The sequence below is a fragment of the Salvelinus namaycush genome, chromosome 28, assembly GCF_016432855.1.
Source record: "Salvelinus namaycush isolate Seneca chromosome 28, SaNama_1.0, whole genome shotgun sequence".
Classification (NCBI taxonomy): domain Eukaryota; kingdom Metazoa; phylum Chordata; class Actinopteri; order Salmoniformes; family Salmonidae; genus Salvelinus; species Salvelinus namaycush.
This window is the reverse complement of record NC_052334.1, coordinates 7,809,492-8,097,849: the sequence shown is the minus strand read 5'-3', so window position 1 is coordinate 8,097,849 and position 288,358 is coordinate 7,809,492. Positions and strand designations below refer to the sequence as shown.

At 42.5% G+C, this 288,358-nt stretch overlaps 7 protein-coding genes, 1 non-coding gene and 1 pseudogene across 15 annotated transcripts; 5 read left to right on the top strand and 4 right to left on the bottom strand.

The window, feature by feature from the left end:
- Nucleotides 1-2,365, top strand: part of LOC120023015 — a 143,851-nt pseudogene extending 141,486 nt beyond the window's left edge.
- A 15,076-nt stretch (nt 2,366-17,441) lies between these two features.
- On the top strand, nt 17,442-27,433 carry rmnd1 (required for meiotic nuclear division 1 homolog). Of its 2 annotated transcripts, XM_038967081.1 has the most exons (12): nt 17,442-17,603; nt 18,054-18,534; nt 18,831-18,936; nt 19,054-19,129; nt 19,204-19,243; nt 20,075-20,175; nt 20,419-20,525; nt 20,676-20,740; nt 20,913-20,989; nt 25,570-25,690; nt 26,036-26,152; nt 26,334-27,433. In XM_038967081.1, the coding sequence occupies exons 1-12, from the start codon at nt 17,563-17,565 to the stop codon at nt 26,364-26,366; spliced, it is 1,365 nt and encodes a 454-aa protein (XP_038823009.1). In that variant the 5' UTR covers nt 17,442-17,562; the 3' UTR covers nt 26,367-27,433. The 2 variants fall into 2 exon arrangements, with proteins under 2 accessions (XP_038823009.1, XP_038823010.1); XM_038967082.1 differs by lacking the exons at nt 25,570-25,690; nt 26,036-26,152; nt 26,334-27,433 and adding an exon at nt 24,155-25,561.
- A 1,827-nt stretch (nt 27,434-29,260) lies between these two features.
- LOC120023106 lies at nt 29,261-33,050 on the bottom strand. Its single transcript, XM_038967079.1, has 2 exons — nt 30,604-33,050; nt 29,261-30,490 (listed from the first exon to the last, which is right to left on the bottom strand). The coding sequence occupies exon 1, from the start codon at nt 32,921-32,923 to the stop codon at nt 30,638-30,640; it is 2,286 nt and encodes a 761-aa protein (XP_038823007.1). The 5' UTR covers nt 32,924-33,050; the 3' UTR covers nt 29,261-30,490; nt 30,604-30,637.
- LOC120023014 (A-kinase anchor protein 12-like) lies at nt 32,958-44,473 on the bottom strand. The gene is made up of 5 exons (XM_038966966.1): nt 44,357-44,473; nt 36,742-36,841; nt 35,533-35,784; nt 33,012-34,797; nt 32,958-32,961 (listed from the first exon to the last, which is right to left on the bottom strand). Exons 1-5 carry the CDS (start codon nt 44,471-44,473, stop codon nt 32,958-32,960), a joined length of 2,259 nt encoding a protein of 752 aa, XP_038822894.1.
- Nucleotides 44,474-77,483: 33,010 nt separating this feature from the next.
- LOC120023617 (syntaxin-11-like) lies at nt 77,484-79,702 on the top strand. Its single transcript, XM_038967661.1, has 2 exons — nt 77,484-77,593; nt 78,514-79,702. Exon 2 carries the CDS (start codon nt 78,519-78,521, stop codon nt 79,392-79,394), a length of 876 nt encoding a protein of 291 aa, XP_038823589.1. The 5' UTR covers nt 77,484-77,593; nt 78,514-78,518; the 3' UTR covers nt 79,395-79,702.
- Nucleotides 79,703-82,802: 3,100 nt separating this feature from the next.
- trnal-uaa lies at nt 82,803-82,885 on the top strand. Its single transcript has one exon. It is a non-coding gene; the product is annotated as a tRNA-Leu (tRNA).
- A 6,420-nt stretch (nt 82,886-89,305) lies between these two features.
- LOC120023597 (D-aspartate oxidase-like) lies at nt 89,306-95,150 on the top strand. 5 transcript variants are annotated; one of them, XM_038967636.1, is made up of 7 exons: nt 89,306-89,498; nt 92,016-92,199; nt 93,050-93,158; nt 93,373-93,549; nt 93,783-93,897; nt 94,121-94,215; nt 94,426-95,150. In XM_038967636.1, exons 2-7 carry the CDS (start codon nt 92,028-92,030, stop codon nt 94,730-94,732), a joined length of 975 nt encoding a protein of 324 aa, XP_038823564.1. In that variant the 5' UTR covers nt 89,306-89,498; nt 92,016-92,027; the 3' UTR covers nt 94,733-95,150. The 5 variants fall into 5 exon arrangements, with proteins under 5 accessions (XP_038823564.1, XP_038823560.1, XP_038823561.1 ...); XM_038967632.1 differs by having other exon boundaries at nt 89,307-89,498; nt 93,783-93,942; XM_038967633.1 differs by having other exon boundaries at nt 89,307-89,498; nt 92,013-92,199; nt 93,783-93,942.
- Nucleotides 95,151-98,593: 3,443 nt separating this feature from the next.
- sash1b (SAM and SH3 domain containing 1b) lies at nt 98,594-233,234 on the bottom strand. Its single transcript, XM_038966965.1, has 18 exons — nt 232,689-233,234; nt 145,156-145,290; nt 116,368-116,418; nt 115,802-115,857; nt 114,098-114,135; nt 112,830-112,919; nt 112,253-112,368; nt 111,050-111,151; nt 105,578-105,710; nt 104,917-105,216; nt 104,464-104,690; nt 104,007-104,081; nt 103,753-103,899; nt 103,415-103,553; nt 102,967-103,136; nt 102,686-102,889; nt 99,161-99,311; nt 98,594-99,060 (listed from the first exon to the last, which is right to left on the bottom strand). The coding sequence occupies exons 1-18, from the start codon at nt 233,232-233,234 to the stop codon at nt 98,909-98,911; spliced, it is 2,832 nt and encodes a 943-aa protein (XP_038822893.1). The 3' UTR covers nt 98,594-98,908.
- A 7,550-nt stretch (nt 233,235-240,784) lies between these two features.
- LOC120023438 (syntaxin-binding protein 5-like) lies at nt 240,785-286,615 on the bottom strand. 3 transcript variants are annotated; one of them, XM_038967457.1, is made up of 27 exons: nt 285,961-286,615; nt 285,108-285,205; nt 272,013-272,094; nt 271,325-271,425; nt 270,776-270,910; nt 269,473-269,536; nt 269,247-269,330; nt 265,886-266,009; nt 265,647-265,725; nt 265,392-265,546; nt 265,122-265,194; nt 264,789-264,936; nt 264,607-264,674; nt 262,803-262,843; nt 260,626-260,852; nt 259,408-259,595; nt 259,015-259,140; nt 252,807-252,958; nt 249,642-249,707; nt 249,246-249,293; nt 247,873-247,923; nt 246,210-246,449; nt 245,385-245,736; nt 245,056-245,221; nt 241,800-241,911; nt 241,355-241,575; nt 240,785-241,102 (listed from the first exon to the last, which is right to left on the bottom strand). In XM_038967457.1, the coding sequence occupies exons 1-27, from the start codon at nt 286,099-286,101 to the stop codon at nt 241,061-241,063; spliced, it is 3,384 nt and encodes a 1,127-aa protein (XP_038823385.1). In that variant the 5' UTR covers nt 286,102-286,615; the 3' UTR covers nt 240,785-241,060. The 3 variants fall into 3 exon arrangements, with proteins under 3 accessions (XP_038823385.1, XP_038823386.1, XP_038823387.1); XM_038967458.1 differs by lacking the exon at nt 249,246-249,293; XM_038967459.1 differs by lacking the exons at nt 247,873-247,923; nt 249,246-249,293.
- Nucleotides 286,616-288,358: the final 1,743 nt, after the last annotated feature.

Genomic DNA, 288,358 nt, shown 5'->3' with positions numbered 1-288,358 from the left:
CTATGCTAGAGAAACAGCAGGTACCACATTGTCAGCTATGCTAGAGAAACAGCAGGTACCACATTGTCAGCTATGCTAGAGAAACAGCAGGTACCACATTGTCAGCTATGCTAGAGAAACAGCAGGTACCACATTGTCGTAACGTGTTGTAAATCAGAACGCTATTATTGTGTTACTGTAGTGTTCATCCCTTACCTGAGAAATGAGTTAATAGTGAATAGTACAAAACATGTTATTTAGCATGTTAATAGATATAGTCTGTCTTCTCAGTTTGACAGCAGCCCAGTCAGATGGTATATTAAGATGGTTCTGCTGCTGACTAATGCTACATCAAGCTTCACCTAGCTACGCCCTTTAAAACAGACTGCTCTACGCTGCTATGCTCCTGTCTTGGCATGCTTTGCATTTATCAGGATAAAAACTCCTGACAGAGAGGTCTTGAAGGACTATCTAAAACATTTGAACTGCTACTTCCAGCTTGCATTTTGTCTCCCGTCCTAACACCTTGCATCCTTTTATAAAGGAATGTCAGCTCAACATCCTGTATTTGTTTTATGGGTTTGAAAATAATTTCTTAAATGTTTGTCAGTGTTTGTCAAGTGTCATTCAACTGACTGTGGGTGTGTTGATTACCAATATAAACTGGGTGGTTTGAGCCCTGAATGCTGATTGGCTGACAACCGTGGTATATCAGACCTTATACCAACATTTTTTTTTACTGATCTTATTACGTTGGTAACCAGTTTATAATAGTAATAAGGCACCTTGGGGATTTGCGTTGCGTCGTGACCTAAGAACAGCCCTTAGCCGTGGTATATTGGCCATATACCATACTCCCTCGGGCCTTATTGCTTAAATATAATTTGGTAATTTGACCATGGTTGTCTCAATACACAGTTCATCATTATACTTGTAGAGCAATAACAACCATAGTTTCTGTCTTGTAAACTACAAAGGAAATAGATATTTGATTCTGTTGAATCCAATGACAAAATGGATAGTTGGATGGATGGTCTGGTCTGGATGCATGTCCTTAGCTGTACAGTAGGTGTCATAACCTAAATCTGTTTGTTGTTGTGTTGTGTGCTCTCCGTGTCGTGTCCTATCAGGTTTCCCGTCGCTGGGTCCGCTTCCTCCCCTTCTGAGGCAGAGGGGAAATCATCATCGTCACATTTCCTGTACCGCGTCCTATGGGTGGCGGTGCCCCTCCAGTTGCTCTTCCTCTTGCTGCTGGTGGGCATGGTCTGCCTGGTGCCAATGTGTGAGGGTGATTTGGACTGCACCCAGTCCAATAACTTTGCCCGTTCCTTCCACCCGATGCTACAATACACCAACGGGCCCCCTCCTGTATAGTCTTTCATGACAGACCAAACATTTGGTTCTGGGTGCCGAGCGAGATTACAGCCTGGCCCTGGTATGGAGAGGAACCTGAGGAGGACAGTTGGGCTTTTTGAACTTCATGACTGTTGGGGTTTTCACCTCTATGGGTCTCTCTCCTGTTGTTTTCCCCCAGTAACAGTACGGGAACTGTTTCAATGCTCCGCTAGTTTGCAGCTTCCATGAAGAATAGAGATATGGCGTTCCGTCATTCTGCACCTTGTGTTGCCGTGCATAGGCAAGCATCATAGGATGCCAAAACTTTAGTTATATCTTCTTTGTTCTGTATGGATGAAGTACAGCAGCACTCGTAACTTGTCTTTTCACTCGTGTCATCTTTTAGTTTTCTGTTATGTTGTATGTATAGACGAAGAAGCGTCTTAGGGGCAGCAAATGTAAGAACCAAAAAAATGTTCTGACGGCGGTCAGTGGATATCCCCTGGATACACATGCCATGTATTGCCATTTGTCCTCTAGTTCAATGCAGAGCATATACCCTGTGAATGTGCCTGTTGTAACAATTGAACACTTGTGAAATAACATTTTAAGATTACTTATATTGCAATATTATTTTTTTTACATGTGTTTTGGCATGCGGTTATGATCTTTGCTTATGGGTGTGTCCGTGATGAATATTTGATTTTTAATCTGAATTATACCTGGGCGTAAGAATCTATTTAGTCTGAATTGTGTATTGAATGTGTATGAAAGGCCATAATGAAGAGTTATTTGCTATAAACTGTTTAAAAGCATAAGAAACATTGACAAATCATGTGGACATTTCTGAATGAAAATAATGTACTGAACACACATTGTTATTTTTCTAGCTGAAAATATGGATTCTACAAACTAACTATTAATCAAAAGTATAACGAATTATAAAACTGTATATTTTCTATCGCTCTGTGTGTTTAGTTTTAAATGTACAACAGTCCAGGATTACTTAACATATTCTGTACATAATATAAATGTATATCTATAATCTATATCTGACCCTAAATTACAAATATTGAATGCCAAATTCTCATTTTGATTCTGTCTTTTATTCAACATAAGTTCTCTCTGTAGGCAGCAACATTTCTGACTCTTCTGTCAAGTCAATAATGCTGAATCAGTCTTTGGATCTTACTTTCCATACATCATAAACTCAATTCAAATCACAATTTCAATGGTCCAAAAAACATATGATACCTCTCAAGTTTCATTCAGGTGCCTGTCTTGAGTGGAGTCCTCTGAGGAGATTTAGGCATAGATCAGTGCTATAGTGCGATTGACATTTAAAGGCAGCGTTCGCGGAGACCGCATTCATGGTAAATGCTGTATTTGTCAGCTCAATCGAAAATTATCTATTTCAATCACGCTATAGCGCTGATCTTCCATGATACGGATTGAATCTAGCCCTTACGCCTCATTCACGGGGAGAGCCACAGGGCCAGTGGACCTCTGAGAGACAGCTGAGAGGGATCCGATAGACCCAGAGGTATGTTAGTTCTGGAGCTCTGGGAGATGGGAGTCCTGGTGGTGGGTAGGACAGGACCAGGGAGTGGTGGTGGTGATGGTGGAGGTCATGGCGGTGGGTAGGACAGGACCAGGGAGTGGTGGTGGTGATGGTGGAGGTCATGGCGGTGGGTAGGACAGGACCAGGGAGTGGTGGTGGTGATGGTGGAGGTCATGGTGGTGGGTAGGACAGGACCAGGGAGTGGTGGTGGTGGTGATGGTGGAGGTCATGGCGGTGGGTAGGACAGGACCAGGGAGTGGTGGTGGTGATGGTGGAGGTCATGGCGGTGGGTAGGACAGGACCAGGGAGTGGTGGTGGTGATGGTGGAGGTCATGGTGGTGGGTAGGACAGGACCAGGGAGTGGTGGTGGTGGTGATGGTGGAGGTCATGGTGGTGGGTAGGACAGGACCAGGGAGTGGTGGTGGTGATGGTGGAGGTCATGGTGGTGGGTAGGACAGGACCAGGGAGTGGTGGTGGTGGTGATGGTGGAGGTCATGGTGGTGGGTAGGACAGGACCAGGGAGTGGTGGTGGTGATGGTGGAGGTCATGGTGGTAGGTAGGACAGGACCAGGGAGTGGTGGTGGTGATGGTGGAGGTCATGGTGGTGGGTAGGACAGGACCAGGGAGTGGTGGTGGTGATGGTGGAGGTCATGGCGGTGGGTAGGACAGGACCAGGGAGTGGTGGTGGTGATGGTGGAGGTCATGGTGGTGGGTAGGACAGGACCAGGGAGTGGTGGTGGTGATGGTGGAGGTCATGGTGGTGGGTAGGACAGGACCAGGGAGTGGTGGTGGTGGTGATGGTGGAGGTCATGGTGGTGGGTAGGACAGGACCAGGGAGTGGTGGTGGTGATGGTGGAGGTCATGGTGGTGGGTAGGACAGGACCAGGGAGTGGTGGTGGTGGTGATGGTGGAGGTCATGGTGGTGGGTAGGACAGGACCAGGGAGTGGTGGTGGTGATGGTGGAGGTCATGGCGGTGGGTAGGACAGGACCAGGGAGTGGTGGTGGTGATGGTGGAGGTCATGGTGGTGGGTAGGACAGGACCAGGGAGTGGTGGTGGTGGTGATGGTGGAGGTCATGGTGGTGGGTAGGACAGGACCAGGGAGTGGTGGTGGTGATGGTGGAGGTCATGGTGGTGGGTAGGACAGGACCAGGGAGTGGTGGTGGTGATGGTGGAGGTCATGGTGGTGGGTAGGACAGGACCAGGGAGTGGTGGTGGTGATGGTGGAGGTCATGGCGGTGGGTAGGACAGGACCAGGGAGTGGTGGTGGTGATGGTGGAGGTCATGGTGGTGGGTAGGACAGGACCAGGGAGTGGTGGTGGTGATGGTGGAGGTCATGGTGGTGGGTAGGACAGGACCAGGGAGTGGTGGTGGTGGTGATGGTGGAGGTCATGGTGGTGGGTAGGACAGGACCAGGGAGTGGTGGTGGTGATGGTGGAGGTCATGGTGGTGGGTAGGACAGGACCAGGGAGTGGTGGTGGTGGTGATGGTGGAGGTCATGGTGGTGGGTAGGACAGGACCAGGGAGTGGTGGTGGTGATGGTGGAGGTCATGGTGGTGGGTAGGACAGGACCAGGGAGTGGTGGTGGTGATGGTGGAGGTCATGGTGGTGGGTAGGACAGGACCAGGGAGTGGTGGTGGTGATGGTGGAGGTCATGGTGGTGGGTAGGACAGGACCAGGGAGTGGTGGTGGTGATGGTGGAGGTCATGGTGGTGGGTAGGACAGGACCAGGGAGTGGTGGTGGTGATGGTGGAGGTCATGGTGGTGGGTAGGACAGGACCAGGGAGTGGTGGTGGTGATGGTGGAGGTCATGGTGGTGGGTAGGACAGGACCAGGGAGTGGTGGTGGTGATGGTGGAGGTCATGGTGGTGGGTAGGACAGGACCAGGGAGTGGTGGTGGTGGTGATGGTGGAGGTCATGGTGGTGGGTAGGACAGGACCAGGGAGTGGTGGTGGTGATGGTGGAGGTCATGGTGGTGGGTAGGACAGGACCAGGGAGTGGTGGTGGTGATGGTGGAGGTCATGGTGGTGGGTAGGACAGGACCAGGGAGTGGTGGTGGTGATGGTGGAGGTCATGGTGGTGGGTAGGACAGGACCAGGGAGTGGTGGTGGTGGTGATGGTGGAGGTCATAGTGGTGGCGATGGGGGTGAAGCAGGCACTCCAGTGATTTGATCATGTCGTAGTTTGGAAGGGCCAGGGCTGTGACGTCCAGACCTAACATCTGAGAGACCACCAGGGCTGTGACTTCCAGACCTAACATCTGAGAGAACACCAGGGCTGTGACGTCCAGACCTAACATCTGAGAGACCACCAGGGCTGTGACTTCCAGACCTAACATCTGAGAGAACACCAGGGCTGTGACTTCCAGACCTAACATCTGAGAGACCTCCAGGGCTGTGACTTCCAGACCTAACATCTGAGAGACCACCAGGTCTGTGACTTCCAGACCTAACATCTGAGAGACCACCAGCGCTGTGACTTCCAGACCTAACATTTGAGAGACCACCAGGTCTGTGACTTCCAGACCTAACATCTGAGAGACCACCAGGGCTGTGACTTCCAGACCTGAGAGACCACCAGGGCTGTGACTTCCAGACCTGAGAGACCACCAGGGCTGTGACTTCCAGACCTGAGAGACCACCAGGTCTGTGACTTCCAGACCTAACATCTGAGAGAACACCAGGGCTGTGACGTCCAGACCTAACATCTGAGAGAACACCAGGGCTGTGACGTCCAGACCTAACATCTGAGAGACCACCAGGGCTGTGACTTCCAGACCTGAGAGACCACCAGGGCTGTGACTTCCAGACCTGAGAGACCACCAGGGCTGTGACTTCCAGACCTGAGAGACCACCAGGGCTGTGACTTCCAGACCTGAGAGACCACCAGGGCTGTGACTTCCAGACCTAACATCTGAGAGACCACCAGGTCTGTGACTTCCAGACCTAACATCTGAGAGAACACCAGGGCTGTGACTTCCAGACCTAACATCTGAGAGAACACCAGGGCTGTGACGTCCAGACCTAACATCTGAGAGACCACCAGGGCTGTGACATCCAGACCTAACATCTGAGAGACCACCAGGTCTGTGACATCCAGACCTGAGAGACCACCAGGGCTGTGACTTCCAGACCTGAGAGACCACCAGGGCTGTGACTTCCAGACCTAACATCTGAGAGAACACCAGGGCTGTGACTTCCAGACCTGAGAGACCACCAGGGCTGTGACTTCCAGACCTAACATCTGAGAGAACACCAGGGCTGTGACTTCCAGACCTGAGAGACCACCAGGGCTGTGACTTCCAGACCTGAGAGACCACCAGGTCTGTGACTTCCAGACCTAACATCTGAGAGACCACCAGGGCTGTGACATCCAGACCTGAGAGACCACCAGGGCTGTGACTTCCAGACCTGAGAGACCACCAGGGCTGTGACTTCCAGAACTAACATCTGAGAGACCACCAGGGCTGTGACGTCCAGACCTAACATCTGAGAGACCACCAGGGCTGTGACGTTCAGACCTAACTTCTGAGAGACCACCATTCGGGAGGCTACCAACTGAAACAATTGAGCAGATACACCTCAAGTCAGGTTTCTGATGTTATTTTCTGTACTCCTAAATCAAATGACATTCTGTTTGTACGTGTGTGTGTGCATGTGTGTTTCTGTCTTTCTATGAGTGCATCCATTTGTGCATGCATGCCTGTGCGTGTTAATACGACTATGTATCCATCCATCCTCCCACCTCTCTCTCACTGTCAGTGAGCTGGGCCAGAGTCTGTCTGAGGGTGGTAAGCTGCTGCTGAGCCTCCCTGGCCTGGTGCTCCTGGCTCTGTAGATCTGTCCTGGCTGTAGTCAGCCTCTCCTCTACCTGGGCCTTCCCCTTCTCCAGCTCCTCCAGACTCTTACTCTGCTGCCCAATGGTCTGGCTCTGTAGATCTGTCCTGGCTAGTCAGCCTCTCCTCTAGCTGGGCCTTCCCCTTCTCCAGCTCCTCCAGACTCTTACTCTGCTGCCCAGTGGTCTGTCTCTGTAGATCTGTCCTGGCTAGTCAGCCTCTCCTCTAGCTGGGCCTTCCCCTTCTCCAGCTCCTCCAGACTCTTACTCTGCTGCCCAGTGGTCTGTCTCTGTAGATCTGTCCTGGCTAGTCAGCCTCTCCTCTAGCTGGGCCTTCCCCTTCTCCAGCTCCTCCAGACTCTTACTCTGCTGCCCAATGGTCTCGCTCTGCTCCGGGACTTTGAGCTTAGATACAGCATTCCAAAATTGACAGGAATGCCCTTTACGTTTCATCATATTACTTCACAAAAACATAACATTGCGACCAATGGTATGTTATAACAATGTTATACAGAAGTAGAAATGATACTGTCAGTAAACAATTATCACAGTTTCCATATAATACAAAGTGCTAATTAGTGGTAATAGCCAACATTTTTAAACTACATTTGGAATCTTGTACAGGTATTTCCCAGGTAGTTAGAGGAATCAGACAGAGAAGAGTAGGTAGGGGAAGTTCTATGACTCTAGAGGATGTGTGGGCTGTAAGCATCCTGCCCTCTACCTTCAGCTTGTTGGTATGTGACAGCTGGGCCTTGAGCTCTGTGATGGAGACCTTACTGGAACCCATTTCCCCCTGCAGTCGCTCCACCTTCTTCTGTAGACTATAATAAAATATAACAGATACTTTAGATAGAATATAATATATTCTTTAGATACAATAGATACTTTACGTCTATTTTGTGAGTAAAATACAATTTGTCTTCTGCCTATCCCTACCCAACCCCTGGATGGGTAGCATTTTTAGCTGTTACGTGCCTTGCTCAAGGGCACAATGGCAGGAGATGGTACCTGGGATCACAGACCAGCAGCCCTCCGGTTACTGATTCAGTTCCCACTTTTTGCACCCAGCCCGGGGCTTAAACCAGCAACCTTCTGGCTATCAGCCCGGCTCTCTAACCTCAAAGCTACCTGCAGCTTGCTGGCGGTCACAGGGGCGTCATCTCGCTCCACGGCCAGGGCTGAGCAACTCCTCTTCTCCTCCACTAGCTCAGACACTTTCCTCCTCAACAGCTTTATGTGGAACTCCTTACTCTCAGACCTCTCTTTCTGGACCTTTAACTGCAGACAACATGGTAAACGGGTGTTTATCTGTTTTTAGCATACAATGATACAGTACTAGGAGATCAACAGTAATGATATGAACTAGATTGACAGAAATGTTGGTGTGAAATCCATTTAATCCATTGTGGAATGTGGGAGCATACAAAAACACCAGTGTGCTTGAGTTTTTTCCCATTACAGCATATGCGCCTAGAACGACTTAAGGTGTGCAAACAACTCTCCGACCATTCAACAAATGACATGTAGATTAGATTAGATAAATTTATTAGTCACATGCACAGGGTTGCAGAAGTAATCGCAGAGTACAGTGAAATTCTTATGCTCCGAGCTCCAACAATGCAGGTCAAAAAAAGAAAAGTGAATGAGACAATAATACAAAAATATTAATATATACACATTTACAACTGTAGCAATGATACATGTCCATTGGGGGGTGGGGGCAGGGTAAATGTCCGTTGGGGGGGATGTATAGAATGTTAATAGGGGAGCAGCAGGGGGAAGTGAGAAGTGAATGAAACAATAATTACAAAGAATAATACTGTATAGACATATTACAGCTCTAAAGTAGTAGCTAGTTACAGTAGTTATAAACTACATGTTGTGTACCCTTTGCTGTAGGTTGTGGGCCAGGGTCTTGCTTTCCACCAAAGCCGTCCCTTCTAGTTTGACAAGTTGCTCTCTCTCGAGACAGAAGGAGCTGTAGCCTCATGTCGAGGCCCCGGTCGGTGGCGATACTGTCTACTTTCATCCTCTCTGACAGTTGTTCCAGGAACTGCTCATACTGCATGGGAAAACACAAGGCCCATGTTTACAAAGTGTCTCAGAGTACGAGTGCTGATCTGGGATCAATTTTGCCTTTGAAACAATATATGCCATTTAGTAGAAGCTTTTATCAAAAGAGACTAACAGCCATGTGTGCATACATTTCATGTACGGGTGGTCAGAGGGGTTGGGTTAAATGCGGAAGACACATTTCAGTTGAATGCATTCAGTTGTACAACTGACTAAGTATCCCCCTTTCCCTTTCATAACGAATACGCGGGGGGGCTGATCCTAGTTCAGCAGTCCTACTCTGGGACACTTTGTGAATACAGGCCCATGCAGTAATATCTCTGCTATTCCAGTAACATCAAAATTAATTTGCAGTAAATGTGCCTGTGCCACTTTAGTGAGAGGATGCTAATGGGCCTGGACCAGAGTCCCTTGACAATTTGGTATGAAGAAAAGAAAAGCCTGTACACCGTACGCTGCTCCCCAGCTTTATTCCTGCACCAACATACAGCACAGCAGCAGCATTAACTGTGTGTGGACTTTTCTTTATTCCTGCACCAACATACAGCACAGCAGCAGCATTAACTGTGTGTGGACTTTATTTTGTTGGTCCAGCACCAGTGGAGAAATGTTGGATGTGCATGTCACCTACTACACACTGTCATAAATAAATACCTGCTATTCCAGTAACATCTAAACACGTTCACATTTTCATAAGAGGATGCTAAGATCCTTGCACCAGGGTTCATTTGCCAACGCACTCACATGCTGCATGTTATGACTCAGCCCATCTCGGTGCACGTCTGCAGTCATCAGCCTCCAGACCCTGCAGCCTGTCTCAGCCAGCTGTGCCCTCTCCAGGGCACTGGGGTGGAGCTCTGTCTGCCTGGACACCTCCTCACTGACCTGGGACAGCCTCCTCTCCATCTCCTTCATGGTCTGACAGGAAATAACAAGACCTGTTAATTGAAATGCATTCCAGGTGACTACCGCATGAAGCTGGTTGAGAGAATGCCAAAAGAAAATATCGAAAGATACAACTTAAAAGCATACTGATAAAGAATATACAATGTGTGACTTCTGTACTAACTTTCCAGTTTTCCATACTGCATCTATTATAGTGTGTTGTAGTTGTGTATTTGTATGCTGATGTCACATAATTAATTTCCATGTAACTGGACAATCAAGTGTATTGTGTCGTATTGTAATGTGAATCCACTGTATAGTACAAAGACTGCATCCCATTGTAGGCCATCGTTCAATCATTGTACCTCCAGGATTTAAAATCCTGATTGATTATCTATCAATAGAGTATTATTTCTGATTGAAACTGTCACACAACGTATTAACAATGTAGTAGCATAAGAACAGAAAAAACACAGTGAATAGAACTCTACCTACTGCTGTCATGCTCTCCTCTGTGGTGCAGAGGTCAAATCAAAGTTGATTTGTCACGTGCGCCGAATACAACAGGTGTAGACCTTACAGTGAAATGCTTACTTACAGGCTCTAACCAATAGTGCGGAGAAAAAAAAGTGTGTGTGTGTGTGTGTGTGTGTGTAGATAAGTAAAGAAATAAAAACAACAGTAAAAATACATTTGAAAATAAGAGTAGCAAGGTTATATACAGACACCGGTTAGTCAGGCTTATTGAGGTAGTATGTACATGTAGGTATGGTTAAAGTGCCTGAGTCCCTGAGTGTCTGTAGTATTTTCTCATCAGTGGGCATGGAGAGATCCGGCTGCAGAAGAGCCCCTATCTCCCCCAGGAGGGCCTGCAGTCTCCCCTGTAAATAGGGTCACAAAATTAAGGAAATGTTCTCAAAATTGAAATCCCAGTTTGGAGGACTCTCGGCATCAGGAGTTTGGGAAATTGTTTGGGAAAGTTTCTGGTCTCTTTCCAACAGGATTTATGGGAAAACCAAAAGCAAAAAGCAAAATAGATAACCATTTACTGTGCATAATGCATGTGTGAACATTTAATACATTCATTGATTCTTATACACATAACACAGATCACAGATGACAGTAGTACCCTACTGAGCCAAGCCAATTCCAAGCTGTACTGCGCTGGAATAAATATACACTACAAGACCAAAAGTATGTGGACACCTGCTTGTCGAACATCTCATTCCAAAATCATGGGCATTAACATGGAGTTGGTCCCTCTGCTGCTATGACAGCCTCCACTCTTCTGGGAAGGCTTTCCACTAGATGTTGGAACATTGCTGCGGGGACTTGCTTCCATTCAGCCACAAGAGCTTAAGGAGGTCGGGCACTGATGTTGGGAGATTAGGCCTGGCTCGCAGTCGGTGTTCAAATTCACCCCAAAGGTGTTCGATGGGGTTGAAGTCAGGGCTCTGTGTAGGCCAGTACAGTTCCTCCAGACCGATGTCGGCAAACCATTTCTGTATGGACCTCGCTTGGTGGACAGCTGAAAAGAGCCTTCCCAAAAACTGTTGCCACAAAGTTGGAAGCACAGAATCGTCTAGAATGTCATAGTATGCTTTATCGTTAAGATCCAGACCAACAGTTCTTGTGCTGACGTTGCTTCCAGAGGCAGTTTGGAAATCGGTAGTGAGTGTTGCAACCAAGGACAGACGATTATTACGCACTACGCGATTCAGCATCGGCGGTTCCGTTCTGTGAGCTTGTGTGGCCTACCTTGTCGCAGCTGAGCCATTGTTGCTCCTAGACGTTTCCACTTCACAATAACAGCACTTACAGTTGACCAGGGCAGCTCTAGCAGGGCAGAAATTTGACGAACTGACTTGTTGGAAAGGTGGCATCCTATGACGGTGCCATGTTGAAAGTCACTGAGCTCTTCAGTAAGGTCATTCTACTGCCAATGTTTGTCTATGGAGATTGCATGGCTGTGTGCTCGATTGTCTGGGTGTGATTTGAGTGGGGAGGGAAAAACTGAAAACTAGATGTTATTGGCAGAGAGGTTATGAACTCTCTTATTGGTCTATGAACTAATTTAACACCTGGTGATGTCACCAGGCAGGCCACAACTCCATTCCACCACAACAGGCTGATATTTCAGGTGGTCTTTTCAAACAGCTCTTACACTAAAAGGGCATTATCATAATTTTCACAATTTCACAGTATTATTCCAACCTGTGGAAATATATATAAAACACAATAAAATCAAATTTTTGACTGCACCTGGCCTTTAAAATGGTGCACGTATGGATGCCTATACCAATCTGATCAGACCCAGAGCCTCTGTACTGCCTGCAGTGTTCTTCCTCTCCCTTCCACTTCTGTCACCAGTCTCATCACGTCTCTCTGCTGGCTCTCTACCTCGTAGGATCTCACACTCTCCTCCAACAGAGACCCTCATCCTCAGCCTGGTCCTCTCAGGTAAAGGCTCCACCTGGGGGCACGTTAAGCAGGGCATGCACAATGTTGGGGAACGTGTTAAATATGTTGTGTTATGTTATGTTGTGTCATCCTATTGAGCACAAAAAAATAAAAGAGTATTTTAAACGTATTTTGTGATCATAGGGATATTATGTTATGTTGTCTTATGTTATGCCAAAAATAATTATGACCACCATAAATAACAATACTGTACCAACCTTGTGTTTATAAACGTGGATATTGACTTCACCACTTCTGCACGGTTTTGTGGCACAGTCGATGCCACGCAGGGCTAACGGGCAACAAAGTTGAGGGTTCGCCGACCACCACGGACAACTTCCCTTTCCCTGCCTGTCTCATTACACTACGATCAGAGCCGGGTGCGGACAATGATCAGCTAGGGGAAATCTGATTATTTAAAAAATGATGCTATATTTCTAATAATATAAAATATATGTAAGGAATTTTCCACCGACAGTTTTCTGAGCCATTGCACCACACACAACGAATAAGCAACTCATAACTGCATACCGATTACCAACTTCGAGCGCTTACCATCATGGTTTGCGTTTTCAACACCACAATCAAGTAGAGTATGTCAATCTTGACAAACAGAAAATATATCCCTCTCGACTCAGTGTGGAACGCTTGGTTTGACAATCTCCGAGTGTCATTAAACTTTTTGGTGTTTTGTAATAGATGTCTCGTTCCATTAATCGAATGGCCGTAGCTCAGTTTGGATGCTGGAATTATATTAGAGCGGAGTGGATGAATTTGCGCAGGTAGCCTACAGGAGACGTTTGACGTAGCCTAATCAGATCAAAACATTGTGACAAGTTGTGTTTATACGGTACATTTTTTCAAACGTAAATGACAAATATTTAGGCTGTATTGAAGCGTTAAGTTCTAGGTCGAGGAATGGCCGCTCTGATCGGAAAGGAGGCAGAACGTGTGTTAAGCTTTCCTGAATAACTGGGCCAGCTGGGAGCATAGGCCTATGTGGCCAAACTACATAGGACGACTTGGGAGAATGATGATCGGCAACAGACAGCGCATCAGTATCAGAAGCAAAACTACAGCCAGACTGGCCTGCAACTGTGCCGTTCTATAATCTGTCTAGAGTAAGTACCCACAACGGATCCAAATTAAACATTCAAATAACAGTGCTTTTGAGCCATTATTCAGATTACATTTTCCCTGCAGTTTACTCAATTGTACTCACTTTAAAACAATAATGCAATTATTAAATGGATTGTGGTGTCGTAAACTAGTCTAGGTAGGATCATTTAGGTAGGAAGCTTATTGAGCGGGATGTCTTCACTGTTCTTTCATGCGCATTGACTTACCTGGCCTCTCCGCTGCCTATCAGCTATTCCTTTTTCTTGTGGATTTAAATTGAAAATGGGTGGAGATTTCAATGATTTTCCAGTGCATTCGGAAAGTATTCAGACCATTTGACTTTCTCAACACTTTGTTACGTTACAGCCTTATTCTAAAATTGATTAAATACATGTTTTCCTCGACAATCTAAACACAATACCCCATAATGACAAAGCGAAAACAGGTTTTTAGAAATGTTTGCAAATGTATAATTAAAAAAAAAGAAGAAATACCTTATTTACATATGCATTCAGACCCTTTGCTATGTGACTCGAAATTGAGCTCAGGTGCATCCTGTTTCCATGGATCATCCTTGAGAAGATTCTACAACTTGATTGGAGTCCACCTGTGGTAAATTCAATTGATTGGACATGACTTCAAAAGGCACACACCTGTCTATCCAAGGTCCAACAGTTGACAGTGCATGTCAGAGTAAAAACCAAGCCATGAGGTCGAAGGAATTGTCCGTAGAGCTCCGAGACAGGATTGTGTCGAGGCACAGATCTGGGGAAGGGTACCAAAAAATATCTGCAGAATTGAAGGTCCCCAAGAACACAGTGGCCTCCATTATTCTTAAATGGAAAAGTTTCTAACCACCAAGACTCGTCCTAGAGCTGGAGGCCTGGCCAAACTAAGCAATCGGGCGATAAGGGCCTTGGTCAGGGAGGTGACCAAGAACCCGATGGTCACTTTGACAGAGCTTCAGAGTTCCTCTGTGGAGAACCTTCCAGAAGGACAACCATCTCTGCAGTACTCCACCAATCAGGCCTGTATGTTAAAGAGGCCAGATGGAAGCTACTCTTCAGTAAAAGGCACATGACCGCACGCTTGGAGTTTGCCAATAGGCACCTAAAGGACTTTCTGACCATTAGAAACAAGATTCTCTGGTCTGATGAAACCAAGATTGAACTCTTTGCCCTGAATGCCAAGTGCAACGTCTGGAGGAAACCTGGCACCATCCCTACGGTGAAGCATGGTGGTGTCAACATCATGCTGTGGGGATGTTTTTCAGCGGCAGGGACTGGGATACTCGTCAGGATTGAGGGAAAGATGAACGGAGCAAAGTACAGAGAGATCCATGATGAAAACATGCTCCAGAGCACTCAGCACCTTACACTGGGGTGAAGGTTCACCTTCCAACGGGACAAGCACCCTAAGCACACAGCCAACACAATGCAGGAGTGGCTTTGGGACAAGTCTCTGAATGTCCTTGAGTGGCCCAGCCAGAGCCCGGACTGTAACCCGATCGAACATCTCTGGAGAGACCTAAAAATAACTGTGCAGTGACACTCCCCATCCAACCTGACAGAGCTTGAGAGGATCTTCAGAGAAGAATGGGAGAAACTCCCCAAATACAGGTGTGCCAAGCTTGTAGCTTCATACCCAAGAAGACTCTCGGCTGTAATTGCTGCCAAAGGTGCTTCAACTACGTACTATGTAAAAGGGTCTTAAAACTTGTACCAGTCAAAAGTTTGGACTCAGCTACTCATTCAAGGGTTTTTCTTTATTTTTTACTATTTTCTACATTGTAGAATAATAGTGAAGACATCAAAACTATGAAATAACATATATGGAATCATGAAGTAACCAAAAAAGTGTTAAACAAATAAAAATATATTTTATATTTGAGTTTCTTCAAAGTAGCCACCCTTTGCCTTGATGACAGCTTTGCACACTCTTGGCATTCTCTCAACCAGCTTCATGAGGAATGCTGAGCACATGCTGAGAACTTGTTGGTGCTCCATGGAGTGAAGGAAAAGCAGCCATCTCAATTGGCTTGAGGTCGGGTGATTGTGGAGGCCAGGTCATCTGATGCAGCACTCCATCACTCTCCCTGGTCAAATAGCCTTTACACAGCCTGGAGGTGTGTTGTGAGTCATTGTTCTGTTTGGAAAACAAATGATAGTCCCACTAAGCGCAAACCAGATGGGATGGCGTATCGCTGCAGAATGCTGTGGTAGCCATGCTGGTTAAGTGTGCCTTGAATTCTAAATAAATCACTGTGTCACCAGCAAAGCACCATCACACCTCGTCCTCCATGCTTCGCTGTGGGAACCACACATGCAGAGATCATCCGTTCAACTACTCTGCGTCTCACAAAGACACGGCGGTTGGAACCAAAAATCACAAATTTGACTCATCAGACCAAAGGACAGATTTCTACCGGTCTAATGTTCATGTTTCTTGGTCCAAGTAAGTCTCTTCTTATTATTGGTGTTCTTTAGTAGTGGTTTCTTTGCAGAAATTTGACCATGAAGGCCTGATTCACACAGTCTCCTCTGAACAGTTGATGTTGAGATGTGTCTGTTACTTGAACTCTGTGAAGCATTTATTTGGGCTGAAATCTGAGGTACAGTAAATTGCCGATTTCTGAGGCTGGTAACTCTAATGAACTTATCCTCTGCAGCAGAGGTAACTCTGGGTCTTCCTTTCCTGTGCCGGTCCTCATGAGAGACAGTTTCATCATGGTGCTTGATGGTTTTTAAGACTGCACTTGAAGAAACGTTCAAAGTTCTTGAAAATTTCCGCATTGACTGACCTTCATGTCTTAAAGTAATAATGGACTGTCATTGTCAGCTGTTCTTGCCATAATATGGACTTGATCTTTTACCAAATTGGGCTATCTTCTGTATACCACCCCTACTGTACCTTGTCACAACACAACTGATTGGCTCAAATGCATTACGAAGGAAAGACATTCCACAAATGTACTTTTAACAAGGCACCTGTTAATTGAAATGCATTCCAGGTGACTACCTCATGAAGCTGGTTGAGAGAATGCCAAGAGCGTGCAAAGCTGTCATCAAGGCAAAGGGTGGCTATTTTGATGAATCTCAAATATAATATATATATATATATATATATATATATATTGGTTACTACATGATTCCATATGTGTTATTTCATAGTTTGTCTTCACTAGTATTCTACAATGTAGAAAATAGTACAAATAAAGACAAACCGTGAAATAAGTAGGTGTGTCCAAACTTTTGACTGGTAATGTATATACTTGTTAAAAATTTGTAATACATTTGCAAAAATGTATAATAAACTGTTGTTTGGATTGTATGTAGTAGATTGATGAGATGAAAAAAAACTATTTCATCAAATACACCTGCGTTGTTTGGGGTTTTAGGTTGGGTTTCTGTACAGCACTTTGTGACATCAGCTGATGTAAGAAGGGCATTATAAATACATTTGATTGATTGATTGATTGATTGATTGATTGATTGATTGATTGATTGATTGATACAGATGAACGCGGTATCTTCAGGCATTTGGAAATTGCTCCCAAGCATGAACCAGACTTGTAGAGGTCTACTTTTTTTTCTGAGGTTTTGGCTGATTTCTTTTGATTTTCTCATGATGTCAAGCAAAGAGGCACTGAGTTTGAAGGTAGGCCTTGAAATATATCCACAGGTACACCTCCAATTGACTCAAATGATGTCAATTAGCCTATCTGAAGCTTCTAAACATCATGACATCATTTTCTGGAATTTTCCAAGCTGTTTAAAGGCACAGGCAACTTAGTGTATGTAAACTTCTGACCCACTGGAATTGTGATACAGTGAATTATAAGTGAAATAATATGTCTGTAAACAATTGTTGGAAAAATTACTTGTGTCATGCACAAAGTAGATGTCCTAACCGACTTGCCAAAACTATAGTTTGTTAATAAGACATTTGTGGAGTGGTTGAAAAACGAGTTTTAATGACTCCAACCTAAGTGTATGTGAACTTCCGACTACAACTGTATAGGAAGGAGTTCTTGGTTGATGGTTTCAATCAAGTGCTTGCTATACAGTGCGGTTTCCAGGAGTCTCCATGAAACAGAAAACATTGTCTCTCATTTCACCACAGGGGGTGCTGTTGTTCAAAATCCTCTAGTCGAGGATGACGCAAATTTGCGTCACCGCAACCAGGAAATGCAGTAACCGTTCAAATTAAACTTTATGCACAACAAGGCTGCATTCAAACTGTCATGAGCATCTAATGCACATGTTTCACACCGAGTTAGAGGTGACTCAACGCAGATACTGTAGTTAATTTAACATGACAAGCATTAGAACATCTTGTTTTAGTAGCCTGATTTGGTGAGTTATTTTCTTTAAGCTAGCTAGCTAATGTTATAACTCTCATTGATTTGAAGATAACTAGCTACCTTGCAAGTGCTAGTGCACGAGCCTTTCTTCATGGACTGTTTGATGTGGCATACATGCTTCGTGCTTTATTGTGAGCATCAGGAGCAGCTACATTCTATTAACCAATGACCATAATGTCTGGAACGTTTATTGTAATCTGGCTAGCTACTTAGCTATTGCATGCATTTCCATTCAACAAAGGTCAATTTTCCTGATACAAGAATTGAATGCATATAACTAAAACGTTAGTAATGTACAGTCCATGATGCATTTCTTTGTGTGAAGGTATTCAAATGGGTTCCTCTTGAGTAGAATAAACCTCATAGATATGTTGGTTCCATGATTTAGCTAGTCAATACAGTATGCTTATGTTTTCTCATCTCTTTGCATTCCTGTGTGTAGTCCAATCCATAACATGTTCTGGACACGGTTGTGCCGACTGAGGATCCAGAAGCCTTTGGGGAGTAGGACATGTGCCTATAGGTTCACCTCTGTCAAGCTGTCAGACCCTATCAAGCCGCATGTACCACCTAGAACTCTACTAGCTCCCTGGACCACCACATACTCTGGTCATCATAGGACGTGTCACTCAAGCACACACATCCAACAGCATGGCTGGACTGTCAGACGAGACGGGGAGCGAGATGTTTTGTTTACGGCACGACATTTTAACACCTGTGTTCAGTCACTATCAGCTGTCCCTGGTCAGCCCACCTCCACCAGACACTGGAGTTTCAGTATACAGAGAAGGTTTTATTCAACAGCTCCTGTTAAATCAGTGATGAAACCAGTGACTGTGCTTGGAAGTGGAAAAAAAATTCCTAAAGGCCCCAGGACCAAACAACCATCCAGAACCAATCAGCCGACCCCAAAGGAGGACAAGGTGAAGCCGTCCGTCCATCAATCAGATTAGAGGACTGGGAGATGCTTAATAAATGAACAACTGACTGAATGGATGGAGGGTGTGCTGAATGAACGTATGAATGGAATAGGTTTTATTGATGCCTAGTGAGGAAATTGGATGAGGTACATACAGGGACAGTACAGACCCACACACATCAGAGCATATAGACTTGAGCCCTATCTTAACATCTGATATTACCCAATTCTGATTCTTGATAATGTGGGGTTAAAATGTCATTAACAATGTTTGCATCCACGTTCTATCTGACCTCATAGGATATAATGCAGTGCATTGCCTATGCGACAGCAGACCAGTACCATCTGCCAACACTCTGCCATGACCTCATAGCCCACGGCTTCTACGAAGTAGATTTACCAAGAGGTAGGCCAACACCTTTTTACTTTACTTCATGGATACTGTAGGCTAATTGCTTACTCTTTTCATGGCTGTGCAATGTAACAAAATACACATTTTGATTATAATATATTTTAATTTCAGATGCCTCAAATGCACTCCTAATATGCACTGACAATGCCCAAAAACCCAGTGATAATGCAACAATGTTCTTCTTCAGGTATGTCCTCTTTTTTTCTGTTTACACATCGTATTGTTTTGAATATGAATTAATTAAGCCATTTTTACTTCTAGGGAGGGATCAGTGGTCTTTTGGAATGTTGAAGAGAAAACAGTAAGAAGAATTCTGATCCTATTGCACATAAGAAGTCACAATAGTAATTATAGTTCTGATAATAACAAAAAAGATCCCATTACACTCACTTAAAAATCACTAAGGGAAGGTGTGGTTCTCTTGAACCAGGTAGTCTAACACGCTGACCAAACCGCATGTGCAAAAGTTGATTTTGTTCACCCACACCAGACGCGATCAGGACACACAGGTTGAAATATCAAAACAAACTGAACCAATTATACTAATTTGGGGACAAGTCAAAAAGCATTAAACATTTTTGGCAATTTAGCTAGCTAGCTTGCTGTTGCTAGCTAATTTGTCCAGTGATATAAACATTGGTTTGTTATTTTACCTGAAATGCACAAGGTCCTCTACTCCGACAATTAAGCCACAGATAAAACGGTAAACCGAATTAATTTCTCGTCATCTCTCCTCCTTCCTTCAGGCTTCTTTTTCTTCTTTGGACTTTATATGACGGTTGGCAACCAACTTTATGTTGCATTACCACAAAGATGAACTGAGTGTGGACCTCAGTTCACCTTTCAATCACCCATGTGGGTATATGCTCCTAAAAACCAATGAGGAGATGGGAGAGGCAGGACTTGCAGCTCTTTGAGCGTCACAAATAGAACCAAGTTCTATTTCAGCGCCTGGCTAGGCAGACGCTCGCGAGCAGTGTGGGTGTAATGATTGAATAACATGTATGTGTTCATTTATTTTGCAACGCGAGCGGTGTGGTCAGCATGTTAGCAGGTGATTTGTAGAGGGAGCTGCAGATATTGTCAGTTACAGATCAATAATGACATGCTATTGAACTGCTTTGTTTTTCAGATGAAGAAAGTGATGAGGATCTTGGAGCGGCATGAGATTCATCCCTACGAGGTAGCTCTGGTCCACTGGGAAAATGAAGAGATCAACTACACTATTGGAGAGTACGTCACCTGATTATGGTTGGTCGTTACAGATCAATGATTGCATTTTCAATCATGTTATATGGATTACAGTAAAATGTCATTGTAGATTTCTGAAAAATGACTTACTTAATATGTCTTTAACATTTATCATTATTTAGTTTTCATTTGGATGATAATAACAATTGTGTTACTCTCCTGGGATAGGGCACAATTTGTTGTAAATCGTTGTCTTTAGTGATCAGTGTCTTTTGTTCAACCAAGGGGAAACTCAAAGCTACAACGTGGTAACTTCCTGCTGAACAGTGAAATAGATCCTGACAAGGCCGTGTTGGATAAATTTGCATTTTCAAATGCCCTTTCTTTGTCAGGTTAGCTGGAACGTTTTTCATGTTACTGTTTTTTGTTAATGTGTGAAACATAGCATTACTGTTAAACGGTCCAGGTGTGTATACAGTACTATGGTGATTTATCCTTACAGTCCGTATACTGCTCTCCCGTCTGTCTGGGTTTTGTTGCAGTGAAACTGGCCATATGGGAGGTGGCTTTGGATGACTTTGTGGAGTCGATTCAGTCAATTCCAGAGGTAGGTTAACAATAATCTGTGAACGGTTTGGATCTCCACACTTGAGAAACAATCATCTCAAATCTTGAATAGAGAATCACGTAAAATCATCATTACAAATTGTTTGTCACTGTAAAAATCATTTGCCAGGGGTTCCTTCCAACTGACTAGATTATATGCACTTCCCATTCAGATGCTGAAATCTGGGAAAAAAATAAAGCTGTCCAGAGCAGAGGTTATGCAGAAGATCGGAGAACTCTTTTCTCTGAGGTAAAGTCAATTTAAAGCTGTGAATCTTAATTAGGGCTGTCCTGGAATAATACAAATCTTGGTCGATCGAAAGTCGTCTGTTCCAATCAATTGTTAAAAAATTTAAAACATGTTTTTTTCCATATATAGACACACCCTATGTGTTTTAATGAAATCAATTATGTATACATTGAGCTTGTCTGATGCTTTAAGCTCACTGATTGATGAAGTAAGACACAAATGACTCAAGAGGGAGCCAGAGATCAAGATGACCAGAAGATAAAAACCTTAACCTGTCCCGACTATCCTCCTCCTGTTCCTACTGGCTTTTGCAGATTCTGCCACTACTCTCCTGAAGTTGTCGGTAATAGGCTACACGTGGAGTCTGCAAACTTTGTCATGTGGAATGCCAATTTATCTTGCCATTTCTACAGATCTAAGTGCCGGTTATGGTTTTCATATGCACATTTTCATGGAACAGTTTATTTTAGTTTATAATAAGTCTTTGTTTCTCAACATCATTGTCATGTGGTTGATCAAAATTCTATCCCAATCTAAATGTAAATGATACAAACCTAAAAGTAACTTATATTGCCAATTATGTCAACATTGCCTTGTCATTCTCAATGGATGTAAAAACAGACTTTGTTAGCTTGCTGTTTGAGGTGGAAAAAAACATTACTTTGAGAAGCTCCACAGCTCATTAGTGGTGGTGCTTTAAGCCAATCAGAAATACCATGAGATACCTGAATGGGCACATTTATATGCCTACATTTGCGAGCAGGCAAGGGAGCCTATAGGCCTACTTCTATGCGTAATCAGGTTACTCAACATTGACAGGAGCGCTCCAAACAAAAGACAATTACTAAATTGACAACTTGTAAATAGAATGAAATAAACCAAAACTTGAATGTATTAACAGACATTACCGTAAGCAAACAAACATTGTAGATGAGAAATTATAGGAATTAACAGTACATGTACTACTGGTGATATATGTAATGGGGAATTGATAGACACTAACAATCAAATGCAAACAATTCACACAATTGAAGTTATGAAACAATGAATGTGCACAAATTTGACGGGAGAGAGCGCATTCTGGAGAGAGACGTGCATTGTGCAGCCACACTCCCCTTCTTCTTGGACTGTGCCATTCCCGCAGCCTCCGCAATGGATTAGTCTCAGCCTCCGCAATGGATTAGTCTCAGCCTCCGCAATAGATTAGTCTCAGCCTCCGCAATGGATTAGTTCATTGAAATGGGTGCGAATAAGACGGGTGTCTCATGTGCCATTAAAAAAAAAGATATATAAAGTACCAGTCAAAAGTTTGGACACACCTACTTATTCCAGGGTTTTACTTTATTTGTACTATTTTCTACATTGCAGAATAATAGTGGAGACATCAACTATGAAATGACACATGGAATCATGTAGTAACCAAAAAAAGTGTTAAACAAATCAAAATGTATTTTATATTTGAGATTCGTCAAAGTAGCCACCCTTTGCCTTGATGACAGCTTTGCACACTCTTGGCATTCTCTCAACCAGCATCATGAGGTAGTCACCTGGAATGCATTTCAATTAATCAAATGTATTTATATAGCCCTTCTTACATCAGCTGATATCTCAAAGTGCTGTACAGAAACCCAGCCTAAAACCCCAAACAGCAAGCAATGCAGGTGTAGAAGCACGGTGGCTAGGAAAAACTCCCTAGAAAGGCCAAAACAGAGAGCCCAACAGGTGTGCCTTAATGCGTTTTGAGCCAATCAGTTGTGTTGTGGCAAAGTAGGGGTGGTATACAGAAGAGCCCAATTTGGTAAAAGATCAAGTCCATATTATGGCAAGAACAGCTCAAATAAGCAAAGAGAAATGACAGTCCACCATTACTTTAAGACAGGAAGGTCAGTCAATGCGTAACATTTCAAGAACTTTGAACGTTTCTTCAAGTGCAGTCTCAAAAACCATCAAGCGCTATGATGAAACTGTCTCTCATGAGGACCGCCACAGGAAAGGAAGACTCAGAGTTACATCTGCTGCAGAGGATATGTTCATTAGAGTTAACTGCACCTCAGATTGTAGTCCAAATAAAAGCTTCTCAGAGTTCAAGTAACAGACACATCTCAACATCAACTGTTCAGAGGAGACTGCGTGAATCAGGCTTTTGTGTTTGAATTTCTGCAAAGAAACCACTACTAAAGGACACCAATAATAAGAAGAGACTTACTTGGGCCAAGAAACAGAAGCAATGGACATTAGACCGGTGGAAATCTGTCCTTTTGGTCTGATGATTCCAAATTTGAGATTTTTGGTTCCAACCGCCGTGTCTTTGTGAGACGCAGAGTAGGATGATCTCGGAATGTGTGGTTCCCACCGTGAAGCATGGAGGAGGAGGTGTGGGGGTGCTTTGCTGGTGACACTGTCAGTGATTTTACTTAGAATTCAAGGCACACTTAACCAGCATGGCTACCACAGCAATACGCCATCCCATCTGGTTTGCGCTTATTGGGACTATAATTTGTTTTTCAACAGGACAATGACCCAAAACACACCTCCAGGATTTAAGGGCTATTTGACCAAGAAGGAGAGTAATGGAGTGCTGCATCAGATGACCTGATCTCCACAATCACCCGATCTCAACCCAATTGAGATGGTTTGGGATGAGTTGGACTGCAGAGTGAAGGAAAAGCAGCCAACAAGTGCTCAGCATAATGTGGGAACTCCTTCAAGACTGGTGGAAAAGCATTCCTCGTGAAGCTGGTTGAGAGAATGCCAAGTGTGCAAAGCTATCAAGGCAAAGGGTGGCTACTTTGAAGAATCTAAAATATATTTTTATTTGTTTAACACTTTTTTTGGTTACTTCATGATTCCATATGTGTAATTTCATAGTTTTGATGTCTTCACTATTATTCTACAATATCAAGTTTTAAAAATAAAGAAAAACCCTTTAATGAGTAGGTGTCAACTTTTGACTGGTACTGTGTGTGTGTGTATGTATGTATATATATATTTATTTGCTACTACTCGACTAAAAAAATATCGGTCGACCAACAGCCTATCGACCAGTTGAATATTTGGGTTCAGCCCTACTCTTGTTTTATAAAACATTTGCGCGAACTGAATTGTATTGTATTACATTTTACACGGTATCAACCTGAGCTCTGACCTGCTGTTATGTTGTTCCAGACACTGTATCAACCTGAGCTCTGACCTGCTGTTATGTTATGTTATGTTGTTCCAGACACTGTATCAACCTGAGCTCTGACCTGCTGTTATGTTGTTCCAGACACTGTATCAACCTGAGCTCTGACCTGCTGTTATGTTATGTTATGTTGTTCCAGACACTGTATCAACCTGAGCTCTGACCTGCTGTTATGTTGTTCCAGACACTGTATCAACCTGAGCTCTGACCTGCTGTTATGTTGTTCCAGACACTGTATCAACCTGAGCTCTGACCTGCTGTTATGTTGTTCCAGACACTGTATCAACCTGAGCTCTGACCTGCTGTTATGTTGTTCCAGACACTGTATCAACCTGAGCTCTGACCTGCTGTTATGTTGTTCCAGACACTGTATCAACCTGAGCTCTGACCTGCTGTTATGTTATGTTATGTTGTTCCAGACACTGTATCAACCTGAGCTCTGACCTGCTGTTATGTTGTTCCAGACACTGTATCAACCTGAGCTCTGACCTGCTGTTATGTTGTTCCAGACACTGTATCAACCTGAGCTCTGACCTGCTGTTATGTTGTTCCAGACACTGTATCAACCTGAGCTCTGACCTGCTGTTATGTTGTTCCAGACACTGTATCAACCTGAGCTCTGACCTGCTGTTATGTTGTTCCAGACACTGTATCAACCTGAGCTCTGACCTGCTGTTATGTTATGTTGTTCCAGACACTGTATCAACCTGAGCTCTGACCTGCTGTTATGTTGTTCCAGACACTGTATCAACCTGAGCTCTGACCTGCTGTTATGTTATGTTATGTTGTTCCAGACACTGTATCAACCTGAGCTCTGACCTGCTGTTATGTTGTTCCAGACACTGTATCAACCTGAGCTCTGACCTGCTGTTATGTTGTTCCAGACACTGTATCAACCTGAGCTCTGACCTGCTGTTATGTTGTTCCAGACACTGTATCAACCTGAGCTCTGACCTGCTGTTATGTTGTTCCAGACACTGTATCAACCTGAGCTCTGACCTGCTGTTATGTTGTTCCAGACACTGTATCAACCTGAGCTCTGACCTGCTGTTATGTTGTTCCAGACACTGTATCAACCTGAGCTCTGACCTGCTGTTATGTTGTTCCAGACACTGTATCAACCTGAGCTCTGACCTGCTGTTATGTTATGTTGTTCCAGACACTGTATCAACCTGAGCTCTGACCTGCTGTTATGTTGTTCCAGACACTGTATCAACCTGAGCTCTGACCTGCTGTTATGTTATGTTATGTTGTTCCAGACACTGTATCAACCTGAGCTCTGACCTGCTGTTATGTTGTTCCAGACACTGTATCAACCTGAGCTCTGACCTGCTGTTATGTTGTTCCAGACACTGTATCAACCTGAGCTCTGACCTGCTGTTATGTTATGTTGTTCCAGACACTGTATCAACCTGAGCTCTGACCTACTGATCACGCCAGACTTCTACTGGGACAGAGAGAACCTGGAGATGCTCTATGACAAGACGTGTCAGTTCCTCAACATCAACCGCCGGGTCAAGGTAGGGGGGGCTATAATATAATAATATATGTAATTTACCAGATGCTTTTATCCAAAGCGATTTACAGTCATCGGTGCATATATTTTACATATGGTCTGTGTCTTATTCATCGTTAGTATGAGTTTATGGATCATATTTGATAAGATTTTGATTTGATCATATTTGGAAGCAGATGCAGCATTACTTGTAAATGTAGATATGTTGTTTCTTCTGGGATATAGTCCACTTTAGCCATAGGCAGCAAACCTTAAAAAATGCTTGTCGTTATGCAAGAAATTAGAGTTGCATTGAAATCCATTTGCAGCAGTGGGGCCTACAGTTGCCTGTTGTCCTGTTGTTTTTCAGGTAGTGAATGAGAAACTGCAGCACTGCACTGAGCTGACAGACCTAATGAGGAACCACTTGAGTGAGAAGCACAGCTTGAGGCTGGAGTGGATGATCGTCATCCTCATCACTATCGAGGTCAGAACCTAACGCACACCCACCTCCTCTAACTACATGGTTTATGTTCTGGTGATGAGGATGGTTATGATTAAGATTATAGTGTTTCTAGCATTATAATGAACAAATACAAGAACAAAATGTAGCCTTATCATTAAATGTTTGATATCCTATCACTAATATTTTGGTTTGGTTTCTTCAGGTGTTGTTTGAAGTTGGCAGAATGATTTTCTGAAGAGCTTCATCAGCGACGATAAAATACGGATTTAAGGAAAGAAAAAGACTAACAAATACCTATTTTTGTAAGTACATTAAATTATGATCATAATGAACAAGACATTGAAAAGAAGGCTAAGCTTTGACCCCAAAGAATGTAACTTACTGAACATAAGAAAATCACACAACTACGGTAGACTTACTGTTCGTTAAGACTAGCAGCGATGGAATGGGATTTGATTTATTAGGATCCACATTAGCCAACGCCAATGGTGACAGCTAGTCTTACTGGGGTCCAACACATAACAACAAATACTTTACAATTGACATAAATGTAAAGACATGTAGTGTGTGTGTGCGTGTGCATCTATTAGTTACACATACATGTCAGTACATACACACAAGTAGGTCACACGGGGGAAAGGAATCGTGAGGTGTTGCTTTGCAAGAAGTATCACATTTTCAATGGAAGGACAGCCTTGATACAAATTGAGAAATATCACTGTAGAAGATAGGATTTTGGTTGGTGGAACGAGGCTGAGAAGAAGAGAAGTTCACATTGAAGCAAATCACCAGTGTCTGTGCCACAAAATGTAAATGATAGCCAACCGAGGGAGGAAATGTCTCACTAGCTCACTTTGTGACTGTTGGATTTCTGTTCAAAATATGTATCCAAATGTACTCATTAATATATAAATGGTGTTTGTGGCTTTATATGCTTGAGTTTGTTTGTATTTAAACTTAAAATTGCCTATGTGTATTGATTAACTGTATGTATTTTATTTATTTATTTGGAGACATACATTTCTGTTTGTCTTCATTCTAGCAAACTGTATGATAATTCAAACAACCAATCCAATGTCTCATGGTCCCAGTGACTTGTCTGTAAGAAGCTGAGCCCTATTAGAGATTCAGGTCAATAAGAAGATGCTAATTGTAAATGGTCTTACCATGTCAAATGTTATTCAGGTTCACGATGTGATGCATGAAGATCAACAGCACTTAAATGTAGTGACAGCTGTCATCTCCTGTGTGAAATTTTGTGTGTTTTGATTCATAAAATAAAGTGGAGTAAACTTAATTGCATATTGTAAGTACTGTACGTGTCTTGCTTTATTTAGTATAGGTAGAACCATAGTGACAGAACCATAACTCGCATGTAAGAAAGGCCCTGAGAGGCTCGGAGTGGTCCTTCAGGCTGTATGTAAACCCCTTTATCTGGCTCGGAGGACTGCTCGGGGTCCAGCCAATATCTACAGTTGAAGTTGGAAGTTTACATACACTTAGGTTGGAGTCATTAAAACTCGTTTTTCAACCACTCCACAAATTTCATGTAAACAGACTATAGTTTCGGCAAGTCGGTTAGGACATCTACTTCGTGCATGACACAAGTAATTTTTCCAACAATTGTTTACAGATTATTTCACTTATAATTCACTGTATCACAATTCCAGTGGGTCAGAAGTTTACATACACTAAGTTGACTGTGCCTTTAAACATCTTGGAAAATTCCAGAAAATTATGTCATGGCTTTAGAAGCTTCTGATAGGCTAATTGACATAATTTGAGTCAATTGTAGGTGTACCTGTGGATGTATTTCAAGGCCTACCTTCAAACTCAGTGCCTCTTTGCTTGACATCATGGGAAAATCAAAATAAATTGATCTCCACAAGTCTGGTTCATCCTTGGGAGCAATTTCCAAACGCCTGAAGGTACAACGTTCATCTGTACAAACAATAGTACGCAAGTATAAACACGATGGGACCACGCAGCCGTCATACCACTCAGGAAGGAGACGCGTTCTGTCTCCTAGAGATGAACGTACTTTGGTGTGAAAAGTGCAAATCAATCCCAGAACAACAGCAAAGGACCTTGTGAAGATGCTGGAGGAAACGGGTACAAAAGTATCTATATCCACAGTAAAACGAGTCCTATATCGACATAACCTGAAAGGCCGCTCAGCAAGGAAGAAGCCACTGCTCCAAAACCGCCATAAAAAAGCCAGACTATGGTTTGCAACTGCACATGGAGACAAAGATCGTACTTTTTGGAGAAATGTCCTCTGGTCTGATGAAACAAAAATAGAACTGATTGGCCAGTATGACCATCGTTATGTTTGGAGGAAAAAGGGGTGGGCTTGCAAGCCGCAGAACACCATCCCAACCGCGAAGCACGGGGGTGGCAGCATCATGTTGTGGGGGTGCTTTGCTGTAGGAGGGACTGGTGCACTTCACAAAATAGATGGCATCATGAGGATGGAAAATTATGTGGATATATTGAAGCAACATCTCGAAGACATCAGTCAGGAAGTTAAAGCTTGGTCGCAAATGGGTCTTCCAAATGGACAATGACCCCAAGCATACTTCCAAAGTTGTGGCAAAATGGCTTAAGGACAACAAAGTCAAGGTATTGGAGTGGCCATCACAAAGCCCTGACCTCAATCCTATAGAAAATGTGTGGGCAGAACTGAAAAAGCATGTGCAAGCAAGGAGGCCTATAAACCTAACTCCGTTACACCAGCTCTGTCAGGAGGAATGGGCCAAAATTCACCAAACTTATTGTGGGAAGCTTGTGGAAGGCTAGCCGAAACGTTTGACCCAAGTTAAACAATTTAAAGGCAATGCTACCAAATACTAATTGAGTGTATGTAAACTTCTGACCCACTGGGAATGTGACGAAAGAAACAAAAGCTGAAATAAATAATTCTCTCTACTATTATTCTGACATTTCACATTCTTAAAATAAAGTGGTGATCCTAACTGACCTAAGACAGGGAATTTTTACTAGGATTAAATGTCAGGAATTGTGAAAAACCGAGTTTAAATGTATTTGGCTAAGGTGTATGTAAACTTCTGACTTTAACTGTATATGACAAAACAGTTGTGCAAATTTTTAACATTGTGGTAATAAAAAGATTAGCATTTTATTTCATTAACCGCTTTGAAATATAAAAATGTCCATGCAACTCTTATGTTTTGCATTTAGATATTAGTTAATATTACATTAACAGGAATATATAATTTCTACAAAGGTTATCAGGTTTACATAATTTGTTACAAGAAGTCAAAAGAAAAACAATACATATACACACATATTGAAACTATTGCAAAGGTAAAAACAAGCTGCCATCATGACATTGCATAAGCATTCAATAAGGCTATGTTCTGCAATAGTTTTAAAATCTGAAATTAAACTTACCAAATATATGTGTAGTTATAGACAAACAAAGCCAGTATGTGTGACTTGTTAACAAAATAGCTTTACATATATGTTCACAGGCCAAAAAACTAATACACAAATATAGTTTTGTCTTTCAGATGCAACTAGTGATAAAATAAGCATTTTGTATCAGTATTTTGGTCTGTGTCAACTAACCATTGCGGTGCATAGTTTGCAAACTTTGCATATAGTAAGTCAACTATATAATTCTATGAGATGATGAAGATCAATGGCAATATTTAGAGGAATGATCTCATTCGCGCAAATGCAATGTGATACAAATTCTAGTCACTACACATCTCTGAGCAAATGTTATATTACCGGTATGTGCTGATTTGAGCAAACATTTACTGTCTGACGGAAGACTGATAAAACACAGAAAGATCCTGAAAAAATCTACATACCTGTATATCTAATCACAGTTTGTCTTTGCATTCTTTTGGTGAGCAGTGGGTAAATATGTCCTGTGTTGAATGTAATGTGAGTGTATTATATGTTGATACAAATAAATGTTAGACTACTGTTCAATCCACAAATTACATTATGAGTAAAGAAAATTAAACTCAGATACTCTGTGTAAAATAAACGTATCTGATGCAAAGGGAAGGACAAATTGTCTTAATTCAAACATAGATAATATGTAGTATAAATGATCATACCTCCAACTTCTGATAATATGACATGAACAGGAACAAGGATTGTATTCAAAGAGATACAAGTACTTAACAGACATACTGATATAATAGCCTTGCAACTAATGTGAATGTATCCAAAGAGCTGAAGAAGGTCTCTAGATGCAAAAGTGTGCTTGGTAATGGAAGTCAGGATGGATGCAGCTTTACCTCCGTTGTGGTGGGTCATCATTCGTGTATGGACTTCTACCTTCTCTTTCAGGGATTCCTTGGTAGTCCAGCACTCTTTTAGCTTGTTGAACGAAAAAGGACAGAAAAAAATTCAGGAGGACATTATTTCAGTATACTCCTTCAAGTACTTAAAACCAAAAGTAATATAACGAGAAATTAAAAGGACTGACTTACCATAATACATCAGTTTGTTGGAATGGCTGAAGTCTCATTTGTTTTCACTTATAGATTGAAAGCTTTGAGGCTCAAGTGCAATATCAAAGACCTCTTCACTGACCTGCAGCATCTCCTCTACTCCTCCACCTATTTTGTTGCTCGGAACTTCTAAGACATGGGATTTTACTGTGCCAAAATCTTCCTCAGCATCCAGCCACACTTCTTGGTCATTCTCGTCCTCTGTGTGTAGGATAGACTCTTCTGCATTCATCATTACCTCTTCTGCTTCAGGGTTTGGGGTGCACACCACTAGTTCAGTTCGGGTATGCAGTGGTGCTGGAGTCGTATGCAGTGGTGCTGGAGGGGTATGCAGTGGTGCTGGAGGGGTATGCAGTGGCACAGGAGGTGCAGTGTCATTTGTTTGCTCAATTTGACTGATTTCACAAAGTTGAGTACTTTCCATTGATTCTGTTGGAACAGAGTCAGTATTCACAGCACTTGTTGCAGTAGTACTTGCACTTTCTATTGATTCTTTCAGAAAGCTATCAGTGTTCACTGCAGTAGTACTTGGAGGTGGCCAAATAGCAAGTGGTGGTGAATCCAATCCTGCAGACACCACTCCAGCGTCTCTGGGTTCAATGTGAAGATGGATATGGACATGGGATTCAATAGATAGTCTCTTTTCAAATGATTCAACTGATTCCTTTGTTGATTGTACTACCATTGCAACCAGTTCTTTCTCATGCCCACTGGTAGAGTCTGAATCTACTTCGGACGCAATAATAAATTCAACCTCCGTTCCATAAACTTCTTGCACATTTGACTGCAAACAGGACTCTACAAATGTATTGGGAACTATGTCATCTGGTACTTTGTCAACCTCGAAAGTAGACTCTGCAAATGTCTCGGGAGTTGTTCTATCCTCACATACTGTATCAACTTTGAGAGAAATTGAGGGCTCAGTTTCTTTGTCTGAAGGTTTGTGCACAATTCCCTGAGTATTAAGTTCTAAGTAGTTTTCAAATAAGTTAATTTTATTTTGCACCTGTGCAGCTACACCTGTACATCCTTGAGCATCTGTAACTGCCACCACTGGTATACCCTCTGGTGATTTAGAAACTTCGGCTTCACTCGTTAATTCAATTTCAGCCTTTTCACTTGATTGTGGTACAACATTGGAGTCAGCTTCTGATGAGTTCTGCTGTACATGTTGGAGTATTTCTTGAGTTATAATACTGCTTTCCTCTTCAAACATGGCCTCCTCAATCTTCTCAATGGCATTCTCACCCTCTCCTTTGTCCTCCATTTTGTCACAAATGTCAATGACTTCCTTAACATCGGTTGAGGAAACCACCTCAAGTGCTGTCTCCAGAATCGCTTCAGCTGACCCAATCTCAGCATTTGCATCCGTCACTTGCACTTGGATCTCATGACCCTTGACATCAGTTAAGACCACAAAAACTGCATCAACAATTGCTTCAGCTGATTCAATCTCTACATCCATCTCTTGTACTTTGATCTCATGATCAGTGACATCAGTTAAGCCAACTTCAAGCACATTCTCAATAATTACTTGAGCAGACTTTAGCTCTGCATCCGCCACTTGTACTGTGATCTCGTGATCGTCAGTTGTGCCCAACTCAAGGGTTGTCTCAACATGTGCTTCAGCTGATTCAATCTCAGCGTTCACCTGTTGTACAAGAGTCTCGTGATCATTGACATCAGTTGAGCTAACTTCAAGCACTGTTTCAACAGTTTCTTCAGCTGACTTTATCTCTGCATCCGTCACTTGTACTCGGATCTCAAGACCATCAACAAACTGTGCTGATGGCACATTCTTCCTCACAACCATGTCCCCTTTCTTTAGTGTCTGAACCATAGAAGAGTCTACAAGTGGGCTTAGAGCACCCACACAATCCATTTTCTCTGGGGATTCTACTTCAGGTGCCACTATGCCAATCAAAGATTCCAAAACATTTGATGATTCTAACTTCAGAACGTCAGGTATTGCAGTAGCGACATCTTGAACATCACATGTGATTGTTTCTGCAACTGGTGTATTCTCCTTGTCTGCAGAATCCTCCGAAACATCCTCCGAATCCTCCGAAACATCTTTTTCTTCTTTAAGAGTGACCTCCGTGAGAGCCTGTGTGAAAACAAGTTTGTTTGTGACCGACACTTCCAGGCGCTCTGTATCAGGCTGTGGAGTGTCTTCTGCTATGGCCTTTCCTTCAACCTGAGCTACACCCTCTTCTGAATTAACAGTGGCTACTGGTCTTATCTCTTCTAACTCGTTTACCAATTCTGTTTGTTGGTCCTTTTCAATTTTTATATGCATGATTGGAATTGATTCATCTTCAGCTTTATGTACCTCATCTGTAGTGATTCCTGCAGCACCAGACTCTTCAGTTTCCTCAGGTGCCAACTCTGTGGGTACTACCTTGCTGACTTCTAATGGACACTCCACCACATGAGTCACTGGGCTTTCATCAACAGCATCTATTTGTTGCGACTCTTCACCTGTGCAGATTACAACTGCGTCGGATTTTTCATGAGCTGTCAAAACTGTTGCTTCCGTCTCTTTTGGTGTCTGTAATATTTGTGGAGAAACTGAAACGGTAACTGCTTCCAAGTGCGGGTCTTTTGTAATTACCGATGAGAGGGTTGGGGTTCTGTTAATGATTTCAACCGCCTCATGCAGAATTACCTCTGTGTCTTTCAACTCGTATTCTGCAGGCACAGGCGTTGTGTTGCCTGATGTTTTGGGAGACTCCTCTGTCAGCTGTGACACTGCTGAAACCATTTCTGTTGATTCATCATCTAGAGGTTCTGGGGCAGTGACTGCTTCAGATGTCAACTCGATTAGGTCCTCGGCTATGGTATCGTCTCGAGTGGCTTCTTCAGCAGTGGACACTTGAGTGGCAATGGTCTCCTCTATTACGCCTTCCTCGGGTATATCACTGAGTTGCTGATGTTTACTCATGAATTCCGTAAGATCCTCAAAGTCTTTCGTAGCAGTGGGGGATGTTGATGGGGCCAACTGCTCCACAGTATCTTTGGCTTGAGCCTTCTCTGCTTCAGTGGGCAGGGTGTCTTTGGATATGGCCGATTCGGTGACCAGCCTAGAGACATCTGGCTGGGTTATTTCTTCTGTAATGTGTAATGGAGTTTCTATAACAGCCTCAGTTAATATTCTGTGTTTCTCTCCTAGCTCTTCTGCATCAAACTCGGACATGGGGACCACTGCTGGTGTTTCAGAGTCCTCCTCATCATCCGATCCAACACCTTTATCTGCCTCGTCAGAAGATATTGGTTCCTGCTTTCCTCCATTCTTTCGCTTTTTGCGTCCAGGGATGAGTTTCTTTAGAGAAAATGAAGACTCCTCTTTGGTGATTTCGCTGTCAGATGCCATCTGCTCTGGTGAGCTAACTTTGCTGGCCTCCTCGGTTTTTGCCTTCCTATTTGAGGTGACCAGCTTTTTAAGGGATTTCCATGTTGACCCCCCTTCACTCTCTAAGGGACTTACAGCTTGCTCAGGGGAAGAGGTCAAATGTTCATAACCTCCCTCCTGAGAACTGTCCAGTGGAGACTCTGCAGTGTTTCCAGGTTCACTTAGTGTTTCACCTTCATTCATGAGTGCTTCCTCCTCTGAGTCAGATGTTTTTCTTCCCCTCCTCTTTGCAGATCCACATAGGAGGGCCTCCCAAGAAACAGATATTTCTACTTTCTTTTTGGTCTCTTCTGTGAAACGTTCTAGTACCTGCTCTCCTTCACATTGCTTTGGCTCCTCATGTGAGCCTACAAGTGCTAACTCATCCTCACTCTCAGAAGATCTTTTGGGACGTCTTGTGGGCGTCATTAGCTTTTTGAAAGAAATCCAGGTGCCATCCTTTTTCCTTTCACCGTCAGAGGTTACATCACTATCTGATTCGTGGCTTGACCCTAACGGAGCAGACATTTTTACCTGTTCTGCTGCTAATTCTTCTGTTGAAGAGGCAGGATGTTCTCCTCTCTGGTACTCCTCTGACTCTGTGGATGACAGTAAATCCTCAGTAACATGCTCACCAGACCTGGTCAACTCATCTGATTTCTTACCTCTCCGCTTCCTATTAAGCTTCTTCAAACCAGCCCCATATAAGAGCTTCCTGAGTGGACTTCCTTGGTTTTTAGCTTTCTCTTGTGAGCTAAGAAGTTCAGCTTCATTTGAGATAACTGTGTGGAATCCCAAAGAAGGAGACTGCTCTTCTTGGACTGGACTTCCTTGGCTTTTAGCTTTCTCTTGTGAGTCAAGAAGTTTAGCTTCATTTGTTTCAGCTTCATTTGAGGTAACTGTCAGTAATACCTCAGGAGCTGGCTCCTCTTCAGGAACATATTCTGTGACTGTGACGAATCCCCATGAATGAAACTGTCCTTCAAGACTTTCCTGGCTTTTAGCTTTCTCTTGAGAGCTAAGAAGTTTGTCTTCATTTGTTTCAGCTTCATTTCTTATAACTGTTACAAATCCCAAAGAAGGAGACTGCTCTTCAAGAATATCCTGGACTGAACTTCCTTGACTTTTAGCTTCCTCTTGAAAGCTAAGAAGTTCAGCTCCATTTGAGATAATTGTCTGTAATTCCTCAGTTGCTGGCTGCTCTTCAAGGACATCCTCTCTATTGTCACTAATTTTAGGGACATTACTCATCATCAGTTCAGGGACATTGGATGTCTCAGCCATCAGGGAATCTGTTACTGTCTCTTGAACTTCATTCTCATTTTGTTTCCCCTCAATGACCGATATTGTCTCAACATCTGGACTGATCTCGTCTTTTGTTTGTTCTTGCTCAAGACTAGCTTCCTCTGGTGTGTTTACATCCTCCTGTTTTTCAATGCTTTGCAGTTCGTGGTCTTTCTCAACAGTTTCATCTTTGGGCGTTTCCTCTCCTAAATATTTTTTATTTTTATTTAAACCAGCGAAGATTCCCGTGGTGAAAAACTTCTTAATCGGGGATATAATTTCTTCTTCAACATCCGGAATGGTTGGTGCTGGTGTGTCTGTCTCTTCAGTAGGGATTACTTCCTCCTTGACTTCGTCCTTGGGTTCCTCATTGACTTCTTCCTTGGGTTCTGTCTTGGGTTCTTCCTTGACTTCTTCCATGACTACCTCCTTAGGTTCCTCCTTGGGTTGTTTCATGGGTTGCTTGACCTGCTTGTGTATTTTTCCTGTCAGGAAAAAACGTTTAAATGGAGACATTTCTTCAACTATAGGAATGGGTATGGCTGGTGCCTCTCCCTCTGCCTGTGCCACTTCTTCAGGAGTGATTTCCTCCTTTGATTCTATCGTTTCAGTGGTCTGTTCCTTGGTGGTTTCATTAAGGAACTCTTCAAATGTGAGGTCCGTCATCGTAGGATGAGAGGTAGACTCATCAGCCGGTTCCACTGGTGAATCAGCAACAACGTTGGTCGGTGCTTCGTCAATATATGCTTCTAGTGTATCATCTACAAGTTCTGGTGTATGGCCAACACATTCTTTTATCGTATCATCAGTCAGATCCTCAGGCGTGCTCTGCTCAGTATTCTCCTCAGCATTATCTATAGTGGTCTCCTCTGTATCCTTGCTGTCTTCGGGAATACGTGCTTCACCCTCTTCTTTCTTAGGGCTCACTTCTGGTATTGTGTCAGAGTCTTTTTTCAATGTGAATTTTAAACCAATTGAACTGAAGAACTTTTTAAAACTATCATTGACTTCATTCAATTTAACGTCTGTTTCAGTCTCATTTGTTGATGCTTCGTCGTCTGCATCCGGTGATTCCTTCCCATCACTGTCTGCGTTTTCCAGAGGCGGTACCTCCTCTGTGAGAGTCTCTATCATCTCCGGAATGTCCTCTTTCTGAGAAACAATAGATGAATTTGTCTCACCAACTGTAATGAGAAACAAATATGCATTAATCAAAACTGTTCAATTGTGGGCTAATTGCCTGATTCATATGAATAACTAATAATTATAAACTACTTAACTCTTTACAGCCCCCTATAAAGCTTAATGGGAAGTGTTAACCAATATCATAACATTGTAAAAACTTGAGGAAACAATTGAACTCTTTATCAAGAAATCGAAAGTAAATCCTTTCTCATACAGACACACACAAACTAACGCTCTTCCAAACTGTGATGACTCACCCTCTGCAACGACTCCGTCTTCACACAGGACATTGACCTCCTCAGTCTGGTCCTCTGCTTTTTCACTCAGTCCGGAGATCTGTCCATTCTTTTGGAGTAACTAAAATGGAGAAGGGAACATTTTAGATATACCAGTGCATTCGGAAAGTATTCAGACTAGAGGTCGACCGATTATGATTTTTCAACGCCGATACCGATTATTGGAGGACCAAAAAAAGCCGATACCGATTAATCAGACGATTTTTATATATATATATATATATTTGTAATAATGACAATTACAACAATACTGAATGAACACTTATTTTAACTTAATATAATACATAAATAAAATCAATCTAGTCTCAAATAAATAATGAAACATGTTCAATTTGGTTTACATAATGCAAAAACAAAGTGTTGGAGAAGAAAGTAAAAGTGCAATATGTGCCATGTAAAAAAGCTAACGTTTAAGTTCCTTGCTCAGAACATGAGAACATATGAAAGTTGGTGGTTCCTTTTAACATGAGTCTTCAATATTCCCAGATAAGAAGTTTGAGGTTGTAGTTATTATAGGATTATTTCTCGCTATACCATTTGTATTTCATATACCTTTGACTATTGGATGGTCATATCCGGAAACTATCATTTCGAAAACAAAACGTTTATTCTTTCAGTGAAATACGGAACCGTTACGTATTTTATCTAACGGGTGGCATCCCTAAGTCTAAATATTGCTGTTACATTGCACAACCTTCAATGATATGTCATAATTATGTAAAATTCTGGCAAATTAATTACGGTCTTTGTTAGGAAGAAATGTTCTTCACACAGTTCGCAACGAGCCAGGCGGCCCAAACTGCTGCATATACCCTGACTCTGCTTGCACAGAACGCAAGAAAGTGACACAATTTCCCTAGTTAAAAGAAATTCATGTTAGCAGGCAATGTTAACTAAATATGCAGGTTTAAAAAGATATACTTGTGTATTGATTTTAAGAAAGGCATTGATGTTTATGGTTAGGTACACATTGGTGCAACGACAGTGCTTTTTTCACGAATGCGCTTGTTAAATCACCCGTTTGGCGAAGTAGGCTGTGATTCAATGACAAATGAACAGGCACCGCATCGATTATTTGCAACGCAGGACAAGCTAGATAAACTAGTAATATCATCAACCATGTGTAGTTAACTAGTGATTATGTTAAGATTGATTGAGACTGTCACGCAGTCTCCTCGTGGAGTGCAATGTAATCGGCCATGATCGGTGTCCAAAAATGCCGATTACCGATTGTTATGAAACCTTGAAATCGGCCCTAATTAATCGGCCATTCCGATTAATCGGTCGACCTCTAATTCAGACCCCTTCCCCTTTTCCACATTTTGTTACGTTACAGCCTTATTCTGAGAAAAAATAAGAATCCCGCACACTGCTCTTGATAGTATCACTGCTCTTTAATAAGCTTACGTATCGGTCTCACGACCTTCGTCAGAACTTTACATTACAGCCTTATTCTGAAATATATTTAAAAAAACATTTAATCAATCTACACACAATATCCCATATTGTCAGAAGTGAAAACAGGATTTTAGAATTTTTTGCAAATGTATTAAAAATAAAAAACAGATGCAGTCCACCTGTGGTAAGTTCAATTGATTGGACATGATTTGGAAAGGCACACCTGTCTGTATAAGGTCCCACTGTTGACAACGCATGTCAGAGCAAATACCAAGCCATGAGGCCAAAGGAATTGTCCGTAGAGTTCTGAGACAGGATTGTGTCGAGGCACAGATCTGGGGAAGGGTACGAAAAAATTTATGTACCAAAACATGTCTGCAGCATTGAAGGTCCCCAAGAACACAGTGGCCTCCATCATTCTAAATGGAAGAAGTTTGGAACCACCAAGATTCTTCCTAAACTGAGCAATCGGGGGAGACGGGCCTTGGTCAAGAACCCGATGGTCACTCTGACGGAGCTCCATAGTTCCTCTGTGGAGATGAGAAAACCTTCCAGAAGGACAACCATCTCTGCAGCACTCCACCAATCAGGCCTTTATGGTAGGTTGGCCAGACGAAAGATTAACGGAGCAAAGTACTGAGAGATCCTTGATGAAAACTTGCTCCAGAGCGCTCAGGACCTCAGACTGGGTGAAGGTTCACCTTGCAACAGGACAATGACCCTAAGCACACAGCCAACACAACGCAGGAGTGGCTTCGAGACAAGTCTCTGAATGTCCTTGAGTTGCCCAGCCAGAATCTGGACTTGAACCAGATCGTACATCTCTAGAGAGGCCAGAAAATAGCTGTGCAGCGACGTTCCCCATCCAACCTGACAGAGCTTGAGAGGATCTGCAGATAGAAATGGGAGAAACTCCCCAAATACAGATGTGCCAAGCTTGTAGCGTCATACCCAAGAAGACTCGAGACTGCAATCACTGTAAAGGGTCTGAATACTTATGTAAATGTGATATTTCTGTTTTTGCTTTGTCATTATGGAGTATTGTGTGTAGATGGATGAGGAGGGGAAAAAACAATTTAATCAATTTTAGAATAAGGCTGTAATGTAACAAAATGTGGAAGAAGTCAAAGGGTCTAAATACTTTCCGAATGCACTGTATACACAACATAGCTTAAATGTATGAGAAGTCACTTTCCTCAGAGTCATATTTTCCCTTGGGAGAAAGGGGGGACAGCATGTTATCTTGTAAAATGGTATTGCTTTTAACTCAGGAACCAGGATGTCCTCCATGAAGTTAGGATCATTTTGCATTCTAGAAATCTGATAATTTACCTCCTCAGACAAGTGATATTGGAAAATGTGGGTTACTAACGGGAACCACAGGCACAGATGATTAACAGTCATTTTTGTGCTGTGTTGAAATGCATTACGAGGAGACACCTACAGTATGATGCTCGCCATTCTATGACAGCTAGACAACAATGAACTAAGCAAATGTGCATGGGGGTGTCAGTATGTCTCAAATGAAACAATTACATGTTTCAGTCGCCATGTTGCATCACTATTTGTGGTTCCAGTCACTCAATTCATGCATTGTTTTGACCTCGTTGACCTGCTGACCTATAACATTATAATAACATTGTAATTTGAAAATATAACATTGCAGTACAAAAAAATGCTGCCAAACACACAGTAAAGTACACGTCTTCCTTCATTTATTTCTATAATATGGTAATGTGTGATGCCTGCTACACTCTTTTTGGACCAATATGCATGAGACAAGGTGCAAAATAAACATTGCACATTGGTTCCTCATTTCATGACATTGCTTTTACATTGTGACATAATCGCGTGACTTTTATTGACAGACTGAACAACCCACAGCTACTTTCCCTGTTTTGCCATCAGTCTTCACTGAGTAAAGCAAAGTGAAGCCTTCTACAGACTAAGTACCTCTTTAGGTTCTGCCCCAAATGGCACCTTCCTATTCCTAAGCCCTATGGGCCTTTAGTGCACTAAATAGGGAATAGGGAGCCATTTGTGATGCATACATTGTCTATTTATAGAGAACTTTGGCTCAGTTGGCTGAATCATAGCTGCTGCTGACTCATGATTCTATCCATCCCTGCTGTGGGGTGGTCCTCTAAAACAGCATATACTCACTCACACACAGAGAGAGAGAGAGAGAAACCCACTAAAATGCTCTTAGGACAAAACCTGCTGTCAGCAACAAAGCCATTGTTGTTGTTTACGTTTAATTCCTTAAAGAATATCGAAATTGGTCATCAAACCAGAACAAAAGAGAGTAGAAGTGATCATGTTTGGTAATAACTTATCGTGAATATGCATTTATTAACTATTTATCAGTGTTTACATACCAAAAAAAAAAAAAAAAGTATTGAATTATTTTATTTATCAACGTTTGTTAAGCATTTATATGCATGCTCATTTACACATGCACATTTAGAGGAATTTATAACGGCTTAGTCATGAAAGTTATAAGGTGTAACAAATGTATTTATTTAGGAATTTGAGTCCCCAAAGGCACAGCTAACAGACTTCCTGCACATCCACAGCACAGTTCATCATGTCTTGTTACAGTACATAGATAATCAATGTAGCTCTACACAGAGTGCAGAGAAGGTCAACTTCTATATCTCTCCATTCAGGGACCCAAGCTTAACTTAGATACATCTAAGAATGAAAGGTCATCGTTCCACTAGTAGCGTTTCCCACTGGTATTCTATTATATGGTCTCCAACAACTGAAACAATATGGTAGAAAGTTTTAAAAAACTGGCTCATGATAGTGCAAATAATAACTTGACTTTCCAATGACACAGAAGATGGTGTATCTCTTTACCAGGTTAGTCCCACTGAGGATGACATATTTATCCCAGGGAAGACCTGGCTAAGAGGCAACGTAATAATATCAACACACAATCAAAAGCCAAACATTAACTTGCAGATAAGTGGCAAAGGGCAGTGACACAATGTGTGAAATGAATTACTTGTTCCTTTAATTTCTTATTCTTATTTGTAAAAATGTTTACGTGCATTGTTAGTTAGGGGCTTGTAAGTAAGCATTTCACTGTAAGGTCTACAACTGTTGTATTCGGCGCATGTGACTAATACAATTTGATTTGATTTAGATATGAACAGTCCCTTACAGAGCTGTAAAGTATTTCCCTGTCTTTGACCATGCCTATTAACTTGAAGTCATATGTAGCCTAATAAGATAAATAAAAGCAAGCTATGGTCATAGAATTGGGAATGAGACTATTAGAATGGACATTAACCTTCTTATGAGGGTATAAAGATCAGACATTTTGGTCAGGGAGTTGGTCAACCATGGTTTGCCAGTGCAGTGATAAGATATTGTGTAAAATAACAGCTAGCCATACAGCTTTAGAGGAATGATTCCATAAATGTTTCGAATTAACTGCCAATACGGCAACATTCCATTCAAACAGTGCAGTCAATCCACAGCCACACACTGGGTCAAATCACCCCTCTACGATTGAATAGGATCTCTATGGTTATGATAGCCTATGTATTGTGAGCATTATATTGACTCCATGTTATTGGAGGTAGCCTAGGAATTAAGAAAGTCTATAGAAATAAACAAAATAATAGCCTACATGTACTGTATCTAGTCATATCTAGAACCAAAAATAGAACACGTTTTACAATGGAGATACACTACATGAATAAAAATATGTGGACAACGGCTCGTCGAACATCTCATTCCAAAATCATGGCCATTAATATGGAGTTGGTCCCCCCTTCACTGCTATAACAGCCTCCACTCTTCTGGGAAGGCTTTCCACTAGATGTTGGAACATTGCTGCGGGAACTTGCTTCCAATCAGCCACAAGAGCATTAGTGAGGTCAGGCACTGATGTTGGGCGACTAGGCCTGGCTGGCAGTCTGCGTTCCAATTCATCACAAAGGTGTTCGATGAGGTTGAGGTCAGGGCTCTGTGCAAGCCAGTACAGTTCTTCCACACCGATCTCGACAAACCATTTCTGTATGGACCTCACTTTTTTGCACTGGAGCATTGTCATTCTGAAACAGAACAGGGCCTTCCCCAAACTGCCACAACGTTGGAAGCACAGAATCGTCTAGAATGTAATTGTATGCTGTAGCATTAAGATTTCCCTTCACTGGAACTAAGGGGCCTGAACCATGAAAAACAGCCCCAGACCATTATTCCTCCTCCATCAAACTTTACTGTTTGCACTATGCAGTGGGGCAGGTAGCGTTCTCCTGGCATCCGCCAAACCCAGATTTGTCCATCGGATTGCCAGATGGTGAAGCGTGATTCATTACTCCAGAGAACACATTTCCACTGCTCCAGAATCCAATGGCGGCAAGCTTTACACCACTCCAGCCGACACTTGGCATTGCGCATGGTGATCTTAGGCTTGTGTGCGGTTACTTGTCCATGGAAACCCATTTCATGACGCTCCCGGTGAACAGTTATTGTGCTGACGTTGCTTCCAGAGGCAGTTTGGAACTTAGTAGTGAGTGTTGCAACCGAGGACAGACGATTTTTTTAACGCGTTGCGCGCTTCAGCACTCGGCGTTCCCGTTCTGTGTGCTTCAGCACTCGGCGTTCCCGTTCTGTGTGCTTCAGCACTCGGCGTTCCCGTTCTGTGTGCTTCAGCACTCGGCGTTCCCGTTCTGTGTGCTTCAGCACTCGGCGTTCCCGTTCTGTGAGCTTCAGCACTCGGCGTTCCCGTTCTGTGTGCTTCAGCACTCGGCGTTCCCGTTCTGTGTGCTTCAGCACTCGGCGTTCCCATTCTGTGTGCTTCAGCACTCGGCGTTCCCGTTCTGTGTGCTTCAGCACTCGGCGTTCCCGTTCTGTGAGCTTCAGCACTCGGCGTTCCCGTTCTGTGTGCTTCAGCACTCGGCGTTCCCGTTCTGTGTGCTTCAGCACTCGGCGTTCCCGTTCTGTGTGCTTCAGCACTCGGCGTTCCCGTTCTGTGAGCTTCAGCACTCGGCGTTCCCGTTCTGTGAGCTTCAGCACTCGGCGTTCCCGTTCTGTGTGCTTCAGCACTCTGCGTTCCCGTTCTGTGAGCTTCAGCACTCGGCGTTCCCGTTCTGTGAGCTTCAGCACTCGGCGTTCCCGTTCTGTGTGCTTCAGCACTCGGCGTTCCCGTTCTGTGTGCTTGTGTGGCCTACCACTTCACGGCAGAGCAGTTGTTGCTCCTAGATGTTTCCACTTCACAATAACAACACTTACAGTTGACCGGGGCAGCTCTAGCAGGGTAGAGATTTGACAAACTGACTTGTTGGAAAGGTGGCATCCTATGACGGTGCCACGTTGAAAGTCACTGTGCTCTTCAGTAAGGCCATTCTACTGCCAATGTTTGTCTATGGAGATTCCATGGCTGTGCACTCGATTTTATACACCTGTCAGCAACGGGTGTGGCTGAAATAGCCGAATCCACTAATTTGAAGGGGTGTCCACATACTTTTGTATATATAGTGTATATTGTATAATCTCAGATTCTAAAACACCTTTTCTTTTTAGTCCTAGAAATGGCTAATATGTATCCTGGAAACATCATAGTTGGATAGTTTCCAATAGTGAACCATTTAAACCATTGCATTTTATATAGGCTATGGCCTATTTCCACTGTTCAAAATACAGTACTTTAATTAATTCAAATAATTTGGAATGCAGTGGAATACTTAGCAGATAAAACCAATACTGTATCAACTGCAAGTGGTTGTGTTTTTTTGTTAAACTAAGTATTTGGCACTGGGGCTCACTCACTTCAATCAACTGAATGACAAGCCTTATCACTGCAGCCCGACAAGAATAACACTTCACAGACAGTTGAGAAGCATCCCCTCATTATTATTGTGGGTTTAATTAGCGATAGAAGCCTTTCACTAAATGCCAGGAGACATAAATACATTATCTGATTAGGCTAATAATGCCCGACCATTTGATAAGAATAAATAATAAGATACATTTATCATTAAATGAATGTAACAGTGTGTTGATTATTTATACACTCCTCTGTCCATTCATTTAAAATACTCCATAAATTCCACTGTTGCTATTTAAGGATATAAAGACTACAAATTAATGATGCTGTAGATATATAAATATGTTTCCCGTTGGTTAGTTATTAATACATCAGTCTGCTATATTTTCTTTTTACCTTCGCATCAGTACTCTCGCCATCCTGGACATCGTTCGCACTTTCCTCATTCGCCACAGTTCCCCCGTCCTCGCTCTTGCTGCTATCCTCCGGCCGCGTAGATTCAGTCGCCCCCATGATCAAAACTATAGCGGCTCTCGCTCCTGTCCTGTGTGAGTCGATACCGACGTCAATGACACAGAATATAGCCAGAAATGAAAACAGCAGCAAAAGCTGTTGGGTATGATAGCTCTGACGCTGTGGCTTTCAAATGGTGCAGTCCGGCCCTCTTGTAAACTATTTTAGAAAAACACCCTCCCAGTTAACACATGTAGCCTACGACTCAATACGGCACGCCTTGCCTTGCTGCATCAAGTCTTATGAGTGCAGACTGAGAACCTGTCCTGGGATGACAATTGCAACAAGCATATCAGGCACTGGCAGAGGGCCAGTTGCACGCAGCTATCTTCCATTTAAGATGGGCTCTAATACTAAAAGAAATTAAATCAAGAGCTCCTTTTAAAGGTGAATATCTGAATCTGATTCATACACATACCTCATAGGCCTATATACACTCCCCATTTAAAGGTGTCATAAGTATTTTCGACAGATTCACTTATATATTTATTAAAGTAGTCAAACGTTTCGTATTTGGCCCTATACTAGCACGCAATGGCTACATTAAGCTTTTGACTCTACAAACTTGTTGGATCCATTTGCGGTTTGTTTTGGTTGTGTTTCAGAAGACGTTGTGCCCAATGGAAATGAATGGTCAATAATGCGTTGTGTCATTTTGGAGTCACTTTTATTGTAAATAAGAATATTAATATGTTTCTGAACACTTCTACATTAATGGTGATGCTACCAGGATTGCAGATAATCATGAATGAATCGTGAATAATGATGACTGAGAAAGTTACACAGGCACAACGATCAAGACACAACATGGACTGTCTGTTTTGGTAACATTTTTTCCAAATTCTGGTTTCGGCAACAAAATAAACATTTTTTAACCCTTCTGTTTTTCTGAAACCGCAGTCACCATTAAATATTTATGTTTTGAAGAAAATAACCTATGTGTGTTGTTTTTTCTTGAACAGAAAAACTAGCTTGTCCTAAGAAATGGAAAGTGTGATATTTACCGGTACTGTAATTGACAACAAACCATTACATTTTCATGTGAAATGATTGTAATTTTGTAACGAAAATGTAGGATGGCATTGTGAATATTAATGTCATTGGTCCATGTCACTTAAGAGAGCAATTCTATTTGAGTTGTCTGGTTGAAAAGCCAAATGGGAAGAATTGCAAGGGTTGACACATTCAGTAGAAAGACTGTGGTCCCATCCAGGACAGTCCTTTCTGCCTTCTTAAAACCGTGGATGGTTTATCTTCAATGTCGAGGGAAGCTGACAGTTCTAGGATTATACTCTCCTCTTAGTTTCATCCCAAACTAACATATTTAAATCATCTCTGCTCATTAGCTAACACAGCCATGATGATGCACTTGGACAAAGCTTCAACGACAAAGGGCCATGTGTAAAGAAATTAGGTCCTATCCACTTTATAGGCCACTACTTTTGACCAGAGCCCTATGGATGCACTACATGGGAAAAGGGTGCCATTTGTCCACAGCCATAAAAAGAGTAAGAACTTTGCTCCTCTGAAAAAAGACGTAATCCAAATCAACTGACTGGTCAAGTGTTATTCTGGAGACGGAGGAACCAAACTTCATAATGAGATTTTAGGATTAAACGGGCATGTGAATGGAGCACCACGAGCATGCAGGGTAAACAACCCAACCACACAGAAGAACACGTTTGAAACGGCTCTCTCATTTCGCCTGCCTTCCAAGGACTTCTTAGATAATTCAATGTTCATGAGTCTAACTTGCCGAGTAGTGAATTTCAAACACAGATTCAACCACAAAGACCAGGGAGGTTTCCCAATGTCTCGCAAAAAATATACCTATTGGTATATGGGTTAAAAAAAAGCAGACATTGAATATCCCTTGGAGAATGGGGAAATTATTAATTACACTTTGGATGGTGTATCAATTCACCCAGTCACTACAAAGATACAGGCGTCCTTCCTAACTCAGTTGCCAGAGAGGAAGGAAATCGCTCAGGGATCTCACCATGAGGCCAATGGTGACTTTAAAACAGTTACAGAGTGTAATGGCTCTGACAGGAGAAAACTGAGGATGGATCAACAACATTTACATTTTACATTACATTTTAGTCATTTAGCAGACGCTCTTCAGATAGCTAGATGGGACAACCATATACAGTATGACTGTCATAGTAAGTATATTTTTTCTCAATAAACTAGTTATCAGTAGTGTATGAGTAGTTACCACAATACTACAAAATAAAAATATTTCAAAACATGCATCCTGTTTGCAATAAGGCACTAAAGTAAGACTGTAAAAAATGTGGCAAAGACATTAACTTTAGGTCCTGAGTACAAACCGTTATGTTTGGGGCATATCCAACACAACACATCACTGAGTACCACTCTTCATACAGATTTCTCTGAACATATGACAAACCTAAACGTTAATTCAATAGAAGGTCCCTGAAACACACTGGTGTTGCTGTGCTGTAGATCCGCATGCTAAGCTAATGGGATGAGTTAATTTGCTTATAGCTAGCTCCAAGCTAACTGAAAACAGCTGATGTTTTCCCCACTGATTACAGCGTTATAACCAATTTGCCTTTAGGGTGTCAAACTCCGAGGGCCATACTGAACATTTGTTATATTTTATCACCATCAAAATGTCCAAAAAAATAACCCTCTTTCCATTGTTTTTGGAATTTTCTATGCTGCCTGTCAGTTTCAATTTGCTTTTAGTCTTTTAAATTGAATTTGTTATAGTACTCAAACAACCTGCCGGCCGCATCTATAGTACCTAAATACGTCTATCTATCCGTTGGATATTTAGGATAAGGTTATGGTGGCACATACTTTCACAACATCAGTGGATGCTGATATGGCTTCATTGCTTTACTGTGGTAGCTAGTAAAAGCATTTGTGATTGGTTTAATATATTTATGTCTTTGAGAAATTCCCATAGAGGAGGCACAGCCTATAGGCCATACAGTTTACTTAGCTTGAATATTTTGTTTTGTAACATCATCCATAAAAACCCATGATCAGAACATCATCATCTATAACTGAGTCATCCATGAACTCTTACTGGACGGACGGACCGAACGGACCAGCTTTGGTTCACTCCCACAAGTAATTGTACTAACTAACCGGTTGCTGTAATCCAATTAATCTGAATGTCCTCTTCTGCTTTCTACATGAAGTAGATCTGCCAAATTCTCTAAAGCTGTTTTCAGTCATGGGCTCTGTGTTCCAAATGGCAACCCTATTCCCTACATAGTGCACTACTTTTGAGTCAAATTAGTGCACTGTATAGGGAATAGGGTGCCATTTGGGACACAGCCAACATTTCTGTGGGATAACAAAACTGAACATGTTTACCAATAGAAGAAAATGGGCTAGTATGTAGAGGGGCTATGTAGGACTCAGTATGCTGGAGAAAATGTATGAACATGTAGAGGGTTTGTACTGTATGAACATGTAGAGGGTTTGTACTATATGAACATGTAGAGGGTTGTAATGTATGAACATGTAGAGGGTTGTACTGTATGAACATGTAGAGAGTTTGTACTGTATGAACATGTAGAGGGTTGTACTATATGAACATGTAGAGGGTTGTACTGTATGAACATGTAGAGGGTTGTACTGTATGAACATGTAGAGGGTTGTACTGTATGAACATGTAGAGGGTTGTACTATATGAACATGTAGAGGGTTTGTACTGTATGAACATGTAGAGGGTTGTACTATATGAACATGTAGAGGGTTGTACTGTATGAACATGTAGAGGGTTGTACTGTATGAACATGTAGAGGGTTGTACTATATGAACATGTAGAGGGTTGTACTGTATGAACATGTAGAGGGTTGTACTGTATGAACATGTAGAGGGTTGTACTATATGAACATGTAGAGGGTTGTACTATATGAACATGTAGAGGGTTGTACTATATGAACATGTAGAGGGTTGTACTGTATGAACATGTAGAGGGTTGTACTGTATGAACATGTAGAGGGTTGTACTGTATGAACATGTAGAGGGTTGTACTGTATGAACATGTAGAGGGTTGTACTGTATGAACATGTAGAGGGTTGTAATGTATGAAGATGTAGAGGGTTGTACTATATGAAGATGTAGAGGGTTGTACTGTATGAACATGTAGAGGGTTGTACTGTATGAACATGTAGAGGGTTGTAATGTATGAACATGTAGAGGGTTGTAATGTATGAACATGTAGAGGGTTGTACTGTATGAACATGTAGAGGGTTGTACTGTATGAACATGTAGAGGGTTGTACTGTATGAACATGTAGAGGGTTGTAATGTATGAACATGTAGAGGGTTGTACTGTATGAACATGTAGAGGGTTGTAATGTATGAACATGTAGAGGGTTTGTACTGTATGAACATGTAGAGGGTTGTACTATATGAACATGTAGAGGGTTGTACTGTATGAACATGTAGAGGGTTGTACTGTATGAACATGTAGAGGGTTGTACTGTATGAACATGTAGAGAGTTTGTACTGTATGAACATGTAGAGGGTTGTACTGTATGAACATGTAGAGGGTTGTACTGTATGAACATGTAGAGGGTTGTAATGTATGAAGATGTAGAGGGTTGTACTATATGAAGATGTAGAGGGTTGTACTGTATGAACATGTAGAGGGTTGTACTGTATGAACATGTAGAGGGTTGTACTGTATGAACATGTAGAGGGTTTGTACTGTATGAACATGTAGAGGGTTGTACTGTATGAACATGTAGAGGGTTGTAATGTATGAAGATGTAGAGGGTTGTACTATATGAAGATGTAGAGGGTTGTACTGTATGAACATGTAGAGGGTTGTACTGTATGAACATGTAGAGGGTTGTAATGTATGAACATGTAGAGGGTTGTACTGTATGAACATGTAGAGGGTTGTAATGTATGAACATGTAGAGGGTTGTACTGTATGAACATGTAGAGGGTTGTACTGTATGAACATGTAGAGGGTTGTACTGTATGAACATGTAGAGGGTTGTACTGTATGAACATGTAGAGGGTTGTAATGTATGAACATGTAGAGGGTTGTACTATATGAACATGTAGAGGGTTGTACTGTATGAACATGTAGAGGGTTGTACTGTATGAACATGTAGAGGGTTGTACTATATGAACATGTAGAGGGTTGTACTATATGAACATGTAGAGGGTTTGTACTGTATGAACATGTAGAGGGTTGTAATGTATGAACATGTAGAGGGTTTGTACTGTATGAACATGTAGAGGGTTGTACTGTATGAACATGTAGAGGGTTGTACTATATGAACATGTAGAGGGTTGTACTATATGAACATGTAGAGGGTTGTACTGTATGAACATGTAGAGGGTTGTACTGTATGAACATGTAGAGGGTTGTACTGTATGAACATGTAGAGGGTTGTACTGTATGAACATGTAGAGGGTTGTAATGTATGAACATGTAGAGGGTTGTACTGTATGAACATGTAGAGGGTTGTAATGTATGAACATGTAGAGGGTTGTACTGTATGAACATGTAGAGGGTTGTAATGTATGAACATGTAGAGGGTTGTATTGTATGAACATGTAGAGGGTTGTACTGTATGAACATGTAGAGGGTTGTACTGTATGAACATGTAGAGGGTTGTACTGTATGAACATGTAGAGGGTTGTAATGTATGAACATGTAGAGGGTTGTACTGTATGAACATGTAGAGGGTTGTAATGTATGAACATGTAGAGGGTTGTACTGTATGAACATGTAGAGGGTTGTACTGTATGAACATGTAGAGGGTTGTACTGTATGAACATGTAGAGGGTTGTACTGTATGAACATGTAGAGGGTTGTAATGTATGAACATGTAGAGGATTGTACTATATGAACATGTAGAGGGTTGTAATGTATGAACATGTAGAGGGTTGTACTGTATGAACATGTAGAGGGTTGTACTGTATGAACATGTAGAGGGTTGTAATGTATGAACATGTAGAGGGTTGTACTATATGAACATGTAGAGGGTTGTAATGTATGAACATGTAGAGGGTTGTAATGTATGAACATGTAGAGGGTTGTACTGTATGAACATGTAGAGGGTTGTACTGTATGAACATGTAGAGGGTTGTACTGTATGAACATGTAGAGGGTTGTACTGTATGAACATGTAGAGGGTTGTAATGTATGAACATGTAGAGGGTTGTACTATATGAACATGTAGAGGGTTGTACTATATGAACATGTAGAGGGTTGTACTATATGAACATGTAGAGGGTTTGTACTGTATGAACATGTAGAGGGTTGTAATGTATGAACATGTAGAGGGTTTGTACTGTATGAACATGTAGAGGGTTGTACTGTATGAACATGTAGAGGGTTGTACTGTATGAACATGTAGAGGGTTGTACTGTATGAACATGTAGAGGGTTGTAATGTATGAACATGTAGAGGGTTGTACTGTATGAACATGTAGAGGGTTGTACTATATGAACATGTAGAGGGTTGTACTATATGAACATGTAGAGGGTTGTACTATATGAACATGTAGAGGGTTTGTACTGTATGAACATGTAGAGGGTTGTAATGTATGAACATGTAGAGGGTTTGTACTGTATGAACATGTAGAGGGTTGTACTGTATGAACATGTAGAGGGTTGTACTGTATGAACATGTAGAGGGTTGTACTGTATGAACATGTAGAGGGTTGTAATGTATGAACATGTAGAGGGTTGTACTGTATGAACATGTAGAGGGTTGTACTGTATGAACATGTAGAGGGTTGTACTGTATGAACATGTAGAGGGTTTGTACTGTATGAACATGTAGAGGGTTGTACTATATGAACATGTAGAGGGTTGTACTGTATGAACATGTAGAGGGTTGTACTGTATGAACATGTAGAGGGTTGTACTATATGAACATGTAGAGGGTTGTACTATATGAACATGTAGAGGGTTGTACTGTATGAACATGTAGAGGGTTGTACTGTATGAACATGTAGAGGGTTGTACTGTATGAACATGTAGAGGGTTGTACTGTATGAACATGTAGAGGGTTGTAATGTATGAACATGTAGAGGGTTGTACTGTATGAACATGTAGAGGGTTGTAATGTATGAAGATGTAGAGGGTTGTACTATATGAAGATGTAGAGGGTTGTACTGTATGAACATGTAGAGGGTTGTACTGTATGAACATGTAGAGGGTTGTAATGTATGAACATGTAGAGGGTTGTACTGTATGAACATGTAGAGGGTTGTAATGTATGAAGATGTAGAGGGTTGTACTATATGAACATGTAGAGGGTTGTACTGTATGAACATGTAGAGGGTTTGTACTGTATGAACATGTAGAGGGTTGTACTGTATGAACATGTAGAGGGTTGTACTATATGAACATGTAGAGGGTTGTACTGTATGAACAAGTAGAGGGTTGTACTGTATGAACAAGTTCTGGGCCTTCGCTCCTGGTCCAAAGAGGGCCTATTCTCTGTCAGCTACTCTTCAAATATATATTTTATTATCCTAAAAACACTTGTGAATGTTTAGATGATCTCAATACGATTATTGTCTCTTCTGATCACAACAAACTTCTGTTCCAGACAGACGTACATTTTTTATTGAACCTTTATTTAACTAGTCAAGACAGTTACAACAAATTCTTATTTACAATGACGGCCTACCCCGGCCAAACCCTAACCCGGACGACGTTGTGCGCCGCCGTATGGGATGTCCAATCACTGCCGGTTGTGATACAGCCTGTAATCGAACCAGGGTCTGTAGTGACGCCTCTAGCACTGAGATGCAGTGCCTTAGACCACTGCACCACTCGAGTGCCCATACATCAGACAAGGAAATTAAATTACAAGAGTAAGCAAATAATAGGTTAAATCATCTCATGACCAGTGACATATTCTATAATCTATAATTATATAAGTGTACTGAGTGTAAATCGAGATGATTTTTTTTTTTTTACTATAAATTGCATTTTGTAATCACAAGGGTGAAATGATTCAAGGTCAGATAATGGTCAGTGGAATCCATGAACATGGAAAGTAGGAAGATAAAGCAGCTAAAACAGTACAACTACAGCCTGAACTATTGACCTCTCGTGGGGGGGGGGGGGGGGGGTGATGGTGGCCTCTGATACAGAGGGTGAATCACACCTCCCTCTGCAACTGGATCCTGGACTTCCTGACGGGCCGCCCCCAGGTGGTGAGGGTAGGTAGCAACACATCTGCCACACTGATTCTCAACACTGGAGCTCCCCAGGGGTGCGTGCTCAGTCCCCTCCTGTACTCCCTGTTGACCTATGACTGCATGGCCAGGCATGACTCCAACACCATCATTAAGTTTGCACCGACAACGACGAGACAGCCTATAGGGAGGAAGTCAGAGACCTGGCCGGGTGGTGCCAGAATAACAACCTATCCCTCAATGTAACCAAGACTAAGGAGATGATTGTGGACTACAGGAAAAGGAGGACCGAGCACGCCCCCATTCTCATCGACGAGGCTGTAGTGGAGCAGGTTGAGAGCTTCAAGTTCCTTGGTGTCCACATCAACAACAAACTAGAATGGTCCAAACACACCAAGACAGTCGTAAAGAGGGCACGACAAAGCCTATTCCCCCTCAGGGAACTAAAAAGATTTGTCATGGGTCCTGAGATCCTCAAAAGGTTCTACAGCTGCAACATCGAGAGCATTCTGACTGGTTGCATCAATGCCTGGTACGGCAATTGCTCGGCCTCTGACTGCAAGGCACTACAGAGGGCAGTACATCATTGGGGCTAAGCTGCCTGCCATCCAGGACCTCTACACCAGGCGATGTCAGAGGAAGGCCCTAAAAATTGTCAAAGACCCCAGCCACCCCAGTCATAGACTGTTCTCTCTACTACCGCATGGCAAGCGGTACCGGAGTGCCAAGTCTAGGACAAAAAGGCTTCTCAACAGTTTTTACCCCCAAGCCATAAGACTCCTGAACAGGTAATCAAATGGCTACCCAGACTGTTTGCATTGTGTGCAACCCCCAACCCCTCTTTTTTACGCTGCTGCTACTCTCTGTTTATCTTATATGCATAGTCACTTTAACTATACATTCATGTACATACTACCTCAATTGGGCCGACCAACCAGTGCTCCCGCACATTGGCTAACCGGGCTATCTGCATTGTGTCCCACCCACCACCTGCCAACCCCTCTTTTACGCTACTGCTACTCTGTGTTCATCATAAATGCATAGTCACTTTAACCATATCTACATGTACATACTACCTCAATCAGCTCGACTAACCGGTGTCTGTATGTAGCCTCGCTACCTTTATAGCCTCGCTACTGTGTATAGCCTGTCTTTTTACTGTTGTTTTATTTCTTTACCTACCTATTGTTCACCTAATACCTTTTTTGCACTATTGGTTAGAGCCTGTAAGTAAGCATTTCACTGTAAGGTCTACACCTGTTGTATTCAGCGCACGTGACAAATAAACTTTGATTTGATTTGGAAATGTATTTCCTTGTGTTTCCTTGATTCCTTTGTGTCCTCTCTCCTCGCTCTTCTTCTGAAAAGGCATTGAAGGAGAAGGTCAGAGGGGAGGAATCTTGGATTTTGAGAAGGATGTGAGGAGAGAGGACACAAAGGAATCAATAAAATACAATTGAGATTCACCCAGAGAAGAGATAAAAATCCCACCAACTAGACAATCAACAGCTGAGACACAGTTCCACAATTCACGGCTGTGGGCACAACCTTATTTGAATGGTAAAGCACAAATGAGTATAGTAATTTCTCATGATAAAATGGTAAACAAGTCCATGGGACCTCTCAGTAAACATTAATGCCAGAATAACCTTCTTATTGTAGGAGAGGGTTGGAGGAAAGTGTCACTGAGAAACACAGCAGGTAACAGAGTTCAAATGATCGTAGCGGAAAGGCTGAAATCCCCGGGGAAAGGAATTGGATATCTAACACTCGTGATGCAGGACTCAGGAACACCGTTTCCATCAATCAATAACATTTTGGGAACAACATCATCAGTATCATCTGACTGAAAATAACTCATCTGATTTGGATTAAACCACCAGAGTGCATGTCAGTTGATTAATGCAATTAGTTTAATTTATGCTCCTTGAGATATTAGAAGTTGTGAAAGTGCAGAGGAGGAGAGGGAGGGGGAGAGGAGGGAGAGGAGAGGGAGGGGAGGAGAGGATGGGGGGGAGAGGGTAGAGGGGGGACAGAGGAGAGGAGGGAGGGGGGAGAGGAGAGGAGAGGAGAGGAGAGGAGAGGAGAGGAGAGGAGAGGAGAGGAGAGGAGAGGAGAGGAGAGGAGAGGAGAGGAGAGGAGAGGATGGAGGGGTGAAGGGGAGAGGGAGGGGAGGGGAGAGGAGAGGATGGAGGAGGGAGGGGGAGAGGAGAGGATGGAGGAGGGGGGGGGGAGAGGAGAGGAGAGAATCTCTTTGTGCTCTTTCCAATGAGCAATGGAGCTCATTGGCATGAAAAATGAGGGACAAGGAGTTGCTTGATAGCACAACCAGACTGGCACTCAGACTAGTTCAACATCTAGTTTTGATTTACATTTGGTTGAGTTGTTAACTAACGTGAATTCAATGTGAACTCAACAACAACAACAAAAATCGCCATGTAAATGGTCTGGGTAAAAAAATGGGTTAAATCTTTGACGAAATGCCCTTACATTGATTACTTTTTCCAAAACGTTTTTTAAAGTTGCTTCCACATCATCACATTGATTTTTAGGGTTGAAATTATGTGGAAACAACATTGATTCAACCAGTTTTGCCCAGTGGCCTGTGATTACATACATGGGTCTAGAAATGTTTCAGTCAAACCTGCTGATATCAATTGTCAGCAATGAGAAGTTAGTCCTGGAAAATTTATCAAGATTAACTTTGTTTTGAAATTACAGTTGAACATGTATTTTAGTTTGGGGGAAAAGTGCTTCACATTTAAATACGTTGTTTTGAAACTGTGAACTGTATTTCAAATGCGGGAACATTGTCTTTCGGGATTGAATCCCGGCCTTAGTTTACAACCCTACAGTTTACATTATCCATAACAACAACTGAAAACTAGGGGTAACTACGTGGTCATTTAGATGCACTCACAATTAAACATCAGACATACAGGGATTCAGTCTATGGGAGGAAAAGTTCAGCAGGAGGGAGAACTGTGGAAGTGCTCATCAGATGGGGAAAGCATGTTTCTGACTACAAAGCATGCTGGGGTCACAGACTAACTGAAACTGAAGTCCCGGGAATCAAGGCCACTGATAGGCTGAAGGAGATGTGGTGCTAATTATTTGGCGTGACCTTGACCAATAACCCACTAACAAAAGTGCGGGGGTCCTCTGAATGGGAGACTAAGCTGCCAGACTAGAACTAACCAGAAGGGATGGCTAGAATCAGCTGACTGAGCTGGCCGTTTTAACAACTGCCTCTGTGTTTTGGGTACATTTATCTATTGAACTATGGACACGTTGTGTGGATGATTATATTAATGTTAATTTAATTAATGGTAAATTAAGTTTTTGTTGACAATTTTACCAAATAACTCAACATTAAAGATGCAATATGTAACTTTTTGGGCTATGACCAAATTCCTATAGAAATGTGAGTTATAGATATGTTATTCTCATTGAAATCTAGTCTTAGAAGCGGTAGATCTGTTCTATTTGCTTTATTTCTATGCTTCCTTAATAAGTTTTGTTTTTGCATCTTTTACTTTCGGTTTTGTACACCAGTTTCAAACAGCGGAAAATACAATATTTCTGGTTATTGAAAAGATATTTCACATCGATTGAGATCAGGGATCATCAACTTGAGCGGATGGTCAGGGGGCCGGAACAATTACAAATAATTTGTAGATTCCAAATTGACCGCAAGGAAACATAAAAATTTCAAACCTTGCTTACATTTGTATATGATCACAGACACTAAGTATACCAAACATCAGGAACACATTCCTAATATTGCGTTTCACCCCCCCCCCCCCCCCCTTTTGCCCCCAGAACAACACCTACTACCATACCCCGTTCAAAGACACTTAAATCTTTTAGGCTTAAAAATCCTTCTTTAACCTGTCTCCTCCCCTTCATGTACACTGTTTGAAGTGGATTTAACAAGTGAAATCAACAAGGGATTATAGCTTCAACTGGATTCACGTGGTCAGTCTATGTCATGGAAAGAGCAGGTGTTCTTAATGTTTTGTATATTCAGTGTATCTCTCTATTATGTGTGGGAATACTTTGAATAAAAAACATGGGCTAGTGCACACCCAGAGAAAATGACTTTATGTAGAGGTGCTGACTAACGGCGAATAAACTATAAGCTATAAAAATAAAGAGAGTCGCACACTATATACAGTTGAAGTGGGAAGTTTACATACATTCAGGTTGGAGACCATTAAGACGCGTTTTTCATCCACTCCACAAATTTCTTGTTAACAAACTATAGTTTTGGCAAGTTGGTTAGGACATCTACTTTGTGTATGACAAACAAGTAATTTTCCCAACGATTGTTTACAGACAGATTATTTCACTTATAATTCACTGTATCACAATTCCAGTGGGTCAGAAGTTTACATACACTAGGTTGACTGTGCCTTTAAACCACTTGGAAAATTCCAGAAAATTATGTCATGGATTCTGATAGGCTAATTGACATCATTTGAGTCAATAGGAGGTGTACCTGTGGATATATTTCAAGGTCTACCTTCAAACAGTGCCTCTTTGCTTGACATCATGGGAACATTTTAAAAAATCAGCCAAGACCTCAGAAAAAAATTGTAGACCTCCACCAGTCTGGTTCATCCTTGGGAGCAATTTCCAAACATCTGAAGGTACCACGTTCATCTGTACAAACAATAGTACGCAAGTATAAACACCATGGGACCACGCTGCCGTCATACCGCTCAGGAAGGAGATGCGTTCTGTCTCCTAGAGATGAGCGTACTTGGTGCGAAAAGTGCAAATCAATCCCAGAACAACAGCAAAGGACCTTGTGAAGATGCTGGAGGAAACAGGTACAAAAGTATCTATATCCACAGTAAAACGATTCCTATAGCAACATAACCTGAATGGCCACTCAGCAAGGAAGCCACTGCTCCAAAACTGCCATAAAAAAGCCAGACTACGGTTTGTAACTGCACATGGGGACAAAGATCGTACTTTTTGGAGAAATGTTCTCTGGTCTGATGAAACAAAAATAGAACTGTTTGGCCATAATGACCATCGTTATGTTTGGAGGAAAAATGGGGAGGCTTGCAAGCCGAAGAACACCATCCCAACCATGAAGCACAGGGGTGGCAGCATCATGTTGTGAGGGTGCTTTGTTGCAGAAGGGACTGGTGCACTTCACAAAATAGATGGCAGCATGAGGATGGAAAATTATGTGGATATATTGAAGCAACATCTTGAGACATCAGTCAGGAAGTTAAAGCTTGGTCGCAAATGGGTCTTCAAAATGGATAATGACCCCAAGCATACTTCCAAAGTTGTGGCAAAATGGCTTAAGGACAACAAAGTCAAGGTATTGGAGTGGCCATAACAAAGCCCTGACCTCAATCCTATAGACAATTTGTGGGCAGAACTGAAAAAGCGTGTGCGAGCAAGGAGGCCTACAAACCTGACTCAGTTACACCAGCTCTGTCAGGAGGAATGGGCCAAAATTCACCCAACTTATTGTGGGAAGCTTGTGGAAGGCTACTGGAAACGTTTGACCCAAGTTAAACAATTTAAAGGCAATGCTACCAAATACTAATTGAGTGTATGTAAACTTCTGACCCACTGGGAATGCGATGAAAGAAATAAAAGCTGAAATAAATCATTCTCTCCACTATTATTCTGACATTTCACATTCTTAAAGTAAGATGGTGATCCTAACTGACCGAAGACAGGGAATTTTTACTTGGATTAAATGTCAGGAATTGTGAAAAACTGAGTTTAAATGTATTTTGCTAAGGTGTATGTAAACTTCTGACTTCAACTGTATAAACTCTCAATAATTTATTGGGTAAATCACCAACGTTCCGTTGCTGGAAGGAGACCAAAGCGCAGCATGGTGAGCGTACATATTCCTTTTATTTAGGATGACGCTGACAAAAACAATAAACAATACAAAAAACAACCGTGAAGCTTAAGGCAATAGTGCCACAAACAAAGACAACTCCCCACAAAGAACGGAGGGAAAAGGGCTACCTAAGTATGGTTCCCAATCAGAGACAACAATAGACAGCTGTCCCTGATTGAGAACCAAACCCGGTCAAAACATAGAAATACAAAATCATAGAAAAACAAAACATAGAATGCCCACCCCAAATCACACCCTGACCAAACCAAATAGAGACATAAAAAGGCTCTCTAAGGTCAGGGCGTGACACACTGCCTTCTTCAGGGGTAATATCATGAATGCTTGAATTAGGTTATGTAGACAAACAGTGCAATTAGTGCAACCAATGACAATAATGAGGGGTGTGTCAAAATTATTAAGTTAATTAAAATGAATTTAGTGAAACTGTTAAAAAACAATAGTTTACAGCATATTGAATATATTAGGCTATTGTTATCATATGGAAACATAATTAAATATTGTACATTGTATTTCACATATATATTTAGTTTCCTTTTCATACATTTTTTGGGTTACATGCAATCTTTTGGTTCAACCATAATGCATAATAAGCATCATCAACAGGGGGAACATATTGGCTGTACGCTGATAAGCTGTACAAAGAATATATCCATTTATAAGACTTGTTCATAAAAGAGAGAATTGTTCATGTTTTAAGTTCCTCGGTGTACACATCACAGACAAACTATAATGGTCCACCCACACAGACAGTGTGGTGAAAAATGCGCAACAACGCCTCTTCAACCTCTGGAAGCTGAAGAAATTTGGCTTGTCACCCAAAATCCTGACAAACTTTTACAGATGCACAATCGAGAGCATTCTGTCGGGCTGTATCACAGCCTGGTACGGCAACTGCTCCGCCTTCAACCGCAAGGCTCTCCAGAGGGTGGTGCGGTCTGCACAACGCATCAGCGGGGGCAAACTACCTGCCCTCCAGGACACCTACAGCACCCAATGTCACAGGAAGGCCAAAAAGATCATCAAGGGCATCAACCACCTGAGCCACTGCCTGTTCACACCGCTATCATCCAGAAGGCGAGGTCTGTACAGGTGCATCAAAGCAGGGACCGAGAGACTGAAAACAGCTTCCATCTCAAGGCCATCAGACTGCTAAACAGCAATGACTAACTCAGAGAGGCTGCTGCCTACATTGAGACCCAATCACTGGCCACTTTAATAAATGGATCACTAGTCACTTCATACAATGCCACTCTAAATAATGGCACTTAAATATTAATAATGTTTACACATCTTACATTACTCATATCACATGTATATACTGTATTTTATACCATCTATTGCACCTTGCCTATGCCGCTCATCTATATACCTACATGTACATTGTCTCATTCACCCCTTTAGATTTGTGTGTATTAGGTAGTTGTTGGGGAATTGTTAGATTACTTGTTAGATATTACTGCACAGTCGGAACTAGAAGCACAAGCATTTCGCTACACTCGCATTAACATCTGCTAACCATGTGTATGTGACCAATAACATTTTATTTTATTTTATTTGAGAAGGGCCTGAGAGCAAGGTCAATATTCAGACCACTAGGGGTCACTGTTTTTAGATAGGTTATCCAGTAAGCCTCCCTTTGTAGGCTTTCCCACATTTTTTTATATTTTCATCATTGCAGCGTCAAGAGTTTAGTCCTTGTAACCTCTTTTTGTTTTAGCATTGCTGTTGGCCACATATTTGTTTAACCCTGCATAACTGTCTATATGGTAGACCATTCTTGAGGGGAAGGGGATGCATACTATCCGCATGTAGCAGGGTATTGCGGTCTGTGGGCTTTGTCTATAAGTATGTGTGTAATGCATGATCCATAAGTCCAGGTAGTTTATTTTTCTCTCATTAGTCTGCATGGTACATTAGAGTTATTCAGAGCTGTTGTTTAGTAGAGTTTGGAATTCATTTAGATCCTGCTGACTTTCTTCCCAGAGCACAAAGACATCATCTATGTATCTCTTCCATAGGAGGATTTTAGAAAGTAGGGGGTGTGTCTCTGTTTTGTGAAGGAGTGCTTCCTCAAATTGTCCCACATACAGGTTTGCATAGTTGGGGGTCAAAGGGGAGCCCATGGCTACTTTGAAACAGATGTCCATATTAAAATAATTTGCTCAGAAAACTTGGAGGGCCAAATAAAATCACTGCTAGTTGGGGAACCCTGGTTTAGATGGTACAATTATTCTCTACACTCTACATTGCTTGTTTTGTAACATAAACTGAAATTAGGCAAACTATTACAAAATGTTCAACCAGGAAATGGTGGAGCGATTTCTGCATATTGCATCTTTAAGAACAGTCACTTTTGGTAGGCCAATAATTACATAGACAAAATACTGTTGCGATGGTAATCTATCTTCCCAAAACAAATACTGTAATTTATTCACTAAAGTCAGGGTCATTGTGGACCACAAGTTAGGTCACCTGAGGTGCGTTCAGTTCGCTTGAACATTTGCTATGTTGCCGAACGGTTTGTACTGAACGTCACGTTTCCCCAAAACGTTCTCGTACTTTCTTGAACAGACCTTTGCTCCCATTTGTTGGATGTGGCAAAGTGTGGCTTGAAGCAATGAGTGACGTATTTAAAGGACAGTGGCCATGCTGACAGCGTTCCCCAACCCACAACCCAACCCCTCTCCGTTTTTCAACTGGTCGTTCAGTACAGCATAGGTTGCGTTCAACTGAATGTTCCCAGAACGTAAAAACATACTGAACGCAGCCCAGTTCGCTTGAATGTTTACTACGTTGCGGAATGGTTTATACTGAACGACACATTTCCACAAAATGTTCTTGCACGTTCTTGAACAGATTGTGAGGTACCTTTGCTCCCATTTTGGTGGGTGTGGCGAGGTGTGGCTTGAATTAATGAGGGACGTATTTAAAGGGCAATGGCCATGTTGACAGCGTTCCCCAACTCACAACTAAACCCCTCCCGGTTTGTCAACTGGTCATTCAGTACAGTACCTTTTCCGCTCAATTGAACATTCCAGAACGGAAAAACTTACTGAACGCAGCCTTGGTCTTTGCACTCATAGCTCTATCGCCATCTCGTGGCAGAATTCAGACGGGATGGCATTGAACCTTCATGAACAACAGCACCTCTGAGCAATGAACGCTGCTTGAGCTATTCTATCAGCTGCCTGGAAATGACTGTATCATCATGCAATGATGAGCTGACTGCAGATTCTCAGTCATAGCCTAGTTGTCTCACTTCCTTGTTAGCTTACCTTTGGAACTTTTTTACTGACCAGCTGACTGACTGTCAGCAGAGATATCACTCAATATACAGATGTAGGATCTTAATTTGAGCCATTTTACTAAAGCAGTAAAATAATCCTGCAGCAACAGGAAATGTGAACTATTATGTGGATTATAATTAATTTACATTTTCGTAGGGGTTCATATATTTTTTGTTAGGGCAAATCAGGTCAGAAATTTCAAAGTGGAAAATGCTAACTTTTTAGAAGCCTTTTTACAACTCAAATATACTACGAGTTTGTATTTCCTGCTTAGCAGGAATATTCTTGGCAACAAAATAGTTAAGATCCTACATCTGTAATGAATCGTGTTGAGGGTTGAATCATAGAAATATAATTAGAATAGTCATATTATTATTTCACTAAATATTGGCCCACAATCACAGTTCATGCCATCAAACTAATGTGAAATGTTAACATTTGAAACAATACTTTTTAGAGAGATTGAGAGAGAGCAAGTGAGAGAGAGAGAGAGATAGAGAGTGATGGCGAGATGGAGAGAGATGAGAGAAAGATAGAGAGAGAGACAGAAAGAGATTGAGAGACAGAGAGAGAGAGATGGAGCGAGAGAGAGACAGAGTGAGAGAGAGAGAGAGAGAGAGAGAGAGAGAGAGAGAGAGAGAGAGAGAGAGAGAGGAAGATGCAATGTAAGAGAGAGAGATGGAGAGAGAGAGATGGAGAGAGAGATAGAGATATTGAGAGACAGAGACAGAGACAGAGAGAGGAAGATGCGATGTAAGAGAGAGATGGAGAGAGAGAGGAGAGAGAGAGATGGAGAGATTGAGAGAGAGACAGAGAGAGAGAGGAAGATGCGATGTAAGAGAGAGATGGAGAGACAGAAATGGAGAGAGATGGAGAGAGAGAGATAGAGATTGAGAGACAGAGACAGAGATAGAGAGGAGAGAGAGAGAGAGATGGAGAGAGAGAGAGAGAGAGAGCTGCATGGCAATAATGCACCAGCCCATAAAACATCCAAACAATATCACACATGCAAATGACATGCAAATGACTTTACACATATCAACAATAGTTACGATTTTAACGCCCTCTTGCATGAGAGAAGGTGTTTATTCCACAGATTGGAATCTCACACAATACTTCTCTGTACTGAGCCAAGCTTAATATTTACACTTGTAAGATTGTCTAAACAAATGGTAACACTGTAGGCCTATTGTACTTGGTAAGACAGTATCTTCACTCACTAATACCTGTGTTTGTTTGTGTTCAGTTGGATCAGGATTGTGTTCAGTTGGATCAGGATTGTGTTTAGTTGGACTAGTATTGTGTTCAGTTGGACCAGGATTGTGTTCAGTTGGACCAGGATTGTGTTCAGTTGATCAGGATTGTGTTCAGTTGGATCAGGATTGTGTTCAGTTGGACCAGGATTGTGTTCAGTTGGACCAGGATTGTGTTCAGTTGGACCAGGATTGTGTTCAGTTGGACCAGGATTGTGTTCAGTTGGACCAGGATTGTGTTCAGGTGGATCAGGATTGTGTTCAGTTGGACCAGGATTGTGTTCAGTTGGACCAGGATTGTGTTCAGGTGGATCAGGATTGTGTTCAGTTGGACCAGGATTGTGTTCAAGAGGACCAAATAGCAACAATGTTTTATTCCCGGGGAGCTGTTTTCAGTGGAGGCTGCTGAAGGGAGGCCAGCTCATAAAAATGGCTGGAATGGAGCGAATGGAATGGAAACCATGTGATCAATGTATTTGCTACCATTCCACTAATTCCGCTCCAACCATTACCATGAACCCGTCCTCCCCAATTAAGGTGCCACCAACCTCCTGTGGTTTGTATAGGTCTTTACAGTAACTGTAGGCCTACCTTTTTGATTTCACAACATTTACCCAATACACACAAATCTTTGTAAAGGAATGGATTTAAGAATATATAAACATTGCTCGTCCATATATTTATATATTCTTAATTCCATTCCTTTATTTATATTTGTTTGTATTGGGTATATGTTGTAAAAATTGTTAGATATTACTTGTTAGATATTACTGGAGCTAGAAAAACAAGCATTTAGCTACACCCGCAATAACGTCTGCTAAACACGCGGTATGTGACCAATAAAATTTGGAGATGGAAAACCCCGTTGGAATTGTATTAACTCCTATTGTGTACGTTGCCCATGCGTCGTCAATGTGCCGCAAGGTGCATTCTGGGCGGTTCTGGGACAAGGAGGGAATGAGAGTCAATTGGGCACTTGCTCAAAAACAAAACATTCGTATGAATTTCGTAAACAAGAAGTACATTACACATATTTTGCGAGATAATTAACTTGTTCTATGTAATATCATATAGCTTTGGAGTCATGACATTATGTACTTTCGAGAAAAATAGACAGGTTTCTCAACTAATACCCTGACTTTGAGAAGGGAATACGTGACACAGAACAAACGTTGTCCATTCATTGCCAATGGGATTCCTATCTCCTTTCTGGTTGGTTTAGCAACGTGGAATCCACACCAGACACTTAGAATGTTCTAACCTCGTTTTCAAACCAGAGTTTATTTAACAGCGAGTTTAACATTTATTTTAATTATCTTTGGTTATAAATAGTATCGAGTTTTTTGCACGTGAAATAATCTATTCCCACAGCTGCACCTAACTGTACTCTCCAAGTCACTGGACTTTTTCTTCTGATCAGTGGAAGAAAATTAACATTCAACAGTCGCTGAAGTGAGTCCACCTGGCAGGGCTCCCCGACCCTGTTCCTGGAGAGCTACCTTCCTGTAGATGTTCAATCCAACCCCAGTTGTATCTTACCCCAATCAGTTTCAGTAGTGTAAAAATACTTTTAAGTACTACTTAAGTATTTTTAGGGGGTATCTGTACATTACTATATATATTTTTGACAACTTTTACTCCACTACATTCCTAAAGAAAATAATGTACTTTTTACTACATACATTTTCCATGACACACAAAAGTACTCGTTACATTTAGAATGCTCAAGCAGGACAGAATTATGGCACTGATCAATATACCACTTTGTCATCCCTACTGCCTCTGATCTGGCGGACTCACAAAACACAGCTACTGTGTTTCTAAATTATGTCTGCGTTTTGCAGTGCGCCTCTTTCTGTCCATAATATGAAAATAGTGCTGTCTAGTTTGCTTAATATAAGGAATTTGATGTACGGCATTTACTTTTACTTTGTACTTTTACTCAAGTATGACAATTTAGTACTTTTTTGACCACTGTACTTAAGTACATTTAAAACCAGATACTTTTATACTTTTACTCAAGTAGTATTTTACTGGGTAACTTTCACTTTTACTTGAGTCATTTTCTATTAAGTTATTTTTTACTTTCACTCAAGTATGATAATTGAGTACTTTTCCCACCACTGTTCAGTTGATCAACCAGCTAATTATTATTAGAATCATGTGTGTAATCTAGGTGTGCTGGATAAGGAGGATTGGAGAATCATGTGTGTAATCTAGGTGTGCTGGATAAGGAGGATTGGAGTGAAAACCAATAGCACTGGTTTTCACGCCAACCCGAATCTAACACACCTAGATTACACACATGATTCTAATAATAATTAGCTAGTTGATGAACTGAATTGGGTTAGCTAGGACTGTAGCTCTCCAGGAACAGGGTTGGAGAGCCCTGGCCTAGAGTAACAAGTTGGAAGGAGATCACTTTTTTACTAAACCTAAAGCTTGATAAAAAAGCAATTTTGAGATAATACATGAACACATATTCATTAAGATACAAGGACCATGATATATGTTTTCTTCTTTGTTCTATTCCCAGCAATGGCTTCCTCCAGCATTGTCCCGTCTGATGATCACTTCTACTGCTCTATCTGTCTGGATGTGTTCACTGAGCCCGTCTCCACCCCAAGTGGACACAATTACTGCAAGTCCTGTATCAGAGGATACTGGGATAGCACTGACCTGTGCCAGTGTCCACTGTGTAAAAATAGCTTAGATAAGAGACCAGATCTCTTTGTCAATACTTTCATTTCTGAAATGCCTGCTCAGCTCAAGAAGTTAGCTCCAGTTGAAGCCACACCTATCACCCCGGGACAAACCCAACCCCTCTCCAAACCTGGAGCCGTGCCATGTGACATCTGTACTAAGAGGGAGCACATGGCCTTGAAGTCCTGTCTTGTGTGTCTGGCCTCTTACTGAGAGACTCACCTGGAGCCTCATCAGAGAGTGGTTTCTTTCAAGAAACACAAGCTGATTGACCCTGTGGAGAACCTGGAAGACAGGGTGTGTAAAAAGCATGATAGACCCCTGGAGCTGTTCTGTAGGAGAGACTAGACGTGTGTGTGTCAGTTCTGCAATGAGACAGTCCACAAGACTCACAAGACTGTCCCCATAGAGGAAGAGATTGGAGAGAGGAAGGCTCAGATGGGGAAGACAAGCGGTAAAGTTCATCTGATGATCCAGGAGAGACTAAAGAAGTTTAAGGAGATCAAACAGGCAGTAGAGCTCAACAAGAGACATACAGAGAGAGTGGTAGCAGACTGTGTGCAGGTCTTCACTGCTCTTGTGCGTTCCATTGAGAGAAGACAGGCTGAGCTTATTGAGGTGGTTGAAGAGAAGCAGAAAGCAGCTGAGAAACAGGCTGAAGGGCTCATTGAAGAGCTGGAGCATGAAATCACTGAGTTACAGAGAAGAAGCACTGAGCTGGAGCAGCTCTCAGATATTGAGGACCACCAGCACCTCCAGAGCTCTCCATCCCTCTGTAACACTGTTCCACCTACCAAGAACTGGTCTGAGATAATTTTTTACACAGGTCTGGATGCGGGGGCTGTAAGGAGAGCTGTAAGGAGAGCTGGAGGAGACACTGAATAAAGAGATGGAGAAGTTTTCTGAAATCAAGTGGAAGGGGATGCAGCAGTGTGCAATGGATGTGACTCTGGACCCTGATACAGATAATCCAATTCTCGACCTGTCTGAGGACAGGAAACAAGTCTGGGTGTTGATATATGGCAGAATCTACCTGCTAACCTAGAGAGGTGTAATTATAATCATTTTATGTTAGGAAAGGAGGGGTTATCCTCGGGAAGTTTCTCAGGTGAAAGGGAAGACTTTTGGGGCTTTAGAAGTGGCTAGAGAGTCCATCAACAGGAAGGGAGATAATCCACTGAGCCCTGTAAATGGATACTTGACTGTGGGGCTGTCGGAAGGAAATAACTATGGAGCTCGCACAGAGTCTGGAGTCCCCCTCTTCCTGAGAGAGAAGCCCCAGAGAGTGGGGGTGTTTGTGGATTATGAGGAGGGTGAGGTCCCATATCTACTCTTTCACTGAGAGACTATCCACTCTTCTCTACAGCCTATGATCCTTCTGGTGATAACTCAGCTCCACTTATCATCTCTCCCATCAAGTCTGAATGAGTTTAGTTAACAGGGAAATCAGTCTCGAGCAAGCACATAAATGTGTCTTAATTAGTGTTGATATTTGCAATAGAGAATATTAGCGTTAGTATCAGTTGATCAGTTTTTATAATGAAGAATAATTCTCTTCCAAATACTGCATATTACAATGTAAATTAAAACAAGTTTTACCTGAGTCTGTGATGTTTTTTTCTCTCTTGCGTTATATATGACTACTCCTACAGACCCTTTATTTCTCCTCTCACTTTAAGGTGTGTATCCCATTTCAAACACACAGCACACAAAGATAGTTCAGATGGTGTAATGCTACTGATGATGAGCCTTCACCAAGATTAAAGCTACTTGGACTTAAACTATCCAACCTCTAGAACACAGGAGGCTGCTGAGGGGTGAGAGGCTCATAATAATGGCCGGAACGGAGCAAATGGAATGGCATCAAACACCTGAAAACCATGGAAACCATGTGTTTGATCTATTTGATACCATTCCACGAGCCCGTTCTTCCCAATTAAGGTGCCACTAACCTCCTGTGCTCTAGGATAACCTATAATGTCCCATACAGTAATCCATAAAGTAATGACTCACTCTGTCTCATGATTCTTAGTAGGACTTAGTTGTTTTGGTAATCATCCCTATGAAGTCTACCTGCCACAACACATATAACAACACGAGTGAAAACAGTATGAAAGCTGTCACAGTGGTATTACAGCAAGACTTATTAGTGCTCTTGACCTGAGGAAGGGGATCCACTGGAACAGGTATATAAAGTAGTGTTTTGGACACAAATCATTTGTTTATTAAGAGCTGGTTGAAATCAGGGTGACACGGGCAGACTGGAATCAATCTAAAAGGTCGGAGGTTAACAGTGAAAAGTACAAAAGGCACTAAACATAATGTAATAGACGTCTTTCAAAACAATAGCTTTCAGATAGCATGTCGGCTTGGCCTGAAACACACCCTCATTCCATGGAACCATGTGATGTGAGACAGTGACATGACTGGAATGTTGAGTATAGAATAGAATTTAACCTGGCCAATCAGAATAACTCACCTGTTTCTTCCACTTTCATCACGGGACATATTTCACACAGTGACGTTAGCTGTGTTGCCAGATAGATTATTATGCATTCTTGAGGACAGTTTACAGTAAAAGAGGAGGAAAGCAACCAAACATATTTGGCCACCATCCTTCATCATATTGAAAAGATAACCAAACTGAACTCATTCTGATTGAAATATGTTGATTTGGAATATTATTTTGACTATTCAAAACAGGTAAAATGTTGAGTCCTAGAGTTACATGAGCGCAATCATTGCTTTCATTCAATGATCACTTGATCCCTTTCATTCCTCTATATATTAGGCTACTGTGTGAAAAGGTATGTGATAATAATCTTTGACAAATAACTTCTCACGTCTTGTTTATAGTAATTTGCATGCTCATAATGTGTTAAAGAACTAAGTGTGTTAAAGAACTAAGTGTGTTAAAGAACTAAGTGTGTGTTTAAGAACTAAGTGTGTGTTTAAGAACTAAGTGTGTGTTAAAGACCTAAGTGTGTGTTAAAGACCTAAGTGTGTGTTAAAGAACTAAGTGTGTGTTAAAGAACTAAGTGTGTTAAAGAACTAAGTGTGTGTTAAAGAACTAAGTGTGTTAAAGAACTAAGTGTGTGTTAAAGAACTAAGTGTGTGTTAAAGAACTAAGTGTGTGTTAAAGAACTAAGTGTGTTAAAGAACTAAGTGTGTTAAAGAACTAAGTGTGTTAAAGAACTAAGTGTGTTAAAGAACTAAGTGTGTTAAAGAACTAAGTGTGTTAAAGAACTAAGTGTGTTAAAGAACTAAGTGTGTTAAAGAACTAAGTGTGTGTTAAAGAACTAAGTGTGTGTTAAAGAACTAAGTGTGTGTTAAAGAACTAAGTGTGTTAAAGAACTAAGTGTGTGTTAAAGAACTAAGTGTGTGTTAAAGAACTAAGCCTGTGTTAAAGAACTAAGTGTGTGTTAAAGAACTAAGTGTGTTAAAGACCTAAGTGTGGGTTAAAGAACTAAGTGTGTGTTAAATAACTAAGTGTGTTAAAGAACTAAGTGTGTGTTAAAGAACTAAGTGTGTGTTTAAGAACTAAGTGTGTGTTTAAGAACTAAGTGTGTGTTAAAGAACTAAGTGTGTGTTAAAGAACTAAGTGTGTGTTAAAGAACTAAGTGTGTGTTAAAGAACTAAGTGTGTTAAAGAACTAAGTGTGTTAAAGAACTAAGTGTGTTAAAGAACTAAGTGTGTTAAAGAACTAAGTGTGTTAAAGAACTAAGTGTGTTAAAGAACTAAGTGTGTTAAAGAACTAAGTGTGTTAAAGAACTAAGTGTGTGTTAAAGAACTAAGTGTGTGTTAAAGAACTAAGTGTGTGTTAAAGAACTAAGTGTGTGTTAAAGAACTAAGTGTGTGTTAAAGAACTAAGTGTGTTAAAGAACTAAGTGTGTTAAAGAACTAAGTGTGTGTTAAAGAACTAAGTGTGTGTTAAAGAACTAAGCCTGTGTTAAAGAACTAAGTGTGTGTTAAAGAACTAAGTGTGTTAAAGACCTAAGTGTGGGTTAAAGAACTAAGTGTGTGTTAAAGAACTAAGTGTGTTAAAGAACTAAGTGTGTTAAAGAACTAAGTGTGTGTTAAAGAACTAAGTGTGTGTTTAAGAACTAAGTGTGTGTTTAAGAACTAAGTGTGTGTTTAAGAACTAAGTGTGTGTTAAAGAACTAAGTGTGTGTTAAAGAACTAAGTGTGTTAAAGAACTAAGTGTGCGTTAAAGAACTAAGTGTGCGTTAAAGAACTAAATGTGCGTTAAAGAACTAAATGTGCGTTAAAGAACTAAATGTGCGTTAAAGAACTAAATGTGCGTTAAAGAACTAAATGTGCGTTTAAGAACTAAGTGTGTTAAAGAACTAAGTGTGTTAAAGAACTAAGTGTGTGTTTAAGAACTAAGTGTGTGTTAAAGAACTAAGTGTGTTAAAGAACTAAGTGTGTTAAAGAACTAAGTGTGTGTTTAAGAACTAAGTGTGTGTTTAAGAACTAAGTGTGTGTTTAAGAACTAAGTGTGTGTTTAAGAACTAAGTGTGTGTTTAAGAACTAAGTGGGTGTTTAAGAACTAAGTGTGTGTTAAAGAACTAAGTGTGTGTTAAAGAACTAAGTGTGTGTTTAAGAACTAAGTGTGTGTTAAAGAACTAAGTGTGTGTTTAAGAACTAAGTGTGTGTTTAAGAACTAAGTGTGTGTTTAAGAACTAAGTGTGTGTTTAAGAACTAAGTGTGTGTTTAAGAACTAAGTGTGTGTTTAAGAACTAAGTGTGTGTTTAAGAACTAAGTGTGTGTTAAAGAACTAAGTGTGTGTTAAAGAACTAAGTGTGTGTTAAAGAACTAAGTGTGTGTTTAAGAACTAAGTGTGTGTTAAAGAACTAAGTGTGTTAAAGAACTAAGTGTGCGTTAAAGAACTAAGTGTGTGTTAAAGAACTAAGTGTGTGTTTAAGAACTAAGCCTGTGTTAAAGAACTAAGTGTGTGTTAAAGAACTAAGTGTGTGTTAAAGAACTAAGTGTGTTAAAGACCTAAGTGTGCGTTAAAGAACTAAGTGTGCGTTAAAGAACTAAGTGTGCGTTAAAGAACTAAATGTGCGTTAAAGAACTAAATGTGCGTTAAAGAACTAAATGTGCGTTTAAGAACTAAGTGTGTTAAAGAACTAAGTGTGTTAAAGAACTAAGTGTGTTAAAGAACTAAGTGTGTGTTAAAGAACTAAGTGTGTGTTTAAGAACTAAGTGTGTGTTTAAGAACTAAGTGTGTGTTTAAGAACTAAGTGTGTGTTTAAGAACTAAGTGTGTGTTTAAGAACTAAGTGGGTGTTTAAGAACTAAGTGTGTGTTAAAGAACTAAGTGTGTGTTAAAGAACTAAGTGTGTGTTTAAGAACTAAGTGTGTGTTAAAGAACTAAGTGTGTGTTAAAGAACTAAGTGTGTGTTAAAGAACTAAGTGTGTTAAAGAACTAAGTGTGTTAAAGAACTAAGTGTGTGTTAAAGAACTAAGTGTGTGTTAAAGAACTAAGTGTGTGTTTAAGAACTAAGCCTGTGTTAAAGAACTAAGTGTGTGTTAAAGAACTAAGTGTGTGTTAAAGAACTAAGTGTGTTAAAGACCTAAGTGTGTGTTAAAGAACTAAGTGTGTGTTTAAGAACTAAGTGTGTGTTAAAGAACTAAGTGTGTGCTAAAGAACTAAGTGTGTGTTAAAGAACTAAGTGTGTGTTAAAGAACTAAGTGTGTGTTAAAGAACTAAGTGTGTGTTAAAGAACTAAGTGTGTTAAAGAACTAAGTGTGTTAAAGAACTAAGTGTGTGTTAAAGAACTAAGTGTGTGTTTAAGAACTAAGCCTGTGTTAAAGAACTAAGTGTGTGTTAAAGAACTAAGTGTGTGTTAAAGAACTAAGTGTGTTAAAGACCTAAGTGTGTGTTAAAGAACTAAGTGTGTGTTAAAGAACTAAGTGTGTTAAAGAACTAAGTGTGTGTTAAAGAACTAAGTGTGTGTTTAAGAACTAAGTGTGTGTTAAAGAACTAAGTGTGTGTTTAAGAACTAAGTGTGTGTTTAAGAACTAAGTGTGTGTTTAAGAACTAAGTGTGTGTTTAAGAACTAAGTGTGTGTTTAAGAACTAAGTGTGTGCTTAAGAACTAAGTGTGTGTTAAAGAACTAAGTGTGTGTTAAAGAACTAAGTGTGTGTTAAAGAACTAAGTGTGTGTTTAAGAACTAAGTGTGTGTTTAAGAACTAAGTGTGCGTTAAAGAACTAAGTGTGCGTTAAAGAACTAAATGTGCGTTAAAGAACTAAATGTGCGTTAAAGAACTAAGTGTGCGTTAAAGAACTAAGTGTGCGTTAAAGAACTAAATGTGCGTTAAAGAACTAAATGTGCGTTAAAGAACTAAATGTGCGTTTAAGAACTAAGTGTGTTAAAGAACTAAGTGTGTTAAAGAACTAAGTGTGTTAAAGAACTAAGTGTGTGTTAAAGAACTAAGTGTGTGTTTAAGAACTAAGTGTGTGTTTAAGAACTAAGTGTGTGTTTAAGAACTAAGTGTGTGTTTAAGAACTAAGTGGGTGTTTAAGAACTAAGTGTGTGTTAAAGAACTAAGTGTGTGTTAAAGAACTAAGTGTGTGTTTAAGAACTAAGTGTGTGTTAAAGAACTAAGTGTGTGTTTAAGAACTAAGTGTGTGTTTAAGAACTAAGTGTGTGTTTAAGAACTAAGTGTGTGTTTAAGAACTAAGTGTGTGTTAAAGAACTAAGTGTGTGCTAAAGAACTAAGTGTGTGTTAAAGAACTAAGTGTGTGTTAAAGAACTAAGTGTGTGTTAAAGAACTAAGTGTGTGTTAAAGAACTAAGTGTGTTAAAGAACTAAGTGTGTGTTAAAGAACTAAGTGTGTGTTAAAGAACTAAGTGTGTGTTAAAGAACTAAGTGTGTGTTTAAGAACTAAGCCTGTGTTAAAGAACTAAGTGTGTGTTAAAGAACTAAGTGTGTGTTAAAGAACTAAGTGTGTTAAAGACCTAAGTGTGTGTTAAAGAACTAAGTGTGTGTTTAAGAACTAAGTGTGTGTTAAAGAACTAAGTGTGTGCTAAAGAACTAAGTGTGTGTTAAAGAACTAAGTGTGTGTTAAAGAACTAAGTGTGTGTTAAAGAACTAAGTGTGTTAAAGAACTAAGTGTGTTAAAGAACTAAGTGTGTGTTAAAGAACTAAGTGTGTGTTTAAGAACTAAGCCTGTGTTAAAGAACTAAGTGTGTGTTAAAGAACTAAGTGTGTGTTAAAGAACTAAGTGTGTTAAAGACCTAAGTGTGTGTTAAAGAACTAAGTGTGTGTTAAAGAACTAAGTGTGTTAAAGAACTAAGTGTGTGTTAAAGAACTAAGTGTGTGTTTAAGAACTAAGTGTGTGTTTAAGAACTAAGTGTGTGTTTAAGAACTAAGTGTGTGTTTAAGAACTAAGTGTGTGTTTAAGAACTAAGTGTGTGCTTAAGAACTAAGTGTGTGTTAAAGAACTAAGTGTGTGTTTAAGAACTAAGTGTGTGTTAAAGAACTAAGTGTGTGTTTAAGAACTAAGTGTGTGTTTAAGAACTAAGTGTGTGTTTAAGAACTAAGTGTGTGTTAAAGAACTAAGTGTGTGTTAAAGAACTAAGTGTGTGTTAAAGAACTAAGTGTGTTAAAGAACTAAGTGTGTGTTAAAGAACTAAGTGTGTGTTAAAGAACTAAGTGTGTTAAAGAACTAAGTGTGTGTTTAAGAACTAAGTGTGTGTTAAAGAACTAAGTGTGTGTTAAAGAACTAAGTGTGTTAAAGAACTAAGTGTGTGTTAAAGAACTAAGTGTGTGTTAAAGAACTAAGTGTGTGTTTAAGAACTAAGTGTGTGTTAAAGAACTAAGTGTGTGTTAAAGAACTAAGTGTGTGTTAAAGAACTAAGTGTGCGTTAAAGAACTAAGTGTGCGTTAAAGAACTAAATGTGCGTTTAAGAACTAAGTGTGTTAAAGAACTAAGTGTGTTAAAGAACTAAGTGTGTTAAAGAACTAAGTGTGTTAAAGAACTAAGTGTGTTTAAGAACTAAGTGTGTGTTTAAGAACTAAGTGTGTGTTTAAGAACTAAGTGTGTGTTTAAGAACTAAGTGTGTTAAAGAACTAAGTGTGTTAAAGAACTAAGTGTGTTAAAGAACTAAGTGTGTTAAAGAACTAAGTGTGTTAAAGAACTAAGCCTGTGTTAAAGAACTAAGTGTGTGTTAAAGAACTAAGTGTGTGTTAAAGAACTAAGTGTGTGTTAAAGAACTAAGTGTGTGTTAAAGAATAGGAATAAATTCTGAAAATTTACTGGAAAGTTTCCGACCCTTTGAAACACTAATCATGAGGCATCAAAGCCAAAGGATGTAAATAATATTCAGAAATGCTATAGATGGAAGGAAAGCAGTATGAAAATCTACCAAAAAATAATTAGACAACACATTCAGTCCCGTCTAGACAATTTCCTGGACAAAATTTTTCGCTGTAATAGTGAAGGTGTAAACTTGGCAGTAGAAAACCTAAACAGTATATTTGACTTCTCAGCTTACCAAACAAATGTCAAGCAGACAACCTAAGAAAATGAACAACAATGACAAATGGTTTGATGAAGAATGCAAAAACCTAAGAAAGAAATTGAGAAACCTATCCAATCAAAAACATAGAGACACAGAAAACTTGAGCCTACGCCTTCACTATAGTGAATCACTAAAACAATACAGAAATACACTAAGGAAAAAGAAGGAACAGCACGTCAGAAATCAGCTCAATGTAATTGAAGAATACATAGAATCTAACAACTTCTGGGAAAATTGGAAAACTAAGAAAAACAACAACACGAAGAGTTATCTATCTAAAACGGAGATGGATGGATAAACCACTTCTCCAATCTTTTTGGCTCTATAACAAATAGCAAAAACATATACAGTACCCAGGGTTCTATGCTAACCTTTTTTATAAGGAGCATGTGTCTGCCTAAGTTGAAAAATGTAGGAGCACACAAAGAAATTTAGGAGCACAATTAAAAATATCTGCGGTAACAAGCCAGGTTCTTTGTAGTAATGGTGCAAGCATGACGGTCATGATTCTGAGGTCAGTGTATTTTCCACGGCACTTGGGGGGCTGCGGTATAGTGCAGTAATCATTGCAACAATATCATCTGGGTGATTTAATTTTTGGGGGGGGGGGGGGGGTACTCCTACATTCAAATTCAAGGCAGCACAGCAAAATATTCATGTGCATATGCAAGTAAAAATGGTCGCACTGTAGAGCCCTGACATCACCAGTCAAAAGTTTAGACACATGTACTCATTCCAGGGTTTTTATACATTGGAGAATAATAGTGAAGACATCAAAACTATGAAATGACATATATGGAATCATGTAGTAACCAATTTTCTTTTAAACAAATCTAAATATATTTTATATTTGAGATTCTTCAAAGAAGCCACCCTTTGCCTTGATGATAGCTTTGCACAATCTTGGCATTCTCTCAACCAGCTTCATGCGGTAGTCAACTGGAATGCATTTCAATTAACAGGTGCCTTGTTAAAAGTTAATTTATGGAATTTCTTTCTTTCATAATGCGTTTTACCAAATAGGGCAATCTTCTGTATACCACCCCTACCTTGTCACAACACAACTGATTGGCTCAAAGACCATGTCCATATTATGGCAAGAACAGCTCAAATAAGCAAATAGAAACAACAGTCCATCATTACTTTAAGACATGAAGGTCAGTCAATCTGGAATATTTCAAGAACGTTGAAAGTTTCTTCAAGTGCAGTCTCAAAAACCATCAAGCGCTCTGATGAAACTGGCTCTCATGTGGACACTCTCTATTTCTCTCTCTCTCTCCCACCTGACTCTATTTCGCCCCGTCTCCCACCTCACTAACTCCTCTCTCTCTCCGTCTCCCAACTCGCTCAGTCCTCTCTCCTGGTCTCCAAACCTCACTCTCTCTCTCTCCGTCTCCCACCTCACTCAGTCCTCTCTCCTGGTCTCCCACCTCACTCTCTATTTCTCCGTCTCCCACCTCACTCACTACTCTCTCTTTGTCTCCCACCTCACTCTCTCCCTCCCCCCTCTGTCTCCCACCTCACTCTCTCCCACCTCACTCTCTATTTCTCTCTCTCCAGATGAAGGACATATTCTGAAACTGCAGGATGCGTTAGATGAGCCTGGAGGAGGATGCTATACCAACGAGACCTTCAGCACTGTGGACCTGGACAACCTGTCTGCCCATACCAGCAGTGACCAGGCAGCAGCGACCCCTGACCACGACCTGAAAAGCATGCTCCTGGAGACCCAGCATGTCTGACAGGAGATCCAACAGATCCAGGACGACGGTGCCCAGCTCCAGGACCAGAACTACCACGTTTTGAACAACACATTGTCGGACGACACCAGTGATGTGATCCGGGACGCCAACGGCATCGCAGCAGACATCAAGGCCAGAGGAGAGGCCTTCTTAGAGGCTACACAGGATGAACAGGGAGCTGGAGGTTCAGCGAGGTAGCACTGACCACGTGGTACACATTGCCCAGAAACAGTACACCAACCTGAGCACCACCTTCAGGGAGGTGATGTGCAGCTACAACGAGACGGAGCTGGTGCGCAGGGAGAACTGTAAGAGACTGATCCAGAGACGGATGAATATTGACTATCTTCAATGCCCTGGCTGATGGGAAGACGGCCCAGTCGGCGCTGACGCAGATCACTAGTAGACACAAAGAGCTGCTGGACCTGGAAACCAGGGGGTTTAGGAGTTTTTTCTGAATGTGCCTATTCTGACAGAGGAACAGGGAGCGGTGCTCAATAACATGGAGACCAACGTACAAAAGACAGAGGCAAATATCGAGGATGTCAGGGTTCAAATGGACAAAGCCAAGAGACATGACAAGAACAATCCCATAAATAAACTGTTCTGTGGCTGCTTTCCATGTTCCAAATGATTGTATATCTGATACATTGTGTATGTGATACATTGAGTTCTATGGGTAGATATCATGAGACAGATCATGAGTTGATATTTGATGCTTCAGAATGGTTGAGCAGAATGGTTGAGCATCTTGATTTGAACGTAAATTATACATTTATTTAAGAAAGAACACTTAAAAACAGCTTTGCACTGTCTGCAATGGGACTGGGAGGTACTATAGGTCTACAAATAAGGCCAGGTACACATAAACAACATGCTCAACCATTCTGAAGCATCAAATATCAACTCATGATCTGTCTCAAGATATCTACCCATAGAACAAGCATTTATTGGAAACAAACAGAAATAATTCAGTGACTGGCTTTGGAAATCACACCGTGGTGCGTAGGACTAGTAGGCCTACCTTCATTGAAAATGCGCAACGGCGCACGCACTACCTATAGCGCAGAGTTTGTTCCACCAATATCATTTAAATATATGAGCAGTATAAAGTACAAAAACAACAAGCTGTTTCCGGTGACATAAAACAACCACAAGATGAAGTGACTAATGTCAATAATGTTTCGAGAGTTTTCAATATGAAAACGTGATCATGTTCTTCTGCTTGTTACACCTGCTACTGCTGCCATGAATAAGCAGCGGTGGGGAACTCCCTCACAGGGATGCATTTACTAGGAATCAAACGGAACCAAACGGGGAGGCAGCTACCTGAATATGTCCAATAAGAAACGTTTTGCCACGGTTTTCTACAGTTTGCCCTAATGAATATACCCCATAAATTAGGTAGTGGGCTGGTTCCTGGCAGACGCAGCTAGATGACAACACAAAGCATAAAGGGGAAATGATTCTCCGAGCTTTTTTCTGTTCTGTTTGAATGCTTTTGTTCTTATAGGGAAGTCTACGGAGGAGATATCAGGTAACGTTTTTTTCTCATTAAGTTTTAAGATGATTCAGTCCTGTTGTTATGTTATCATAGAAGTACGAACGTTTGTGATGAGATGCGTTTTGCTCAGCGAGTTGAGTTTGGGTTGTTGTGAACAAGTGAAATTGTGGGCAGCTTTATTTAATTTGAATGTTAATTATTCCATAAATGTAATGTGTTGCTCTCTGTTGCAATAAATAATGTCGCCAATATTCGTGTCTAGGTTACCTTCACATGTGCTTTGGCCAGACAATTTTGCTATGTTGTTCTGTTTAGGCACAAACAAACTTTACATTTGAAAGAAACTGCTGACAGTAATTTTGCATTCTCTGTTGTACTGTAACAGTAAAACACATGTAACAACTTGAACTATATTATAGAGAGCTGATTAGTAATAACCTACGCCTATAATTAAATGCCTGTAAAGGGTTAAAGGGAGGTAAAGAAACGCCACACATTTGCTCATCCATGTCTTTCAGTGATCAAATTGTTGTGAAAATCGTAACTTATTTTGTTATAGATATCCTGTGAGTCATTGGCCTGTAATATAATACTAACTGATGTATATGTCTGTGTGTACTAGGAAGTCACCACCGCCCAGTGTATGTTCACAGTGTTCTATTGGTTTAGGGATGAGATCCTCAATAGGTGCCACTTCATTTCCTCTTGTAGAATGGTGTTAATTGCGTCCTTGTTTTCTCTGTTTAAATCAGAAATATACTACACTTACAGTTTATGTAGTTAGCTTTTTGAGGAAACAAAATATCAACTTTTCTTAAAAGTTTCTTGTATAACCATGAAGAATTAACTTTATTGCTTGTGTAGGATTTTGCACAACAATATAAATAGGATGGTGATTTGGAGATGACCTACTGAACATGCAGTAAACCTCAAACCTTTTCCTCCCATTCCAGGTAGTATGAGAGACAGACTAGTTGACCTGCAGGGGGTGGCCCCCACTCCTCCAGACACGGATGAAAGGGGTCAGGGCAGCGACGATGAGGGAGAGCTGGAGCAGCAGTCAGTGGTGTTTGAAAGCGAAGATCGGATGGACAGCATCTTCACAGAAGCCCAGTCCATGAGGAAGGAGATTGCTCTGCTCCGGATGGAAGTGAAGCGTCTGGGCAAGCAAAACAGCCGATTCCTCACCTCTGTCCGGCGGATCAGCTCCATCAAACGAGACTCCAACACCCTGGCCAGGGGCATCAAGACCCGGGGGGAGGGCATCTACAGACGGCTGGAGAAGATCGGCATGCAGCACAAACAGCTGGAAGAAGAGGACGGGGCCAATTCTGCCCTGGTCCGCATGGTTCGTTCTCAGTATGTTTCTCTCACCGGGGCCTTCCACGAGGCCATGTCTGAGTACAACCAAGCAGAGATGAGCCAGAGGGAGAACTGCAAGACCCGGATCCAGCGCCAGGCAGAGATCATGGGCAAGGAGGTGACCGGCGAACAGATCGAGGAGATGGTCGAGACGGGGAAGTGGAATGTGTTCTCTGACAACCTCCTGACGGACGGGCGGACGGCACGCTCGGCTCTCACAGAGATCGAGAAGCGGCACAAGGAACTGTTGGACCTGGAGAGTCGAATCAAGGACATCCATGAGCTGTTCTTTCAGATGGCTCTGCTGGTGGAGGAACAGGGGGCCATGGTGGACAACATAGAGGCCAACGTGGCCGCCACTACAGACTTTGTGGGCAAGGGCCAGGTTCAGATCAAGAGGTGTGTGACGTACAAGAAGAAGAGCCTCTGTAGGAGAATGTTCTGTTGTTGTTTCCCTTGCTGCAACAAGTGAGATTGACGGAGACATCAGTGTTGTATTTCAAGTCACTCTTAGAAAAAGGTTTCTTCAAAGGGTTCTCCAATGGGTACAGCCGAAGAACGCTTTTAGGTTCAAGATGGCACCTTTTTTTCCCCCTAAGTGTAGGCTGCCTTTTCCTATCAAGTGTTTTCATGGCCATGAAAATGTACTTGTTTACACAACCGCACACGTATGTACTTGATGCTGAAGATTTTCAGATGTACAGTATATTTGTTTCATACACTGATTGTACAAAAGATTATTGATGTCACTTGTTATCCACTTCAATCAGTGTAGATGAATGGGAAGAGACAGGTTAAAGAAGCCTTGAGACAATTGAGACATGGATTGTGTATGTGTGCCATGCAGAGGGTGAATGGGCAAGACAAAATATTTAAGTGCCTTTGAACGGGGTATGGTAGTAGGTGCCAGGTGCACCGGTTTGTGTGCCAAGAGCTGCAACGCTGCTGGGTTTTTCACACGTGTATCAACAATAGTCAACCACCCAAAGGACATGAACCCTTTCCAGCCAACTTGACACAACTGTGGGCAGCATTGGAGTCAACATGGGCCAGCATCCCTGTGGAATGCTTTCGACACCTTGTAGAGTCCATGCCCCGATTGACTTGAAGGCTGTTCTTTGGGCAAAAGGGGTGCAACTAAATATTAGGCTATTGTTTCTAATGTTTTATGCACTCAGTGTGTATTTAAAAAATATATATTTATACAGTTTGAATGTGACATTTTGTATGTCATGCAGCCTTTGCTTCCTCTCACTGTAGAAGACACAGTTTATATTAACGCCCTTGCCTAGCTGGTGTTAGGAGAAAAGACCCAGTATCTTGATGTCAAACCGCAGACGCTAACATGCAAATGAATAGTGTGATGGGGTGTTCAATGTCTCTGTTGGAAAAAGCTATATGACGCTACAGGCTTTCAGTTAAAATAATAGTGCAGTTCCAATGCTTGTTGCTCCCACTTAGATGTCCTATAACTTTCAACTGTATTGAATGTTGGATTTTACAAGTTATTTATGTTTTATGAGGATATTTTTCATTTTTAAATAAATAATAAATGCTGTATAATGGCCCTTACATTTGTTTTATTGTTACATTTCAGTTCCTTTCTTAGAATTTGAGACAACTGACTGCAACCTCAATGACTCAACTGTATTTTACATTGAGGAAACAAGAATATGCCTCTTAATGTATTATATTGAATGCAGAAATATCTCTAACATAAGTATTCACACCCTTGAGTCAATACTTTGTAGAAGCACCTTTGACAGCGATTACAGCTTTGAGTTGTCTTGCACATCTGGATTTGAGGATTTTCTTCCTAGCATGCTAGCAGATACCCATAGACTTACTCACTGTGTTAATGCTAGTTAGCGTTAGCTTGCAAAACTACTAACTTCCTTCATACTGGACACAGACATAGAAATGGTCTGCACAAGTTCATCTGACTCTGGGGAAGTAGATAAAGGGCCTCACTGCCAAAATCCCGTAGTATCCGGCGGTGGTGACCAGCAAGTCTTTCCAAGGATGTTTAATGGGATTCAAGTCTGGGTTTTGGCTGGGTCACTCAAGGACTCACATTCTTGATCTGATGCCATTCCAGCATTGCTTTGGCTGTGTGCTTAGGGTTATTGTCTTGTTGGAATGTAATTCTTTTCACCAGTCTAAGGTCGTTTGCACTCAGAAGCAGGTTCTCATCAAGGATTTGTATTTGGGTCTATTCATTGTTCCCTCTATCCTTACCAGTCTCCCAGTCCCTGCTGCTGAAAAGTATTCCCATAGCATGATGCTGCCACCACCATGCTTCACAGTAGGGGTGGTGTTAGATGGGTGATGAGCTGTGCCTGGTTTTCTCCAGACATAGTGCTTTGCATTCAGGGCAAAGAGTACAATGTTTGTCTCATCAGACCACAATATTTATCCTTAAGATCTGTCTTTCACGTGACTTTTTGCAAACTCCAGGTGCTTTTCTCATTTGGCCTTCTTGCCCAGTTTGATCGGACGGCCAGCTATGGTAGAATCTGTGTAGTTCCATATTGTCTCAATTTACCAGTGATGGAGACCAATGTGCTCTTGGTAACTTTCAACACTAGAAATAGTTTCATACCCTTCCCCAGATATATGCCTCATCACAATTCTATCTCAGAGATCTACAGACAGTTCCTTGGACTTAATGGTATAGTTTCTGCTCTGACATGCACTGTCAACTGTAGGACCATATATAGACAGGTGTGTTTCTTTTTAAAACATGGCCACAGGTGGATTCCAATCAAGTTGTAGTGACATCTCAATTTTGAGTGTCAGCAAAGGTATGTAAATACTTATGTAAATTAGATATTTCATTTTCAATAAATTAGCAAACATTTCTGCAAACATGTTTTCACTTATATTGTGTGTAGAGGGGTGGGATAAAAAAAAAGAAGTAAATCCGGCCGTAACACAACCAAATATGGAATAAGTCAAGGGATATGATACTTTCTGAAGGCTCTGTATATTATCCAAGAGGCCATTGCTATTTTTACGGTGTCCAGAATGAGTTAATAACGGAGTAATAGAATCCTCCGCAGATCGCAGTGACAATTTTAACATCTGTGTTCCATAACCCCACCAGCAAGTGGGGCAGGCCTATCTCTGTGACAATCACCCAAATCAACCACTGCCCCTTCCCCATAGATATGCAATGGCCCTGTGTAGACGTACAAGGATTGTATGTGTAAACTATATAGTAATAATTACACTAGTCTGTGGGTACAGTATATCAGTATAGGGGCTACAGTATATAATATATAGCACTAAATTCAATAATGCAATGTGTGCCTGATGTTTTAGAACGTGAACTGAAGCAATACATACAATGCTGCTGAAACCTGTGTTTTTTGGATGGACATACTCTGTGTAGAACCCCGTTTAAATAGGCTAGGGCTAGGCTACGGGTAGACGACCTACCTCCTTGGTAGGCTGGTCACATAGTTCTCACCAATGAAGTAATTTCCTATATGTTGACTTTAGATCAAGGGAAAATAAGACAAACTGCATCATTCAAGTGACTGCATAATTGACTGTATTAGTTTGATAGAACACATTGTCAAACGTTTTATTTGCTGCGACTGTCAATCATTTTTGTCAACATAAATGTCAGGCTACAAAATAAGCTACCCTTATGGTCAATCAAATTGACAGTTGACTTGCAACATTGTTACAATAATGGACTGTCAGAGTAGCTTTGATGATCACAGTGGTAGCCGCAGCGTAGACATGTGATAGCGTCGATTGTTGTTGTTACGACGGATTGTTACATTGTTGCGAGTAACAGAACATAAAATAAAACAATAACATTTTGCAATATAATATATATAACGTGTTATTTTGACACTACTTTACGCCAACCAGGATGGCCGAGTGGTTAAGGCGTTGGACTTAAGATCCAATGGACATATGTCCGCGTGGGTTCGAACCCCACTCCTGGTATAGTGCCCAACATTTTTATGAAATAGTTAATCTTACTAATGTCAAGATGATGATTTTCAACGTTCACACTAACTAGTAGGCTACTTACTACTTAATGTGCGGAAAATGTATCAACAACCTGGAAGCTGCAGCGTTTTGGATGACACCGCAGGACAGTAGATCAAACCACGCCCCTCGACTGAAAAAATCCCGCTATTATACTATTATTCTCATTCATGTTCGCTGGTGTAAGAGGTATTGAGTTTGAATTGTATTAGGTGGTATATATATAATATATATATGACAGAGTTAAAAAAAAACAAAAAAACAAAGCTGAACAATGCATTTATTAGACCCCAGAATATATTATTGGATGACATGACTAGAGACGTGAATACCTTTTATCTTCTAAATAACTGAAATGGTCCATGCACACAGTGTGGTGAAGAAGGCGCAACAGGGCTTCTCCAACCTCAGGAGGCTGAAAAAAAGTGGCTTGTCACCAAAAACCCTCACTAACTTTTACAGGTTCACATTTGAGAGCATCCTGTCGGGCTGAATCACCACCTGGTACTGCAACTCTCCAGGGGGTGGTGCGGTCTGTACAACGCATCACCGGGGGCAACCTACCTGCCCTCCAGGACACCTACAACCCCGATGTCACAGGAAGGCAAAAAAATATAATCAATGACAATATCCACCTCCACTACCTGTTCACCCCGGCGAGGTCAGTACAAGTGCATCAAAGCTGGTACAGAGAGATAAAAAAAAACAGCTTCTATCTCAAGGCCATGAGATTGTTATACAGCCACCACTAGCACAGAGATATCATTGGCCACTTTAATAATGCCACTTGAAGAATGTTTACATATCTCGCATTACTCATCTCATATGTATATACTGTATCCTTCACTATCTATTCTTTACTATCTATTGCATCTTAGCCGCTGTCACTGCTCATCCATATATTTTATACTTATATATTCTCATCCCATTCCTTTACTAGATTGTGTGTATTAGGTTTTGTTGTGGAATTTGTTAGATATTACCTGTTAGATACTGCTGCACGGTCAGATTTAGAAGCATAAACATTTCGCTACACTTGCAATAACATCTACTATCCATTTGTATATGATCAATAAAATACATTTTTATTTGATTTAACTATTTTGAGCTTTTATTTATTTACATCATGTGAGCCAGAAGATGTCAGTGTTGCACAGAATAACCTTCTAGTTGGGATCATATTTTCTCTAGCTCGGATAGTGACATTTTAACATCAACATCCTGGTATTACTGCATAACTTAATAAAATGTACAACCATTGTGAGAAATGCCTTTTACATTCATTGTCCTGCCAACCTGAATTTGAACTAAGGCAAAGTCAGCTATGTTGTGCCAGAAATAGTTCTCCAGTCAGCTCTGCTGTGCCCGTACATACAGCCTATGACTGGGCTAGCCCTGATACATGCCTGTTGACTCCTATGCTTTGCGGCGTCTACTTCGGCCACGTATCAGGGCTGGGCTATACTAGTGTCCTAACTTTACACCAGTAGAGGTAGGAGACAGTTCTCGCCCATTCAGTCAGTTCTGTTGGTCCTTCAGTCAGTTGTGCTGGGCCTAAACATTATATGGCTGGGCTAGCCTGGTGGTGTAGAGGTAAGAGGCAGTACAGTACCAGCCTGTATCTGGAAGGCCCTGGATGTGGTGGCTGGGGATTTGTTCACTGGTCTGACTCATTGAGATGGGCTGGCTGCTCTGGCTGTTGATGTGGATAGCCTGGGCCTGACCCTTCTCTCTGGTCATCTGATCCGGTATGGGGCCGTGGTCCTGAATGGGTGTCCCTTCGCAATCCGTGATAGTTTGCACGCCCTGCCACATCCGACGAGCGTCAGAGCCGGTATAGTAGGTTTAGATCTTATAACGTCACATGGCGAGACCCAGATGCAGACACAGGAGGCAGATGGTTTGAATCTCTGATATGTATTAGAATACAAGGGGCAGGCAATAGGCAGGTTGAGGAGAGACAGAATTTCATCAAATCTAAATCAAACTTTATTTGTCACATGCGCCGAATACATTAACCAGGTCAGAGTCCGAAAGGTACAGGGGGGCAGGCAGGCTCGAGGTTAAGGCAGGCTGAACGGTCAGGCAGAATGGGAAGGCAGGCGGGCTCAGTGTCAGGGCAGGCAGAACAGGTCGGAACCAGGAGGGCTAGAAAACAGAGACTAGGAAAAACAGGAGCACGGAAAAACACACTGGTAGGCTTGACAAGCCAAGACAAACTGGGAACAGACAGAGAGAACACATGTATAAATACACTGGGGATAATAGGGAAGATGGACGACACCTTGAGGGGGGTGGAGACAAGCACAAAGACAGGTGAAACAGATCAGGGTGGAGTGAAGACAAGCACAAAGACAGGTGAAAAAAGATCAGGGTGTGACAGATCTTTCTCCTTTATTGACGCTTTGGCTGTTTGATGGTTTGTCGGAGGGGCGATTTCTTCTTAGTGGCACGCTCCTTAAATGGCAGCTCTAACCTTTAGGTCCTGGCGCTTGCTGGACTTTCTTGGGCGCCCTGAAGCCTTCTTCACAACAATTGAACCGCTCTCCTTGAAGTTCTTGATGATCCGATAAATGGTTGATTTAGGTGCAATCTTACTGGCAGCAATATCCTTGCCTGTGAAGCCCTTTTTGTGCAAAGCAATGATGATGGCACCTGTTTCCTTGCAGGTAACCATGATTGATAGAGGAAGAACAATGATTCCAAGCACCACCCTCATTTTGAAGCTTCCAGTCTGTTATTCGAACTCAATCAGCATGACAGAGTGATCTCCAGCCTTGTCTTCGTCAACACTCACACCTGTGTTAACAAGAGAATCACTGACATGATGTCAGCTGGTCCTTTTGTGGCAGGGCTGAAATGCAGTGGAATGTTTTTGGGGGATTCAGTTCATTTGCATGGCAAAGAGGGACTTTGCAATTCATCTGATCACCCTTCATAACATTCTGGAGTATATGAAAATTGCCATCATACAAACTGAGGCAGCAGACTTTGTGAAACTTTATATTTGTGTCATTCTCAAAACTTTTGGCCACGACAGTACATTTATTCACTCTGTAATAGGGTTGGATCCTATATGCTACTTTTATTGTCCTGTAAATGGTTCAGTGCTTATAATTTAGGCTGTGTGTAGAATGGGGCATAAAGGAAATTACCTCTAATAAATTACTACTAGATTATATTGATAAGGAAAACAGCATACAAATTTGGCTTGTGTATTCATTTGACAATTTATGATATAACACAATGGATGGCTAATTCGTCATACTGCATTGATATTTGATATTATTTATAACGTGTTACGCTTTGTTTTGTTTGAATGTTTTGCATGCCAACGGTGGTTCCATGTGCTGTGCCTAAGAATGAAGACAAAAGAGTTCAACAGAGTAAAGAACACACACTGGAAGTGCAGTCTTTGTTGTTGAAAATGTATGCTATACCCCATCCACACTGAAGAGGCTCTGACATGTACATCAACCAGGGTTAAAGAGAAAGTTAACACTGTGAAATGTTTCATAATTAATTTAAATTAAGTGTCTTGACATGTTGGAAAAGATTAAAGGTCTACAATTTGTTTAATTTGTCAATATTATATTTTTATTTGCTGGGCACTACTGTGGTTACATGTTCAGTATATGTATTGACCAACAAACCCACTGCAGCCTACCTCACTAGTTCACGCTCCATCCCTGCTTTGGACAAGTAATAGCATGACTCTCGTACTTTGCCCTTTTCCTTTAGGGTTGATATTAACGACGAAAGGAGATATCTGTCTGTCTCCTATTGTACTGTGGGAAAATAAGAAACAGGGAAATTAAGTACTTAACTACCAATTATTGTAGATAAATATTAAAGAAAAGGGTAAACACTGGACTGAACCCCCTAATTGTCAAACTAATAATAATGTACAACAATATAGAAGATAATTAACTAGAGGTTATGCAATATGGGTGTATATCTACTGCATGCTTCTTAGGTGTGTAATTGACATGGCCAAGGAGCTATTGCAAATTTGAAACTAGGAAAAATGTACGTTACACCGCATGATTTTACAGTACACAAGAATGTGCAATATAGAAGGGTAGTCAGCGGACATTAGGTCACATGACCAAGGAGCTATTGAAATTTTACAATTTGAAAAATTCATGTAAAAACGTGAGATGAAAATGGACAAACTAAAGGGTGTGCAATATAGAAGTCAGTGGACATTCTGAACCTTGTTTGAAGTAAGTATGTCACATGACCAAGGAGCTATTGAAATTTGAATGTAAAAATAGTTTGTACTTAGTTCACACTCCCTAACTAATTCAAATATGAATACAAAACGCTGCTCACATTTCCACATGTTTATTAGCTTTGGAACGCAAATTCATGTCTAAATCGTGAAAATAAGACCTGTGCAATGTTGTGGGCAATTTTTCCAACATCATGACACTTATTTGGAGTCTGTGTATCAAGTGGTTTGAAAGCTATTGAGGTTTGAAAGCGCGAATATCCGTCGAATATCGAACTTGAAACTGTCTTTACCTCGGTGTTAGGTAACGTTAGATGGTGATATTTCATTCACTTAGCTATCTATCTATACAGTATGTGAAGTTGGCTAGATAGCTGGTAAGCTCATTTGAGTTAGTCTGCCCTGTAGCTAGTTAGCTAATAACACATCGTTTTTTACTTACTTGAATAGATTCTCCCAGCCATGTGGACAATTGGAAACAGGGCAGCAAAGTGTGTCATCTGAGCGTTTTAGAGGATATTACTATTGAACTATGTATCAATTTAATAACCAGACCTTCATACAAACTTGCTATGCTGAATTCTTGACGCACGATCGAAAGGCTGCCAGCACGCCCACAATCGAGTTACAATGGGCGGCATAAACGGCAATTTACCGTAATCTAGTGTACAATCACCGCCATCACACTCCCTCATCGGATTGGTCGCGTATGCGGGCGTTTACGACTTTGTGGCTGTGGTAACTACCCTTCTCTCGCCTTCGTTCAGACTATCGCGAGACGGAGATTGTTCTGTGGCTTTACACCCGTTGAACAATGAGCCAGATATTTCACCGGATGTATAAATGTGAAGCATCCGGTTGGCGTTTCCACTAACTACCAAATATGGTAATGAGGAGAAAACCAGTGGCCGGTAGAGGGAAAATAAGGAGCGAGATGTATTTTGTCCAACATTCTGCTACTTTGCTCATTGATGGAACATTTGGAAACAGGAAACAGTTTTCTGTTTCCAAAACTATTATCTGTAACAAACAGAGTGGACTGTGTTTTGTAGACTTTACCCATTTTCCAAAGTAAAAAAAAAAAAGGTGTTGTTTGGAAGGAGCGCAAGGGCTAGGTGTTCCCTAACGAAAATGTGCAAATAAATGCTAAAACGAGCCAATAGGATCTCACTAGCTCGTGCTTGGCTCTGCCTATATCCTTGCTTATTCTATCCACTATGATTAATTTGCTCCCATTGAAAACGACAGGTTCCGGTCTATCTTGGGTCAGTTTAAAAAAACGTTGGTAAAATCCTCCGCATGTGCGTGCATACTCCATTAAAAGACCTTCCCTTGAAAAACGAGAAGCGGCAGACTGTTAGTCCATCTTGAGACGCCGTAACTAGTATATATTTTCTCAAAATAGTCAGAATTAATCAAAGAAAACCCCAAAAAATCTGTCATTCATTGACGTTTTTGTCCAGGATATCTTAGTCGCACAATTTTACATCTCAGATGTTTGTTGCAGTATTTCTCAATCGAAAAAAAATGGAATGAAAACGATTCGTCTCTCGTTGAATGACAAACACTTAATTGAAGACACCCTACTATTGACCAATCGCCGAAAAAATATCGTGTGCATGAACAGCCGAAAGAAAACCTTGCCGAATGGTGCGTTCAAAACAATTGGGAACTCAATCTCCGATTTCCTTGTGTTCAATAGAACTGGGAACTCGGAAAAAAAAAAACTAGCTCCGACTTGGAAAATAATTTTTCCTAGTTCCCAGTTGTCTTGAAAGCACCAGAAGACCAACGGACAAAAACGTCACAAAATGTAATCATAACATATTGTAACTACCCTGGGTTTATATGCGCGGATAACGACTCTGCTGCACGAGCATGTCCCCTGCTGTTTCATTACAATATACACAAACTTTCCCCAAATGTTTCAAATGGGAAGCATTTGGGTTTCTAGTAGTTACTACAGTCAAGGTCAAAATTAGCTATATTGTAATAATTCACGAAAACAAAATTTGCTTTATGGTCTAAATTTAAGGTTAGCAGTGTGGTTAAGGTTAGGTTTAAAATCAGATTCTAAGACGATAAAATGGTAGAAATAGGCGGGGTTGTGATTTTGTGACTGTAGTAACTAGTGACGGGTGATGGCATGCGGACGCTTGGGTTAATCTTTGTCCAACAAGTGTACGCACACGAACAGCAGTGCTGGTGCGTACACAGAATATTGGACCGTTGGCTTTTATACTTGTCGAATTCTCAGCGCAGCTCAAGCAATTTCTCCAACTGTCAACACAGAGGACGTGTACCTGAGACGCGTTGGCTGGGAATTGTGGGAAGGTGCGTGTTCGGGCTGTAGTGCCCTGCGGATTGTGGTCTCAGAGCCAGCTATTGCTGCGTTCACGTGCTAGTCGTTACTCGGAAATTATCGACTTGCTAACTTGTTGTGCACGCTGCATGTGTATAACTACAACCAGTTAGCAAGTCAGAAATGTCAGTCTCCTAGTTCCGACTGGCATTTCAACGCAGCATGTGGCAATGGGATGCCGGGCTATCGCGTCTGTGGACTATGTATGAGTTATGCTTAACATTTCAAGCATGCGCAGATGTGAGCCACTGATTGTAATACGCTCTGTTTGGTACAATTTTCCTGTCCCACCATTTATTTATCCTTTGTTGTTGTCTAGCAAACAACTGTTTATTGTAGTCCACTCTCACAAAATTGTTTGAAATTTAGTTCAGGTGAAATTTAGTTGACGTCTGCTCTCTGTAAGGTCAACTTGAAGAATGTTGGACAACCTTTTACAAGAGACATGTAGTAGGTTAGTAGCCTTTTTCTATGTCATAACTGCGTTTGTAGTTCTCCTACAGTACACTATGAACACTATGGTTATTACCAGATTCTTTGGATGAATAAAAAAAAAACTTCACCGCTTTATGGCTCATCAGTAGGTGGCTGGATGCAAACTCATAAAGGCACACAGGATTTATTTAATTCCTTTCAGGACTTTAACCCCGCAGAGTAGGGTGAAGTTGCCTCTAGACGCTGATCTTGGGTCAGTTTTGCATTTCCCCCACTAATGGATAAGGTTGGGGGAGGGAAACTGATCCTCTATCTGCACATCCCACAGATACAAACTAGCCCGATGGAGAATTCTATTACATAATGATTTGGCTGTTCGTTATGCAGAGTAGTAAATTAGTTTGATACATTGTGACCTTGCACAGCCTGCAGGTAGGTCAAAACATTCGTTGGAGAAGTTCTGTTAGGCATCATAATAGAATATGGGCAAATAGCAGTGTTTTATGTAAATGCCCTTAAGAAAAAATATTGCAGACAAAATGCGGTATAACTGCAGTATCCTGCAATTACTGCATCCAAAATACCACAGGCGACTGGTTACTGAAGCTTCAAAAGGGTTATTCAAAAAAAATTCTCAACTTGCTGTATTTAACTTCAAAATCCCAAGCAGTGTTGGATATATTTAATCCAGATAAATCAAAAGGTTGAATGTTTAACACTTAATTGAGTCGAGTGGAGTGGTTAGTGTATGTACAAATAGCCCATTGTCATTTAATTGACATTAACCAACCAACGTATCCTTAAACTTTAGCCCTGTGTTATATATAAAAAAAAATGTAACCTTTAACTAGGCAAGTCAATAAAGAACAAATTCTTATTTACAATGATGGCCTACCAAGAGGCAAAAGGCCTGATGCAGCGACGGGGCTGGGATCAAAAATAAACACGTAGGACTGGAACACTGCAATGCTGTTTAAGTTTTTTCCCCACCCCTTTCTCCCCCCACACCCTCCTCTAACCCGGACGACGCTGGGCCAATTGTGAGCCACCTCATGGGTCTCCCGGTCGCGGCCGGGCTGCGACACTTGCACTGCTATTTTGATATGGATTTTGCATTTGATCATACTCCCCTTCCTGTATCACCTACAGGTGCTTTAACAAGGTATACAGTGCCTTCGGAAACTAGTCAGACCCCTTGACTTTCCACATTTTGTTAGGTTACAACCTTGTTCTAAAATTTATTAAATTGAGGCCATGGTCAGAGTCTTTAGGTGCCTTTTTGGCAAATTCCAAGCGGGCTGTCATGTGCCTTTTACTGAGGAGTGGCTTCCGTCTGGCCACTCTGCCATAAAGGCCTGATTGGTGGAGTGCTACAGAGATGGTTGTCCTTCTGGAACCTTCTCCCATCTCCACATAGGAACTCTAGAGCTCTGTCAGAGTGACCATCGGGTTCTTGGTCACCTCCCAGATCAAGGCCCTTCTCCCCCGGTTGCTTAGTTTGACTGGGCGGCCAGCTCTAGGAAGAGTCTTGGTGGTTACAAACTTCTTCAATTTGAGAATGATGGAGGCCACTGTGTTCTTGGGACCTTCAATGCTGCAGAAATGTTTTCGTACCCTTCCCCAGATCTGTGCCTCGACACAATCCTGTCTTGGAGCTCTACGGACTATTCCTTTGACCTCATGGCTTGTTTTTTTCTCTGACATGCACTGTCAACTGTGGGACCTTTTATATAGACAGGTGTGTGCCTTTCCAAATCATGTCCAATCAAGATCTAGAAACATCTCAAGTAGGATCAATGGAAACAGGATGCACCTGAGCTCAATTTTGAGTCTCATAGCAAAGGGTCTGTATACTTATGAGGTATTGTGAGTAGATTGCTGAGGAAATACTTTTGTTTAATCCATTTTAGAATAAGGCTGTAACGTAACAAAATGTGTAAAAAGTCAAGGGGTCTGAATACTTTCCGAAGGCACATCCCTCTCTCTCCTCCCCTACACAGTATAACGCAGTACAAGTATTACAACTTTCCATTATGTTGTTTTTCTCCCAGCAGAATCATCCTGTGATGAAGAGTATGACAGTCGTGGTGGTGGGTGGAGGTGTGGTTGGCTTCTCCACAGCTGTGTGCATCGCTGAGGCCCTCCCCTACTGCTCTGTGACCCTCATAGCTGACAGGTTTACCCCAGACACCACCAGCGACGTGGCAGCTGGGATCCTGATTTGCTCACCGTTCCCAGGTGAGGCATGGGCATCTCTTTATCCAGTTAATTAAGTTCATTAACAGTCATTATTTTTTATTGGTTTCTGACCACTTCATGTGAATTGGCAGACAATAGGATGTTGAACTTTTCACTATATATGCTTTTAGTGTACGAGGCCTATATGTTACTGCATTGTGTGTTAATGGTAAATTCATTATTTCATAATTTACTTTAAGTAAATTCATCTGAAAATATCATCCCCAGTTGATGTGACTTCTACTCCCTCCCTCTCTCCCTCCATTCCTCCCTCTCTCTCCCCCTCCCTGTCTCTCTCTCTCTCCCTCCCTCTGTCTCTCCCTCTCCCCCCTCTCTCTCTCCCCCTCCCTCCCTGTCTCTCTCTCTCTCCCTCCCTCTGTCTCTCCCTCTCCCCCCTCTCTCTCTCCCCCTGTCCCTCCCACCCTTCTTCTCTCTCCCTTCCTTTACACCCCCCCCTCTACATTCCTCCCTCCCCCCTACATCCCTCTCCCCACTCTACATTCCTCCTTCCCCCCTACATCCCTCTCTCTCCTCCCCTACATCTCTCTCCCCCCCTACATTTCTCCCTCCCCCCTACATCCCCCCCCCTACATTCCTCCCTCCCCCCTCCATCTCCCCCCCCTCTACATCCCTCTCCCCCCCTACATTCCTCCCTCCCCCCTACATCCCCCCCCCTACATCCCTCTCCCCCCCTACATCCCTCCCCCCCTCTACATTCCTCCCTCCCCCCTACATCCCTCTCCCCCCTCTACATTCCTCCTCCCCCCCTACATCCCTCTCCCCCCCCCCCCCCCCATCCCTCTCTCCCCCCTACATTCCTCCCTCCCCCCTACATCTCTCTCTCCCCCAGATATCCCTCTGGAACAGCAGCAGAGGTGGTTCAAGGAGACGATTGATCACCTGCTGGCTATTGCCCAATCAGAACAGGCATCAGAGGCTGGGGTGTTGCTCAGCTCAGGGTAAGGATCCTCAACCATAAAGGAATGGATGCTATATAGTGCACTACTTTTGACCGGAGCCAGAAGATAAGTGCACTATAGGGAATAGGGTGCCATTTCTGAAACACACATTACAGCCAGTTCAATAGTTCTCTGACATAAGTCCTACTGGTTGAAAATGCTCACCACTGTGAAGGGGTTTGGTTATAACTGGTATTGATTATATTTTTTTTAGATGGCAAATATACAAGGAGCTCCCTGCGGATAAGGTGCCATTCTGGTCTGCATTTGTGCTGGGTTTCCGAATCATGACAGACCGTGAACTGAAACGGTTTCCCGATCACAAGTTTGGCCAGGCGTTCACCACAGTGAAATGTGAATGTTCCAACTACCTGCGATGGATGGAGAAGAGGTCAATTCTTGGTCTTAGCTTGTTTTACTTCTATACTACAGTCATTTGTTTTACTTCTATACTATAGTCATTTGTTTTACTTCTATACTATAGTCATGTGTTAATCTATTAACGGTTACTGTATCAAAAACATTGTAACAGCTACTCTATGTACTTCCTGAATTAAAATATAGATGACGTTTGCTTTTTTCTCTGTTTCAAATCTTTTCTGACTTTAAAAAGTGTTGTTTTAGGTTTAGAAAAGCAGGAGGCCAGGTTGTGAAGCAGAAAGTAAACGACCTCCAGGAACTAAGCAGCCAGGGCTACGACGTCATCGTCAACTGCTCCGGTCTGGGCGCCAAGTCTCTAGTAGGGGACTCTGAGGTCTACCCTGTCAGGGGGCAGATCCTCAAAGTGTGTATATACACACACACACACACACACACACACACACACACACACACACACACACACACACACACACACACACACACACACACACACACACACACACACACACACACCTAAGAGAGCTTGTGAATAAGCATTTCATTGTGCTGTATATGACCATAAACATCCATATTATTTGAAGGTCCAGGCCCCGTGGCTCCAACACTTCATCCGGGATGGGGAAGGGCAGTCCTATATCTACCCAGGGATGCACAGCGTGACAGTGGGCGGCACCAGGCAAGTCAAGTTTATTAGAAAACATAATTGCATCATGAAATGAGATGCGCTTTACCTGAGGAATACTCTGAAATAAACACATTACGTAATGATAATGTAGAAAGGGGGATGCCCTAATTACCACAAAACATCATGTTCACTACAAGTTCAGTCTGTATGCTCTCTAGAAGAGAGACAGTTATCTTTTTGTGCGGCTGATTGGCTCTGTAGGCAGGTGGACGACTGGCGCCTGGAGGTGGACCCAGAGGACAGCCAGGACATCCTGGAGCGCTGTAGCAGCCTGGAGCCATCCCTAAGCCGGGCCAGGGTCCTGGGGGTATCTGTGGGGCTGAGACCCAGTAGGAAGAACGTCCGGGTGGAGAGAGAGATGGTCCTCCTGGGGAGCCGACAGGTACCGGTGGTACATAACTACGGCCATGGGGGCTGGGGGGTCACTCTGAGCTGGGGCACGGCCCTGGAAGCACTGGGGCTGGTCAGGAAGTGTCTCCATGAGATGCGCCCCAGGGCCAGGCTGTGAACACTACGCAGATACTCTGCCATAGAAATCGTTTCTAAATAACTGTATGATATAATTACTTGATCTGCACCAATTAGTGATACCTGCTGCCATTGCACATTAATGAAATGAAAGCGATACGATTTTGCTTACTTGATGAATGAAATCTCCACAGTGAAAAGTTATTTGAATTATGTCATCTGAATATTATGGAAGCTACCCAGATGAATGACATTGAATTAATAGACTTTGCCGTTTAGAAGTGGCAAAACCCCTCAGAGAAGGATATTTCAGACAAGCAATTGATAATGGCTGAGGTAGAATAGTTAAAGGTACAGGGACTTGACATTTCACTAAGTGATAGTAAATATTGTCTTATGTTCAGATGTCTGATTTAATCAATTCTAACTTTCCATAAAAATAAAAATCAAAGACCTTGTTTTTTGTATTGCTTTAATCACACTCTGGGCTGGGATAAAATCACACTTTTATCTTAATAAAACAAATGCGGTTTATTACTGTAGTCCTCAGTCACAGTATTTCATATACAGTATTTACATAACTTACAGCTTGGCAATGTTCATACTAGTTTAGAATCAAACAGGGTTAAAGTTGAAATATGACAGGAAACCCAGTAAGCAGCCCAGTCAAAACTGTTCGCTGCTCTGGCACCCCAATGGTGGAACAAACTCCCTCACGACGCCAGGTCAGCGGAGTCAATCACCACCTTCCGGAGACACATGAAACCCCACCTCTTTAAGGAATACCTAGGATAGGATAAAGTAATCCTTCTAACCCCCCCCCCCCCCTTAAAAGATTTAGATGCACTATTGTAAAGTGGCTGTTCCACTGGATATCATAAGGTGAATGCACCAATTTGTAAGTCGCTCTGGATAAGAGCGTCTGCTAAATGACTTAAATGTAAATGTAAGCTGCAGTAAGATATATTTTTTGTCAGTTATCAGTCTGTAAACCTCCAGCTGGGGCCTGTGGTCTTCGACACATCTGGTACTTCTTAGCCCTACCATAGTACTGTATATGTGGTGAGAGCCCATTTATCTTGTCAGAGAAGGGCTCTGTTGTCAGATATCTCCAGGATGGATCCCGACCTGACAGGTGTCGTTTTCCTTCCCACAGCAGACTGAGTCCTGTCGGCTTCAGACTAGGGAGGAGTGTCTGCACGGTCAGTCTGAGGTGCAGGGCTGGGTTGCTCCTTTGTAATAACTATATACATCCTCTAAAGAGGTGCTGTCTAAAGAAAAGTGTTCAGAGGCACTATTCTAGTCACTTGTCATTGCTGAGGGGTGATGGTACACATGGGTTTGGGTTTGACAGGGAAGGCTAAACGATGCTTGGGCCTACATCCCCGTGATGGAGGGGATATTGAGGTATGTGCGTGGAAGGTCTGTTAACCTGGGAATTTCCATGTTCAACTAACATACAAGACAGAACACTACAAGGTGTGTTGAGCAGTGGTTGTGTGGGTGGGTAGGGTCCTTCTGAGTGTCTTAGGTGCGGTAGAGCCTCTTGTGTAGGTTCTCCCTGCGCCCCTTGGACATGGTGGTATGAGCTGGCTCTAGGTCTTCCAGGGTGTGTTCAGTGGTGTGGAGGCTCAGGTCTGAGTGGAGCTCCCCCAGGGAGAGGCAAGGCCGCAGTAGCCCCAGGGCTGTGGGACTAGGCCTACCTCCCAGCCACAGCACCTCACAGCTCCAGCTCCAGCTCCTCAGCATCTTCATGGCTATATGGGTGTCTCTGTGATGGCTCTGGTCTCAGGTTGTAGCTGGTCATGGGGACTATTAGAGATGGTAAGGTAGAGGCCTGGTTCTCTGATCTGGTCTGTAGGGTGGTTTTGCTGGGGTGAGTCAGGGGGAGGTTGAAGGGGAGGCTGGGGTTCTCTGGTGAAGGGAGGTGACTGGACTCAAAACCTGACGAGGACCTGCTCATGGAAGATGTCTTTTTGCCCCTCCCTCCTGAAACAAACAGGCATTGTTAATGGATTAATATGCCGGTCTTTTCAGAGGAGCTGAAATACATGGACGGAAACAGAACTGTAAAAAAAAGAAGCATTTATTGTATTGTGAAAGCTGACGGGAATATGAAGCATGATGTCCAGTAGAGATGACTGGTGAGAGAAATAAGCAGGCAGACCGGTCTAGTAAACCACTGAGTAGTTTATTTCATTCTCGGGCTCTCACTATGACAGTGGCACACTTTAGAACTGCTCAAAGACTGGTCATGTCCCAAATGGCGCCCCATTCCCCAATGTAGTAATGGGGCCATGTAATGCACTATTGGTCTTGGTTAAAAGCAGTGTACTACATAAGGAATAGGGTGCCATTTGGGACAGACATAGCTAGACCAGTATAACTCCTAGCATCAGAAGAGCGCCATGAGTTATATGTAACACTGATTTGAACGTATCGTCAGCTATAACACACAGCTTATCTTATAAACATTTGTCTTTTTTTTCAGTCACAACTATGTATTTTGATACACCCACAATTATTGTACAAAAATGTTGCACCACAATTTTAACAAGTAAATCATTTTTTAAATTTTTACCCCTTTGTCACCCCAATTTCGTGATAGCCAATTGGTAGTTAGTCTTGTCCCATCGCTGTAACTCCCGTACGGACTCGGGAGTGGCAAAGGTCGAAAGCCTTGTGTCCTCCAAAACACGACCCTGCCAAGTCACACTGCTCGCTTAACCCGGAAGCCAGCTGCACCAATGTGTCGGAGGAAACACAGTCCAACTGGGGACCGTGTCAGCGTGCATGCGCCCACAGGAGTCTCTAGAGCGCGATGGGACAAGGACATCCCGGCCGGCCAAACCCTCCCCTAACCCGGACGACTCTTGGCCAATTGTGTGCCGCCTCCTCATGGGTCTCCCGGTCACGGCCGGCTGCGACACAGCCCGGGATCAATAATTGAACCATTTACTAACTCAGAATCTTGCATGAAGCAGGTCTGGCTTTAGGCACATCATATTGTGCTACATTACATGGTTCTGAACTAAAAAAATCTAAACACAAAAACAGCACAAATCTAGAGAAATATACAGGTGTGGAAAATCCTCGTCATAAACTCTCCACTAGGGCTGATGACATTCACAACAGCCTTCATACATCATCACTGTAATTTTAAAGACTAAAACCAAAGCAAATAACCACAATAAGAAAGGTATAGTTATCAAATAAAGCTTCCACAGTAAATATATGTAAGTAGTACTGAGAAGTCTTCTTTTTTTTTATTTTCTTACTACAGCAGTTACCATTTTCAGCCAATGCAAAGACCGATCTATTCCTGTGTAGGTCCAGAAACAGCTCTACAGAACACATTGTACAGGTCTCTGGAGATAGTGGAGTGAGTGAGTGTAGGAGGGTTAGCTCTCCTCTCCCTTATACACAGGCAGAGCTAGATCGATACCCTCTCATCAGTTCGCCTCCGTTCTGGTTGAATGGAAAATTAATTCTTGCAAAGAAAAATAAGAAAAATTGTCTCCGAGTAGGAGTGCTGATCAAGGATCAGGGCCCCCCTGCTGTCTATATAATCATATTAAATCGGATCTAAAAGTCAAAACTGATCCAATATCAGCAGTCCTACCCGGAGACACTGAATATTTGCCCAGATGACTATAGATGCCTGCAGATGGAGGGCAGTAGAGTACAGAGTTGATGGGAAGAGCACTGTCTGGTGATAAGAGAGTTTCTTTACTCCCACGATGCAGAGAAACAGAAGAAAGTCACATTGAAATAAAAATATAAGATGAAACAATGCGCTACAGCCAAGTCTCTCTCCCTCTCTCTCTCTCTCTCTCTCTCTCTCTCTCTCTCTCTCTCTGAACTCAGTTTGGAATGCTCAAGCTATGAGTGAAGAATGGAGCCCATGGCAGCCCTTAGAGGATGAAGAGGTTGTAGAAGACTCATGGCAGCCCTTAGAGGATGAAGAGTTTGGAGAAGACTCATGGCAGCCCTTAGAGGATGAAGAGTTTGGAGAAGACTCATGGCAGCCCTTAGAGGATGAAGAGTTTGGAGAAGACTCATGGCAGCCCTTAGAGGATGAAGAGTTTGGAGAAGACTCATGGCAGCCCTTAGAGGATGAAGAGTTTGGAGAAGACTCATGGCAGCCCTTAGACGATGAAGAGTTTGGAGAATGGCAGCAAGAGGTGGATGAAGATGTGAAAGAGGAGAGTCAGAGTCAAGTCAGGCTGTCGTTACCATTCTCCAGGTTCTCATTGCTCTCATAACAGCCAGAGTCTCGTGGGGAGTCCCCCAGTAGGCCGCTACGGTCCAGTAACAGCTTCTCCTGAGAACCCCCTGACTGGCCGCCATGGTCCTGGTCGCTGCTACCTGTAGGATACAACACCCCCAGCAGAGGGACATCCGTCATACAACAAATTGTGTTTGTGGGGGTATGTGTGGGAGTATGTGTGGGGGTGTGTGTACTAACCGTCGTACTCCTGAATTAGCTCCACAGCAGTGAGCAGCACAGCTCTGTGTTGAGGGTCTCTGATGTTGAGCTCATCTAGATCCTCCTCTTCTAGAAGCTTCAAGGTGTCCAGGTCCTCATAGCCGTTAAACAGGAAGGTAGGCAGGTGCTCCTGGGGGAGGGGTGAGAAGGACAGAGGGGTGACAGGGTAGGCTTTGGTCACGTAGCCAACGTAAATTTAAAATAAACATCAAAAGGAGGAGGATCTTAACAGCGTTCAAGTGTGAGCGTCTGTATATACATAGTCTAGTGCAAGTCGTCACTGTGAGTTAGTCTAGACCAGTGGTTCCCCAACTTTTTATAGTCCCGTACCTCTTCAAACATTCATCCTCCAGCTGCGTACCCCCTCTAGCACCAGGGTCGGGGCACTCTCAAATGTTGTTTTTTGCCATCATTGTAAGCCCGCCACACACACACTATACGTTACATTTATTAACCATAAGGAGAGTGAGTTTGTCACAACCCGGCTCGTGGGAAGTGACAAAGAGCTCTTATAGGACCAGGGCACAAATACACTGCTCAAAAAAATAAAGGGAACACTTAAACAACACAATGTAACTCCAAGTCAATCACACTTCTGTGAAATCAAACTGTCCACTTAGGAAGCAACACTGATTGACAATAAATTTCACATGCTGTTGTGCAAATGGAATAGACAAAAGGTGGAAATTATAGGCAATTAGCAAGACACCCCCAAAAAAGGAGTGATTCTGCAGGTGGTGACCACAGACCACTTCTCAGTTCCTATGCTTCCTGGCTGATGTTTTGGTCACTTTTGAATGCTGGCGGTGCTTTCACTCTAGTGGTAGCATGAGACGGAGTCTACAACCCACACAAGTGGCTCAGGTAGTGCAGTTCATCCAGGATGGCACATCAATGCGAGCTGTGGCAAGAAGGTTTGCTGTGTCTGTCAGCGTAGTGTCCAGAGCATGGAGGCGCTACCAGGAGACAGGCCAGTACATCAGGAGACGTGGAGGAGGCCGTAGGAGGGCAACAACCCAGCAGCAGGACCGCTACCTCCGCCTTTGTGCAAGGAGGTGCACTGCCAGCGCCCTGCAAAATGACCTCCAGCAGGCCACAAATGTGGATGTGTCAGCATATGGTCTCACAAGGGGTCTGAGGATCTCATCTCGGTACCTAATGGCAGTCAGGCTACCTCTGGCGAGCACATGGAGGGCTGTGCGGCCCCACAAAGAAATGCCACCCCACACCATGACTGACCCATCGCCAAACCGGTCATGCTGGAGGATGTTGCAGGCAGCAGAACGTTCTCCACGGCGTCTCCAGACTCTGTCACGTCTGTCACATGTGCTCATGTGCTCAGTGTGAACCTGCTTTCATCTGTGAAGAGCACAGGGCGCCAGTGGCGAATTTGCCAATCTTGGTGTTCTCTGGCAAATGCCAAACGTCCTGCACGGTGTTGGGCTGTAAGCACAACCCCCACCTGTGGACGTCGGGCCCTCATACCACACTCATGGAGTCTGTTTCTGACCGTTTGAGCAGACACATGCACATTTGTGGCCTGCTGGAGGTCATTTTGCAGGGCGCTGGCAGTGCACCTCCTTGCACAAAGGCGGAGGTAGCGGTCCTGCTGCTGGGTTGTTGCCCTCCTACGGCCTCCTCCACGTCTCCTGATGTACTGGCCTGTCTCCTGGTAGCGCCTGCATGCTCTGGACACTACGCTGACAGACACAGCAAACCTTTTTGCCACAGCTCGCATTGATGTGCCATCCTGGATGAACTGCACTACCTGAGCCACTTGTGTGGGTTGTAGACTCCGTCTCATGCTACCACTAGAGTGAGAGCACCGCCAGCATTCAAAAGTGACCAAAACATCAGCCAGGAAGCATAGGAACTGAGAAGTGGTCTGTGGTCACCACCTGCAGAATCACTCCTTTTTTGGGGGTGTCTTGCTAATTGCCTATAATTTCCACCTTTTGTCTATTCCATTTGCACAACAGCATGTGAAATTTATTGTCAATCAGTGTTGCTTCCTAAGTGGACAGTTTGATTTCACAGAAGTGTGATTGACTTGGAGTTACATTGTGTTGTTTAAGTGTTCCCTTTATTTTTTTGAGCAGTGTAATAATAATCAATAATTTTGCTCTTTATTTAACCATCTTACATATAAAACCTTCTTTGTTCATCGAAAACTGTGAATAACTCACCACAGGTTAATGAGAAGGGTGTGCTTGAAAGGATGCACATAACTCTGCAATGTTGGGTTGTATTGGAGAGTCTCAATTAATTTTCCGCACCCAGTCTGTGCCTGTATTTAGTTTCATGCTAGTGAGGGCTGAGAATCCACTCTCACATAGGTACGTGGTTGCGAAGGGCGTCAGCGTCTTAACAGCGTGATTTGCCAAGGCAGGATACTCTGAGCGCAGCCCAATCCAGAAATCTGGCAGTGGCTTCTGATTAAATTCAATTTTCACAGAACCGCTTGTTGCAATTTTGATGAGGCTCTCTTGTTCAGATATCGGTAAGTGGACTGGAGGCAGGGCATGAAAGGAATAACGAATCCAGTTGTTTGTGTCATCCATTTCGGGAAGGTATCTGCGTAATTGCGCACCCAACTCACTCAGGTGCTTCGCTATATCACATTTGACATTGTCTGTAAGCTTGAGTTAATTTGCACAGAAAAAAATCATATAATGATGGAAAGACCTGTGTGTTGTCCTTGTTAATGCAGACAGAAAATCATAGCCTCAATTTTGTCCCGCACATTGAATATAGTTGGAGAGTCCCTGTAATCCTAGATTCAGATCAATCAGGCGAGAAAAAACATCACCCAGATAGGCCAGTCGTGTGAAACTCGTCATCATGCAAGCGGTCAGACAAGTGACAATTATGGTCAGTAAAGAAAACTTTTAGCTCGTCTCTCAATTAAAAACAAAGTGTCAATACTTTGCCCCTTGATAACCTTCGCACTTCTGTATGTTGTAAAAGCATTACATGGTCGCTGCCCATATCATTGCATAGTGCAGAAAATACGAGAGTTCAGGGGCCTTGCTTTAACAAAGTTAACCATTGTCACTGTAGTGTCCAAAACGTCTTTCAAGCAGTCAGGCATTCCCTTGGCAGCAAGAGCCCCTCGGTGGATGCTGCAGTGTACCCAAGAGGTGTGCACGCGTGTTACCACTCCACTGTGTCTCCCTGTCATGGCTTTTGTGGCATCAGTCCAGATACCAACATGTGCAGCAGCTACGTTTGACTACATTCGGACCGTTAGTGGAATTCCCGCGAGAGAGTAGCGGTTAATATGATTGGATGTTAATTATTTGACTAGGCTACCTGTTTTGACATTGTGTTGTTATTTCGCTGAACACTAGATGGTTTAATTTTATTTTTGGCAGTGAAACGAGGCTATATATTATTTTTTTTAATTAAGAGTGAATTACATTTTTATTTGGCATCCCCCAGTTTCTGAATACCTGTACTACTAGTCATGACTATGAGTTAGTCTAGTAGAAGTAAAGTCATTACTTTGAGGTTGATGCGCTCCAGGAGTTCCTCTACAGAGGTGGGTTTGGGCTGCCCTCCCTTCCTCCTACGTCGGGGGTGTTTAGGTTTGTCTTCCTCAGCCAGAACGTCCACGTAGATGAACTTAAACGTCCCCACCTTATTGTTCAGCAGGCCCATCCACGTCCCCATTGGAGGCTTGCCGATGATGTCAATGACATCACCTCTCTGCAAATCAGGAACAGTCACTGTGATTCGTTCGTTTGGATAATGTGTGTGTACGTGCATGCGTGCGTGCATTTTACCTTCAGTTTGAGAGAGTCAGTGTCGTAGGGGCTGGGGGTAGAGTCCGTGTGCACTATGGCTCGACCACAGAAGGGTCCTCTGTAGGGAGGCTCATCCTCCTCTCCATCCTCAGACTTCACACTCCCTCTGTTGCTGTTGGAGGAGTCGGTGGTGCCCACCGTATGACCACCTGTAAACAATAAGAGATGAGAGGAGCCATTCAAATGATCTCTCAACCACATTGAGATCTATGGTAAATGAACATGCAGGTTGGTAGGGGGTTAGAGTTTTCTGTTCTGCCTGCTGGTCACTGTAAATAACAGTTTCACTTTGGAATATAAGACAAATGTGGACACAACACAGAACCATCCCCCGACCCCACTAGACAGATCCCCCCCCCCCCCCCACTCACAGACCCATCCCCCCCAACCTACTAGACCCCCCCCCACACACACACACAGTACTTACTTATGGAGCTCTGTCCGCTGAGGGAGCTCCTCAGGCTCTCCACTGACCCTCCAGCCTTCAGCTTGGGTTTCTCCAGATAGTCTGTGTCTGTGAGGCTGTGGGGGGACTGGGGCCCTCTGGAAATACCGTCTGGGCTTGACTGGGGGGGGGGGGGGGGGGGGGTACAGAGACATGGTTATTACATGTTTACTAAATATTTAGTCCAGCTTAATCCCTTGATCATCATGAACCAGGTCTATTGAATTGCCACCAGGGACACTAGCTAGAGAGTAGGTACAGTTTGACCACTGGAGCATTTAGCATACATAGATAATTGAATTGCATGGAGTCTGACATACCTGCTCGGGGAGAGAGCAGTGGTATCTCTTGGAGATGTGCTTCCTCATGGTCTCTTTTACCGACTTCACTTTCTTGCCCAAAGAGATTTGAGGGTTTGTCGGTGGAGACTTGACTACATCTTTCACACTGGCATCCCCATCTTTAATCTAAAGTTAGTATACAGTGTGGGGAGACAGAAAAGCTTCATGAAACGAAGGTACTGAAAAACAAAAAATCCCAATTCAATGAATCAAATGAATATGAAACTACTTACAGTGAGGTCAGGGTCACTGTTGACCATGTGCAGGGACCGGTTGGTCAGATCAAATCCACCAAAGCTACAGGTTCTCTGAAACAAAGGATGAAATAAATAAAATCACCTTATAAATATCACTTTCAAATGATAGACATATTGACAGGTTCATCAATCAAACATATAGGACTTTGTGGTTCTGTGTGAAGATAGTTTTGGACTGAGTGAACATCCAACCGCTCCTAGCCTGGTCCCAGATGCTAACTCAATTGCTGTCATTGTTGAGCCAAACATTAATTTCAATAAGGAGTTGGCAAGGTAGCAGAACTAGACTAGTACCCAGGCTAGACTGGCCATGACTAAAGCTATAGACTACACAGTCCACACACAAAAGTTGCGTCCCAAACGGCACCCTATTCCCTATATAGTGCACTACTATTAACGGTCGCCATTTCCAAAGCAGCCAAAGATTACTCACGCCATGGTAGCTGAGTGGGCTGAGTACTCTCCTGATCTCACCATCCGTGACCGACCGGGCCATCCTAGGTCCATCCCCTCTACCACCAACCTCTATCTCTGACATGGAGGAACCAGTACCGCCGGCCCCCGTCGCTCTCCCTTCACCGCTGGGGCCAGTGTCCGGGTGGCTCCCTGGGCTACAGGCTGGGCTACAGGCCGGGCTGGAGCTCCTGGGGCTGGATCCTCCTATACCGAGTACAGGAAGAGAACGTGCTCAACTCTTATCCTCTTGCTTATACAAATGTAGTGTTTAAAACCCGCCAAAAATAGATCACATAAAAAATGGGAAAAAAACATCCAGCACTGGGATATAAGTAGCAATTAAAAGCTTAGTTTTAATAATCTCATAGCAACACCACGTCTTAATAAAAAGGGTAATTTTCCTGAAGGAAAATTGTGTGACTTGCTTCACCTGTCTTACTGAAGGCTCTGAACAGCCGCTGGCTGGTGCTGGAGACTGTATCCAGACTGTGGGTATGTGTGGCACTGCTGCAGGTGTCCAAGGAGGAGGAGGAGGAAGGGGAGGTGGTCAGGTTGTCGGAGTCTTGAAGGTCATAGGTCAGCTGGTTGTGCAGGGAGGAGGCCAGGGAGGAGGCCAGGGAGTCAATGTGGTGACACCCCCCAGACACAGGCTGCTTCTTCTGAACCCCAGAGTACAGGGGCAGAGAGGACATGGCATCACCCAGGATAGGCCCATCCATGCTCAGAGATTCTGGGAGAGACAGGGGAGGTGGCAGGAGTAGTAAGGACAGGTTTGTGGCAGAGTCAGGGAATGTCAAGACAATGCGATGTGTAATGGATGACAACTCAACTTGGATTAGAAGTAGGTATTTTATTTTTTATTTTTCACACAAGTGACCAACAAAATGGTTTGTTTGGTATAAACTACAGACTATGTAAAGGCATCACATCTACACCCTAATGGGACTTGTCACAATCACATCTCATGAATGATGTTGTTTTTCTAAATTGCGTGACAATTTTTTTGTTGTTGCTTTAAAGCGCTTTGAGATTCTTTATGTAATAGCACTGTAGTTTAATAAATGAAAGACTACTGCAGTGACCCGTCTCACCCTCAGACCCAGGGCTCTTGGACTCGTCGATCCTGATGAGCTTCTTGCGCACCCTGCGACTGGAGGTGACCAGCTTATGGAGCCGTCTGAACGTCCCAGACTCCTCCTGTTCACCATCTGACTGCTCACACAACTGCTGAAGAAGAGAGACGAACCAGGTTAGAAGGTCAGCAGTGGGGAAGGAGAGGAGACCCCAGTTAGAGGGGGAGGGGGCGGGGACCCAGGTAGAGGTAGAGGGGGAGGGGACCCAGGTAGAGGGGGAGGATGATAATAGGAGTCAGTAGTTCTCAAGCCTCAGAACCAGTGAAATTAAACCTGTGAAAATAATGTTTATTTGGCTTGCTTATAAAGTAAAGTTTGTATAAGTACAAATGTTCACCCTTTCTGGGAAATGCACAATAAAATGTTTTATTTAACTAGGCAAGTCAGTTAAAAACAAATTCTTATTTACAATGACGGCCTAGGAACAGTGGGTTAACTGCCTTGTTCAGGGGCAGAACGACAGATTTTTACCTTGTCAGCACAGGGATTCGATCTAGCAACCTTTCGGTTACTGGCCCAACGCTCTAACCACTAGGCAAACCTACCTAACTATATTATTGTTGAGGTAAAGACCACATGCAGCATATGAGCTCAATATAAGTACTGATGGGTCAAACCAGAGTGTAGACTTGCAGTCGATGTAAAGGCTCTGGTCAGGCACAGACTAAGAGTTGTGTACGAGAAAACGAAAGGTTTGCAAACTGGAATTTCCCATCTAAATTAATACATGTCAGAGTAGGCCACATCAGATAGAACTTATATGGACTCATATTTAGGGTCTGTAGCAGTGGACAGAAAAAACACATTTGCTCACAGTGGATCAACAGTTTATGTACCACACCACAGCTATAAGATCAGAAGCTTTTCCACATCCGTCTTTTTACATGCTCATGATGACGTGTGCTACAGCTAGCCATAGAGTTAGTGAGAAAGAAACCATATGTAAAAGCTACAGCTAGCCATAGAGTTAGTGAGAAAGAAACCATATGTACAAGATACAGCTAGCCATAGTTAGTGAGAAAGAAACCATATGTAAAAGCTACAGCTAGCCATAGAGTTAGTGAGAAAGAAACCATATGTAAAAGCTACAGCTAGCCATAGAGTTAGTGAGAAAGAAACCATATGTGAAAGCTACAGCTAGCCATAGAGTTAGTGAGAAAGAAACCATATGTAAAAGCTACAGCTAGCCATAGAGTTAGTGAGAAAGAAACCATATGTAAAAGATACAGCTAGCCATAGAGTTAGTGAGAAAGAAACCATATGTGAAAGCTACAGCTAGCCATAGAGTTAGTGAGAAAGAAACCATATGTAAAAGATACAGCTAGCCATAGAGTTAGTGAGAAAGAAACCATATGTGAAAGCTACAGCTAGCCATAGAGTTAGTGAGAAAGAAACCATATGTAAAAGATACAGCTAGCCATAGAGTTAGTGAGAAAGAAACCATATGTGAAAGCTACAGCTAGCCATAGAGTTATTGAGAAAGAAACCATATGTAAAAGATACAGCTAGCCATATAGTTAGTGAGAAAGAAACCATATGTAAAAGATACAGCTAGCCATAGAGTTAGTGAGAAAGAAACCATATGTGAAAGCTACAGCTAGCCATAGAGTTAGTGAGAAAGAAACCATATGTGAACGCTACAGCTAGCCATAGAGTTATTGAGGAAGAAACCATATGTGAAAGCTACAGCTAGCCATAGAGTTAGTGAGAAAGAAACCATATGTGAAAGCTACAGCTAGCCATAGTTAGTGAGAAAGAAACCATATGTAAAAGATACAGCTAGCCATAGAGTTAGTGAGAAAGAAACCATATGTAAAAGATACAGCTAGCCATAGAGTTAGTGAGAAAGAAACCATATGTGAAAGCTACAGCTAGCCATAGAGTTAGTGAGAAAGAAACCATATGTAAAAGATACAGCTAGCCATAGAGTTAGTGAGAAAGAAACCATATGTGAAAGCTACAGCTAGCCATAGAGTTAGTGAGAAAGAAACCATATGTAAAAGATACAGCTAGCCATATAGTTAGTGAGAAAGAAACCATATGTGAAAGCTACAGCTAGCCATAGAGTTAGTGAGAAAGAAACCATATGTAAAAGATACAGCTAGCCATAGAGTTAGTGAGAAAGAAACCATATGTGAACGCTACAGCTAGCCATAGAGTTATTGAGGAAGAAACCACATGTGAAAGCTACAGCTAGCCATAGAGTTAGTGAGAAAGAAACCATATGTACAAGATACAGCTAGCCATAGAGTTCGTGAGAAAGAAACCATGAAAGCTACAATTGTGGACCAGAGGAGAAATAGAAACCATAGTTATGATTTCTTAAAATATAGCCAAGCAGACATCTGACCACGAGCGCTCATCTTGTAATCTTGTCACAGCAGAGCGAGACTCTGGATCTTGGTGAGCTGTGAGCACTTAATGTCCACTTCATTCAGGGGTTTTATACTGGCTACATCATAGTATGCATAGCATCTTGAACCATTAAATATGATGCCTATTCTGCCTAAGAGGTACAGCAACGTCTTGAGCATGCAGGTTGTGTCTTTGTAAAGAAAAAAACAAGAGTTAAGATTCTAATGATTATGAGAGTAATATTTTAATTATTTACAGCACTAATCAAATCAAATTTATTTATAAAGCCCTTCTTACATCAGCTGATATCTCAAAGTGCTGTACAGAAACCCAGCCTAAAACCACAAACAGCAAGCAATGCAGATGTAGAAGCACGGTGGGTAGGAAAAACCCCCTAGAAAGGCCAAAACCTAGGAAGAAACCTAGAGAGGAACCAGGCTATGAGGGGTGGCCAGTCATCTTCTGGCTGTGCCGGGTGGAGATTATAACAGAACATGGCCAAGATGTTCAAATGTTCATAAATTACCAGCAGGGTCAAATAATAATAATCACAGTAGTTGTCAAGGGTGGAGCACTATAGTTGTATAGTGCTGTTGTTCTTGAGTGTGCGCAAAGAAAGTGAATTGCACACAATATAGTCTTACGTAATCACTGGAAGATAAAGTTGACATTAGAAGCCGCAGATACATGGAGCCAAGAACTAGCAGGAAAATAACTGATGCCGTCAGGAACATTTGCATCAATTTCAAAAGATCGATTCATAGCTCAAAAACACTGGTTTTGAGGAGGTTAAACTACAAAACACTGGTTTTGAGGAGGTTAAACTACAAAACACTGGTTTTGAGGAGGTTAAACTACAAAACACTGGTTTTGAGGAGGTTAAACTACAAAACACTGGTTTTGAGGAGGTTAAACTACAAAACACTGGTTTTGAGGAGGTTAAACTACAAAACACTGGTTTTGAGGAGGTTAAACTACAAAACACTGGTTTTGAGGAGGTTAAACTACAAAACGGAGAGTGTGTGGTAAAAAAGAAGGGTGACAGTGGGAGGATGGATAGAACGACTGGAGAAATGACGGAGAGAGAAACCGAATCAGGCCATCCAGATTAATCTGAAATATGTTGGCTGGACCGGAACCCCCTAATCACAACCATGCAGAAAAGAGCTGTGGCCGGCATAACGCAGCACAATAGGGGTTAGCAGGCGCTTTGACTGGGATGAATAGCGGTCTGCCTGGATGGCATGCCTGTTGGGACAGGGCCTGGAGTGGGGGAGCAGGTTACAGGGGCCCGGTTCATGGAGGGAGGGAGGGAGGGAGGGAGGGAGGGAGGGAGGGAGGGAGGGAGGGAGGGAGGGAGAAAGAGGGGAGAGTGACTGAGGAAGTGGGGAGAGGGAGAAAGAGGGGGAGAGAGGGGAGAGAGAAATAGTAGAGGAAGGTCAGAGGAGAGAGGGATGTGGAGAGAGAGAAGGGAGTAACGGAGGGAGGGAGAGAGAAAGAGGGCGAGAGGGAGGGGAGAATGAGGGAAGGAGGAGGGAGAGGGAAGGAGAGCGAGGGGGAAGGAGCGAAGGGGTAGGAGCGAAGGGGTAGGAGAGAGTGGGGGGAAGTAGGGAGAGAGAGTGGGGAAGGAGGGAGAGAGCGGGAGGGGAAGGAGGGAGAGAGCGGGAGGGGCAGGAGGGAGAGAGCGGGAGGGGAAGGAGGGAGAACGCGGGAGGGGAGGGAGGGAGAACGCGGGAGGGGAAGGAGGGAGAGAGCGGGAGGGGAGGGAGGGAGAACGCGGGAGGGGAAGGAGGGAGAGAGCGGGAGGGGAAGGAGGGAGAACGCGGGAGGGGAAGGAGGGAGAGAGCGGGAGGGGAAGGAGGGAGAACGCGGGAGGGGTAGGAGGGAGAACGCGGGAGGGGAAGGAGGGAGAGAGCGGGAGCAGAAGGAGGGAGAGAGCGGGAGCAGAAGGAGGGAGAGAGAGGGAGCAGAAGGAGGGAGAGAGCGGGAGGGGTAGGAGGGAGAGGGCGGGAAGGAGGGAGAGAGCGGGAGGGGAAGGAGGGAGAGAGCGGGAGGGGAAGGAGGGAGAACGCGGGAGGGGAAGGAGGGAGAACGCGGGAGGGGAAGGAGGGAGAACGCGGGAGGGGAGGGAGGGAGAGAGCGGGAGGGGTAGGAGGGAGAAGGGGTAGGAGGGAGAGAGCGGGAAGGAGGGAGAAAGCGGGAAGGAGGGAGAGAAAGAGGGGAAAGAAGGGAGAGAGAGGGGGGAAGGAGGGAGGGGGGATGGAAGGAGGTAGAGATAAAGAGGGGGAGAGTGACTGAGGAAGTGGGGAGAGAGAGGGAGGGACAGGGAGGGAGGGAGGGGAGAGAGAAATAGGAGAGGGAGGGAGGGAGGGAGGGGAGAGAGAAGGAGGGAGAGAGAATGAGGGTGAGAGAAATAGAAGGATAGGGAGGGAGGAGAGAGGAGTGAGAGGGGGAAAGAGCGAGAGCGGGAGGTAAGGGAGAGAGTGCGGAAAGGGGGAGGAGGGAGAGGGGAAAGGAGGGAGAAGGAGGGTGAGAGGGGAAAGGAGGGAGAAGGAGGGTGAGAGGGGAAAGGAGGGAGAAGGAGGGTGAGAGGGGAAAGGAGGGAGAAGGAGGGTGAGAGGGAGAGAGGGAGGGTGAGAGGGAGGGAGGGAGGGAGGGTGAGAGGGAGGGAGGGGGGGTGAGAGGGAGGGGGGGGAGGGAGGGAGGGAGGGAGGGGGAGGAGAGGGAGAGGGAGGATGAGAGGCAGGGAGGGTGAGAGGGAGGGAGGATGAGAGAGAGGGAGGGGGGAAGGAGGGTGAGGGAGGGAAGGAGGGAGGGTGAGGGAGGGAGGGAAGGAGGGAGGAGGGAGGGAGGACGGAGGGTGGGAGGGAGGGAGGGAGGGAGGGGGGGCGGAGGGGGGAGGACGAGAGAGGGAGGGGGGACGGAGGGTGAGAGAGAGGGGGGGACAGAGGGTGAGAGAGATGGAGGGGGGAGGGTGATAGGGAGGGGGGACAGAGATACTGATACTATACACACCATAAACCAAAGAATAGAGAGCGACAACACTTCTATCAACATGTTTATATCAACACTTACATTGCTGGTGGAGGACTCATTCAAGGTCAGACTGGGAACATCAGGCCATTCTGTAAGATCAGTGCTGCAGGTCTGTCTGCTCTGGGTCTCAAACTCCTTCAGCTGTGAGGAGGAGAGGAAAGGAGAGAGGAGGAGAGGAAAGGAAAGGAGAGAGGAGGAGAGGAGAGGAGGAGAGGAAAGGAGAGAGGGGGAGAGGAAAGGAGAGAGGGGGAGAGGAAAGGAGAGAGGGGGAGAGGAAAGGAGAGAAGGGGAGAAAGGAGGAGAGGAAAGGAGAAAGAGAGGAGGAAAGGAGAAGAGGAAAGGAGAGAGGAGGAAAGGAGAAAGAAGAAAGGAGGAAAGGAGAAAGGGGGAGAGGAGGAAAGGAGAAAGGAGGAGAGGAAAGGAGAAGGAAGAGAGGAGGAAAGGAGAAAGCAGAGAGGAGGAGAGAAGAGGAAGAAATTCAGTTTAAGCTAGAGATATGTTTTTTGCATTGGATGCGTCTCAATCCATCACATCCTCGATGTCGGTGAAAGGTGGCAGAGCTAGAGCGAAAATCGGTCTTCTCAGGAAAACACCTGTAGCATCGGAACGGTTTGACCTACAGGCGTCACTGGACTGAATGGAAGTCTGAAGGTAGTTTTGTGCCTATGCAAAAAAAATATATATACATCCTAAGCTTTCTAATATCTCCTAGATATAGGACAAACACGGCCAAAATTTGTTTAATTGGTTGTTAGTAATATTATTATTTGTTTAAGTTATAATTTCTTCTGGACGCGGTACCTCGTTTAACCCCCTGCGGTACCTCGTTTAACCTCCTGCAGTGCTACTTTGAGAACCCCTGCTATATAGTATACAGTATAGAGTATGGATGCTCCCTGATGCCTTTATGGATGCTCCAAGACGCCTTTATGGATGCTCCATGACGCCTTTATGGATGCTCCATGACGCCTTTATGGATGCTCCATGACGCCTTTATGGATGCTCCATGACGCCTTTATGGATGCTCCATGACGCCTTTATGGATGCTCCATGACGCCTTTATGTAGTGCTTCTGACACCTTTATGGATGCTCCATGACGCCTTTATGTAGTGCTTCTGACACCTTTATGGATGCTCCATGACGCCTTTATAAGTTGTACTTTGTTGAAGTGGGACCGTACATTCTGAGAAGAGAGTATGTGGAAGAAAACACAAACTATATGAAGACAGGAAGTGACATACCCTTGCGAGGGCCTCCTCCACGCTGATCATCTTCTCTTTCACCATCATCATCAGCTGGATACGCTCTTCATCACTCATAGTGATGTCACTGGCCACAAAGCCTATGTCCTCGCCGCCTGGGAAACAGCAATATAGTAGCAGCGGAGGGTTAAGATAGCGGGACAGATAATATAGAAAGCCGCTGCCCACACAGGACATCATGCCTGTGTGGGATCGAATCCCAGTTCCACCTCTCGTCTATACATTATCGCTTCTATCCGTCTTCCTTTCAATAAGCACATGGAAAATACTAAAGATACGTTGAGACTAAGACTGTTTCAGTGGAGTGGGACTGGGATTTCAGATGAGGTGCGACTAGGACAGTTTCAGTGGAGTGGGACTGGGATTTCAGATGAGGTGCGACTAGGACACAGTTTCAGTGGAGTGGGACTGGGATTTCAGATGCGGTGCGACTAGGACAGTTTCAGTGGAGTGGGACTGGGATTTCAGATGAGGTGCGACTGGGACACAGTTTCCTGATTTGTGTGATCAGAACTATGCTGGATAGAGAGAGAATATTTCCAAAACAAAAACATACCTTTTGAGTTCTGCCGCATGACACCTTTCTGCGACTTCCGAAAATTCTGCCAGAAAGACTTGTTTTTCTGTCTTTTTTCATCCCATTTACCTAAACAAGGACATACAGTAGGGCTGAATAAAACAGATGACATCCACACTGCTCCATTCAATGACTACCCATAGCAAACTTTCAAAATATGTATAACGTTTTTTTTTAAGTTACGCAAATGTAGCTAATCCAAAATGTAAAATCAAATTGTAACTCAATTGTGATAAGAACAAAACTGGCTAAATTCAATCTTCAAATGAGGTACTAGTAAATTTGTTATAACACACAATAACAACCGTTACTGTGTGTTATAACAAATTAACTAGTACCTCATTTGAAGATTCATCTGAAATCCCAGTCCCACTCCACTGTAGTTACACATACATTTCAAATAACTACACTGAACAAAAATAGAAACACACCACGCAACAATTTCAACGATTTACTGAGTTACAGTTCATAAGGAAATCAGTCAATTGAAATAAATAAACAAATCTTTCGATTTCACATGACTGGTCAGGGGCGCAGCCATGGGTGGGCTTGGGAGGGTATAGGCCCACCCACTGGGGAGCCAGGCCCAGCCAATCAGCATGAAGATTTTCCCCACAAAAGGGCTTTATTATAGACAGAAATACTCCTCAGTTTCATCAGCAGTCCGGGTGGCTGGTGTGAGACAATCCCGCAGGTTAAGAAGCCAGATGGAGGTTCCTGGGCTGGCGTGGATACACGTGGTCTGCTGTTGTGAGGCCGGTTGGACGTACTGCCAAATTATCCATAGAATTTAATGTTAATTCCTCTACCATAAGCCACCTCAATGTCGTTTTAGATAATTTGGCAGTACATCCAACCGGCAAAGCTGTTGCCAGAGAATTTAATGTTCATTTCTCTACCATAAGCCGCCTCAACGTTGTTTTAGAGAATTTGGCAGTACGTCCAACCGGCCTCACAACCGCAGATCACGTGTATTCCTGCAGTCAGCATGATAATTGCACGCTCCCTCAAAACTTGAGACATCTGTGGCATTGTGTTGTGTGACACAATTGCACATTTTAGAGTGGCCTTTTATTGTCCCCGGCACAAGGTGCACCTGTGTAATGATCATGCTGTTTAATCAGCTTCTTGGATATGCCACACCTGTCAGGTCGATGGATTATATTTTTGTTCAGTATACATGTGACCAAGCTATACTTCAGACCGATCAAATTACAGAACTGATGATTATTTTATTTTTTACTTACCCCCTGATCCATCATCAGATGATTTATGCATGGCCAACCTACAAATCAACCAAGAATCAAAAACAACAGATGGCACAAACAAAAAACAACCCGAAAAATAGAAGATGCAGAGTCTGATAAGATAACAGACAAATCCTCACCTGTTTTCTGATGCAATTCTCTTCATTGTACTGCTGCTATCCTACTGTACCATCTTTGACAAAACACCACTTTATCCACCCTGAGTTCTCTCTCCAAGAATTACAGACGTGTACTGTCCCTCACAAACATGCACGGTCCCCAACAAACCAAACGTGCACTGTCCCTCTTACCACCAGACCAGGCCAGTATAGTGTTAGTGGGGACCGTTCCCAGTAGTCAGTCAGTCCAGATGGGAAAACATGTTGCTAGCCAGCGCTGGTCTGGCTGCTGGACAGAGGTCAGACCACAGTGGCTATCTTAACAACAATAGGGGCTTTTCACATCCTGACTGCACTCACTGCAACATCATCGCTGCTCACGTGGCCTTTGTATCTCTCCCCACTCTCTCTCCTCCCTCACCCTGTCACTTTCCCCTTGTCTCTCTCCTCTGACATCAACTGATAGTTGTTGCTGATGCTAGCGACTATCAACCCCCACTGACACAATTCTACAGGTGGCCACAAGGGGGCACCCTGCCTAGTCACTGCCAGCCCAGTACTCTACAACCTTTTTGTCAGCATGGTTAGTAGTAATCAAGGCTTGTGTTCTTCTGAAAGGAACCAACTCTCAGAGGTGGCTACCCAAGACCAGCATATTGTATGAAGTCATGTGACTTTGAGGTGACTTGGGCTTGATTTTTAGAGCACACTAACAGGAGGTACTACTTCTCCTATTGTTTTAGACTGGACAATGATAAAGCTAAGGTGTAAACAAACCTAAATCTTGTGTCGCCGACACCCCGCTGACTCAGTGTATAGTACCGTGTTCACTCAGGACCAAGATTCCTCCCTTATTCTCCTTTGTTTACAATATGACCATCCATCCTTCCAAACTCACAATAGGGGGAAGGAGAGGAAGTGTTAAATTGGTTTACTAGTAGACGAAGTGTTCCGTTGGTAGACTAGTAGACAAAGTGTACCTGGTCAAAAGTAGTGCACTAAATAGGGAATAGCATGCTATTTAATAGGGTGCCATTTTACACGCAGCCTTGGAGAAGATGTATGGAAGTGCTATGACTGTCCCACTCACAGTCCTACCTAACCCCAGGAGTTCAACAATTTATAGTTAAGCAATAAGGCACGTGGGGGTGTGGTATATGGCCAGTATACCATGGCTAAGGGCTGTTCTTAAGCACGACACAACGCGGAGTGCCTGGATATAGCCCTTAGCCGTGGTATATTGGCAATATACCACAAACCCCCGAGGTGCCTTATTGCTATTATAAACTGCTTACCCACGTAATAAATGTTTTAATGTTTTGTCATACCCAATCAGCATTCAGGGCTCGAGCCACCCAGTTTATAAAAATATAACTTTCACTAGGACAGGAAAACAATGTATGGTTGCCTGCCTGTCTGATTGCTTTGACTGTCCTACTTCCAACAACACCAATTGAACTACATATAAGAACATCACATTACAATATAGTCCACAATACACTCCACACAAAGGGGAGATGATGCCGGTGATAGATATAGAATAAGAACCGTTTAAGTGTTATATACAGCATCTCTATGGTCTTACCTTCTCTCAGTCTCGGGAGTGGACGCTGTGTTACTGCAACTCAGCCCTAGCGACTCCTGTAGAGAACAGAACACTGCAGTCAGACAGGCAGGCAATGGAATCTGACAAACACACTTGGAGAACCACATGCTAGCGCACAGACAGGCATGTTGGTTTGGAACTCCTAATGTGCATCTCATTGACCACAAAAGGCTACAGTAGACATTCCTCAAGTCAAATTTTTTTTAACCATTTTTCCGGGACACATTATAACACCATGCATTACAAAATCACAAGGCCACAGTCTCCACTATAGACAGTGAAACATGACTTTGTAGCATTAAAACAGCTCTCCTTGAGACCACAACAACAGAGCAGTGTTCTGACTCACAGCTGCTCTATGATGTCTGTGATGCAGAATCTGAGTTGAGGGAATCCGTCCTCCCAGAGAGTAAACATAGAATAGGGGAGGTGTGTGTGTCTGTACTCACTCATCTGGATCTGAGGGAATCAGTCCTCCCAGAGAGTAAACATAGAATAGGGGCATACGCCTGTGTGTGTCTGTGTGTGTGGGAGCATTCACTCACCTGGATCTGAGAGCGAAGCTGCAGTGATGTCGGGACTAAGTCCACCTTTTCCTGAAAGCCCAGAAGGCACAAGTGAAGCAGTAAGAAATAGAACTATATCCAGAACCGTCTCACTGTACTGATGTTCAATACTGATGTTCAATACAACGTCACACTGTACTGATGTTCAATACTGATGTTCAATACAACGTCACACTGTACTGATGTTCAATACTGATGTTCAATACAACGTCACACTGTACTGATGTTCAATACTGATGTTCAATACAACGTCACACTGTACTGATGTTCAATACAACGTCACACTGTACTGATGTTCAATACAACGTCACACTGTACTGATGTTCAATACTGATGTTCAATACAACGTCACACTGTTACTGATGTTAAATACTGATGTTCAATACAACGTCACACTGTACTGATGTTCAATACAACGTCACACTGTACTGATGTTAAATACTGATGTTCAATACAACGTCACACTGTACTGATGTTCAATACAACGTCACACTGTACTGATGTTCAATACAACGTCACACTGTACTGATGTTCAACACAACGTCACACTGTACTGATGTTAAATACAACATCACACTGTACTGATGTTCAATACAACGTCACACTGTACTGATGTTCAATACTGATGTTCAATACTGATGTTCAATACAACGCCACACTGTACTGATGTTCAATACAACGTCACACTGTACTGATGTTCAATACTGATGTTCAATACAACGTCACACTGTACTGATGTTCAATACAACGTCACACTGTACTGATGTTAAATACTGATGTTCAATACAACGTCACACTGTACTGATGTTAAATACAACGTCACACTGTACTGATGTTAAATACTGATGTTAAATACAACGTCACACTGTACTGATGTTCAATACAACGTCACACTGTACTGATGTTCAATACTGATGTTAAATACAACGTCACACTGTACTGATGTTCAATACTGATGTTCAATACAACGTCACACTGTACTGATGTTCAATACAACGTCACACTGTTACTGATGTTCAATACTGATGAAGACCAACGTCACACTGTACTGATGTTAATGATGAAGGACAACGTCACACTGTACTGATGTTAAATAGTGATGAAGGACAACGTCACACTGTACTGATGTTAATGATGAAGGACAACGTCACACTGTACTGATGTTAATGATGAAGGACAACGTCACACTGTACTGATGTTAAATACTGATGTTCAATACAACGTCACACTGTTACTGATGAAGGACAACGTCACACTGTACTGATGTTAATGATGAAGGACAACGTCACACTGTCACTGATGTTAATGATGAAGACCAACGTCACACTGTACTGATGTTAAATACTGATGAAGGACAACGTCACACTGTACTGATGTTAATGATGAAGACCAACGTCACCCTGTACTGATGTTAAATACTGATGAAGGACAACGTCACACTGTTACTGATGTTAAATACTGATGAAGGACAACTTCACACTGTACTGATGTTAATGATGAAGGACAACGTCACACTGTCACTGATGTTAATGATGAAGACCAACGTCACACTGTACTGATGTTAAATACTGATGAAGGACAACGTCACACTGTTACTGATGTTAAATACTGATGAAGGACAACGTCACACTGTCACTGATGTTAATGATGAAGGACAACGTCACACTGTACTGATGTTAAATACTGATGAAGACCAACGTCACACTGTTACTGATGTTAAATACTGATGAAGGACAACTTCACACTGTACTGATGTTAAATACTGATGAAGACCAACGTCACACTGTCACTGATGTTAAATACTGATGTTCAATACGTCACACTGTTACTGATGTTAAATACTGATGAAGGACAACGTCACACTGTCACTGATGTTAATGATGAAGGACAACGTCACACTGTTACTGATGTTAATGATGAAGGACAACGTCACACTGTTACTGATGTTAAATACTGATGAAGTCTAACGTCACACTGTACTGATGTTCAATACTGATGAAGGACAACGTCACACTGTTACTGATGTTAAATAGTGATGAAGTCCAACGTCACACTGTCACTGATGTTAAATAGTGATGAAGTCCAACGTCACACTGTACTGATGTTAAATACTGATGAAGGACAACGTCACACTGTACTGATGTTAAATACTGATGAAGGACAACGTCACACTGTTACTGATGTTAAATAGTGATGAAGTCCAACGTCACACTGTCACTGATGTTAATGATGAAGGACAACGTCACACTGTCACTGATGTTAAATACTGATGAAGGACAACGTCACACTGTCACTGATGTTAATGATGAAGGACAACGTCACACTGTCACTGATGTTAATGATGAAGTCCAACGTCACACTGTTACTGATGTTAATGATGAAGGACAATGTCACACTGTTACTGATGTTAAATAGTGATGAAGTCCAACGTCACACTGTACTGATGTTAAATAGTGATGAAGTCCAACGTCACACTGTACTGATGTTAAATACTGATGAAGGACAACGTCACACTGTCACTGATGTTAATGATGAAGGACAATGTCACACTGTTACTGATGTTAAATACTGATGAAGTCTAACGTCACACTGTTACTGATGTTAAATAGTGATGAAGTCCAACGTCACACTGTCACTGATGTTAATGATGAAGGACAACGTCACACTGTCACTGATGTTAATGATGAAGGACAATGTCACACTGTACTGATGTTAAATACTGATGAAGTCTAACGTCACACTGTACTGATGTTCAATACTGATGAAGGACAACGTCACACTGTTACTGATGTTAAATAGTGATGAAGTCCAACGTCACACTGTACTGATGTTAAATAGTGATGAAGTCCAACGTCACACTGTTACTGATGTTAAATACTGATGTTCAATACGTCACACTGTACTGATGTTCAATAGTGATGAAGTCTAACGTCACACTGTTACTGATGTTAAATACTGATGTTCAATACGTCACACTGTTACTGATGTTCAATACTGATGAAGGACAACGTCACACTGTACTGATGTTCAATACTGATGAAGACCAACGTCACACTGTACTGATGTTCAATACTGATGAAGGACAACGTCACACTGTTACTGATGTTAAATACTGATGAAGGACAACGTCACACTGTTACTGAAGTTAAATAGTGATGAAGGACAACGTCACACTGTACTGATGTTCAATACTGATGAAGGACAACGTCACACTGTTACTGATGTTAAATAGTGATGAAGGACAACGTCACACTGTACTGATGTTAAATACTGATGTTCAATACTGATGAAGGACAACGTCACACTGTTACTGATGTTAAATACTGATGAAGTCCAACGTCACACTGTACTGATGTTAAATAGTGATGAAGGACAACGTCACACTGTACTGATGTTAAATAGTGATGAAGTCCAACGTCACACTGTACTGATGTTAAATACTGATGAAGGACAACGTCACACTGTACTGATGTTAAATACTGATGAAGGACAACGTCACACTGTACTGATGTTAAATACTGATGAAGGACAACGTCACACTGTACTGATGTTAAATACTGATGAAGTCCAACGTCACACTGTACTGATGTTAAATACTGATGAAGTCCAACGTCACACTGTACTGATGTTAAACACTGATGAAGTCCAACGTCACACTGTCACTGATGTTAATGATGAAGGACAACGTCACACTGTACTGATGTTAATGATGAAGGACAACGTCACACTGTTACTGATGTTAAATACTGATGAAGACCAACGTCACACTGTTACTGATGTTAAATACTGATGAAGGACAACGTCACACTGTTACTGATGTTAAATACTGATGAAGGACAACGTCACACTGTACTGATGTTAAATACTGATGAAGGACAACGTCACACTGTACTGATGTTAAATACTGATGAAGGACAACGTCACACTGTACTGATGTTAAATACTGATGAAGGACAACGTCACACCGTTACTGATGTTCAATACTGATGAAGTCCAACGTCACACTGTTACTGATGTTAAATACTGATGAAGGACAACGTCACACTGTACTGATGTTCAATACTGATGAAGGACAACGTCACACTGTACTGATGTTCAATACTGATGAAGTCCAACTTCACACTGTACTGATGTTAAATAGTGATGAAGGACAACGTCACACTGTCACTGATGTTAATGATGAAGACCAACGTCACACTGTACTGATGTTAAATACTGATGAAGGACAACGTCACACTGTACTGATGTTAAATACTGATGAAGGACAACGTCACACTGTACTGATGTTAAATACTGATGAAGGACAACGTCACACTGTTACTGATGTTAAATAGTGATGAAGGACAACGTCACACTGTACTGATGTTAAATACTGATGAAGTCCAACGTCACACTGTTACTGATGTTAAATACTGATGAAGGACAACGTCACACTGTACTGATGTTAAATACTGATGAAGGACAACATCACACTGTACTGATGTTAAATACTGATGAAGGACAACGTCACACTGTACTGATGTTAATGATGAAGGACAACGTCACACTGTTACTGATGTTAAATACTGATGAAGACCAACGTCACACTGTACTGATGTTAAATACTGATGAAGGACAACGTCATACTGTACTGATGTTAAATACTGATGAAGTCCAACGTCACACTGTTACTGATGTTAAATACTGATGAAGACCAACGTCACACTGTACTGATGTTAAATACTGATGAAGGACAACGTCACACTGTTACTGATGTTAAATACTGATGAAGGACAATGTCACACTGTTACTGATGTTCAATACTGATGAAGTCCAACGTCACACTGTTACTGATGTTAAATACTGATGAAGACCAACGTCACACTGTACTGATGTTAAATACTGATGAAGGACAACGTCACACTGTACTGATGTTAAATACTGATGAAGACCAACGTCACACTGTACTGATGTTAAATACTGATGAAGGACAACGTCACACTGTTACTGATGTTAAATACTGATGAAGGACAACGTCACACTGTTACTGAAGTTAAATAGTGATGAAGGACAACGTCACACTGTACTGATGTTCAATACTGATGAAGGACAACGTCACACTGTTACTGATGTTAAATAGTGATGAAGGACAACGTCACACTGTACTGATGTTAAATACTGATGTTCAATACTGATGAAGGACAACGTCACACTGTACTGATGTTAAATAGTGATGAAGGACAACGTCACACTGTACTGATGTTAAATACTGATGAAGGACAACGTCACACTGTTACTGATGTTAAATACTGATGAAGACCAACGTCACACTGTACTGATGTTAAATACTGATGAAGTCCAACGTCACACTGTTACTGATGTTAAATACTGATGAAGGACAACGTCACACTGTACTGATGTAAATGTGAAGGACAACGTCACACTGTACTGATGTTAAATAGTGATGAAGGACAACGTCACACTGTTACTGATGAAGGACAAAGTCAGACTGTACTGATGAAGGACAACGTCACACTGTACTGATGTTCAATACAACGTCACACTGTTACTGATGTTCAATACAACGTCACACTGTTACTGATGTTCAATACAACGTCACACTGTTACTGATGTTCAATACTGATGAAGACCAACGTCACACTGTACTGATGTTAATGATGAAGACCAACGTCACACTGTACTGATGTTAAATACTGATGAAGGACAACGTCACACTGTTACTGATGTTAAATACTGATGAAGTCCAACGTCACACTGTTACTGATGTTAAATACTGATGAAGACCAACGTCACACTGTTACTGATGTTAAATACTGATGAAGGACAACGTCACACTGTCACTGATGTTAATGATGAAGGACAACGTCACACTGTACTGATGTTAAATACTGATGAAGACCAACGTCACACTGTCACTGATGTTAAATACTGATGTTCAATACGTCACACTGTTACTGATGTTAAATACTGATGAAGGACAACGTCACACTGTCACTGATGTTAATGATGAAGGACAACGTCACACTGTTACTGATGTTAATGATGAAGGACAACGTCACACTGTTACTGATGTTAAATACTGATGAAGTCTAACGTCACACTGTACTGATGTTCAATACTGATGAAGGACAACGTCACACTGTTACTGATGTTAAATAGTGATGAAGTCCAACGTCACACTGTCACTGATGTTAAATAGTGATGAAGTCCAACGTCACACTGTACTGATGTTAAATACTGATGAAGGACAACGTCACACTGTTACTGATGTTAAATAGTGATGAAGTCCAACGTCACACTGTCACTGATGTTAATGATGAAGGACAACGTCACACTGTCACTGATGTTAAATACTGATGAAGGACAACGTCACACTGTCACTGATGTTAATGATGAAGGACAACGTCACACTGTCACTGATGTTAATGATGAAGTCCAACGTCACACTGTTACTGATGTTAATGATGAAGGACAATGTCACACTGTACTGATGTTAAATAGTGATGAAGTCCAACGTCACACTGTACTGATGTTAAATACTGATGAAGGACAACGTCACACTGTCACTGATGTTAATGATGAAGGACAATGTCACACTGTTACTGATGTTAAATACTGATGAAGGACAACGTCACACTGTACTGATGTTAAATACTGATGAAGGACAACGTCACACTGTACTGATGTTAAATACTGATGAAGGACAACGTCACACTGTACTGATGTTAAATACTGATGAAGGACAACGTCACACTGTTACTGATGTTCAATACTGATGAAGTCCAACGTCACACTGTTACTGATGTTAAATACTGATGAAGGACAACGTCACACTGTACTGATGTTCAATACTGATGAAGGACAACGTCACACTGTACTGATGTTCAATACTGATGAAGTCCAACTTCACACTGTACTGATGTTAAATAGTGATGAAGGACAACGTCACACTGTCACTGATGTTAATGATGAAGACCAACGTCACACTGTACTGATGTTAAATACTGATGAAGGACAACGTCACACTGTACTGATGTTAAATACTGATGAAGGACAACGTCACACTGTACTGATGTTAAATACTGATGAAGGACAACGTCACACTGTTACTGATGTTAAATAGTGATGAAGGACAACGTCACACTGTACTGATGTTAAATACTGATGAAGTCCAACGTCACACTGTTACTGATGTTAAATACTGATGAAGGACAACGTCACACTGTACTGATGTTAAATACTGATGAAGGACAACATCACACTGTACTGATGTTAAATACTGATGAAGGACAACGTCACACTGTACTGATGTTAATGATGAAGGACAACGTCACACTGTTACTGATGTTAAATACTGAAGAAGACCAACGTCACACTGTACTGATGTTAAATACTGATGAAGGACAACGTCACACTGTACTGATGTTAAATACTGATGAAGTCCAACGTCACACTGTTACTGATGTTAAATACTGATGAAGACCAACGTCACACTGTACTGATGTTAAATACTGATGAAGGACAACGTCACACTGTTACTGATGTTAAATACTGATGAAGGACAACGTCACACTGTTACTGATGTTCAATACTGATGAAGTCCAACGTCACACTGTTACTGATGTTAAATACTGATGAAGACCAACGTCACACTGTACTGATGTTAAATACTGATGAAGGACAACGTCACACTGTACTGATGTTAAATACTGATGAAGGACAACGTCACACTGTTACTGATGTTAAATAGTGATGAAGACCAACGTCACACTGTACTGATGTTAAATAGTGATGAAGACCAACGTCACACTGTACTGATGTTAATGATGAAGGACAAAGTCAGACTGTACTGATGAAGGACAACGTCACACTGTACTGATGTTAAATACTGATGAAGGACAACGTCACACTGTACTGATGTTAAATACTGATGAAGGACAACGTCACACTGTTACTGATGTTAAATACTGATGAAGACCAACGTCACACTGTACTGATGTTAAATACTGATGAAGTCCAACGTCACACTGTTACTGATGTTAAATACTGATGAAGGACAACGTCACACTGTACTGATGTAAATGTGAAGGACAACGTCACACTGTACTGATGTTAAATAGTGATGAAGGACAACGTCACACTGTTACTGATGAAGGACAAAGTCAGACTGTACTGATGAAGGACAACGTCACACTGTACTGATGTTCAATACAACGTCACACTGTTACTGATGTTCAATACAACGTCACACTGTTACTGATGTTCAATACAACGTCACACTGTTACTGATGTTCAATACTGATGAAGACCAACGTCACACTGTACTGATGTTAATGATGAAGACCAACGTCACACTGTACTGATGTTAAATACTGATGAAGGACAACGTCACACTGTTACTGATGTTAAATACTGATGAAGGACAACTTCACACTGTACTGATGTTAAATACTGATGAAGTCCAACGTCACACTGTTACTGATGTTAAATACTGATGAAGACCAACGTCACACTGTTACTGATGTTAAATACTGATGAAGGACAACGTCACACTGTCACTGATGTTAATGATGAAGGACAACGTCACACTGTACTGATGTTAAATACTGATGAAGACCAACGTCACACTGTTACTGATGTTAAATACTGATGAAGGACAACTTCACACTGTACTGATGTTAAATACTGATGAAGACCAACGTCACACTGTCACTGATGTTAAATACTGATGTTCAATACGTCACACTGTTACTGATGTTAAATACTGATGAAGGACAACGTCACACTGTCACTGATGTTAATGATGAAGGACAACGTCACACTGTTACTGATGTTAATGATGAAGGACAACGTCACACTGTTACTGATGTTAAATACTGATGAAGTCTAACGTCACACTGTACTGATGTTCAATACTGATGAAGGACAACGTCACACTGTTACTGATGTTAAATAGTGATGAAGTCCAACATCACACTGTCACTGATGTGAAATAGTGATGAAGTCCAACGTCACACTGTACTGATGTTAAATACTGATGAAGGACAACGTCACACTGTTACTGATGTTAAATAGTGATGAAGTCCAACGTCACACTGTCACTGATGTTAATGATGAAGGACAACGTCACACTGTCACTGATGTTAAATACTGATGAAGGACAACGTCACACTGTCATTGATGTTAATGATGAAGGACAACGTCACACTGTCACTGATGTTAATGATGAAGTCCAACGTCACACTGTTACTGATGTTAATGATGAAGGACAATGTCACACTGTTACTGATGTTAAATACTGATGAAGTCTAACGTCACACTGTACTGATGTTAATGATGAAGTCCAACGTCACACTGTACTGATGTTAAATAGTGATGAAGTCCAACGTCACACTGTACTGATGTTAAATAGTGATGAAGTCCAACGTCACACTGTACTGATGTTAAATACTGATGAAGGACAACGTCACACTGTCACTGATGTTAATGATGAAGGACAATGTCACACTGTTACTGATGTTAAATACTGATGAAGTCTAACGTCACACTGTTACTGATGTTAAATAGTGATGAAGTCCAACGTCACACTGTCACTGATGTTAATGATGAAGGACAATGTCACACTGTTACTGATGTTAAATACTGATGAAGTCTAACGTCACACTGTTACTGATGTTAAATAGTGATGAAGTCCAACGTCACACTGTCACTGATGTTAATGATGAAGGACAACGTCACACTGTCACTGATGTTAATGATGAAGGACAATGTCACACTGTACTGATGTTAAATACTGATGAAGTCTAACGTCACACTGTACTGATGTTCAATACTGATGAAGGACAACGTCACACTGTTACTGATGTTAAATAGTGATGAAGTCCAACGTCACACTGTACTGATGTTAAATAGTGATGAAGTCCAACGTCACACTGTTACTGATGTTAAATACTGATGTTCAATACGTCACACTGTTACTGATGTTCAATACTGATGAAGGACAACGTCACACTGTACTGATGTTCAATACTGATGAAGGACAACGTCACACTGTACTGATGTTCAATAGTGATGAAGTCTAACGTCACACTGTTACTGATGTTAAATACTGATGTTCAATACGTCACACTGTTACTGATGTTCAATACTGATGAAGGACAACGTCACACTGTACTGATGTTCAATACTGATGAAGACCAACGTCACACTGTACTGATGTTAAATACTGATGAAGGACAACGTCACACTGTTACTGAAGTTAAATAGTGATGAAGGACAACGTCACACTGTACTGATGTTCAATACTGATGAAGGACAACGTCACACTGTTACTGATGTTAAATAGTGATGAAGGACAACGTCACACTGTACTGATGTTCAATACTGATGAAGGACAACGTCACACTGCTACTGATGTTAAATAGTGATGAAGGACAACGTCACACTGTACTGATGTTAAATACTGATGTTCAATACTGATGAAGGACAACGTCACACTGTTACTGATGTTAAATAGTGATGAAGTCCAACGTCACACTGTACTGATGTTAAATAGTGATGAAGTCCAACGTCACACTGTACTGATGTTAAATACTGATGAAGGACAACGTCACACTGTACTGATGTTAAATACTGATGAAGTCCAACGTCACACTGTACTGATGTTAAACACTGATGAAGTCCAACGTCACACTGTCACTGATGTTAATGATGAAGGACAACGTCACACTGTTACTGATGTTAAATACTGATGAAGACCAACGTCACACTGTTACTGATGTTAAATACTGATGAAGGACAACGTCACACTGTTACTGATGTTAAATACTGATGAAGGACAACGTCACACTGTACTGATGTTAAATACTGATGAAGGACAACGTCACACTGTACTGATGTTAAATACTGATGAAGGACAACGTCACACTGTACTGATGTTAAATACTGATGAAGGACAACGTCACACTGTACTGATGTTCAATACTGATGAAGGACAACGTCACACTGTACTGATGTTCAATACTGATGAAGTCCAACTTCACACTGTACTGATGTTAAATACTGATGAAGGACAACGTCACACTGTACTGATGTTAAATACTGATGAAGGACAACGTCACACTGTACTGATGTTAAATACTGATGAAGGACAACGTCACACTGTACTGATGTTAAATAGTGATGAAGGACAACGTCACACTGTACTGATGTTAAATACTGATGAAGTCCAACGTCACACTGTCACTGATGTTAATGATGAAGGACAACGTCACACTGTACTGATGTTAATGATGAAGACCAACGTCACACTGTTACTGATGTTAAATAGTGATGAAGGACAACGTCACACTGTACTGATGTTAAATACTGATGAAGTCCAACGTCACACTGTTACTGATGTTAAATACTGATGAAGGACAACGTCACACTGTACTGATGTTAAATACTGATGAAGGACAACATCACACTGTACTGATGTTAAATACTGATGAAGGACAACGTCACACTGTACTGATGTTAATGATGAAGGACAACGTCACACTGTTACTGATGTTAAATACTGATGAAGACCAACGTCACACTGTACTGATGTTAAATACTGATGAAGGACAACGTCACACTGTACTGATGTTAAATACTGATGAAGTCCAACGTCACACTGTTACTGATGTTAAATACTGATGAAGGACAACGTCACACTGTACTGATGTTAAATACTGATGAAGTCCAACGTCACACTGTTACTGATGTTAAATACTGATGAAGGACAACATCACACTGTACTGATGTTAAATACTGATGAAGGACAACGTCACACTGTACTGATGTTAATGATGAAGGACAACGTCACACTGTTACTGATGTTAAATACTGATGAAGGACAACGTCACACTGTTACTGATGTTAAATACTGATGAAGGACAACGTCAGACTGTACTGATGAAGGACAACGTCACACTGTACTGATGTTAAATAGTGATGAAGGACAACGTCACACTGCTACTGATGTTAAATACTGATGAAGGACAACGTCACACTGTTACTGATGTTAAATACTGATGAAGACCAACGTCACACTGTACTGATGTTAAATACTGATGAAGGACAACGTCACACTGTTACTGATGTTAAATACTGATGAAGGACAACGTCACACTGTACTGATGTAAATGTGAAGGACAACGTCACACTGTACTGATGTTAAATAGTGATGAAGGACAACGTCACACTGTTACTGATGAAGGACAAAGTCAGACTGTACTGATGAAGAACAACGTCACACTGTACTGATGTTCAATACAACGTCACACTGTTACTGATGTTCAATACAACGTCACACTGTTACTGATGTTCAATACTGATGAAGACCAACGTCACACTGTTACTGATGAAGGACAAAGTCAGACTGTACTGATGAAGGACAACGTCACACTGTCACTGATGTTAATGATGAAGGACAACGTCACACTGTTACTGATGTTAAATACTGATGAAGGACAATGTCACACTGTCACTGATGTTAAATACTGATGAAGGACAACGTCACACTGTTACTGATGTTAAATACTGATGAAGACCAACGTCACACTGTTACTGATGTTAAATACTGATGAAGGACAACGTCACACTGTTACTGATGTTAATGATGAAGTCCAACGTCACACTGTTACTGATGTTAAATAGTGATGAAGGACAACGTCACACTGTTACTGATGTTAAATACTGATGAAGACCAACGTCACACTGTTACTGATGTTAAATACTGATGAAGACCAACGTCACACTGTTACTGATGTTAAATAGTGATGAAGGACAACGTCACACTGTACTGATGTTAAATACTGATGAAGTCCAACGTCACACTGTTACTGATGTTAAATACTGATGAAGGACAACGTCACACTGTACTGATGCTAAATACTGATGAAGGACAACGTCACACTGTTACTGATGTTAAATACTGATGAAGGACAACGTCACACTGTTACTGATGTTAAATACTGATGAAGACCAACGTCACACTGTTACTGATGTTAAATACTGATGAAGGACAACGTCACACTGTTACTGATGTTAAATACTGATGAAGGACAACGTCACACTGTTACTGATGTTAAATACTGATGAAGGACAATGTCACACTGTTACTGATGTTAAATACTGATGAAGGACAACGTCACACTGTTACTGATGTTAAATACTGATGAAGGACAACGTCACACTGTTACTGATGTTAAATACTGATGAAGGACAACGTCACACTGTACTGATGTTAATGATGAAGACCAACGTCACACTGTTACTGATGTTAAATACTGATGAAGGACAACGTCACACTGTACTGATGTTAAATACTGATGAAGGACAACGTCACACTGTACTGATGTTAATGATGAAGGACAACGTCACACTGTACTGATGTTAAATACTGATGAAGGACAACGTCACACTGTTACTGATGTTAAATACTGATGAAGTCCAACGTCACACTGTACTGATGTTAAATACTGATGAAGTCCAACGTCACACTGTAATGATGTTAAATAGTGATGAAGGACAACGTCACACTGTACTGATGTTAAATACTGATGAAGGACAACATCACACTGTTACTGATGTTAAATACTGATGAAGACCAACGTCACACTGTTACTGATGTTCAATAGTGATGAAGGACAACGTCACACTGTTACTGATGTTAAATACTGATGAAGGACAACGTCACACTGTTACTGATGTTCAATACTGATGAAGACCAACGTCACACTGTACTGATGTTAATGATGAAGACCAACGTCACACTGTACTGATGTTAAATACTGATGAAGGACAACGTCACACTGTTACTGATGTTAAATACTGATGAAGGACAACTTCACACTGTACTGATGTTAAATACTGATGAAGTCCAACGTCACACTGTTACTGATGTTAAATACTGATGAAGACCAACGTCACACTGTTACTGATGTTAAATACTGATGAAGGACAACGTCACACTGTCACTGATGTTAATGATGAAGGACAACGTCACACTGTACTGATGTTAAATACTGATGAAGACCAACGTCACACTGTTACTGATGTTAAATACTGATGAAGGACAACTTCACACTGTACTGATGTTAAATACTGATGAAGACCAACGTCACACTGTCACTGATGTTAAATACTGATGTTCAATACGTCACACTGTTACTGATGTTCAATACTGATGAAGGACAACGTCACACTGTACTGATGTTCAATACTGATGAAGACCAACGTCACACTGTACTGATGTTAAATACTGATGAAGGACAACGTCACACTGTTACTGAAGTTAAATAGTGATGAAGGACAACGTCACACTGTACTGATGTTCAATACTGATGAAGGACAACGTCACACTGTTACTGATGTTAAATAGTGATGAAGGACAACGTCACACTGTACTGATGTTCAATACTGATGAAGGACAACGTCACACTGCTACTGATGTTAAATAGTGATGAAGGACAACGTCACACTGTACTGATGTTAAATACTGATGTTCAATACTGATGAAGGACAACGTCACACTGTTACTGATGTTAAATAGTGATGAAGTCCAACGTCACACTGTACTGATGTTAAATAGTGATGAAGTCCAACGTCACACTGTACTGATGTTAAATACTGATGAAGGACAACGTCACACTGTACTGATGTTAAATACTGATGAAGTCCAACGTCACACTGTACTGATGTTAAACACTGATGAAGTCCAACGTCACACTGTCACTGATGTTAATGATGAAGGACAACGTCACACTGTTACTGATGTTAAATACTGATGAAGACCAACGTCACACTGTTACTGATGTTAAATACTGATGAAGGACAACGTCACACTGTTACTGATGTTAAATACTGATGAAGGACAACGTCACACTGTACTGATGTTAAATACTGATGAAGGACAACGTCACACTGTACTGATGTTAAATACTGATGAAGGACAACGTCACACTGTTACTGATGTTCAATACTGATGAAGTCCAACGTCACACTGTTACTGATGTTAAATACTGATGAAGGACAACGTCACACTGTACTGATGTTCAATACTGATGAAGGACAACGTCACACTGTACTGATGTTCAATACTGATGAAGTCCAACTTCACACTGTACTGATGTTAAATACTGATGAAGGACAACGTCACACTGTACTGATGTTAAATACTGATGAAGGACAACGTCACACTGTACTGATGTTAAATACTGATGAAGGACAACGTCACACTGTACTGATGTTAAATAGTGATGAAGGACAACGTCACACTGTACTGATGTTAAATACTGATGAAGTCCAACGTCACACTGTCACTGATGTTAATGATGAAGGACAACGTCACACTGTACTGATGTTAATGATGAAGACCAACGTCACACTGTTACTGATGTTAAATAGTGATGAAGGACAACGTCACACTGTACTGATGTTAAATACTGATGAAGTCCAACGTCACACTGTTACTGATGTTAAATACTGATGAAGGACAACGTCACACTGTACTGATGTTAAATACTGATGAAGGACAACATCACACTGTACTGATGTTAAATACTGATGAAGGACAACGTCACACTGTACTGATGTTAATGATGAAGGACAACGTCACACTGTTACTGATGTTAAATACTGATGAAGACCAACGTCACACTGTACTGATGTTAAATACTGATGAAGGACAACGTCACACTGTACTGATGTTAAATACTGATGAAGTCCAACGTCACACTGTTACTGATGTTAAATACTGATGAAGGACAACGTCACACTGTACTGATGTTAAATACTGATGAAGTCCAACGTCACACTGTTACTGATGTTAAATACTGATGAAGGACAACATCACACTGTACTGATGTTAAATACTGATGAAGGACAACGTCACACTGTACTGATGTTAATGATGAAGGACAACGTCACACTGTTACTGATGTTAAATACTGATGAAGGACAACGTCACACTGTTACTGATGTTAAATACTGATGAAGGACAACGTCAGACTGTACTGATGAAGGACAACGTCACACTGTACTGATGTTAAATAGTGATGAAGGACAACGTCACACTGCTACTGATGTTAAATACTGATGAAGGACAACGTCACACTGTTACTGATGTTAAATACTGATGAAGACCAACGTCACACTGTACTGATGTTAAATACTGATGAAGGACAACGTCACACTGTTACTGATGTTAAATACTGATGAAGGACAACGTCACACTGTACTGATGTAAATGTGAAGGACAACGTCACACTGTACTGATGTTAAATAGTGATGAAGGACAACGTCACACTGTTACTGATGAAGGACAAAGTCAGACTGTACTGATGAAGGACAACGTCACACTGTACTGATGTTCAATACAACGTCACACTGTTACTGATGTTCAATACAACGTCACACTGTTACTGATGTTCAATACTGATGAAGACCAACGTCACACTGTTACTGATGAAGGACAAAGTCAGACTGTACTGATGAAGGACAACGTCACACTGTCACTGATGTTAATGATGAAGGACAACGTCACACTGTTACTGATGTTAAATACTGATGAAGGACAATGTCACACTGTCACTGATGTTAAATACTGATGAAGGACAACGTCACACTGTTACTGATGTTAAATACTGATGAAGACCAACGTCACACTGTTACTGATGTTAAATACTGATGAAGGACAACGTCACACTGTTACTGATGTTAATGATGAAGTCCAACGTCACACTGTTACTGATGTTAAATAGTGATGAAGGACAACGTCACACTGTTACTGATGTTAAATACTGATGAAGACCAACGTCACACTGTTACTGATGTTAAATACTGATGAAGACCAACGTCACACTGTTACTGATGTTAAATAGTGATGAAGGACAACGTCACACTGTACTGATGTTAAATACTGATGAAGTCCAACGTCACACTGTTACTGATGTTAAATACTGATGAAGGACAACGTCACACTGTACTGATGCTAAATACTGATGAAGGACAACGTCACACTGTTACTGATGTTAAATACTGATGAAGGACAACGTCACACTGTTACTGATGTTAAATACTGATGAAGACCAACGTCACACTGTTACTGATGTTAAATACTGATGAAGGACAACGTCACACTGTTACTGATGTTAAATACTGATGAAGGACAACGTCACACTGTTACTGATGTTAAATACTGATGAAGGACAATGTCACACTGTTACTGATGTTAAATACTGATGAAGGACAACGTCACACTGTTACTGATGTTAAATACTGATGAAGGACAACGTCACACTGTTACTGATGTTAAATACTGATGAAGGACAACGTCACACTGTACTGATGTTAATGATGAAGACCAACGTCACACTGTTACTGATGTTAAATACTGATGAAGGACAACGTCACACTGTACTGATGTTAAATACTGATGAAGGACAACGTCACACTGTACTGATGTTAATGATGAAGGACAACGTCACACTGTACTGATGTTAAATACTGATGAAGGACAACGTCACACTGTTACTGATGTTAAATACTGATGAAGTCCAACGTCACACTGTACTGATGTTAAATACTGATGAAGTCCAACGTCACACTGTAATGATGTTAAATAGTGATGAAGGACAACGTCACACTGTACTGATGTTAAATACTGATGAAGGACAACATCACACTGTTACTGATGTTAAATACTGATGAAGACCAACGTCACACTGTTACTGATGTTCAATAGTGATGAAGGACAACGTCACACTGTTACTGATGTTAAATACTGATGAAGGACAACGTCACACTGTTACTGATGTTCAATACTGATGAAGACCAACGTCACACTGTACTGATGTTAATGATGAAGACCAACGTCACACTGTACTGATGTTAAATACTGATGAAGGACAACGTCACACTGTTACTGATGTTAAATACTGATGAAGGACAACTTCACACTGTACTGATGTTAAATACTGATGAAGTCCAACGTCACACTGTTACTGATGTTAAATACTGATGAAGACCAACGTCACACTGTTACTGATGTTAAATACTGATGAAGGACAACGTCACACTGTCACTGATGTTAATGATGAAGGACAACGTCACACTGTACTGATGTTAAATACTGATGAAGACCAACGTCACACTGTTACTGATGTTAAATACTGATGAAGGACAACTTCACACTGTACTGATGTTAAATACTGATGAAGACCAACGTCACACTGTCACTGATGTTAAATACTGATGTTCAATACGTCACACTGTTACTGATGTTAAATACTGATGAAGGACAACGTCACACTGTCACTGATGTTAATGATGAAAGACAACGTCACACTGTTACTGATGTTAATGATGAAGGACAACGTCACACTGTTACTGATGTTAAATACTGATGAAGTCTAACGTCACACTGTACTGATGTTCAATACTGATGAAGGACAACGTCACACTGTTACTGATGTTAAATAGTGATGAAGTCCAACGTCACACTGTCACTGATGTGAAATAGTGATGAAGTCCAACGTCACACTGTACTGATGTTAAATACTGATGAAGGACAACGTCACACTGTTACTGATGTTAAATAGTGATGAAGTCCAACGTCACACTGTCACTGATGTTAATGATGAAGGACAACGTCACACTGTCACTGATGTTAAATACTGATGAAGGACAACGTCACACTGTCACTGATGTTAATGATGAAGGACAACGTCACACTGTCACTGATGTTAATGATGAAGTCCAACGTCACACTGTACTGATGTTAATGATGAAGTCCAACGTCACACTGTACTGATGTTAAATAGTGATGAAGTCCAACGTCACACTGTACTGATGTTAAATAGTGATGAAGTCCAACGTCACACTGTACTGATGTTAAATACTGATGAAGGACAACGTCACACTGTCACTGATGTTAATGATGAAGGACAATGTCACACTGTTACTGATGTTAAATACTGATGAAGTCCAACGTCACACTGTCACTGATGTTAATGATGAAGGACAATGTCACACTGTTACTGATGTTAAATACTGATGAAGTCTAACGTCACACTGTTACTGATGTTAAATAGTGATTAAGTCCAACGTCACACTGTCACTGATGTTAATGATGAAGGACAACGTCACACTGTCACTGATGTTAATGATGAAGGACAATGTCACACTGTACTGATGTTAAATACTGATGAAGTCTAACGTCACACTGTACTGATGTTCAATACTGATGAAGGACAACGTCACACTGTTACTGATGTTAAATAGTGATGAAGTCCAACGTCACACTGTACTGATGTTAAATAGTGATGAAGTCCAACGTCACACTGTTACTGATGTTAAATACTGATGTTCAATACGTCACACTGTTACTGATGTTCAATACTGATGAAGGACAACGTCACACTGTACTGATGTTCAATACTGATGAAGGACAACGTCACACTGTACTGATGTTCAATAGTGATGAAGTCTAACGTCACACTGTTACTGATGTTAAATACTGATGTTCAATACGTCACACTGTTACTGATGTTCAATACTGATGAAGGACAACGTCACACTGTACTGATGTTCAATACTGATGAAGACCAACGTCACACTGTACTGATGTTAAATACTGATGAAGGACAACGTCACACTGTTACTGATGTTAAATACTGATGAAGTCTAACGTCACACTGTTACTGATGTTAAATACTGATGAAGGACAACGTCACACTGTTACTGAAGTTAAATAGTGATGAAGGACAACGTCACACTGTACTGATGTTCAATACTGATGAAGGACAACGTCACACTGTTACTGATGTTAAATAGTGATGAAGGACAACGTCACACTGTACTGATGTTCAATACTGATGAAGGACAACGTCACACTGCTACTGATGTTAAATAGTGATGAAGGACAACGTCACACTGTACTGATGTTAAATACTGATGTTCAATACTGATGAAGGACAACGTCACACTGTTACTGATGTTAAATAGTGATGAAGTCCAACGTCACACTGTACTGATGTTAAATAGTGATGAAGTCCAACGTCACACTGTACTGATGTTAAATACTGATGAAGGACAACGTCACACTGTACTGATGTTAAATACTGATGAAGTCCAACGTCACACTGTACTGATGTTAAACACTGATGAAGTCCAACGTCACACTGTCACTGATGTTAATGATGAAGGACAACGTCACACTGTTACTGATGTTAAATACTGATGAAGACCAACGTCACACTGTTACTGATGTTAAATACTGATGAAGACCAACGTCACACTGTTACTGATGTTAAATACTGATGAAGGACAACGTCACACTGTTACTGATGTTAAATACTGATGAAGGACAACGTCACACTGTACTGATGTTAAATACTGATGAAGGACAACGTCACACTGTACTGATGTTAAATACTGATGAAGGACAACGTCACACTGTACTGATGTTAAATACTGATGAAGGACAACGTCACACTGTTACTGATGTTCAATACTGATGAAGTCCAACGTCACACTGTTACTGATGTTAAATACTGATGAAGGACAACGTCACACTGTACTGATGTTCAATACTGATGAAGGACAACGTCACACTGTACTGATGTTCAATACTGATGAAGGACAACGTCACACTGTACTGATGTTAAATAGTGATGAAGGACAACGTCACACTGTACTGATGTTAAATACTGATGAAGTCCAACGTCACACTGTCACTGATGTTAATGATGAAGGACAACGTCACACTGTACTGATGTTAATGATGAAGACCAACGTCACACTGTTACTGATGTTAAATAGTGATGAAGGACAACGTCACACTGTACTGATGTTAAATACTGATGAAGTCCAACGTCACACTGTTACTGATGTTAAATACTGATGAAGGACAACGTCACACTGTACTGATGTTAAATACTGATGAAGGACAACATCACACTGTACTGATGTTAAATACTGATGAAGGACAACGTCACACTGTACTGATGTTAATGATGAAGGACAACGTCACACTGTTACTGATGTTAAATACTGATGAAGACCAACGTCACACTGTACTGATGTTAAATACTGATGAAGGACAACGTCACACTGTACTGATGTTAAATACTGATGAAGTCCAACGTCACACTGTTACTGATGTTAAATACTGATGAAGACCAACGTCACACTGTACTGATGTTAAATACTGATGAAGGACAACGTCACACTGTTACTGATGTTAAATACTGATGAAGGACAACGTCACACTGTTACTGATGTTCAATACTGATGAAGTCCAACGTCACACTGTTACTGATGTTAAATACTGATGAAGACCAACGTCACACTGTACTGATGTTAAATACTGATGAAGGACAACGTCACACTGTACTGATGTTAAATACTGATGAAGACCAACGTCACACTGTACTGATGTTAAATACTGATGAAGGACAACGTCACACTGTTACTGATGTTAAATACTGATGAAGACCAACGTCACACTGTACTGATGTTAAATACTGATGAAGACCAACGTCACACTGTACTGATGTTAAATAGTGATGAAGACCAACGTCACACTGTACTGATGTTAATGATGAAGGACAAAGTCAGACTGTACTGATGAAGGACAACGTCACACTGTACTGATGTTAAATAGTGATGAAGGACAACGTCACACTGTACTGATGTTAAATACTGATGAAGGACAACGTCACACTGTTACTGATGTTAAATACTGATGAAGACCAACGTCACACTGTTACTGATGTTAAATACTGATGAAGGACAACGTCACACTGTTACTGAAGTTAAATAGTGATGAAGGACAACGTCACACTGTACTGATGTTCAATACTGATGAAGGACAACGTCACACTGTTACTGATGTTAAATAGTGATGAAGGACAACGTCACACTCTACTGATGTTCAATACTGATGAAGGACAACGTCACACTGCTACTGATGTTAAATAGTGATGAAGGACAACGTCACACTGTACTGATGTTAAATACTGATGTTCAATACTGATGAAGGACAACGTCACACTGTTACTGATGTTAAATAGTGATGAAGTCCAACGTCACACTGTACTGATGTTAAATAGTGATGAAGTCCAACGTCACACTGTACTGATGTTAAATACTGATGAAGGACAACGTCACACTGTACTGATGTTAAATACTGATGAAGTCCAACGTCACACTGTACTGATGTTAAACACTGATGAAGTCCAACGTCACACTGTCACTGATGTTAATGATGAAGGACAACGTCACACTGTTACTGATGTTAAATACTGATGAAGACCAACGTCACACTGTTACTGATGTTAAATACTGATGAAGACCAACGTCACACTGTTACTGATGTTAAATACTGATGAAGGACAACGTCACACTGTTACTGATGTTAAATACTGATGAAGGACAACGTCACACTGTACTGATGTTAAATACTGATGAAGGACAACGTCACACTGTACTGATGTTAAATACTGATGAAGGACAACGTCACACTGTACTGATGTTAAATACTGATGAAGGACAACGTCACACTGTTACTGATGTTCAATACTGATGAAGTCCAACGTCACACTGTTACTGATGTTAAATACTGATGAAGGACAACGTCACACTGTACTGATGTTCAATACTGATGAAGGACAACGTCACACTGTACTGATGTTCAATACTGATGAAGGACAACGTCACACTGTACTGATGTTAAATACTGATGAAGGACAACGTCACACTGTACTGATGTTAAATACTGATGAAGGACAACGTCACACTGTACTGATGTTAAATACTGATGAAGGACAACGTCACACTGTACTGATGTTAAATAGTGATGAAGGACAACGTCACACTGTACTGATGTTAAATACTGATGAAGTCCAACGTCACACTGTCACTGATGTTAATGATGAAGGACAACGTCACACTGTACTGATGTTAATGATGAAGACCAACGTCACACTGTTACTGATGTTAAATAGTGATGAAGGACAACGTCACACTGTACTGATGTTAAATACTGATGAAGTCCAACGTCACACTGTTACTGATGTTAAATACTGATGAAGGACAACGTCACACTGTTACTGATGTTAAATACTGATGAAGACCAACGTCACACTGTTACTGATGTTAAATACTGATGAAGGACAACGTCACACTGTTACTGAAGTTAAATAGTGATGAAGGACAACGTCACACTGTACTGATGTTCAATACTGATGAAGTCCAACGTCACACTGTTACTGATGTTAAATACTGATGAAGACCAACGTCACACTGTACTGATGTTAAATACTGATGAAGGACAACGTCACACTGTTACTGATGTTAAATACTGATGAAGGACAACGTCACACTGTTACTGATGTTCAATACTGATGAAGTCCAACGTCACACTGTTACTGATGTTAAATACTGATGAAGACCAACGTCACACTGTACTGATGTTAAATACTGATGAAGGACAACGTCACACTGTACTGATGTTAAATACTGATGAAGACCAACGTCACACTGTACTGATGTTAAATACTGATGAAGGACAACGTCACACTGTTACTGATGTTAAATACTGATGAAGACCAACGTCACACTGTACTGATGTTAAATACTGATGAAGACCAACGTCACACTGTACTGATGTTAAATAGTGATGAAGACCAACGTCACACTGTACTGATGTTAATGATGAAGGACAAAGTCAGACTGTACTGATGAAGGACAACGTCACACTGTACTGATGTTAAATAGTGATGAAGGACAACGTCACACTGTACTGATGTTAAATACTGATGAAGGACAACGTCACACTGTTACTGATGTTAAATACTGATGAAGACCAACGTCACACTGTTACTGATGTTAAATACTGATGAAGGACAACGTCACACTGTTACTGAAGTTAAATAGTGATGAAGGACAACGTCACACTGTACTGATGTTCAATACTGATGAAGGACAACGTCACACTGTTACTGATGTTAAATAGTGATGAAGGACAACGTCACACTGTACTGATGTTCAATACTGATGAAGGACAACGTCACACTGCTACTGATGTTAAATAGTGATGAAGGACAACGTCACACTGTACTGATGTTAAATACTGATGTTCAATACTGATGAAGGACAACGTCACACTGTTACTGATGTTAAATAGTGATGAAGTCCAACGTCACACTGTACTGATGTTAAATAGTGATGAAGTCCAACGTCACACTGTACTGATGTTAAATACTGATGAAGGACAACGTCACACTGTACTGATGTTAAATACTGATGAAGTCCAACGTCACACTGTACTGATGTTAAACACTGATGAAGTCCAACGTCACACTGTCACTGATGTTAATGATGAAGGACAACGTCACACTGTTACTGATGTTAAATACTGATGAAGACCAACGTCACACTGTTACTGATGTTAAATACTGATGAAGACCAACGTCACACTGTTACTGATGTTAAATACTGATGAAGGACAACGTCACACTGTTACTGATGTTAAATACTGATGAAGGACAACGTCACACTGTACTGATGTTAAATACTGATGAAGGACAACGTCACACTGTACTGATGTTAAATACTGATGAAGGACAACGTCACACTGTACTGATGTTAAATACTGATGAAGGACAACGTCACACTGTTACTGATGTTCAATACTGATGAAGTCCAACGTCACACTGTTACTGATGTTAAATACTGATGAAGGACAACGTCACACTGTACTGATGTTCAATACTGATGAAGGACAACGTCACACTGTACTGATGTTCAATACTGATGAAGGACAACGTCACACTGTACTGATGTTAAATACTGATGAAGGACAACGTCACACTGTACTGATGTTAAATACTGATGAAGGACAACGTCACACTGTACTGATGTTAAATACTGATGAAGGACAACGTCACACTGTACTGATGTTAAATAGTGATGAAGGACAACGTCACACTGTACTGATGTTAAATACTGATGAAGTCCAACGTCACACTGTCACTGATGTTAATGATGAAGGACAACGTCACACTGTACTGATGTTAATGATGAAGACCAACGTCACACTGTTACTGATGTTAAATAGTGATGAAGGACAACGTCACACTGTACTGATGTTAAATACTGATGAAGTCCAACGTCACACTGTTACTGATGTTAAATACTGATGAAGGACAACGTCACACTGTACTGATGTTAAATACTGATGAAGGACAACATCACACTGTACTGATGTTAAATACTGATGAAGGACAACGTCACACTGTACTGATGTTAATGATGAAGGACAACGTCACACTGTTACTGATGTTAAATACTGATGAAGACCAACGTCACACTGTACTGATGTTAAATACTGATGAAGGACAACGTCACACTGTACTGATGTTAAATACTGATGAAGTCCAACGTCACACTGTTACTGATGTTAAATACTGATGAAGACCAACGTCACACTGTACTGATGTTAAATACTGATGAAGGACAACGTCACACTGTTACTGATGTTAAATACTGATGAAGGACAACGTCACACTGTTACTGATGTTCAATACTGATGAAGTCCAACGTCACACTGTTACTGATGTTAAATACTGATGAAGACCAACGTCACACTGTACTGATGTTAAATACTGATGAAGGACAACGTCACACTGTACTGATGTTAAATACTGATGAAGACCAACGTCACACTGTACTGATGTTAAATACTGATGAAGGACAACGTCACACTGTTACTGATGTTAAATACTGATGAAGACCAACGTCACACTGTACTGATGTTAAATACTGATGAAGACCAACGTCACACTGTACTGATGTTAAATAGTGATGAAGACCAACGTCACACTGTACTGATGTTAATGATGAAGGACAAAGTCAGACTGTACTGATGAAGGACAACGTCACACTGTACTGATGTTAAATAGTGATGAAGGACAACGTCACACTGTACTGATGTTAAATACTGATGAAGGACAACGTCACACTGTTACTGATGTTAAATACTGATGAAGACCAACGTCACACTGTACTGATGTTAAATACTGATGAAGTCCAACGTCACACTGTTACTGATGTTAAATACTGATGAAGGACAACGTCACACTGTACTGATGTAAATGTGAAGGACAACGTCACACTGTACTGATGTTAAATAGTGATGAAGGACAACGTCACACTGTTACTGATGAAGGACAAAGTCAGACTGTACTGATGAAGGACAACGTCACACTGTACTGATGTTCAATACAACGTCACACTGTTACTGATGTTCAATACAACGTCACACTGTTACTGATGTTCAATACTGATGAAGACCAACGTCACACTGTTACTGATGAAGGACAAAGTCAGACTGTACTGATGAAGGACAACGTCACACTGTCACTGATGTTAATGATGAAGGACAACGTCACACTGTTACTGATGTTAAATACTGATGAAGGACAATGTCACACTGTCACTGATGTTAAATACTGATGAAGGACAACGTCACACTGTTACTGATGTTAAATACTGATGAAGACCAACGTCACACTGTTACTGATGTTAAATACTGATGAAGGACAACGTCACACTGTTACTGATGTTAATGATGAAGTCCAACGTCACACTGTTACTGATGTTAAATAGTGATGAAGGACAACGTCACACTGTTACTGATGTTAAATACTGATGAAGACCAACGTCACACTGTTACTGATGTTAAATACTGATGAAGACCAACGTCACACTGTTACTGATGTTAAATAGTGATGAAGGACAACGTCACACTGTACTGATGTTAAATACTGATGAAGTCCAACGTCACACTGTTACTGATGTTAAATACTGATGAAGGACAACGTCACACTGTACTGATGTTAAATACTGATGAAGGACAACGTCACACTGTTACTGATGTTAAATACTGATGAAGGACAACGTCACACTGTTACTGATGTTAAATACTGATGAAGACCAACGTCACACTGTTACTGATGTTAAATACTGATGAAGGACAACGTCACACTGTTACTGATGTTAAATACTGATGAAGGACAACGTCACACTGTTACTGATGTTAAATACTGATGAAGGACAATGTCACACTGTTACTGATGTTAAATACTGATGAAGGACAACGTCACACTGTTACTGATGTTAAATACTGATGAAGGACAACGTCACACTGTTACTGATGTTAAATACTGATGAAGGACAACGTCACACTGTACTGATGTTAATGATGAAGACCAACGTCACACTGTTACTGATATTAAATACTGATGAAGGACAACGTCACACTGTACTGATGTTAAATACTGATGAAGGACAACGTCACACTGTACTGATGTTAATGATGAAGGACAACGTCACACTGTACTGATGTTAAATACTGATGAAGGACAACGTCACACTGTTACTGATGTTAAATACTGATGAAGTCCAACGTCACACTGTACTGATGTTAAATACTGATGAAGTCCAACGTCACACTGTACTGATGTTAAATAGTGATGAAGGACAACGTCACACTGTACTGATGTTAAATACTGATGAAGGACAACATCACACTGTTACTGATGTTAAATACTGATGAAGACCAACGTCACACTGTTACTGATGTTCAATAGTGATGAAGGACAACGTCACACTGTTACTGATGTTAAATACTGATGAAGGACAACGTCACACTGTTACTGATGTTAAATAGTGATGAAGACCAACGTCACACTGTACTGATGTTAAATACTGATGAAGGACAACGTCACACTGTTACTGATGTTAAATAGTGATGAAGACCAACGTCACACTGTACTGATGTTAAATACTGATGAAGGACAACGTCACACTGTACTGATGTTAAATACTGATGAAGGACAACGTCACACTGTACTGATGTTAAATACTGATGAAGGACAACGTCACACTGTTACTGATGTTAAATACTGATGAAGGACAACGTCACACTGTACTGATGTTAAATACTGATGAAGTCCAACGTCACACTGTTACTGATGTTAAATACTGATGAAGGACAACGTCACACTGTACTGATGTTAAATACTGATGAAGGACAACGTCACACTGTACTGATGTTAAATACTGATGAAGGACAACGTCACACTGTACTGATGTTAAATACTGATGAAGTCCAACGTCACACTGTTACTGATGTTAAATACTGATGAAGGACAACGTCACACTGTACTGATGTTAAATACTGATGAAGGACAACGTCACACTGTACTGATGTTAAATACTGATGAAGACCAACGTCACACTGTACTGATGTTAAATACTGATGAAGACCAACGTCACACTGTACTGATGTTAAATACTGATGAAGTCCAACGTCACACTGTACTGATGTTAAATACTGATGAAGGACAACGTCACACTGTTACTGATGTTAAATACTGATGAAGACCAACTTCACACTGTTACTGATGTTAAATACTGATGAAGGACAACGTCACACTGTACTGATGTTAAATACTGATGTTCAATACAACGTCACACTGTTACTGATGTTCAATACAACATCACACTGTTACTGATGTTCAATACTGATGAAGACCAACGTCACACTGTACTGATGTTAAATACTGATGAAGGACAAAGTCACACTGTTACTGATGTTAAATAATGATGGACAACATCTGATTGTAAAATTGCAACAGTTAGGTTAAACCTAATAAATAGAATATTATTTACCATCTCTGATTGTGCATCTTGTACAACCTTACGTTTCCTAATCTCCTCCATTCTGTCTTGGACGTCACTGAGAGAGGCGCTGTAATAGTCAGAGTACTCCTGAGCCAAGTCCTCAAAGGTTCCCAACGAGCCATCCTAGAGGAGAGGACATGGTCCGTATGAACAGAGATGAAGACCTACCTCATCACATAGTAAGGATCTACATATCACAGAGCAATAGAGAGTTGGCACAAGCTATCACATCACAGACCAGCATCCGGTGCATAGTACAACAGGAAAACAGTAGACAAGTAAACTGACCATTGTTTTACGACATCAACATCAGATGTCGTAAAGTGCCGTGGTAGAGAACCGGGGGACTGTGGGAGACCAGGGGCCAGAAAGACTAGTGTGTGTGTGTGTGTTTGTGTGTCTGAGCTACTGGCCCTCCCTCTCCACCAGTAATACAACGCCTACACACTCGCCAGACCTCCTCAGCGGTGACCCCCAGAAGCATCGTATGTACAGTAGTCTTTGACCTGACCACTGTCAACAGTATCAACTTGAGAAGTTTTGGTACGAGTACACAGCTCACTGTACCAGAAATGACCAGGAATACTAGTGAGATGGCTTTTCCTCAATAGAAACCCAGGATCTCCAGACCTCCAGAACAGCGCAGCGATATCCTACTATTGTGTTCTTTACTGCCCTTTGTTGTGCGGGCTGAAGAAAATTAAAAAGACAGGAAAAGTTTCCACACTTTTGCAGACTCATCTCCTGCAAATGTCTTCAAACTATTGCTGATGATTTTCCTCTCCCAAACTGGAAATACATAATAAATAATATATATCTGTGATATCTGTTCTCTGTCCTACAGAGCCAGGCTGATACAATTTACTCTACCACCCTGTTCCTCTCTGTAATCTGATTTGACATTCTACTCTTCCTTTATGTTTACATGACAGAGACTAGGTGAGGGCTTCATGGATAATCGACTACGCTGCTGAATCACATTTTGATATCTCCATATCAGTACTGTTATGGGGATACTCATGAGTTTTCGCCGAGCTGCCTGGAGAATATGCTTAGTCACTGTTTTTCTTCCAAAGAGAAAATAATTATATGAAACATTGGACAGATCAGCTGTAACCTTGAGCTTCTCACTGATAAGCAGTTTGTGCTGAAGAAGAATGTCCGAGTCAGTGAAAATAAACACCAGGGATGTATCCCAAATTATAACCTATTCCCTTTTTAGAGCACTACTTTTGACCAGGGCCCATAGGGTTCTGATCAAAAGGTGTACACTATATAGGGAAATGGGTTACCATTTAAGATGCATCCCTGGTGTTTAATTTCACTGACTCAGACATTCTTCTTCAATATTTCATATCATTATTTTCTCTTTGGAAGAAAAACAGTGACTAAAAATGGTCTCCAGCTCTGCAAAAAATTCTGAGGAATGCAAAGCTGACAAGCAGCTGCTGTTACAGTTGAAGTCAGAAGTTTACATACACTTAGGTTGTAGTCATTAAAACTCATTTTTCAACCACTCCACATATGTCTTGTTAACAAACTATAGTTTTGGCAAGTCGTTTAGGACATGTACTTTGTGCATGATACAAGTCATTTTTCCAACAAATGTTTACAGACAGATTATTTAACTTATAATTCACTGTATTACAATTCCAGTGGGTTAGAAGTTTACATACACTAAGTTGACTGTGCCTTTAAACAGCTTGGAAAATTCCAGAAAACAATGTCATGGCTTTAAAAGCTTCTGATAGGCTAATTGACATCATTTGAGTAAATTGGAGGTGTACCTGTAGATGTATTTCAAGGCCTACCTTCAAACTCAGTGCCTCTTTACTTGATATCATGAGAAAATCTAAAGAAATCAACCAAGACTTCAGAAAAAAAATTGTAGACCTACACTGGTCTGGTTCATCCTTGGGAGCAATTTCCAAACGCCTGAAGGTACCACGTTCATCTGTACAAAACAATAGTACGCAAGTATAAACACCATGGGACCACGCAGCCGTCATACCGCTCAGGAAGGAGACGCGTTCTGTCTCCTAGAGATGAACGTACTTTGGTGCGAAAAGTGCAAATCAATCCCAGAACAACAGCAAAGGACCTTGTGAAGATGCTGGATGAAACAGGTACAAAAGTATCTATATCCACAGTAAAACGAGTCCGATAGAGGCCTTTTTGACGTACTAACACATTTTCTAAAACTACATTTGAGGCGACTTATGGTAGAGAAATGAACATTCAATTCTCTGACAACAGCTCTGGTGGACATTCCTGCAGTCAGCATGCCAATTGCATGCTCCCTCAAAACTTCACATTTGTGGCATTGTGTTTTGTGTCAAGACTGTACATTTTAGGAGTGGCCTTTTATTGTCCCCAGCACAAGGTGCACTTGTGTAATGATCATGTAGTTTTATCAGCTTCTTGATATGCCACACCTGTCAGGTGGATGGATTATCTTTGCAACGGAGAAATGCTCACTAACAGGGATGTAAACAAATTTGTGCATAAAATCGGAGAGAATTTTGCTTTTTGTGCATATGGAACACTTCAGGGATCTTTAATTTCAGCTCATGAAACATGGGACCAACACTTTACATGCTGCATTAATATTTGTGTTCAGTATATATTATTTTTCCAATTTAAAAGGATAATGTAGTACTGTAGTTTAATGTTAGACTTCAAAGTAATATTTCATGCAGTTAGCGGATGTTCCTAACTGTACTGTATGTATAATATGTCATCTTTAGTCTCACAAATTCTTACATTACATGACATGTAACATCTAATGGGGCTGTTAATGTCATCAGCCAGAACAGATCAATGTAAAAATCTAATATTTATTTTAATTTGTCACATGCGCCGAATACAACAGGTTCACCTTACAGTGAAATGCTTACGATGCGAATAAAACAGCAGCCATTCTTTCCGGCGCCGTCTCCCATACATCTCCTATACTAAGCTATCCCATACACTACCGGTCAAAAGTTTTAGAACACTCACTCATTCAAGGGTTTTTCTTTATTTTTACTATTTTATACATTGTAGAATAATAGTGAAGACATCAAAACTATGAAATAGCACATATGGAATCATGTGGTAACCAAAAAAGTGTTAAACAAATCAAAATGTATTTTATATTTTAGATCCTTCAAATAGCCCCCGTTTCCTTGATGACAGCTTTGCACACTCAATGCGATTAAGATATGGGGAGTTTCCTGGCCATGGACCCAAAATATCGATGATTTGTTCCCCAAGCCACTTAGTTATCACTTTTGCCTTATGGCAAGGTGCTCCATCATGCTGGAAACGGCATTGTTCGTCACCAAACTGTTCCTGGATGGTTGGGAGAAGTTGCTCTCGGAGAATGTGTTGGTACCATTCTTTATTCATGGCTGTGTTCTTAGGCAAAATTGTGAGTGAGCCCACTCCCTTGGCTGAGAAGCAACCCCACACATGAATGGTCTCAGGATGCTTTACTGTTGGCATGACACAGGACTGATGGTAGCGCTCACCTTGTCTTCTCCGGACAAGCTTTTTTGCGGATGCCCCAAACAATCGGAAAGGGAATTCAGAGAAAATTACTTTACCCCAGTCCTCAGCAGTCCAATCCCTGTACCTTTTGCAGAATATCAGTCTGTCCCTGATGTTTTTCCTGGAGAGAAGTGGCTTCCTTGCTGCCCTTCTTGACACCATGCCATCCTCCAAAAGGCTTCGCCTCACTGTGCGTGCAGATGCACTCACACCTGCCTGCTGCCATTCCCGAGCAAGCTCTGTACAGGTGGTGCTCCGATCCCGCAGCTGAATCAACTTTAGGAGACGGTCCTGGCGCTTGCTGGACTTTCTTGGGCACCCTGAAGCCTTCTTCACAACAATTGGACCGCTCTCCTTGAAGTTCTTGATGATCCGATAAATGGTTAATTTAGGTGCAATCTTACTGGCAGCAATATCCTTGCCTGTGAAGCCCTTTTTGTGCAAAGCAATGATGATGGCACGTGTTTCCTTGCAGGTAACCATGGTTGACAGAGGATGAACAATGATTTTAAGCACCACCCTCCTTTTGAAACTTCCAGTCTGTTATTTGAACTCAATCAGCATGACAGAGTGATCTCCAGCCTTGTCCTCGTCAACACTCACACCTGTGTGAATGAGAGAATCACTGACATGTCAGCTGGTCCTTTTGTGGCAGGGGTGAAATGCAGTGGAAATGTTTTTTTGGGGATTCAGTTCATTTGCATGGCAAATGACTTTGCAATTAATTGCAATTCATCTGATCACTCTTCATAACATTCTGGAGTATATGCAAATTGCCATCATACAAACTGAGGTAGCAAACTTCGTGAAAACTAATATTTGTGTCAGTCTCAAAACTTTTGGCCATGACTGTATATTATGGCAAGAACAGCTCAAATAAGCAAAGAGAAACAACAGTCCATCATTACTTTAAGACATGAAGGTCAGTCAATACGGAACATTTCAAGAACTCTGAAAGTTTCTTCAAGTGCAGTAGCAAAAACGATCAAGCGTTACGATGAAACTGGCTCTCATGAAGACCGCCACAGGCATGGAAGACCCAGAGTTACCTCTGCTGCAGAGGATGAGTTCATTAGAGTTACCAGCCTCAGAAATTGCAGGCCAAATAAATGCTTCACAGAGTTCAAGTAACAGACACATCTCAACATCAACTGTTCAGAGGAGTCTGTGTGAATCAGGCCTTCATGGTCGAATTGCTGCAAAGAAACCACTACTAAAGGCCACCAATAATAAGAAGAGACTTGCTTGGGCCAAGAAACACGAGCAATAGACATTAGACCGGTGGAAATTTGGCCTTTGGTCTGGAGTCCAAATTGGAGATTTTTGGTTCCAACTGCTGTGTCTTTGTGAGACTCTCACTGTGTCTTTCTGAGACTCTCACTGTGTCTTTCTGAGAATGTGTTTGAATGGATGATCTCTGCATGTGTATTTCCCACCGTAATACATGGAGGAGGAGGTGTTATGCTGTGAGTGCTTTGCTGGTGACACTTTCTGATTTATTTAGAATTCAAGGCACACTTAACCAGCATGGCTACCACAGCATTCTGCAGCGATACACCATCCCATCTGGATTGGGCTTGGTGAGACTATCATTTGTTTTTCAACAGGACAATGACCCAATACACCTCAAGGCTGTGTAAGGGCTATTTTACCAAGAAGGAGAGTGATGGAGTGCTGCATCAGATGACCTGCCTTCCACAATCCTCCGACCTCAACCAAATTGAGATGGTTTGGGATGAGTCGGACCGCAGAGTGAAGGAAAAGCAGCCAACAAGTGCTCAGCATATGTGGGAACTCCAAGACGGTTGGAAAAGCATTCCAGGTGAAGCTGGTTGAGAGAATGCCAAGAGGGTTCAAAGCTGTCATCAAGGCAAAGTGTGGCTATTTGAAGAATCTTAAATAAAATATATTTTGATTTATTTTTTGGTTACTACATGATTCCATATGTGTTATTTCATAGTTTTAATGTCATCACTATTATTCTACAATGTAGAAAATAGTACAAATATAATAAAACCCTTGAATGAGTAGATGTTCTAAAACTTTTGACCGGCAGTGTACATCTCCCATACAAAGCTATCCCATACATGCTATACTCCAACTGCCTCTTTACAGTACAGGCCTTACAGTATTTACCCCAAACCTACAACCACAAAGCATGCAGACAACATAAATAAAGCTGAAAATATTAAATCTGTTATTATGAATAATTTAAAAAGAGTATGCATCCCTCACACTAGTCCTTTGAGTGGATTTAAATGCGTCTGTACTCTGCCCAACCTTATCTCTCTAAACTAAATCAGAAATGATGAATACATTATGTTATAATGAATTTAAAAAGGGTATGTATTCTAGTGTCTTTTCCCCAAACAATCCTGAGTTGTGACCAGCAACTGAAGGCTCACTGGTCTCCTTCTTGTGGTATGATACTAACCCTAACCCTCGTGGTATGATACTAACACTAACCCTCGTGGTATGATACTGTGACTGACTGGCTCAACTGTCCAGAAAAAAAGAACCATTCATTCGGTTAAATGACATGATACCCCGGAGGTCAGAAACAGTCAAATCTAGCTGCTTGGCTGCATGCATCCCAAATGGTACCCTATTCCTTATGAAGTGCATTACGTTTCACCAGGGCCCTTTGACCAGGGCCCAAAAATAGTGCACTATATAGGGAACAAGGTACAATTTGGGACGCAAACCTTTTCTTTTCACCCGTCGAGTTGAGAAATGAATGAACAAATGATCTTGGCTGTTGTCCATTGAGAGGCATTGCACTGTCAGACCACAGACAGATCGCCACTGCGTGCTTCTTATAAACAGTCCATTGTGGGGGTGACCACATGATATCTCATGCCTCTCAGCGCTTATTTTGCATGGTATGTTCAACACAACACGTCCTACGTCATTGTAAGCTGCTATGAAAATCAGCTGTCTTGATGTCTTCACTTCTATGAAAAATACCTTCTTACATCATGCTCGTGAATGTAATGGACATAGTTATATTCCCCATCCAAGATCATGCTTAATACTTCATTTTGTTTACACCCGTCTGATGCTCGTCAGTCAGAGTAGAGGGAAAGCCATAACCAGGCACTTTTGTTACAGTATGACCCTCAGACAAACGGAACAGATGGGTTGCATATGCTCTGTGCACGTCCTCCTGACAGGGGGAATCCCCATTGAAACTACTGAACCATAGCATCAGGGCTTCTCTCCCTCTCTAAGCAGTAACTGAGGCAGTCCCCTGTAACAGGTCTCATCAGATCAGAGGAGTAAAGGACAGTCACATTACCAGTTGACAATGGATCCGGAAGGTATCTGAAGACAAAACATCTTCCTTGTCTCGTGTCCTGAGGCCGCTGTATGTCTGGTGATAAGAGATCTGTCTTATGGTGCTCCTTTCAGAAACAACGCTACAGTGGATACCTCACTTGACCGCTTGTGGTGGAGCTGGAGCTATCTGGAAATGCTCTCACTAACACACACACACTTCAGAAAGTCTGAGTCTGGCTTTGCTTCAGATGAAGCATTGCATATAAAGGTCATATATAAGCTTGAGCGGTATCCACATTTTCATATTGTCATACCATCATCTCATCCCAGGATTTATGCCATTACCGGTTTAGTACACAAGGGGGCAGAAAAGTACACAAAAACCACAGAAAAGTCCATTTGGGTGTCTATTACCAGAATGCTAACAAATATTCCACAAGTTATAGAGCATTTACATCCACAACCATATGTAGGAGCTACTGGATGTCAAGACGGCAGTGGCAGCTGTACAGAGAGCTCATCCAAAGGGCTTTGACTATTTCAAACATGGCAAAAAGTAAACAATATGATGCTCCGTCTAGTTATTAATTCAGCCACTTAGATACAGTGCATTCAGGGAAGTATTCAGACCCCTTGACTTTTTCCACATTTTGTTAATTTACAGCCTTATCTAAAATGTATTAAATAGTTTTTCCTCATCAATCTACACACAATACCCCATAATGACAAAGCGAAAACAGGTTTAGACATGTTGGCAAATGTATTAAAAATAAAACAAATATCTTCGCATAAGTATTCAGACCCTTTGCTATGAGATTTGAAAGTGAGTCCAGGTGTATCCTGTTTCCATTGATCATCCTTGAGATGTCTCTACAACTTGATTGGAGTTAACCTGTGGTAAATTCAATTGATTGGACATGATTTGGAAAGACACACACCTGTCTATATAAGGTCCCACAATTAACAGTGCATGTCAGAGCAAAAACCAAGGCATGAGGTCGAAGGAATTGTCTGTAGAGCTCTGCGACAGGATTGTGTCAGGGCACAGATATGGGGAAGGGTACCAAAAAATGTCTGCAGCATTGAAGGTCCCCAAGAACAGATTGGCCCCCATCATGCTTAAATTGAAGAAGTTTGTAACCACCAAGACTCTTCCTAGAGCTGGCCGCCCGGCCAAACTGAGCAATCGGGGGAGAAAAACCTTGGTCAAGAACCCGATGGTCACTCTGACAGAGCTCCAGAGTTCCTCTGTGGAGATGGGAGAACCTTCCAGAAGGACAACCATCTCTGCAGCACGCCACCAATTGGGCCTTTATGGTAGAGTGGCCAGACAGAAGCCACTCCTCAGTAAAAGGCACATCAGCCCGCTTGGAGTTTGCCAAAAGGCACCTAAAGGACTCCCAGAGCATGAGAAACAAGATTCTCTGGTCTGATGAAACCAAGATTGAACTCTTTGGCCTGAATCCCAAGCCTCACGTCTGGAGGAAACCTGGCACCATCCCTACGGTGAAGTATGGTGGTGGCAGCATCATGCTGTGGGGGAAATTTTTAGCAGCAGGGACGGGGAGACTAGCCAGAATCGAGGGAAAGATGAACGGTGCAAAGTACAGAGAGATCCTTGATGAAAACCTGCTCCAGAGCTCTCAGAGCCTCAGACTGGGGCGAAGGTTCACCTTCCAACAGGACAACAACCCTAAGCACACAGCAAAGACAACGCAGGAGTGGCATCGGGACAAGTCTCTGAACGTCCTTGAGTGGCCCAGCCAGAGCCCAGACTTGAACCCGATCGAACATCTCTGGAGAAACCTGAAAATAGCTGTGCAGCGATGCTCCCTATCCAACCTGAAAGAGCTTGAGAGGATCTGCAGAGAAGAATGGGATAAACTCCCCAAATACAGGTGTGCCAAGCTTGTAGCATCCTACCCAAGAAAACGAGGCTGTAATTGCTGCCAAAGGTGCTTCAAAGGGTCAATGTGATATTTCAGCAGTTTTTTTTATATATCTGCAAAAATGTTGCTTTGTCTTCATGGGATATTGTTTGTAGATGGATTAAAAAATATATAATTTGCATCAATTTTAGAATAAGGCTGTAAAGTAACAATGTGGAAAAAGTCAAGGGGTCTGAATACTTTCTGAATGCACTGTCACTAGAAAGTTAAACTTAGGGGTCCTGTTAAGGTAGAATTCTGTGATTTTCACACAGGAAAAATATATAAAATGCAGAAGAAATATTGTTTTGTAAACACAGCTCTAAAATGCTTATTGTAATTTCTGCTCGGCATCAGACTAATTTTGTGCTTCAGCTGCACTTCTCCACTCAGATGAGAATTCACAAAGGGGCATTCTAACAGCAGACAGCGCTCTGACTGACGGGTAGCTACTTTTCGCGGTGTAGCCAGCCTACTTCTTTGTAAAATGCAAGATTAACTTTAAGCAAAAAAAAATAGGAAATGTAGCTGGCTACAATCTTCCTATGATAAACATGATGGCCATGCACCGTTAAAAAACAACTTTGTTTTTCATTGTTGTCATCTGATGAAAATGAAGCTATTTTCTGCCAGGTGTGTTGCACTATGTATTTTCTGTGACGGAAAACTACAGTTGCATGTCCCTGATCCCTCTACTGAAGCACAAAAACACTTGACTTTCAATATAAAACACGACCCCTGTAAATACACTGCTGTGCTATTTTACAAACAAACACACGTGACTGGCTCAATCGTAAGCATCATTATGTAAAATAATGTGACAGGTGAAATTAACACGATATGCTTTATCTCCAAACGTATTGCACAAGTTGACTGCAGATATTTACTTAAATTGCTACAAATATTCACATTTATTGAAAAACTTTAAAGAAATAGTTTCAACTGTATTGACAGTAGTGAAAAACCATCCCGTGGCTATTTCCAAATATCTCGATATACCGCCAAAAGCTAGTCAAATAGGGGTACTTATATTTGTCCTGTTTCACACATGTACAACCTCTTAATCTGTACAATTATGGTGATTTATTATTATTCTTTTTTTTGCATATCCCTCCCCCCGAGACACCCTCAGAAAGTGTGGTCATGGCCAGGGATCAGCCATTATTGACGGCGACCCTGGAGCTATTAGGTTTAAGTGCCTTGCTCAAGGGCAGGGATCGAACAAGCAACCTTTCAGTTACTGGCCCAACGCTAACCACTAGGCTACCTGCCGCCAATATAGAGATACAAATCCGCACATCTCTTATCTCCTCAGATCACTCCTCTATATCAATTCCTACTTTTGTGTCAATCATCTCAGCCTAATAAGAGTTAGCAAACACATAGGCCTTCGCATTCACTCCTTCACTCATTCAGCAGACACCCATTATGTGCAACAGGCCTGCTACAGTACATTTCCCTTTGTCATGTATCAGCACAGTCTAACAACAGGGGAATGGGTCATATCATACATCATAGCTATCATGTCCATCACAACAATCTCTTAGCAGGGTCATACTGTACACACACACGGCTTGGTGAAAACAGGATGACACTAAAGGGAAGGAACCAGAGACACAGCAAATAACAGCAGATCCAATTATTGTGATAAAACTTCTCCACAGCCACGAAAGAGGTCTATTATTACAGAACAACGTCGTTCATCCTATGAAAGAAGGCTAACATCAGCAAACCAACACTAAACTAACAGGCATTAGTTCACCAGATCCTCCAGTTGAGCGTGAGAGTAACGGGAAAAGTAAAGAGATCTTTTACAATTCTCACCACAAGTTGGCAGCCTGTTTCTTAGGTCCCCTCCCCCCCACTAGCGCGTGACAGGAGGAACGACAGTCCGGTTCCTCGTTGTCTTTTCAAACCTGACTGAGTTACTCCTCAGTACACTCAGTGGAGAACAATGCAACTTCAACTCAAAGGAGGAGGAGTGTCCAGCAAACAGAAATATAGCCAGGGTTGCTGTGAGGGTAGGGCTGTGAGGGTGGGACTGTGAGGGTAGGGCTGTGTTACCAGCTGGGTCTTTCTGCTCACTACCACACACACACACACTGACTAACTGTTCATTCACTAGATAACATAAACCACTCTCTGCTGAGTGTTAGGGTGTGTGTGTGTGTGTGTAACACGCTGTTTCACAAGTTTGAACCACAAAAGTTTGTTCAAGCATGGATAAGGAATTTATACCACAAATAGGTGACGCTCAATGAGTATGGGGCTAAATTAACTTCGACACAGGAGGGGCAAGGTTTAGTGATGATCATTCAGCCCAACGTCTCACTGACCACCAGCAGAGGACAGCAAAAGACAAGTGAACTAGCCCATCCATAGCTTCTCCCCTTCTTGGTTCACAAAGGGTGAAGGAGACTGAGGGAATCCTAAAAAGTTAATTTATATTAAGTATTCTAACAAAAAACATACTATCCATGATGACAAAGCGTTCTATGTCTTCATAAGATCTTGGACAATCTACTCATGGTCAATATTTACAAAGGGTAGCCATCTGAACAGCCTCTGGTAAGAAACTCCCAATCCTCCTAAAACAATCCTAATCAAATGAACGTCTACACATAAACATAGTCCTATTTCCAGGTACAAAACAGTTGACTGTACTAATAAAATCACAACAGTAGGACTCTGGAAATTAACATTGATGCTCTCCCCCCCCCCTCATGGACTAAATTCAAACGTTTTAACAGATCTTGGTCTGACCTTTGACTGGCCCCAATATAAGCCTACTCTTCCTAGTATGAGATTAGGGTGGTTAAATCCTGTGTCTGTCTCCTAATATTAACCTCATTGTCTCCAGTGTACAGAGCAATGGCAGGGCAGCCAGAAACACTATCATTAGATCAGTGGTAGTGATTCTAGTGCAGGGGCAGATGGATGAGTGAGCTAGGTATGTGCTGCATACACCCCCCCCCCACACACACACACACCAGGGACTGGGAATGGACAGGAGGAGGTGTGCGCTGTCTGTCTGGGTCTGCCAGTTCCTCCTGAATATGATCATAACAGACAGCTACACACACACACACACACTGGGCTCTTGTTCAATCTGACCTCGTTTGGAATCACATTAAAAACGGCATCCCTCTCGTCCCAAGATGATGATAATTGTGGTTTTAAATTAAAGCTGCAATATGCAACTTTTTGCGTGGTCAGACCAAATTCATTCTCATAGACTTGCTTTCAAAGTGGTAGATCTGTTCTGTGTGTGCTATTTTTATGCTTACTATTTTTATGTTTAGTTTTTGCGTCTTTTACTTTCGATTTTGTACAACAGTTTCAAAACAGCTGGAAATACAATATGTTTGGTTATGGAAAATACATTTCACACCAGTTTAGATGGTACATTGATTCTCTATAATATACTTGCTTGTTTTGTCACATACTGAAATTGGGCGAACTATTAGAATTTTAGCAACCAGGAAACATTTCTATTTCATTTTTATATTTACGAAGTAAACAGTAGTGGGTCAATTTCCGCAACAACTAGGTGGGTTGAAGCGCGAGGCTAAACTTCCCCGCTGTTTTGGTCCCATTAGCTACCATGTTGTAGCAGTATGAAGCGCACATGTGCAGACATTGTGACTTTGTGAGCGCAAAGTCTTGCATCAAACTCATCTCAAATGGGCCGTTCCTCTGCTCAGACGTAAGATCTGGCAGGTATGCGCAACAACACCTGGATAGGTATTTTAGGTATCAGCTAACCACATCAACGTGGTGTTCCCCTACATTGATGTTGCATGCATCAACCAATGGTTGGGTGCCACGTCATTAATAGGTTTGTTAATTATTTTATTTCCGTTTACAAAATAGCTTCTTCATGATTTGTTTTGATTTAGTTTACTATAATAACCTTGGCTCCCACCCTCCTCTCTCCCCTTCCATCTTTCCTCCCACCATCTCCCCTTCCTTCCCTCTCTTTATTGACCGACAATAGACCATCATTACCACACAGAAGAAACCAGTAGGCTATACCTTCTAATGTTGAGACGTGTGCCACTGATGCTCTCTCCTGCACGAGCTCCCCCGCATAGAGACTGTTGCTATAAGGAAGTGGAAGAGGCTAAACTAAACCGATCGACCACATCAGTATGCCGCACAGTGGGTGTCTGCTCAGACATTATGTAATATAATTTCTTTCTAAGATTCAGGGATGAAATGGAACCGCGTTGAAAATGATCTGAATGACACTTTAAAAGAGGATGGGAATAAGTGGAACGAATGTGAGCATTTCTCTATATCAGTAGGCTAACTGCCCAGGGGATTAGGACATTGACCTTAAATCCATTAGCAGGGACTTTCATAGCAGGCTGACAAACGTCCCACCCAAAAAATCTCCAGACAAGAAGAGATTCCCTTTACAATTCAACAGCACAGAGCTAGAGGGAGATGGGGAGAGAGACAGCGAGAGAGATAGCAACCAAGAGGGAGTGATGAAAGAGACAAATAGAGAGAGAGAGATGAGAACATTTTTTTAAAGATGGAGAGAGCAAGAGAGAGACAGGAGAGGGGGTCGTTTTCCCTCTTTATGGTTGAGGAGCCTGTCTGTCGATTGTTCCTGGCCCCTGAAGCATGTTTAATTCAGAGATTATGAAATAATTACATCAAGCTTCATGCATTGGTAATTAACCCACATGGCGTCTGAGTCTCCACATGACACACTCATCCCCATGTTGGGCACTACGTTTGACCAGGGCAGACGTCAATCATGGAACAACATGCTAGATTTTAGGACTTCTGAATGGGGTGGGAGAAAATGGAAAAACATTTTCATAAAGATTCAATGACACCTGCAATAAATTAATCAATTATCGCACTTTAAAAACGTACAACATACTATACATTTGCTTCCTCTTGGTTGTAAAAATAATGTCTGATTACTATCCAGTTTAGTCACAAACCACCTGTGAAGCAGAAATGGTGGATTGGACAGTGAGGAGACAGACAGGATGTTCTGGTGCCGGATGAGACAGGTGCATGATGAATTGGCCAATAAACTTAATACAGAAAATAACAAACAGGACTTTGAGAAATACTTGAATAAATCAAAGATATTCTCAGTATAAACTATTCCGGTAACAACTCTGTCTATAGCCAAACTCAGGTAACTCTACTCTAGCCAACTTGTTACCTGCCCAGCCTGCTCTCGCCCAGGCAAAGGCCAACTGACCACCTAAATACTCTTTCCAGGATCTCTCGGCTGCTATGAATGTCCCATCATGATAGCTCCACAACACATTTCTACCATAAATGCGTAATTTCCCATGGACATGTACCATAAAACAACAGTTTTACATAAACACACACTTCAATAAATTGCGCCATAATGCATCAGGTAGTTTAAATTAAATGATTCTCTACCAACACTTTAATCCTTATTCTAATAATATATTTCACATTGCTAGAGCATGTATGTTTAAAATGGCCAGCTTTATACACGGTAGAAACATGGTTAACAAGTTACATTGTTGTAGTAACTGGCGTGCACAACAAACAATTGACTTTGGCACCTTATGTCAAAGTATTGTTGGCAAATGGAATGCGGAACCCTATCCAACATTCTCTTTTGTTTCAGGACTCTTGACTAAACCTTGAATAGAAACACAGAGTTTCTCCAACCAATCATTTGTTTCAGTATCACGGTCTATAAGTCACAGACACACCACCCCTCTGAAAGATGTGAGGCTCCCTTAAATATTGCAGTGTATATGGCAACTGTGTACAATTGTGTTTTATTTTATAGTTTCTTAGCTAGCAGACTCAAGATATTGCTCATAAATCCTCAAAACGTTGGAATGACTGACTGTTCCTCATCAAAACTTCACTTACATTTTAGAGCCTTTAAATGTGTGTTTGATACAAGCTGCGCCATACTTGGAGGAATATGACTTATAATTCATGACTAATTTTTACATTTTCAAAGTATTTCTGCTTAAACCCTTTTGGTTTAACCATTCTGCATTATTCAGGTTAAGATTATTTTTTCATAACCTGGTCACTGAGTTACATCTTATCCAGCTCGTTTGGAAACATGTTCCTCATTTATGTATGTATGTGAAGCACTGTCCGCACTGCATTTTACTCTATGAAATGTGCTACATAAATAACATTTAAATGGATTTGATCATGGAAATATGAAATGGAATGCATTTCACTGAATCCTCCTTTGAGCCTCAATCTCAACCAACACTAACTGGACACATAGCCGCCGACTGGTGTGGCGTCTGTGCATTCAGGTGGCTGAACACAAATTGACAGGGCTGAGAAACGTGGTCATGAGGCCGTTAAAACCAGTCCATGTGTGAGTCGCCCACACAGAGAGTAAGGCTAGATATTGACTGAAAGAATCAATGGGATTCACGGTGCATATTGAAATCGCTACAACAGTATTCTGTTCTCTTATTTCTTCTGCATGATGTTCTCCCCTTTGCCAATGTGCTCAGAATTATTTTTAAGCGTACAAAATATGCCTGTTTCAATGGGCATGAGTACAGAGCCCAACTGCCCTAGGAGGCTCTCTCTATTAGCGGGCCTGTGAGCTGCCGTAAGTGGGAGAAGGATCAGACAGGTTCAATGCACCATACTGTAATGTAAAAGGTCAACAGTAGCCGATCAGACTCTCACCTGACAAAGAGTGGCAGACCAGGTACAATACAGATACAGTATGAAACATAACACCTTGTCCTCTGTGATTTATTGTGAAACCATAACCAGTGTTCAAAGTCACTCTGGATTCTCATGCAATTCTTCTGATGGAAGTAAGAGAATGCTACTAGCTTGGCTAATTGCTTTCATGACTCCCCTCCACAGTGGAATCAGTATTGGGTCATGTAGCCAAGGATGTCCTTGGAAGGAGGAGATGGTGAGTTTGAGTCAAAGTACACTGAATAACTAAATGAAGTCAGACAGAAGACAATGTTCCCAGCGCTGTAGTGATGACTGTGGGAGCTTTTGGTTGTCAAGTGGAGCCGAGTGTAATTAGTGTAGAGATAGTGTAGAGAGGGTGGAGTAGTTGGTAGAGGTTAGAGAGGAACATTTGAAGTACATGAGCAGTTTGTTAGATTCAGTCTCTTGAAAAAATGATCTCCCAATAGGCAGAGACAGGCCATTACTCAGAACACTCCCACAGGAACACTCAGAACACTACCACAGTTAAGAACCCTTAGAACAAGAATAAAAGAACACTCAGAACACTACCACAGTTAAGAACCCTTAGAACAAGAATAAAAGAACACTTAGAACACTACCACAGTTAAGAACCCTTAGAACAAGAATAAAAGAACACTTAGAACACTACCACAGTTAAGAACCCTTAGAACAAGAATAAAAGAACACTTAGAACACTACCACAGGAACACTCAGAACACTACCACAGTTAAGAACCCTTAGAACAAAAATAAAAGAACACTCGCTCCTTTTCAATCACTATGAGCTCTATGCTCTCGTTCTCCTTCACAGCACAGCCAAAAGCGCTGAGCGCGCATTACATTTACTTCAGTCAGTTAATGCTCTACTTAGACAATAGGCTTTTAGTGATGAAGGCTCTGTTGAAACAAGTCATTTTGTCTCTGGTGCAACAAACCTCTCAAATGGCCCCTCTCTCTAGTTCTCAGCACACCTGTGTGTCACCAATGACACCCTATTCACTATATTATTGTACTACTTTGACCAGAGCCCTATGGGCCCAGGTAAAAAGTAGTTAAGGGAATAGGGCGCCATTTTGGAAGGCGCCATTGTACAGCTTCAATGGAATTTAGGGACCACAAAGGAAATACTGTAGATATTTTTTGGGTGATATCCCCGTCACGTTTGTAACATTCACTGTGAGTATGTGTTTATAAAAAATAAATAAAAAAAGGCTAATAAAATCAAATAGGCCACAGTTAGTATCTCTGTCCTGATTGATATCTCCATCACCTGTTTGTCTTCATGTGCTACCCTGTCTCTTAACATCCCCACTCACTGTCTCTTAACATCCCCACTCCCCGTCTCTTAACATCCCCACTCCCCGTCTCTTAACATCCCCACTCCCCGTCTCTTAACATCCCCACTCCCCGTCTCTTAACATCCCCACTCCCCGTCTCTTAACATCCCCACTCCCCGTCTCTTAACATCCCCACTCCCCGTCTCTTAACATCCCCACTCCCCGTCTCTTAACATCCCCACTCCCCGTCTCTTAACATCCCCACTCCCCGTCTCTTAACATCCCCACTCCCCGTCTCTTAACATCCCCACTCCCCGTCTCTTAACATCCCCACTCCCCGTCTCTTAACATCCCCACTCCCCGTCTCTTAACATCCCCACTCACTGTCTCTTAACATCCCCCCCTCACTGTCTCTTAACATCCCCCCCTCACTGTCTCTTAACATCCCCCCTCCCTGTCTCTTAACATCCCCCCTCCCTGTCTCTTAACATCCCCCCTCCCTGTCTCTTAACATCCCCACTCACTGTCTCTTAACATCCCCACTCACTGTCTCTTAACATCCCCACTCACTGTCTCTTAACATCCCCACTCACTGTCTCTTAACATCCCCCCTCACTGTCTCTTAACATCCCCACTCACTGTCTCTTAACATCCCCACTCACTGTCTCTTAACATCCCCCCTCACTGTCTCTTAACATCCCCACTCACTGTCTCTTAACATCCCCACTCACTGTCTCTTAACATCCCCACTCACTGTCTCTTGCTTCCCTTTCTTCCATCCCTCCGGCTTACTTTTTCCCCCTAATCTCTGGATCTCTCTCGTTCTCTGGAATATTTCTCTATCCCTGTCAGGCATCTCCCCAACTGTTTCCAAAAATAACCAAAACAGGTCCTTTACATCAGAAAACACATTAAGTGAAGTAAAAAAAAAAGGATGCATGAATAAATACTAATGTAGACAAATGGCCTTAAATGGAGGTTGTGACTCAGTCACAGATGTTTCAGCACTGTGGCTAGAAGCATCTCAGTCACCGAGAGAGTTCAGATCAAGGTCACGTATAGTACAGTGGACACATTCTCAGTATGTGTAGGTTATCCCTGCGGGAATTAAACCCACAACATTCAAATGGCTAGAGCCATGCTCTTACCAACTGAACCAAACAGAACCAGAGGTAGAAACACCCTCAGTTTAAAAAAAGCACCAGATTAAAAAAGAGGATTTATTTGCTGTGCCCCATCCTTTAAAATGAAACAAATTCAGGAGAGGAGCAGGGCCCTAGCCTTAAAAGGTGCAATCTGCAATATCCCTCAGTTTTACAGCAGGGATGCAGTTTCTCTGAAAAATGAATTACATACTGTAGCTTTAAAGCAAATCAGATTAAAGGAGGAAGTGGAGGATTTATTAGCAGTGTCTCATCCTGCAGGGAGGGACAGGTTAACACTGTACCTGTCCACCTGTTTCCTCTCATTCCTCATAAAACATTCTGCACATCCTGCATTTCCTCTATCTGAGCTATCGTTATGGACACCCACCCACCCTTCCTGTTTATATGCTGACTGGCTGGGACACCAGTGCACATGACATAGAAGATGCATTTCTGGTTTGATTGTGGGTTTACAGTCCTAATAAATATATAAGAAATAAAAACAATGGTAAGAATAAGAAGATCAAGACAAAGGTAGACAGAGAGAGTCCTTATGCTGCTCTTCATTAGACAAACTACTGAGGCCAAAGTAAAGGGCATCTCTAAGACCAATTTACAGTGTTTGTTAACCAGTGCTGTATAAGTCAATAGTAGATGCTTGTGAATGAGCCAGACAAGGACACAGTGGTGCTCCACTGCTCCCATGGACAACATGTATCGTAGAGCAGCTATGGGAAGTCATCTCTCGCTCACTGACCAAAAGCCATCAAAGCAACAGCAGATTCTGTCAATTCTGTCTATGATCTTCTGTAGCTCAGTTGGTAGAGCAGGGAGCTTGCAACGCCAGGATATTGGGTTCGATCCCTGACTAAGTGACTTTCGGTAAACGCGTCTGCTACATGGAATCCCCCCCCACCCATTTTTTCGTATTTTTTTTTAGATTAATAGTAGCTTTCCAACACTGATATGGCCCACCCAACTACCTCATCCCCATAGTTATTTTTTATTATTATTATTTTTTGCACCCCAGTACCTCTACTTGCACATCATCATCTGCACATCTATCTCTCCAGTGTTAATGCTAAATTGTAATTATCTCGCCACTATGGCCTATTTATTGCCTTACCTCCCTAATCTTACTACATTTGCACACACTGTAAATATTATTTTCTATTGTGTTATTGACTGTACGTTTGTTTATCCCATGTGTAACTCTGTGTTGTTGTTTTTGTCGCATTGCTTTGCTTTATCTTGGCCAGGTCGCAGTTGTAAATGAGAACTTGTTCTCAACTGGCCTACCTGGTTAAATAAAAGGTTAAATAAAAAATAAAACTGACTAACAGTGCAGGAAGATTAGTGCCTGGCAATAGATGGCCAAACCACCCAAGTGCATCCCTCTATCCACACGAAAGCATAAAGACTGTACTTAACCCAGACATACCGAAACCAGAAACACTAGATGACTTAACCCAGACATACCGAAACCAGAAACACTAGATGACTTAACCCAGACATACCGAAACCAGAAACACTAGATGACTTAACCCAGACATACCGAAACCAGAAACACTAGATGACTTAACCCAGACATACCGAAACCAGAAACACTAGAGGACTTAACCCAGACATACCGAAACCAGAAACACTAGATGACTTAACCCAGACATACCGAAACCAGAAACACTAGATGACTTAACCCAGACATACCGAAACCAGAAACACTAGAGGACTTAACCCAGACATCCCGAAACCAGAAACACTAGATGACTTAACCCAGACATACCGAAACCAGAAACACTAGATGACTTAACCCAGACATACTGAAACACCACAAGAGATTACTTATCCTACCGCGTACCACTTTAGGTAAAAGAGCCACGACCGCTGTTGTTGAGCCTCTTCTACTTTATTATGGTACTATGGATGAAAACTGCAAGAGCTGGTAGATTTGCTTGCGCTGCATTATAGTGTTGATTCACAGGATCACCTCAGGATAAGATGAGTGTAGTACACACGCACGCAGAAACTTTAACAGTCTTATTCATTTGCAAGAATCTCCTCCACTGCAGTAGTACCTCGATAGAGGCCCACGGTGTAATAAACACACACTACCACCATCCACCCCAACATGCCCAGCCAACACTTTATAATCCACAGGGGAGTCGTTTGACCTTGAGTGTTAATTTAATTGTTCTGCTGTTCTTTTGTGTGTGTGTGTGTGTGTGTGTGTGTGTGTGTGTGTGTGTGTGTGTGTCTCTCGTTAAGTGCTCCTCTCCAGGCTGTGATGGTATTGCTTCAGGGGGAGATGAGAGGGAAAGCCAGATTAGTCTTGATAGCACTTGAGCTTTTACTATGTCCTATACCTAGAAACTAGAGGTCGACCGATTATGATTTTTCGTTACCGATTATTGGAGGACCAAAAAAAAGCCAATACCGATTAATCGGCCAATTTTTTACATTTATTTGTAATAATGACAATTACAACAATACTGAATGAACACTTATTTTAACTTAATATAATACATCAATAAAATCAATTTAGCCTCAAATAAATAATGAAACATGTTCAATTTGGTTTAAATAATGCAAAAACAAAGTGTTGGAGAAGAAAGTAAAAGTGCAATATGTGCCATGTAAGAAAGCTAATGTTTAAGTTCCTTGCTCAGAACATGAGAACATATGAAAGCTGGTGGTTCCTTTTAACATGAGTCTTCAATATTCCCAGATAAGAAGTTTGAGGTTGTAGTTATTATAGGACTATTTCTCTCTATACGATTTTGTATTTCTATACCTTTGACTATTGGATGTTCTTATCGGCACTTTAGTATTGCCAGTGTAACAGTATAGCTTCCGTCCCTCTCCTCACTCCTACCTGGGCTCGAACCAGGAACACATCGACAACAGCCACCCTCGAAGCAGCGTTACCCATCGCTCCACAAAAGCCGCGGCCCTTGCAGAGCAAGGCGAACAACTACTCCAAGTCTCAGAGCGAGTGACGTTTGAAACGCTATTAGCGCGTACCCCGCTAACTAGCTAGCCATTTCACATCGGTTACACCAGCTTAATCTCGGGAGTTGATAGGCTTGAAGTCATAAACAGCGCAATGCTTGAAGCACAGCGAAGAGCTGCTGGCAAAATGCACGAAAGTGCTGTTTGAATGAATGCGTACGAACGAGCCTGCTGCTGCCTACCATCGCTCAGTCAGACTGCTCTATCAAATCATAGACTTAATTATAACATAACACACAGAAATACGAGCCTTAGGTCATTAATATGGTCGAATCCGGAAACTATCATCTCAAAAACAAAACGTTTATTCTTTCAGTGAAATACGGAACCGTTACGTATTTTATCTAACGGGTGGCATCCATCAGTCTAAATATTCCTGTTACATTGCACAACCTTCAATGTTACGTCATAATTACGTAAAATTCTGGCAAATTAGTTCGCAACGAGCCAGGCGTCCCAAACTGTTGCATATACCCTGACTCTGCGTGCAATGAATGCAAGAGAAGTGACACAATTTCACCTGGTTAATATTGCCTGCTAACCTGGATTTCTTTTAGCTAAATATGCAGGTTTAAAAAATATATACTTCTGTGTATTGATTTTAAGAAAGGCATTGATGTTTATGGTTAGGTACAGTCGTGCAACGATTGTGCTTTTTTCGCAAATGTGCTTTTGTTAAATCATCCCCCGTCTGGCGAAGTTGGCTGTCTTTGTTAGAAAGAAATAGTCTTCACACAGTTCGCAACGAGCCAGGCGGCCCAAACTGCTGCATATACCCTGACTCTGTTGCAAGAGAAGTGACACATTTTCCCTAGTTAAAAGAAATTCATGTTAGCAGGCAATATTAACTAAATATGCAGGTTTAAAAATATATACTTGTGTATTGATTTTAAGAAAGGCATTGATGTTTATGGTTAGGTACACGTTGGAGCAACGACAGTTCTTTTTCGCGAATGTGCACCGCATCGATTATATGCAACGCAGGACACGCTAGATAAACTAGTAATATCATCAACCATGTGTAGTTAACTAGTGATTATGATTGATTGATTGATTGTTTGTTATAAGATACGTTTAATGCTAGCTAGCAACTTACCTTGGCTTCTTACTGCATTCGCGTAACAGGCAGGCTCCTCGTGGAGTGCAATGTAAAGCAGGTGGTTAGAGCGTTGGACTACTTAACCGCAAGGTAAAAATTAACCGCAAGGTAAAAATCTGTCGTTCTGCCCCTGAACAAGGCAGTTAACCCACCGTTCCTAGGCAGTCATTGAAAATAAGAATGTGTTCTTAACTGACTTGCCAAGTTAAATAAAGGTGTAAAAATAAATAAATAAATATTCAAGGTTAGAATCATTTCAGTGGAAAATAAAAATGACAAATACCGGTGTCCAAAAATACCGATTTCTGATTGTTCTGAAAACTTGAAATCGGCCCTAATTAAATCGGCCATTCTGATTAATCGGTCGACCTCTACTAGAAACAGCCCTATTATTCCAATATACATATATTCAGAGCCACTGTTCCTGTTGCTGTCCAGGACTGAACATACTGCAGCCCACAGATATATTGACCTAGAGATATATAGGACATTTTGCTATACATACAGTCCCAAAAGTTTGGACACCTACTCATTCAAGTTTTTTTTTAACATGTTTTACTATTTTCTACATTGTAGAATAATAGTGAAGACATCACAACTATGAAATAACACATGGAATCATATAGTAACCAATAAAAAGAGTTAAACAAATAAAACAATATTTTATATTTGAGACTCTTCAAAATAGCCACCCTTTGCCTTGATGACAGCTTTGCACATTCTTGGCATTCGTACAACCAGCTTCATGAGGAATGCTTTTTCAACAGTCTTGAAGTTCCCACATATGCTGAGTAATTGGTGGCTGCTTTTCCTTCATTCTGCAGTCCAACTCATCCCAAACCATTTCAATTGGGTTGAGGTCGGGTAATTATGGGGGCCAGGTCATCTGATGCAGCCCTTCATCACCCTCCTTGGTCAAATAGCCCTTACACAGCCTGGAGGTGTGTTTGGGGTCATTGTCCTGTTGAAAAGCAAATGATAGTGGGACTAAGCGCAAACCAGATGGAACCGGATGGGATGACATATCGGTGCAGAATGCTGTGGTAGCCATGCTGGTTAAGTGTGCCTTGAACTCTAAATAAATCAGACTGTCACCAGCAAAACACCCCCACACCACCTCCATGCTTCACAGTTGGAACCACACATGCAGAGATCATCCATTTACCTACTCTGCGTCTCACAAAGACACGGTGGTTGGAACCAAAAATCTAAAATTTGGACTCATCAGACCAAAGGACAGATTTCCACCAGTCTAATGTTCATTGCTTGTGTTTCTTGGCCCAAGGAATTCTCTTCTTCTTATTGGTGTCCTTTAGTAGAGCTTTCTTTGCAGCAATTTGACCATGAAGGCCTGATGCACACAGTCTCCTCTGAACAGTTGATGTTGAGATGTGTCCGTTACTTGAACTCTGAAGCATTTATTTGGGCTTCTATTTCTGACTGGAACTCTAATAAACTTATCCTCTGCAGCAGAGGTAACTCTGGATCTTCCTTTCCTGTGGCGGTCCTCATGAGAGCCAGTTTCATCATAGCGCTTGATGGTTTTTGCAACTGCACTTGAAGAAACTTTCAAAGTTCTTAATTTTCCGGCCTTGACTGACCTTCATGTCTTAAAGTAATGATGGACTGTCGTTTCTCTTTGCTTATTTGAGCTGTTCTTGCCATAATATCGACTTGGTCTTTTACCAAATAGGGCAATCTTCTGTATACCACCACTATCTTGTCATAACACATCGGATTGGCTCAAACGCATTAACGAAAGAAATTCCACAAATGAACTTTTATCAAGGCACACCTGTTAATTGAAATGCATTCCAGGTGACTACCTCATGAAGCTGGTTGAGAGAATGCCAAGAGTGTGCAAAGCTGTCAAGGCAAAGGGTGGCAATTTTTTAGAATCTCAAATATAAAATATATTTGGATTTGTTTAACCCTTTTTTGGTTACTACATGATTCCATGTGTTACTTCATAGTTTTGATGTCTTCACTATTATTCTACAATGTAGAAAATAGTAAAAATAACAAAAAACCCTGGAATGAGTACTGTAGGTGTGTCCAAACTTTTTGACTGGTACTGTATATTGACCTAGAGATAGATAGGCCTAGACTACAAATATTGACTTATACTGACAATATATTAAGCTAGACCAAAGATATTGACCTACAGGAAATATATTGACCTCACTATTGACATGCCATCTCCATCAAAAATGTTTGATCATCTCATGAAGCAAGCAATCTGTATTGTTGAGGGTTTTTGAAAGAATTATGCTCAACTGTCTAGAATGCATGAACATTGGCACTGTAGCAAAGCCAGTGAAGAAATCTCTCACACTCATGTTTGAATCGATTTGTTGTCTACCCTGTAACAGTTTTTTTCTCCTTTGAGTCAATGTTTCTGCTAGGCTGAATCTAGCGAGACGGAGGAATCTGTAAAAAAAGCTACCAGCTAAATGTCAACGAGTTAGACATCACATCTCTCTCTGTTCTGCTCCTCTGGGCTCTCCCTTTATTCACGGTAAATAGATTTTGTGTGAAAGAAGAATGTTCTATATCTTTTCTGAATCTCTTCCTGACCTGAGGTATAGTGCATCAAGACAACCCTTTCATATTTTTCAAATCAACTTGGTCACGATAAATCTTTTTGCGTACAAATGTCAAAATGTGTCAACAGAAAAATTGAATGTAAAGAATTTCACATGATTATACCGGTGTCTTTCATCAGCGAGAGAGTCATTCATACATGGGCATCAATGGGCATGATGTCAAACAACAACACTAAAAGGAGAGCGAGAAGGAGAGGGGGATAGCGAGAGAAACAGAGACACTCATACATGGGCATGATGACAAAATGCTAAGAGAGAGGGCAAGAAGGAGAGAGGATAGCGCGAGAGTCATTCATACATGGGCATCATTGGGCATAATGACAACGCTCCAGCAAACTTCAGCAGTTCAACATGTTAGAGAGCAATCCATTTCAATGTGGATGTTAATCAATAACCAGCTTTCCATCAAACCTTTTTGTGCCTAAAGTACATGTTGAATAAGAAAAGAAAACGTAATGACAGGCCTGATGGAAACATTACATTTTTCGGTAAACTTTTCAAATGTTGCCAAAACTAAATACGCTAGACTAGGTGGGATCTTTTTGTGTCCGTAAAACTAGTTGGTGGAAACGCTTTTATGCGCAAATATTGATATAACCATCATATCGAAGTAAACGTGGAGTCACGTGATGGCGTGTGGTCCTCCCACAACGACTCGTTGGGAAAACATGCAGTTTATTAGGCTACAGGTGAAATAAGTTCTGAACTTCACAGGGTGGTGAAAGTGCACTCAGTGGCGACCCATCTTTCAGGTTATTTTGGCATTAATGTGTGTCACAGTTTGGAAACAATGTAAAAAATAATAATCATTGAGTTAATAAAGGCTCCATCGAAACATGGTCTCTTTTTTGAGTGGTTTGGAAGTGGCTAACTGCAAGCATTGTAAACCAATCACAAGCCTGCTAATCAGTGGAGTGGATGTGTGGTCCAAGTCTGGATTTAAGGGTCTCTTTTCAAAGCTTAAAAGGATAAACATTCAACACCAGAAAACGTTGAATACATTGGTCATGTTGTCAATCCAGCATGACTTCTGCCATGTTCAAAACAACTGGAAACTTGGAACTGGGAAATCTCAGACTTCAGTGAGTTCAAGACAACTGGGATCTCAGGCCAGAGCTCCAACTGGGAAAATACGTTTTGAACGGTCATCCAACTTAGAATTCCAAGTCGGGAATTCTGGCCTCTCTAGAGCTCCGACCTGAATATCACTTACGTCATGATTCAACATTGTTCCCAGACTTTGGCCAGACTTTGATGACAAAATGTGCTCACAAGAAGGACTGCCACACCACCTTCCTGTTCAAGTGAGCACAGCACATCAAGGTGAGTCCAAAAATGTATTGTATGCTGCTGCATAAATGATGTAATATGCCAGGGAGATATGTATACTGTAGCTAAGAAAGTAATACTAAGTGTATGTTGTGTAGTAAGCTGTTAATAGCCCATGTGCCTCACCCTAATAATTTGGTCCAGTTCCGCCTCACAACTTAGCCTACTGTTCTGACTTGGTGGTGGACATGTAGCCTATAGCCTGTTTTAGAGAAATGTAATCATGGAATATTGTATGAGCTATCATTGTCTGCTTATAAAGTGCCTTCGGAAAGTATTCAGACCCCTTGACTTGCCACATTTTGTCACGTTACAGCCTTAATCTAAAATTGATTAGAAACCAAAAAAAATCCTCAGCAATCTACACACAATACCCCATAACGGCAAAGTGAATAGGTTTTTAGAATGTTTTGCAAATTAAAAATAAATACTTTATTTACATAAGCATTCATACGCTTTGCTATGGGACTAGAAATTGAGCTCATCCTGTTTCCATTGATCATCCTTGAGATGTTTCTACAACTTGGAGTCCACCTGTGGTAAATTCTTTTTGATTGGACATGATTTGGAAAGGCACACACCTGTCTATATAAGGTCCCACAGTTGACAGTGCATGTCAAAGCAAAAACCAAGCATTGAGGTCGAAGGAATTGTCCGTAGAGCTCCGAGACAGGATTGTGTCAAGGCACAGATTTGGGGAAGGGTACCAAAAACATGTCTGCAGCATTGAAGGTCCCCAAGAACACAGTGGACTCCATCATTCTTAAATGGAAGAAGTTTGGAACCACCAAGACTCTTGTTAGAGCTGGCCGCCTGACAGAGCTATAGAGGTCCTCTGTAGAGATGGGAGAACCTTCCAGAAGGACAACCATCTCTGCAGCACTCCACCTATCAGGCCTTTATGGTAATGGCCAGACGGAAGCAACTCCTCAATAAAAATGCACATGACAGGCCGCGTGGAGTTTGCCAAACGGTACTGGGAAAATACGGACTCTGACGATGAGAAACAAGATTCTCTGGTCTGATGAAACCAAGATTGAACTCTTTGGCCTGAATGCCAAGCGTCACATCTGGAGGAAACCTAGCACCATCCCTACAGTGAAGCATGTTGGTGGCAACATCATGCTGTGGGAATGTTTATCAGCGGCAGGGACTAGGAGACTAGTCAGGATCGAGGGAAAGATGAACGGAGCAAAGTACAGAAAGAACCTGCACCAGAGCGCTCAGGACCTAAGACTGGGGGCGAAGGTTCACCTTCCAACAGGACAACGACCCTAAGCACACAGCCAAGACACCACGGGAGTGGCTTTGGAACAAGTCTCTGAATGGCCTTGAGTGGCCCAGCCTGAGGCCAGACTTGAACCCAATAAAACATCTCTGGAGAGACTTGAAAATAGCTGTGCAGCGACACTCCCCATCCAACCTGACAGAGCTTGAGAGGATCTGCAGAGAATCAAATCAAATGTATTTATATAGCCCTTCGTACATCAGCTGATATCTCTAAGTGCTGTACAGAAACCCAGCCTAATACCCCAAACAGCAAGCAATGCAGGTGTAGAAGCACGGTGGCTAGGAAAAACTCCCTAGAAAGGCCAAAACCTAGGAAGAAGCCTAGAGAGGAACCAGGCTATGAGGGGTGGCCAGTCCTCTTCTGGCTGGGCTGGGTGGAGATTATAACAGAACATGGCCAAGATGTTCAAATGTTCATAAATGACCAGCATGGTCAAATAATAATAATCACAGTAGTTGTCGAGGGTGCAGCAAGTCAGCATCTCAGGAGTAAATGTCAGTTGGCTTGTCAGAGATACTCATTAAGAGTATCTCTACCGCTCCTGCGGTCTCTAGAGAGTTGAAAACAGCAGGTCTGGGACAGGTAGCACGTCCGGTGAATGGGTCAGGGTTCCATAGCCGCAGGCAGAACAGTTGAAACTGGAGCAGCAGCACGGCCATGTGGACTGGGGACAGCAAGGAGTCATCATGCCAGGTAGTCCTGAGGCATGGTCCTAGGGCTCAGGTCCTCCGAGAGAGAGAAAGAAAGAGAGAAAGAGAGAATTAGAGAGAGCATACTTAAATTCACACAGGACACCGGATAAGACAGGGGAAGTACTCCAGATATAACAAACTGACCCTAGCCCCCCGACACAAACTACTGCAGCATAAATACTGGAGGCTGAGACAGGAGGGGTCAGGAGACACTGTGGCCCCATCCGATGATACCCCCGGACAGGGCCAAACAGGAAGGATATAACCCCACCCACTTTGCCAAAGCACAGCCCACACCACTAGAGGGATATCTTCAACCACCAACTTACCATCCTGAGACAAGGCCGAGTATAGCCCACAAAGATCTATAGCCCACGGCACAACCCAAGGGGGGGGCGCCAACCCAGACAGGAAGATCACATCAGTGACTCAACCCACTCAAGTGACGCACCCCCCCCCCCCCAGGGACAGCATGAAAGAACACCAGTAAGCCAGTGACTCAGCCCCTGTAATAGGGTTAGAGGCAGAGAATCCCAGTGGAGAGAGGGGAACCGGCCAGGCAGAGACAGCAAGGGTGGTTCGTTGCTCCAAAGCCTTTCCATTCACCTTCACACTCCTGGGCCAGACTACACTCAATCATATGACCCACCGAATAGATGAGTCTTCAGTAAAGAAGAATGGAAGAATGGGATAAACTCCCCAAACACAGGTGTGCCAAGCTTGTAGCATCATACCCAAGACTCAATGATATAATCACTTCCAAAGGTGCTTCAACAAAGTACTGAGTAAAGGGTCTGAATACTTATGTAAATGTGATTTCAGTAAAAAATATATAAATAATTAGCAATAAGGCTGTAATGTAACAAAATGTGGAAAAAGTCAAGGGGTCTGAATACTTTCCGAAGGCACTGTATGCCCCCTGTATTTATCCTACGGTTCTGACTTGGTATACAGGGAGAACACTAAGAAAGGCCCATGTTCTGAATTCTGTCGCTGTACAATTCAAAAGTGCTAAACAAATAGTTATTGACTACGTCTGTTCTAGCTCGCTTATTAATGTATTTTTCGAAATTACGAATTGCCTCTTATCAGCTCGTCGTCCCCTTATGCCATAGTTTGTACATCAATTGTCAGTAGAAACCACATTTGTTCAAGCAAATCAACCATATCAGCTATGTTTTTTTAAAAGGCAGTAAATGAGGCTCAATTCACTTGTTCACTGCTCCGCTAACAGCCAGGTGTAGCGGTGGAAAGGATTCACGTCATGGTGCTGAACAGAAAGCTCTGCTGTTGGGACAGCTTTATGTAGGCCCTAACAGATTGTGGGCACCGTTTGTCACCGTTATAGTGCAGTTAACGTATTGTTTAGTGTTGTGTAATGGCTTTGCTGGCATGCATCCCCCAAATAATTGGGGAGAGTTTGCCTCACCAAGATGTACATGCCACTGATGAGCTTGATGCTCCCTTCCAATAAATATCTAGGGTCTTATTCTGGTGACATGATAATCGATGTTTGGCTGCCGTTTGAAAAAAATATGTAAATATACTCTCGCTCTTTTGTCCTAAAAATCTCATCATGAAGGAGTGGGCACACTCACTACAGAAAGCGGAGAAAACCATTAGTAGAGTTGAAAATGCAATGGAAACCCAAGTAACTTGTCCTTTAAAAAAAATATATATATATATATATATATATATATATTTTTAAAAAAATTAAAAAATTTAAATAAAAATCGGTACATGGGAATGCCAGCATCCCGGAGTCGCCTCTTCACTCTTGTGAAGAGTGGTGTTTTGGGGGTTCTATTTAATGACGCAGCCAGTTGAGGACTTGTGAGGCATCTGTTTTTCAAACTAGACACTAATGTACTTGTCCTCTTGCTCAGTTGTGCACCGGGGCCTCCCACTCCTCTTTCTATTCTGGTTAGAGACAGTTTGCGCTGTTCTGTGAAGGGAGTAGTACACAGCATTGTACGAGATCTTTGGAAAGTTCTTGGAATTTTCTCGCATGGAATAGCGTTTATTTCTCAGAACAAGAATAGACTGACGAGTTTCTGAAGAAAGGTCTTTGTTTCTGGCCATTTTGAGCCTGTAATCGAACCCACAAATGCTGATACTCCAGTTACTCAACTAGCCTGAAGAAGGCCAGTTTTATTGCTTCTTTAATCAGAAGAACAGTTTTCAGCTGTGCTAACATAATTGCAAAAGGGTTTTCAAATGATCAATTAGCCTTTTAAAATGATAAACTTAGATTAGTGAGCACAACGTGCCATTGGAACACAGGAGTGATGGTTGCTGATAACGGGCCTCTGTACACCTATGTATATATTCCATTAAAAAAATGTAAACATGAAAAAAAAAGCTGTTTCCAGCTACAATAGTCATTTATAACATTAACAATGTCTACACTGTATTTCTGATCAATTTGATATTTTAAATGGACAAAAAAATTAATGCTGGAGGGTCATGTTAGGATGAGCCTGCAGGAAGAGTACCAGATGAGGGAGGAGAATGTCTTCCCTGTAACGCACAACGTTGAGATTGCCTGCAATGACAACAAGCTCAGTCCAATGATGCTGTGACACACCGCCCGAGACCATGACGGACCCTCCACCTCCAAATCAATCCCGCTCCAAAGTACAGGCCTCGGTGTAACGCTCATTCCTTCGACGATAAACGCAATTCCGACCATCACCCCTGGTGAGACAAAACCGCGACTCGTCAGTGAAGAGCACTTTTTGCCAGTACTGTCCAGCGACGGTGGGTTTGAACCCATAAGCAACGTTGTTGCCGGTGATGTCTGTTGAGGACCTGCCTTACAACAGGCCTACAAGCCCTCAGTCCAGCCTCTCTCAGCCTATTGCGGACAGTCTGAGCACCGATGGAGGGATTGTGCGTTCCTGGTGTAACTCGGGCAGTTGTTGTTGCCATCCTGTACCTGTCCCGCAGGTGTGATGTTCAGATGCACTGATCTAGTGCAGGTGTTGTTACACGTGGTCTGCCACTGCGAGGACGATCAGCTGTCCGTCCTGTCTCCCTGTAGCGCTGTCTTAGGCATCTCACAGTCCTGACATGACCCTCCAGCATGACAATGCCACCAGCCATACTGCTCGTTCTGTGCGTGATTTCCTGCAAGACAGGAATGTCAGTGTTCTGCCATGGCCAGCGAAGAGCCCGGATCTCAATCCCATTGAGCACGTCTGGGACCTGTTGGATCGGAGGGTGAGGCCTAGGACCATTCCCTCCAGAAATGTCCTGGAACTTGCAGGTGCCTTGGTGGAAGAGTGGGGTAACATCTCACAGCAAGAACTGGCAAATCTGGTGCAGTCCATGAGGAGATGCACTGCAGTACTTAATCCAGCTGGTGGCCTCACCAGATACTGACTTACTTTTGATTTTGAACCCCCCTTTGTTCAGGGACACATTATTCAATTTCTGTTAGTCACATGTCTGTGGAACTTGTTCAGTTTACGTCTGTTGTTGAATCTTATGTTCATACAAATATTTACACGTTAAGTTTGTTGAAAATAAAATGCAGTTGACAGAGAGAGGACATTTCTTTTTTTGCTGAGTTTATTTGAGGCACCATGTGGGTGACTTGGGTACGCCACGTCGGCCCAATTGTGCCATAAGGACATCTAGACTAATTACTGTACAGTATGGGGTGTACCAACCCTTTAACCTGCTGGTGCAGAGGTGAGCCCCAGGCAGGGTTTACCCAAGCAGGCAGCAGCTGTCAGGTCCAGGCCAGACAAGTCCTTGACATCTCAGCCCCTCACGTCTCAGCCCCTCAGCCCAGTAGGCAGCCAAGCAGCACAGTCCACTGAGGCCAGTGTCAGTCTGGTGGCACAGAGCTGCTTCTGGCGACAGGGGAGTGAAAGGACACAGCATGGGGCCCAGAGCCTGGGGCCCGCCAGTCTGGCTCAAACACACACCACCTTCCTGCTGTGTCACTGAGCTAATGACTACCCACAATGCACCAATCAAAACACCAGAGGAGCAGTGCAGTGTTTAGAATACTACCAGAGAGAGACTGGTAAAGAACAAAAGTCCCTTCTTTAAAAAGGCCATCACTATTACTAGTAACATTACACTGGAATAGAGGCTCAGCATTGCTTTAGGCCTACAGATTTAGATTTACCATCTTTACTGATGAGATTCAGAAGTACCCAAAACTGTTACGTTAGCTTGCTTTTCTATTATGTCGCTATTGGAGGTAGTTGATAAAAGTGGGATGAATGATGTCATACGGATGTAATTGTCTATTGAACGTGGGGGAAAGGGGATGGGTAAAAAGGTGGGGGCTGTCAATTACACCATGAATAATATAAATACTGGTCCATCCCATTAGCAGAGGTGTAATAACATTAGTGCTGGCACAATACAAATTATATATATATATATATATATATATATATATATATATATATATATATATAAACAAGTTTTAATATACAGCTGACTAAAGACAGGACAGTCCGGCATTCGCGTGTTTGAGTCAGTTTCTGTGGTACCGGACTCTTAACGTGATGAAACTTTGTTTCTCCTTGCTGAAACAAGCAAGGTGTTGTAGCAAACAAGCACACACACATTGTAGAAAGGTGCAAGCAAGGTGCAACTGCACACAGAAAAATAATTTATGGCAGCACATGCAGTCAGGAGAACAAGAGGAAAAAATGTGTCTATTCAAACAGTTATTACGGAGACCGCGGTCATTTGGCTGGAAAATTACAGTCATCCAAACTTCCATGACCGTCAAAGCCCTAAATAACATCAATAAATATAGCTGTGAGCAGCAATGAAAGGGGTTCACATAGGGGACAATGACTGTCCCCTCTTATTGAAGACACTGCGGTACTGCAGGGCTTGTTAGCAGAAAACAGGATCCCCCTTACAGTGAATGGAAATCTTCGTGATGAATTTTTGTGTAAATATATATATTTTTAACAATCAATCATGGTACCAATAATTTCTTCTAATACAGAAGATTAAAAAAAAATATATATATATATGTTCAAGGACATACAGTGCCTTCATAAAGTATTCATACCCCTCGACTTATTCCACATTTTTATTGTTAGTCTGAATTCAAAATGTATTAAACTGATTAAAATGTTCTCACCATCTACACACAATACCCCATAATGACAAAATGGAAACATGTTCAGACATGCTTGCAAATGTATTAAAAATGAAGAAAAAAAAATCTAATTTACATAAGTGTTCCCACCCCTGAGTCAATACACGTTAGAAATCCCCTTTTGCAGTCATTACTCCTGTGAATCTTTCTGGGTAAGTCTCTAAGAGCTTTGCACACCTGGATTATACAATATTTACAGAATTATTTTAAAAATTATTCAAGCTGGTTGTTGATCATTGTTAGACAGCCATTCAAGTCTCGCTGGAGATTTTCAAGTCGACTTAATTCAAAATTGTAAATAGGAACATTCAATGTCGTCTTGGTAAGTAACTCCAATGTATTAGGTTACTGTCCTGGTGAAAGGTGAGTTTGTCTCCCAGTGTCTGTTGGAAAGCAGACAACCAGGTTTTCCTCTAGGATTTTCCCTTGGAGAACTGTTTCTTTTTATCCCAAAAAACATCCAAGTCCTTGCCAATGACAAGCATACGCATAACATGATGCAACCACCACCATGCTTGAAAATATTTAGACTGGTACTCTGTGATGTGTTTGCCCCAAATAACACTTTGTATTCAGGACATTTCTTTGCCACATTTTTAGCAGTTTTACTTTAGTGCCTTATCGCAAACAGGATTTTGGAAATATTTGTATTATGTTTATGCTTCCTTATTTCCACTCTGTCATAGGTTAATATTGTGGATTAACTACAATGTTGTTGATCCATCCTCAGTTCCCCTGTCACAGCCAATAAGCTAACTGTTTTAAAATCAACATTGGCCTAATTGTGAAATACCTGAGTGGTTTCCTTCCTCTCTGGAAACTGAGTTAGGAAGGACGCCTGCATCTGTGTAGTGACTGGGTGTATTGATACAGCATCTAAATTGTAATTAATAACTTTACCATGGTAGAAGGGCTATTCAATATCAGCTTTTTTGTTTAGCCATCTACCAATAGGTGCCCTTCTTTGCAAGACCTCCCTGGTCTTTGTGGTTGAATCTGTGTTTGAAATTCACTGCTCGGGGACCTTAGATAATTGCATTGATAAAGACATTTCAGCTTTTAATTTGCAAAAAGAATTAACTCCGCTTTGACATAATGGGGGTATTGTGTGTAAGCCAGTGACATCTCAATTTAATCCATTTTAAATTCAGGCTGTAACAAAATGTGGAAAAAGTCAAGGAGTGTGAATACTTTCTGAAGGCACTGTTTGTCCTTGAACACACACAAACATTACCTGTAAAAAGTTTTAGAACACCTACTCATTCAAGGGTTATACTTTGTTTTTTAAAAACTATTTTCTACATTGTAGAATCATAGTGAAGATATCAAAACCATGAAATAACATATGGAATCATGTAGTAACCAAAAAGTGTTAAACAAATCCAAATATATTTTATATTTAAGATTCTTCAAACTAGCCACCCTTTGCCTTGACAACTTTGCACACTCTTGGCATTCTCTCAACCAGCTTCACCTGGAATGCTTTTCCAACAGTCTTGAAGGAGTTCCCACATATGCTGAGCACTTGTTGGTTGCTTTTCCTTCGCTCTGCAGTCCGACTCATCCCAAACCATCTCAATTGGTTTGAGGTCAGGGGGTTGTGGTGGGCAGATCATCTGATGTAGCACTCCATCACTCTCCTCCTTGGTCAAATAGCCCTTACACATCCTGGAGGTGTGTTGGGTCATTGTCCTGTTAAAAAACAAAGTGATAGTCCCACTAAGCGCAAACCAGATGGGATGGTGTATCGCTGTAGAATGCTGTGGTAGCCATGCTGGTTAAGTGTGCCTTGAATTTTAAATAAATCAGACAGTGCCACCAGCACACATCCTCCATGTTTCACGGTGGGAACCACACATGCGGCAAACATCCGTTCACCTACTCTGCGTCTCACAAAGACACGGCGGTTGGAATCAAAAAGCTCAAATTTGGACTCATCAGATCAAAGAACAGATTTCCACCAGTCTAATGTCCATTGCTCATGTTTCTTGGCCCAAGCAAGTCTCTTCTTCTCATTGGTGTCCTTTAGTAGTGGTTTCTTTGCAGCAATTCGACCATAAAGCCTGATTCACACAGACTCCTCTGAACAGTTGATGTTGAGATGTGTCTGTTACTTGAACTCTGAAGCATTTATTTGGGCTGCAATTTCTGAGGCTGGTAACTAATGAAACTATCCTCTGCAGCAGAGGTAACTCTGGGTCTTCCTTTCCTGTGGTTTTTGTGACTGCACTTGAAGAAACTTTCAAAGTTCTTACATTTTCCAGCCTTGACTGACCTTCATGTCTGAAAGTAATGGACGGACTGTCGTTTCTCTCTGCTTATTTGAGCTTTTCTTGCCATAATATGGACTTGGTCTTTTACCAAATAGGGCTATATTCTGTATACCAGCCCTACAATGTCACAACATCGGATTGCCTCAAATACATTGAGGAAAGAAATTCCACAAATGAACTTTTAACAAGGCACACGTGTTAATTGAAATGCATTCTAAGTGTCTACCTCATGAAGCTGGTTGAGAGAATGCCAAGAGTGGGAAAAGCTGTCATCAGGGCAACGGGTGGCTACTTTGAAGAATCTAAAATATTAAATATATTTGGATTTGTTTAACACTTTTTTGGTTACTACATGATTCCATATATGTTATTTCTACAACGTAGAAAATAGTAAAAATAAAGAAATTAGTAGGTGTCCAAACTTTGACTGGTAATACACAGTGCATTCAGAAAGTATTCAGACCCCTTTACTCAGTACTTTGTTGAAGCACCTTTGGCAGCGATTACAGACTCGAGTCCTCTTGGGTATGACGTTTCAAGCTTGGCACGCCTGTATTTGCGGAGTTTTCCCATTCTTCTCTGCAGATCCTCACTCTTTCAGGTTGCATGGGGAGCTGCTGCCACCACCATGCTTTCCCGTTGGGATAGTATTGGCCAGGTGATGAGCGGTGCCTGGTTTCCTCCAGATGTGACGCTTGGCATTCAGGCCAAAGAGTTCAATTTTGGATTCATCAGACCAGAGAATCTTGTTTATCATGATCTGAGAGTCTTTAGGTGGCTTTTGGCAAACTTCAAGGGGGCTGTCATGTGCCTTTTACTGAGGAGTGGCTTCTCTCTGGCCACTACCATAAAGGCCTGATTGGTAGAGTGCTGCAGAGACAGTTGTCCTTCTGGAAATTCCTCCCATCTCCACATAGGAACTCTAGAGCTCTGTCTGAGTGACCATCGGGTTCTTGGTCACCTCCCTGACCAAGGCCCTTCTCCCCCGATTGCTCAGTTTGGCCCGGGCGACCAGCTCTAGGAAGAGCCTTGGTGGTTCCAAACTTCTTCCATTTAAGAATGATGGAGGCCACTGTGTTCTTGGGGCCTTCAATGCTGCAGACATTTTTTGGTACCCTTCCCCAGATCTGTGCCTCGACACAATCCTGTCTTGGAGCACTATGGACAATTCCTTTGACCTCATTCCTTGGTTTTTGCTCTGACGTGCACTGTCAACTGTGGGACCTTATATAGACAGGTGTGTGCCTTTCCAAATCAGGTCCACTCAATTGAATTTACCACAGGTGGACTCCAATCAATTTGTAGAAACATCAAGGATGCTCAATGGAAACAGGATGCACCTGAGCTCAATTTCAAGTCTCATAGCAAAGGGTTTGAATACTTATGTAAACAAGATGTAAATCTGTATTTATTTTTACATGTCTAAAAACCCGTTTTAACTTTGTCATTATGGGTTATTGTGTGTAGATTGATGAGGGTAAAAAAAATATTTAATACATTTTAGAATAAGGCTGTAATGTAACAAAATGTGGAAAAAGTCAAGGGTCTGAATACTTTCCAAATCCACCATATTCTACCTCTTGGTGATTTCATTCTGAAACACAATTTAAATTTTCACAGCTCTGCAGACACATTGCTGCACATTTCGATGAAACATTGTATCCCCAAAATTGCCTACCCTGGAAGTCTGTTTCAGACATAAGTGGATGGCGGCCAATGTTTAACTTTTAAACTCGGACAAAACAGAGATGCTAGTTCTAGATCCCAAGAAACAAAGAGATCTGTTGTTTGATCTGACAATTAATCTTGTGAAAATACTCTCAATGAAAGATTTGTTCAACAGAGTCACTATAGTACAGTCAACATTAAACGATCCCAGCTTGAGAAAGTACAGTCTCGGTTGACTCTTTTTGTAGATCAGATCTGTACATTTACTCTACTGATGCTTATTGTCCAAGAGGACACACAGACAGTTGTATTCCTCTATAATCTCTATGTTCTGACTTCTGATAGATGTTGCAGAGGTACAGTTGAAGTCGGAAGTTTACATACACCGTAGCCAAACACATTTAAACTCAGTTTTTCACAATTCCTGACATTTAATCCTAGTAAAAATTCCCTGTCTTAGGTCAGTTAGGATCACCACTTTATTTTAAGGATGTGAAATGTCAGAATAATAGTAGAGTGATTAAGTTCAGCTTTTATTTCTTTCATCACATTCCCAGTGGGTCAGACGTTTACATACACTCAATTAGTATTTGGTAGCATTGCCTTTAAATTGTTTAACTTGGGTCAAACGTTTCCGGTAGCCTTCCACAAGCTTCCCACAATAAGTTGGGTGAATTCTGGCCCATTCCTCCTGACAGAGCTGGTGTAACTGAGTCAGGTTTTTAGGCCTCCTTGCTCGCACACGCTTTTTCAGTTCTGCCCACACATTTTCTATTAGGATTGAGGTCAGGGCTTTGTGATGGCCACTCCAATACCTTGACTTTGTTGTCCTTAAGCCATTTTGCCACAACTTTGGAAGTATGCTTGGGGTCATTGTCCATTTTGAAGACCCATTTGCGACCAAGCTCTAACTTCCTGACTGATATCTTGAGATGTTGCTTCAATATATCCACATCATTTTCCTATGTCATGATGCCATCTATTTTGTGAAGTGCACCAGTCCCTCCTGCAGCAAAGCACCCCCACAACATGATCCTGCCACCCTCGTGCTTCACGGTTGGTATGGTGTTCTTCGGCTTGCAAGCCTCCCCTTTTTCCTCCAAACATAACGATGGTCATTACGGCCAAACAGTTCTATTTTTGTTTCATCAGACCAGAGGACATTTCTCCAAAAAGTACGATCATTGTCCCCATGTGCAGTTGCAAACCGTATTCTGGCTTTATGGCAGTTTTGGAGCAGTGGCTTCTTCCTTGCTGAGCGGCCTTTCAGGTTATGTCGATATAGGACTCGTTTTACTGTGGATATAGATAATTTTGTACCCGTTTCCTCCAGCATCTTCACAAGGTCCTTTGCTGTTGTTCTGGGATTGATTTGCACTTTTCGCACCAAAGTACGTTCATCTCTAAGAGACAGAACGCGTTTCCTTCCTGAACGGTATGACGGTTGCGTGGTCCCATGGTGTTTATACTTGCGTACTATTGTTTTGTACAGATGAACGTGGTACTTTCAGGCATTTGGAAATTGCTCCCAAGGATGAACCAGACTTGTGGAGGTCTACAATTGTTTTTCTTAGGTCTTGGCTGATTTCTTTTGATTTTCCCATGATGTCAAGCAAAGAGGCACTGAGTTTGAAGGTAGGCCTTGAAATACATCCACAGGTACACCTCCAATTGACTCCAATGATGTCAATTAGCCTATCAGAAGCTTCTAAAGCCATGACATTGTTTTCTGGAATTTTCCAAGCTGTTTAAAGGCACAGTCAACTTAGTGTATGTAAACTTCTGACCAACTGGAATTGTGATACAGTGAGTTATAAGTGAGATAATCTGTTTAACAATTGTTGGAAAAATGACTTGTGTCATGCACAAAGTAGATGTCCTAACTGACTTGCCAAAACTATAGTTCGTTAACAAGAAATGTGTGGAGTGGTTGAGAAACGAGTTTTAATGACACTAACCTAAGTGTATGTAAACTTCTGACTGCAACTGTAGGTGTTGTACGTTTCCTGAAGTCTATGCACATCTTTTTGATCTTGTTGGTATTGAGGACTAAGTGTGATTCGTCACACCACTCTACAAAGTCCTTTAGGGCCATGGCATTCCTTGTCATCATGCAACAGGCTGATTAAGGCAGTGTCATTAGCGAAATTAACGAGGTGTCTGTCAGGATGGAAACTAGTACAGGAATGGGGACAAAACACATCCCTGAGGAGAGCCTGTGTTGGTGGTGCATATTTCCAGCACATGGGGGCCTGCCTTTGAACCGCTCTGACCTCTGGCTCAGGAAGTCCAACAGCCACAAAACCAGTCTCTGCACCAGAACGTAAGGCTATATTGTGTTGAAGGCAGAAGAAAATTCAACAAACAGAACCGTGACATGGGATTTGGCACCCACTAGATGTCTATAGACCATGTTGAGGAGAGTAAGAATGGCATCATCAACTCCTCTGCTGGGCTGATAGGCAAACAAATGGGTTGAGGAGCTTCCGGGTGGCACTGAGATTACTTTTCACAATTTTCTCAAAGCATTTCATTACTAAGGATGTCAAGGCGACAGTGCGGTAGTCATTCAGCACAGAGGGATTAGATGCTTTAGGAATAGGTATAATTGAGTTTTCCACAATACTGGCACGTGTTGCTGGTCGAGCGAGGATTGGAAAATATCTAAAAACACCAGCCAATTGTTCAGCACAGTGCTTTAACACATGTCCACTTATTTTGTTTGGGCCTGGGCTTTAGTGTACGTTATATCCCCTGAACATCAGCCTGTTTAACAACAACCCTCTCAAACATTTGGAATGATGCTTCCATTTGTTTTTACCTCTGACAAAGTCGTCAGATTCAAACCTTGAGAAGAAAACATTCAGTTCATTAGCCATGTTCTGGCCCTCATGTCTCCCAAGGTCAGCATTGGTTTTTCCCCTGCCTATATGGGGGGCACTAGCCATGGATTTAATCCCTTGCCAGGCCACCCTTGTTTCCTGAGGAGAGGGTCCTCTCCACCCTTTGCTTGTATATGCCTACTTGTCCAGTATCTGTTTTTTGATAACACGTTGTACATCCCTTAATGCCTGTCTATCACCCACAGCATAAACTGCTTTCTTCCTATTAAAGTAGTGATTTTAGATGTTTTGATACCCAAGTCTTATTGTTAGGGAGGAATGGACAGGTTTTAGTAGGCAGAAATCACTCAACCCAGAAGTTTACATAGTCTGAAACATCTGTGAGTTCATCAAGATCAGAGCTGCTGTCCTCATACCTCCCACATAGTACAGTCAAAACACCCCTGGAGACCAGATACCTCCCACATAGTACAGTCAAAACACCCCTGGAGACCAGATACCTCCCACATAGTACAGTCAAAACACCCCTGGTGACCAAATACCTCCCCCACAGTACAGTCAAAACACCCCTGGAGACCAGATACCTCCCACATAGTACAGTCAAAACACCCCTGGTGACCAAATACCTCCCACATAGTACAGTCAAAACACCCCTGGAGACCAGATACCTCCCACATAGTACAGTCAAAACACCCCTGGAGACCAGATACCTCCCACATAGTACAGTCAAAACACCCCTGGAGACCAAATACCTCCCACATAGTACAGTCAAAACACCCCTGGAGACCAAATACCTCCCACATAGTACAGTCAAAACACCCCTGGAGACCAAATACCTCCCACATAGTACAGTCAAAACACCCCTGGAGACCAGATACCTCCCACATAGTACAGTCAAAACACCCCTGGAGACCAGATACCTCCCACAGTACAGTCAAAACACCCCTGGAGACCAAATACCTCCCACATAGTACAGTCAAAACACCCCTGGAGACAAGTGATACTATTGTCCTTCCAGATCTGGACAGTTTAAACAGTAGGTTTCTCCCTCTCCAGGAGCTAACAGTAGGTTGGCCGGAGGTAGACAACATTGTGGTCTGATGTCCCCAGGGGAGGTCTGGTGGTGGCATAGCACAAATTAAGAGTCTTATTTTTCCTAGTGTGACATTTCACATACTGGTGGTACATTGTTAAAATCACCTAAAATAAACGTGGGTGTTGGGAGAGATAGATTCCAGGTTCTGTGACAGATTATAAATAATCTCTGATGTTTCAGCTATATTAGCTTTTGGTTGAATGTACACAACGGTAAACAATTGGGGGAACTCACGGGGCAGATAGTAGGGTCGCAGTCAACGCCAGCAAACAGGGCTCCCGGTATTTTGTGTTGGAAGTACAGATTCACTGACAGCTCATCTGCTTTCCCCCTCAGTGACTGGGCATTGATCAGCAAGGTGGTGGGTAAGGGAAGTTAGTTCTTGAATTTTTTAAAGTCTGTCTGATTCCCGGCATTTTCCACGTTTTAATTTGGGTTTGTAATCCACTCGCAGACAAATCAGAGATGGTCCATTGGGATATCCATCGCTGTCAGCAGCGTTATCATAATATATTCAGTTTGTAGCGGGTACTGTATGTACACGATCAGTCCAATACCCCACCACTGTAAAGCCATCGTTGACAGATGGTTTACAAAGTGTATAAATTAAAAACATAAAAGAATGCCACACAAAACCTCACACACACTGTGGGATGCAACAGAGACGACACAATCTCAATTGCACTCCACACTGCCCTCACACACCTAGATAAGAGGAATACCTATTTGAGAATGTTGTTCATTGACTACAGTTCAGCATTCAACGTCATTGTCCCCTCCAAGCTCGTCACCAAGTTTAGGACCTTGGGACTGAACACCTGCCTCTGCAACTGTATCCTGGACATCCGGATGGGCTGACGCCAGGTGGTGAGGGTAGGTAACATCACCTCAACACGGGGGCCCCACAGGGGTGTGTGCTTGGTCCCCTCCTGTACTCCCTGTTCACCCATACATTTTTCTGGCATGGGTTAGGGTTCTACAGCTACACCATTGAGAGCATCTTCACTGGCTGCATCACTGCTTGGTATGAAAACAGCACCGCCCTCGTTCGCATGGCGCTACAGAGCGTAGAGCTGGGCGATATGTCCAAAATCTCATATCCCAATATAGGTCATTTCATATCCTGATAACGATACATATCACGATATAGCACATTTTCTATAAATTCAATGAATAAATAGTTAATATAAAATGACCACATGTAAAGGCCTATTTCTTATTACATGTTGAATTATACTCAACAAATAAAAGGTACTTACTCATTTGATTATTTCTCCTTTTATGTAGAACCTTTGGGCAAATTTTCAATTAAGCATTTAACAAAATATAAAATAATAATGTATAAAATCTTAAAAAGGTAACTAGAAAACACTTCAACTATAGTTGCAAACCAAATAAATATAAGCCTGAAATATATAAATTTTTGGGGGCTTGCCTGTTTTGCATTTTATTTTGGCATTAATACGTGTCACATATCAATTTGCATTTGGTACCTTGGGTCGAGTGTTAGCACCAACTCACGAAACCCCCGTTTCTCGACTGTGTAAATTGGGGCCATGTCTTTGCAGATGTAAATTGTAATAGCAGCTGTTATCTCCTTCGTGATTCTTTTCCATATGGTATGCCATGGGCAAAAGCTGAGTCTGAGTCCGGGGTTTGTTTTGAGCACTCAACTGTACTTTTTGGGGTCTCATCCGTAGACTCTATCCGTACTGTTTCACATGATTCTTGCGTAGGTGGTAAAAAAAATAGGTTAGTGGTGTTTGAGCCTGTTTTCGGGACTGGCCGGCGACCTATTTTTCTGGTCCGTCTCAGACTTTTCATACCCAAACCACGTCAATACGACCAAAGTAGCCCCTCTTTTAGGCACGAACTCCGTGTCTCTGTGCTCTGTGTCACATTCACTCTCCTCCATGTTTGCTTGTGTTGCAAATTTTCTTCCACACGGGACGGTTTTCTATCGTCAAATGATATATATATCTTCATATTGCCCAGCCCTAACAGAGGATGGTGCGGACAGCCCAGTAGATCACTGGGGCCGAGCTCACTGCCATCCAGGACCTCTATATCAGGCGGTGGCCCGAAAAATCGTTTAATACTCCAGCCACCCAAGCCATAGACTGTTCTCTCTGCTTCAGCACAGCAAGTGCTGCCAGATAGTGCATGTTGCCATTCTGTTAGCTGAGTTGACCCTTGTATTTTATTTTTCCACTGTCTATGTACTCACAGGACTCTACACACACTATTTACACTGCTGCTACTCATTTTATCATATATCCTGATGCCTAGTCACCTTACCTCTCACTACACACAGTACTGTATCTACCATATCATTCCAGTATCCATCACTCCCTGCACATTGTAAATATGGTATTTGAACTGACCCTGTATAGAGCTTCTTACTTTCTCGTGTTCCTATTTCTTATTTTTGATTTGTGTGTTTTTGTTCTACCTTATGTTACTTTGAGTATTACATCGATTACTGCATTGTTGGGTTTGGAGCTTGCAAGAAAGGCATTTCACTGTACTTGTGCACCTGACATTAAAACGTTGAGTAGCTCAAACCGCATGTTACATCTCCATGAGACGCCATCTTAAGTTGGGATATGCAAAAAAATACATTTCCATTTCACACCTCACACTCGTACAGGTCACCCACTTGTACTTTAAATGAAACAGGACACATATAAGCAAACCCCTAATTGACCTAGGAATGAATGGTGTCACATGATCAATGGCTTTTGTCCATTCATATATACAGTCATTGGGTTCACAGGATGACAGAAAGGACAGAATCAGTTGGATAACAAAGCAAGCACTCACTGTGGAGTGGATTTACAGTGGTTTAAAATGGACATGCAAAATCAGATTTTGGATTTGTCAATAACTCTGCCATCTTTTCAATCCCTTTGCTTTTCTCAAAGCTAAGACATCTACCATGGGCCTATTTGGTCCTATGGTTCATGATAACATTTTTTTATATATTTTTTATATTTTAGCATTAGTGTATTAGATTCTCTGGCAAAAGTGATGATTTAGTCCACAAACATGTTCCTATAGGAGGAGGTATTAAACTGACTTAAAAAGGAATTAAAACTGATGGGGGAAAAAGTATGTTTTCAATCTGGAAGAGATATATTGACTAAGCCTATAGGTCTACTGTACGGTATGACTCCACAGAGGGACAGCGTTGGAATAGACTGATTAGAACAGCGAGCCATGGCCACAAGTAGGAGAGGTCAAGTGGTTCCAGCATTATACATCTCAATATATACGGCATCCCAAAATGCTCCTTAATCCTTAAAGACCACTACTTTGACCGGGGTCCATATATAGGGTTCTGGTGAAAAGTCTTTTTATTTATTTAACTGGGCAAGTCAGATAAGAACAAATTCTTATTTACATTGACAGGGTTTGGCCTACACCAGCCAAACCCGGACAACGCTGGGCCAATTGTGCTCTGCCCTATGGGACTCCCAATCACCGCCGGTTGTGATACAGCCTGGAATCGAACCAGGGTCTGTAGTGACACCTCTTGCACTGAGATGCAGTGCCTTCGACTGCTGCGCCACTCGGGAGTATTTCACTATATAGGGAATAGGGAGCAATTTAGGACGCACCCATAGGCTTCATCGCACTCCACTTACCGTCAACCGACATTATGTTGGGTGTTGATAACCGCTATATTACCGAGTTTTTCCACCGGTGCTGGGACTGAGCCGAGCTTCCCCTCCATATGCTACTACGGTACTGTACTTTTGTATCTGTGGAATGACCAATAGATGGACACCAGAGTGAGTGTGGAGAGATCCCAAAAGCGAAATGGGAAGAGCGCAGGATGGCTAGAGGGAGCAGTGAAGGAAATGCTCATACTATCTTGGATAAGGTTGAATGACTTGCCAAGAGACGGAGAGACGCCAAATAACATGGTTTTCTAAGATGATCAGTGTTTCCCCTTAAGATTTTTATCAGCAACAGTAGCAGGGGGGAGGGGGGGGGGCATGGTAGTGGGCATAGCTAATGGTACCGTTTGAGGCTGCACAGACGATTTCGTCGTTTTAAAGCTAATTTCCTGCAATTCTACACATTTTGCCATGGCTTATGATGTGTTATTATGCTATCTGAATCAAACACACATTACACTGAGGCCGTCCCCACACACACACACGTTACACTGAGCCCGTTCCCCCACACACATTACACTGAGGCCGTCCCCACACACACACACACGTTACACTGAGGCCGTCCCCACACACACACACGTTACACTGAGGCCGTCCCCACACACACACACACGTTACACTGAGGCCGTCCCCACACACACACACACGTTACACTGAGGCCGTCCCCACACACACCCACACGTTACACTGAGGCCGTCCCCACACACGTTACACTGAGGCCGTCCCCACACACACACACACGTTACACTGAGGCCGTCCCCACACACACACACACGTTACACTGAGGCCGTCCCCACACACACACACACACGTTACACTGAGGCCGTCCCCACACACGTTACACTGAGGCCGTCCCCACACACACACACACGTTACACTGAGGCCGTCCCCACACACACACACACGTTACACTGAGGCCGTCCCCACACACACACACACGTTACACTGAGGCCGTCCCCACACACGTTACACTGAGGCCGTCCCCACACACACACACACACGTTACACTGAGGCCGTCCCCACACACACACACACGTTACACTGAGGCCGTCCCCACACACACACACACGTTACACTGAGGCCGTCCCCACACACACACACACACGTTACACTGAGGCCGTCCCCACACACGTTACACTGAGGCCGTCCCCACACACACACACACGTTACACTGAGGCCGTCCCCACACACGTTACACTGAGGCCGTCCCCACACACGTTACACTGAGACCGTCCCCACACACACACACACGTTACACTGAGGCCGTCCCCACACACGTTACACTGAGGCCGTCCCCACACACGTTACACTGAGGCCGTCCCCACACACGTTACACTGAGGCCGTCCCCACACACACACACACGTTACACTGAGGCCGTCCCCACACACACACACACGTTACACTGAGGCCGTCCCCACACACGTTACACTGAGGCCGTCCCCACACACACCCACACACGTTACACTGAGGCCGTCCCCACACACCCACACACGTTACACTGAGGCCGTCCCCACACACCCACACACGTTACACTGAGGCCGTCCCCACACACACACACACGTTACACTGAGGCCGTCCCCACACACACACACACGTTACACTGAGGCCGTCCCCACACACACACACACGTTACACTGAGGCCGTCCCCACACACACACACACGTTACACTGAGGCCGTCCCCACACACGTTACACTGAGGCCGTCCCCACACACGTTACACTGAGGCCGTCCCCACACACACACACACACGTTACACTGAGGCCGTCCCCACACACACACACACGTTACACTGAGGCCGTCCCCACACACACACACACGTTACACTGAGGCCGTCCCCACACACGTTACACTGAGGCCGTCCCCACACACGTTACACTGAGGCCGTCCCCACACACGTTACACTGAGGCCGTCCCCACACACGTTACACTGAGGCCGTCCCCACACACGTTACACTGAGGCCGTCCCCACACACACACACACGTTACACTGAGGCCGTCCCCACACACACACACACACACGTTACACTGAGGCCGTCCCCACACACGTTACACTGAGGCCGTCCCCACACACACACACACGTTACACTGAGGCCGTCCCCACACACACATTACACTGAGGCCGTCCCCACACACACACACACGTTACACTGAGGCCGTCCCCACACACGTTACACTGAGGCCGTCCCCACACACACACACACACGTTACACTGAGGCCGTCCCCACACACGTTACACTGAGGCCGTCCCCACACACACACACACACGTTACACTGAGGCCGTCCCCACACACACACACACGTTACACTGAGGCCGTCCCCACACACACACACGTTACACTGAGGCCGTCCCCACACACGTTACACTGAGGCCGTCCCCACACACACACACACGTTACACTGAGGCCGTCCCCACACACACCCACACGTTACACTGAGGCCGTCCCCACACACGTTACACTGAGGCCGTCCCCACACACGTTACACTGAGGCCGTCCCCACACACACACACACGTTACACTGAGGCCGTCCCCACACACACACACACGTTACACTGAGGCCGTCCCCACACACGTTACACTGAGGCCGTCCCCACACACGTTACACTGAGGCCGTCCCCACACACACACACACACGTTACACTGAGGCCGTCCCCACACACGTTACACTGAGACCGTCCCCACACACACCCACACACGTTACACTGAGGCCGTCCCCACACACCCACACACGTTACACTGAGGCCGTCCCCACACACGTTACACTGAGGCCGTCCCCACACACGTTACACTGAGACCGTCCCCACACACACCCACACACGTTACACTGAGGCCGTCCCCACACACCCACACACGTTACACTGAGGCCGTCCCCACACACACCCACACACGTTACACTGAGGCCGTCCCCACACACGTTACACTGAGGCCGTCCCCACACACACCCACACACGTTACACTGAGGCCGTCCCCACACACGTTACACTGAGGCCGTCCCCACACACACCCACACACGTTACACTGAGGCCGTCCCCACACACGTTACACTGAGGCCGTCCCCACACACGTTACACTGAGGCCGTCCCCACACACGTTACACTGAGGCCGTCCCCACACACACACACACACGTTACACTGAGGCCGTCCCCACACACGTTACACTGAGGCCGTCCCCACACACACACACACGTTACACTGAGGCCGTCCCCACACACGTTACACTGAGGCCGTCCCCACACACACACACACACGTTACACTGAGGCCGTCCCCACACACGTTACACTGAGGCCGTCCCCACACACACACACACACGTTACACTGAGGCCGTCCCCACACACACACACACGTTACACTGAGGCCGTCCCCACACACACACACACGTTACACTGAGGCCGTCCCCACACACACACACACACGTTACACTGAGGCCGTCCCCACACACGTTACACTGAGGCCGTCCCCACACACACACGTTACACTGAGGCCGTCCCCACACACGTTACACTGAGGCCGTCCCCACACACACACACACGTTACACTGAGGCCGTCCCCACACACGTTACACTGAGGCCGTCCCCACACACACACACACGTTACACTGAGGCCGTCCCCACACACGTTACACTGAGGCCGTCCCCACACACACGTTACACTGAGGCCGTCCCCACACACGTTACACTGAGGCCGTCCCCACACACCCACACACGTTACACTGAGGCCGTCCCCACACACCCACACACGTTACACTGAGGCCGTCCCCACACACACCCACACGTTACACTGAGGCCGTCCCCACACACGTTACACTGAGGCCGTCCCCACACACGTTACACTGAGACCGTCCCCACACACACCCACACACGTTACACTGAGGCCGTCCCCACACACCCACACACGTTACACTGAGGCCGTCCCCACACACCCACACACGTTACACTGAGGCCGTCCCCACACACACCCACACACGTTACACTGAGGCCGTCCCCACACACGTTACACTGAGGCCGTCCCCACACACACACACACGTTACACTGAGGCCATCCCCACACACACACACACGTTACACTGAGGCCGTCCCCACACACGTTACACTGAGACCGTCCCCACACACACACACGTTACACTGAGGCCATCCCCACACACACACACACGTTACACTGAGGCCATCCCCACACACACACACACACACACACGTTACACTGAGCCCGTTCCCCCACACACGTTACACTGAGCCCGTTCCCCCACACACGTTACACTGAGGCCGTCCCCACACACACACACACACGTTACACTGAGGCCGTCCCCACACACACACACACGTTACACTGAGGCCGTCCCCACACACACCCACACGTTACACTGAGGCCGTCCCCACACACACACACACATTACACTGAGGCCGTCCCCACACACACACGTTACACTGAGGCCGTCCCCACACACACACACACGTTACACTGAGGCCGTCCCCACACACGTTACACTGAGGCCGTCCCCACACACGTTACACTGAGGCCGTCCCCACACACACACACACACGTTACACTGAGGCCGTCCCCACACACGTTACACTGAGACCGTCCCCACACACACCCACACACGTTACACTGAGGCCGTCCCCACACACACACACGTTACACTGAGCCCGTTCCCCCACACACGTTACACTGAGGCCGTCCCCACACACACACACGTTACACTGAGACCGTCCCCACACACACACACGTTACACTGAGCCCGTTCCCCCACACACGTTACACTGAGGCCGTCCCCACACACACACACACGTTACACTGAGGCCGTCCCCACACACACCCACACGTTACACTGAGGCCGTCCCCACACACACACACACGTTACACTGAGGCCGTCCCCACACACACACACACGTTACACTGAGGCCGTCCCCACACACGTTACACTGAGGCCGTCCCCACACACACACACGTTACACTGAGACCGTCCCCACACACACACACGTTACACTGAGGCCATCCCCACACACACACACACACACACGTTACTGAGGCCGTCCCCATACACACACGTTACACTGAGCCCGTTCCCACACACACGTTACACTGAGCCCGTTCCCACACACACACACACGTTACTCTGAGGCCGTCCCCACACACACACACACACACACACACACACACGTTACACTGAGGCCGTCCCCACACACACACGTTACACTGAGGCCGTCCCCACACACACACACACACACACACACACACACACGTTACACTGAGCCCGTTCCCACGCACACACACACTACAGAGGCCATCCCCACATACACACACACGTTACACTGAGGCCGTCCCCACACACACACACACACAAACGTTACACTGAGCCCGTTCCCACGCACACACACACTACAGAGGCCATCCCCACATACACACACACGTTACACTGATGCCATCCTCACACACACACACACTACACTGAGCCCATTCCCACACACACACACACACACACACTACACTGAGCCCATTCACACACACACACACTACACTGAGCCCCCCCCCACACACTACACTGAGCCCATTCCCACACACACACACACACACACTACACTGAGCCCATTCCCACACACACACACACTACACTGAGCCCCCCCCCCCCCACACACACACACTACACTGAGCCCCCCCCCTCCACACACACTACACTGAGCCCCCCCCTCCACACACACTACACTGAGCCCCCCCTCCCACACACACTACACTGAGCCCCCCCTCCCACACACACTACACTGAGCCCGTCCCCCCCAACACACTACACTGAGCGACCCCCCCCACACACACACTACACTGAGCCCATCCCCCCCACACTACACTGAGCCCCCCCACACACACTACACTGAGCCCGTCCCCCCCAACACACTACACTGAGCGCCCCCCCCCACACACACACTACACTGAGCCCATCCCCCCCACACTACACTGAGCCCCCCCCCACACACTACACTGAGCCCATTCCCACACACACACACACACACACTACACTGAGCCCATTCCCACACACACACACACACTACACTGAGCCCCCCCCCCCCACACACACACACTACACTGAGCCCCCCCCCCCTCCACACACACTACACTGAGCCCCCCCCTCCACACACACTACACTGAGCCCCCCCTCCCACACACACTACACTGAGCCCCCCCTCCCACACACACTACACTGAGCCCGTCCCCCCCAACACACTACACTGAGCGCCCCCCCCACACACACACTACACTGAGCCCATCCCCCCCACACTACACTGAGCCCCCCCACACACACTACACTGAGCCCGTCCCCCCCAACACACTACACTGAGCGCCCCCCCCCACACACACACTACACTGAGCCCATCCCCCCCACACTACACTGAGCCCCCCCACACACACTACACTGAGCCCCCCCCCCCCCCACACACACTACACTGAGCCCGCCCGCCCCCCCCCCCACACACACTACACTGAGCCCCCCCCCCCCCCCACACACACACTACACTGAGCCTGCCCCCCCCCACACACACTACACTGAGCCCCCCCCCCCCCCCCACACACACACTACACTGAGCCCGCCCGCCCCCCCCCCCACACACACTACACTGAGCCCCCCCCCCCCCCCACACACACACTACACTGAGCCTGCCCCCTCCCACACACACTACACTGAGCCCGTCCCCCTCCCACACACACACACACATTATACTGAGCCTGTGTGGTGCAAGAACAACAACCTCTCCCTCAACATGATCAAGATAAAGGAGATGATTGTGGACTACAGGAAAAGAAGAACCGAGCACGCCCCCATTCATCGGCAGGGCTGTAGTGGAGCAGGTTGAGAGCTTCAAGTTCCTTGGCATCCACATCAACAAACTAACATGGTCCAAGCACACCAAGAAAGTCGTGAAGAAGGCACAACAAAACCTATTCCCCCTCAGGAGACTGAAAAGATTTGGCATGGGTCCTCAGATCCTCAAAAGGTTATACAGCTGCACCATCGAGAGCATCCTGATGGGTTGCATCATTGCCTGGTATGGCAACTGCTCAGCCTCCGACCGCAAGGCACTACAGAGGGTAGTGTGTACGGCCCAGTACATCACTGGGGCCAAGCTTCCTGCCATCCAGGACCTCTATAAAAGGCGGTGTCAGAGGAAGGCCCTAAAAATTGTCAAAGACTCCAGTCACCCTAGTCAGACTGTTCTCTCTACTACCGCACGGCAAGCAGTACCGGAGCGCCAAGTCTAGTTCCAAAAGGTAAACTTAACAGACTCCTGAACAGCTAATCAAATGGCTACCCAGACTATTTGCATTTAACCCCCCCCCCCCCCCCCCCCCTTCTACACTGCTGCTACCTAACCACTGCTAACCGTAATGTCTAACCTTAAATTAAGGCCAAAAGGTGTACAATAACCTGTTTCGAAATTGCAGTTGGCCCATCTAGCGTAGACCGCTTAATTCTGCCTCCAGGGCAAGACTCATGACAAACAACCTGCTCCTTTTCACTTTCTCCAACTACAGAAAGAGCATAGTGGGCAGAGAGGCGAGGCATTCTCTGTTCTCTTGACTGAGCCTAGTGTCAAGGGTTAAGTGCTGAGGGTTCATATGGCTCAAGAGCTGTTGTGGGGATTGGATGGGTTAACAGAATGGCTCTGTGGTGTTGTGGGGATGGGTTATCAAAATTTTTATATTTTAATGTTTATTTCACCTTTATTTAACCTGGTAAGCTAGTTGAGAACAAGTTCTCATTTACAATCAAATCAAAGTTTATTTGTCACGTGCGCCGAATACAACCTTACAGTGAAATGCTTATTTACAGGCTCTAACCAATAGTGAAAAAAAGGTATTAGGTGAACAATAGGTAGGTAAAGAAATAAAACAATAGTAAAAAGACAGGTTATATACAGTAGCGAGGCTATAAAAGTAGCAAGGCTATATACAGTCACCGGTTAGTCAGGCTGATTGAGGTAGTATGTACATGTAGATATGGTTAAAGTGACTATGCATAATATGATGAACAGAGAGTAGCAGTAACGTAAAAGAGGGGTTGGCGGGTAGTGGGTGGCGGGACACAATGCAGATAGCCCGGTTAGCCAATGTGCGGGAGCACTGGTTGGTCGGCCCAATTGAGGTTGTATGTACATGAATGTATAGTTAAAGTGACTATGCATAGAAGATAAACAGAGAGTAGCAGCAGCGTAAAAAAGAGGGGTTGGGAGGGCACACAATGCAAATAGTCCGGGTAGCCATTTGATTACCTGTTCAGGAGTCTTATGGTTTGGGGGTAGAAACTGTTGAGAAGCCTTTTTGTCTTAGACTTGGCACTCCAGTACCACTTGCCATGCGGTAGTAGAGAGAACAGTCTTTTGACTGGGATCTTTGACAATTTTTAGGGCCTTCCTCTGACACCGCCTGGTGTAGAGGTCCTGGACGGCAGGCAGCTTTGCCCCAGTGATGTACTGGGCCGTACGCACTACCCTCTGTAGTGCCTTGTGGTCAGAGGCCGAGCAATTGCCGTACCAGGCAGTGATGCAACCAGTCAGGATGCTCTCGATGTTGCAGCTGTAGAACCTTTTGAGGATCTCAGGACCCATGCCAAATCTTTTTGAGAGGGAATAGGCTTTGTCGTGCCCTCTTCATGACTGTCTTGGTGTGTTTGGACCATTCTAGTTTGTTGTTGATGTGGACACCAAGGAACTTGAAGCTCTCAACCTGCTCCACTACAGCCCCGTCGATGAGAATGGGGTGGTGCTCGGTCCTCTTTTTCCTGTAGTCCACAATCATCTCCTTAGTCTTGGCTACGTTGAGGGATAGGTTGTTATTCTGGCACCACAGCCAGGTCTCTGACCTTCTCCCTATAGGCTGTCTCGTTGTTGTCTGTGATCAGGCCTACCACTGTTGTGTCGTCTGCAAATTGAATGATGGTGTTGGAGTCGTGCCTGGCCATGCAGTTGTGGGTGAACAGGGAGTACAGGAGGGGACTGAGCACGCACCCCTGTGGAGCTCCAGTGTTGAGGATCAGCGTGGCAGATGTGTTGCTACCTACCCTCAACACCTGGGGGCGGCCCGTCAGGAAGTCCAGGATCCAGTTGCAGAGGGAGGTGTTTAGTCCCAGGATCCTTAGCTTAGTGATGAGCTTTGAGGGTACTATGGTGTTGAACGCTGAGCTGTAGTCAATGAATAGCATTCTCACATAAGTGTTTATTTTGTCCAGGTGGGAAAGGGCAGTGTGGAGTGCAATAGAGATTGCATCATCTGTGGATCTGTTTGGGCGGTATGCAAATTGGAGTGGGTCTAGGGTTTCTGGGATAATGGTGCTGATTTGAGCCATTACCAACCTTTCAAAGCACTTCATGGCTACGGACGTGAGTGCTACGGGTCTGTAGTCATTTAGGCAGGTTGCCTAGGGCCATTCCCCCCAGAAATGTCTGGGAACTTGCAGGTGCCTTGGTGGAAGAGTGGGGTAACATCTCACAGCAAGAACTGGCAAATCTGGTGCAGTCCCTGAGGAGGAGATGCACTACAGTACTTAACGCAGCTGGTGGCCACACCAGATACTGACTGTTACTTTTGATTTTGACCCCCCCTTTGTTCAGGGACACATTATTCCATTTCTGTTAGTCACATGTCTGTGGAACTTGTTCAGTTTATGTCTCAGTTGTTGAATCTTGTTTTGTTCATATATGTTAGGTTTGCTGAAAATAAACGCAGTTGACAGTGACAGGACGTTTCATTTTTTGCTGAGTCTAGGTGTTTCCCCTATATGCATTTAGCAGCGGCGCATACATCATTTATTTTTATTTTATTTTGGGGGATTTTCCGGGATTGTGTGCTATACATTAAATAAACAAACATAGGTTTCAGATTAACAATCTATAATGACGCCAAGAGCATTGAAGTAACCGCTACACACCCACAGCATCCATGATGAACATGGCGACAAGAATCTTGGTGAAATTGTAGGAATGCAAACAAAATAGCACAAGAAGCTCAGCTTATGAAAAGTGTTTGCCCTTTGCCCTTCTTTAAGTGATAATGTTATGCATGGTTGGCATTGTCTAAAACATAAGATTTACAGCCCATCACAAAACAAACACCAATAGGGCTAAAAAGAAAATGCATTCCAGTATTTCTATTTAATTTTGCAACTATGAATAGCCAACATATTGCTTAGTACGCATGTCAGAATGGACCCAATAGATAAACACACGCATTGTAAGGCGCAGCCTACAGCCTACAGCCTACAACCTACAACCTACAGCCTACAGCCTACAGCTTACAGCCTAGCCTCAGCTTACAGCCTAGCCTCAGCTTACAGTTCATTACACGTGGATCTACACTGCTGTATGCAGCAAGTGTCATACGACTTGTCATGGTAAATTCAAAACATGGACGAAGCGTCAGAGTGTTCCAGCTGTGTGGAGAAGGATGTGTAGACTAAAAGACCGAAGGGGTGTGTCCAAAACAGTACCATATTTCCTATATAGTGCACTACTTTTGACAAAGGCCCATATGACTCTGGTCAAAAGTAGTGCACTATATAGGGAATAGGAAGCCATTTCAGACGCAGTTCCGGAAGAACGTTAAAGTAGGTCACAATAATATGATGCATTTTGTGCACAAGGGATCTCTGACCTTTTGCTTTCAGCTTGTGTAATTGGCCATGTGGTGCCCGAGGCTGTCGGAGTGATGTTATTACAGCATGAAAGCTGGTCTTGGAAGTGTAACAGGGTTTTATTGGTGATTCCCCTTGCCACTTTATTGTTAAGCCAATGGGTTTTTGGTTTTAGTTTTGTCTTGCCTTCACCTACTCAACATGGCATCTTATTGGCTGGTTTGCGTAGCTTGCTTACGAGGGAGGATGTTTCAGTTAGAATCGTCCCAGTGAACAAGCACCAAACCAGCGGTAAGTTGTTGGTTGCAAAGCACTGTACATCAAAAGTGATTTTTATACTCCCAAGTGATGATTTAAATGTACAATTTATATAAATTTGTTTGTAAATGTTATTCGAACATCACACATAAGATGCAGTGTTTTTTGGAGAATATTGGTTGTGCATTTTGGTTGTAAAGAATTCCCGCCAGTACTAGCTAGCAACTTACTGTGTCTGGTGGGGGGGGGGTTCATATATTTTGTACAGTGCGTGAGTGCAGAGTTGGATGGTGAGCCGTGCATTGCATGACGTGCAATTTTGTGCTGTTCCTATCAGGTACATTGTTAAAGATATTATATTGTATATTGTAATTGTATTATTTTGGTAACTACAGCCCAGTGAACAAGCACCAAACCAGCGTGCGTGAGTGCAGAGTTGGATGGTGAGCCGTGCATTGCATGACGTGCAATTTTGTGCTGTTCCTATCAGAATAAATCTCCATGACTGGTGCTACACGTTGGAGTTCGCGTCGAGGATTGATTGTACACAACGCAAGAAGAGTACTGTTACAGAAGCACCTCCAGTCATGTTGACAGACCCTCTCAGTCCATTCAAGTAGGCAAGACCAGCTACACAATTATGACCGAGTGCCCGTTTTAAGATCCATCCAACGACCCTCTAGTCCCAACGACCTCTTCAGATCTGCTCTATCCAAGACACTATGGCTCTGTGTGTGGGGGAGCCTCTGACAGCAAATTGGGACTGATGGAATTAGCTGGAGAAGATATTGAGATATTGTTCAACTCAACAAAAAAAATGTTTTTACCTTTATTTCACTAGGCAAGTCAGGCAAACATACAGTACTCTGTATTTAACCAATGTCAGTGTAAACTGCCATTGGTTAAATAAAATGGACAGTCAATGTGCAAAGTTTAAAGTTCCGAGAATCAAAGATTAACACAGTGGCATAGAGATTTAATCCATACTGTATGCCCTGCAGTGGAACAGACTAAAAGTGCCAGCATATCACACAGATGGGATTAGCAACACAGAGATAATCTCCTAGACAGTAAGTAACATTCTGAAGCATCTGCTTGGCTGTATTACATCTTCACTCAACATGTCTCTCTTATCCATTCACTAGCTCACAGCCAAATCCGCCACTATATTTACACATATACAGTATCCGTGTCTTGCTGCGCTCTTTTACTTGCCCAAAATGCACAAAGGATTGGAGACTGCTTAGCAATGTATCAGGAAAGGGGCTATGGTGAAATAGCCCCCAATCTAATGGCAATATTATCTTCCCACAGTCGCTCTAGCTTGGGTAGAGAGTAGTTTCCGCTTGCCCAGTGCCCTTGGCAGAGTTTACACATTAGGGCCAATGGGGTTGTCTAAAATATGCTAACTTCTCCCACCCAGTGCCTCAGGCAAGCTAAAGCGAATGCACCGAATTACAAAACAGGGTTATTAGCGCTATACCATACAGCATTTGACAGATCCGTCGATTCATGTTTAGGCTATATTACTTTTTACCGTGTCAGTCGTACTTTCCAATCTCAATGTAAACTGTGCCTGGGGCAACGCATCAGAGAAGACAGAGATGATGTTCCATTGTGTTCGAGTCACAACGCCACTAGAAAGAAAGCTCTCCTGGTACATGTTACATTCATAAGACGGGTTCATAGTGATGGCTGGGAAGGACTGAAAGGAGTTGTAATCAAACTCAAAACACATGGTTTCCATGGTTTCCGTGTGTTTGATACCATTCCATTCACTCCATTCCAGACATTATTGTGAGCCTTCCTCCAATCAGCAGCCTCCTGTGATATTTAATGTATTGGTTATAAACCCAACGTGACCTATTTTTCAGAACCGACAAAACTAAAGGCACTATACCAAACAGACGTTATAGTTCATAAATCTACATCGCAAATCAAAGTGGACAAATCTCCGAGGCAAATCCAAGCCAAAAGGGAAACACAGTTATTTAACTGGGATTCACCTCAGAATCGGTGATGGTTTGTTGTTGAACTGGGGAGTATATATTAAAAAAATAATAATTTGGAAGAAAAACAATTCCTAAAAGAGCCTTCATATGACCAGTAGTAGTTAGAGGCTAATACTTTGTGCTAACCCCTGAACACATCTGTAAATATAGGGTAGTCTAGCTCCACTCACAATTTCCATTTGCCATGACATCCCCATGTGCTTTCTACAAAACACTGTCGTCATCAGAGGATACCAGCCAGTGTTTGACTTGGGCAGGATCTCACCAGAGCTGAGTTCCGGCACCTCACATGTTCTCCTGCTTGAGCTCTTGTTCCTCTTATAGAATATTAGCTTAAAAGTATTGTGGAGCTCCGGCAACTTAAATGTAAACAGTACAGGCATCCAAAAAGAGCACCGGTACCTATTTCAGTCCAAGTCAAACTGATAACAGCACACAGTAACTGAAATATTGGGTGCTAAAACACTATCATTGACTCAAGTGTGAGTGTTAATTTCCACTTTCACAATTTCCATTTCCACCGATATAGTACACCACACACACGATAACAGTATAATCAGAATTATCCTTTGGAGGGTAACCTGAAGAATACAAAGATGCATACAGAGACGACTCAGAAGTTAATTACATTATAAAATCAACATCTTCCCAGGGGCTTGAACAGAAACTGGTGTGACCTTAAGGGCAATTCCATGGTAACAGAGTGATGCTGAGACTCAGATTTTTCACTTAAAAATGTGAAGACAAAAACGATGATTGCAAAGTTAAAAAAATAAAAATCATACAACTCTATGCACAAGGACTACTTTTAACAATATCCACAATTATTATATATTTGTTTTACTTCATACCTCATGCAAAGTTTGGTAACAGAAATGGCACATCAGAATTAAAACCTAACAGTAAATGTTGGGGCGGCAGGTAGCCTAGTGGTTAGAGCGTTGGACTAGTAACCGAAAGATTCAATCCCCGAGCTGACAAGGTAAAAATCTGTTGTTCTGCCCCTGAACAAGGCAGTTAACCCACTGTTCTTAGGCCGTCATTGAAAATAAGAATTTGTTCTTAACTGACTTGCCTAGTTAAATAAAGGTCAAATGTAAATAAAATGACAAGTGTACTACATGACAGATTGGGTCTCAAAAAGACTAACTCGTTAAATAACTATGTGGTTTTCCAATTAAATGGGTGGAGGGTGCAGTTGATGTGCTTGGTGGTGTACACGTTCCTGAAAAGTTGCCTGATCTTGCAAGAAACAGACAGAAAACTTAACAAAATAGCTAGGATCTTGAAACCATGAAAAAGGGAAACACCTGTCCATCTAGGGGAAAATTACACTGATTCATTATTTAGTGACATCACACTTTACTTATCTATTCAGGATAAAGTTTTTTTCATGTTGTGAGCAAAAATATATTTTAATTTGGAAGGAAAAACCAGATAAAGTTAAACAGGTATATTTGTATAATGAATATGAGTTGAGGGCTAGAACTACTAAATATTAAGGCATTAAGCTTCTATTATACAGAATCTAAATCCAAACTGGTTTTCCAGTAGGCTACTAAGAGGCATATCCAAATGTTTAAAAAGGGGGCGCTTGCTGTTATACAGATGAAAAACGATCCATTTTATGGTGGATTGACAATGGAACACTGTTCAAAAAGTATCATTTTTAAATGAAGCTATAATGTGACTAAACTCCAACGTACTGATAGAGGATAAACCAATTTTCTTGGAGAATGTATAAGGTTTCACGTTTATGAATTACACGACGGTAAAATTGTCATACAACCAATTAATTCAGGTGTGTGGAGATGTATTCTCAATACAAAATTATAACCAACTCATTGCAGCGCTGCCACACAAATGGAAAAGGCAATTACTTAATTAAGAGAAAGGAATGAATTAGTTTGTCTGCCACCAAATAAAATCATAAATGACTAATATCAATTGTAAAACGTGTCAATTTCACTTACGATCAAGAGGGTTGACAACTATTCCGCATAAAATTAAACAGATTGCGGTGTCCCAATACCATGGCATCAGGTTTATGAACTGAAATTCAAAACAAATTATGCATAAATGTTATTTTCAATTTAAACTATTATATAAAACTCTAGCTACAAAAAGAATGCTCAGTATTTGGGATATTCAACAGTCAGACCGGTGCAGACCATCTTGCAGAACCAGAATCAATAGCACATCTCTTTTGGCACACTCCATCGCTGGCTTGTTTTTGGAGTCAGGTCCAGGTATGGTTGTTATGCCATAATATCAGGGTGAGGTTGGACATGTAAACTGTATTGCTGGGGGACTTGAAGGACCAGTCATTTAACAGAAAATATCATTGTGCTCTTGGATAAACTGTTTATTTTGGGGGACATTTGGGCAGAAATGTTGCAGATGGGGAGGTTCAAGTCCCTAGTGAGACATGGGAGAATGGAGGGATGTATTGTGAGAAAAAAAATGGTAGAATGATGATTTATTTGGAAAGGTGGATTGATCTGTGGCTGTCTGAAGGGTGAAATTGAGGAGTGTTGGAATAATTATATACACAAATGTACAGTATACATTTTTGCGGTCCTCCAATCAGGGGTGAGGGTGGGGATGGGATTATTGCATGTTTTGTGTTTCACCATTTATGTTTTCTGGTTTGGATTCATGCTGTGAGTGGTGTGTCTGCTGGTCCTGGTAGTTAAGGGTAGTTTCATGCTGTGAGCGGTGTGTCTGCTGGTCCTGGTAGTTATGGGTAGTTTCATGCTGTGAGTGGTGTGTCTGCTGGTCCTGGTAGTTAAGGGTAGTTTCATGCTGTGAGCGGTGTGTCTGCTGGTCCTGGTAGTTATGGGTAGTTTCATGCTGTGAGTGGTGTGTCTGCTGGTCCTGGTAGTTAAGGGTAGTTTCATGCTGTGAGTGGTGTGTCTGCTGGTCCTGGTAGTTAAGGGTAGATTCATGCTGTGAGTGGTGTGTCTGCTGGTCCTGGTAGTTAAGGGTAGTTTCATGCTGTGAGTGGTGTGTCTGCTGGTCCTGGTAGTTATGGGTAGTTTCATGCTGTGAGCGGTGTGTCTGCTGGTCCTGGTAGTTATGGGTAGCTTCATGCTGTGAGCGGTGTGTCTGCTGGTCCTGGTAGTTATGGGTAGTTTCATGCTGTGAGTGGTGTGTCTGCTGGTCCTGGTAGTTATGGGTAGCTTGATGCTGTGAGCGGTGTGTCTGCTGGTCCTGGTAGTTATGGGTAGTTTCATGCTGTGAGTGGTGTGTCTGCTGGTCCTGGTAGTTAAGGGTAGTTTCATGCTGTGAGTGGTGTGTCTGCTGGTCCTGGTAGTTATGGGTAGTTTCATGCTGTGAGCGGTGTGTCTGCTGGTCCTGGTAGTTAAGGGTAGTTTCATGCTGTGAGCGGTGTGTGTGCTGGTCCTGGTAGTTATGGGTAGTTTCATGCTGTGAGCGGTGTGTCTGCTGGTCCTGGTAGTTAAGGGTAGTTTCATGCTGTGAGCGGTGTGTCTGCTGGTCCTGGTAGTTATGGGTAGTTTCATGCTGTGAGTGGTGTGTGTGTTGGTCCTGGTAGTTATGGGTAGTTTCATGCTGTGAGCGGTGTGTCTGCTGGTCCTGGTAGTTAAGGGTAGTTGCATGCTGTGAGCGGTGTGTGTGCTGGTCCTGGTAGTTAAGGGTAGTTTCATGCTGTGAGCGGTGTGTCTGCTGGTCCTGGTAGTTATGGGTAGTTTCATGCTGTGAGCGGTGTGTGTGCTGGTCCTGGTAGTTATGGGTAGTTTCATGCTGTGAGTGGTGTGTGTGCTGGTCCTGGTAGTTAAGGGTAGTTTCATGCTGTGAGTGGTGTGTGTGCTGGTCCTGGTAGTTAAGGGTAGTTTCATGCTGTGAGTGGTGTGTGTGCTGGTCCTGGTAGTTAAGGGTAGTTTCATGCTGTGAGCGGTGTGTGTGCTGGTCCTGGTAGTTATGGGTAGTTTCATGCTGTGAGCCGTGTGTCTGCTGGTCCTGGTAGTTAAGGGTAGTTTCATGCTGTGAGCGGTGTGTCTGCTGGTCCTGGTAGTTATGGGTAGTTTCATGCTGTGAGTGGTGTGTGTGTTGGTCCTGGTAGTTATGGGTAGTTTCATGCTGTGAGTGGTGTGTGTGCTGGTCCTGGTAGTTAAGGGTAGTTTCATGCTGTGAGCGGTGTGTGTGCTGGTCCTGGTAGTTATGGGTAGTTTCATGCTGTGAGCGGTGTGTCTGCTGGTCCTGGTAGTTAAGGGTAGTTTCATGCTGTGAGCGGTGTGTCTGCTGGTCCTGGTAGTTATGGGTAGTTTCATGCTGTGAGTGGTGTGTGTGTTGGTCCTGGTAGTTATGGGTAGTTTCATGCTGTGAGCGGTGTGTCTGCTGGTCCTGGTAGTTAAGGGTAGTTGCATGCTGTGAGCGGTGTGTGTGCTGGTCCTGGTAGTTAAGGGTAGTTTCATGCTGTGAGCGGTGTGTCTGCTGGTCCTGGTAGTTATGGGTAGTTTCATGCTGTGAGCGGTGTGTGTGCTGGTCCTGGTAGTTATGGGTAGTTTCATGCTGTGAGTGGTGTGTGTGCTGGTCCTGGTAGTTAAGGGTAGTTTCATGCTGTGAGTGGTGTGTGTGCTGGTCCTGGTAGTTAAGGGTAGTTTCATGCTGTGAGCGGTGTGTGTGCTGGTCCTGGTAGTTAAGGGTAGTTTCATGCTGTGAGCGGTGTGTGTGCTGGTCCTGGTAGTTATGGGTAGTTTCATGCTGTGAGCCGTGTGTCTGCTGGTCCTGGTAGTTAAGGGTAGTTTCATGCTGTGAGCGGTGTGTCTGCTGGTCCTGGTAGTTATGGGTAGTTTCATGCTGTGAGCGGTGTGTCTGCTGGTCCTGGTAGTTATGGGTAGCTTGATGCTGTGAGCGGTGTGTCTGCTGGTCCTGGTAGTTATGGGTAGTTTCATGCTGTGAGCGGTGTGTCTGCTGGTCCTGGTAGTTATGGGTAGTTTCATGCTGTGAGCGGTGTGTCTGCTGGTCCTGGTAGTTATGGGTAGTTTCATGCTGTGAGCGGTGTGTCTGCTGGTCCTGGTAGTTATGGGTAGTTTCATGCTGTGAGCGGTGTGTCTGCTGGTCCTGGTAGTTAAGGGTAGTTTCATGCTGTGAGTGGTGTGTCCGTTGGTCCTGGTAGTTATGGGTAGTTTCATGCTGTGAGCAGTGTGTCTGCTGGTCCTGGTAGTTAAGGGTAGTTGCATGCTGTGAGCGGTGTGTGTGCTGCTCCTGGTAGTTATGGGTGCACTCGCTTCCATGCCTTTGTTTCTCTCGCCCTTGGAAAATCTATTTGGGCCGGGGGCAGGCCTGGCCGGCCTCTCAGGGCGGGTGTACCCACTGACCAGACCGGCCATTTGTATTGTATTGGTTTAAAAAAATTAAATATATCGAAATAAATCAAAGGCACAATCACAAATCATTCTGTAACCACAATTTGCATCTGCACTGTTCAAGTAAATGTGTTTTTGTGAAAGGTTCAGTGGGAAATTTTTAAAAGTTGTCCTTGTGTATAGAGTTACGGATAACTTTGCAATCATTGGTTTTGCTTTGACATAGGCCTACATTTTAACATGAAGAATCAGTCTCCGCATCACTCTGATACCGTGGAATTGACTACTGGACAAGATAGAAGAGTTGCAGTGTCATGTTAGTTCATGTAAAAAAAAACATATTTCATGACTCATCTATCCACTTAAACAATGATGCTTACATACCGGCTTCTATTTAGCTTATTCAGTATAAAACAAATACACGCCAAGATTCAACTCCCCCCAATAATTCAATACCTTATGAAATATACATAGTATAAATAAATGAAAACAAGACTAATGTGTGGAAACGGATGAGTGCAGTCTGGATTCCAGTAATGGTGCTTGATCTGCAGTATGGCCCCTAGCTGTATTAGAGGCTGCTTTCTGCTCCACTGACTGAAAACACTCTACTATATCCACTCTCTAACCCTGCTAAAACGGCCCATCTCAAACCTAATAAATATATCTCTGGAGGGAAGAAGGAGAGAGAAAGAGAAGAGAGGGGAAGAGAAGAGAGGGGAAGAGAAGAGAGGGGAAGAGAGACTCCATTATTAGTGAGTAGTTGGAACTTTACCAAGGTCATTGTAGCAGGTCTCAGACACCATCACACAGAAGGTCATTGTAGCAGGTCTCAGACACCATCACACAGAAGGTCATTGTAGCAGGCCTCAGACACCATCACACAGTAGGTCATTGTATGCAGGCCTCAGACACCATCACACAGAAGGTCATTGTATGCAGGCCTCAGACACCATCACACAGAAGGTCATTGTAGCAGGCTTCAGACACCATCACACAGAAGGTCATTGTAGCAGGCCTCAAACACCATGCACAGAGGCTGCATGGCAAGGTTGCACCCCATTACCTACATTGCGCACTATTTTTGCTGTTAAATTAATGTATCAAGACTTGTCTGTTTGCCAGACGGGTACAGTCTCACAATACACAAACTACACTATCAGATGAGCAGATGCAGAAAGAGGATTACAGTCAAGAGGAGACCGGAATTATATTCATAATGCGTAGTTCACTTCAAAACCTGACCTCCAGTGTACTCGTCAGACAGAAATATGCATTAACATATTTGTCTTTACAATATTATATAGTAGGTCTACTTATAGCTGTTAATGTACAGGGATAGTAATTAAAATAAAAGGAAAAGGATTTATTGCACTGATGGTGTCGGATGACTGACAGGGGGCACTGTATTGAAGCCTCTGCACAGCTATCTGGGTACACTTCCATTGTAAAATATGTATTAATGTCTACATTCGTTTTCTACACGTTTGTTCTATTACAGACACCTTAATGCATACTTTTAAATGATATTACGTGAGCTGAAAAAATATAAATATATATAAAAACATTTTCCTTAAAGTATTGTCTTGTACCTCTGCTGGTTCTTTGGTTATTTTCCCTTACTGTATCTCTTGGAATGTTATGTTACTGTCACTACAACAACAACAAAAAAAAGACTTAAAAACATGTCATTTTTGTCCTAAACTATTGTAGAACTCCATTCATTCCTATGGAGGACTGCTGCGTCAGAGACCCGGCAGGGAACTTACTGCGCTGCAGACCCAAACACCCACGTCAAGGCTTTATGATAGGCATACCTTGGGATTCAATCCAATGCAGATTAATGACTTGCACACAGAGAGATATATTTTCCCAGACAATTTTAAGACAATTTGTCAGGACGTTTGCGGAGATCACATTTACTGTTACTGCAGCGGATGTGGGCTCAAGCAAAAAATCCCCTTTGATAAACGTCTACACTGCAACTGACTTCCAGTGTTTGTTTGAATCCTGACCTTATGCCAAGAGATACAGTAAGGAAAACGGACCACAGAAGCAGCAGAGGTTGTCCTTCCAAGCCGTTGTGTCGGAGCATATTGCTTAATGCTACATGACATGGTGTATTACTACACAGCTACATTCAGAGATGCCCAAGGAACGCATATGATATTTTAACTGGGCATATTTCCAGATGCTGACAGAACTCTACTTACATTATGTAAGACTAAGAATCAAAGTCACTGATCTATATCTGTGCATTGAACAGACTATGAAGGTATATACAGAAAGGATTCACACTCCTTAACAACACCCCCCCACCCCCCTAAAAGAAGCAGATATTCAATATCCCTTTGAGCATAGTGAAGTCATTTGGATGGTGTATCAATACACCCAGTCACTACAAAATACACAGGTGTCTTATCTAACTCAGCTGCTGAGAGGAAGGGAACCGCTCTGGGATTTCACCACGAGGCCAATGGGGATTTTAAAACAGTTCCAGAGTTTAATGGCTGATAGGAGAAAACTGGGTGGATTGTAGTTACTCCACAATGCTAATCTAAATGACAAAGTGAAAAGGAGGAAGCCTGTACAGAATAAAAATATTCCAAAACATGCATCCTGTTTGAATACAAAGTGTAATATTTGGGGCAAATCCAACACATCACTGAGAACCACTTAATGTTTCCAAATTCTCAAGCATGGTGGTTGCTGCATCATATTATGAGTATGCTTGTCGGCAAGGACTAGAAAGCTTTATAGGGGGGAAAAATGGAAGAGAGCGAAGCACAGGAAAAATCCTAGAGGAAAACCTGATTCAGTCTGCTTTCCAACAGACACGAAGACAAATTCACCTTTCAGCTGGACAATAACCTAAAACACAAGGCCAAATATACACTGGATTTTCTTACCAAGACGATATTGAATGTTCACGAGTCGCCTAGTTAAGGTTGAGAGACTTTTTTTATTTTTTATTAAAAGCTTGAAAATCTATGGCAAGACTTAAAAATGATTGTCTAGCAATGATCAACAATCACTGCCAAAGGTGATTCTAACATGTATTGACTCAGGGGGTTGAATATTTATCTAATCAAGAGTTGTTTTTATTATTATTATTATTATTATTTTTAACAAATGTTAGAATTATTTTTCCACTTTGACAGAATATTTTGTGTTGATAGTTGACAACAAAAAAAAAGACCATTTAATCCATGTTAATTCCACTTTGTAACAACATGTAGAAATAGTCAAGGGGTGTGAATACTTTCTGAAAGCACTCAGAATAGAGAATGTGCATGTGGGTTTTTAGATATATAAAAGCTTAAACATTGTTTAAGCTCAATTATAACTCAATTTCTTTAATTTGTGATTGAAATGATTTTGTTCTGTACCATCCGATGTAAAAACATATATATATATATTTGCTGTTTAAGAGGGCCAAGAAAATACAACTTTTCAAATGATAATTGTATTAATCTAATGTGATACACTTCCCAGCCTGTTCCCTGTCTGTGGGTGTTTCTTAAATGGTGGAACAATACTAACCAGGCCTTTAGAACAATCTTCCCCAACACATATAAATCAGGGAGGAAGAAAAGCTAGACTACTGCCATTCACTCATAGGACATTGAATTGAGAAAGGAGAAGTGCACTAAGAGGTTGGTCTTTAATGGGAGATGGAATTCCTCTGAATGCTTTTAGGGGTGCCTCTAGATATAGAGACTGAGTGTGTATATTTTAAATATCACCAGGGTTTAGGAGGAAACGGTGTCCTACCTGCAGATTTTCCTGAATGGGATTTTAATATTCTTTGCTGTATGAAGAAGAGGCTTGTGACATTTGGTAAATGCGGTTAAGCTTCCTTTGGGTCAAGCACCTAGGTAACCTATTTTCTACTTAGTGCACTACTTTTGCCCTTAGGCTGATGTTGTTCAATAGAAGACTAGTGCTCAGCCATTAAGCTACATTTGTATTTTTGTACAAATAATTGACCGACTTCGGTTAAAATGATTTGAAAAACCATTTCGTTCTGTATTTTTCTGTGAGCTCAATGCAGTTTCTCTACAGATAAATTAGTTAAAGCCCAAGCTGTACAATGTAGTAGAATTGTAATTTCCAACAGGAGAATATTCTTCATAGTTTAGTGCAGAAAACATGGTAATTAACTGCAATTACCATAATCCATTGCTCGCCTACTTGTCCAGTGTTCTATTACTGTAACTCAACCATAGTGGTATACTACTGTAACCACAGTGTTATACTACTGTAACTCAACCACAGTGTTATATTACTGTAACTCAACCACAGTAACTATAGTGTTCTATTACTGTAACTCAACCAGTGTTCTATTGCTGTAACTATAGTGTTCTATTGCTGTAACTATAGTGTTCTATTACTGTAACTATACTGTTCTATTACTGTAACTCAACCATAGTGTTCTATTACTGTAACCATAGTGTATAGTGTTCTATTACTGTAAATCAACCATAGTGTTCTATTACTGTAACTCAACTAGTGTTCTATTACTGTAACTCAACCATAGTGTTCTACTACTGTAACTCAACCATAGTGTTCTACTACTGTAACTCAACCATAGTGTTCTACTACTGTAACTCAACCATAGTGTTCTACTACTGTAACTCAACCATAGTGTTCTACTACTGTAACTCAACCATAGTGTTCTATTACTGTAACTATAGTGTTCTATTACTGTAACTATAGTGTTCTATTACTGTAACTATAGTGTTCTATTACTGTAACTCAACCATAGTGTTCTATTACTGTAACTCAACCATAGTGTTCTATTACTGTAACTCAACCAGTGTTCTATTACTGTAACTCAACCAGTGTTCTATTACTGTAACTCAACCAGTGTTCTATTACTGTAACTCAACCATAGTGTTCTATTACTGTAACTCAACCATAGTGTTCTACTACTGTAACTCAACCATAGTGTTCTACTACTGTAACTCAACCATAGTGTTCTACTACTGTAACTCAACCAGTGTTCTACTACTGTAACTCAACCAGTGTTCTATTGCTGTAACTATAGTGTTCTATTGCTGTAACTATAGTGTTCTATTACTGTAACTATACTGTTCTATTACTGTAACTCAACCATAGTGTTCTATTACTGTAACCATAGTGTATAGTGTTCTATTACTGTAAATCAACCATAGTGTTCTATTACTGTAACTCAACTAGTGTTCTATTACTGTAAATCAACCATAGTGTTCTATTACTGTAACTCAACCATAGTGTTCTACTACTGTAACTCAACCATAGTGTTCTACTACTGTAACTCAACCATAGTGTTCTATTACTGTAAATCAACCATAGTGTTCTATTACTGTAACTCAACCATAGTGTTCTACTACTGTAACTCAACCATAGTGTTCTATTACTGTAACTCAACCAGTGTTCTACTACTGTAACTCAACCATAGTGTTCTATTACTGTAACTCAACTATAGTGTTCTACTACTGTAACTCAACCATAGTGTTCTACTACTGTAACTCAACCAGTGTTCTATTACTGTAACTATAGTGTTCTATTACTGTAACTCAACCATAGTGTTCTATTACTGTAACTCAACCAGTGTTCTATTACTGTAACTATAGTGTTCTATTACTGTAACTCAACTATAGTGTTCTATTACTGTAACTCAACCAGTGTTCTTACATATTGCTATTTATTTTATGGAATCAGATTAAGCAATTAGCCCATAAAATGAATTACCTTTGTCTTATTACAAGTTGCATGTGATGTATATATAATATACTGTATATTCACATAAAATATTACTGCCCACTACACAACTTGTATATTTCATTAAAGTAAAGCGAATAAATGATGGTTAAGTGATAAGCATTAATAGGCAGTCACTACTATCTTGTATTGTATTGTTTTATTCTGTGTTGTTACAGCATTCAACCTACATAATGCATTTGTAATCTAACCAGACCGACCTCAAAAACCAGTAAATCGCTCAGCACTACTAAGCAGTGAATATAATTCCTCTATCTACTCTGTGATTGCGGGACCCGTTATCCCTGCAGGAGGGCCTGTACCTGAACAAGATGTGATTGGTGGCATGACGAATAATCATCAAAAACAGGCCCAAAACCATAAAAGCACAAGGCCAGGTATGACTTGTATACAGACTGACTAATGCACTGTGATGGGAGGTAGCCTTCTGGCTATACACTGGACACACGCGCACATACTGTCTGTCTGCGTTGCCATGGTTACATGTTATGTACATGTAGCGCAACATGAGAAACACAGGAATGGCTTTCTGTCGCGAGCAGCTCGATCAGAGCAGGTGCATTGGTTGGTCTGGCAGAAAGTCTAAAGGCTGCTATTCAGCTATGGGTCCTTCCGTCACTAAAACACTACAGACAATCAGAGTTAGGCTGCATTATGTATGGCAGGCTATAGGCCTACTGGTAGAGAGGTACAGAGGTAGGCTACATTATGTCTGGCAGGCTATAGGCCTACTGGTAGGGAGGTACAGAGGTAGGCTACATTATGTCTGGCAGGCTATAGGCCTACTGGTAGGGAGGTACAGAGGTAGGCTACATTATAAATGTCTGGCAGGCTATAGGCCTACTGGTAGGGAGGTACAGAGGTAGGATACATTATAAATGTCTGGCAGGCTATAGGTCTACTGGTAGGGAGGTACAGAGGTAGGCTACATTATAAATGTCTGGCAGACTATAGGCCTACTGGTAGAGAGGTACAGAGGTAGGCTACATTAAGTCTGGCAGGCTATAGGCCTACTGGTAGGGAGGTACAGAGGTAGGCTACATTATAACATTTCTGGCAGGCTATAGGCCTACTGGTAGGGAGGTACAGAGGTAGGATACATTATAAATGTCTGGCAGGCTATAGGTCTACTGGTAGGGAGGTACAGAGGTAGGCTACATTATAAATGTCTGGCAGACTATAGGCCTACTGGTAGAGAGGTACAGAGGTAGGCTACATTAAGTCTGGCAGGCTATAGGTCTACTGGTAGGGAGGTACAGAGGTAGGCTACATTATAAATGTCTGGCAGGCTATAGGCCTACTGGTAGGGATGTACAGAGGTAGGCTACATTATACATTTCTGACAGGCTATAGGCCTACTGGTAGGGAGGTACAGAGGTAGGCTACATTATAAATGTCTGGCAGGCTATAGGCCTACTGGTAGAGAGGTACAGAGGTAGGCTACATTATAAATGTCTGGCAGGCTATAGGACTACTGGTAGGGATGTACAGAGGTAGGCTACATTATACATTTCTGACAGGCTATAGGCCTACTGGTAGGGAGGTACAGAGGTAGGATACATTATAAATGTCTGGCAGGCTATAGGTCTACTGGTAGGGAGGTACAGAGGTAGGCTACATTATAAATGTCTGGCAGACTATAGGCCTACTGGTAGAGAGGTACAGAGGTAGGCTACATTAAGTCTGGCAGGCTATAGGTCTACTGGTAGGGAGGTACAGAGGTAGGCTACATTATAAATGTCTGGCAGGCTATAGGCCTACTGGTAGAGAGGTACAGAGGTAGGCTACATTAAGTCTGGCAGGCTATAGGTCTACTGGTAGGGAGGTACAGAGGTAGGCTACATTATAAATGTCTGGCAGGCTATAGGCCTACTGGTAGAGAGGTACAGAGGTAGGCTACATTATAAATGTCTGGCAGGCTATAGGCCTACTGGTAGGGATGTACAGAGGTAGGCTACATTATAAATGTCTGGCAGGCTATAGGCCTACTGGTAGGGATGTACAGAGGTAGGCTACATTATACATTTCTGACAGGCTATAGGCCTACTGGTAGGGAGGTACAGAGGTAGGCTACATTATAAATGTCTGGCAGGCTATAGGCCTACTGGTAGAGAGGTACAGAGGTAGGCTACATTATAAATGTCTGGCAGGCTATAGGACTACTGGTAGGGATGTACAGAGGTAGGCTACATTATACATTTCTGACAGGCTATAGGCCTACTGGTAGGGAGGTACAGAGGTAGGATACATTATAAATGTCTGGCAGGCTATAGGTCTACTGGTAGGGAGGTACAGAGGTAGGCTACATTATAAATGTCTGGCAGACTATAGGCCTACTGGTAGAGAGGTACAGAGGTAGGCTACATTAAGTCTGGCAGGCTATAGGTCTACTGGTAGGGAGGTACAGAGGTAGGCTACATTATAAATGTCTGGCAGGCTATAGGCCTACTGGTAGAGAGGTACAGAGGTAGGCTACATTAAGTCTGGCAGGCTATAGGTCTACTGGTAGGGAGGTACAGAGGTAGGCTACATTATAAATGTCTGGCAGGCTATAGGCCTACTGGTAGAGAGGTACAGAGGTAGGCTACATTATAAATGTCTGGCAGGCTATAGGCCTACTGGTAGGGATGTACAGAGGTAGGCTACATTATAAATGTCTGGCAGGCTATAGGCCTACTGGTAGGGATGTACAGAGGTAGGCTACATTATAAATGTCTGGCAGGTTATAGGCCTACTGGTAGAGAGGTACAGAGGTAGGCTACATTATAAATGTCTGGCAGGCTATAGGCCTACTGGTAGGGATGTACAGAGGTAGGCTACATTATAAATGTCTGGCAGGCTATAGGCCTACTGGTAGGGATGTACAGAGGTAGGCTACATTATACATTTCTGACAGGCTATAGGCCTACTGGTAGGGAGGTACAGAGGTAGGCTACATTATAAATGTCTGGCAGGCTATAGGCCTACTGGTAGGGATGTACAGAGGTAGGCTACATTATAAATGTCTGGCAGGCTATAGGCCTACTGGTAGGGATGTACAGAGGTAGGCTACATTATACATTTCTGACAGGCTATAGGCCTACTGGTAGGGAGGTACAGAGGTAGGCTACATTATGTTTACATACCCTACATTACTCATCTCATATGTATATACTGTACTCTATACCATCTACTGCATCTTGCCTATGCCGTTCTGTACCATCACTCATTCATATATCTTTATGTACATATTCTTTATCCCTTTACACTTGTGTGTATAAGGTAGTAGTTGTGGAATTGTTAGGTTAGACTACTTGTTGGTTATTACTGCATTGTCGGAACTAGAAGCACAAGCATTTCGCTACACTCGCATTAACATCTGCTAACCATGTGTATGTGACAAATAAATTTCATTTGATTTGATTATGTCTGGCAGGCTATAGGTCTACTGGTAGAGAGGTACAGAGGTAGGCTACATTATAAATGTCTGGCAGGCTATAGGCCTACTGGTAGAGAGGTACAGAGGTAGGATACATTATAAATGTCTGGCAGGCTATAGGCCTACTGGTAGGGAGGTACAGAGGTAGGCTACATTATAAATGTCTGGCCGGCTATAGGCTAGAGACAGAACTACTGAGTGATTTTGCAGTTATACAGTAGTGTTTATTTAGACTAAACACTTGGAGCACTTCTGTGAGTTTGAGTTCAGCCAGGTCTGGCCTGAGGGACATGAGTGTGAGAGCAGAGTTGGACACAGACACTCCTTCATTGTCAGTCCAAGCCAAACTTGTGTTAGAAGCAGTGGGAAAATTTGGAAATAACTGTTAAGACACACAATTTGACAGAGGCGCAAGTTCTATGAGATTCCCATGAGAAGTTATGGAAGCAAGTTCACATTTGGTCAGATACGTCTTCATTTAAACATGCACAACTCTTTACATTTGTATCTGATAATGGATATCCCCATTGCTGCAAAGGCTCTCACATATAGCACAGTATAACCCAGTAGCCAACACCTGTCTTAAGAAACATGAATTTTAAACAAGACAAAAAAAAACATTTAATCCTGTATTTGTTTTGTAACAAAGACATCTGTCTGTCGATTTCTATAGCGCTGTGTGTTTGTGAGGTCCTATTCAGCCAGACTATCTCGGGCCAAAATGTCTAAAAAGAGCCTGCTGGTTCTGTTTGTCCTCGAGAGCCTCAAGGCCAAAACAGCCCTACCCTTCTGGAGGAAGGCTTTAGAATTTATAGAACTCATTCCAATTCGATGGTAGAACTGTTGTTAGCCATTCTGTTCTAAGAATGTGCCAGAGTACCAGTCCAGGGCAGCAGACAGGGGTTCTGGGCTAGAGGTCTGGTGGGACAAACAACCTCACATTGGAATGACAAACAGCAAATATTTCCATGTCAATTAATTCTGATAAACCTCATTATGTACACTGTTAAGTCCTCACAAAACCCCAACAAAACACCAGGTTCTCTACCATGCCTGCCTGCATGTAGAGAACTAAAGGTTTGAATGGAGTAGATGGAATGAAATCAGGTAAACTTCATCAACAAGGTCGCTTTATTGCAAATATCAGCTAAAACGAACTGCACGGGCTATATTTACATGAGCTCTTAGTTCTCAAAGTCTTGTCTTTGTCAAAAGAATGATAAAAAGCTAAACAAAAGTATTTCTACACAGATTAACTGCACTGTGAGAAAGTGGAACCCGAGGCTGCGGTCGTATTATTTGGACCGCTATTACAGCTATATTTTAATAGCCTCTTTAAAGCTCGTCATTTTCTGTAAGACACATTGTCCATTCCAGACACAGAGCAGTAGTTAGGTCATTTACAAGGTTATTTAATCGTATTAATTGTTTTCCCTCCAACAGTCAATAATAGGTTGGCTGCCTGGATATGTGAAGTGACCAATGGCTGCAGAACAGAACAGAACAGTTCGCATTCCAAATGGCATCCTATTCCCTTTATAGTGCACAAATTTTGACCATGGCCCATAGGGCTCTGATCAAAATTAGTGCACTATATAGGGAATAGGGTGCCATTTGGAGAGTAGACAGGTACCAAGTTACAGGGCTCAGTTAGGATTGATTGTGCTATGCTGCTATTGAACACATCGGAACAAGCCAACGGTTGGGAATTACAGAAAACAGATCCATTTTTCATTGATCAAATTAGGACATCAAAAACAGCAGCATTGACTTTATAATGCTGTCAGATAGTAATAGATCTTATTACAACCCTATGTAATAACAATGCAGATTTTTTTACACAAACACCAGCTGTTACCATGCTGAAGTCTAATAACATGTATTATTATTTTGACTAAACAGTTCTGATTGATCCCATTATCCCCAACACATCCCGTTCCATAGCATTATAATTAATGTAATTCTACGATTCACAGCATTTTAATTTGATGGTTCTTTCTCTGGTTGTGGAAAGCAATGGTCATTCTAACTGGCCTGTAGCCTATAACTGCATCAACTAACTTAATGGAATACCCTGGTCTTTTGTCCTGGTTTCCCGAGGAATCCCCAAATTAAACTGCTGACACGAAAGGACTCTGTTCCAAAATGCTGTAATCAGAACATGGATCAATCTCTCTGTGGCTGTGTCCTTTTCCAAGTACCAGTTAGCCGTCTGACATCAGCAGACAGATACGAAAGAGCAAACAATGACAGATTCCTAGGAATAAAGGTTATCAGAGACCATACCAAATAAGTTAGGGTAGCATCAAATCAGGCCTACCTAGTAAACCACAATTGCTGTGATTATGGCAGACATCTTTTTGACATGACCTCTGGTCCCTATTTTTCTGCCTCTATTTCTCCACTATTTTACATCTCATTTTAAAACCCTCTATGGAATCTATCAACTCTGCCAATGATCGGGCTGACTAAACCATCTGTGCAGCAACTCCACGCCAGCGTAGCCCACACACTCAAAGAGAAATTTAATTGCAAAGATGTTAGACATTATTTGTATCACAAACCATTTATTTGAAAAACATGATGAAAGTGGCCATTTTATGTGCTTTGTAGACCTATACATGCCTCCTGCAAGACCATATGATCTATGACCCATCCATGATAGACAGCATCTTGGTGTAATTATACTCCTTACAGTGTGCTCTAACATATGGAGTACATCTAGATTCTGAAACACAAATGTTCACATTTATATGAATCTCTCAAAATAACCCTTTTTGAATTTGTTCATTTTAAATCAAATCAAGTTCACTTTTCCATCTACTTGCCATTCTCTGGCCACTCTCAACAGTTCCTCTGTCAAGTTCTCTGAGGTGTGTCTGCCACTGAACTCCAAGCAGTCCAGAAGACAGCTAGACATCGAAAAATCTTCAATGAAGTGACATGTAAGAAGTGGTTACCCTTGATGTCCAGCAGTCAGTGGTAATGCAAACTGCAGTAGCTTTATGGTCTCTTTCCCGCACTGAAGCCTGTGTGTTCTCGTACAGTTGTGGAATAAGTGATTTTGAAAGTGTTTTCCTGTTTGGAATTGTGTACATTGAATTTAGACTATTGCTATAATTTCTAAAACCTCTGTCCTCCATGATCGAAAATGGCTGGAAATCGGTGGCAATCATTTTAGCCAATGCAATATCAATTTGGCCTTGTTTTGCTACAGACGTTGGCATAAATTGGTCCATAGAAGACTGCGTTGCTGTGGGTCGCAGAGTAGGCGGTGGTGTTCTCTCCACCACTAGCACTAGCAGGCCGGCTAGTTTCTCGAAGCTCCGCTACGGCTAGCGTCACAGTTGGGTGCACAGTTCGCATATGCCGGTGTAGGTTGTGCGTAGAACTGGCTTTATATGAGATTTTGTTTTGGCAAATTCTACACTGTGCTCTAAAATTGTCTGCATTATTAAAAAGTATCCAAATGCTACCGTGCTTCCGACTCATTTTCCAGCTGTTGTTTTCACAGCTGTCCTTCCTCCACTCTCCTCCGCTGCTAAGTGTGTGACTGTGAGTGAGTTGGCTCGGCCCTCCCTCACGCATCTTTGGTTCCTTGGTTGACACCGCGTGTCTGATTGATAGGAACAGGTGAGGCTGTTAGTCTGAGCAAACAGTCAGAACTAATGTGTGTGCACTTTAGGCCTATATTATTATAATAATTTTTTCCCATTCTTTGTATTAGTTAATTCTACTCATTTAAATCTTTTGATTATTAATATCTTAATTATTTTATATAAATTCGGCTCCTCTGATATCCGAGCCGGCTCCCACCGTTCACCTACAAGAGCCAGCTCTTAGAGCCGATTCGTTCGCGAACGACCCATCACTAGTAAATTCAGACCCTTTCGCTCTCGGAGCGCACACTGGACTTTCGGGCCAAGGAGTAGGGTTGATTTGAGCGTTCTGGCCTTACAACGGCAGTCAAGCACCCAAGCTAACATTGGCTAGCTACTTCCAGACACAAGTGAGACCACTCTGACCATTTTACTCACCCTAGCAGAGCTGGTTAGGCAGTTTGTGTTAACCAGAGCATTGGTGACTAACTGTGCTGCTGGAAACAATTTAATTACGCTTTTTTGCCAATGTTTACTGACACCGGCCATATTCAACCGGTGTTGAGCGCTCATAAATTCATTAGTCTTAGCTCTGGTACACTCAGAAGAGAGTGCTCTGAAATCGGAGTAGATAGCCAGAACGAATTTACGAAAGCACCTGAATGTCCATTGACAACGCACAACATCTATACCATTTAGCTAAGCTAAGAATTACAGGAATAATCAAGTCAATAAACGTTGGGTAGTTAGATAGCCTATAGTTAATATACTGGCAAGTTCGATGTATAACTTCTAACGTTAGGTAGCTAGCTAACATACCGGTACATACTGCTGTAATGAAATGCTATGTGGTTTGTAAGGACAGCGTAGCTAACAAATTGTCAGCCAACATAACGTGTAAGGTAAGTTATTTGAAAAGTCATTACTTTATTACATTGAGTAGCAAGCTACCCCTTGGTCATTAGGGCAAATCTGTTCTGTGATAGGTGGGGCTTTTCACACCTAGCTCGGCTATTAGACTATTCTTTAGTAAAGGTTGAATAGTCTATTGTTCAGCTTTTAGCCCCCCTCCCCAACTTGCAACAAATTGTTGTTACTTCCATCTCGTTCCTCGCCCTCTTCCACGCACCATTCTGCGCCTGAGTGGCTCGCTTGTGGGCGCGCTGGCAGGATATGGCAATAAACATTGACAAAATGGCGCCAGAGGAGATGGCCGCCGTTTTACGGTCTCCTAACCAATTGTGCTATTATGTGTTTTTTTCGCGATATTTGTAAATTATTTTGTACATAATGTTTCTGCAACCGTATCTTACGGAAGAAAAGAGCTTCTGGATATCAGGACAGCAATCACTCACCTCGGATTAGACAAAGACTTCTTCAACAACAACAAGCAGGACACACACGATATTCTCCAAACACCCCACAGGGCAAACATCCCAATACAGGGCTAAGATTGAATCATACTACACCGGCTCCGACGCTCGTCGGATGTGGCAGGGCTTGCAAACTATTACAGACTACAAAGGGAAGCACAGCCGCAAGCTGCCCAGTGACACGAGCCTACCAGACGAGCTAAATCACTTCTATGCTCGCTTCGAGGCAAGCAACACTGAGGCATGCATGAGAGCATCAGCTGTTCCGGACGACTGTGTGATCGCGCTCTCCGTAGCCGACGTGAGTAAGACCTTTAAACAGGTCAATATACACAAGGCTGCGGGGCCAGACGGATTACCAGGACGTGTGCTCCGGGCATGTGCTGACCAACTGGCAGGTGTCTTCACTGACATTTTCAACATGTCCCTGATTGAGTCTGTAATACCAACATGCTTCAAGCAGACCACCATAGTCCCTGTGCCCAAGAACACAGAGGCAACCTGCCTAAATGACTACAGACCCGTAGCACTCACTTCCGTAGCCATGAAGTGCTTTGAAAGGCTGGTAATGGCTCACATCAACACCATTATCCCTGAAACCCTAGAAACCCAATTTGCATACTGCCCAAACAGATCCACAGATGATGCAATCTCTATTGACTCCACACTGCCCTTTCCCACCTGGACAAAAGGAACACCTATGTGAGAATGCTGTTAATTGACTACAGCTCAGCGTTCAACACCATAGTACCCTCAAAGCTCATCACCAAGCTAAGGATCCTGGGACTAAACACCTCCCTCTGCAACTGGATCCTGGACTTCCTGACAGGCCGCCCCCAGGTGGGGAGGGTAGGTAGCAACACATCTGCCAACGAGACAGCCTATAGGGAGGAAGTCAGAGACCTGGCCGGGTGGTGCCAGAATAACAACCTATCCCTCAACGTAACCAAGACGAAGGAGATGATTGTGGACTACAGGAAAAGCAGCACCGAGCACGTCCCCATTCTCATCGACAGGGCTGTAGTGGAGCAGGTTGAGAGCTTCAAATTCCTTGGTGTCCACATCAACAACAAACTAGATTGGTCCAAACACACCAAGACAGTCGTGAAGAGGGCACGACAAAGCCTATTCCCCCTCAGGAAACTAAAAAGATTTGGCATGGGTCCTGAGATCCTCAAAAGTTTCTACAGATGCAACATCGAGAGCATCCTAACCGGTTGCGTCACTGCCTGGTACGGCAATTGCTCGGCCTCCGACCGCAAGGCACTGCTACTCTCTGTTTATCTTATATGCATATTCACTTTAACTATACATCATTCATGTACATACTACCTAAATTGGCCCGACCAACCAGTGCTCCCGCACATAGGCTAACCGGGCTATCTGCATTGTGTCCCACCACCCGCCAACCCCTCTTTTTACACTTCTACTACTCTCTGTTCATCATATATGCATAGTCACTTTAACGATACCTACATGTACATACTACCTCAATAAGCCTGACTAACAGGTGTCTGTATATAGCCTTGCTACTCTTTTTTTTTTAAATGTCTTTTTACTGTTGTTTTATTTCTTTACTTACCTACACACACACACATTTATTTTTTCCGCACCATTGGTAAGTAAGCATTTCACTGTAAGTTCTATACCTGTTGTATTTGGCGCACGTGACAAATAAACTTTGATTTGATAGCACCTTCGGTTGTGCGTCAAGAATTCTGCATAGCAAGTTTGTATGAAGGTCTGGTTATTCACAGGCAAATTGTTATTTGCTATGGAGGTACATGTGTCTTTTTGTCGAGAGCAAAACTTTTTATTTTCAATCAAAAATAATTGTTCTGAAAGCAACTTTTTTCCCAGACACAAAGGAAGTCTTAGCGGACACCTACGAAGACGGACTGTGTGAGGATGGCATCTCAGGTAAGCAGCACTGGGCGTTCTTCGTCTAACTTTTACACAGCTCCTACGATTCAGTGTCGGTTCATAATATTCTACTATATTACATACATACCGTAGAATGATAAATCATGCAATTATTATTCTCAAGCTAACCAAAAGCATTAGCTAATGCCTGTTCTCGCCATTTTACATTTGAATTAATCTAATTTCTTTCATGGCAACTCATAAGCAGGCCATGTCCTATTTGTTTCATAGTCGATATATAACCATATTTCATGACCATGTAACGTTTAGCTTTTCTTACAGAAGGATGAAAGAACACAATATGTCTGTCAAGGAATGCTATTCTGATATGTCAGATGAAGAGTTAGACCAGAAAGTCAGGGGCATTAAGGCAAGGATGCCCCATGCGGGCTTTAAGATGGTCAAAGGAAGTCTCAGAACAACGGGCCATCGTGTACAACGGAGAAGAGTTAGGGAGTCTTTGCAGCGTGTAGATGGTGCAGGTATCATTGCCAGAATGATCCAGCTTCGTTGCATTGCTCGGCAAAAATACTCCCTGCTCCAGTCTCTCGTCCACATTGATACAAATCATAAATTGATAAGGTACTAAGATGTATAATGTCTCCATCAAATCTAAGAAGTTAACTTTATTATTCTTACTTATTCGTAGACTAATTTTCAATGTATGAAATCAGTCGTTCTTCATCAACTGCTAATACATAAATAATGGAGAGGGTTAATAGGTAAAACATTTCACTTTTAATTCCAATGCTTTTTTTTTCAAGATACAACATTGTCATCTTTGGCGGTATAGATGGATTTTCAAGGAAGGTAAATATTTTATATACATATTGCATATTTTCCATCACCTAATGAACAACCACAATATCAGTCTGGTGTTAAGCTTTCTGTGCTGTATTGACAGATCCTGAAAATGACATCTGCTGCTTTAGATTGAATGGTCATATCTCAGTTATTGTTTTCATATCTACAAAAAATAAGCCATTTTCTTTACTTCGGAGTGCGAGCTGATCAAGGGGTGTAAAATGTAGATATTGCCAGAAGTTTACTGTCCGAGGAACAGGCCGTGGAAGCTTTATTGCTGGCAAGTGTCCATAACCAGAGGTAATTAAACTGTTCTGTGTTATTTTTCTCTCTTCCTCTCTTCTTGTACATGGAACCTGTCTCACATGCAGTAATTTAAAAAAAAACGTAAGATGTCAGCTGCTAATTTTCAGATTCACACCAAATAAACACTCAGCAATTTTCACGGGACTATCTGTTGCTGCCAAGTCATGATTTCCCTGGGGGTTAGCCTTGCAATAACCAAGTGGTTAGACACATAGCCCTCTATATTTAAATGTTTCAGGTACACTCCGATAGGTGTCTGCATCACATACAGTATATTCTATTGACATTATCTGCTATTGTTTGTTCTCATGGGTCTGTTTTTCAGCATAAAGTACTCTGTAGCCACCTAGGCTTAATCATGCTCTCCCTCTCTCTCGTCAGCAGGTATATTTTGATGTGAGAGTGGAAGCCAGTCCCGTCATCGCCACCTCACCCACTCTTAAGATAATCTTCGGGCCAACTGGGAGCCCAAGGCTGGTTAGGAGACACCGCTAGAGACACTGTAATTGTGATGAACTGAGAGAAGCACTGTAATTCATTAATCATATGCTGTCTGCCTCTGTTCTTACCTCCTTCCCTTCTACACCTCTCTGCCCACCTCATCTTTCTTCCTCGTTTTATAATGCATTGAAGTACAGATTGAACTTGTACTTATAAAATTACAATTATCATAATTATAATGGATGTATTATTAATGCAGATGAAGGGAGTTAGATATGCATAGTTTTTCTTCCTCTGTATATATGAATTACAAATCAGCCTTTACTTGAATCATGTTTCTAGTCTATTGCATAGTTACAATGTGTAATCATTGATGTCCCAGGAGCAGGAGTGGTAAACACTGTTTAAGTGTGTAATTGTAATACATACATGCTGACACAGCATCATTCAAAGAATGGAGTTTGATACACTTGGTATTGGATATGACTGAAAAAGAATGTCTCACAGAGATTCATACCTGAACCGCACCTTTATTTGCCAAGGAAGAGTACATGATCAGTGAATATACTCAATGTACAGACTACAATGTGGGGACCTCATGCGTGGTAATAACTACAGTACATGTATTTAGGACTTGCGTCTTTGGCACAATACATTTATTATATTGTACTCAATCATTAGGCTTCATTAATGTCATTCAGACTTGAAGTTGATACAACAACTATGATAGCTGAGGTTCATAGATTGGTATGAATATTAGTTCAGAACCTAACGTTTTAGGGTCCATACACAGATCGGCTACACACTGTAGCTAGCTACACATCCGTCGGCAAACAGTTATTTTTATCCTCCACTACACAATAAGCAAGTAAATAGTTAGCTAGCTATGTTACTTTAGCTGCATTGCATGGCAAGGCAAGCTTACACAATTGTACATTCAATTTGCAGTAAATGCTTTAGCTAGCTAGATTCTTTACATTCACTGTTTCCCAAGACGACAGCCTGGTTTGATGGTTCTCAGCAGTCCCTAAAACAATAAACACAAATTACAATGTCATACTCATGTCATAACACCTGCTAGCTAGCTGGCTAATGTTAGCTAACTTGCTAAATAGCAATTTTCGTAATTCAACTTTGACAAAAGAATATGCACAATCGTTTGTCTCTACATTAACTAACATATTCCTCTCAATTGTACATGTTTTGCTTGACTCGTTATGACGTGATACTTACTTACATTTGCTTCCACCGTAATGTTTTGTCAGCCATCTTTGCTGAAGAAAGTCACCAGGGACGGGTGGCTTGCGTCAAATTCGTCATTGGAACCACTCGATATGATTGGTCATATAAAAACCTTGGGACCCAAATGTATATTGAGTGCTCTAACTCCCCCTTGTGGTGGTCTGGAGCAATAAAGCAATGACGCTGGGTACCTCTAAGTCCCGCGGTGTAAGCTCACAATTTTTGAAGGAGGCACCACTGTATTCAATCGCTCCCTATCCCAGTTTGTTGTCCCCACATGCTTCAAGATGGCTACCATTGTTCCTGTACCCAAGAAGGCAAAGGTAACTGAACTAAATTACTACCGCCCCATAGCACTCACTTGTCATCATGAAGTGCTTTGAGAGACTAGTGAAGGCTCATATCACCTCCACCTTACCGGCCACCCTAGACCCACTTCAGTTTGCATACGGCCCCAACAGGTCCACAGACGACGCAATCGCTATCACACTGCCCTATCCCATCTGAAAAGGAATACCTATGGAAGAATGCTGTTCATTGACTACAGCTCAGCATTCAACACCATAGCATCCTCCAAACTCATCATCAAGCTGGAAGCCCTGGGTCTCAATCCCACCCTGTGCAATTGGGTCCTGGACTTTGACAGGCCGCCCCCAGGTGGTGAAGGTAGTAACCAACATCTCCACTTCGCTGACCCTCAACACTGGGGCCCCACAAAGGTGCGTGCTCAGCCCCCTCCTGTACTCCCTGTTCACCCACGACTACGTGGCCATGCACGCCTTCAACTTGATCATCAAGTTTGCAGATGACAACAGTAATAGGCCTGATTACCAACAATGGCGAGACAGCCTACAGTGAGGTGGTAAGGGCCCTGGGATTGTGGTGCCAGGAAAATAACCTCTCACTCAACATCAACAAAACAAAAGGAGATGATCGTGGACTTCAGGAAACAGCAGAGGGAGCACCCCCCTATCCACATCGAAGGGACAGCAGTGGAGAAGTTGGAAAGTTTTAAGTTCCTCGGCGTACACATCACAGAAAAACTGAAATGGTCCACTCAGACAGTGTGGTGAAGACGCAACAGCACCTCTTCAATCTCAGGAGGCTGAAGAAATTTGCCTTGTCACCCAAAACCCTGACAAACTTTTACAGACGCACAATCAAGATCATCCTGTCGGGCTGCCCTCCATGACACATACAGCACCCGATGTCACATGAAGGCCAAAAATATCATCAAGGACATCAACCACCCGAGCCACTGCCTGTTCACACCGCTACCATCCAGAAGGCGAGGTCAGTACAGGTGCATCAAAGCTGGGACCGAGAGACTGAAAACAGCTTCTATCTATACTAAACAGCAATCACTAACTCAGAGAGGCTGCTGCCTACATTGAGACCCAATCACTGGCCACTTAAATAAATTGATCACTTGTCACTTTATACAATGCACTCTAAATAATGCCACTTTGATATTAATCATGTTTACATATCTTACATTTCTCGTATCCCATGTATTTTATACCATCTATTGCACCTTGCCTATGCCGCTCATCTATATTCTCACTCACCCCTTTAGATTTGTGTGAATTAGGTAGTTGTTGGAGAATTGTTAGATTACTTGTTAGATATACTGCACTGTTCGAAACGGAAAGCACAAGCATTTTGCTACACTCACAACAACATCTGCTAACCATGTGTATGTGACATAACATTTGATCACTTAATTGGTAAACTATAGGGTAATGTAAAAGGTGTCTTCTAAATGATCCAATACATAATGTGGTACACTTATCATAGTTAGGTTTGAGTTCCGAGAGGCTAGATAAATTATCTAGACCCTCCACTGTGCAGTGATCAAGATGGCGGACTTTAGGGAAGTCTGAGTCATCGGCATACATTGACAACCTCTTGACAGTTCAACCCTTGAAGTAACCTTTAATATTTTACACTTGGGGTTACTATACATACTGTATCTAACCAGTTGAATAAGAGATTCTCCCAAATTAAAATAGTCCAGGCATTTATATAAAAATTCCAGTCATAATTAAACAAAAAGGTATTTTCTAAATCTGCTATGAAGACCAGGTCTGGTTTCTTTGGTGTTTCATAGTGTTCCATTGTTTCAAGTAATATTATCTCATCCATGTAAAAAAATATATATAAACTGATCAGGATGAATAATATCTGATAAACCTTTTTCATTCTATGACCTATGCATTTTTCCAGGATTTTTGTGAAAGGGGATTCTAGTGGTTGCACAGATTTTGATACAGCACTGAAATTAGTGTCAACATAACCACCTATAGTTTCACTAAAATGTATCAGCGGCTGATCATTAAAATAGATTTTGATATCCTACAGAAAGGGTTTGAATCTGTGGCAAGGTTAATACATTTTTGTGAAAGGAGAAATGTGATTTGTTGTTTCTGCGTCTGAGTGAGATGCGCTGCAGGCGGCTTTGGTTCAGTGGGTCCTCTTAGGTGGGTGGGTGTGTACGAGTTAAAGAATTAGCTATGTCCATTCAGAAAGTTTCCCAAAATAAGCCTGTCTGGACTTCATCTCTTTAAATAAATCCATCATGATGGTCAGCATGTGAGAGGAACGACAACAGATGCCAGTTTTGCGTTTCCTTTATTAAAATGGGGTGCAACTGAATGAAACTTAGCCAAGGATGAATAGCCTATCGCAATATTCCGTAGCATAGGATTCTCATTACTGCGTCCTCTCAAGCCACTTTGAACATTTTGCCACTGAGAATGACCACACCAGCACTGGTGACATTATGAATTTATTTGGTAAAAGTGGAGGGAAAAACAGTGTGACTGTAGCCCGAGAGTGTAGCCCAAACACGCAGCCCGAGACTGTAGCCCAAACACGCAGCCCGAGACTGTAGCCCAAACACGCAGCCCGAGACTGTAGCCCAAACACGCAGCCCGAGACTGTAGCCCAAACACGCAGCCCGAGAGTGTAGCCCAAACACGCAGCCCGAGACTGTAGCCCAAACACGCAGCCCGAGAGTGTAGCCCAAACACGCAGCCCGAGACTGTAGCCCAAACACGCAGCCCGAGACTGTAGCCCAAACACGCAGCCCGAGAGTGTTGCCCAAACACGCAGCCCGAGACTGTAGCCCAAACACGCAGCCCAAACATGCAGCCCGAGACTGTAGCCCAAACATGCAGCCCGAGACTGTAGCCCAAACACGCAGCCCGAGAGTGTAGCCCAAACATGCAGCCCGAGAGTGTAGCCCAAACATGCAGCCCGAGACTGTAGCCCAAACATGCAGCCCGAGAGTGTAGCCCAAACACGCAGCCCGAGAGTGTAGCCCAAACACGCAGCCCGAGAGTGTAGCCCAAACACGCAGCCCGAGACTGTAGCCCAAACACGCAGCCCGAGACTGTAGCCCAAACACGCAGCCCGAGAGTGTTGCCCAAACACGCAGCCCGAGACTGTAGCCCAAACACGCAGCCCAAACATGCAGCCCGAGACTGTAGCCCAAACATGCAGCCCGAGACTGTAGCCCAAACACGCAGCCCGAGAGTGTATCCCAAACATGCAGCCCGAGACTGTAGCCCAAACATGCAGCCCGAGACTGTAGCCCAAACATGCAGCCCGAGACTGTAGCCCAAACACGCAGCCCGAGACTGTAGCCCAAACACGCAGCCCGAGAGTGTAGCCCAAACATGCAGCCCGAGACTGTAGCCCAAACATGCAGCCTGATACTGTAGCCCAAACATGCAGCCCGATACTGTAGCCCAAACATGCAGCCTGATACTGTAGCCCAAACATGCAGCCTGATACTGTAGCCCGAGACTGTAGCCTAAACATGCAGCCTGATACTGTAGCCCGAGACTGTAGCCTAAACATGCAGCCTGATACTGTAGCCCGAGACTGTAGCCTAAACATGCAGCCTGATACTGTAGCCCGATACTGTAGCCCAAACATGCAGCCTGATACTGTAGCCCGAGACTGTAGCCCAAACATGCAGCCTGATACTGTAGCCCGAGACTGTAGCCTAAACATGCAGCCTGATACTGTAGCCCGAGACTGTAGCCTAAACATGCAGCCTGATACTGTAGCCCGAGACTGTAGCCTAAACATGCAGCCTGATACTGTAGCCCGAGACTGTAGCCTAAACATGCAGCCTGATACTGTAGCCCGAGACTGTAGCCTAAACATGCAGCCTGATACTGTAGCCCGAGACTGTAGCCTAAATATGCAGCCTGATACTGTAGCCCGAGACTGTAGCCTAAACATGCAGCCTGATACTGTAGCCCGAGACTGTAGCCTAAACATGCAGCCTGATACTGTAGCCCGAGACTGTAGCCTAAACATGCAGCCTGATACTGTAGCCCGAGACTGTAGCCTAAACACGCAGCCTGATACTGTAGCCCGAGACTGTAGCCTAAACATGCAGCCTGATACTGTAGCCCGAGACTGTAGCCTAAACACGCAGCCTGATACTGTAGCCCGAGACTGTAGCCTAAACACGCAGCCTGATACTGTAGCCCGAGACTGTAGCCTAAACACGCAGCCTGATACTGTAGCCCGAGACTGTAGCCTAAACACGCAGCCTAAGCAGGTATTCTTCATCTGTTGTAACATCTCAGCTCCAATAAGACTTTCTGGAAAGGCAGAGCCATTTTTGACAGCCATATCTGGCTCACCGAGTCAGGAAAACAAATTAATTCATTGTTTATACGGTATAGGTCTAACCACTATCCACTGACACAGAACCAATTTTAGCACACCACGAGACAGCAACCTAAATCCAAAATCTGCCAAACCCCATACTGGAGAACAGGAGTTGGCCTTTGCTGCAATGTGGTGCTGATTCCAATTACTAAATAGACCTATACTTTACACCACAATGAAGGTTAAAGCCAATACTAGTCTGCAACTGCAGACCCTGCCTAGCTCTCTGACCGTGAATAACAGCATTAATCTGAGGGGATGTGCACAGAGCATCTGTACCGTATGTGATGTCATCAGGCCTGGTTTCTTTGGCGTGTCATAGTGTTCTATTGTTTCAAGTAATTGTCTTACATTATCTCCAATGTATCATCCATGTAAAACACCTGCCTGATCAGGATGAATAATATCTGATAAAAACCTTTATTCTATGTGCGATGCATTTTGCGTCACAACAGTAAATTGACGCCGTACTCCGTAAAACAACTGTCAGAGCAGAGGGATGGAATGAGAGGTAGACAGATATACAGTATCTGAATACTCCGTGTCCGTTCCAAATGGCAATCAAATGGAAACTAATCCCTATTTAGTGCACTACTTTTGACCAGGGCCCATAAAGTTCTGGTAAAAATGAGTGTACTATGTAGGGAATAAGGTGCCAATTGGAACGCACACTATGTCTCCAACGCTACAGTGGCAGACAATGGAAGCTATCAGATTAACCAACAGTAAAATACAGTTAAGTAACAATGATATAGCTGTTAGCTCAGAAAGTCTGAAAGATATGAGCTCATTAACCCAGCCAGGACAATAATGTGTCCCATAGGACTTATAAATTAAATGAACTCTCACAACAGAGCATTGCTTCAGCAGGTGTGTCGGTCAGACCTATAGACCCAAAATCACTTCTGAGTAGATACATTTCTAAATGTGTGTGTATTAAACTCCTCCGACTGCCCATAAGGCCTCGGGCAGTAGTCATCCTGACTCTGAAAGTGTCAGAGCACAATTGCTGCTATACAGCAACATCAAAGAAATTGGCCATACTATTCATCACAGTGGACACAAAGGGAAGAGTGTAATTGAATGTGACAGTCTATGAACAAACATTCTAATTATCAACATCAATAATGACATAGGAGCCTACCTTGTGGGTGTATGGCGGCTCACTGAGGTCGATTCCATCTTTCACAAGTTTATCCCTGATCAAGAGCTTCAGTTTCAGTTTGGGGTAAGTCACCAACTCTTTACAATCAGTGAAACTCAAATTGTTATTTTTAGGACATGATGACTCTTGGTGAAATCTTTGGTGAGCCCCAATTCCAACTTCCTCCTGGTTGGATTCTGTCCATGACCTTGACCCCTGGAGGTCATTCTCGCAGTCTGTGATGTGCATTATGTTGGTGCCCAACGAGGGTCTACAGGAAGAGGGGTACAGGGGGTTCAGGGGCTCGAGGGTGAAGTAAAGACCCGGAGATTTTTCCTTCTCCTGCTCTCTCAACCTCTTCACTGCGTCGAGCAATTTTTGTCGGTGGTGCTGGACGTGGACCCCTATGGCGTCCAGATCGGGGTCACCAATTTGTTTACAAACTTCGAGATCATCGTATCCATTGTCCACAAACCCCTCCAAGTATTGAGGCAGTTTAAGATTCTGTAGCCACTCATAGACAAGGCCGGGGCCGGTGCGCATCATTTTGACATACGATGAGCAATGCTTTCCATGCATAGGCTGTGTTAGAAATGGTTCCGTTATCTCCAAAATGTAAACCTCAGGAGCGCCGGTATCTTTGACACATTTTTACATCCGCCGCGGCCTCTGTCATTCTTATTGAAGCCAAAATTACAAACGCATGTAGAGGTTATTAAACTGATGAATACAAAACGAAATCTAAAAAGAGCCGAGTCTACTACTGTTACAATAAAATAAAGGTTATCATGTTTAACGCTGCAATATTGGTGTTCCCAAAATTCTGGATAACAAACAAAGCAAATATTTTATTATGAATAGACCATGGCGTCCAAAAATCCAACCTAATAGGTGTGGTCTGGTCATCAATTAATCCAAGCAGGTGAGAGAAAGAGAAGGCATGATATCCAACCAAAGAAACACAACATGTACATGAGATAAACAAAACTGAAGGAATTGTGCATTAAGTGTCCACGAGCTGAATTTCAAACATTCTTTGTTCCTCACCGCTTTTGTTTGTTTCATTGCTGCTGTTTCGAAAAGGGCAGTCCTGGCGCGGCAACGTCCAAATATCGTGGTTTTCATCACTCAGTACTGCAAACTTCAGAGTGTCGGTAAATGCGAGATTAAACGCTTTTCACCGCTTCTTATCTGTATGCCTAGGTCCGAATACACTTGTTGTAGCACATGGTGCAAAGCACCCTCTCTCTCCCCGGAATGAACTTTGTCTCTCTGGTCTAGAGTTGGTCCAGAGTGCCATTCCATCCAAGCGAATTCTGCTTCGCGTTTGTAAAAAAAAAAAAAAAAAGGCAATTTAGCATTATCTGTACTCTGGCGCCCTCTGTTCGACTAATACCACAACTGACTGATTGAGTACATGTCAGTACAATCAACGCTGTAATTGTCAGCCACTGGAGTACATCGATTCCAGTAGCTCTCTCCAGGAGAACTGTTGGACCAGTACTGTAGCTCTCTCCAGGAGAACTGTTGGACCAGTACTGTAGCTCTCTCCAGGAGGACAGTTGGACCAGTACTGTAGCTCTCTCCAGGAGGACAGTTGGACCAGTAACTCTCTCCAAGAGGACTGTTGGACCAGTACTGTAGCTCTCTCCAGGAGGACAGTTGGACCAGTAACTCTCTCCAAGAGGACTGTTGGACCAGTACTGTAGCTCTCTCCAGGAGGACAGTTGGACCAGTAACTCTCTCCAAGAGGACTGTTGGACCAGTACTGTAGCTCTCTCCAGGAGGACAGTTGGACCAGTAACTCTCTCCAAGAGGACTGTTGGACCAGTACTGTAGCTCTCTCCAGGAGGACAGTTGGACCAGTAACTCTCTCCAAGAGGACTGTTGGACCAGTAACTCTCCAGGAGCACTGTTGGACCCCTGTGATGATGAATTGTGTGTTTTATCAACCCTTAAAACATGGAATGGACATTTTGAAAAACAGACGCAAACACAATTTGTTTTACATAGATTTTATTTCCATTGCACAACTATATATATATATATACACACTGAACAGAAAAATAAAACACAAGATGCAACAATTCCAAAGATTTTAGTGAATTACAGTTCATAGAAGGAAATCAGTCAATTGAAATACATTCATTAGGCCCTAATATATGGATTTCACATGGCTGAGCAGGGGTGCAGCCATGGGTGGGTCTGGGAGGCCAAATGCTCACCCACTTGGGAGCCAGGTCCACCCACTGGGTAGCCAGGCCCTGTCAACCAGAATGAGTTTTTCTCCACAAAAAGGGCTTTATTACAGACAGAAATAGTCCTCAGCAACCCCCCTGACCAAGGCCCTTCTCCCCAAATTGCTGTTTGACCAGGCGGTCAGCTCTAGGAAGAGTCTTGGTGGTTCCAAACTTCTTCCATTGAAGAATGATGGAGGCCACAGTGTTCTTGGGGAACTTCAATGATGCAGAAATGTTTTAGTACCCTTCCCCAGATCTGTGCCTCGACACAATCTTGTCTCGGGGGCTCTACGGACGGTTCCTTCGACCTCATGGCTTGGTTTTTGCTCTGACATGCACTGTCAACTGTGGGACGTTATATAGACAGGTGTGTGCCTTTCCAAATAATGTCCAATCAATTGAATTTACCACAGGTGGACTCCAATCAAGTTGTAAAAACATCTCAAGGATGATCAATGGAAACAGGATGCACCGGAGCTCAATTGAGTCTCATAGCAAAGGGTCTAAATACTAATGTAAATAAGGTATTTCAGTTTTTTACTTTTAATACATTTGCAAAAATGTCTACAAACCTGTTTTTGCTTTGTCATTATGGGGTATATGTTGCAACCTGACTGAATGGCTTCTAGTGAATTCAAATATACTGAGAGCTCATTCAACAGACAATCTCCAAAAATGTGATATATATATAGCTGAATCTGAGATGCACACATTAAATATACCACCAGAAATGTTTATTTTCATGTTTGAATAATGGGCATTATGTACAAGCATTGTTTGGGAGACACATTTATCTTAAAATGCACCATTCTATTCTTCTTAAATTATACATTAAAAGTATTTATTTTCAATATATTGAAATTAAAATTATATACTTTCTTCTGAAATATATAAATAGAATATCATTAATGGGCAATGAAAACAAATCTGAAAATGAAGCCAGTCAGTATATTACTGGTGTATCACACACAGTTAACATGTCCGACATGTTTTTGTCCTTCAGAGAAATAAACAAGAAAAAGGAAAAAATATAAACAAACTTAAACTGACAAAAGTGATTCAAGGAAGGAAAAATAGTGCAAAAACAGCTAACAAGTCAATAGTATGAGTAAGGTCAAATCGCCTCAACTGAACTCAATTTTCCTAGGTCTTCTGGATAAAGGAGTGACAAGAAGCTTTTCCACCATTTTTCACACAGTATGATCAGGCCTATAGAGTTATGTAGTTATCATCACATCCAGACAGACGGTCGGAGATTGGTCAATCAAGACGACAGTTTAAAATCAAGGATCCCAAATGGCACCCTATTCCCTACAGTATGTAGTGCACTACTTTTGAATAAGGTGTAATTTGGGATACGTCCTGCGTCACTTTGCCAAAACCAGCACAATCAGATTTGCCTCCAGTTGTCTTGTCCCACTACTTGTTTATATACAGCTGTTGGCAGCCACCTGGAGTGAAAACATAACCTTCAGTTACCAAATGAAAAATCATTTGGAAAAAAAAAGAACAAAAGATAAATTACTCTACCTGAACACAAATGGCAGCATCTCCTTGCACGTCGAAAAAAACTACTTTAAATCAAATAATCACACTGAAAAAACACCATTAAGGAAGAAAAAAATCTCTACACATCTTTTGAAATATACTGCATCTATGGCTGCAAGTATAAATATATGTGCCCATACACATATTCCTGAATATATGGATGTTGACAAACACAGATACACACATAAATAGGTAGAGGTTAGCATATATGCATCATGATAAGCAAAGGCAGAAGAGAGTTGTCTGTTAAGATAGTGGTTGATTCAGAAAATAATGACCAATTAATGTTTTACTGAACATTACATGGCACTTGGTCACTTCTTCTGCTGACACTACGAATACAAAGACAGCTTTATATGTTTGCTTGTGCTATAAGAGACATGCTTTTTTCTCTAAACATTCAAAACGATTTAAATGAATAAGCCGATTTAAATGAAGAATAAAACGATTTAAATGAAGAAAATTGTATTAGAATCACTATGGAAGGATTGTGAGAAGACTAAGAGAGTAACCCAACCTGTAATGCAATATTACCACATTGTTTGGTAGGTGGAGGTAAAGATTTGAATGCCTTTACGTTTCCCCTAGGTACAGATCTAGGATCAGCTATAATCCCCTCTCCCAATCCTAACCATTAGTGAGGGCAATGCAAAACTGAACCAAGATGAGTGTCCAGGGGTATCTTCACCTAAGTCTGTTGTACATAACTCCCAACTCTATCTCTGAGCCAATCATAACCCAGAACATTAACCCCAACGCTATGTCTCAGCCAATCAGAGCTGAGAACAAAATAGAAAACTGGCCCTGACGTCATCTATGACCATAACTCTATAACCTCGTAAGAGAGAACTATATTTAAGCTGCACAGTGTTTCCAACATACTAACAACCCTTCAGGTTTTGATTATATCCATGTTTGTAGACTTATTTTTGGCTAAACATTTCCTGCACATGCCTATCAAGTGGGTTCAGTTTAGTGGATACTGTAGTAAGAGCCCGTAATGTATACACTGACAACACACAACTGAAATGCCATGATAAACAATACAACAAACAAGGGAACTGTGTTCTATTTGACTTCTTGCTTCAAAACAAATATGATATGCAAACTGACCGTATGAATGATAAGTGATAATAGCGTATAATCAGGCCTACTGTTCAAACTGACTGTATGAATGATAAGTGATAATTGTGTATAGCCAGGCCTACTGTTCAAACTGACTGTATGAATGATAAGTGATAATAGCGTATAATCAGGCCTACTGTTCAAACTGACTGTATGAATGATAAGTGATAAGTGTATAGCCAGGCCTACTGTTCAAACTGACCGTATGAATGATAAGTGATAAGTGTATAACCAGGGCTACTGTTCAAACTGACTGTATGAATGATATGTGATAAGTGTATAAGCAGGGCTACTGTTCAAACTGACTGTATGAATGATATGTGATAAGTGTATAACCAGGGCTACTGTTCAAACTGACTGTATGAATGATAAGTGATAATAGCGTATAGCCAGGCCTACTGTTCAAACTGACTGTATGAATGATAAGTGATAATAGCGTATAGCCAGGCCTACTGTTCAAACTGACTGTATGAATGATATGTGATAAGTGTATAGCCAGGCCTACTGTTCAAACTGACTGTATGAATGATAAGTGATAATAGCGTATAGCCAGGCCTACTGTTCAAACTGACTGTATGAATGATATGTGATAATAGCGTATAGCCAGGCCTACTGTTCAAACTGACTGTATGAATGATAAGTGATAATAGTGTATAGCCAGGCCTACTGTTCAAACTGACTGTATGAATGATAAGTGATAATAGTGTATAGCCAGGCCTACTGTTCAAACTGACTGTATGAATGATAAGTGATAATAGTGTATAGCCAGGCCTACTGTTCAAACTGACTGTATGAATGATAAGTGATAATAGTGTATAGCCAGGCCTACTGTAGCAGTAGTAAAAAATATGGAAAAAAGTTATTCATCACACCATCAATATGACTCATCAATAAACTCATGTTTAATTAATTAAGTGCTTGGATGGACTTTCTTGAAAAACAAAAAACAGCAAATAAAGATGACAAATATAAATGTAAATCAAACATAAGAAAGAAAAAATGGAGAAACCAGAGACAACACAGAGGGGATGAATCAATCGTTGATTCATTATAACCATTGCTATAGATATTAGGACTTCAGAAGCAGAGATGGTTCCACTGGCCGATTTACATGGAGTTTCCTCCACAGGAGACTCCCCTTAGAGGTCCTTTGTGATTGGTTGACACTGTGAAGAGCAGACAACACCTCACCTGGCCCCTGCACAGGTAATCTCACAGGTAACCTCCAACAGTACTCATTGTGTGTAGTTATCTTACCTCTTGGAGAACCAAACAGCTGAACAGATAAGAGCATGACTGATGAAACACAGGATCAGCCCCCTTAACCCAGAGGAGAGGGACTAAGGGAATGAGCATCATCTCCTCAGATGACAAAGATCCAGAATAACTCTTCTTCCTCCTCCGTCCGTCCAAGTCGGCCTGTCTGTGTCAGTCAGTCAGTCAGTGTCAGTCAGTCAGTGTCAGTCAGTGTCAGTCAGTGTCAGTCAGTCAGTCAGTCAGTGTCAGTCAGTCAGTCAGTCAGTGTCAGTCAGTCAGTCAGTCAGTGTCAGTCAGTCAGTCAGTCAGTGTCAGTCAGTCAGTCAGTGTCAGTCAGTCAGTGTCAGTCAGTCAGTGTCAGTCAGTCAGTCAGTGTCAGTCAGTCAGTCAGTGTCAGTCAGTCAGTCAGTCAGTCAGTCAGTCAGTCAGTCAGTCAGTCAGTGTCAGTCAGTCAGTCAGTCAGTCAGTGTCAGTCAGTCAGTGTCAGTCAGTCAGTCAGTGTCAGTCAGTCAGTCAGTGTCAGTCAGTCAGTGTCAGTCAGTGTCAGTCAGTCAGTCAGTCAGTCAGTGTCAGTCAGTCAGTGTCAGTCAGTCAGTCAGTGTCAGTCAGTCAGTCAGTGTCAGTCAGTCAGTCAGTGTCAGTCAGTCAGTCAGTGTCAGTCAGTCAGTCAGTGTCAGTCAGTCAGTCAGTCAGTGTCAGTCAGTCAGTCAGTGTCAGTCAGTCAGTCAGTCAGTGTCAGTCAGTCAGTCAGTCAGTCAGTGTCAGTCAGTCAGTCAGTGTCAGTCAGTCAGTCAGTCAGTCAGTGTCAGTCAGTCAGTCAGTGTCAGTCAGTCAGTGTCAGTCAGTCAGTGTCAGTCAGTCAGTCAGTGTCAGTCAGTCAGTGTCAGTCAGTCAGTGTCAGTCAGTCAGTCAGTCAGTCAGTCAGTCAGTCAGTCAGTCAGTCAGTCAGTCAGTCAGTCAGGTCAGTCAGTCAGTCAGTCAGTCAGTCAGTCAGTCAGTCAGTCAGTGTCAGTCAGTCAGTCAGTCAGTCAGTCAGTGTCAGTCAGTCAGTGTCAGTCAGTCAGTGTCAGTCAGTCAGTCAGTGTCAGTCAGTCAGTCAGTGTCAGTCAGTCAGTCAGTCAGTGTCAGTCAGTCAGTCAGTCAGTGTCAGTCAGTCAGTCAGTCAGTGTCAGTCAGTCAGTCAGTGTCAGTCAGTCAGTCAGTGTCAGTCAGTCAGTGTCAGTCAGTCAGTGTCAGTCAGTGTCAGTCAGTCAGTCAGTCAGTCAGTCAGTCAGTCAGTGTCAGTCAGTCAGTGTCAGTCAGTGTCAGTCAGTCAGTGTCAGTCAGTCAGTGTCAGTCAGTCAGTGTCAGTCAGTCAGTCAGTGTCAGTCAGTCAGTCAGTGTCAGTCAGTCAGTCAGTGGCAGTCAGTCAGTCAGTGGCAGTCAGTGTCAGTCAGTCAGTGGCAGTCAGTGTCAGTCAGTCAGTCAGTGTCAGTCAGTCAGTGTCAGTCAGTCAGTCAGTGTCAGTCAGTCAGTGTCAGTCAGTCAGTGTCAGTCAGTCAGTCAGTCAGTCAGTCAGTCAGTCAGTCAGTCAGTGTCAGTCAGTGTCAGTCAGTCAGTCAGTCAGTGTCAGTCAGTCAGGTGTCAGTCAGTCAGTCAGTGTCAGTCAGTCTGTGTCAGTCAGTCTGTGTCAGTCAGTCTGTGTCAGTCCGTCAGTGTCAGTCCGTCAGTGTCAGTCCGTCTGTGTCAGTCCGTCTGTGTCAGTCCGTCTGTGTCAGTCCGTCTGTGTCAGTCCGTCTGTGTCAGTCCGTCTGTGTCAGTCCGTCTGTGTCAGTCCGTCTGTGTCAGTCCGTCTGTGTCAGTCCGTCTGTGTCAGTCCGTCTGTGTCAGTCCGTCTGTGTCAGTCCGTCTGTGTCAGTCCGTCTGTGTCAGTCCGTCTGTGTCAGTCCGTCTGTGTCAGTCCGTCTGTGTCAGTCAGTCTGCTTCAGTCAGTCTGCTTCAGTCAGTCAGTCTACTCGTCCTCAGTGGTAACCAGGTGACTGAGGTAATGCAGTGTTGTATTGTGCTGCTAGGAAGAAAGCCTCTCAGTCTGTTATACAACACCTCTTCCTCCTGCAGAGAGATGGAGAAGAGGAGGAGGAAGAGGAGAAGGAGCTGCATCTCCTGTAGATAATGAAGTGGTGCAACAAAACAACTGCGTCCCACTGTCTCCCCTCGCTGCCATCAGAGCTGGTACCACTTCTTATCTTTGTACTTCAGCATCATCTGAGAAAGGGAAGGAAGTGAGAGAAGAGGATGAGACAGTATGCGACTCATAGACAACACCTGGGTTCAGGTAGTATTCATTTTCCTTTCAAATACTTGAGCCGTGCTCGATTTAGCCCAAAAGTGCAAAACCTGTCCATCAGCCACTCTAGGCAGGCTCAATCAAACAATTAAAGTATTTGGGGAAAAAACTAATACTAGTTGAATCCAGGTTTGCACCTCACAGATGACCTGGTAGAGCATTGGCCTTACATCATGAGCGTGTTTAGAGAAGGAGTCAGCGCTGGCCATCATGGCTGCGGTTCTGTCCTCCAGCTCGCCCAGTTTCTGCCCCCTCTCGTCCAGGGCTATCCGGGCACGGGCCAGGTCCCCCACCACCCCAGAGGCTGCTCCCTTCATACCCTCCATGCCCTGGGGCCCAGGAATGTGCTGCGCCAGGCTACGAGATGCCTTACCCGCCGCAGTCTCACCAACTGTAGAGGACAGAGGGAGAGAAACCAAGATGTGCCACATCTTTATCGCTGTGTCCAATAACACTGCGTCATTAGTAATCATATGCCAAGCATATTGTACGGCATTATCTATGTCCAACTAAATCAGATGTGTCCTCAAAATGCTCTAGAATGTCAGTCACAGGTAAATAGAACACGGTTCTATAGCTACTGAAGGAGAGGTGTATTGTGGGAATGATACTCACACAGGTCTTCTCTATCCAGCGACTGAGCTCCTCCCCCAAACAGGCCCTTGAAGAAACCTCTATTAGGAGCTTCAGGTGTCTCTAACGGTGTAAACAGCTCTCCCATCATCTCCTAAAGATTCAGATTTAGCAGTATATGTCAAAAATAACTTCAGTATTTATCATACCCACAAACACAAAACGTGATATCTCTCTCTCTCTCACACACACGGCACAAACACACACATACACGGGCTGGGCGATATGGCCAAGATATCATATCACAATATTATTATTATTATTTTTTTTACAGTAACACATTACGGTATTTGACTGTATTTTATGATTTTTAATAATACAAGTTCTAAATAAGCTTTATGAATAGTGTGTGACTAGGGTGGCAACATACATTCGAAGTGGTTTCAATGGGTCTTTCTCTATTTAGATTGTTTTTTATACTGTTCAATTCAACTTCAACCCAAAATCATTTTCTGCATTTTCATCAATTTCTGCACTCATTTGTTATCATTTCCACACTGTGCTACATAGGGCAGCATGATTATGGACAACAACAAAAAAATCTAGGCTCAATTGCGATTTCTTTGTGACCAAATATTGCGATTGGGCTTGAGATCAAAACACTTGGGTAAACTGTTGGAATCATGGAAATACAGACGTGCTCAAATGTGTTGGTACCCTTCCTGAAAAGAGATGAAATTAAAAGCTATTTTATCATGTATACTTGCATGCCTTTCGTATGTCATAGAATAAAGCAAAGAAGCTGTGAAAATAGATGAATTATTGCTTATTCTACAAAGATATTCTAAAATGGCCTGGAAACATTTGTTGGTACCCCTTAGAAAATATAATAAATACTTGGATAGTGATATTTCAAACTAATAGTTTATTTAATTAGTATCACACGTCTCCAATCTTGTAATCAGTCATTCAGCCTATTTAAATGGAGAAAAGTAGTCACTGAGCTGTTTGGTATCTTTGTGTGCATCACACTGAACATGGACCAGAGAAAGCAAAGAAGAGATTTGTCTGAGGAGATCAGAAAGAAAATAACAGACAAGCATGGTAAAGGTAAAGGCAACAAGACCATCATCAAGCAGCTTGATGTTGCTGTGACAACAGTTGCAAATATTATTAAGAAGTTTAAGGTCCATGGAACTGCAGCCAACCTCCCTGGGCGCGGCCGCAAGAGGAACATCGACCCCAGATTGAACAGAAGGATAGTGTGAATGGTAAAGAACCAAGGATAACTGCCAAAAAGATACAAGCTGAACTCCAAGGTGAAGGTACGTCAGTTTCTGATCGCACCATCCATCGCTTTTTGAGTGAAAGTGGGCTCCATGGAAGAGGACACAGGAGGACTTCACTTTTGAAAAAAAAAAAGCCAGACTGGAATTTGCTAAAATGCATATTGACAAGACACAATCTTTCCGGGGAATGTCCTTTGGACAGATGAGTCAAAACTGGAGCTTTTTGGCATAAGCTCTATGTTCACAGATGAAATCCCTGCGAGGACGGGGGATTCAAAATAAAAATGTATAAAATATAGCACAAAACACACATCACAACGAGACAACACAACACTACATAAAGAGAGACCTAAGACAACAACATAGCAAGCAACACATGACAACACAGCATGGTAGCAACACAACATGACAGCAACACAACATGGTAGCAGCACAAAACATGGTACAAACGTTATTGGGCACAGACAACAGCACAAAGGGCAAGAAGGTAGAGACAACAATAAATCACGCAAAGCAGCCACAACTGTCAGTAAGAGTCCACCCACACAGACAGCGTTGTGAAGAAGGCGCAGCAGCGCCTCTTCAATCTCAGGAGGCTGAAGAAACTCGGCTTGTCACTAAAAACACTCACAAACTTTTACAGATGCACAATCGAGAGCATCCTGTCGGGCTGTATCACCGCCTGGTACGGCAACTGCTCCGCCCACAACCGTAAGGATCTCCAGAGGGTAGTGAGGTCTGCACAACGCATCACCGGGGGCAAACTACCTACCCTCCAGGACACCTACACCACCCGATGTCACAGGAAGGCCATAAAGATCATCAAGGACAACAACCACTCGAGCCACTGCCTGTTCACCCCGCTATCATCCAGACGGCGAGGTCAGTACAGGTGCATCAAAGCAGGGACCGAGAGACTGAAAAACAGCTTCTATCTCAAGGCCATCAGACTGTTAAACAGCCATCACTAACATTGAGTGGCTGCTGCCAACATACAGACTCAATCTCCAGCCACTTTAATAATTCAAAATTGGATGTAATAAATGTATAACTAGCCACTTTAAACAATGCCACTTTATATAATGTTTACATACCCTACATTACTCATCTCATATGTATATACTGTACTCGATACCATCTACTGCATTTTGCCTATGCCGTTCAGCCATCACTCATTCATATATTCTTATTCATTCCTTTACACTTGTGTGTATAAGGTAGTTGTTGTGAAATTGTTAGATAATACTGCATGGTCAGAACAAGAAGCACAGCCATTTCGCTACACTCGCATTAACATCTGCTAACCATGTGTATGTGACAAATAAAATTTGATTTGATTTGAGTGTCCATGATTGAGTCTTTGAATGAAGAGATTGAGATAAAACTGTCCAGTTTGAGTGTTTGTTGCAGCTCGTTCCAGTCGCTAGCTGCAGCGAACTGAAAAGACGAGCGACCCAAGGATGTGTGTGCTTTGGGGACCTTAAACAGAATGTGACTGGCAGAATCGGTGTTGTATGTGGAGGATGAGGGCTGCAGGAGATATCTCAGATGGGGGGAGTGAGGACTAAGAGGGTTTAGCTAGCGAGCCAGCTAACTAGCGATTAGCATTAACACGTTTTATTTTAGCCACAACTTGCTAAGACACAGTAGCTGTTTGCTGACAGTAAGATACACAAACTAATATTGTAACTATAGAACGCTTGTGGATTTATATTAAGAAGCAAAGTGGCATCGTTGTCACCAACATCTTGTTGTTTCTGACCACGCAGACAGAGTGAACAGCAAGTGGTCGTGACTCCGGAAGCGGAGGGAGAAAAATGACTAGCAAGTAGCAAACAGAGTAAACTATAAAAATAGATGTTACATGTGCTGGAGTGGCGCATCACATATAACAAACCAGACATTGAAATACCGTTATAGAAGTTAAAGTAAAAAAAAACTAAGCAGTATATAGTAAAATACAGTATACCGCCCAGCTTTAACACACACACACAGAGACGCACACACACCTGTAGATTGTCGCAGGTCTCCTGGCTGTATGTGATCCTCTGTATCTCAGTGGGGGAGGTGAGGTACAGAGCCTGGCCCAGGTTGGAGAAGCAGAAGGTCCGGGCTATCCTCATGTCTGTCAGGGGAAGGTAGTTCACATCCAGGAGTGGTCTGAGACTGGGTAGACTGGGAGAGGGGAGAGAGAGAGAGAGAGACACAAACAGTATGAATGAAGTAGGCACTGTGTTGTATACCATAGAGGTCTGTGTGTAACTACAGTACCATAGACTGGGCCTTTCAGAGTATCTCAGAGTAACTACAGTACCACAGACTGGGCCTTTCAGAGTACCTCAGAGTCATGATGTGTCCATTAGCACAGAAGCAGGCGAGACAGAGTCCAGCGGCCATCTGCACCACATCAGCTCTCAGCACAAAGGAGCTCTCTGTGATGTTGTGTTTGAAGAAGCAGGACTGGGAGGGCAGGCCCACCACCTTGGCCTGTTTCTCTGAACACACCACAGCGTACTGGCTGTCCTGACCCTCCTGGGTGGGGGGTGGGGAGGCCGGCCTGCGCCTCCTCGTCTTCTCCTCGTCTGGAGCGTTGGGCTCGGACCACGGCTCGTAGGAAGGGTGTAGGACTGCCCCAAGGGAGTCCAGGAAGGCCATAGTCAGGATACCTCCTTTTAGTCTAACCAGAGTACCTGGAGGACATAGAAAGAGACATGTTAAACCTCTTGCTTCATTACAAACACATTTATAAGGCCTTATACTGGGTCTCTCTCTCTCATTAATAATATATAGGTTTGCTGACAACCTTCAGTAAACATGCAGACGAATAGTGCTACCCGAACCACAGTTTGGGAACCACTGCTTTAATGCAAAGAAACTAATACATATTTGGAACATTTGTGAGAGTATGTGTCGCCGCAAACTATTCCTTCCAGTTCCATCCAGATTCAGCCACCACAGTCAAGGTGGTGGTAATGCTTCTGCTGTCACAGAGACGGTTCAGTTTGTCCGAGACCTGAAATGTTGAATGGGCTCCACTGTGTTATTTATTGTTATTAAGGTTACCATGGCTTCCCTACGGGCCCTGGTCAAAAGTAGTACACTACATAGGGATTAGGGTTCAATTTGGGACACAAACCTAACTCTTATCAGCAATCACACTTACCACAGGAAGAGACTCCGACAGGTTGCTGCAGCCTCTGGTCCCCTGTAGGTGGCAGGCTGAGGGAGAGGACCAGGACAGTGCCCTGGGTAGTCCCCAACCACAGGCTGGGGCTGGGGCTGCTGTCTGTCTTCCTGGGGAAACTCTCACTGAAGTGGAAGGAGGAGATCGCTTCGCGGGACTCCCGCTCTATACTGGTCACACTGGAGCTCCTCGAGCGGCTGAACAAACTGTCTTTGGCATCTGGATGGTGAGGATGGTATAGAGAGAGGACAAATAGAGAGAGAGGAGAAGTGAGGGATAATATGAAAGTGGATGCTTTGATATAGTTGGAATAGGAAAGGAAAATAGGAGTGTTTAATAACCCAACGGAATGTTAGACCTGTGTACTTTCATGTAGACGCTCTGAAATTCAGGAGAAGTCCTGCATTGTCTCATGAGCAAGTTAGTTATGCAGAGGTATATCCAAGCTAGAGAAAAAAACATCACATTTATTCACAATGCACACAAGGAGCAGCACACGAAACACACATCTTAAGAACTACAGTAGCACCAAATAAAGGAAATTCCAGAACAACCACATGGTGTTTCATCATTGAGAGATCACATGAGATCTGGTGTTAATTTAGTTTTCAAAACGACAAATAAGTTCAGCACCTAATTCACCTACAGTAGGACCATGGGCATTTGGCCAAAGATGAATGTGTGTTCTCAATGTGAAACATCTAGAAAAAGCCATACCTTCCTTATGCAGTATGTAACTTAAGGAGACAGGAGGGGGCAATACTTCACCACATGTTTAGCAGTTTGAATAGCATGGCAAACAAAACAAGGGAAAGAGAGATATCTAGACAGTTGTACAACTGAATGCATTCAACTGAAATGTGTCTTCCGGATTTAACCCAACCCCTCTGAAACAGAGAGGTGCAGAGGCTGGAGCCAACAGATCTGTCAGTCAGTCAGGGAGTTAGTGTCAAAAGTCAAAGGTCAAAGTTCAAACCAGGGAACAGGAGGCCCCTGCAGCAGTGGTGGAGGTTAGTACCATAACCAGTTATCCCACTCCAGCCCATTTCAAATGGCACCCTATTCCCTATATAGTGTACTACGTTTGAGCAGAGCCCAATGTGGGCCCTGGTCAATTGTAGAACACTATATAGGGAATAGAGTGCCATTTCAGACACAGACTACATGACTGCTCCACTCACTGACGTCAGGGACCGAGAGAGTCCTATGAACGTAGAGAAGGCTCCTGGACTCCTTGCCCTCCTTCATACAACAAAAGCACCTCTTATATGGGAGAAAGTGCTGCTGTCGCACCCTCTCCTCTGCTCATAGAGAGGAACGAGGCCAAACAGAGAGTACATGTGTCTCAGTTTACAAGATAACAGAATTTGAATTTCACACATTCAGTGACACGTCTTTCTTACAGGTTAGGCTACAATTAGCCTGGTGGTACCAGCCTGATCGTGAGATAGCACACAATTCTGATGCACAATGGAGAACGTAGCTATTAGGCTGGTTCCACCAGGCTCGGGCTACACTCTCACAAACAAACATTGAAACTGTAAGGAAAGTTTGGTTTAATTAGGAAGTGGGAATAGAACAGCACCTGAAAGGTAAAAGGGCTACTATGGAATGTAATCAACACAAAGTTATAAGGGCTTACCCAGGCCTGTCTTTTGCTCTGTAGGTGAGCTAATTTTCTTTGACATCTTGGCTGCAATGAAAATAAATACAAATAAATAAATTAAATAAAACATGCCCTCTTTACAAATTAATACTTTGGAATCAAGCAAAATGAATGTCAAATACAATGATCTCCATTAAAATGCTACTTGTTTTGATCACTTTCAGCAATTTGTGTCATCCGTCATTCATTAGCAAAAAGTTTGAGGAGACTGTAAAATTAGAATGTAGAATTAGACTGTAGAATTGGAATGTAGAATTAGACTGTAGAATTAGAATGTAGAATTAACATTAGAATGTAGAATTAGCATTAGAATGTAGAATTAGACTGTAGAATGTAGAATTAGCATTAGAATGTAGAATTAGCATTAGAATGTAGAATTAGCATTAGAATATAGAATTAGCATTAGAATGTAGAATTAGCATTAGAATATAGAATTAGCATTAGAATGTAGAATTAGCATTAGAATATAGAATTAGCATTAGAATGTAGAATTAGCATTGCGACTCAAAGGCAGCCGGTCATTGAGTGCATCACGTACGCACCACGCACAAAGCAAGAGGTAGACAAGAAAAAGAGATTGATTATTGGTTATTTTTTCAAAAAATGACTGGGGAGGAGTGGGAGGGAAAATCATTAAAGTGAATAATCAAGTATCAAAGCCCTGTAATAAAAATATGTTTTTTTTAGTTGGTCAAACCGAATCTTGCGTTATTCTACTGATGAACATTCCCAATACCTCAATTTGTTAGAAATTAGTTAAGAGATGAATGGTCAGAGTTACTATACATTTGAACCAGTGAAAACATGCACCACTTTTAGATGAGTGATTTTTTTTTAAATAAAGTTTTTAGTGATCTTTATTTGACATTTGATTCCCTCTAGAGAGAACAGGTTCAACAGTGATTTTACTTTAGTGCAAAAAAGCACAATACATTTGGTCCTAAGAGATACAAGTGGATACCCCTCTATCAATCATGCATTTGACAAAGTGCAGAGGATCACTTTAATAGACATCAGCAACCTTGTGATTGACAAAAACAACCCACAGATTGAGTATGTTTCTTCTCCATCACCTTCATTAGCACATGATGCATAGGTGACCATGTTGGATTGGGGCACAACCTCTTGTTTAGAAACCCAGTGAGGTCGGCCATCTTGGATTAGGGCATAGCCTTGGTTAGAAGCCCAGTGAAGTCGGTAAGAGACCATGTTGGATTAGGGCACAGCCTTGTTTAGAAACCCAGTGAGGTCGGCCATGTTGGATTAGGGCATAGCCTTGGTTAGAAGCCCAGTGAAGTCGGTGAGAGAGAGAAAGCAGTAGAGTTTATAACACTAGGATCATACACTACCAAAGTCATTGGCAACCGTCTTGGAAAAGCGCCTGCTTTTGGACTTCACTGCAAATGTGTTTTAAAAAGACAAAGGCAAATGTAAAATTGCATTGCATTTCCGACGGCCAGAAAGTTTGGGAAGAATGAAGCTCTGTAGATGTTGTTGATTTATCAATGTAATACAGTACCCATTTCTATAAACCTTTTCTGTTTGTGTTCATCGTCTGAATTGGTGGGTGTCATAGAGCCTGGTGACAACAACACTTCAGTGGACATCAACTCATTCAACACTCCTTGATACTGAAAAGCAGCTAAATGGATAAACATGTATATCCAACATGTCCTTTTTGTACTTTCTCAACAAAAAGGTAGATTGCGTTTTGTATTATGCAGTAATGGAGAATTAAATGTTACCTGACGTTGGTGATTTGTTGCTTTTCTCCTCTGAAACGTTGTTTCCATCGCTGTTATCACTGAGAGCTGTGGAGAACAGACATGTCTTAGACCAATGTGATATTATCACAGAGATGTGGAGAACAGACACAAAATAAACAGTGAGAAGAATCTGCCTTGATAGAAAAGGCAGATTGAAGAGAAAGAGAGAGGTGGAGAGAGAGAAAGAGAGAAGACAATAAAGATTGTGATAAACATGAAATGACTTACGGGAGTTAGAAGAATGATAGGTCTTTTTCATAGACGTATAAAATATAGAAAGGCGGGACATGCAAGACGTTACAGGCGGAATGTCTTTGTAAGACCATAGAGAGAGATCAACAGTAGAAAATAGGTGAGACAAAACAATGATAGTGAATCAGAAGAACAGAAAAAAGCAAACTCACAGAGGCTAGCAACTGCATTCACTCCAATAGTACTGCAGATCAGTATGTATGTGTTTAAAAACAATACCACCGTTTTTGAGACTAATTAATTAAATATAAATGAACTCTCATACATTTTTACGGTAAATCAAATTATGACAAGATGACTCGATTTGTGAGTGAATTGAAATTGTAGGCTTAGTTATCCACATTTGAGTCAAGGCATGACTGAAGAACACTATTGAACCCAGTCCTGCTGAGCCACTGGAGGCTCACTAAGCCAAGGATGACATGAATGACCACAAAGAGAAACATGAGTGGTAGGATGGCAAGATAAAGGAAGAGCATAAGAGGAAGTATGGCAAGACAGAGAGAGATAGCATGTATGGTGACAGAAATGACATGGCAGTCAGAAGCAACAACAAGCCCTACTCCAATGTGTTTGTGTACAGTGCTCCAAAATGTACATTTACTTTCGACCAGCTGAAACAAAAAGGCAGGGCACTCCAAACACGGCACAGACAGAGCCCAGTCATGATGAGCATGTTTCTCTGTGGCTTCTACAGTGTCACTGAACAGATGGACAGTCCACCAGTGATGCCTCCTGTTGAGAGACAAATGCTACTGCAGGGGGTGGGGCACTCAGGGGTGTGAAGCCAAACTGGCTGCCAAGTGTGTGAGGTAGGCTTGGGTGGTATACTGTATATAGAGTATACAGGGGGAATTTTGAAAAAAGGTTTTTCAATAAGTTTGAATATTTGTAGCTACTTTTTAAGTTAATACGGGCAGTCAACTTGTGCAATACCTTAGGAGATAAAGCAGATTGTGTTTTCCATTACACCTAGGACATTATTTTGCATTATGAAGTTTACTGTAGTTCCCCAGAACAGTTGAGCCAGTCACGTGTTTGTTTATAAATGGCCCAAATGGAGAAAGCAGAAGCTGCTGAGTCCATAGCATTCTATATCTATCAACGACTCTGTTGTGAGGTCATGAGGTTATTACACCTGTATGCAAATCACTACTAAATGTTTACTATCAAATATCTTATAATGGCTTACCGCCAGAAGTCAAAGAGCTCTGAATGAGTTCTGTACAGCTGCCATTTTTTCTCTGTGCCCTTTTTCTTCCTTCTCTATTCTTCTCCCCTCTGCTCCGTGAACACATGCTGCTCTTCCTTCTCTATTCTTCTCCCCTCTGCTCCGTGAACACATGCTGCTCTTCCTTCTCTATTCTTCTCCCCTCTGCTCCGTGAACACATGCTGCTCTTCCTTCTCTATTCTTCTCCCCTCTGCTCCGTGAACACATGCTGCTCTTCCTTCTCTATTCTTCTCCCCTCTGCTCCGTGAACACATGCTGCTCTTCCTTCTCTATTCTTCTCCCCTCTGCTCCGTGTACACATGCTGCTCTTCCTTCTCTATTCTTCTCCCCTCTGCTCCGTGAACACATGCTGCTCTTCCTTCTCTATTCTTCTCCCCTCTGCTCCGTGAACACATGCTGCTCTTCCTTCTCTATTCTTCTCCCCTCTGCTCCGTGAACACATGCTGCTCTTCCTTCTCTATTCTTCTCTATTCTTCTCCCCTCTGCTCCGTGAACACATGCTGCTCTTCCTTCTCTATTCTTCTCCCCTCTGCTCCGTGTACACATGCTGCTCTTCCTTCTCTATTCTTCTCCCCTCTGCTCCGTGTACACATGCTGCTCTTCCTTCTCTATTCTTCTCCCCTCTGCTCCGTGTACACATGCTGCTCTTCCTTCTCTATTCTTCTCCCCTCTGCTCCGTGTACACATGCTGCTCTTCCTTCTCTATTCTTCTCCCCTCTGCTCCGTGTACACATGCTGCTCTTCCTTCTCTATTCTTCTCCCCTCTGCTCCGTGAACACATGCTGCTCTTCCTTCTCTATTCTTCTCCCCTCTGCTCCGTGAACACATGCTGCTCTTCCTTCTCTATTCTTCTCCCCTCTGCTCCATGAACACATGCTGCTCTTCCTTCTCTATTCTTCTCCCCTCTGCTCCGTGAACACATGCTGCTCTTCCTTCAGCAAAGCATGCATCACATCTTCATTCATTTGCACCGTTTATCTCGTTCACTTTCGCTTGTAAATGTCTACACTCAATGAAAATGACATTTGGTAGTGCTACTAGCTATGCTTGTATAACTTTATGAGCTGGACTTGCCTGTCTTTAAAATTAGTTTGCTTGTTTTCGCTCGTTAGCATTTATGTGATTTCTCTATTAGTTTGTGCTAATTTTGTCAGCATTCTGGTAATAGAGGACCAATGGGCTTTTCTTGCGTTTTTATCACCCCCTTGTGTGCTATGTCGGTAATATTGTAAATCCCGGGATGAGAGAAATGAAAATCTGATTACCGCCCGAGCCTAGTGTGAGGCCTGCTCCTCTAGCTAGCTTACTGGCTTTCATAGGTCAGGCATACACTGGACCATAGAGATCTACGTTATATACAGTAGATGTGTTCTCATTCTATACTCTGGACTATCAATACCTTTCAGTCCACACTACAACTCACTAGACAACACACAAATCACTTTCATGACACTATCAGGTAGGGGTTCTAGGGAACATACTTAAGTTGTTTTCCCCTGCTATTGCAGGGGGGAGACATTTAAAAAAACACAAGGAAGATATTGTAGTCTTTTTGACACTACATTCTGTGTGAACATACTTCCTTTCATTTCTGGGAACATAGCTACATGCCTTGGCCTACTCAACTGAACATTAAGATGTGAAAGCATGCACCCTTCACCTCCAGATGGCTGTCGTGTCTTGCGAGGCGACCGAGGCTGTCTCTGGTAGGGGTCTGAGGGACTGTACAGTTCTGACGTGCTCATGTTCAGGAGGAGGCTCTTCTGAAGGTAGTCCACGACAGCCAGACCGCTGCTGTTGCCAAACACCACACTGTGGGAGGAAAAGAAAAGGTGAATCATTTTTACTGAACTCGGGTCACCTGCAGTTTTAGAAACAACATAAACTGTTTTAAGCCCTACATGCAACCAATAAAGCCTTCGGCGCAGTCACAGCAGGGCCTAAAATTAACACCCGCCACCTGCCAAATGCAGGTAGATTTTGGCATTTGTGGGTAAGATGTCTATTTCACCAGCCATGTTGCCTTGTGGTCAGGGCTCCACAGTGCGAGCATTTCACTCACATTTGTTAATTTTTTTAAAAATTGTCAAGTACGATCACAATTATAGTAAAATAAATGCTGCAATAGCTGTTTTCAAATGATTTCTGCCGTTTTGTTTCATAGCTGGTAAATTAATCGCACAACGTCAAAGAACTACAAATCCTATGTAGCCTAATTCCACCGCTCCCTGCAACACTGCCTGGCTGGGGGACGTGTATGGAGCGAGATCGCTGACAAAAGGTTGAACGTACATTTTGTTAGGATCATTAAAAAAATCCATAAGTAAATTGTTAGGATTGTAAGAAAAGCCATGCGTGAAACACTAAACGTAGACGTTAAATTAGATTTGTAAACACCCTTTACTTCTCCCTTCACTTGGTTACAGATCGTTTTTATTACGTACAAACTTTTGTCAGTAATGTGGCATCTGCAACGGACATAAACCGAACGTTGCTAGTCTATCAAGCAACTCTAACCCAGACGTTAGAGTTGCTTTGCAACTTCAGGTTTCATTTCCAAAATAAAAGTCTAGAGCTTGTTTTAGAACGGCATTCAATAACGACGTTATACAAGTAGATGGCGTAGTATAGGCTTGGGCCTTCAGCAAATGACTTGTGTGAGAATGATAAAGTCACAGAAGAGCCTTGTCTAGAATAACCGCCTGCGCTGCAAAATAGAAAGTAAATATGATTTAGGCCTATTCCGCTATCTAAATATACCATGCTGTTGTGTGTTAGTTAATGGCCATATCATTTCAGAATTAATTTTTAGAGCCGCGTGGGGCTACTGTGGTGATCATGTAACCTAATGAATCACACTTTTCCCAGTATTTGGGAGCACGGACTGTAGGCCTTTTGACTGTTGTATTAGTGAATTCCACTCTGTATGGAGGCTTGTTATAGCCATTTACGTTGCACAACCCCATCACGTAGAGGCTATATCCATATTAATAAATGAGACAAAACTACATATTGGTTAAGTCTTGGCTATAACCTGTCCTGAGCAAACTAGCCAAGGGGTCCCAATGGTCAAGACTATCTATAGCCTATTCAAGGAGCGGCAAGTAGCCTAGTGGTTAGAGCGTTGGACTAGTAACCGAAAGGTTGCAAGATCGAATCCCCGAGCTGACAAGGTAAAAATCTGTTGTTCTGCCCCTGAACAAGGCAGTTAACCCAAGGCAGTTAACCAAAAAAATGTAAGGCCTATTTTGTATTTGGATAGGCCTAAATTAAACATTGAATTATGAAAGTGATAGGCTAAAGAACTTTGGAGAATTTAGATACATTTTGATAAACACACCGATTTCAATAAACAAAATAATAAGATTGTTCTGTTCTCTTTGATTTAGTTCTTATTGCAACGCAGACAAATTACTGAAGGGATGACATACTGAAGATTGAATGAAATGTTCAAATATGTTGGAATGACGAGTTGCACACATCATGCATGCTAGGCACTTTATTTGGCTAGTAGGCAAATAGGTCTGGAGACTACCTAAGACCACTGCAACAGAGTTATTGTAAAGTGTGGGAGGAAGCTTATGCTAGACTTAGCCTACGTTTAACCTCTTGTTCATTTCAAAGTCCATATGTTCATGACCCTGTTCATATAAATCATGTCAAATTATTTGACATTCATATTAACCTCTCCTACAGAATATGAAAGATTTTGAGTGATGAAATAAATATCAAAATATTCTATAAAAAATATGTTGAGTGGCGATGACTTCAGTGGTCATACATAATTAATAGATTCACCAAACAGCTATTATTATGATTCATTATTCCTGTTAGATACTACTGGTTATGATTCATTATTCCTGTTAGATATTACTGGTTATGATTCATTATTCATTATTCCTGGTAGATACTACTGGTTATGATTCATTATTCCTGTTAGATACTACTGGTTATGATTCATTATTCCTGGTAGATACTACTGGTTATGATTCATTATTCCTGTTAGATACGACTGGTTATGATTCATTATTCCTGTTAGATACTACTGGTTATGATTCATTATTCCTGGTAGATACTACTGGTTATGATTCATTATTCCTGTTAGATACGACTGGTTATGATTCATTATTCCTGTTAGATACGACTGGTTATGATTCATTATTCATTATTCCTGGTAGATACTACTGGTTATGATTCATTATTCCTGTTAGATACTACTGGTTATGATTCATTATTCCTGGTAGATACTACTGGTTATGATTCATTATTCCTGTTAGATACGACTGGTTATGATTCATTATTCCTGTTAGATACTACTGGTTATGATTCATTATTCCTGTTAGATACTACTGGTTATGATTCATTATTCATTATTCCTGGTAGATACTACTGGTTATGATTCATTATTCCTGTTAGATACTACTGGTTATGATTCATTATTCCTGTTAGATACTACTGGTTATGATTCATTATTCCTGGTTGATACTACTGGTTATGATTCATTATTCCTGTTAGATACGACTGGTTATGATTCATTATTCCTGTTAGATACTACTGGTTATGATTCATTATTCATTATTCCTGGTAGATACTACTGGTTATGATTCATTATTCCTGTTAGATACTACTGGTTATGATTCATTATTCCTGTTAGATACGACTGGTTATGATTCATTATTCCTGTTAGATACTACTGGTTATGATTCATTATTCCTGTTAGATACTACTGGTTATGATTCATTATTCCTGGTAGATACTACTGGTTATGATTCATTATTCATTATTCCTGGTAGATACTACTGGTTATGATTCATTATTCCTGTTAGATACTACTGGTTATGATTCATTATTCCTGTTAGATACTACTGGTTATGATTCATTATTCCTGGTAGATACTACTGGTTATGATTCATTATTCCTGTTAGATACGACTGGTTATGATTCATTATTCCTGTTAGATACTACTGGTTATGATTCATTATTCCTGTTAGATACTACTGGTTATGATTCATTATTCCTGTTAGATACTACTGGTTATGATTCATTATTCCTGGTAGATACTACTGGTTATGATTCATTATTCATTATTCCTGTTAGATACTACTGGTTATGATTCATTATTCCTGTTAGATACGACTGGTTATGATTCATTATTCCTGGTAGATACGACTGGTTATGATTCATTATTCCTGTTAGATACGACTGGTTATGATTCATTATTCCTGTTAGATACTACTGGTTATGATTCATTATTCCTGGTAGATACTACTGGTTATGATTCATTATTCCTGTTAGATACTACTGGTTATGATTCATTATTCCTGTTAGATACTACTGGTTATGATTCATTATTCCTGGTAGATACTACTGGTTATGATTCATTATTCCTGTTAGATACTACTGGTTATGATTCATTATTCCTGGTAGATTCTACTGGTTATGATTCATTATTCCTGGTAGATTCTACTGGTTATGATTCATTATTCCTGTTAGATACTACTGGTTATGATTCATTATTCCTGTTAGATACTACTGGTTATGATTCATTATTCCTGTTAGATACTACTGGTTATGATTCATTATTCCTGTTAGATACTACTGGTTATGATTCATTATTCATTATTCCTGGTAGATACTACTGGTTATGATTCATTATTCCTGTTAGATACTACTGGTTATGATTCATTATTCCTGTTAGATACTACTGGTTATGATTCATTATTCCTGGTAGATACTACTGGTTATGATTCATTATTCCTGTTAGATACGACTGGTTATGATTCATTATTCCTGTTAGATACTACCGGTTATGATTCATTATTCCTGGTAGATTCTACTGGTTATGATTCATTATTCCTGTGAGATACTACTGGTTATGATTCATTATTCCTGGTAGATTCTACCGGTTATGATTCATTATTCCTGTTAGATACTACTGGTTATGATTCATTATTCCTGTTAGATACTACTGGTTATGATTCATTATTCATTATTCCTGGTAGATACTACTGGTTATTATTCATTAATCCTGTTAGATACTACTGGTTATGATTCATTATTCCTGTTAGATACTACTGGTTATGATTCATTATTCATTATTCCTGTTAGATACTACTGGTTATGATTCATTATTCATTATTCCTGGTAGATACTACTGGTTATTATTCATTAATCCTGTTAGATACTACTGGTTATGATTCATTATTCCTGTTAGATACTACTGGTTATGATTCATTATTCCTGTTAGATACTACTGGTTATGATTCATTATTCATTATTCCTGGTAGATACTACTGGTTATTATTCATTAATCCTGTTAGATACTACTGGTTATGATTCATTATTCCTGTGAGATACTACTGGTTATGATTCATTATTCCTGGTAGATACTACTGGTTATGATTCATTATTCCTGTTAGATACTACTGGTTATGATTCATTATTCCTGGTAGATACTACTGGTTATTATTCATTATTCCTGGTAGATACTACTGGTTATGATTCATTATTCCTGTTAGATACTACTGGTTATGATTCATTATTCCTGGTAGATACTACTGGTTATGATTCCTTATTCCTGGTAGATACTACTGGTTATGATTCATTATTCCTGTTAGATACGACTGGTTATGATTGCAGACAGACTCCAGAGAATGGGATGGTGCAATATTGAGTTATATTTTGATAAGGTGCGTGCATGAGGATGTCCACGTCACCCAGAGATATGCCCATGCTGTAGAGATACAACTAGCAGAAAGAAACTTCACTGTAGGCATAATACAGCTCGTGCTATCTAGACATGCGCTGGTAAACAAATCCATTACATTAGCTACCTAAATGTGAAGTAAACTCAACTGAGGAGTACGAGAGAATGGAGACTTTTAACTTGAAAACGTGCAAGGTGCCTCTTTCCGGTTTCCCTTACTTCTACACAGACCGTTTGGTGTACGTTTTTTTTTGTTGGTGAGATGAAACTGCCAGAACTCTGAAAGGTATTATTGTACGTCAGAATTGCAACACTAGATTTGTCTAAAAGTCTAAAATGTTAGTCCGTAATCGTAACATGGTGTTTGTATGTTCACAGATTCAATTTCACGTTTACGTTTCACGCATGGCTTTTCTTACGATCCTAACAATTTCCGTATGGATTTTCTTACTATCCTATCCCAACCTTTTGGCAGGTATCTCGCTCCATAGCTGTGCGCAGGTGAAGAGCTGAGTGAAAGATACATTTTTTAGAAACGCTAGCGCAGGCATAACAGTTGGTCTAATTTACTTGAAACAAAAGTCTACTGAAGTGAGACTTTGTCCTTGTGTTTCTTGGCTAGTTACATTGTTTTGTTCACAAGCTAGGTCGTATTTCTATGTTTGAGTTTTCAACTGCTAGGAGAAGAGAAGCCAACGCCTCTATTAGTCAGAATCTCACAGGCACAAACATGACTAGAGTCACGCTGCTGCGGTAAACTCACGCCCTTAAAGGGGCAGGTGAACATTTCTCTCACCTGTGATATTTTGGTTAATAAAAATGTAATTAAACAATATACCACATTACTTCTTACTAGTAATACATGTATTTTTTTTAGAAACATTACAAAGCATGCTCATCCATTTTTTTGTGTGTTTTGTTGGTGTAATTTTAGCAGGGAAAAAATATTTTGGCTGGTAAAACATCTGAGCAGCTGGTAGATTTTTTGTCCTGATTGACCAAAAAGTAAATGATATGCCCTGAGTTCCAGTATATTCCATTTGTCTGTGATCTCTGCTCGCTGCATGAATACAGCTGTAGGTGATGTGTCTCATGTACACCTTGACCATCAAGAGAGCAGAGGTTCATGCTGACAGATGGACGGACGGACAGGCGGACTTACAGTCCGTCTGACGAGCTGACGGCCAGGCTGGTGATCTGCTGCGGCGGCTCCCCACTAACCCAGACCAGTTGAATGACCAGCTCCACCTGGTAACCAGGAGACTGCTTCAAAGGGGCGCTCCGGACCCTGCAGACACGACACACCAGACAACATGCAGTGAACAGTCCTTACTGTACCTAGATACACTGCTACACCATCACCTATTGTTCACTGTTTATAATGCATTTGTATGTGCATTAATCTTACATACAAATAGCCTACTTATCATTATCTTGTCTTTTCTTCATGGATGACACTTCTTGTAATAAAACAGAATACTAGAGTTTTGAAGTCTACAATAGAAAATGTCAATGCCTGGCAGGAGAAGAACATGCACTGTCTGGTGGTCCATACTTAAGGCATGGTACGTTATCTCTGGGCCGGTCATCAGAGGTGAAGGGCTGGGCCTCAGAGGGCTCTCCCTCCTGGGTGGGGCTGGAGGAGGAGGGGGGTACTGGGGTAGAGGGGGTGGGAGGATGGTCTCCTGCTGGGTCTGGAGAATCCACATCGTTCAGCTCACCCTGCATACGCACCTCCAACAGCTGAGGAGAGAGAGTAATAATACCTAGAAACAAAAAGCCTAATAGCCGGGGAACATCTGGAAAACCATAATAAAAGGCCAATAAAATAAATTAGGAATTTATTTTTTAAATGATTTATCAATTTATCAATGCCAGAAAATAAGGAATTCCTGATTAGTCAGGTAAAAAACACATTGCTGGTATACACCCTCACGTCCCTGGTATACACCCTCACATTGCTGGTATACACCCTCACATCACTGGTACAGTATACACCTTCACATCGCTGGTACAGTATACACCCTCACATCGCTGGTACAGTATACACCCTCACATTGCTGGTATACAATACACTGAGTGTACAAAAAATCAGGAACACCTTGCTAATATTGAGTGGTGCACCCCATACCCCCCACCCCCCTTTGCCCTCAAAACAACCTTGATTCATTGGGGCATGGACTCTACAAGGTGTTGAAAGTGTTCCACAGGGATGTTGGCCCATGTTGACTCTAATGCTTCCCACAGTTGTGTCAAGTTGGCTCGATGTCCTTTGGGTGGTGGACCATTCTTGATACACACAGGAAACTGTTGAGTGTGAAAAACCCAGCAACGTTGCAGTTCTTGACACAAACCGGTGCGCCTGACACCTACTACAATACCCCGTTCAAAGACACATCTTCACCCTCTGAAAGGCACATACACAATCCATGTCTCAATTGTCTCAAGGCTTAAATATCGTTATTTAACCTGTCTCCTCCCCTTCATCTACACTGATTGAAATGCATTTAACAGGTGACATCAATAAGGGATCATAGCTTTCACCTGGTCAGTCTATGTCATGGAAAGAGCAGGTGTTCATAATGTTTTGTACACTCAGTGTATAGTCAAAACACTGCATGGATACAACATCAAGAAACATCCTGGTGTGCAGTACCTATACTCAAAACACTGCATTGATATAATATCGAGAAACTGTTTACATTATAATACAGTACACATATTATACAAAACACTGCATAAACAGAATATTGAAACTGGTTGCAATGGTTACCTGCACCACCTCTGTGGTCATTTCCTGTTTGCTGAACCTATAGATGATGACGTGGGCGGAGACTCCGGCCACACACAGCATTCTGCTCTCTGGGCACCACGACAAAGTCTGGATGGCAAAGGGATCCTCATCCACTATCTCTGTGCTCGGCTTCTCCTCCTTACCGCCCTTCAGAGCCTTCTCAAACACCTTGGCAGTCTTCAGCTTGTACAGTACTTGGAGCATTACTAGGACAGAGGAAGGGGGACAATGGGGGTGGCAGTTAGTGTGGTTAAAAGCGTTAGGCCAGTAACTGAAAGGGTTGCTGTTTCAAATCCCAGAGCCAACTATGTGAAAAATCTGTCCATGTGCCCTTGAGCAATGCACTTAACCCTAATTATTCCTGTAAGTCGCTCTGGATAAGAGCATCTGCTAAATGAATCAAATGTAATGTTAACATACACTGCTCAAAAAAATAAAGGGAACACTAAAATAACACATCCTAGATCTGAATGATAACTATTCTTATTAAATACTTTTTTCTTTACATAGTTGAATGTGCTGACAACAATATCACACAAAAATGATCAATGGAAATCAAATTTATCAACCCATGGAGGTCTGGATTTGGAGTCACACTCAAAATTAAAGTGGAAAACCACACTACAGGCTGATCCAACTTTGATGTAATGTCCTTAAAACAAGTCAAAATGAGGCTCAGTAGTGTGTGTGGCCTCCACGTGCCTGTATGACCTCCCTACAACGCCTGGGCATGCTCCTGATGAGGTGGCGGATGGTCTCCTGAGGGATCTCCTCCCAGACCTGGACTAAAGCATCCGCCAACTCCTGGACAGTCTGTGGTGCAACGTGGCGTTGGTGGATGGAGCGAGACATGATGTCCCAGATGTGCTCAATTGGATTCAGGTCTGGGGAACGGGCGGGCCAGTCCATAGCATCAATGCCTTCCTCTTGCAGGAACTGATGACACACTCCAGCCACATGAGGTCTAGCATTGTCTTGCATTAGGAGGAACCCAGGGCCAACCGCACCAGAATATGGTCTCACAAGGGGTCTGAGGATCTCATCTCGGTACCTAATGGCAGTCAGGCTACCTCTGGCGAGCCCATGGAGGGCTGTGCGGCCCCCCAAAGAAATGCCACCCCACACCATGACTGACCCACCGCCAAACCGGTCATGCTGGAGGATGTTGCAGGCAGCAGAACGTTCTCCACGGCGTCTCCAGACTGTCACGTCTGTCACATGTGCTCAGTGTGAACCTGCTTTAATCTGTGAAGAGCACAGGGCGCCAGTGGCGAATTTGCCAATCTTGGTGTTCTCTGGCAAATGCCAAACGTCCTGCACGGTGTTGGGCTGTAAGCACAAACCCCACCTGTGGACATCGGGCCCTCATACCACCCTCATGGAGTCTGTTTCTGACCGTTTGAGCAGACACATGCACATTTGTGGCCTGCTGGAGGTCATTTTGCAGGGCTCTGGCAGTGCTCCTCCTGCTCCTTCTTGCACAAAGGCGGAGGTAGCGGTCCTGCTGCTGGGTTGTTGCCCTCCTACGGCCTCCTCCACGTCTCCTGATGTACTGGCCTGTCTCCTGGTAGCGCCTCCATGCTCTGGACACTACGCTCACAGACACAGCAAACCTTCTTGCCACAGCTCGCATTGATGTGCCATCCTGGATGAGCTGCATTACCTGAGCCACTTGTGTGGGTTGTAGACTCCGTCTCATGCTACCACTAGAGTGAAAGCACCGCCAGCATTCAAAAGTGACCAAAACATCAGCCAGGAAGCATAGGAACTGAGAAGTGGTCTGTGGTCACCACCTGCAGAACCACTCCTTTATTGGGGGTGTCTTGCTAATTGCCTATAATTTCCACCTGTTGTCTATTCCATTTGCACAACAGCATGTGAAATTTATTGTCAATCAGTGTTGCTTCCTAAGTGGACAGTTTGATTTCACAGAAGTGTGATTGACTTGGAGTTACATTGTGTTGTTTAAGTGTTCCCTTTATTTTTTTTGAGCAGTGTATATTATAATGAACTATGAGCATTGATCTACAGGTATCATTGGCTCTACATACTGTATACAAATGAATTACATTTCTTCACAAAAGGGACGAACCGTTGTGGTATTCTTATTTCATCCAATTATATATCGAAGGAATCCAATTAAAAAGCATACTCACTTGCAGAAGCATCCCAAAACTTGATTGAGCCGTCAGCATGTCTGTTCATTGCAAAGAAGGAAAATGGGATCAGCTTTGTTGGAAAACACATATCGTAAATACAGTGCCTTCGGAAAGTATTCGGACCGCTTGACTTTTTCCACATTGTTACGTTACAGCCTTATTCTTAAATTTATTAAATCCCCCCCTCCCCATCAATCGACACACAATACCCCATAATGACATCACAACACCCCATAATGACAAAGCAAAGATAGGTTTTCAGAAAATGTTGCTAATTTATTACAAATAAAAAACTGAAATATTACATTTACATAAGTATTCAGACCCTTTACTCAGTACTTTGTTGAAGCACCTTTGGCAGCGATTACACCCTAGAGTCTTCTTGGGTGTGATGCTACAAGCTTGGCACACCTATATTTGGGGAGTTTCTCCCATTCTTCTCTGCAGATCCTCTCAAGCTCTGTCAGATTGGATGGGGAGCGATGCTGCACAACTATTTTCAGGTCTCTCCAGAGATGTTCGATCGGGTTCAAGTCCGGGCTCTGGCTGGGCCACTCAAGGACATTCAGAGACTTGTCCCGAAGCCACTCCTGCGTTGTCTTGGCTGTGTGCTTAGGGTTGTTGTCCTGTTAGAAGGTGGACCTTTGTCCCAGTCTGAGGTCCTGAGTGCTCTGGAGCAGGTTTTCATCAAGGATCTCTCTGTACTTTGCTCCATTCATCTTTGCCTTGATCCTGACCAGTCTCCCAGTCCCTGCCGCTTCACCGTAAGGATGGTGCCAGGTTCCCTCCAGATGTGACGCTTGGCATTCAGGCCAAAGAATTCAACCTTGGTTTCATCAGACCAGAGAATCTTGTTTCTCATGGTCTGAGAGTCTTTAGGTGCCTTTTGGCAAACTCCAAGCGGGCTGTCATGTGACTTTTGCAGAGGATTGGCTTCCATTGGCCACTTTACATTAAAGGCCTGATTGGTGGCGTGCTGCAGAGATGGTTGTCCTTCTGGATAGAGGAATTCTAGAGCTCTGTCAGAATGACCAACAGGTTCTTGGTCACCTCCCTGACCAAGGCTCTTCTCCCCAGATTGCTCAGTTTAGCCGGGTGGTCAGTTCTAGGAAGAGAATTGGTGGTTCCAAACTTCTTCCATTTAAGAATTACGGAGGCCACTGTGTTCTTGGGGACCTTCAATGCGGCAGAAATGTTTTGGTACCCTTCCCCAGATCTGTGCCTCGACAGAATCCCGTCTCGGAGCTCTACAGACAATTCCTTCGACCTCATGGCTTGGTTTTTGTTCTGACATGCACGGTCAACTGTCAACTGTTGAACTTATATAGACAGGGGTGTGCTTTCCAAATCATATCTAATCAATTGAATGTACCACAGGTGGACTCCAATCAAGTTGTAGAAACACCTCAAGGATGATCAATGGAAACAGGATGCACCTGAGCCTAATTTTGAGTCTCATAGCAAAGGGTCTGAATACTTATGGAAATAAGGTATCTGCTCTTTATTTGTAATATATTTGCTAAAATCTCTAAAAACCTGTTTCGCTTTGTCAGTATGGGGTATTGTGTGTAGATTGCTGAGGATTTATTTTTAATTTAATCCATTTTAGAATAAGGCTGTAACGTAGCAAAATTTGGAAAAAGTCAAGGGGTCTGAATACTTTCCGAAGGCACTGTACATAATTGTAATACAGTTTATGTTAGGTAAGTGTTGTGCACACTTCGAAAGACTTACGTATAGAAGTGGATTATACGATTTCTATGGTTGTGTTTCAGCCTTCAGGTGTTCAGTAGATACTCACCCAGTGACGATGATCTCAGGGTAGCTCAGTGTGCCTTGGCCCCAGTTACCACCACTTATAGGCCATTCCTGGAAATACAAAAAAGGCCTTTACTACACAACAATAACCGTGTGACCATATAGATACAATCAAAATATAGAACTACTTTACTCTAGAACATATTTTTAAGTGGGACACATTACCTTCTTACTGTAACCCTGTCTCTTTTGCCGGGAGCCCACAGAGTAAAGTGCAGGTATGAGTTCAGGAGGGCAGTCAGCAAAGTACTCCACGCACGTCACTGGAGACTCGTGGATCGACAGAGGGTACGGGTTCTCAAATATTGGGTACCTGTCAATCAAAAGGGGAAAAAGCTGTGGTTGTAAGATTCAGAAGATGACTTTATTGTCCAATAGAAACTTGTCTTCTGCTTTTATTCCAACCCCTCTACCCTACTAATGAAGTTAGCTAACAGCAGGACATCGTTCCATGTATTGTGCAAGCATAATGTAGCATATTGTAACTACAAGACTCACCCAATTTGTTCAAGGTCGATGACAACTAAATCCTTTTCCAAGAGGACAACTACAGCATAAGGCTCCTGGAAATCTGTGAGGAAGCAGCAAAAAAGGTTTTAAAAAACAACAACATTCAACTGTCTTGATAAAACATTTAAAATCCTTATGACAGTGTTAGATATGGAAGCATAAGCTGCCAAAATGTATCATTATCCAATTTGTATTTCAAACTGAATTTCCCATTAGGATATGGTGTTTCGGTAACAGTGCTATAATACTGTAACTTACCATTAGGATATGGTGTTTCGCAGAGTGTGAGGAAGTCTACGATGGGATAGTCCATCTCCAGAACGGCAGTACTCTTCCCATGCATCACCGTCAGACAGGACCTCCTGCACCCCGTGTCATAGGACAGGCCTCCAGACATGACCACGAAGGCGTCCCTGGATATGAAATGAAGTCATTCATTCAATAAATGACCTAGACAGATCACATGGTCAAACCTTTATGGATGATTGTTTACTAGGACAAACAATCACTCACCCATCTCTAGTCGTTTTATACTCCACTTTGAGGATAGGTTTGCATGGTTCTGGCTTCTTTCCATCCTTGGGCTGCTTACCTGGAGGGGAATTTTGCAGAGAAAAAAACTCAACGCATTAACATATTGTACCCATAGCCTATTATCTGACTAATTTGGGCATGCTTTCGTATGTTGTGCTGTTTCCATCCATCTTTGTCTTCCTGAGGCCATTGTTGTCTGTGTGTGCATCAGAACCTACCGTGTGGTGTGATGGTGATTGTAGGCTTGGCGGGGACACGTACGTTCCATGTGGTCAGAGTTCCATCTGAGTGGCTGCAGGTGAACTGTTTTCCCTCATGGTGCCAGGCTACTGAGTGGATGGCCTGGAGGAGGGGAGGATACTAAGGGTTGACACGGGTCTTCTGGCAGGAATGGGAGTGAAGTTCTAGAGTCAAGTGCAGAACAGAACGGGACAGGATCGACAGTCCACAGGAATGGGCAGCAGTACACAAATAATTATGAACTGAGTATTTTTGGGGGGGGGGGTTAGAAATATGTAATGTGTGGAGCATTTCCTAAAAATAAAATACTGTGTAGGCCTATTACAGTTCATTAAAATCTATTAAAAAAAATATGGTCATTTCTCCCCTTCCGTTGGCTCACTCTCGCTCCTCGATCGTTGTAGCCAGTCACTACTTTACAGATGCCAACGTACGTCAGTGAATGATGATTCCTTCAAGAGAGGAATTGCAACGTTTTGTTACAGCCAAGGACCCATCAATAACATTAAAGCCATTAAAAATAAAGAGCAATGTTGTAACAACACGTATTAGAGTTGTCTTTGGCATGAAGGAACCGAGTACGCGGCAGCGGTTTAATCAAATAACAACCGGAGAGCGGGACAATCGCCCTGAAGCGGCATAGCTAGCTGTTCTACTATAAACAACGTTACCGTTTAGGCCTCGTTGTTCCTTCAAAATGCACACGAAGACAGTACCAGTCAAAAGTTTGAACACACCTACTCACAGGGGTTTTTCTTTATTTTTACTATTTTCTACATTGTAGAATAATAGTAGTAACACATATGGAATCATGTAGTAACCAAAAATGTGTTAAATCAAAATATATTTTATAATTTATATTCTTCAAAGTAGCCACCCTTTGCCTTGATGACAGCTTTGCACACTCTTGGCATTCTCTCAACCAGCTTCATGAGGTAGTCACCTGGAATGCATTTCAATTAACAGGTGTGCCTTGTTAAAAGTTAATTTGTGGAATTTCTTTCCTTCTTGATGCATTTGAGCCAATCAGTCGTGTTGTGACAAGGTAGGGTTGGTATACAGAAGATAGCCCTACTTGGTAAAAGACCAAGTCCATATTATGGCAAGAACAGCTCAAATAAGCAGAGAGAAACGACAGTCCGTCCATTACTTTCAGACATGAAGGTCAGTCAAGGCTGGAAAATTCTAAGAACTTTGAAAGTTTCTTCAAGTGCAGTCTCAAAAACCATCAAACGCTATGATGAAACCGGCTCTCATGAGGACCGCCACAGGAAAGGAAGACCCAGAGTCACCTTTGCTGCAGAGGATAAGTTCATTAGAGTTTCCAGTCTCAGAAATTGCAGCCGAAATAAATGCTTCACAGAGTTCAAGTAACAGACACATCTCAACATCAACTGTTCAGAGGAGACTGCGTGAATCAGGCCTTCATGGTCGAATTACTGCAAAGAAACCACTACTAAAGGACACCAATAAGAAGAAGAGACTTGCTTGGGCCAAGAAACATGAGCAATGGATATTAGACTGGTGGAAATCTGTCTTTTAGTCTGATGAGTCAAAATGTGAGATTTTTGGATCCAACCGCTGTGTCTTTGTGAGACGCAGAATAGGTGAACAGATGATCTCCGCATGTGTGGTTCCCACCGTGAAGCATGGAGGAGGAGGTGTGATGGTGCTTTGCTGTTGACACTGCACACTTAACCAGAATGGCTACCACAGCATTCTGCAGCGATCCGCCATCCCATCTGGTTTGCGCTTAGTGGGACTATCTTTTGTTTTTCAACAAGACAATGACCCAACTCCAGGCTGTGAAAGGGCTATTTGACCAAGGAGAGTGATGGAGTGCTGCATCAGATGACCTGGCCTCCACAATCACCCAACCGCAGAGTGAAGGAAAAGTGAAGGACCGCAGAGTGAAGAAAAAGCAGCCAACAAGTGCTCAGCATATGTGGGAACTCATTCAAGACTGTTGGAAAACCATTCCAGGTGAAGCTGGTTGAGAGAATACCAAGCATGTGCAAAGCTGTCATCAAGGCAAAGGGTGGCTACTTCGAAGAATCTCAAATATATTTTGATTTGTTTAACACTGTTTTGGTTACCACATGATTCCATGTGTTATTTCATAGTTTTGTTGTCTTCTATTATTCTACAATGTAGAAAATAGTAAAAAAATAAAGAAAAACCCTTGAATGAGTAGGTGTGTCCAAACTTTTGACTGGTACTGTACACAATTACACATGTCGATATCATGAGTTCATCTGACTCTGAGCAAGTAGAAGAGGCCTGCCTTCATTGCCAAAATCTGGTAATGTATTTGTTATCAGCTGTGTGTTCGGGGCAGGCTACTGTCTGGTGATTAGTGAGCAGCAGCCAAACGGAGCAGTTGCTATGGTTACTCACATGCAGAGCGTGGGACAGACAGACGAGCAGCTAACGGAGGAAGATATTTCTGCACATAAAAATCAGCACAGGAGGGGAGTGATTTTTATCGGGACAGGACAGGAAAGTTCCGGGGTTATAGAACTGTTGCGGGATCAGGACAGTACGGGACAATTGCTAACAGGACAAGTCCGGTATGAATTTTCACTCCCGTTTCAACCTGTAGTCCTTTAGCGGATACACAGAGAGAAGAAGAAACACAGTGTGTACTGAGTGGTTAGCCTGGGGATAAAGATACACAGAGAGAAGAAGAAACACAGTGTGTACTGAGTGGTTAGCCTGGGGATAAAGATACACAGAGAGAAGAAGAAACACAGTGTGTACTGAGTGAATATCCTGGAGGATAAAGATACACAGAGAGAAGAAGAAACACAGTGTGTACTGAGTGAATAGCCTGGGGATAAAGATACACAGAGAGAAGAAGAAACACAGTGTGTACTGAGTGAATATCCTAGAGGATAAAGATGCGCAGAGAGAAGAAGAAACACAGTGTGTACTGAGTGAATATCCTGGAGGATAAAGATGCGCAGAGAGAAGAAGAAACACAGTGTGTACTGAGTGGCTGCTTCATAGTGGATCAGGAAACTCACTTAGAGGGAAATAATAACAGCAAGTTGTGATGTGGATCTCAAGACTTTCAGACAAGGAGATCTCTTAACACATTATTTTTCCAATAGAGTGTTACATAATCAGTCTGAATCCACAATAATATCCAGTGCTTACAAATGCATTGATACATTTCCAATGTATACGCTGAATTGCAATGTTTTGCAGTGAAGATCGATAGAGTAATATGTCAAATCATGAACATAATTGTTCACCGTGTATTTAATTTCTAAATGCAAGTCCCCCTCTCCCCAGTCAGTCCCCACAGGAACCAACAGCCACAGAAAGAAGCCTTACCTCATCATGATTGTAGCGGTAGTCAGCTTTTTTGCATTTCAGATCCCACAACACCACGGTCCCACATTCAAATCCAATCAAAATCTGCCACAATAACAAGCAACATGATTATTTTCCTTTTTGAGAATTGGATTTTTAGAAGCATGTTGTAAATAATCAGCAATGTTCTGAAGCTTTGGAATGAATGAATAATTGATTGATTGATGGTTCTTTGGAAAGTTCCTACCTTTCCCTCATCCATGGGGTTATCACTGATGTGGACCACAGGCCCAGGGTGTGACTTGGAGGACCTGAGGGGGAACGGGGAGATGGAGGGAACAGCCTCACTCTTAACATTCTTGGCTTCTACTGTCTGTGTGAATCAAACAATGCAACATTCTTATGTCCTTAACTTCTTCTTCCTGGTTTCCATACCAACTTCCCAAGCTGTCAAGGGCATAACACAGCAGAATAATAAACACTGTCTTTGACAGACTTCTAACGAAGACATTGAACATTTTTGTCACTTAGCAGACGCTCTTATCCAGAGAGACTTACAGTAGTGAGTCATTTAGCAGACACTCTTATCCAGAGAGACTTACAGTAGTGAGTCAGAGAGACTTACAGTAGTGAGTCATTTAGCAGACGCTCTTATCCAGAGAGACTTAGTGGTGAGTCAGAGATACTTACAGTAGTGAGTCATTTAGCAGACACCCTTATCCAGAATGGCTTACAGTAATGAGTCATTTAGCAGACACTCTTATCCAGAGAGACTTACAGTAGTGAGTCATTTAGCAGACACTCTTATCCAGAGAGACTTACAGTAGTGAGTCATTTAGCAGACGCTCTTATCCAGAGACTTAAAGTAGTGAGTCATTTAGCAGAAGCTCTTATCCAGAGAGACTTACAGTAGTGAGTCATTTAGCAGACACTCTTATCCAGAGAGACTTACAGTAGTGAGTCATTTAGCAGACACTCTTATCCAGAGAGACTTACAGTAGTGAGTAATTTAGCAGACACTCTTATCCAGAGAGACTTACAGTAGTGAGTCATTTAGCAGACACTCTTATCCAGAGAGACTTACAGTAGTGAGTCATTTAGCAGACACTCTTATCCAGAGAGACTTACAGTAGTGAGTCATTTAGCAGACACTCTTATCCAGAGAGACTTACAGTAGTGAGTCATTTAGCAGACACTCTTATCCAGAGAGACTTACAGTAGTGAGTCATTTAGCAGACGCTCTTATCCAGAGAGACTTACAGTAGTGAGTCATTTAGCAGACGCTCTTATCCAGAGAGACTTCCAGTAGTGAGTGCATATATTTTTCATACTTTTCTAACTTGTCCCCCACAGGAATCGAACCCACAACCCTGGCGTTGCAAGCGCCATGCTCTACCAACTGAGCCACACGGGACATAGGATGCATCCCAAATATTCTTTGTATATTGCACTACTTTTTACCAGAGCCCATAGGTACAGTAATGGGGTATTATTTGGGATGTACACATACTGTAGAAACCCAAGCAGATAAGGCAGACTGGCAGACTCACAGTTCGATGGCTTTGTTCCACATAATGACGTAGCCTGACAGTGTGAAGGACTCAACGTTGACGATGTGGATGTTTCCTTTCTCTGTGCCGATGTACAGCCATTTACTCTGGAAGGGCAGGTGACAAAACGTGATCCTGTAGGGTCAAAAAGGGAGATGAATCAATCAAGAGCTGCCTCTCAAATGACACCCTATTGTGTATATAGTGCATTACTTTTGACCAGGGACCATAAGGCTCTAGTCAAAAGTGGTGCACTACATGGGGAATAGGGTGCCATTTTGGATGCAGATATGATGATTATTTATTTATTTTATTAACTTTTTTTTTTCTCTCAAGTAGCCCTATTGAGACAGGGGCTCATTCCCCAATGGTGCCCAGAGTACAAACATTTTCTCACAAAAAGGAGAACATTTACATTACAAATAAAACAAGAATAAAAATAAGCACGAGGCACAATCTCAACACCACAATGAAGCTCAACACCACAATGAAGCTCAACACCACAATGAAGCTCAACATAACACCACTGTTTACATTATCCCTACGTACCTCTCCCGATTGAATTTGAGAGTGTGCAGGATAGCTGGCTGCTTCTGCCTCAGGTTCCACAGGTGAACGCTGTCATCAGCTAAGGCACTCACCAGCGCCCCCTGTTGACAGGGGTTATAATAGGGTTATAAGACCTCGACACATGTAATACTATAAGAAACAGCAGTAAACATGCTAACAGGACAGGTCAGAGATAGGGTGGATTAAGAGATAATCAGGTCCATAAAATAAAGAACCAAATACAGAGAGTCTTGCTTCCACAAAGCCTAGTGTTTAATCAATGTGTTCACTAAAAGCACATTTCAAACAGATGGTTAACAGTGAGACGATAAGACAGACCTATACGGAGAGGAACCTGGCTGAGGGATGGACAACGAAGGTTGAAGAGACAAGGCAAAGATACAATCCAGGACTTTCTCAATAGTATTTCCTCGACTCCATAATGTCTGGCTTTCTCCTCGATTCCTTCTCAAGACGCAGAAGAATCCTCCCCTCTGACGTTCTTCTCGAATGCGTTTTGAGAAGGAGGCGAGAACAAAGAGAGGACACAAGGAATCAAGTAAAGACTGTTGAGACAGAGCACAGGGGAGTGCGGGAGTGCTACTGGGGAGGGGGACCATAGAGTTGGATATAGGGTGAACAAAAATGCAAAGATGTGCTCTCTATCAACTTTACCAGTGGGACTCACCTCGTTGACCAGAAACTGAAGCTGGATTACAGCTGCACCACTGTCATGCTGACAGTAACACTCCACACCAGCACGGCCAAAACTAAACAGTTCAGTCAAGGAAGAGACCATAGAGATGGACAGTATGTACATTTATCATCAGCAGACTTTGATTTGAATAGGCTAAACTGTATCAATCACACAAGGGGACATTGGATTTGTCCCCAGTAAGACACATACAGCATTGCACCAGGCCAGCAATAATGTAAATATTCCAAATACAATCCTTTCTGGCAGAGGCTCAAGTAAACCATGAGATCAATACAGATATACAGTGATTGACGTGAAGCATGGTAGGACAGTATCTGACTTGGCACATGGGGCAGGGATCCTCCTATGCTTACTGTCCATGTTGCATTCAACTTCAGCAATGAGTCTGTATGATCTCTTTTCCCTGAGCCCAAGAGTAAAGAGCTTTAAGAGACATTGGTAGAGCCGCACCCACCACCTTATCAAATGATCCCATCTACAGAATTTCGAAAGGCATTCAAAACAAGGCATTCACTTGTCTCCCGCCCTCAGCTTTCAAAACACTGACCGACTCTGCTCCACACAACAACTAAATCTATTCATACGCTCCAGTCGGCCTTCACCACAGTTGCGGTCCAGTCGGCCTTCACCAGTTACGGTCCAGTCGGCTTTAACCAGTTACGGTCCTGTCGACCTTCACCACAATTGGCACCACGTTTGAGTTGGGGAGTTATAAATAAAAACCAGTGGACAATGAGTGTTATTTATTCATAACCATGCACCAGTCAGCATGGAAGCCAGGCAGGCAGGAAGCCAGGCAGGCAGGAAGCCAGGCAGGAAGCCAGGAATGCCTCCGTCTTCTTGACATTCTGTAGATGGGATCATTTAATAAGGTGGTGGGTGCTGCTCTACCAATGTCTCTTTTTGCAGGCAGCAGAGAGCTACTGTGGAGTCACCGCTCTTTCTCTGGCTGAATCCAAAATGGTCCCCTTTTCACTAGAAAGAAAGATGGAGACAGCGGATTTCACAGAACAGAATAATGATACCGTTCCAATGAAAGGAGGAGCAGGTGCCGTGTGACAGGTGGACAGCGAAATGAGTGGAAGTAACATTACCTGGGTAAACAGTTAAACCTAAATACTCTGGAGTCACCAGAGGATAACATGTCTATACAACGAACACAGAAGAACAAGACCCGGGACAACACCTCAACTACTCTTCCGTCAACTGTTTTTGATCCTGTATTAGTCTATACGGTTGTTAACTTGTTATCAAAGCTAATGAGCCAAATTATTTTATAGTCTGAATTAGTCCATTCTGAATATGTATACAACTCAACCTTATTAAAAGATGGAGTTTCACTGCACCCAAAGAGATGTTGGACAAAGAGTAAGGCAACCTAAAAAGAAACATTAAATTCATAGACAGAGAGCCAGTCAAAAAGATGACAGCTGGCCCAACAGGCAGACCAGTAGGAACACAAAAGCACCCTGACTGCCAGCCTCAGCCTTACTGTACCTGGCAGTGAATATGATAAGCAAATGGAAAGCAGCAGATGGCAGACACGCTCAGAGATGAGGACTTCTATGCATGCTAGTGCTACAGTATCCAGTTAGCTTGGATCTGACAGGCACACCAAAATAAGATCTGTATGTCTGAACAGGATTAACAAAGCTGTTATCAAACAACCTCTGAATGCCTTGGACAAATTAGGGTGGGGTTACATTACAGCCCAACATACTTCCATTAACCAGGTTGGCTCAACTGTGTGTGGGCATCACAATATCTTTTAATCAGAGGGCCATAACGTCACTTCATCAAATGGGGCGTGCTTATATTTGTCCTGTTTCACACAAGTCCCTGTTCAAGTGTGTGGTGTGAAATGGAAATGTGTTTTTTTTCTTCATATCCCACTCCCCCTGAGACACCCTCAGACAGTGGGGTCTATTAAGGTTTAGGTGCCTTGCTCAAGAGAAGATTGACAGATTTCACCTAATCGGCTCAGGATTAGACCTCTAACCAGTAAGATATCTGCCGCCCTGATGACCAGTGGTGGAAAAAGTACACAATTGTCAGACTTGAGTAAAAAATTAAAAAGATACCTTCATAGAAAATGACTCATGTAAAAGTGAATCACCCAGAAAAATACTAAAAGTCAAAAGAATATTGGGTTTTAAATATACTTAAGTATCAAAAGTAAAGGCCTCCCGAGTGGTGCTAGCGGTGCTAGCTGTGCCACTAGAGATTCTGTGTTCCGAGTCCAGGCTCTGTCGCAGCCGGCCGCGACCGGGAGACACATGGGACGGCGCACAATAGGCCCAGCATCTTCCGCGTTATGGGGAGGGTTTGGCCGGCAGGGATGTCCTTGTCCCATCGTGCACTAGTGACTCCTGTGGCGGGCCGGGCGCAGTGCACGCTGACACGGTAGCCAGGTGTACGGTGTGGGCATTGTGTCAAGAAGCAGTGCCGTTTGTTTGGGTTGTGTCTCGGAGGAAGCACGGCTCTCAAACTTCGCCTCTCCCGAGTCCGTACAGGAGTTGCAACGATGAGACAAGACTAACTACCAAATGGATACCACGAAATTGGGGAGAAAACGGGGTAAAAAATAAACATTATAAAAAAAAGTATAAATCATTTCAAATTGCTTATAATAAGATCAGACGACACAATTTTCTTCTATTGTTTTTTATTTATTTACGGATAGTCAGGGGCGCACTACCAGACGCAGACATAATTTACAAACAAAGCATTTGTTTAATGAGTAGTCCATATCAAAGGCAGTAGAGATGACCAGGGATGTTTTCTTGATAAGTGAGTGAATTGGACCACGTTCCTTGCTGCTAAGCATTGAAAATTACTTTCGGGTGTCAGGGACAATGCATGGAGTAAAAGTACATAATTTTATTTAGGAATGTAGTGAAGTAAAAGTAATAAAAAATATGAATAGTAAAGTACAGATACCTAAACAAACTACTTAACTAGTACTTTAACGTATTTTTACTTAAGTCCTTTACACCACTGCTGATTACAAACAAAACAGTGTGGAAATTCCTCATTGCTATTTTATGCACAGTTATAAAGGGGTGTCATCTCTATTCTCTACACACAATACTTGTCATCAAGTGAGTGGTGTTAATTCTTCCAAGTCCAGAAGCACTTCATGTTGATTGTCTAGGCCCTAGTAGGCTAAACACTCAAGCTGGATGGACACTACACAACTTTCAAAATCCTAACATCATTGAGCCTCTCACAATAGAACAACCATCTTTCCTGTCGTTTTTGTGTGTGTGCGTTGCCAACGTAGTGGTTGGACAAACGATGTGGCACAGACACTACAAGATTCTTCACTTGGGCGTGAGGATTCTCATTACCATGCTGTCTTGCGAAAACCATGATGTGATTAGATTGTTACGTGGCTACGAGCTGTGGCTCAAAGCAGCCTCATAAACGTTCAGTCAGACATTCACGCTTGTCATACAGAGTTGAAATACCTAGCCAACATTCTGCATCTAATAACATTGCTTGTGAACTTCATAGCTGTAACGATGACATGTTGCCTTCGGTTAAAGGCAAGTACAAACGCGTACTAGTATTTCATCGCTCCTGCTCGAGTCAACACATTCTGGGTGACTCAAAACAACGTCATCGCACTGGCTTCTTCTCTGGCGAGCTCATTGGCTAAAAAAGAAGGAAAAAAAGCTCTCATTGGCTATTGCTGATCACCCTTCTCAAAACTTGTTGTTGTGCATCTCACAATACAAGACCATTGCAGATTGAGTGCCTAGAATATCGTGACGATTGGGCCTGCTCAAAGACGAGATCGGTAGCCCTCAGATTGTGTCTTTCACCCGCTCACATTAAACGAGCATCGGTGAAGCCGCTCGCCCCGAGTAGTAAACGACGTGGGAATTGTGTCTCCGATATCAAAAACGTGTCTGGGACAGCTAAATTGTGGCTAAAATCATGTAGTGTACACCCTGTTTATGAAGACTCCAGCTAACAGCTGCTGCTTGTGCTGTTGACAAGAAAATTTACTATTCATCACCACGCAATCAACTTTGAACTAATGTGCTCCACTTCTCATGAAACCCAAAACACATTCTTGTAGAATGTCATGGCACAGGATGTTGAGTCACACGTAGCACCCTGGTCCCCATGATAGCATCAGCATCAGAGGCACTTAACTATTCTTAGTAGACAGACCTGGGTTCAAATACTATTTGATAAAATTTCAAATCTGCAATGATTGAGTTTGCCTGGCTTAATAGAACGAATAGAATAGTCCTAAAACTGTAAACCCCACACATCTGGCACTCCGGGCAGGCTAGAGCAAACGCTAAAAGTTTTTGAAAGATTTCAAAAACAGTATTTGAACCCAGGTCTGCTCAGTGAAACAGCACTACAGAGAGAGAAGGATGCTGACTGTTTGACACTTCCTCATCGGTAAACCACAGCAGTTGGCCTTGCAACATTTCATAACAGCAAGAGGGTTCATATCAGATGACAGTCATCATTTGGTATTTATTAGGATCCCTATTAGATGCTGCAAAAGCATCAGCTACTCTTCTTGGGGTCCACATGAAACATGACATATTGCATACCACAAAACATTATTAGTCAAGGACTGAAATACTTACATGTAACATATCACACATAGCCTACAATATCTAGGTCTAATACATAACGCAGTGCAAATTACAATACAAGAGATATATATGTCTGTGTCTCTTCACAGTCCCCTTTGTCAGTAAGGTGTCCTTTTATCTGTTTTTTTTAAACTGGTTTTATTGTTAGCTTGAGTTACCTGGGGTGGCAGAGAGTTCCATGTAGTCATGGCTCTATTTAATAGTGTGTGGTTCCCAGCCTCTGTTCTGCGGACTGTGAAGAGACCTCTGGTTGCACCGATGAGTGTCCGAGCTGTGTGCCAACTGCTTGGACAGTTTGGTACCTTCAACACATCAATACCTCGCACAAAGACCAATAGCGATGCAGTCAATCTCTACTCAACTTTGAGCCAGGAGACTGACATGCATGTTACTGACACTTTCCCTCTGTGTACATCTGCGTGCTGCTTGGTTCTGGACCAACTGAAATATACCTATGACCACACAGCTGGGCATTAGTCCAGGTGTGACAAAACTAGGGCCTGTAGGTCTGTCTGCTCGACAGATGTCAAGAAGGCATAGCAACGCCCTATCGTGGCCAGACCTCTTCCCATTTTAGCAACCATTGAGTCTATATGTTCTGACCATGAAAGCTTGCTATCTAGGGTTACACCCAGCAGTTCAGTCTCCTCAACTTGCTCAATAACCACATTATTCAATAATAAATCTAAACAAGGTATAGTGTTGAGCGAGTGATTAGTCCCCAAAATAATGCTTTTAGTTTTTGGAGATATTTAGCATCAGCCTATTGCTAGTTACCCATTCTAAAACTGACTGGAGTGAATAAAGCCTGTATAAGGTCATTTGTTAAAACAGAAAACAATGGCCCTATCCGGCTACACCACACTCAACTGAATTTGCATTTGAGAGGCTTCCATTAGCTAAAACCCTCTGTCCCAATCATATGAACATGTCTAAAAATGTGTGTTCTGTTGACAAACAATGCGTTTCAATATAAAACAGACCGCTTACAATATAAACACAACAAACAGAGAACTCGCTCTTCTGCATTTTGGTATTTGTGCAAGAATATCTCATGAATATTCACTCAAGCCATCACCTCAATTATAGGCCTGAACACCAAGTACTTATTAGCACTGAGTACTGGAGAGGATCGAGGATTTAAAGATAAGAAACAGCAATTAAACAGAGTGAAACCAGTGATTGGACTGATTTTTAAAGAATGTACTACAAAAATATAGATTTTGTTAGACAATAGGTTAAATGAGCTTCCTCAACTACTGTATTAGTCAACCACTACTAAAGGTTTCCTATAATGGCCAAGAGCCATAGGAATACATGGATTAGATTAGTGGAAACATAGAGATAAAATAGAGATAAAACCAGTGTCGTAGTAGAGACAGATCTGGTAAAACATTTATAGTTTGTAGACAAGTTTACATCTGGTGAGCTGTGGCGGCATTTCACAACTCTGGGGCCATTGAGGGGGATCGATACTGCCGCTCTCATGAAAAATGGACCAATTGCCTTCAATGGCAGTAATCCCATTAGGTCGGCCGGCCAGTCGGCCACTATTAGAACATGGAGGTGTGTGTGTGTGTGTGTGTGTGTGTGTGTGTGTGTGTGTGTGTGTGTGTGTGTGTGTGTGTGTGTGTGTGTGTGATGCACGGGTTGACTCATAACCCACAGTCCCCATGGTTTATCTGTGTGGCAAGGGTTTAGAGTCATGAAATAAAGAAAAAAACATACATTATTCTTGTGCAATTCATATATACCGAGTATACCAAACATTAGGAACGCCTTCCTAATGAGATGCACCCCCTCTTTTTCTCTCAGAACAGCCTCAATTTGTCAGGGCATGGGCTCTACAAGGAGTCTAAAGTGTTCCACAGGGATGCTGGCCCATGTTGACTCCAATGCTTCCCTCAGTTGTGTCAAGTTGGCTGGATGTCATTTGGGTGGTGGACCATTCTTGATACACACGGGTAACTTGAGTGTGGAAAAACCCAGCAACGTTGCCGTTCTTGACACAAACCGTTGCGCCAGGGGCCTGACACCTACTACTATACCCCGTTCAAAGGCACTTAAATCTTTTGTCTTGCCTATTCACCCTCTGAATGGCACACATACACAATCCATCTGTCATTAGTGCGTAGCATAAGCCTAAGCTTTAGGGCCTAACTGTATGCTCGCCAAATATTCGCCAATTGCCAAATACTTTTGGGAACTTGGGCAGAAAAAGTTCAAGTCAATCCACTGAGACAAAAAGGACAATGTCAGAGCTGAATTCAATAAGAGAAAGCTGTGAAATGTAGAGTTGAAAATAAACAGAAGGGAGGGCCAGAACAGTAGACTAAAGTTGAGGAAAGATTTGGTGAAGTGGTAAAAGAGGATGATAGCAGTGCAGCTGTGTTATCTGTGATGATTGTGATGCGCTATACAAATTCAACAGTCACAAGACGGGGACTTTAACATGGCACGTCAAAGGAACTGTAGGCTAGGCCTACTGCTTAGATGGGTTAAATGGAATAGTAGCCAAACTGAAATCTGGAAACTGACTGTAGGTCTATAACCGCTCACATAATTGAATATTAATTAAGCAGTTCTTGTCGTAAAATAATACACCAAATGTATATTTTGACTTGGGAACAGGAGTGGAGAAATATTATTTATTTATTTCAGCAGCTTGAGAGAATGAATGCGTGGGTAGGGACCGTCTGTAAAGGTGCCATCTTTATCAGCTTAATAAAAGCTGATAATATCTCAACCACATAAAATATGCATCCAAGCCGAACAGAATTCTTATCAGAAACATGGGTCGTTTTAACAGCTTTAAAAATGTCCTTAAAACCAGTCAAACTGATGTAATCTGGAAATTTTGCACAGAAAATCGTTCCCTTCCGATGTTAACTAGATTGAAGCATTCAGTCTATTGATTTATGACATTCTGGTGTGCAGGGGATTATTTAGTCTTATAGGGCAACAAGTAATGACGGAAGACAAGCTGCATGTATCTAATTATAGACAAGTTGACTACAAATAGCCTACCAAAATGTCTGAAATTATAGAAGAATCATAGGCCTATCTAAAGATACCGGGAGACCCATGGGACGGCGCACATTTGGCCCAGCATCATCCGGGTTAGGGGAGGGTTTGGCTGGCAAGGATGTCCTTGTCCCATTGCGCACTAGCAACTTCTGTGGCTGGCCGGGCGCAGTGCACGCTGACATGGTCGCCAGGTGTACGGTGTTTACTCCGACACATTGGTGCAGCTGGCTTCCAGTTTAAGTGGAAATTGTGTCAAGAAGCAGTGCGGCTTAGTTGGGTTGTGTTTCGGAGGACGCACGGCTCTCGACCTTCGCCTCTCTCGAGTCCGTACGGGAGTTGCAGCGATTAAACTGTAACTACCAATTGGATACCACGAAATTGGGGAGAAAAACAGGGTGTCGTGCAGCACATTTCTTTTCATTTGCAGGTTAGGGTCTGGTGCAGGCCTTAGATTTTTACTTTGTCACATATAGTCAGGCAGTTGCGGGTGGGTTATTAGCAATTGCGGGCGGGTGAAAAAACAGCTGACCCGCACATTATTATTTTATTTAACTAGGCAAGTCAGTTAAGAACAAATTCTTATTTACAATGACAGCCTACCGGGAAATAGTGCCTTGTTCAGCGGAAGAACAGATTTGTACCTTGTCAGCTCGGGGATTCGATCCAGCAACCTTTTGGTTACTGGCCCAACGCTCTAACCACTAGGCTACCTGTCTCTAACCACTAGGCTACCTGTCTCTAACCACTAGGCTACCTGTCTCTAACCACTAGGCTACCTGTCTCTAACCACTAGGCTACCTGTCTCTAACCACTAGGCTACCTGTCTCTAACCACTAGGCTACCTGTCTCTAACCACTAGGCTACCTGTCTCTAACCACTAGGCTACCTGTCTCTAACCACTAGGCTACCTGTCTCTAACCACTAGGCTACCTGTCTCTAACCACTAGGCTACCTGTCTCTAACCACTAGGCTACCTGTCTCTAACCACTAGGCTACCTGTCTCTAACCACTAGGCTACCTGCCGCCCCATTATTAGTGTCTGTGTGGGTGTTCTTTAGGAAGTATAAAAGAAATAGAGCCCACACACTCATAACCTCCACCACGTACCTTTATTAATAAACAAACAATCTTTAGATCCTGCAAGGATCTTCAGCAGGTCAACTTCTTTAGGAGTTGGCTTATAACCAAACAATAACGTCCTTAAAGGACTAGGATATGATTAGTAAAGCTTAAACCAAGTTTATTCACCCATTGGGTCATACAGCTTCCTCACTAAACCACATCTCTCCACCCTTAACAGTGCCTGCCAACCTGTGATCGTCTTTCCTTCACTCAGTACATTCCAAGCTTAATTGCCTCCACCATATACATCCCTCCTACAGATACCCATTCACTTCTGGTGTAGACCTTAGACTATAGCACTCAATATTTCAATAGGATACCTGATAATTAACACTATTCCAAGTTTAGGAGTCAGAACGCAGAATCCATAAGCATAGATTGAAAAATACTTTCTGAATGCACTATCTAATCACATTACCCCGCAAAAACAGAAATTTTTGTGTGCAAATTTATTTAAAAAATATTTTTTTTAAACAGCAATACCTTATTTACATAAGTATGCAGACCCTTTTGATATGAGACTTTAAATTGAGGTCAGGTGCATCCTGTTTCCATTGATCAACCTTGAGATGTGGGGATCAGATCTGGGGAAGGGTACCAAAACATTTCTGCAGCATTAAAAGTCCCCAAGAACACAGTGGCCTCAATCATTCTTAAAGGGAAGTAGTTTGGAACCACCAAGACTCTTCCTAAAGCTAGCCCCCCGGACAAACTGAGCAATTGGGGGAGAAGGACCATGGTCAGGTAGGTGATCAAGAACCCAATGGTCACTGACAGAGCTCCAGAGTTCCTCTGTGGCGATGGGAGAAACTTTCAGAAGGACAACCATCCTTGTAGCACTCCACCAATCAGGCCTTTATAGTAGAGTGGCCAGACGGACGCCACTCCTCAGTAAAAGGCACATGAAAGCCAGCTTGGAGTTTGCCACCTAAAGTACAAGATTCTCTGGTCTGATGAAACCAAGATTGAACACTTTGGCCTGAATGCCAAGCGTCACGTCTGGAGGAAACCTGGCACCATCCCTACGGTGAAGCATGGTGGAGGCAGCATCATGCTGTGGAGATGTTTTTCAGCGGCAGGGACTGGGAGACTAGTCAGAATCAAGGGAAAGATGAAAGGAGCAAAGTACAGAAAGATCCTTGATGAAAACCTGCTCCAGAGCACTCAGGACCTCAGACTGGGGCGAAGGTTCAGCTTCCAACAGGACAACGACCCTAAGCACACAGCAAAGACCACGCAGGAGTGGCTTCGGGACAAGTCTCTGAACGTCCCTGAGTGGCCCAGCCAGAGCCCGGAATTGAACCCGATCGAGCATCTCTGGAGAGACCTGAAAATAGCTGTGCAGCGACACTCCCCATCCAACCTGACAGAGCTTGAGATGATCTGCAGAGAAGAATGGGAGAAACTCCCCAAATATAGGTGTGCCAAGCTCGGACTACCATACGCTGCCAAAGGTGCTTCAACAAAGTACTGAGTAAAGTGTCTGAATATTTATGTAAATGTGATATTTCAGTTTTTTTTTTTTTTTGCAAGCATTTCTAAAAACTTGTTTTTGCTTTGTCATTATGGGGTTTGTGTTTAGATTGATGGGGGGGGAAAACAATTTAATCAATTTTAGAAAAAGGGGTTACAATGTAACAATGTTGAAAAAGTTAAAGGGCCTGAATACTTTCCGAATGCACTGTATATCACCCCATCCCTATAGATCACTGATATATGGTAGATCACCCATCCCTATAGATAACTAATAGATAGATCACCCATCCCTATAGAACACTGATATATGGTAGATCACCCATCCCTATAGATCACTGATATATGGTAGATCACCCATCCCTATAGATCACTGATATATGGTAGATCACCCATCCCTATAGATCAATGATATATGGTAGATCACCCATCCCTATAGATCAATGATATATGGTAGATCACCCATCCCTATAGATCACTGATATATGGTAGATCACCCATCCCTATAGATCACTGATATATGGTAGATCATCCATCCCTATAGATCACTGATATATGGTAGATCACCCATCCCTATAGATCACTGATATATGGTAGATCACCCATCCCTATAGATCACTGATATATGGTAGATCACCCATCCCTATAGATCAATGATATATGGTAGATCATCCATCCCTATAGATCACTGATATATGGTAGATCACCCATCCCTATAGATCAATGATATATGGTAGATCATCCATCCCTATAGATCACTGATATATGGTAGATCACCCATCCCTATAGATCAATGATATATGGTAGATCACCCATCCCTATAGATCACTGATATATGGTAGATCACCATCCCTATAGATCACTGATATTATTATCATCATCATATTATTATTATTTAAGCAGGTAAGTCCTTGGGGACACATATTTTACAATAATCACCAGACCAAGAAGGAACAATGAAATACACATTTTCTAAATTACAGAGAACGACATGTTCTGGGAACGATGTAAACTGGTGCCATGCGTTTGCATGACCTTCAAAGTCATAAGTTTACCCAAGCCGAGTTTAAAGGTCAACTGCCCCTTAGGGCTGGATTACAATTACCTCATCAATTCATGTCCCCTTTTGCCTATCAACACGTGGTGGCGCTGTGTTTTCTGGGAAAAGACTGGGCGAGTTCGCTTTGCATGTCTCGGTGCCCAAGGCAGGTGGAGACCTCTCCTTAGGAGGACCAATGGACCGGTCAAAAATGTGCATACCCAGTCCACCCGGCGCACTGTGCAATGCAAAAGGATCCCCAGACAACACGGTGTCTTTGGCAGTAGCTTGATGTGCAATGCACATATGGATCGGGAAATTAAATAGCTACTCTCGTGAAAATGGCCATCCGTAAAGTTGTTCAACAATCAGATGGCCAGGATATTGATTACATCCAACACTACCTACAAATTCTGCAGGCTGTCAAACGTGAGACTGTGCCTGGTGCTGTTGGTGACAGTGAGTTGGTTACACTAGCTAGCAAGCTATATTATTTGATACCGCAAACAAGTAGCAAGGTGTTGTCGAACAAGTGTCTCATTAAACACATTCCAGACACTGGTTCTTGCTACCTTGGCATAACTGTGATTTGACAGAGAAATATCAGCTAGCTAACATTAGATAGGCTGCTAACCAGCTGCAGATAGCTATCCCCCAAGCTATTCTAACCCGCTGCAGATAGCTATCGCCCTCAAGCTATGCTAACTACCAGTTTAAAGCTTGGCTAAACACAAGGTCAGCGCTGGTCAACTTACCAGGATTCAAATGTAGCTTATATACACACTGTGTGTACAAAACATTAGGAAAACCTTCCTAATGTTGAGTTGCACCCCCTTTTGCCCTCAGAACAGCCTCAATTTGTCAGGGCTTTTGCCCTCAGAACAGCCTCAATTTGTCAGGGCATGGACTCTACAAGGTGTTGAAAGCGTTCCACAGGGATCCTGGCCAATGTTCACTCCAATGCTTCCCACAGTTGTGTCAAGTTGGCTGGATGTCCTTTGGGTGGAGGACCATTATTGATACACACAGGAAACTGTTGAGCATGAAAAACTCAGCAGCGTTGCAGTTCTTGACACAATCATACCGGTGCGCCTGGCACCTACTACCATACCCCATTCAAAGGCACTTAAATCTTTTGTCTTGCCCCAATCACCCTCTGGATGTCACACATGCACAATCCATGTCTCAAGGCTTAAACATCCTTCTTTAACCCGTCTCCTCCCCTTCATCTACACTGATTGAAGAGGATTTAACAAGTGACATCAATAAGGGATCATAGACTGAACAGGTGAATCCAGGTGAAAGCTATGTCATGGAAAGAGCAGGTGGTCTTAATGTTTTGTATAATAGAATAATATGCAATTTAGTAGAAGCTTTTATCCAAAGCGACAGAGTCATGCCTGCATTTTTAGTATAATAACCCCGGGAATATAACCCACAATCCTTGTGTTGTAAGCGCCATGCCCTACCAAACGAGCTATACAACCTGCTAATATATAGCTATACAACTGAGCTATATATGCTCATATATATGCTCAGACAAATTTCCTCCATTAACTGTATATGATGATCTTACATAGAAGCCAATATAAGGTCATATCAACTCTACCAACATAGAATCTCCATTGAGCATGCTTTTAAGTCAAGGACTAAACCAAGACTTACGCTGTTGTCTGGGAAATTGGTCCTAAATCAATCATCTGTATTGCTTCGGCCACTGCACTGGGACTGTCAATATTGGTTGTTTACTTTCCTTCCTATTAAAAGAAAAAAGGATACAGTCTCACAGCTCCGCTCTGAGTCCCGATGGCCAGAATTTTTTGCACAGGGTCAAAGGCCATGGAGGAGGGCTGGTAGGGGAACCCATGGCGCACAGTCTGGAGGAAAGAGGAAAACACAATCTGCATTAGCTAGCTGCTAGATTACATCCAGATCCACTCTTTTACAGACATAGTTAAGTACGGTTATGTCATCTCATGTTTTATATAACCAGGAAACTGTCCAACATTGAGAGGCATTCATCTTCGCCTAAATACCAACGATTTATGCTCAGTTTAAATCAATATCTAGCTGAGTGTGTCACTTTTTCTCAGAACCAAAAAAGCCAAAGATTTCTAGTAAGGTAGCTATCTTGACAACAAGCTAAGTTCTCTCACTGTCAGATCACTGGACAGCTGCTGTAGTTTGTTAGCTAGCTAGCCAATGTCTGGATGACCTAGCTATCTATTTATAATCCAGAGAAACTGGATTATTCAGATTTAATTTATGGCTGGCTGTTGTGGACACTAACAGTCACTGGCCTGGCGTCATTTAGCTAACTAGTTAGGCAGCGGTGGGATGAAGCTATGGCAAATGGCAATATCAGAAACGGGGACCGTGGGAGGCAGTCAGTTGATTAGCAATACATTCCTCTGCTGGTTTGACAACTAGCAACACTAGTAGCTAACTAGATGGCTACCCCCCTAGCTACAAGATCTACACCAATGCAATATCAGCATAGACACAAATAACAAAAATACAAACTACTATTGCCACACAGATAACTGACGCAAACGTTTTAGAAATCACGCGCTGTTATCTTCAATGATTCCCAGCAAAACAATCGTCGCCGGCTTAGTTGACCGTAGCCCACCTTGCAGAGCTGGAAATGCTCCGATTGTAGCGTCTCTTGGATCACATCGTTTTGATTAGTTCCTGGTTGTGGAGATGCAGTGCCAGATGAAGAAGAAGCAGTCAAGCCGTCCAGCACTTTTCTGATATTGAACTTCTTCATTTTCCACCAATACAGACGAGGACAAAACACAAAAAATGGATCAACGAAGCCACCATAAATGTTATATAGCGGTAACAGTTACCTAGATAACGTAAGCTGCTCTAAAGACGCACACTTGGCTAATATCTTGTTTTGATTATATCGCATGTTACGGACGGTGTAGTCACCGCACTTTCCATAGCATCATTCACAAGTACACAGTTTATGAACATTAATGCATTGTCGAAAATATTTGTTTTATCCATCGATACAATATCCAGTCGGAGTCGATCGTCGGATCTCCTGACGACAGCCACTATCAGCTAGCCAGCCCAGCTAACACGGAAACGCAGTGAACCGCAGTGACGAGTCTGCGCGGTAGAGGCAGCAACACGGATGTAGGCTACACATTGGAGCCAGTAAAGTAAAAATCTAAATAAATCTGTATTTTTGGAAACCTATGTTGGAAAAGAATTATGAATCACTGAATAAGATAGTAACTTTCAACATTCGTCAATTGTGTTGTCCATCGAGCTTACTAGACAAAGTCACAAACCAAGCGCTCATTCAAAGACAGTACAGTATGAAGAAAGCCTAAAACTGAAATCTACGATCACACTTGTAGGCGATGTCATGGCGACGTTGGATAAGTAGGCTCATGCGTACAAACATGTCATCGGGTCTAACGGTCGTCTCGCGCCGTACTGCGCATGTGCTGGCCGTCAAATCAAAGGCACACCTTCGATATAAAGTTGTTTTTGACGAAAATTGGTTGGTCACCTTTAGGAGGTTGGAGTAATAAAATGTTCAACTACTTCAGACATTGTTTCGAATCCAGGTTGTGACTTTAGGTTTCGAGAAAACAACTACGAAAGAATGTTTCATTTCTCTCAAACCCCAAACAACGTCCACGTTTGTTTGGTCTGTTTCGCGTTCCCGGAAGTCTTGCGATGTTGCAACTCTGGGTTTAGAAACTCTGTGGCTCATCATTAAAAATATCACAAAATCGCATATGTATACCATTGGCGTGCCACGGACCAGTTATACCATAAGTAAAGTGACAAATTCAGGCAGGATTTCTTGTCATGGTCCTTAAGTTATAAGCATAATTTTCCCCACACAGATATTTTATATGGAATAATCGGGCCATATTGTATAAAAATACTGCTTTATTTTTAGAATATTGGTTCCGAAATAATATCCTATTGGTGAGCCAACTTGTAAATTCCGAGGGTCTTTTACTTAGTTATAAGGAATTCTTATCACTTTACAAGGTCCCTGTAACACCTAAAGATTTTGCAATTGTTTTAGATGCCATTCCCTCAGGTGTTGCTTTATTATTCAGGAACGTGTCAAGACCTGACCCTCAGAACATACCGACGATTACCCCTGTTGACTCATCAGTAGGGAAAGATTTGTTTTTCTTTTGGTCCAACAACAAAAGAGTTTTACAAGCCTTGTTTCAACAGGATGTTGGATCTATACCTTATGTGATGCCTTATTGAAATGGTTTTATTGATAATATCTGTTGGAAAAAAGTTTGGATGTACCTACATTCCTACTTATTAACAAAATTAAGGAAGTTTCTTTAAAAAATATTTATAAATATTATCCTGCCAACCACTATATGAAGAAGTAAAAGAAAAATATAAATTCAAATTGTACTTTTTGTAATGACCACCCAGAAACAGTGTTGCATCTTTTTTAGCTTTGTATTCATGTAAGGAATCTGTAACAAGACATTAGTAGATATATAATTGAACACATTTATGAAGATTTTACACTATTATGGAGAGATGTGCTGCTTGGATTCTATACTTATGATAGAAATAAGTTGAAACAATTTTATGATGTTCATTTCATCATTCTTTTGGCCAAATTTCATATTCACAAATGTAAATTTACAAACAAAACACCACATTTTATTACCATGCAAAAAGAAAATGAACTATATTTTAAGACAATTAAATACTCTGCCAACAAAAAAGCTGTTAGAATTATAAGTGTATGTATGTCCCTTAAGGTCCTTGTGTCATGTGATATTGTACCCCCTAGCCCCTCCCCTAGCCCCGCCCCTAGCCCAATTGTCCTTGGTATATTCTTTATATATGCTTGTGTTTCCCCAGGTACTTTTTGTATCGATTTGTTGTTAATAAAATAAAAAAAAAGTGGGGGGGAAAGGATAAAAGTGACAAATTCCTACCACCTGGCTCTGTTGTGTCTGCATCTCATTACCAGAGGAGCATTTTACTGATGTTCAGAGACATGCAGTGGAAGA

What these genes read in the sequence shown, in the direction of transcription:
- rmnd1 (XM_038967081.1), top strand. Translation starts at nt 17,563, where the DNA reads ATGACAAGCATTAGAACATCTTGTTTTAGTAGCCTGATTTG. An exon ending in AAATGCCCTTTCTTTGTCAG is followed by an intron (nt 20,526 to 20,675) that starts GTTAGCTGGAAC and finishes GTTTTGTTGCAG; the next exon opens with TGAAACTGGCCATATGGGAG. An exon ending in CGATTCAGTCAATTCCAGAG is followed by an intron (nt 20,741 to 20,912) that starts GTAGGTTAACAA and finishes CTTCCCATTCAG; the next exon opens with ATGCTGAAATCTGGGAAAAA.
- LOC120023106 (XM_038967079.1), bottom strand. Translation starts at nt 32,923, where the DNA reads ATGCATATAAAAATTGAAAAGGACCAACAAACAGAATTGGTAAACGAG.
- LOC120023014 (XM_038966966.1), bottom strand. Translation starts at nt 44,473, where the DNA reads ATGGGGGCGACTGAATCTACGCGGCCGGAGGATAGCAGCAAGAGCGAG. An exon ending in GCGAGAGTACTGATGCGAAG is followed by an intron (nt 36,842 to 44,356) that starts GTAAAAAGAAAA and finishes TCTCCATTTTAG; the next exon opens with TTACTCCAAAAGAATGGACA. An exon ending in CACCACGGGAATCTTCGCTG is followed by an intron (nt 34,798 to 35,532) that starts GTTTAAATAAAA and finishes GATTCCACACAG; the next exon opens with TTATCTCAAATGAAGCTGAA.
- LOC120023617 (XM_038967661.1), top strand. Translation starts at nt 78,519, where the DNA reads ATGAGAGACAGACTAGTTGACCTGCAGGGGGTGGCCCCCACTCCTCCA.
- LOC120023597 (XM_038967632.1), top strand. Translation starts at nt 92,028, where the DNA reads ATGAAGAGTATGACAGTCGTGGTGGTGGGTGGAGGTGTGGTTGGCTTC. An exon ending in GATTTGCTCACCGTTCCCAG is followed by an intron (nt 92,200 to 93,049) that starts GTGAGGCATGGG and finishes TCTCTCCCCCAG; the next exon opens with ATATCCCTCTGGAACAGCAG. An exon ending in TCAGGGGGCAGATCCTCAAA is followed by an intron (nt 93,943 to 94,120) that starts GTGTGTATATAC and finishes TATTATTTGAAG; the next exon opens with GTCCAGGCCCCGTGGCTCCA.
- sash1b (XM_038966965.1), bottom strand. Translation starts at nt 233,234, where the DNA reads ATGATGCGCACCGGCCCCGGCCTTGTCTATGAGTGGCTACAGAATCTT. An exon ending in ACTCCCGAGACTGAGAGAAG is followed by an intron (nt 114,136 to 115,801) that starts GTAAGACCATAG and finishes GTTGATTTGTAG; the next exon opens with GTTGGCCATGCATAAATCAT. An exon ending in TGGAGGAGGCCCTCGCAAGG is followed by an intron (nt 111,152 to 112,252) that starts GTATGTCACTTC and finishes TCCTCCTCACAG; the next exon opens with CTGAAGGAGTTTGAGACCCA.
- LOC120023438 (XM_038967457.1), bottom strand. Translation starts at nt 286,101, where the DNA reads ATGAAGAAGTTCAATATCAGAAAAGTGCTGGACGGCTTGACTGCTTCT. An exon ending in ATCGACCTTGAACAAATTGG is followed by an intron (nt 264,937 to 265,121) that starts GTGAGTCTTGTA and finishes TTTGATTGACAG; the next exon opens with GTACCCAATATTTGAGAACC. An exon ending in GATAACGTACCATGCCTTAA is followed by an intron (nt 259,141 to 259,407) that starts GTATGGACCACC and finishes TCGTGTCTGCAG; the next exon opens with GGTCCGGAGCGCCCCTTTGA.